Raw genomic sequence first — 288,358 nt, forward strand, 5'->3', positions numbered from 1 at the left:
AAAATTAAAAAATACTTTAATAGAAAACTGACGTTAAACAAATTAGAAAACAAAAATATTATCCAAGCTTGGCTTTATACAGAGTGCAAATCAAACAAACAATTAAATTTACATTACGTTAATGTAAGAATACTAGAAAATGGTGCGGAATACTGTGAGCCAGGCTGAATAAATCTCTTACCATACAGGGATGTGTCAACAGGTCTACTCAGTAGAGCACTCAGGAGTAATCTGACTAGCTGGATGATTGATTGATGAAGATTAAGCCATCCAAAAGTTGGCACGGGCATGAATAGCCCGTAAGTGGTGGCCCTTTTGAGCCATTACCAGTATCAAGAGCTGATACTGGAGATCTGTGGAGGTGTGACTGCACCCTGCGTGACGGGAGATGTCTCCCATTGACTAGCTGGAGCGTCAAGCCTCTATATATAGGGAACAATGGCTGTCCAGGTGGCGCTGGAGTCGTCTATAACTATGCACCGGCTCGTTAACTGCTTGTTTCGGCCGGTGGCGTGATCCTGAGGCGTCACCAGGTGCGAAGAGGGTGACGGGCCGTGGGGGAGGTAGACTGGTGGTACTGTCTAGCCGTTTAGAGAGGTGTTGTTGTTGCTCTTGATTGATTGATTGATAAAGATTAAGCCACCCAAGAGGTGGCACGGGCATGAATAGCCTGTAATTGTTGCTCTTGTGGCTGCAGTTCTTTAATATATAGACGTGGTATGATAGGTTAGGTGATGATGGAGCAGGCCGAATCTCTTCCTAGAGAGATTACCGTGACATCATACTATCATGCAAGAAGACCAACATATCAGTGGATCATCTAATAAAATCAGCAGACTCCTAGATGTTATTATTGCTCGGCTTAAACTCGGCTATAAGTATCACTAACGTCCACAGGACAGGTATGGGACCACTATGCGAGTGGCATTAGGATTAGTCACACAATGGGTTCAGGTACGCTACTCAAGGCTACATCTAGGAAAGTGAGAATCGGGCCCCCATTCGGCACAAAGAACCAGCTGGAAGTCTATTGTTACGGAAATCTCTTGCTTAGGCAAGGAGATCCTGCCTATTCCTTTACCGCCAATCAACAACATATTTTCATACTCAAGTATAAGAAATTAACAACAATAATACATGCTCAGAAGTCTGTGCAGACGCCGCCCCTCCCTCCACCCTCGAGTACCCGGGACACCTGCACACCTGGGGTGTTCAGGTGTCACACACCTCCACTCGCCGCTCAACCAGCCTAACTACTCGTTTGAGACTGCCGGCGATAGTTACCTTCACATCAGCGCCATCTACACTAGACCTGGCCGCTTATATAAGCAGCTCACCACCGGCGGGAGACATCTCCCGTCACGCAGGGTGCAGTCGCACCTCCACAGATCTCCAGTATCAGCTCTTGATATTGGCAATGGCTCCAAAGGGCCACCACTTACGGGCTATTCATGCCCGTGCCACCTCTTGGGTGGCTTAATCTTTATCAATCAATCAGCCAGTCCACGACACAGCACCGCTCCAATGCCAGGTAAGTCCACTACGGGCTCACCATAGCCCGTGCTACTTGGAACTTTTGTTCCTAGTAGCTGAATCTAAAACAACAACAACAACAGCCAGTCCTCAAAATACTCTTCGTGCTCCAGGCTACAAGATCTACTCTCACTGTGCTGGGTGTCGGTAGACTCGAGCAGCTCTTGTATAAAGTATATGTCCCGCACCTCTATTTGCTATTAACGTAACTGTCACCTGTTCATATTGCATTGTATTTTGTGTTCTCGTCAAGTAGAATATGGGAATTGTTTTATTTGTTGTTAAAGTCCTTTTTGTTATATTAAATATTTAAGTTTTTCATTCTTTTGGAATTTATCCTGCAGCTCTCACACCATAAAGAGTTCAGAAGCAGTTTTATTTACTTTGTTTTACTTTTTTTATTTAATGTGATTGGCATTCCGCCAGCCAGAATAGCCACTGGCCTATTCTTTCACTTTTACGACACACACTGTCCGAGGAGGGCCGGACGACTCAAACAGAAAACGGAACAGTACGTCACTTTTGTGAGTCGATTTCATTTCAAATTACGTCCAAATTTGGCCATAGTGCGCATACGAGCTAAAAGTGACGTTATTTTTAAGAGGACGGGTTGCGGTATAAACGTTTGGTGTTCTTGGAGCCTCCGTGGTGTAGTGGTCAAGACACTCGTCTGGTGTTTCGCGAGCGCTTTATCCTGGGTTCGTATCCTGGCTGATGAGGATTTACTGAGCATCAGTAAACTGTAGCCTCTGTTTACCCAACAGTAAAATGGGTACCTGGTTGTTAAAACATTTCGCGGGTTGTGTTCCGGGAAACATAGGGTTATGGACTTGCCCCAAACGCTGCGTGTGCTGGTGGCTCTACAAGAATTAAGAACTCTTGGATACATAAATAAGTAAAAAAAAATAAAAAAATAAACCCTGAGAAGTCCTCACACAACACCTGCCATGCTAGAGGACCTCACACACAACACCTGCCATGCTAGAGGACCTCACATACACAACACCTGCCATGCTAGAGGACCTCACATACACAACACCTGCCATGGTCGAGGACCTCACACACAACACCTGCCATGGTCGAGGACCTCTCACACACAACACCTGCCATGGCCGAGGACCTCACACATACAACACCTGCCATGGGCGAGGACCTCACACACACAACACCTGCCATGGTCGAGGACCTCTCACACCCAGAAGATGCAAGTCGACCGTTGGAGGAATTTCACGGGCTGGCTGCCCTAGCTCGTCACCTCATATCGACCAACTCGAGCTCAAAGATCGGCTAATGAAACTATTCACCTCACAGTTCCCATTTTATGGGATGTTTGGGAAAAATATATAGAAAACTAGCGTGTAATTTTTTAAAGGACTATTTTCAATAAATTCTGAGAAGCGACGCTTTATGTTAGACGCGGCCGACACCGAAGATTTTATATATATTTTTGTTATTTGTGTTTGAGGAATAAATGCTCTGTAATGTGAGGGACATGTGAACGTCCATGACGGTCGGTGCACCAGATGTGTGCACGGCCACCATGACCTTTGTCAGGTAGTCCTGCTGACTCTCGTAGTGGCCTTCGTCAGCTACTCCTGCTCTGTTGACCCTCGTAGTGGCCTTCGTCAGCTACTCCTGCTCTGTTGACTCTCGTAGTGGCCTTAGTCAGCTACTCCTGCTCTGTTGACCCTCGTAGTGGCCTTAGTCAGCTACTCCTGCTCTGTTGACCCTCGTAGTGGCCTTAGTCAGCTACTCCTGCTCTGTTGACTCTCGTAGTGGCCTTAGTCAGCTACTCCTGCTCTGTTGACCCTCGTAGTGGCCTTCGTCAGCTACTCCTGCTCTGTTGACTCTCGTAGTGGCCTTAGTCAGCTACTCCTGCTCTGTTGACCCTCGTAGTGGCCTTAGTCAGCTACTCCTGCTCTGTTGACTCTCGTAGTGGCCTTAGTCAGCTACTCCTGCTCTGTTGACCCTCGTAGTGGCCTTAGTCAGCTACTCCTGCTCTGTTGACTCTCGTAGCGACCTTAGTCAGCTACTCCTGCTCTGCTGACTCTCGTACCGACCTTCGTCAGCTACTCCTGCTCTGTTGACCCTCGTAGCGGCTGAACAGACACGCTCTCCTAGACGAATTAACTGGTATTGTGCTGCATTTCGGAACCCATATTCTTGCTGCATCCATATCACGTGTATATCTATACATATAAAAGATAATGTGTGTTTGCTTTTCTTTGTCTAATTGAGCTCAAGTAATCGTGTTTGCGGGAGTTGAGTTTCACTCGTTATTCCCGCCTCTCGACTATCAATCAACTGGTGTGCAGGTTGCTGAGCCTATTCGGCTCTATGGTATCTACATTTGAAACTGTATAGAGTCAGCCTCCGCCACATCACTTAATTAGTGCATTCCATTTGTTAACTACTCTTACTCTGAAAACAAATCTTGCTAATGTCTCTGTGGCTCATTTGGGTGCTATATTTTGACCTGTGTCCCCTTGTTCGTGCCCCCGCTAATGCAGAGTCACCCAACCTATTCCCTATCATATCTTCTTTTTAAATTGAGAACGAAGTTCGCTTCTACGATCTGCTCCATTAGTTCATTTCATTTTCCAACTACTCTGGTATGCACGTATATTCTGTATGTGTTTTAGGTGATCCCGTTGACCCAATTGTCAAGACAAAAATTCGTCATTGGTGCCCTGCTTCCATACCAGGTTGTTTAGAGGGGAAGGAATTGGTGGGAGACAGTGCCTGCCATTTCCGCTCTCTCTCAACGTACCATTATGCCAGGGGAAGGGGGGGGGGAGGTGATAATTGATCCTGTGATAGATTTCACTTTAACAGACAACTGCTACACGCGTCGTTCACTGATTTTCCACTTAAATTAATGGCAAAGAGACCATTGCTGCCACTTAGTTCCGCCTCGCTAAGTGACCCAAGTAAACGTCACAAGTCTTCGACCCTTACTTGTCTGTTGCTTTGTGTGAGTTGGCCTTCTGGGGGAGTCTTGGCCTTCTGGGGGAGTCTTGGCCTTCTGGGGGAGTCTTGGCCTTCTGGGGGAGTCTTGGCCTTCTGGGGGAGTCTTGGCCTTCTGGGGGAGTCTTGGCCTTCTGGGGGAGTCTTGGCCTTCTGGGGGAGTCTTGGCCTTCTGGGGGAGTCTTGGCCTTCTGAGGGAGTCTTGGCCTTCTGGGGGAGTCTTGGCCTTCTGGGGGAGTCTTGGCCTTCTGAGGGAGTCTTGGCCTTCTGGGGGAGTCTTGGCCTTCTGGGGGAGTCTTGGCCTTCTGGGGGAGTCTTGGCCTTCTGGGGGAGTCTTGGCCTTCTGGGGGAGTCTTGGCCTTCTGGGGGAGTCTTGGCCTTCTGAGGGAGTCTTGGCCTTCTGGTGGAGTCTTGGCCTTCTGAGGGAGTCTTGGCCTTCTGGGGGAGTCTTGGCCTTCTGGGGGAGTCTTGGCCTTCTGGGGGAGTCTTGGCCTTCTGAGGGAGTCTTGGCCTTCTGGGGGAGTCTTGGCCTTCTGAGGGAGTCTTGGCCTTCTGGGGGAGTCTTGGCCTTCTGGGGGAGTCTTGGCCTTCTGGGGGAGTTTTGGCCTTCTGAGAGAGTCTTGGCCTTCTGGTGGAGTCTTGGCCTTCTGGTGGAGTCTTGGCCTTATGAGAGAGTCTTGGCCTTCTGGTGGAGTCTTGGCCTTCTGGTGGAGTCTTGGCCTTATGAGGGAGTCTTGGCCTTCGTGAGAATTATAATGACCCCAGGACTTCCTGGTCCCTTAGGTAGGTATTGTCCCGGTTTGTGAGAGACCTCACCTTATTCTCCTGGTAGTCCAGGTGACTCATTCACCCTCTTGCTCACCATTCAATGAGCAGGGAGACTCATGACATTACCGAGAGTTGGTAATTGATGGTAACTAATAGTGATGAGTGGAGGTAACTGGTGGTTGTGTGTTTGGTAACTGATGGTGGTAACTGGTGAAGGTGAGTGATAACTCAAATATTTTATAAAATGATTTACACTAAACTCATTAACTAGCTTATTACCTCAAGAATAATGTCGTGTAAAAGTAACACATCGCAACTAGGTTGTGTATATGTGGAATGTTAATCAAACTCCACATTTTGTTCAAATTTTGAATCGCGACGAAACCTTCAGAAATATGCTAGGCTAAATTATTAGCTCATATATTCAGTTTATTAAAAATTATATAAAACCAACAAATTATCCGTATTATTATTAATTAACAATCGAAGGAATTTTCATACGGGACTTCATTAATAATATACCAGAACGTAATTAACTTCATAAAGAGATAATTAATTATGTAATAAACACGTCAGGCAGAGGAACGCGGCTCCCAAACTGAAGGGGGCCGGACCCATTATATGTCGTAAAATAAACAAAATGGGTCGCGACAAACAGAATAACACAATAAAATGAGCAAGTGAGAGCAACAATCTCATTCGCATTCATTACTCATCATTGCAATTCAAGAGACTGATGGTTCGCTTCTTGCCAGAAGATTCTGACCTACAGAGCGCCAACTCTGTTGGAACTCATCCTCTTAAAAATAACGTCGCTTTTCATTCATATGCTCGCTATGGCCAAAAATGGACGTCATTTGAAATGAAATCGGCTCACGAAAGTGAAGTACTGCCCCGTTTTAGTGTTTCAGTTCTCTGGTTTACTCGGAAAAGTTTGGAGAGGAAACTTTCAATTAACATTTTTCATGACGTTTTGAAACTTTAGGATAATTTCCTGCCCTCCTAACCTACCAGAGGACCCTAAACTTACTGTTTTGGAAAAACGTGCTACTTGGAACTTTTTGTTCCGAGTAGCTGAATCTAAAACAACAATAACAACTCTGAAGAGGAAGATGAATTGCTGCATCTTAGTACAGTAGTTTATTTACACCGAAGAATGATTTTGAGCAATTAAATTTGTTAGCATTTTGAATTAAGGTTCAAAGAGCTTTGATACTGTTATGACCAGGGTAATCAGGGACAGTGGAATGTGATATATTGCAAACATATACAATGCATGTATTAAGTTTGGGGCAGTTGGATTGGAGTGCAGGGAGAGTGAATGTGTAGTGCAGGAAGAGTGAATGTGTAGTGCAGGGAGAGTGAGTGTGGAGTGCCCGTTATTGCTCAAAGAAGTTTTAATGCTGAAAGAAGCTTTAACATTAAGAGAAGCTTTAATGCTGAAGGAAGCTTTATCCTGCAGGAAGTTTTAATGTTGAAGGAATCTTTAATGCTGAAGAAAGAAGCCTGAATGCTAAACAAAGCTTTAATGTGGAAAAGAATAATAAATATGGAGGAGCCTATGGTCAATGTTAGGGTCTTGAGAGGAAAAATAAATAAACTGAAGTCAAAATGTTTAGGAGACGAACAAAGTTGATTATTTTATTCGATGATTTAATAATAAAATAAACAAAAAATTAGCTTAAAATTACTTTCTCAAAAAAGTGATAGAAATCGATTTTAATTAAATTAAATCCTTACGAGGGAGGAGGATGAGGAGGGTGGGAGGAGGAGGAGGAGGAAGAGGGGGAGGAGGAGGAGAAGGAGGAGGAGGAAGAGGGGGGGCGGGAGGAGGAGGAAGAGATATCAATATTCTCTGGGAACACCAAACTCATTATCGGAGCCTTGGTGGCGAAGACGGACCTCAAGAAGATTATGGAACTTTAAACGAGAATGATTGCCTATTGCTTTGGAAAATGAGATTTTTTTAAGAGTGAAGAGTTCTCTTTAGACACTTTAAGAGGGGAATTTGGATGTGTGATAATGGTATGATAGACAGAATACGTAGGAGCTACAAGAATTTTGCCCCAAGAGTGTAACACTTGGTGTACTTAATATATATTCACCTGCAATGTTAAATGTGATTCTTGTACTGTATTGTGATTTGTGTATTTGTACTCACTGAATTTGTGCGCCCGTTGAGGGACTTGAAGTAGAGGGGGGTAGAAATAGCCTAAGCTACTCTAACTCTTTGAGATGTATTTTTTTCTTGTCTCAATAAACATACTTGAACTTGAACTTAAGAGGTGAAAGGAAAATATGTATTTTACACAAGTTACAGGGTGAAGGGTAGACAAGTATTTTACACGAGTTATAGGTGAGGGGAAATAAATATTTAATACAAGTAACAGGGTGGGACTGTACTGGGGGTATTGGATGTATACCATTAGGGAGGTCAGGTACATAATAGAAATAGACGAGGAGTACGGCGTAAAGGGAGGAATAATAGGGCATAAATGGGAGACGAATGGGGTGACGCAAATGGGGACGAATGACGGGGAAAAAAGGGAGGAAACACATACAAAGATTAATCAGGTGTAGTGGGCGTGGTGTTTGGATCAGTCGTCAACGTTGGCCTCTTTGTGTTCCGATCTTGTTCTTCCTCTCATGGTGGGTAGAGTGAATAGTTCCGTTACTTGGGTATTCATGGTGGGTTGTTCGGCTATTATATGAATAGCTTCAAGGATTTGTAATTTTTTTTTTAAGATTACTAATTCTTGAATCATATGAAACGAGCAGCCTAACCTGTGAAGAATGGATGCAATGTTTTCACAAGCAGGTCGGAAATGTTGACAGTGTCTGCATGCGTGGTTCACAGGCCTGCAAGTCCTTGATAAAAAGTGATAAATAGCCTGCACAGTTGTGTTTGAAAAGTGCCAGCTTTTTTGTTTGTTTAATTAAAAAGACTAACGTTACGAGCAGCAGCAACAGCCGTACACACAAGGAATATTTTCTACTGATATTTTTTAACCGAAATTAACGTTGCAGATTGGTAAATAATTAAGGAAAGTCGAAACACCACAAAAAATTGCATATCTATGCATCGGTTGGTTGGTGGGTTGCATGGGTTCGTACGTTTCTGGTTAGGTTAGCACTTTGTATTTTGTACGTTGTGGTATATGAAGATAAAGGCGTGAATGGTCAGCAGGAGCGGGAGAGTCAAGGACACACTCCCTGGAAACTCACAGTCGCCACAAGACATGTTAAACTTATATATCTTGATGAATGGAGGAAACTGGATCATAATTTAATAGTCCATGCATAAGGAAACGGAATCTTTATTAAATTCAAGTTCACTTAATTAATTCCCAGGGCTCTGTCATCCGGTTTGAGTAAGACTTCACCTTACATCTGCAACGGATGGAAGTCTGTATAACCGAGGTAACCTGTTGCTTCTAACAGGTAGTTAGCCTGTGGTAACGCCCAGTCAGTTGGGTTGTCTGATCATTAGGATCACCCATGCTTATGGTTATTTGTAACCGAAGTGTTCAGTGTCTTCTTAATACTGTGTGAGTCAGGTAATTATTTATTTCACATTAGACAGAATCTGTGTGACCCGTTGGTACTAATATTGGTTTACAGGTGTAAAATATATATAAGTACGTGGTCATTGGACCAGTTGTATAACAGTGATTATATTGTGAATATTGTTGTCATAAGTTACTGTGCATTCTTTTCCAGGAATTGATATATCTCTCTGGTGTACAATTTATATATCTTCCTACACTTTATATATAATTCTGTGTTAAGATATCATTATCAGTGCAGTGCATGCGCTTCTCCTGATAGAAGTGTTGTATATGTACCATTCTATACCAGTCGAATACTCTTGTATGAACGAGTGCCAAAGAGAGTTATCAGAAGTGTTAAGTTTGTTCACTTTGTTGTCTTGCAAGTGGCTAATAAAAACAGTGGTCCTTTAATGATTCTGGCCCCGTGGGATACCATCCTGCTCATAGCTTAGTTTTATAGCAGTGATACTTCCTTTGAATGGTAAGAACCCGTGTTTAATAGTGTTAATTTACTTTAATAAATTAGTGTTAAGTTACACATATCTTCAATCAAACCCTTTTCCCCCATATTACTCTCACATATAAGTTGTTATACGATTTTCTTATTCACTTGATGATTCTTGGCACCATCTCAAGGATAGAGCCCTCCTCAGCCTTGCATCACTAAATATTGATGTAAGAACCCCAGGCGTTCTACGCCCTCTGGTGAATTTCGTTTGGGCAGGACGACGACCTAACCCAAGATTACAATATCATAGTAGAAGAGAATATTTCTTTGTGTTATTATGTATGCCACTGACGTGTCGGTGTCTTGCTGTTGTCTCTTTGACAATAGTGAACTATTGCAAGTGAAAGGAGTAATTGCAGGTTCTCTGTGAGAACCCAGTTTTGAGAACCCAGTCTTTACATGTAGTGAACATAATATGTAAATATTATTAGGGGTGTACTAATTTGAAAGAAATATTTAAAAAATATGCAAAATAGCCTTGACTGTTAGGCAAAAGATGCCTTCTTACAAGACAAAAAAACAGCAGATTTGGTTATTAGGTACTGGACATACTTTATATTCCAGTGCAAAGTCCTGGTCCAGTGTAGCAGTGGCGATAACTCCTGGGGAGTAAGCAGTGGTGCCACGATAGAAGAGAAGTGGATCAGTATGCCAGTGTGAGGACACCAGGGAGGACAGGCGACATTTGCTGCCTCTGAGAGGAACTCAGCGGTAGGTGGCAGCCTACCTGTAGAGGAGACCAACAGAGGCAGCTACTAAGGCAGGAACCAACGGAGAGGAGACCGCGTCACCATCGTGGGGTACTGCAGGGAGCTACAGGTCGCCGCGACGCTCTGCGGAGACTACAGCTGCCAGGAGCGATTATTAAGGTAGATAAATTATCCCTCTCCTTTCCCCTTGTTGTTAAGAAATGAGTGTTAAATATGTGTGTAATGAGGTGAGGAATAATGTGAGGAAAAAGGCCCCGTAGTGAAGCCTCGCCTGTGGTGATATACAGAGACTAGAAGTGTTGCCATATCATTACTGACTTTAGCGGAGTGTTGCCATCTATTAAATAGGTGAGCTATTTTCAGGTGTTACTGTGTAGTTAATCTTAGTAAACGGTGAATAATTTTAATTTATATATATATACAAAAGTTCTTACATTCTTGTAAAGCCACTAGCACGCATAGCGTTTCTGGCAAGTCCTTAAGGATCCTTAAGGGTCCTTAAGGATCAATTTTCCCCGGAATACGACCCGCCAATCGTTTAACAACCAGGTACCCATTCACTTCTGGGTGAACAGAGAATACAGTTAAGGATTGGCACCTGTTCAATCCTCCCTGGCCAGGATACGAACCCAGGCCAAAGATCTAGCGAAGCGCCGGGCGAGCGCTTTACCACTGTACCACAGACACTGTAACGTGGTGTTTACTATCTCTCCTTCATTTCTCTGTATCTGGGGTTTGGGGTTTACTGAACACCAAACAGTATTGAATAAGTGGCAAACTGGAACGAATATACGACTGCGACGAGAAAAATTTATCAGGTCTAAGATGAGTACAGGTCAGATTAGTGACCTGGAAACCGTGTTACCTGTGTGGGGGGCAAGCCGGCCCAGTGAAGTCAAGTTTTTTCGTGTCTACGGGCACCTTGAATAAACACACGATAGCGATCGGCTCACCTTACTTGCCACCTTACTTGCTACTTACTGGTTCCCTGAACCAGTTCCGGGTTCAGGGAACTCTAACCCCGTGGGCGACTAAGGTACTTTTTCCTGGTGGACAGTGGCATCAAGGGAGGGGGAGTAAGACCCGAGAGGAGTACTAGAGTGTGTTACATACTCTATAGCTCCTCCTTGACACGCCACTCACCTTCCCTCTCCTTTGCAACTTTCCCTACCCTTCCCCACCTTCACTATCCATCACCTTATTCCCTATACTTCACAAACTTTTCTACGTTTCACCATTATCAGTACCCGTCACGAATTTCCCTCTCTTTCGCATTTCCTCTTCAAGACCTTCCGTACCCTTCACTACCTTCCTCCCAGCCCATCCACTTGGGCTGGAAAGTTGAGCGACGGTCTTCATGTAGGTCGGCGTTCAATCCCCTACCTTCCAAATGGTTGGGCACCATTCCTTTCCCCCTGTCCCATCCCAAATCCTTATCTTGATCCCTTCCAAGCTCTATATAGTCGTAATGGCTTGGCGCTTTCTCCTGATAGTTCCCTTCCCTCATCCCTATCGTTCATCACTTTCCCCTTCATCCCAGCACTCCTAGTAAGGATACAGCCGTTGATTTAGTAAAATTAAATATTAGTATGATTGGCTATCTCATGCGAAAGAGGGGGGGGGAGGGGGCATGTGGCTGGAACCCGATCAGCCCATGACCATCCCCAGACATAGCCCAGTCACCCTGCAAAGTTTGGTGAGGCTTGCTCCAAGCGTCTGGCCCTCAATCTCGAACAGACAAACAGTCAGACATTGTCTTTTATTGTTATAGGATAGGTGAGTGAAGGTAAATTATAGTTAAGGTTGTCTAATTCTTAAATAGAATTTGATGAGCAGTCTCAGGTGTTTATGTAAAACACTTTGCTGGTCATATCTGAAATTTTTTTTAACAAATAAAAGTTTTAAGTTTGTCTGGCTGTCTGCCTTAAATATACCTTGTTTTTGAAAATAATTTAGTAATCACCCTTGCATTATCTTTTATTTAATTAAAATTATTTCTTGTCAACGTTATTCTGGTAATTAAAATCCAGTTAATTGTATTTTTCATACTTGTATATTTATCTTGGCATGCTCAAAATTTATCGTATGGAATAACTAGGCTTTAGAAACGATCTCCAGCCGGGTGATATTTTGGCGATTCTTGATCCACTTGTACATTTTATGGACGTTTTCTCAGATTCTCATTAAATAATCTGAAGGCTTTATAAATAATGTACATGCAGTGAGTTAAGTCAGCAATAACATCCAACATATTTGATTACAAATAAATAAAATGATAAAATCCGTAAAAAATATGTGTTATGGGAAGTCAGCTATCACCAGGTATTAACCAGGAAAAAGCGCTAAGCCATTACGATTATAAAACTATCACCAGTTTTATAAAATGTATATGTGGAGTATTTTAAGATAAACAGCCTCTCTCAAATTAAATTTGGGAACATAACTAGGCTCATTCACGTGGATGACGATGACATTTTGGATACTTCCTCTCAATTCTTTCATGGTTTAAACTCATTAGTCTCCAATATCAAATTTAAAGCCAAATGAAAATGAAAAATAAAAGTTTTGGATAAGAGAAAACAAGAATTCCCTCGGTTTCACAGTTCATAGAAAATAAATATAAATTTAGTCACCGACAATATTTCAGCATCTGTAATTCCCATCTCTATGCATAGCTAATCCCATAATGCCTGATATAACATTGACCGTGCACCAGCCCGCATAGCAACAGTCTGCCCAATATGCCAACAAAACCCTTGGATAATAACACACCTTTACACTACCACATTATACATCGTTTGTTCTTTAGTGTTAGGATATAATACGTTACACCAATTTAACCATTGTTTCTTATTAACTGTCTGGGCGTAAAAGTAATTATTATTATATTTATTACTTTGCTTGTCGAAAGGAAGGTGTTACCATAACTTGGGCATTGATATACCATGTGTCCCGTAATGCCCGGGAAAATACATTGCATTAATTATGTAATCAATCATTGTGCAGTTAATAAATATTAGAACATTATTTACGATCTGTAAATTGTTGACAGAGTAATACTACTAAAAAACGAAATAATTAAATTAATCAATTAATGCATGTTGCCAAGTCACCGGGGGGAGCGGTGATGGGCAGTTATTCTCACCGGCCACACTAATGACCTCATCACTCCGTAGTCAACAAGTAGCGCACACCATGATGTGGTGAGCCCGTAGTGGACCTGCCTGGCACTGGAGGCGGGGCTGTAACTGGTGCCTCACTGCTCCTCTGTTGAAACATTGTTTTATTATGTTAGAGTGTCTATTTTTACTAGTGAGGCGAGAATGGACTTTGACAACCATATTATTGGAGCGAGCGGAAGGAAAGATCACAAGCCAGGTGAGTTGTATGGTCGACCGTGGGTGAGGCTGTTTGTTGAGTTCAGAGGCCTGGTTACGGTGGGTGAGGCTGTTTGTTGAGTCCAGAGGCCGGGCTAGGCTGGGTGAAACACAACCAGTGTACACAACCATCACGGTAAAATGGGGAGTGCTCCTAAAGTAATGAGTATCCTCTTGAAAGTTGGATATTATGAGCTAAACATAAAATAACTCTACTTTTAAACCAAGTTATGGGGAATGTATATATGTCATTTATAACTTTGCTTGTGTCTGGGGTTCGTTTCGGAGTACTTTATTATACTTGGTAGAAGTTTCTAAGCGGTTGAAACAAAATTAAGTAGAATTAGCTGTTTTGTTCCCAAGTGCGGTAATTCCCACCGCTAATCTGCACATCCTCAGGATGTAACCACACTTCTCTATTTTTTGAAACATTGTAAAAGTTTATGAAAGTTCAGGGGATTGACAATGCACGATTTGGTGCAAAATACACAATTTATAATATGTAAGAAGTCTGTTTTTTTTAAAGATGGAGGCCGCTCTACCTGAAGCTTAGTGTTGATTAAACTTTATATAGTTTCGATTGAACTTACACAGATTCGTTTAATGCCTGAAACTCTAGGAATTGGGAACTCTGATATAAAAAAAAAAGGCCTTAAATACAAATGCCTTAAATAAGCAGAACGAATCGGATCAATTAACACCCTTCCCTCTCCTGTGATTTTTTTTTAATATTTGCGGTCGTAGGCCACAGCAAACCACGGACTTACAAGATACATATAATAAACTGTGGTGCTGAATTCCATCCGACAAGGAATCTGGATAAACGAATTAAACTGTAATGAATAGAAGTATAAGGTACACAATACCATAAACCATATGGATGGCCCCGTCATGCACCTAAGAAACCTACAGAGGGGTATCAACATGGAGAGTAGTGGGACTGGCCAGCTCTAAGGTGATAATTAACTTGATTCGTTGGGCAGTAACAAGGCGAAATGTCGTCCTGAATGTGGATGGAATAAATGTTGTGTTTTTATGTCCATCTGGCAGTAACAAAGACTTATATAAACTATAATAATGCTGTTGTATCCACGCTGCACCTGTGTTATGACTAGAGATTGGAAGAAAAACATAGTCCATTCTTGATTTTGTAGGAATGCAAGTTGACGAATTACTAACCCGCTGGAGATATCCTATCAGTGTTGTCGCTGTCTGAGGTTCTTCTAGGTAAAAGGTAAGTGTCCATCCTTTTGTCTCTTAGAGTATAGATTCTCTGACCTGCATGGCTCTTATAAGGAACTAGATGACATTACTAAAATAATTTAATGTAACAGTATTGGAGGATGTGAATTAAAATCAAATTACACTGGTGGGAGAAGTGACTCCCTGATGCAGATTATAATTATATATTTTACAATATATATCACGTGTTACAAGGTTTGGGCTGTAATCAAATTGATCTACTGCTAAATCAAGATGCCGAAACTTATCAAGAGAAGTCAGATACCATAACTAGATATTAAGAGCAGAATTACAAGGCAGGGTTTAGTACAATATATTCAGGTGACAGGGCGACCTTCCTGAGAAGCACTAGTGGTATACAGGATAGTCATGCTTGCTGAATAATAATAATAATACTTCTTAGCCACAGACAAAGTGCAATTCGCTAATCGTACAAATACACGTAAATGCAAAGCTAAAAAAATCTGATTGGAAACCATTAGACTACTGAAGTGAATCATTAATTGCCAGCTCTACTAATGGTAGGATCCTAATTGCAATAATTGTCATATTTTTTTTGGTTAATTGAAACACCTGCTATGATTGATTTAGTGTCATATTAGCTATTTTGTTACTGAATCCCTACACGGTAAATAGGTTCGCATGATTATTACATTTATGCTCAGTTTATACTTTGGGTCGAAATCTTGAAGTTATAACTCATAATATATATATATATATATATATATATATATATATATATATATATATATATATATATATATATATATATAATGTATATGTATATATATATATATATATATATATATATATATATATATATATATATATATATATATATATAATAACAGCCGTAGCAAGCAAAACACGGTATCTTCAGTAGAAAGAACCATTCTCCATACAATGAATTGACACGGCGTATGTGTCACCTTTTGTCAAAAAATACTATTTTTATCTGAGCTATATTTAGTTTTTATATTCTCTTTTATACACCATTTCTTAATGTTGTACACTATTCAATTGCCTTTTAATCCCCTAATTTCGGTATTTTACTTTTAGTAAACGTAGTTCTGCTAGGTAACTGGCTGATGAAACACCCAACTCTATCTTTCAGAGGTACTCCCTGCTCTCGAAGCCTATTCCTACCATAGATTACCACCCAGTAATGCATTGGCATATTTACATTGGCGAGAGAAGTCATTAACTTTATCTAATAATAAACGCCACGCCATTAAACCTAATGGTTTCCCATTGATCTTTGTGTAATCAGAATAACCAGATTCGAGATGTCAGTATCCTGCTTGCATATTGACTGTGTTGTAGGTACAGTGTGGTGATAGTGAATGTAGGTGGGTGTGGCATAGGAGGGTGTAGTTAGGGAGGTGTACTCAAATAGTTGGGCTTCGGCTCTTTGGTCCCGCCTCTCAACTGTCACTGAAGTGGTGTACAGATTCCTGAGACTACTGGGCTCTTATATCTATATTTGAAACTGTGTATGGAGTCAGCCTCCACCACATTACTGCCTAATGCATTCTATTTGTTATCTACCGTGACAATGAAAAAGTTCATTCTAATATGTCTATGGCTCATTTCGGTAATTAGTTTCTACCTGTGTCCCCTGTATTAAATAAAGTGTTTATCCTATTAATTCATCTGAGAATATTGTATGTGGTGATCATGTCTCCCCTAACATCTTTCTTCCAGCGAGGTGAGGGTCAGCTCCTGTAGTTTCTCTTCGTAGCTCATACCCCTCAGCTCGGGGTAATAGTCTGGTGGGATATCTCTGACCCTTCTCCAATTTAGTCTTGTGCTTGAGGAGATACGGACTCCACGCTGGAGCTGCATATTCCAGGACTGTTCTGACATATGTAGTATATATGATCCTAAATGATTCCTTACACAAGTTTCTAAAGGCAGTTCTTATGTTGGAGAACCTGGTTTATGCCGCTGATGATATCCTCTTGATGTGAGCATCAGGGGACAGGCCTGGCAAGATATCAACTCCCAGGTCATGCTCTCTAAGATTCTTGAAGGATTTCATCTCCAAACTGGTTCCTTGTATCTGACCTTCTGCTCCCTACTCCTATATTCATTACTTTGCATTTACTCGAGTTAAACTCTAATTTAGCAAACCATTCCCTTCACTTTGTCTTCACACACAAGGTGTGTTAGAGAGGATGTGGTGTGGGCGGGTGTGTGTGGTACAGGAGGATGTGTGGGTGTGTGGGGTACAGGAGGGTGTAGTGTGGGTGGGTGTGGTATAAGAGAGGGTAGTGTGGGTGGGTGTGGTATAAGAGAGGGTAGTGTGGGTGGGTGCGGTATAAGAGAGGGTAGTGTGGGTGGGTGTGGTATAAGAGAGGGTAGTGTGGGTGGGTGTGGTATAAGAGAGGGTAGTGTGGGTGGGTGTGGTATAAGAGAGGGTAGTGTGGGTGGGTGTGGTATAAGAGAGGGTAGTGTGGGTGGGTGTGGTTGTGGTGGCGGCGTTGTGTGAGTCATCGGTGGCAGGTCGTAGGTCTTGTGCCGCGCAGACCTGAGGGCTGGTCACCAGGCAGCTCCTGCCGCCTCAACACCGAACTTCACTCATCTCCCGCCAAGTTTTGTAACGAGCCAATGTCAACGAATCACACAGATTGAGCTTGGTCAGTGGCGAGTAGTAATATTATGAGCGGCGATCACGTGTGGTTGTGGGGCGAGCGGCGTGGAGGAGCAGGTGGTGCAGGAGCGAGGGAGGCGCAGAGGGTGGTGTCCCTGGAGGAGGCGTGAGCGGCGAGTGAGGGCGGTGGCTGGTGAGGGTGGTGGCTGCAGGAGGACCCGGACTGGAGTGAGTGTGGTCGGGAAAGGAGTGTGGTGGCGGAGGGAAGAGAGCCATGCCTGGAGAGGTCTATTGATCGCGCACGGCAGCGGTGTTGTCAGTGCGCACTGCGGCCGCGCCAGGCTGCCCGCCCACCCCCTAGTTCCAACATGGCGGTCGAGTGTGCGGGGGAGCGCTCGCGGGCTCTCGCTAGTGTTAGCTAAGCAGTTTGATGTGCTCTCGGATTACTTACCTGACTCCTCCACCATGCAGAAGGAGAACAGTCACCCACCAGACAACCATCAGTATGTCGGGCCCTACAGACTGGAGAAGACCCTGGGCAAGGGACAGACTGGTAAGTGACCCGTCCCACTCCGCCCAACCTTACTTCTCAACACCAACTTTCGGGCGGGAGCGCCAAAGAAAACGAAGTCCACTGTTTTGTTGTTACTCAAATGCAAGACGACAATCTTATTTCAACTATTATCGACATAAATGGTGATCGGCAGTACGTGGAAAATACCTTTTTGTATTGTGCGAAGCGATGTATGTTATTGAGAGCGTGACAGGTGATCGCCTGTCAGTGAACAGAAAGTGTGACGAGATTAAGGTGTGTGTACAGTGTGTGTGTACAGTGTGTGGTGGTCGGGCTTCACTGCTGCAGTGAACACCGCCTCTTCTTACCATATAGATAAATTCCCTGGAACCCGAGCAACACTACAAGCGCCCATCAATTATGCAACACCTGATCATTTGTCTGGTTTTAAAGTGACATTCAAAACACAGTCGTATATCTACAGTGAACCGTAAATCACTCATTAGGGAGCAGCTGCCTGTGTAAATGATGAGCCGGAACCTGTCAAAACACGTCTGACCCGTTTACACTTACTGCCTACCAGGCACGTTGCAGCCACACTGTTTACACTTACTGTCTACCAAGCTCATTATGGCCACACTGTTTACACTTACTGCCTACCATGCTCATTATGGCCACACTGTTTACACTTACTGTCTACCATGCTCATTATGGCCACACTGTTTACACTTACTGCCTACCATGCTCATTACGGCTACACTGTTTACACTTACTGCCTACCATGCTCATTATGGCCACACTGTTTACACTTACTGCCTACCATGCTCATTGTGGCCACACTGTTTACACTTACTGCCTACCATGCTCATTGTGGCCACACTGTTTACACTTACTGTCTACCATGCTCATTATGGCCACACTGTTTACACTTACTGTCTACCAAGCTCATTATGGCCACATTGTTTACACTTACTGCCTACCAAGCGCATTATGGCCACATTGTTTACACTTACTGCCTACCAAGCTCATTATGGCTACACTGTTTACAACTGTTTACAGTTACGACCAGACAAGCAACTTATCACGCTGTTTACACTTACTACCTACTAATTACCTAATGATCACTGCATACAATTACTACCCACCAACTATGCTCTGGTCACACTTGACCAACCACGTGATCATCACTGTTTACAGTTGCTACTCACCAACTACGGTAACTACAGTAAACAGTTACCAACTATGCTATTATCACACTACAGTTACTACCCACCAACCAGGATATCAACTTGTACAAGGCCTTGTAGATCAAGCCCCTCCAATAATACCGCACGTGTATGTCTCGGTAAATACCTTTTGTGGGGTTGGGCAGGCGAGGACAGCAGCTGTGGAGGTACAGAAAAATGACAAGTTTTGAAATGGGAAATACAGTGAGAGTTATGATAACTGGCGGGATGTCCGCCTTGCTGATACGATTTTGTTTTATATATTTTTTATTTTATTTAGCTGAGCTTGCGCTCTCTCGTTAGGGAACTGCGATTGTGTGTAAGGGTTATATGTGTTTAAAACATATATGTCTGTACACGAATAACATTCACATATACACACTTGAGATGCTTGTGTTTATGTTTTGATGTGCTGTTTAAGTTTTTTGTTTTGTTTTAGGGGGGGGGGAGAGAGGGTGGTCTGTATGTCGTCCTGGAATTCTGTATTATGGGGGATTGGTTTCCATGGAGTTTATCCAGACTTTTGGACCATTAGCTATGGGGGTGGGGTGTCTCGGCTAACACTGGGTCTTCTACTATTCCCATGGTAGATTCCCATGATTTCCATGGTAGATTCTACCATTTCCATTGTGTTCCACTCCTTGCTGGCTTACTGCTGTAGTGTGATGTCCAGTGGTTGTATGTTCATGGGGCTCCTGGATCGTCTCGTCATGTGGTGGTGTTCTGCAGCTCTTCTGTCGCCTTATTTTGCACTGCTTGTACTTTCTGAATGTTTAAGGTGTGTAGAGGGGTGTACTGGAGGATGTTAGAGATGCAACCCAACTTGAGCCTTGTATAAATGTAGCTTTATGTTCGTGCTAAGATTGCATAACCTCCTCAGTTTTCCTAAGGCTGTTTTTCTTTATTTACTCTTTTACGTTAATTTTAATTCCTATTTTATTAATCTTCAGTCAAAGTATTCTATCTACATCCGTATTTTGTATAGGGCGGTTGTTAAGTATATTGGGGTATACGGGCTCACCATATCCCGTGCTACTTGGAATTTTTTGTTCCAAGTAGCGAATCTTCAACAACAACATATTGGGTTGTGGGTTTCTTTTTTCAAGTTATAACGTTTGTTTGTTGGTTTTCAAAGTTGTTTATGAATTCAAGTGCAGCCTTGGTTTTTGCCGGCCAGTAACGACTTTATCCTGGCTAATAAATTACGAGTTGTCCTGGTGACTACGAGTTACAGCGTCAGTGTATGTGATGTATTCTCCATGCTGGGGAGGGGCAGGTCAGCTGTATGAGTATCTTGTAAAACATGGGTGATAGGCAGCTTCCTTGTGGCACACACCACTTTTCAATTGGATTTTGTCACTCAAGCAGCCAATACTCAGCTTAGTTACACACAGAAACACATTTGCTCAGCTTAGTTCTGTTGTATATGAAGCTGCAGTGAAACTGGGGAAGCTCTAGTTTTGTCTAGAGCTTCTAATCTGGGGAAGCTCTAATCTTGTATTTTAGGCCTTTGTGGGAGAATTTCTCAAAACCTTTTGATACTTCTCTGATCAATATATTACATTACTCTTTTTTTCGTCATGTCACCGACAATATTTTCACAGATCCGGGCTACAGCTGCATGGGACCCTTGTTGGTTCCCAAACCCGTGTTGTCTGGTATTATACTTTTGTTCCTCTTCGATGTACTTCACAAGTCTTTGGTTAATTATTTTTTCGAATATTTTGCCAGGTACTTCGAAAAGGAAAATTGGTCTGTAATTTCATTTACACACCAATTTTCAGAGTTATAAAGGAGGGGGGGGGGGAGTTCGGTCGGCCGTGCGGACAGCACGCGGGACTTGTGATCCTGTGGTCCTGGGTTCGATCCCAGGCGCCGGCGAGAAACAATGGGCAGAGTTTCTTTCACCCTATGCCCCAGTTATCTGGCAGTAAAATAGGTACCTGGGTGTTAGTCAGCTGTCACGGGCTGCTTCCTGGGGGTGGCGGCCTGGTCGAGGACCGGGCCGCGGGAACACTAAAAAAAGCCCCGAAATCATCTCAAGATAACCTCAAGAAGGTCTCGGCTTAGGATTTATACTGATAGTGGCATTAGTGATATTCTGATATTCTAGATGCAAGAGCTGCATTTAATATTGTTGTTTATTGATGGATTGCAGTAATTGGGAGGTTAGTTAATGCCGTTAAGTATATTTTGCTATGGCCAGGTTCCTTGTTCGTGAAACCTCTAATTGTTTTTTAGACCTCTTCGATGGTTCTGTGGTTCATAAAGGTGGTACTCGGTGCCAATATTGTTTAGGTCTGATGTTTGCACTGGAAGTCATGTTGCAGCTCTGTTATCGACTATATTTGTAATTTCTCTCTTTGTGTCGGGACAAAAGTTTACATTTTCCTCAGGGTTTATTCTAAATATTTTCCCCCAATACTTCATAAATTTCTCGTTCAAGTTCTGTCTTCGTAAAGTTTATTTCCTGAGGCGTTTGTGAGGTGTTTCCTCGGTTGAGGTTCCCGTCAGGGCTTTACTTCTCCCCAGAACTTTCCTAGGTTTCTGTGGTCCGGTTGGATGTGGCTAATTAGATCATCCCATATTTTGTTGCATTCTATTTTGCATCAACCTTGCAACTCGACCTGGAGTTTCTTTTGTATTCCTTTGTGCTCGTCAGTCGCTCCGTTGAGTGTTATAAGTTGTGTTGAGCGAGCCACAGTGGCTGGGGGTGTGGGAGCGTTGTGGGATGAGCTCGGGGAGGCTCGTTCATGCATTTTTCTATGGTGTTTATCCATGGTTTACATTACAGCACAACAATCACCCGTGGTTGAATATTCAATAACTCACTACACTACATGATGCCTAACAGATCTCTAACCCTGTCCATGGAGAGCAGAAGCAAATATATTTATGCTGGGAACCATTGTAAAATTTGTGACCTCGTCTGTGGTAGAAACTTTAAAAATAAGTATGTCAGGGTGTGTTTCTATGCAAGTTACGAATCCCATTTTCTGTGCGGAGTGCAGCCTAGTACAGTGGTATTACTGTTAGTGACTGGATGGCTATGTTGAAACCGCCTCCTTTGTAATGTCAGGTGGTTCGTGACGTGGCCATGGCGACTGTCGCCCGGTGAGATGATGTGGGATGCTGGTGATGAGGGAGTTGGGGATGTGGCTCGGTGAGATGGAGCCCCACTAAGGTGTGGCACAGAGGGCGTGGGAAAACTCACCGAATTGCTAATTTTGTGCACACGACGCCTGTTATATAGCTGGCTGTAGGAAAGTGGAAAGTATGAAAAATTGGTCTTGTTTTCAACACCTTCCTGCGCTAGGAACATCCTTCTTACTCACACAATAGAATCATGCATCCCCATGAAGGATACTTGCACCTTCTTAAAAGAAGCATCCTTCTCACGAATTATCAAAACCTTTCCATTCAAAACCAGCAACGTTTCTGTGTGATTCCTCTGTAATTTCGGGCACAAGGGCGCAGTCTCCGTAAAAGCCAACCCCCATTTCATTGGCACTGTTTTGTTGCCCCGTAGTGTGGAAGGAAGCAGAAGTGGCAGCAGTGACGTGTTAGTGGCAGCAGTGACGTGTTAGTGGCAGCAGTGACGTGTTAGTGGCACCGCAGGGCACGGCAGCAGCGACTCGGTCTTTACAAATGTAAATTGATTATATTTGGAACCTAATTTAGGTATAAGTTTGAGTGCGAGGCGGTGAGTGTCTACTGTCCTGGCCGTGTCTGTCTGCCTGGGCTAACTTGAGGCCCGAGTGACGGTGTGAGTACAACTTTAAGCAGGTGCCACTCTACCTGGGAGTAACTACGTCGCTACAACTTTAAGCGGGTGCTACTCTACCTGGGAGTAACTGGTGAGGTAAACAAGAAGAGAGATGATGTGAGATGAGAGATTGGAAAGAAACGGAATGGAAGAGGAAGGTGATAGGAAGGAAAAGGGAGAGAAGGTGAGGGTACAGACACAAGCTTGGGTCATAATCCAATGTAATCTTTTCCTCAAGTCGAATATATCTATTCAAGAAAATGTCTGTGTACCGGTTTATGTCTCTAATGTTGGAGGCCAGGGGCCAGATTTACGAAAGCACTTACGAACCTGTACATCTTTTCTCAATTTTTGGCGGCTTTGTTTCCAATTATTAAACAGTTAATGAGCTCCGAAGCACCAGGAGGCTGTTTATAACCATAACAACAGTTGAATGGGAAGTTTTCATGCTTGTAAACTGTTTAATAAATGTAACCAAAGCCGTCAAAGATTGAGGAAAGATGTACACGTTCGTAAGTGCTTGCGTAAGTGCTTTCGTGAATCTGGCCCCAGACGCTGTGGGTCCCGACCCATTAGTGCTTCGCAAAATAAATATAATGGATCGCGACAGACAAGAAATCCCTCCAAAATTAGGAAGTGAGAGCGACAATCTTAGTCGTACTCATTATTCATCATTGCAATTTACAAGATGATGGTACGCTTGATGCCAGACGATTGGTGGTGCAGTGTTGCATCTTAGTCGTTCATTTACACTGAAGAATGATTTTGATCAATTATATTTGTCATCATATTAGATTAAGGTTAAAGTGGAATTTCCACTCTCAAGTACAGAATCTGTCTTGGTACTGTTACCTTATATTATTGTTGTGTGAACTGGGATTTTCCACATTAACTCGGTTATAAACGAAAGAAAAACCAGCTCAACATTGGACCAGATGCGTGTAGCATTGTCTTCCAGTCTTCCAAATTGGAATAAACTACTTACGGATAAACAAGCACATCCGTAAATTAAAATTTAATTTATATATATATATATATATATATATATATATATATATATATATATATATATATATATATATATATATATATATATATATATATGTGTGTGTGTGTGTGTATATCACGAAAATAATAAACACGTGATTAAGAATGTGACAATGTCAGACCACGGAGGAAAATGAAACAGGAATTTCCTTAAGTACTTTCGTATATTAAATACATCTTCAGAAGGAATCAATCATCTTCCATCTGAAGATGTATTTAATATACGAAAGTACTTAAGGAAATTCCTGTTTCATTTTCCTCCGTGGTCTGACATTGTCATATATATATATATATATATATATATATATTAGTATATTTTGGTAGCAGTCTTTCCTGTAGACATATATTATTAAATATGACCGAAAAAGTAAGATTAATAATTCTAACACGAATTTTCTCAATCTTTCGTACATTACGCTTCACTGTTGGAGGTAAATCAAAAATCACTTCTCCAAAATTCATTTTTATTTCTAGTCTGACGCGACACGGGCGCGTTTCGTAAAACTTATTACATTTTCAAAGACTTCACAAATACACAACTGATTAGAACTTACGTCTCTCTGATATTATATCTACATTTGAGTGAGGTGGGAAGGATGATGTGGCATTAACAGGGGATATTAATAGGGTATTAAAAGTATCAACACAAGACAGAACAGAAAACAATGGGTATTGAATAGAAGTGTTTGTAGAAAGCCTATTGGTCCATATTTCTTGATGCTTCTATATTGGAGCGGAGTCTTGAGGTGGGTAGAATATAGTTGTGCAATAATTGGCTGTTGATTGCTGGTGTTGACTTCCAGTCAACAGTGTGAGTACAGTTGACTTCCAGTCAACAGTGTGTTGATTGCTGGTGTTGACTTCCAGTCAACACCAGCAATCAACAGCCAATTATTGCACAACTATATTCTACCCACCTCAAGACTCCGCTCCAATATAGAAGCATCAAGAAATATGGACCAATAGGCTTTCTACAAACACTTCTATTCAATACCCATTGTTTTCTGTTCTGTCTTGTGTTGATACTTTTAATACCCTATTAATATCCCCTGTTAATGCCACATCATCCTTCCCACCTCACTCAAATGTAGATATAATATCAGAGAGACGTAAGTTCTAATCAGTTGTGTATTTGTGAAGTCTTTGAAAATGTAATAAGTTTTACGAAACGCGCCCGTGTCGCGTCAGACTAGAAATAAAAATGAATTTTGGAGAAGTGATTTTTGATTTACCTCCAACAGTGAAGCGTAATGTACGAAAGATTGAGAAAATTCGTGTTAGAATTATTAATCTTACTTTTTCGGTCATATTTAATAATATATATATATATATATATATGTATATATATATATATATATATATATATATATATATATATATATATATATATATATATATATATATATATATAATATATATATATATATATATACTCTTTATGCTTATATCGAGACTTCCATGTAAATGTAACCCCACAACATTTGCCCAATTCCTACTTGCTACTAGTTGAACAAAGGCACTAAGTGGAATGAAACTTGTACAACCATTTGTCGTCCAGGAAAGGTATTAGTGATGAGCCGCGCAGTGTACTCAACATTACCTACACAGATGTCTTCAGCATATTTTGAGATCGTTATTTAAGATTCAGTTTATTCAATGCAGCGGGGATGACGATAGACCAACATAGAACCAATCTATCCAATACAGCGGGGATGACGATAGACCAACATAGCGCCAATCTATCCAATACAGCGGGGATGACGATAGACCAACATAGCACCAATCTATCCAATACAGCGGGGATGACGATAGACCAACATAGCACCAATCTATCCAATACAGCGGGGATGACGATAGACCAACATAGCACCAATCTATCCTATACAGCGGGGATGACGATAGACCAACAAAGCACCAATCTATCCAATACAGCGGGGATGACGATAGACCAACATAGAACCAGAGAAACTTGCCAGCCGAGTTCATCAGCCATATGAGAGAGTCTCCCAAGCCCTTGTGAAAAGTTTGTCCTGCCATCAGATAAGTCAACGAGGAATGAAAATACTCACTATCTGATCTTCACAAATAACTTCCTCCTTCCTCCTCCTCCTCCTAGGAACACTTACCTTTCCGTGGTGGGTTGAGATTGCTTGTTACGACAATCTGGAGGAGTAGTAGTGTGGGTTACACAAGACAGTACATTTGATTTATTTAACAATAAAACTTGACCTAAATTTCTACACTTAAGAATATAATTGACGATGATTGCAGTAGTTGTTACTACCCAACTTGAGAAAGGTTAATTGGCATCCAAACTTCCATGGAAATAAACATGACATTCACCTTGGCTCTAGGAGACTCGAACCCTGGACCCCACGTGTGTGAGTCAGAGGCTCTATTGAGTAGCAGCTCGGTCGATAGAGCTTCAGCCTCTCATACGTGGGGTCCAGGGTTCGAGTCTCCTAGACACTTAACATTTATCACGAACCGTATATAACAAAGTCAATAGAGGTATAGAAAAAGATATCACCACCACCACACACATCGCTATAACAAGCAATACAAAAGTACACTTGCACGGGCTCACCATAGCCCGTGCTTCATGGACACTTCGTTCTGAGTAGCTAAATCTGAAACAACAGTACACTAGATAGCGGGATACAAGGAATATGTAACCGAGAGGGAAGTGTTGGTGTCATGTGTGGCGTTGAGGGGTGTGTGGGCGAGCAGCAGGTGTGTAGGGCAGCCCACAGGGGTCACCACCCACCACACTGCATGCGACACCCGCCCCTTGTGGGGCTTCTGGGGTGGAGGAGGGTCGGCAGTGTGGCGTGTTTGTTGCTCCACGATATCGCTATTCTTGAGGGATAACATGCACGCTTGCACACAAATGGCCACGGGTATGTAAACACACGCATGCATGCACTCACGCACAGATAAAGACGCGCGCACACACACACACACACACACACACACACACACACACACACACACACACACACACACACACACACACACACACACACACACACACACACACACACACAGACACACACACACACACACACACACACACACACTCACACACTGAACACCTGGCCAACAAGAGCCCCAGTGAATTCATTGTGTACATGTGTGTGTGTGTGTGTGTGTGTGTGAGATTAGTCATTGTGTGGGGCAGGTCCCACATGCGGGTTACCTCCACACTCGTCACTTTTTGCGCCACAGTTCTCGTGATATTGGGATCCACCAGGTGGGGTTTAGACTCTTTTTGGCTGACGTGAAACCATAAGAAGATTTATTTCATACTTTGGTCTATTGTCAGGTCTGTGAGGTAAAAAAATAATCATAAAAGATATTACGCTTAACGTGTTTCTGTTGTGGCTGGGTTTCTGTTGTAGGTGAGTGCTACTGCAGATCGATGGCCTCTGTTGTAGTAATGTTGTAGCTGGGTCTACTAGGATTTGTACAGCATCAACGTCCCACGGGATCTGTACAGCATCAATGTCCCACGGGATCTGTACAGCATCAACGTCCAACGGGATCTGTACATCATCAACGTCCCACGGGATCTGTACAGCATCAACGTCCCACGGGATCTGTACATCATCAACGTCCCACGGGATCTGTGCAGCATCAACGTCCAACGGGATCTGCACATCATCAACGTCCCACGGGATCTGTACAGCATCAACGTCCACGGGATCTGTACAGCATCAATGTCCCACGGGATCTGTACAGCATCAACGTCCACGGGATCTGTACAGCATCAATGTCCCACGGGATATGTACAGCATCAACGTCCACGGGATCTGTACAGCATCAATGTCCCACGGGATCTGTACAGCATCAACGTCCCACGGGATCTGTACAGCATCAACGTCCTACGGGATTTGTACAGCATCAATGTCCCACGGGATCTGTACAGCATCAATGTCCCACGGGATCTGTACAGCATCAATGCCCCACGGGATCTGTACAGCATCAATGTCCCACGGGATCTGTACAGCATCAACGTCCACGGGATCTGTACAGCATCAATGTCCCACGGGATCTGTACAGCATCAACGTCCACGGGATCTGTACAGCATCAATGTCCCACGGGATCTGTACAGCATCAATGTCCCACGGGATCTGTACAGCATCAATGTCCCACGGGATCTGTACAGCATCAATGTCCCACGGGATCTGTACAGCATCAACGTCCTACGGGATCTGTACAGCATCAATGTCCCACGGGATCTGTACAGCATCAATGTCCCACGGGATCTGTACAGCATCAATGTCCCACGGGATCTGTACAGCATCAACGTCCCACGGGATCTGTACAGCATCAATGTCCCACGGGATCTGTACAGCATCAATGTCCCACGGGATCTGTACAGCATCAATGTCCCACGGGATCTGTACAGCATCAACGTCCCACGGGATCTGTACAGCATCAACTTGCTCGGAACGGGTCTCAATAACTTTAAATGATGCAGAAAAAAAGCGATCATTGTTGTATCGGATTAACCGCTGGCGTCGACTGGTCTACAAATGGAAATTTGTCAAACTGGACATTCATTTTCGGTAAAGATAATTATTCCTGCCACGCTTGAAATTACTATTTGAATAAGCTAAATACTGTACCGTGCAGTTCAGATCATATCACAATGATTTCGACGAAATGTGCGGTGGTACCTGGTGGTGCTCACCTAGAAGTACTTACCCCAATTAGTGACCACAAGTGAGGTCTAGCTGTTTATGCCTCGCCTATTGACCTTCTTGCACTCGATGAGTTGTCACTTAACTTCCTGACGTTCGAACTTATGTGTTGAATCTGGTAGTAAAGATGTATATGTCTTCTAAGACTTCTTTCAGTGCACCTGTTGATCATCCGTACAATGTTCGAGGTATTGTAAGACATGTAAGGTATTTCCTTACATTACTCGTTTGCGTTTCCAGCTTCCGCTTTTAAAGACGCAGTCCTTGTCGGCGATGAGTCACAATAACGTGGCTAAAGTATGATGACCAGACCACACACTAGAATGTGAAGGGACGACGACGTTTCGGTCCGTCCTGGACCATTCTCAAGTCAATTGACTTGAGAATGTCAAGTTTAGCCACGTTATTGTGACTCATCGCCTGCAGAAACAACAAGGTTCCGGGATTGAGCTTTTGGGGGACATGACTTGTCACGTTCCTCCAGCTTAACCCCAGGAGAAAAAAGGAGAGTGGCCGTGGTGGTGATGACGGATATGGTAGTGGATATGGTTGTGGATGTGATGGTGAAAGTGTTCATGAGAGAGAGAGGGAGAGAGGTAAAGTGTAGGTCGGTATTACCGACCAGAAACAAGCCCAGCCCGACACCCTTCCACCCGCTCCGTCACCCAGGAAGCCTCACGACAGCACCTCAGACTTCAACCTTAAATATACAGCCAGTTTTTCTGACCGATTTTCAGCGAAACTTCACATCAGGTTTTTCTTGCTTGTATTTCCGCTTAATTTCAACAACTTGGAAAATGTCTGAACGTGGAGGAAAATTTATATAATTGGCGCCGAAAAACAAAATGAAGGCGAGTTTAAACTTAGTTTAGTAGTTTGTATGTATTATATGGTCGTGCTCTTGTTGCGCGGATGCCTACTACACGCAACCCACACAAATGTAAACTTATATATGTACACCATACACACGGTGTAATGTGTATGGTGTACGGTTGATGACTCCACAGACATGGAGTCATCAACCGAATGACTGATACAGATACAGTCTATCAGGAGTCGACAAGCAGACGAGGACACGTTGCTAGTCACATGAGGTGTACAAAAGCAAGGCACACAGCAGTGTAGACGCGGTTCTCTCCGGACAAGTATGTGTATGACAGAACACAGTGTTTGGAAGATAATTGACATTTAATCGACTGTTATTTGACAGGACCCAGGAGCTGAAGGTCACCCCACGGCAGCAGAGCTAGATTGGTACACACACACACACACCACAACACAGCAAGAACTGCCGCATCATGTATCATTCCTGAAGTTGCAGAGGGCGGTCTGAGACCGGATGAAGGATTGATTAGGTCGAGGTTAGGGACTGTGGCGGGCTGCTGCTGCACCAGCGTCCCCCCGAGGCTGGTGGCGGGCTGCGTCTCCTGCTTACTACACTGTATTTAACTTTCCCTCCTCTCAGAGTAACACTAAACATAATTATCTCGTACATGCTGTGTCCAACCACTTGGGCTGGACGGTAGAGCAACGGTCTCGCTTCATGCAGGTCGGTGTTCAATCCCCGACCGTCCAAGTGGTTGGACACCATTCCTTCCCCCTCCGTCCCATCCCAAATCCTTATCCTGACTCCTTCCAAGTGCTATATAGTCGTAATGGCTTGGCGCTTTTCCCCTGATAATTTCCTCCCTCCTACACGCTGTGTACACATTGTCGGATGTCAGACTTACCATATTCTTGCAGTAGTATAAACTGTGGCCCATTCTCGTAGATTATCTAAACTTTAAAGGCTACGTCTAACTGTTCTCTCCCTGCTCTAGTTCACTAAATTAGCCCATGGTTTCTGGGTCAACCCTGACAGTGGCCGCCTTGCCTCCTGCTTTGGCGGGGGAACTCGTGGCATTGTGATCCAATTTTGACCATTGGGTCTCGGTTTGGCATTCAGCTTCAACCAGGAGTTGATGTAGTTGATGCCACGCCTGCCACAAGTATCACCTACAGTCACAAGATAGTTTAATTTGGTTCCATTATCCGGTTGGGTTTTCGGACGGGTAGTGTGTTGGGCACACTTGTCCCAGAGGTGGGCTCCTGGACGTGGTGGGCTCCAGGTGTGCTCTCCGGACGTGGTGGGCTCCAGGTGTGCTCTCCGGACGTGGTGGGCTCCAGGTGTGCTCTCCGGACGTGGTGGGCTCCAGGTGTGCTCTCCGGACGTGGTGGGCTCCAGGTGTGCTCTCCGGACGTGGTGGGCGTCTGGCTCTTAATCCGCCAGAGTCGCTGGAATACAAAGCCACGTTTTTACCCGATTGAACTATAATTTCCGAGGGGCCATTGGGATTCAGCGTTTAGACTATGAGTGTTCGGCTGGCGGGAGTTTACAGGACGTTTGAGGTCACAGAGTCGATAGCCTTCCAGGTGGTTCTCTGTGGGGTGGGAGGTCCGCCGCTCGCTTCCCCGGGGCCGCCAGGGGCCGCCAACCATCTGAATATCAGTGTTTACCGCAAGCAGAATTATTTTTCCACCTAGAGACAACGTGTATATAGCACAAGGTTTTGCATTATACTGTACACTGGAACGTCGGGGAGCACCCAACACTCCTGTCGTCGAGGCCTCTTGATGAACAACAATTCCAACAGCCAGTTACTTAAAGGTGTTAAACGCCACTGCTCATTATATCCACGTGGCGCGTTTCTGGCACTATGTCCCGTCTGTTAAGTTGCCACTAAGGATCGTCTGGAGCCTCTGTCGCTAAACGTTGGCAAGAGATGTCACCAGCGTCAGTACTCTGCAGGGACTCATCACGATAATCTTGTAAGGCGTCTCTTCCGCGGAAGGCTCTTAAATGTGCGTTTTGACAGATCACACTTACACGTATTTCCCATCGGGCTCCTGTACAAGACCTTAGCAAGAAGTGGAAGAGCTGCTCTGTGAGTTCGGTTGTGTTGAGCGTTATGTTGTAGGTGAGGGAAGTTGATGATGGAAGGTCTGTTATGTATTATAAATATCGTATTTTTTATTTATCTGAAATTGTGAAATGGGAATTTGCACAAATACTTATTACCAGACAATGAGCACAATAACGTGGGTGAAGATATGGTGACCAAACCGCACATCACGAGGTGGTGAAGCGACGACTTGGTAATGGTCCACGACGGACTCAGACGTCGTCGTTTCTCCATGTGCCGGCGATGAGTCACAATAACGTGGCTAAAGTATTTTGACCAGACCACACACTAGAAGGTGAAGGGACGACGACGTTTCGGTCCGTCCTGGACCATTCTCAAGTCGATTCTCCATCTTTTATATATGTGTGGTTTGGTCACCATACTTATTACCACCTGTAAAAGTTTTACCGGAACTGAGTCTTTCACTAATTCATTATTCTACAAACCTTCCTTTTCCGGCCAACTAAAACAAGTAGGTTTGTTGACGTCTCACATTTTGCTTTACGGTCAAAACTTTTCCAATAAGTTTAAATATACATAAAAAATCAAATTTCGGCCATTGTTTTACTTAATTCAAACAGAAGTTTTTCACTTGTTTATTATAAGTAATGGCTGGAAAATACATGCTTACGTAAAGTCTTGAAATACTTTTGTAAATTAATCTACCAATGGAGTAGTAGTAAAAGGTCTGGGGGAAGGAGAAGTTGCGTAACTCGTGTGACGGGAAGATGGCGTCCCAGTGTGAAGAACGGCAGCCATGGGGAGTGCTTTATTCCTGCTCTTGTGGCCGTGTGGAGTAGTAGACAAATGGAGTGCATTAGGAAGTGATGTGGTGGAGGCTGACTCCATACACAGCTTCAAGTGTAGATATGATAGAGCCCAGTAGGCTCAGGAACCTGTACGCCAGTTGATTGACAGTTGAGAAGTGGGACCAAAGAGTCAGAGCTCAACCCTTGCAAGCACAACTAGGCAAGTATAACTAGGTAAGTACACCTCTCGCTGGCTCGTGCCTTACAAGCGGTCCACCACCACACTGAGTGTGGGGCCAACTCGCCCTCAGCGGTGGCGGAGCCACCGCCTTCCGTGAAAATTTCCGGCTGTGCTCGAATGCCGAGCGCTGATTACTCTGCTGACTAGGGTGTGTTTGTGTGTTGTAACGTGAGGCTGTGTTTGTGTGTTGTAACGTGAGGCTGTGTTTGTGTGTTGTAACGTGAGGCTGTGTTTGTGTGTTGTAACGTGAGGCTGTGTTTGTGTGTTGTAACGTGAGGCTGTGTTTGTGTGTTGTAACGTGAGGCTGTGTTTGTGTGTTGTAACGTGAGGCTGTGTTTTTGTTTACATGGTGTTGGTGAGGCAGGTGTGAGATGGAGGCACACAAGCTGCCCACGAGCTTCGCACAGCACCTGACCCTTAAGACGCTGTACCCGAGCCTTTGTCAGCTGAATGTTGTGGTACTGATTGGCTCCAGCAGGGTTGTAGGAAGGTAATCCAGGTGTGGTACACACACGCACGCACACACACCCACACAACTGGGTGTGTGGGAGCGGACAATTGGAAACTGAGTGCCCAAATGAGCCACAGAGATATTAGAAAGAACTTTTTTAGTGTCAGAGTGGTTGACAAATGGAATGCATTAGGCAGTGATGTGGTGGAGGCTGACTCCATACACAGTTTCAAGTGTAGATATGACAGAGCCCGATAGGCTCAGGAATCTGTACACCTGTTGATTGACGGTTGAGAGGCGGGACCAAAGAGCCAGAGCTCAACCCCCGCAAACACAACTAGGTGAGTACAACTAGGTGAGTACACACACACACACACACACACACACACACACACACACACACACACACAGCGTGGAGAGCCAAACTATTGGAGGTGGTGACAAGCAACTTTTTAACGCAGCATGTCGGAGAACCCACAAGGATGAGAGGCAATGACGAACCAGCGAGACTCGACCTAGTCTTCACTCTGAACGACTCCGACATAAGAGAAATCGGTTTTGAGGACCCAGTAGGAATGAGCGACCACAGTGTACTGGTGTTTGAGTACTTGATTGAAGAAGGGTTATTGAACTCGAGGAGGGATACCGAAACCAAAAGGTTAGCATACCGAAAGGGAAACTATGAGGGGATAAGAAAATTCCTAACAGATATAGCATGGGAAACAGAGCTCAGGGGAAAGACGGCCCAAGATATGATGGATTACATCACGCAGAAGTGCAAGGACGCAGCAAACAAGTTTGTCCCAGTCCAAAAGGAAAACAGAGAAATGAAGATGAGAAACCCATGGTTTAATCAAAGATGTAGGCTAGCTAAGCAGCAAAGTAAAAGGGCATGGAGAAACTATAGGAATAACAGGACACTGGAGAGCAGAGAAAGATACCAGAATGCCAGGAATGAATATGTCAGGATGAGAAGAGAGGCAGAAAGACAATACGAAAATGACATCGCAAGCAAGGCAAAGACTCAGCCTAAATTGTTGCATAGCCACATTAGGAGAAAAACAACAGTAAAGGAACAGGTTATGAGATTAAGGATAGGGGCGGAAGGATTCACTACAAATGACAAGGAAGTGTGTGAGGAATTGAATAAGAAATTCCAGGAGGTCTTCACCTTAGAACAAGGAGAAATTCCAGAGGTAAGTGAGGGAATAGCTAACCAGGAACCACTGGAAGAGTTTGAGATTACCAGTGGGGAAGTAAGGAAGTGTTTACTAGAGTTGGACGTGACGAAGGCTATAGGCCCAGATGGAATCTCCCCTTGGGTTCTAAAGGAAGGAGCAAGAGAACTGAGCCTACCACTCTCCATAGTGTATAACAAATCACTGGCAACAGGGGAACTGCCAGATACTTGGAAAGCAGCTAACGTAGTCCCGATATACAAGAAAGGGGATAGACAGGAGGCACTGAACTACAGGCCAGTGTCCCTAACCTGCATACCATGCAAGCTGATGGAGAAGATTGTGCGAAAAAAACTAGTGGAGCATCTGGAGCGAAGGAACTTTGTAACACAGCATCAACATGGGTTCAGGGATGGCAGGTCCTGCCTCACAGGGTTACTTGAATTCTACGACCAGGCAACAAAAATAAGGCAAGAAAGAGAAGGGTGGGCAGACTGCATATTTTTGGATTGTCAGAAAGCCTTTGATACAGTGCCACACAAGAGGCTAGTGCGAAAGTTGGAGATGCAGGCTGGAGTGAGAGGGAAGGTACTCCGGTGGATAGAGGAATACCTACGCAACAGGAGACAACGAGTCTGTGTGAGGGGTGAGGTCTCAGATTGGCGAGACGTCACAAGTGGAGTCCCGCAGGGGTCAGTCCTTGGACCTATACTGTTTCTGGTATATGTAAATGATCTCCCAGAGGGTATAGATTCGTTCCTCTCAATGTTTGCCGACGATGCAAAAATTATGAGGAGGATTGAAACAGAGGATGATAGTAGGAGGCTACAAGATGACCTGGATAGACTGAGTGAATGGTCCAACAAATGGCTGTTGAAGTTCAACCCGAGTAAATGCAAAGTAATGAAACTAGGCAGTGGAAACAGGAGGCCAGGCACAGGATACAGAATAGGAGATGAAGTACTTAATGAAACAGACAGAGAGAAAGATCTAGGAGTTGATATTACACCAAACCTGTCTCCTGAAGCCCACATAAAGAGAATAACGTCTGCGGCATATGCGAGGCTGGCTAACATCAGAACGGCGTTCAGGAACCTGTGTAAGGAATCATTCAGAATCTTGTACACCACATATGTAAGACCAATCCTGGAGTATGCGGCCCCAGCATGGAGCCCGTACCTTGTCAAGCACAAGACGAAGCTGGAAAAAGTCCAAAGGTATGCTACTAGACTAGTCCCAGAACTAAGAGGCATGAGTTATGAGGAAAGGCTGCGGGAAATGCACCTCACGACACTGGAAGACAGAAGAGTAAGGGGGGACATGATCACAACCTACAAAATCCTCAGGGGAATCGACCGGGTAAACAAGGACGAACTTTTCAACACTGGTGGGACGCGAACAAGGGGACACAGGTGGAAGCTGAGTACCCAAATGAGCCACAGAGACGTTAGAAAGAACTTTTTCAGTGTCAGAGTAGTTAGCAAATGGAATGCATTAGGAAGTGATGTGGTGGAGGCTGACTCCATTCACAGTTTCAAATGTAGATATGATAGAGCCCAATAGGCTCAGGAATCTGTACACCAGTTGATTGACGGTTGAGAGGCGGGACCAAAGAGCCAGAGCTCAACCCCCGCAAGCACAATTAGGTAAGTACAATTAGGTAAGTACACACACACACACGGAGTAGCTCAGTAATAAAGCTGGGAGTAGAAAATGAAAGATCGGACTTTGGTACCAAATGGGAGATGACTGGATGAGTTAGAGGGAAGACTAGGGACCTCACCTTACTGGAGGAAGGTGGCAGTGCCATACAAGATTCTGGTGTAATTGACTTAAACAAAGAAGCGGTGTTCTAAGTAAGGAACAACAGAAAGAGAGGACATAGATGAAAAAATATTAAGTGATACACAGATAATAATGAATTCTTATATTTATGATTCTTAGGCTAAATATAGAGTATATGCTGTATTTATCAGGGTTCTCAATACAGTTTTACATAAAGGTGTTAAAGGAAAAGTTGAGAATTGCCATTGCATTACTCTGCTAGTGGTTAAAATGCGGGGCTTAAGGGAGATACTCGACCCTGTTAGCACGTCTAGGCGAGTACAACTGACTTTGCTACACGCGCACCTATGAAAATATGGGACTACATATATTCATATATATGCAACTGTCTGTGTGTTCGTTAAAATTGCATGAATAATATTTTTTGCCAATATAGTTGCAAGTGAACGCCGAGATTGGCACTGCAACAGTCAGTGAGGTGGCACTCTGACGCCGCACCTTTGTCCTGCACTCTGAGGACAAAGGTGCACTCAGCCACTCTGTACATTGTGACCGTCAGGGAGTGCGTGTCTTCCCCATGGGGCTCAACACCATCAAAAGTGGTGTTTTAATGTCATTTAAACGACCGGGGAGCCGGTCGGCCGAGCGGACAGCACACTGGACTTGTGATCCTGTGGTCCTGGGTTCGATCCCAGGCGCCGGCGAGAAACAATGGGCAGAGTTTCTTTCACCCTATGCCCCTGTTACCTAGCAGCAAAATAGGTACCTGGGTGTTAGTCAGCTGTCACGGGCTGCTTCCTGGGGGTGGAGGCCTGGTCGAAGACCGGGCCGCGGGGACACTAAAAAGCCCCGAAATCATCTCAAGATAACCTCAACAAGATAACCTCGGGAAGGTCAGTAGTTCCACCTTGTGGGGGAACCTCGATACTAGCTTTAAGTATATTTATATATACGTAGGCTTTCTGTCCCCGATAACAGAAATTATATTTTGTAGCATATTTAACTTATTTAAAAAAAAAACTGAAGATAAGCTCTTCTCGTTCATAAAATGACGCTCGAGTTTGCGAGTCAATATGACTGGCAAATTAACGCGCCTCAACTAACACTGAAGATGTGAAAATGTTGAGAAGCTATGAATATTGGGGCTGGTGGTGGGGGAGTGTTGCGTCTGACCTCCGCCACGGTAAATAAACTCCCTGGATTTTACAGTGGAGAAGTTTCCCAGAGTTCTGGCTTGGCTCTGGCCGCCTCTGGCACTCCTCTACACCGCTCTCTCTCTCTCTTGCTCTTTTACACACACACACACACACACACACACACACACGGTCTGGTAGCTGAGTGGACAGCGCGCAGGACTCATAATTCTGTGTCCCGGGTTCGATTCCTGGACTAGGCAGAAACAAATGGGTAAAAGTTTTTTTTCACCCTGATGCCTCTGTTATTTAGCAGAAAATAGGTGCCTGGGAGTTAGCCAGCTTTTACGGGCTGCTTCCTGTGTGTGTGTGTGTGTGTGTGTGTGGAAGGTGGGGGGGAAATGAACCATATGACAATATATGGCTTTATATATATATATGTAATATAATATGTAATGTAATATAATATGTAATGGCTTTATATAATATGTAATGCAACTGAAAACTCACACCCCAGAAGTGACTCGAACCCATACATATAATATAGCTGTTGGTACTGTGGGTGATGGGTACAAGACTTGGACTGTTGTACCATTGATTCCATAAAGGGCCCAAGTACGTAGTCATCAACTGAGCCTAACATTTCGTAAACATAAGACTGTATTAAGCCTGGCATTATATATTTAGGCCTAAAACAGGTTAGGTTCACCATTAGGCTGTTGCAGTTTTTGTTATGTCCTTTGGAATAGCAGTTCCATATAACGTTGACTGTTTGGGTCTAGCAATCCTTATTCTGTTACACTGTAGGTACAGTTACTGTCAGTGTGGTGGGGCAGGTTAGTGTTTGTACACTGTGCATCATGTAGAGTACTGCTCCACCACCAGTGTTTGTACACTGTGCATCATGTAGAGTACTGCTCCACCACCTCCCTCTAACTTGGGGCTGTGACAATCCGTTGCCACCATTTGTAAGGCTCTGACGCCTCTCAACTTTCTGAAATTCTGAACTCTCATGTGTGGATTGGGTCATTCATTCCTTCATTGCCTAAGTGTTACATGTATATTTTCAGATAACACTAAAGACAATTATTGAGTTGAATCTGGACTCGGTATCTGGACGGTGATAACCATTAATGGCAGTTAACGAGATAATCCCCACTTGTTGGTTGGCTCGTACCTCGGGCCGGAAAGTTAACATCAGTGGCTCCCGGGAGAGTAGTTACCTGCCCAGGTTTCATTTTCTCAATGTTTCCTAGTTTGAATCGTATTTGTTTTACGGTTTGGTTACGTAAACCAACGATTTAGCAAGAGATCTGGCGGTGAGAAGGATCTATGTATAAGGAGGTTCTGGCCGTGAGATCAGAAAGCATGGCAGGATGTGCACAATACCCCCGTTGAAAAGCAGAAGTACAATAGGTACTCTGAGAGAGAACTCTATCAACATCAAGGGCCCGAGACTGTTCAACACTCTCCCACTACACGTGGGAGAGTGTTGAACATAACTGGCCGACTCCCTCACAGTGTTCGAGAGAACTCGACAAACGCCTCCAAAGAATACCTAATCAACCAGGTTGTGATTCATACGTCAGGCTGCTAGCAGCCGAGTACAACGTCCTGGTTGACCAGACGCCCAATCGGGAGGCCTTTTAGGAGACCGGGCCGCGGGACCGTTGAGCCCCGGAAGCTACACAAGGTAGCCTTAAGGTAGGTGAGAAGGGCCTAGGCATTAGGAGGTCCTAGGCGGCACCAAAATGGAAAGCCTTAAGAAAGGAGTGTGGTCTATGCCTTTACTTGCCCACTTGAGGACTGTCAGCCCCATCAGTGTCAGCATATGTCCAAGACGACAACAGCTATTTGAAGGCAAGTGACAGTGCACAAACAACCAGGCTCCATCAAGAATCACATCATTTCTAGACTCAGTTAGACCAGTACCTGAAGTATCATGACCAGCAATGTCTAAAATTTTCGGCAGATAAAATACCAATAGAAGATTTGACATAGCCGATATGCTAGATGATTGTGCTTCCTGAGGGTGGAGGCCTGGTCGAGGACCGGGCCGCGGGGACACTAAGCCCCGAAATCATCTCAAGATAAACCTCTCAGGAAGAAGATGTCACACACTCATTGAAATATCAACAGCCAACTTACACTTAATTCTACTATTAATACGACCAAGACGGAACTGCCACCTCCAGCCACAGTGCTCCAGTCGACACGGAGCGAGTAACACCGCGTCTTATCCTTCATGGAGTGTGGGCAGCTCCTGGGCCTCACCTGGCAGGGGGCAACCTTCATCAACACCCACCGCAAACACTGGCGAATATGAAGCTCTGAAGGAGGATGTAAAGAGAAAGAAAGCTGCCACGACGCTGGCGACTTCCATGAAGAGCCATCACGGTGAAATATTTTACCAGAGACTTCGTCTCTAGGTTATGAATTTACCTACAAAGTCAGAGGAGATCTCTTGTTTGGAGTTTGGCAAGACTGAGATGTCCTGACAAACATGATCAAAGTCTGCCGTGTGTTTTGTACGTAGTTAGTGTGTGATCATCCGTTTGCTCCCTTCTATCTCCCTCCCTCCCTTCTTTCTCGCCCCCTCTCTTTCCTGCCCTTCTCTTTTCCTGCCCCCCTCTCTCTTTCCCGCCCCCTCTCTCTCTCTTTCCCGCCCCCTCTCTCTCTCTTTCCCGCAGCCCCTCTCTCTCTCTCTTTCCCGCAGCCCCTCTCTATCCCGCCTCTAGCATTTAAGGTTCTACTGTATTGCCACGAACAAATCCTAATATATATATATATATATATATATATATATATATATATATATATATATATATATATATATATATATATATATATATTATATTATATTATATTATATTATATTATATTACATCCACAAATTTTAAGCCATGGCTTGGAAATTTATTATGCGTGATATTACAGATGTATACCTTCAGTTATGAGTTAGGTATTGGGTGAAGCAGCAGCCAGGTGTGGGAGACGCACACACACATGACCAGGTGATCTCATTCTTGGAACAGGTATTTTGACGAGAAAATGTTTCCAATGCGAGTCAAGCGCGGAGTAAACGATCACTGGTGCAGTGATGTCCTCTGTCGCTCTCTGTCTGTCTGTCTGTCTGTCTGTCTGTCTGTCTGTCTGTCTGTCTGTCTGTCTGTCTGTCTGTCTGTCTGTCTGTCTGTTTGTCTCTCTCTCTCTTTCTCTCTCTCTCTCTCTCTCTCTCTCTCTCTCTCTCTCTCTCTCTCTCTCTCTCTCTCTCTCTCTCTCTCTCTCTCTCTCTCTCTCTCTCTCTCTCCACCCTTTCTCCTATCAGCCTCAGCAGGTCACTCCCACCCCTGCAGGCCACGCCTACACCTGCAGGCCACGCCTACACCTGCAGGCCACTCCTACACCTGCAGAACACGCCCAGCTTTTGCGAACACTGTTCACTTTCTTCCACCTCCAACCCGTCTTGTACCTGTCCGGCGTGAGGCAGGGGACTGTCATTTCCTGTCTCTTTCTCCCCTCCTCTTTCTACGTAGCTATCTCTCCATATTTAACTCTGTCTATATTCGTCACTGTCTTTCACCTCTCGCCCATACCCGTGTGTGAAAGACAGAGGGGAGTGACGGAGATACTGTGGGAGATTATATATAATGCCTTTCACTAGGTTAAATAAAGCGCCTCCCCCCCCCCTTCATGAAAGGACTGTGGTAGGAATAAAGAATATAGATATGCATTGGTGGGAGTTCACAAGTTAGTTCTACAACAGTTCTACAACTACAAGTTCCCCAACAATGTGTTTTTTTCTGTCTTTTCTCCGAGATAATGAATTGGTACCGTGGACCAGTGAAGCGTCTCTCTCTCTCTCTCTCTCTCTCTCTCTCTCTCTCTCTCTCTCTCTCTCTCTCTCTCTCTCTCTCTCTCTCTCTCTCTCTGGCAGACTGTCAGTGAGAGCCTTAAGCGACGCTTTCAGTTAGACTCGGTGGCCAGCATGTCCTCCTAAGATGTCCCAACGTGAAGAAAACGGTCAATGTAAAGTGTCCTCTCTTAACCTACCAGAGGACCCAAAACAGAAAACGGGACAGTACGTCACTTTCGCCAGCCGCTTCCATTTTCTAGTACGACAATTTTTGGTCTTATGTAACGCATGCGAGCGAAAAGCGACTGTTCTTAGTATAGGATAGGTTGTGGTGGCGTACCGCATGTACCCGCACGACAACGCAGATAACGTTACCTGATTTCTTATCCGTGTGTAATGCTGCTAGTGAATTAGTGGAAGAGATACTGCCAGAAGCACCTCAAACATCTTATTAGGATTCATGTTTCCTTGTTCACTGTTGGAGCCAGTCAGTGTGACAGTCTTCCGGGGCTCCTCATCCCACCAACTTCCACAAACGATCACAAACAGACCCACTGGGATTGCCTCATACCGGAGAGTATTGCTAATATATACTAACCGCAGAGAGGTTCCACAAATATAAAAGACAGTCTCGCTGTCCAGGCCCTTCATACTGGAAACTCAATTTTAGCTGTCCCAAATTCCTCTCTGTGTTGGCCACATTGGGACCAGTACGACCACCAGAGTGTCATATGTCCCAAGTCGGAGCGAAACTTTACTTACAATAAAAGACGTCAATGATAACATTGACAATTGTTTGGCTACAGGCAAGCGTCCAATGTAAAGGGATCCCCCCAGTCTGTTGTCCTGTCGACCGTCAGACGCGACCACCGGGGACACCCTGCAACCTGGAGGGGGCGGTAGACAGGTGTGCGTTGACACATGTGTGCCAGAGTGTTGCCAACGCTGGCACACGTGTCCTGTGAACATTGACAGTTGTGGTGGCATGTGGTCTGGCTGCAGCACAGCCAACACTGCACATCCACTACCTTTGTCACACCATTCTCACTTTTCATCACTTATTTATAAATAATATATATATATATATATATATATATATATATATATATATATATATATATATATATATATATATATATATATATATATATATATATATATATATTAGTATATTTTGGTAGCAGTCTTTCCTGTAGACATATTTTATTAAATATGACCGAAAAAGTAAGATTAATAATTCTAACACGAATTTTCTCAATCTTTCGTACATTATGCTTCACTGTTGGAGGTAAATCAAAAATCACTTCTCCAAAATTCATTTTTATTTCTAGTCTGACGCGACACGGGCGCGTTTCGTAAAACTTATTACATTTTCAAAGACTTCACAAATACACAACTGATTAGAACTTGCGTTTCCCTGATTTTATATCTACATTTGAGTGAGGTGGGAAGGGTGATGTGGCATTACATTTGAGTAAGGTGGGAAGGATGATGTGGCATTAGAGGATATTAATAGGGTATTAAAAGTATCAACACAAGACAGAACACGAAACAATGGATATTGAATAGAAGTGTTTGTAGAAAGCCTATTGGTCCATATTTCTTGATGCTTCTATATTGGAGCGGAGTCTTGAGGTGGGTAGAATATAGTTGTGCAATAATTGGCTGTTGATTGCTGGTGTTGACTTCTTGATGTGTAGTGCCTCGCAAACGTCGAGCCGCCTGCTATCGCTGTATCTATCGATGATTTCTGTGTTGTTTACTAGGATTTCTCTGGCGATGGTTTGGTTATGGGAAGAGATTATATGTTCCTTAATGGAGCCCTGTTGTTTATGCATCGTTAAACGCCTAGAAAGAGATGTTGTTGTCTTGCCTATATACTGGGTTTTTTGGAGCTTACAGTCCCCAAGTGGGCATTTGAAGGCATAGACGACGTTAGTCTCTTTTAAAGCGTTCTGTTTCGTGTCTGGAGAGTTTCTCATGAGTAGGCTGGCCGTTTTTCTGGTTTTATAGTAAATCGTCAGTTGTATCCTCTGATTTTTGTCTGTAGGGATAACGTTTCTATTAACAATATCTTTCAGGACCCTTTCCTCTGTTTTATGAGCTGTGGAAAAGAAGTTCCTGTAAAATAGTCTAATAGGGGGTATAGGTGTTGTGTTAGTTGTCTCTTCGGAGGTTGCATGGCTTTTCACTTTCCTTCTTATGATGTCTTCGATGAAACCATTGGAGAAGCCGTTATTGACTAGAACCTGCCTTACCCTACAGAGTTCTTCGTCGACTTGCTTCCATTCTGAGCTGTGGCTGAGAGCACGGTCGACGTATGCGTTAACAACACTCCTCTTGTACCTGTCAGGGCAGTCGCTGTTGGCATTTAGGCACATTCCTATGTTTGTTTCCTTTGTGTAGACTGCAGTGTGGAAACCTCCGCCCTTTTCCATGACTGTTACATCTAGAAAAGGCAGCTTCCCATCCTTTTCCGTCTCGTAAGTGAAACGCAGCACGGAACTCTGCTCAAATGCCTCCTTCAGCTCCTGCAGATGTCTGACATCAGGTACCTGTGTAAAAATGTCGTCAACATACCTGCAGTATATGGCCGGTTTCAAGTTCATGTCGACTAAGACTTTTTGCTCGATGGTACCCATGTAGAAGTTTGCAAACAGGACACCTAGGGGAGAACCCATAGCGACCCCATCTACTTGCTTATACATGTGCCCATCCGGGCTCAAGAAGGGTGCCTCTTTAGTACAAGCTTGGAGTAGTTTCCTCAGAATACTTTCTGGCATGTCAAGAGGAGTACAGGCTGGATCACGATACACTCTGTCGGCTATCATTCCGATTGTCTCGTCCACAGGTACGTTGGTAAACAGCGATTCTACGTCCAACGAGGCTCTTATCCCTGTGGCCCGTGCGCCCCGCAGTAAGTCCACAAATTCCTTTGGAGACTTCAGGCTGAAGGCGCAAGGAACATAAGGAGTCAGCAGGCCGTTGAGTCGCTTCGCCAATCTGTACGTGGGTGTGGGTATCTGGCTAATGATTGGCCGAAGTGGGTTTCCAGGCTTGTGCGTCTTGACATTTCCATACGCATATCCAGGTTTATATTCCCCAATGATCTTTGGCAGGTGGAGTCCGGATTTCTTGGCGTTCACAGTTTCGATCAGTTTGTTGACCTTTGCTTTTAATTCGGCTGTAGTGTCCTTCGTTACCCTTTGGAACTTAGTTTGGTCAGAGAGTATGATGTTCATTTTCGCCAGATATTCGTCTTTTTTAAGAATGACATATATTGGCGACTTGTCACCTCTCCTGACAACTATCTCCTTGTTCTCACGAAGGCTTTTAGCTGCCGCTCTAAGCTCGGGGGACAGTATGGTGCTTCTGTAGTTGCCTCGATTCTTTCCTCCTTCTGCAATAAGTTCTGCTTGTAAGGTATCTTTGGTAGTGACCTTCTTTTGTGTCTCGAGGTCGAATATGTCGTCCAACAGAATCTGACCAAACTAAGTTCCAAAGGGTAACGAAGGACACTACAGCCGAATTAAAAGCAAAGGTCAACAAACTGATCGAAACTGTGAACGCCAAGAAATCCGGACTCCACCTGCCAAAGATCATTGGGGAATATAAACCTGGATATGCGTATGGAAATGTCAAGACGCACAAGCCTGGAAACCCACTTCGGCCAATCATTAGCCAGATACCCACACCCACGTACAGATTGGCGAAGCGACTCAACGGCCTGCTGACTCCTTATGTTCCTTGCGCCTTCAGCCTGAAGTCTCCAAAGGAATTTGTGGACTTACTGCGGGGCGCACGGGCCACAGGGATAAGAGCCTCGTTGGACGTAGAATCGCTGTTTACCAACGTACCTGTGGACGAGACAATCGGAATGATAGCCGACAGAGTGTATCGTGATCCAGCCTGTACTCCTCTTGACATGCCAGAAAGTATTCTGAGGAAACTACTCCAAGCTTGTACTAAAGAGGCACCCTTCTTGAGCCCGGATGGGCACATGTATAAGCAAGTAGATGGGGTCGCTATGGGTTCTCCCCTAGGTGTCCTGTTTGCAAACTTCTACATGGGTACCATCGAGCAAAAAGTCTTAGTCGACATGAACTTGAAACCGGCCATATACTGCAGGTATGTTGACGACATTTTTACACAGGTACCTGATGTCAGACATCTGCAGGAGCTGAAGGAGGCATTTGAGCAGAGTTCCGTGCTGCGTTTCACTTACGAGACGGAAAAGGATGGGAAGCTGCCTTTTCTAGATGTAACAGTCATGGAAAAGGGCGGAGGTTTCCACACTGCAGTCTACACAAAGGAAACAAACATAGGAATGTGCCTAAATGCCAACAGCGACTGCCCTGACAGGTACAAGAGGAGTGTTGTTAACGCATACGTCGACCGTGCTCTCAGCCACAGCTCAGAATGGAAGCAAGTCGACGAAGAACTCTGTAGGGTAAGGCAGGTTCTAGTCAATAACGGCTTCTCCAATGGTTTCATCGAAGACATCATAAGAAGGAAAGTGAAAAGCCATGCAACCTCCGAAGAGACAACTAACACAACACCTATACCCCCTATTAGACTATTTTACAGGAACTTCTTTTCCACAGCTCATAAAACAGAGGAAAGGGTCCTGAAAGATATTGTTAATAGAAACGTTATCCCTACAGACAAAAATCAGAGGATACAACTGACGATTTACTATAAAACCAGAAAAACGGCCAGCCTACTCATGAGAAACTCTCCAGACACGAAACAGAACGCTTTAAAAGAGACTAACGTCGTCTATGCCTTCAAATGCCCACTTGGGGACTGTAAGCTCCAAAAAACCCAGTATATAGGCAAGACAACAACATCTCTTTCTAGGCGTTTAACGATGCATAAACAACAGGGCTCCATTAAGGAACATATAATCTCTTCCCATAACCAAACCATCGCCAGAGAAATCCTAGTAAACAACACAGAAATCATCGATAGATACAGCGATAGCAGGCGGCTCGACGTTTGCGAGGCACTACACATCAAGAAGTCAACACCAGCAATCAACAGCCAATTATTGCACAACTATATTCTACCCACCTCAAGACTCCGCTCCAATATAGAAGCATCAAGAAATATGGACCAATAGGCTTTCTACAAACACTTCTATTCAATATCCATTGTTTCGTGTTCTGTCTTGTGTTGATACTTTTAATACCCTATTAATATCCTCTAATGCCACATCATCCTTCCCACCTTACTCAAATGTAATGCCACATCACCCTTCCCACCTCACTCAAATGTAGATATAAAATCAGGGAAACGCAAGTTCTAATCAGTTGTGTATTTGTGAAGTCTTTGAAAATGTAATAAGTTTTACGAAACGCGCCCGTGTCGCGTCAGACTAGAAATAAAAATGAATTTTGGAGAAGTGATTTTTGATTTACCTCCAACAGTGAAGCATAATGTACGAAAGATTGAGAAAATTCGTGTTAGAATTATTAATCTTACTTTTTCGGTCATATTTAATAAAATATATATATATATATATATATATATATATATATATATATATATATATATATATATATATAGTGTTAATCGGGCGTTTGTTAGGGAGTGCAGGTGTAACGCGACATTTAATTACAGGTATAGAGCGGGTAACTGCGGCCAAAGGTAATAGAGAGCAGCGCGCGAGTGGTTGGTCACTGTTGTGTGCGACGCCATGCAGTTGGCAAAGTGGTTTGTAAATGTGTAAAAGGTTAACGGATTGTTGAGTGCGGTGTTGCGTGCGTCAGCATGGTGTGGCCTGTTTAGGGGGGGTTGGATAGGTGTTAAGGGGAGGAGGGGTAGGGGAGGAGGAGCGGGAATAGGGAGGTATGTGGGGCCATTTGTGGTGGGGGTGGAGAGTTTATTTGCTGAGAGAAAATAAGACTTTACTCCGTTTAATCTGATAATAAGCAATTAATGCTGTTAATGACAGCATTAACCTCTTAATGGACAATCTATTGTGGAGGAGCTTATTGGTATTCTTGGTGCGTGTGAGAACGGAAGGCCAAGAAGCTGTGCCTTTTGGTGGTGGCGGCCCCCTGAAGTCTGGGGCTGGTGGTGGTGGCCCCCTGAAGTCTGGGGCTGGTGGTGGCGGCCCCCTGAAGTCTGGGGCTGGTGGTGGCGGCCCCATGAAGTCTGGGGCTGGTGGTGGTGGCCCCCTGAAGTCTGGGGCTGGTGGTGGCGGCCCCCTGAAGTCTGGGGCTGGTGGTGGCGGCCCCCTGAAGTCTGGGGCTGGTGGTGGCGGCCCCCCTGAAGTCTGGGGCTGGTGGTGGCGGCCCCCTGAAGTCTGGGGCTGGTGGTGGCGGCCCCCTGAAGCCTGGGGCTGGTGGTGGCGGCCCCCTGAAGCCTGGGGCTGGTGAATGAAGCTAAAACACAATGTTAGATATTCCTAGGCCTAGTATAGCATACATATGTACTATATTAGGCCTCGGATATCGTGTATTAGGCCTAGGATGGTTAGGTTAGGTTAGTTTAATTTGTCTAAGAAACAAAAATAAGTTTTCCGGTTGTCCAATTCAAAGGTTCAGATTTCTAGGTTCTAATATGGTTGTAGGTGGGTATGTATACTATGGCGGTGATGGTTACTGTAAGTACTGCCACAACAGGAGGATGATGGGCTGCAGGGTTACCTCTGTTGACACGATCTCCGTAAACAACAGGGCAGACTAGACTAATGGTGTCATCAAATATATAGGAAGGGATAGTAACTTGTCTCTCTCTCTAACACCTGGAAGACAATGGTACAAAAGTTACCAGTGATACAACACTGGATGACTAGAGGCAAATAGGAATGAAAAATAGGCATGTTAAAAACGCCAATTTTTTGTCCAGGGCATGGACAAAATAGGCATAGATAGCAGAATTATAAGAGAACCAGTGGAATTACAAGAGAGGAATATGCCTATTCACGAATAACAAGAGGCGGAGAAGTCACGTTCCAAAGAATTAATTGACAGTTAACAAACAAGTAATCACACTAAAGAGTCACAATGACAACACAGTTTGCATTGATTAACCTGATAACTTTCAGGGAGCATTTACGTAATTGTCTTTGTAGAGGAAACAAGGTCATTTATATTCCTGACTGGGGGTGATGCGAAGCTAATGAGTTAGTCTCTTACAATCACAATTGTCATCGCTTCTAAGTGAAGACTTGGATGCCCTCCAGCATTGGTCAGGAAGATGGTTGTCAGAATTCAACTGGATAAATGCAAAGTAATGAGACTAGGAATAGAACACCACTCAAACTGAAAGGGAGACAACTCCCGGAAACAGAGAAGATAGGGAACATTTGAGAGTTAATTTGACTAATATAACTAAGACTCCCTCCGGACTAACGCATCAGCAAAATGGTGGTTGCAAGCAAGTGAGAGGCTCAGAGTCTAGGGCAGGTGTCAGGGACCCAGATAAGAGGCCTTCAGAACATTGTGTATCACCCGTGTAAGATCAACACTTGAAGTTGTCCTCACTGTATTACCTGATCAATGGTTAGTGAGGCGGGGACTACTGTCCCACCACCCTGCTGGCACACCCACGAATGTACACACACACACACACACACACACACACACACACACACACACACACACCACACCACACGCACACGCACACGCACACACACACGCACACGCACACGCACACGCACACACACGCGCACACACACACACACACACACACACACACTCACACACACAAAGCCAACCACTACACTCTCCGCCTCCCCTCATAAGCTCCATCACTCTATTCTTTCCAAGTTTTTCCCCCGTACCTATGTGTAATCCGCGTCTATCCTCTTAACAGATAGAAACCCCTAGGAAAAAACAGGTGAGTTTGTGTGTGTGTGTGTGTGTGTGTGTGTGTGTGTGTGTGTGTGTGTGTGTGTGTGTGTGTGTGTGTACTCACCTATTTGTACTCACCTATTTGTGCTTGCGGGGGTTGAGCGTTGGCTCTTTGGTCCCGCCTCTCAACTGTGAATCAACTGGTGTAGATTGTGTGTGTGTGTGTGTGTGTGTGTGTGTGTGTGTGTGTGTGTGTGTGTGTGTGTGTGAGAAAGTACACTCACGCAGAGTGTTAGAGGCACCGATGAATGTTAGTGGCACCAATGACTGCTAGTAGCAGCGATGAGTTAGTGACTGATGATTGCATGGGAGCGAGAGGATTGACGCACCGCACTTGTAGATGGAGTCGCATGTCAAGGCCTCTATTCTAGGAGGAATAGATAATTAGCCGCCACCACCCTAAGTGTTAGAGGAACCGTCTATCTGATAGTTACTGGTAGTGCGTATTGTTCTTGGCTCTGAGGGCAAGCCAGGGCATCAGATAGAAGTGACCGACCCTCACTCTCTGGATAATTACTATGGGAAAATGGGTTTTACCCTCACCATTTCCTGCTGCATGAGTGACTATATCTTAGATATTCTATAGTTAGAGAACTGCTAATAGCCGAAGGTCAGACTTTGGGTGATATATGCCCGCTTTTATGACTATAAGACAATGCACTAAACTGTATTTTCTAGGTGGTCATAACTGATGCCACGCTATTGGGCATTCCTGCGAGCCACTCCAGAGTTCAGGGCACTCAGGCCTACATTGTCCACCTAGTGGCCAAAAGTGGCCCCGCCTCCAGCTGGTCCTCAGAGATGGCACTCGTGACATTTTGGGGCGTGGTCTAGGTCAGGCTGGACCCAGGGAGGCGAAATGAAGTTGGGAGAGGCAGGCTGCTCACCCCGACCCTGTTGGCCCTTAATATACGGAAACAAAGAGGGGGTGGATAGAGGTCATATGAACAGAGGCCTAAAGTTCCCAGGCCCTCTGGTGTCTGGGTCCTTATCGTTCACACCGAGGTGACACCCGTCAGACGGAGCCACGAACATCTAACACCACAATAAATGGCTTTTACTTAAAAATAATGCCTTCGTCCACACCAGGTGGAGAGGAAAGGTCTATGGGGGTTACCCTGACCCACTGTACATAATTTGTCTCTTGTTTAAAGTATGGGGCCCCTGGGACTGTAACCCAAGATCTGAAGGAACGAGGAGAAGGAAGAAGGAACGAGGGGAAAAGGGGCAGAGAACGAAGGTGTAAGGGTGAAGGGAGAAAGAATAGAAAAATAAGGAACAAGGGAGAATCTCTGGCCGTTAGAGACATCAATGCTTGTTAGAGACATCAATGCTCGTAGAGGCACCAGTGCTTGTTAGAGGCAGTGATCCTTGCTAGACGCACTTGATGCTCTCTCCTGTCAGGTGGACGTTATTTCCTGCAGCATATGGGACTGTAAGTACCAGCAGGGTTCCGTGAGGCTTGGCGAAGCAGGGCCCCGAGGCAGTGGTCCCCGGCATAGGCGTCTCCGGCGACATTTTGCACTTGTTGGTGATCTTTGTCTTGATAACCACCTCGTTAAGCCTAGTGGCCGCGAGCCGTGTTAACCAGGAGACACGTTTGTCTGGCCTCGCTCGAGTCTCGGTAGTACACTTGGGTTCGTTCTTCACTCATAATCAGGAATACAGAGTTCGAATCCCGGGCGGGAGAAATTATTGGGTAAGTTTCCTTTCACCTGATGTCTGTGTTCACGTGGTAGTAAATAGATATACCTGGGGGATGGTCAGCTGTTGTGAAGGGTCTTCCCGGGGAGGGGCAGTAGTTGGACCTTGTGAGGACGTCGATGTCACCCCAGCGTATATAAGAACTTATTTACCCGTTCTCATGGACAGGAACCCTGTACTTAGGCATATCGAGGCCCCTCTAGGCCAACTAATCTTCCATAGGAAGCAACCCACAACAGTTCCCTAATTCCCGGGTACCTATTTATTCCTAGACGAATAGTGACCTCGGGTGACAGGAAACGCGCCCAACCGTTTTTTCCGTACTCGGGGGGATTAAGCCCCCCCCGGTCCCCCCGATTGCGAGTTAAGGACCCAGATCACTGTGGTATAGGACCCCATTAATGATGGAGATTGGAGAGGGCGTGGTCGTATCCAGGTGTATATACTCTGTATATATAGTGTTCCTCCTGCCACCCATCTGGACAGTTGCCTGCCAGTACTCCCTTCCACACACGTCATGTTGGGGACCACCACGGTACGGTGTACGGCGGTGGTCCCGTTAATGTTGTGCCCAACACCACTTGCCTCCTCCTTTATGTGGCGTTACTGTTTGGCTGCACGGTGCACGGTCCCACGGTTATAGAGGCAGTCACTGGGTGGGTTATGGTGCAGGGATATATATATATATATATATATATATATATATATATATATATATATATATATATATATATATATATATATATATATATATATATATATATATATATATAAACATATAACTACTTAGTCTACCAGGCCTGGTGCTTTCTGTTGATACGTATGATAGAATTATGGTTGTGTATGCAGCCTCACTCTAGAGCTCCCCAACCAAAACAATAAAGTAATAGATGCGAAATACGTAACGAGACTGGCGCCAAAACTGCGAGCAGCAGCCTGTGAAGGGAGACAGCGAGGTCCTTACACCCGACGAGTGAGGGAACGGAGACAATATGATAACATCATATAATGTACTCAGGGAGGCGGACAAGGCCACAGAGCCACAGTAGCGGAAGGAAGATCCACTACGATGTGATACGAACAAGCTACTGGTTACGCCTCTTTCAAGCCTGACAAAAAGATATCCAGAGACATTGCAGTAGCCATACACAGACTTAGACTTGGTTACAAGTGCTGCTGGGAGGTAATAAACCCAATAGTTAAAGAGTGTCATATCTGTGAAACAGAAGTAGAGGCGCCACTATTGCATTACTTACTGGAATGTGAAGCTACTGAAGCCCTGAGCATCAAACTCAACATTAATCCAACGACAGCAGCTGCATTAGATGCAAATTCTACAGCGACAACAATGATTAGAGAAAGCCGTTGAAGAATGGGACTCACTAGTGAACACTGTGCATCTATATCCGTCACCAAGATAATGTTATTAAAACAAGACCAAAACAAGTGCACTAAAACAGAAGGGAAAAAGAAACGGGGAAAAAGGAGGAACCCCCACCTCCATTTAAAACTTCGACGCAAATATCACAGTAACAAGGTTATCGCGAATAACCGAACTCGATTACGGGTTCACTATAGCCCGTGCTACATCTTGTTCTGAGTAGCTAAATCTACAACAACAACAACAACAACAACAACAGACAAGGTCAGTACCAAAGACGTGCTGGGTACAAGACAACGGCTGACGTTGGTGTCTGGATGGAGGCTTAAGACTCTGATAAGTCACAGAGATGGTGGCGAGGACGGGTTTTAGCGCAAGGGATGCGAGCAAGTGCGACGAATTATAGAGAGAAGTTAGTTTATGCAGTTTGAAATGAAGATATAAGACAGTGGAGGGTCGGGGATTTACTGCAATAGATACCCGGGCAAGGCGGGGCTTGGGAACTAGCGCTTCACCCACAAAAAGTGTTGCTTGTGCATAAAACAAAACCTGAGACTCATTAATGAGCAGAAAGACATGAGCCAAGAAGGCCCGATCTTGCCTGACGCCAGTCAACGTTAACGGACGGGGGGGTTGGCAGGTCGGGGAGGGGCAGGCCGGGGAGGGGCAGGTCGAGGGCTTCGAGTGGTAATGGGTAGTCTGGCATGAACACCTACTTCAACATTCGTCTTTAACACTTACGTCACGCTTGAACTTGTGAAAAATATGCTTATTGTTGTTTGAGCTTGAGGTAGGTGTGGGGGTGGTGGGGGTGGTTATGGTAGTGCTGCTGGTAATGGGTGTGATACTGGTACTTACATATCAGTACTCTCCTATATGTCTACGGGTAGGGGAGGGGGTGAGGTCAAGCTCCTTATTCCTTGACTACTTTGTCTGTCTGTAATAAACATCTCTGTACTTGTTCCCATTCTAAACAATTGCTGAGATTCTATGTCCTCTGATAACTATAGAACTATTGCCATAAACACAGCATTAAACAGTTTGATTATATACACCCTGACCTAATAGATGATGAACTGCACACCTCTGACTTTCAGTTTGCTTACAGAACTGGTTACTCAACAGCGCTGGTGGCCGGAAACTATTCCTGACATCATCAGATATTTATGTACACTATTTCCTATCAGGTATGGAAATTAGCTGTGAAGTGGTGTAATCTATTTGATAACTTTCCTTAAATGGGGTGAAACAAGATTCTGTTATTAGTGCAATTTTGTTTTCTATTTACTGTATCTCGATTCTTTGTTAAAAGAATTAATAACCAGTAGAGGTTAGCGTCAGATAGGCAGCACTGAGGTCCATGTTTTATATGAGAGTGATGATCTACTTCTACCAGCGTCCACCAAAGAAGCTATGGAAAACTTGATAGAAATATGTGAATGATATAGTGCAGAATACAACCTAACGTTCACTCCTGCCAAATGTGCTGTGATTGCTATTTAACGCAAATCTTTTTACCGAGATCCCAGTGTAAAATTTATAGGTAGAGATATTAAAGTTAAGTATTCTGAAGAGCATCCGAGGGATATTATATCCTCAGTGGGACCACGTAGTGAATTTTTATGTTATTATTTGAGACTTTAATGTCAGAATAAATGCCATCATTAGTGAATGTGGCCATCTTGATACCTGGACGAGAGTAACATTATTTCAGTCAATGTCTAAGCTTGTATGGATGTGAGCTATGAGACAAATGAAATGCTGACCTTGGTAAGCTTAAATGTGAATGGAGGAAATGTTCTAGACGTATCTTGAGTGTCCTCGTAACTAGTGTAATCCCTCGCCTGGCCTCGTGTCCACACCCACACGCGGGGAAATAATCCACAATGATATAATTTTCTCTGAAAGGAATCACCTCTCATATTTTTGTCTTCAGGCACTCGGTTATCACTGTCCACTTCTACTTTTGCAGAAATATAACCTTAGGAAATATAACTCAAGAATGAGTGATATATATAATGGGGGTAGCGGGTCTACACAACTGGTCAGCAGGGAGAGCAGCATTCCAACAACTACGTTCGCCTTTTTCCAGGATTCTGAAAGATTTCCTGAGGGAAGTGTTGCTGGTGGTAGAACTGTTGATGGGTTAAACGTAGGTTAGGGGGGAGGGGATGAGTGCTGGTGATAGTGGCAGTAATTACGAGGGGTGTGGTGGTGGAAGGGGTTTGGTTGCCAGTGGCGATGGAGGGGGAGAGAGTGGTTGTGGCCTTCGACGGGTTTGTGGTTGTAATGGTGGTGGTATTGATTGAGGTGGTAGTGATGGGGGCTAGGGATGCAGGTAGCGAGGAGACGATAAGGGCGGTGGTGACATAGGGGTTAAGAGTGGCGGCGACGACGTAGGGGTGGTGGCGGCGACGACGACGTAGGGGTGGCGACGACGACGTAGGGGTGGCGGCGACGACGACGTAGGGGTGGCGGCGACGACAACGTAGGGGTGGCGGCGACGGTGATAATAACGTGTGTGTACTCCCCTATTTGTGGCTGCAGCATCGAGCGTTGGCTCTTAGATCCCGCCTTTCTAGCCTTCGGTTGTTTAAAGCAATGACTCCTCTCCTTCTCTATCATACCTAGTCTTAAAGGTATGAATAGTGTTTGCTTCCACAACCTGCTTATTCCATTCTCTCCACTACTCTGATGCTAAAATAAAACTTTCTAACATCTCTGATTCATCTGAGTTTCCAGCTTCCACCCATGGCCTCTTGTTCTGTTGGTATTCTGTGTGAATATTTCGTCTATCTCTGTTAATCCCCGTAAGTATTTTGTATGCTGCTATCATATCTCTCCGCTCGCTCCTTTTTTCTATCTGAATTACATCTGAAAACTGTAATGTCTGAGCAGCGAATGATGGGGCGGCTACCAATCCCAGGCGGTCTCGGTGACGTGATGTTCCACGTCACCTCCCATTGGTTATACTCGGTCACGTGACCTGTAAAGCCTCACCTACCTATCGTGACGTCAGAACTGCTTTGCGCTGCCTTCCTCCACCAAAATATTATTCAAGAACAATACATATAACGGTATAACATATGGAAGTTTATACATCCCATCTTAAACTAAATATTCGTTGGCAGTCGTGCATTCGGGTTATGAGGGAGTGTCAGAGGACAGCAGGTGTCACGAGGGACACCAGGTGTTACGAGGGACAGCAGGTGTCACGAGGGACACCAGGTGTTACGAGGGACAGCAGGTGTTACGAGGGACAGCAGGTGTCGCGAGGGACAGCAGGTGTTACGAGGGACAGCAGGTGTTACGAGGGACAGCAGGTGTTACGAGGGACAGCAGGTGTCACGAGGGACACCAGGTGTTACGAGGGACACCAGGTGTTACGAGGGACAGCAGGTGTCGCGAGGGACAGCAGGTGTTACGAGGGACAGCAGGTGTTACGAGGGACAGCAGGTGTTACGAGGGACAGCAGGTGTTACGAGGGACAGCAGGTGTCGCGAGGGACAGCAGGTGTTACGAGGGACAGCAGGTGTCGCGAGGGACAGCAGGTGTTACGAGGGACAGCAGGTGTTACGAGGGACAGCAGGTGTTACGTGTGACCCTACAATCACCAAGCTTATGTTTTAAGATAAGTCACGACGCAACATAAACACAGCCGTTCAACAATTCAGCATTCCGCATAAGCTTATTATTATATCATTCACCCGGACTCTGGGAGACTCGAACCACGAACCCCACGCGTGTGAGGCCAAAGCTCTAAGTCTCTTAGAGCCGAGGTGAATGGAATGTTTATTTCCACGTTAGTGTGGATGACAATTTAATAATAATAATTATTATTATTATTATAAGTAATAATACTTTTAATTTAAAAAGCTGTGCAGAAGAACACGATTCAGTTCAATTATGTATAGGTTTGATGAGGTAAACACGTAACACTAAACGAACAGTGAGTTTACGTATATGAAATGTGCAAGAAATGTTGCAAATAAAATGTAGATTTTGCGATAACGAAAAGGTATAACTACTTTATTATAGAAGGTGTGGGTTTAGCAACTGGACAGATATAGGATTTCATATTCATAAAGCTCATAAAGGTTCATAAAGCAGTGGCTTTACAAGAATTAAAAAATCAACTTCATTTCTATGTTCTCTGCTAACCCCCAATGTACCTTCTTGTAAATAATATATAATAATAATAAATAATAAATAAATAATAAATAAATAAATGTTTATTCAGGTAAGGTACATACATACAAGAGATGATACAAAAATTGATAGATTTATAGAGCTAGTACATACAATGCCTAAAGCCACTATTACGCAAAGCGTTTCGGGCAGTTGTATATAAATAAGTAGAAGCGTTGTATATATGTATAAGCGTTGTATATAAATAAATAAATGTTTACAATATTAATAAAATACAAAACTGAATTGGATGAGGAAATATGAGTGAATTTTTTTACATGATACTAATTTATTACTTTATCTCTCCTTAAAACAGATAGAATTACAGCTTTTAATCACATTTGGTCATTCGACAATTTGATAACCCAAATTTGCATAGCATGTCTATTTTGCTCGAGGCGCACTCTATAAATACCAAGTAGGTATTTGTTTCTCGTGTGGTACCCATGGATTCTGTTGCAGCCCTTTAGGAATTATTGCATTAGTATTGCAGTTCCGTTTTGTATGGGTATAGAGCACACTTGAGTGAGTGTGTGTGTGTGTGTGTGTGTGTAGAGTGACGAGATTTATCATATGCAAGAATTTCAATAAGGGAGTTGAGTGATGTCTGGAATTGGAATTTGTTATTGTTGTAATTGCTGATGTATGTGTAGTAATAAGGGCTGGCAGGTAATTTTGGGTTGTGGACTCCCAGGCACAGGTGCTGTACGTGAGATAAGCACAGCTGAGTGAACAAGCAATGGTATTGTCTTCTCACAGACATAATAACATAGCATAAAAACCCACTCTTTGTATTCGTCAGATTTATGTAAAGAATTGACACCAAATCTTTCGCACTCGCCTGAGTGTTTAGTCTGAGTGACTGTTATGTTATCCCAGCGACCCGGCGGCGTTCATCTAATTGTCTCCAGCTGAGGAGAGTAAAGTCCTCTTGTTCCGGGCCGTCATGGCTCTTCATGTCATCAACAATACCAGCTGTAGGAGGGAGGGAGGGAGGGAATTATCAAGGGGGGAAAGCGCCAAGCCATTACGACTAAATGGCACTTCGGAGGGGTCAGGATAAGGATTTAGGACGGGCCGGGGGGGAAAGGAATGGTGCCTAACCACTTGGACGGTTCGGGGATTGAACATTGACCTGCATGAAGCGAGACCGTCGCTCTACCGTCCAGCCCAAAAGATATAGGTATCTTTTATAACCGGTGTGTTATCCTATCTAGGCGGTCATCTTAACGACGCGGTCATCATCATAACGACATGGTTATCCTAACGACGTTGTTACCCTTACGAGGTGTTTGTCTTTGATTAACGGCAGAGTTATCTATTTCGTTACTATGACGGTAAGAGATCCTAAGCTTCTCCCAAACGAAGGGATAATACGACTAAAGTGGTGGTGGTCGGTGCCTGGCTCATACGGAACTGTGACTTATGCAGCAACTGTGTAATGATGGTCTTTCTCAGCTAATGTTAACGGTGGGCCACCTGAGTGCATTCCTCACCACCTCGTCAGTATAGGCCGCCAAGGTTCATGAAAGCTGGTATTGAGTACCACCACCACCACCACCACCACCAGCACTACTACCAGCAGCACTACAACTACCACCACCACCTGTAAGAAGATCTACTCTTCATGACTCATAGATCTCTCGAATTCAGACTACGGAATTTTAAAATAGTCCAGCTGATATCTGACAACTCTACTGTTACGACCCAAGCTTACAATCCCAGGGTTTTCAGTATTAAACAGCATCTGCCAATCGTTCATCCATTCTCAGAGCCCATCTAGAATGTCTTTAGCTATTTGTGTCTTCTTAATTTATATCACGCCCTATTATCGTATGTCTGGAAATTTGCAAATGGGTTTAATCCTGTGTCTAAGTTGTTTATATATACGACAAACACCCGAGGTCCCAGGTCAGAGCCTCGGGGCACCACACTTTCAATACTCTTCCACTGGGAGTTAACTCCACTTACACTAACTCTACACTTTGAGATAACCGAGTCTCAGTCCTCCAGATGTTACCGATACACTATATATTTTTGGATTAACAATCCAACAATTGTTGATCTTTGATCTTCATGTAATATGCTTTCCCTTCCTACAGTTGCAACCACTTGGGCTGGACGGTAGAGCGATGGTCTCGCTTCATGCAGGTCGGCGTTTAATCCCCGACCGTCCAAGTGGTTAGGCACCATTTCTTCTCCCAGTCCCATCCCAAATCCTTATCCTGACCCCTTTCAAGTGCTATATAGTCGTAATGGCTTGGCACTTTCCCCCCCTGATAATTACCTTCCCTTCCCTGTCGCTAGGAAAACCACATCGTTATTAAAAGATAACCGCGTCCGTAATTAAACATTAAAAGCCACGAACAATAATTTTTTTTTTGAAGAAAGCAAATAAACAGATTTTGGCGTCTTTCGAAATGGTAAAAAAAAGTCACCCCCATGGTATACTTTGCTTTATAAGGTTGAAGTACATTACTCTGGCCTGACCTCCTTCAGTAATTGGGCATCTTGGGGCGGACCGGGGAGCAGCAGGTGTGAGCGGGCTAATTGGTCTTCCTTGTCTCACAGGGAGGGCGGCCGTCAGGTCCCCGGGCGCCGCACTCTGCTCCCTCCCGTGGAAATATATAAGTGTTAGACTAGGTAGAGCACCAGTCGAGCCGGTCGACCCGGCATCATTTCACCAAAGGCCAATCAAATAACATTGTGAGAAATGACGACAGTATATACGAACATGTTCGGCATCCCAACGTTTGTCAACACATCCTGTCTGTCTGTCTCCCTCTCTCTGTCTTTCTCTCATGTCTCTCTCTCTCTCATGTCTCTCTCTCTCATGTCTCTCTCTTATGTCTCTCTCTCATGTCTCTCTCTCATGTCTCTCTCATGTCTCTCTCTCTCATGTCTCTCTCTCATGTCTCTCTCTCATGTCTCTCTCTCATGTCTCTCTCTCTCTCTCTCTCTCTCTCTCTCTCTCTCTCTCTCTCTCTCTCTCTCTCTCTCTCTCTCTCTCTCTCTCTCTCTCTCAAATCAGTGTGTCACTATGTAGGTGTCAGTATACTACACTACCAGAGACAGGTTTGGGACACGTGAACGTGACTGAATTGGAAGGTTAGTGGAGTATGTGTTGGCGTTATGGGTTGTAGTGGATCCGAGGGAGGTAGTGGGTGGGTGTGTAAGGATGGGTGGTTCGGGACCCTGGTATTGATGGCTTCACAAAGACAAATATTTAGGTAGAATTATTTGTACAGTTTTGTGGACATCAGTGCATAATATTTTACTAAAGAGTAAGACTTTTTGTAACTATATTTTTAGAACGTTTTCAAGGTAGTGCTGGTCAGAGAGTCACCAGGAGGGTCACAGATTGATCGGTGTGGACCTCGATCCGGCCATGATTGGCATGTACCCATCACCAATTACTAAGAAAAATTGGGTTAGGCTAGCTCCAATTCCCTGGCATCTAACATTAGAGAGATACACAAACAAACTAAATTCAATGATATACTCGGTAGTATGCCAGATTTTGACACCCCCGGGTTTGTCTATCTGTCTATATTTTTGTTTTCCTGTTTGTCAGTCTTTCCTCTGTCAGTTTATCTGTGTTTTGCTCTGTTTTTCTGTTTCTTTGCGAGTTGGTTACTCTATCACTGTCTGTTTTTCATGTTTGTCTCTGTATTCCTTTCTCTTTTTCGTAATTTTTTTTGTATTTACTATTTGTGCCTTTAGGATCGAGGTGTTAGTTCTTGGAGCCCGCCTTTCTTACCATCGGATGTCTAATGTATCGACTCCCGACCTAATTTCCTCTATCATATAAGCATAAACATTGCAAACTTAAAACAAGCAAGCATAAACAAGCAAACTTAAAAATTGGAACATTTAGGTAAAGATACATAAACAGATACATATTAAATAAGGAGATGGTTGGATTCATAGGCAGACAGGTACGTCGTCTGAAGCCTCTAAGTGTGGCTTTAAGGGACGTACCTCTTGTGTTTCGGTTATAATGTAGGAACACACTTAAGGCTTAAAACTAAATATGATTTTAAGATTAAAGATGAAATAACAATCAAATGCTGACCTTGTTAAGCTTAATTGTGAATGGAGGAAATGTTCTAGACGTGTCTTGAGTGCCCATCATCCTGGCAACCAGTGTATTCCCTCACCTGGCCTCGTGTCCTCACCCACACGCGGGGAAATAATCCACAAATCAATGATATAATTTTGGTTCACAATGGACTTGTTTCGGTCCGCCCTGGACCATTATCGTCGTCGTCTCCTCATCTTCTGGTGTGTGGTTTGGTCTTCATATAAGTTTCTATGAAAGGAATCGCTCAACCACTAAACCCAATCGACCTTTTTGTCTCCTTCCAAAGACTCTCTGGCTATCATTTCCACTCTTTTTCCAGAAACATATATTTAATTGTTAGGAAATATAACTCAAGAATATATATACTGGGGTAGTGAGTCTGCACAACTCGTCAGCAGGGAAACAGCTGCATATTGAAAACTATGAAGTAACCACTGTCACGGGGAGGGATTACTGGCAGGCATTTTGAGTCCAAATAAAGTTAGATCGATGTTATGAGCTGAGTGTTTGGAGTTTGGAGTCGGAGGATAGTCCCTGAATCTGTTGATGTAGATTGATGAGGATGTCCAGATGTCTATATCACCATGGGATGGGTAGTTTATATTGGTTCTAATTGTCTCGTCATCTCAGTTTTGTGATATAAATTGTGACACTATATGCCTTACAGCTCAAATGTTAAAACTCGCTTTGACTTTGATATAAGCTGTTAAGCTAAATGTTTACTCTATGCCGAAAATGTAAGTCTGATTTAGTGATATTTAGTGTTGTAATTGTCATTAGTATTGTAAGCCAGTATTGTAATGGATTGTATCAGCTGTTATGGACTAAGTTTGTGATAATGACGCGTCTGTGTGCTGTTCTCTTATTGTGACTTATATAAGTAATGTACCGTACTTTTTATGTATACTTAACCTGTCCTATGTGTACAACCACTAGTGAAAGAAGACTTTGATTTGATAGTGTGAGATAACTGATGAGTCAGTCGACTGTGGTAGTGTCACGAGGGGGACTGATGAGTCAGTCGATTGTGGTAGTGTCACGAGGGTGAGTGATGAGTCAGTCGACTGTGGTAGTGTCACGAGGGTGAGTGATGAGTCAGTCGACTGTTGTAGTGTCACGAGGGGGACTGATGAGTCAGTCGACTGTGGTAGTGTCACGAGGGGGACTGATGAGTCAGTCGACTGTGGTAGTGTCACGAGGGTGAGTGATGAGGTCACGCCGCTTACCTGTAGGTGTATTAAAGGTGGACTTGACTGACGGGCCGCCCGGCACCACCTGGTGCTGCATTAATTTGCATGCTGCCTTGAAGTGCTTGTATGTGTGGGAGGAGAGTCATCCGCTGTGTATTTACTACTTGTGTCTGAAGAGTCGAGCTTTTAGCTCTTGGACCCCACCTTTCAAACCAATCTATTTTTCCTCTATTATATCTACTACATATAGTTTATAACACACACACACACACACACACACACACACACACACACACACACACACACACACACACACACACACAGGTGGAGGCTGACTCCATACACACACACACACACACACAGGTGGAGGCTGACTCCATACACACACACACACACACACAGGTGGAGGCTGACTCCATACACAGTTTCAAATGTAGATATGATAGAGCCCAGTAGGCTCAGGAATCTGTACACCAGTTGATTGAAAGTTGAGATGCGGGACCAAAGAGCCAGAGCTCAACCCCCGCAAGCACAAATAGCTGAGTACAAATAGGTGAGTACACACACACACACACACACACACACACACACACACACACACACACACACACACACACACAGGAAGCAGGCCGTAGCAGCTATCTAACTCTCGGCTACCTATTTACTGCTAGGTGAACAGTGGCATGAGCTGTGTGCACATTGTAAAAAGAGAAAGGTATATATCAATTATGTCAACTGTATATGTGCTATGAGGCAGAGGAGTCGGGTGTAAGGCGAGAGCAAGTATGAGATAGACCACCAGGTGCTGGATCACACAGTTCCTCTCCTGATCATCATGCTGTTGGATGTAGTCATTACATTAGTGGTCCTATGCTGCACTGTTCAGCATACTCTAAAATTAACCTTATTAAGGGTCATTTGTAAAGCTTATGAATACTAGAAGAGTCAGGTAGGCAGGTGTCTCAGGTGTGTAAACCAGTCCATCCAACCTGCAAGTGTTTAATTACCCAGACTGAAGAGATTACCGGGGTTTGCCCCTCTTTACCACCTCATGCTACAACACCAAACTATTTTGGTGTTGTAGCAACCAACTGAACTTTCCAACCACCGTTGGAAAGTTCAGCAAAATTGGAACATTTGCAGCCCGTCCTCCCATTTAGATGGTACCTTTTGTGACGGTCGTCAATAGTCACGAATTCGTACATATTTAGCTTTTACATAGTAGTATACTGACTAGTAAGGAATTCTTTTAGAATGAAGCTAAAAAAAAAAAAAAACTTAAATATTTCCTAGGCCTAGTATAGCACTCATATGTACTATATTAGGCCTCAGATATCCTGTATTAGGCCTAGGAAGGTTAAGTTAGGTTATTTTAGTAGTCAAAGCTACACAAGTAAAAAATAGTTTTCCAGTTATTCCAACTCAATAGTTCAGATTTCTACTTTCTAATTTCGTTGTAAGTCGGTATATATACTATGGTCCTCATCGTTGCTATAAGTACTACCAAAACAGGAGGATGGGCTGACATTTGTGACTTTTGGGAATTAGCAGAAAATGCCCGCGTCATTATATAGAGGTGGCAAGAAGTTGGCGGGAAACGTCTGCGAGAATTTGGCGGGAAATATCTTGGAAAATTTGGCGGGAAATGCCTGCGAGATTTCCTGGGATGGTGGGAAAAGTTCTGAGGATTGAGAAAATTAGTAGGAGCCCTGAAGAGGATTTGAACTCGCTCACTTGGTGGTCCCGAGGTAGCGCCCCAGCCCACCACGTCATGGCCAGCACCACCACTTGGTACTCCCAAGCTAGCTAGGGAGTACCACGTGAGCGGGTTCGAATCCTTCTCTTGGCTTCTACTGATTTTCTCATTGATACATCACGTTAATGTGACTTCACTGTGATTGATGAAGATTAAGCCACTCAAGAGGTGGCACGGGCATGAATAGCCCGTAACTTCACTGTGGTGTTGTTGTTGTTATAGATTCAACTACTCGGAACAAGTTCCAAGTAGCACGGGCTATGGTGAGCCCGTAACTTACCTGGCACAGGAGCGGGGCAAGTAGCACGGGCTATGGTGAGCCCGTAACTTACCTGGCACAGGAGCGGGGCAAGTAGCACGGGCTATGTGAACTGTGCTACACTGCACTGTGCTTCTGAGTACTGTTATATAGTAGTGTGTGTGGATGGTGTGGAGAAGTGTCCAGAGCGACCTTCCAGCCAGTGGCCAGGAACTGCATGATGTTGTGTCGACAACATCATGCATCATCACAATCGACTTGAAAATGGTCCAGTACGGACCGAAACGTCGTCGTCCCTTCACCTTCTAGTGTGTGGTCTGGTCAACATATATACTTTATCATACCTTTCATTCTGTTAGTATGATTATCTTATTATTTTTCGTTAGAATTTTTAAGTATATCTAACAACTCTCAAGTGTGTGAGATAATTTGTACACTGTCATCAATGAGAATATCCTGAGCGCTACCCTCCGTGAGAATATCTTGAGCGCTACCCTCCGTGAGAATATCTTGAGCGCTACCCTCCGTAAGAATATCCTGAGCGCTACCCTCCGTGAGAATATTCTGAGCGCTACCCTCCGTGAGAATATCCTGAGCGCTACCCTCCGTGAGAATATCCTGAGCGCTACCCTCCGTGAGAATATCCTGAGCGCTATCCTCCGTGAGAATATCCTGAGCGCTACCCTCCGTGAGAATATCTTGAGCGCTACCCTCCGTGAGAATATCTTGAGCGCTACCCTCCGTAAGAATATCCTGAGCGCTACCCTCCGTGAGAATATTCTGAGCGCTATCCTCCGTGAGAATATCCTGAGCGCTACCCTCCGTGAGAATATCCTGAGCGCTACCCTCCGTGAGAATATTCTGAGCGCTATCCTCCGTGAGAATATCCTGAGCGCTACCCTCCGTGAGAATATCCTGAGCGCTACCCTCCGTGAGAATATCCTGAGCGCTATCCTCCGTGAGAATATCCTGAGCGCTACCCTCCGTGAGAATATCCTGAGCGCTATCCTCCGTGAGAATATCCTGAGCGCTACCCTCCGTGAGAATATCCTGAGCGCTACCCTCCGTGAGAATATCCTGAGCGCTACCCTCCGTGAGAATATCCTGAGCGCTATCCTCCGTGAGAATATCCTGAGCGCTACCCTCCGTGAGAATATCCTGAGCGCTACCCTCCGTGAGAATATCCTGAGCGCTACCCTCCGTGAGAATATCCTGAGCGCTATCCTCCGTGAGAATATCTTGAGCGCTACCCTCCGTGAGAATATCCTGAGCGCTACCCTCCGTGAGAATATCCTGAGCGCTACCCTCCGTGAGAATATCCTGAGCGCTACCCTCCGTGAGAATATCCTGAGCGCTACCCTCCGTGAGAATATCCTGAGCGCTACCCTCCGTGAGAATATCCTGAGCGCTACCCTCCGTAAAAATATCCTGAGCGCTATCCTCCGTAAGAATATCCTGAGCGCTACCCTCCGTAAAAATATCCTGAGCGCTACCCTCCGTAAAAATATCCTGAGCGCTACCCTCCGTAAAAATATCCTGAGCGCTACCCTCCGTAAGAATATCCTGAGCGCTACCCTCCGTAAAAATATCCTGAGCGCTACCCTCCGTAAAAATATCCTGAGCGCTACCCTCCGTAAAAATATCCTGAGCGCTACCCTCCGTAAGAATATCCTGAGCGCTACCCTCCGTAAAAATATCCTGAGCGCTACCCTCCGTGAGAATTAAAATACAAAATAAAACCTAGTTGATTTCTTAAAAAGGAAGTATGCGTGCAATATTACAAACGAAACAGGGATTCGTTTACTTTAAAAAATCTAGTTGGATTATTACAGATGGGAATGTTGCCTGAAATATTAGAGCTACAGTGAATATAACTTGTATATTACTGATAGTGGGTTATAGTGGTTAATTCTGTTCTGTGTATGGAATTGTGGTTGTATTGGCTAGTATGTGCAGTTGGTTTGTGCTGCACATACTAGTTGGGGTGAGATACTGTGTGGTTGGGGGTAAGTTACTGTGTGGTTGGGGTTAGATACTGTGTGGTTGGGGTTAGATACTGTGTGGTTGGGGTTAGATACTGTGTGGTTGGGGGTAAGTTACTGTGTGGTTGGGGTTAGATACTGTGTGGTTGGGGTTAGATACTGTGTGGTTGGGGTAAGATACTGTGTGGTTGGGGTTAGATACTGTGTGGTTGGGGTTAGATACTGTGTGGTTGGGGTTAGATACTGTGTGGTTGGGGTTAGATACTGTGTGGTTGGGGTTAGATACTGTGTGGTTGGGGTAAGATACTGTGTGGTTGGGGTTAGATACTGTGTGGTTGGGGTAAGATACTGTGTGGTTGGGGTTAGATACTGTGTGGTTGGGGTTAGATACTGTGTGGTTGGGGTTAGATACTGTGTGGTTGGGGTTAGATACTGTGTGGTTGGGGGTAAGTTACTGTGTGGTTGGGGTTAGATACTGTGTGGTTGGGGTTAGATACTGTGTGGTTGGGGTAAGATACTGTGTGGTTGGGGTTAGATACTGTGTGGTTGGGGTTAGATACTGTGTGGTTGGGGTTAGATACTGTGTGGTTGGGGTTAGATACTGTGTGGTTGGGGTTAGATACTGTGTGGTTGGGGTTAGATACTGTGTGGTTGGGGTAAGATACTGTGTGGTTGGGGTTAGATACTGTGTGGTTGGGGTAAGATACTGTGTGGTTGGGGTTAGATACTGTGTGGTTGGGGTTAGATACTGTGTGGTTGGGGTTAGATACTGTGTGGTTGGGGTTAGATACTGTGTGGTTGGGGTAAGATACTGTGTGGTTGGGGTTAGATACTGTGTGGTTGGGGTTAGATACTGTGTGGTTGGGGTTAGATACTGTGTGGTTGGGGTAAGTTACTGTGTGGTTGGGGTAACGGATGGGGTGTGACGTTAGTGGGCGGCGGAGAGTGGTGTCTTGGTGTAGACCCGGGCTATTGTGTATATCATGTGTGTTCCACCCTCCCAACCCTCCAGTGCTACCACACCCCCTACCCTTTGTCACCCATACAACCCCTACCATCACAACCCCACCTTGCCCCACCTCACCCCACCTCACCCCACCACACCCCACCACACCCAGGACAACCACACAGGTACCTACTCTCCCAGAAGGCCCACGAGCAGCTGTGAATTGATGACTTAACATCAACAGGTGCGTACATCACCCGGGGAAGCTGTAAATACCACCTCTTCTGTCTTCCCTTTTATTGAAGGCTTCATAACATCCTTCTGGCGTGTTATTAATATTTTCTTGGCTTCATATTGACCAATATTCTCTTGTGTTGTTGACATGTATTGACGCTCTTCTCGAGAATTATTGACGTATTCTGCTATCTGGACTGAAATATTATTGACATATAAATGGGAATAAACTAATTTGGGAAGAAATATATGAAAATAAAGAAACTCACTGGTTGTTAAGCAAATCAGATCTTTCATTCTAGGCCAATTAGTTCGGTTCTGGCTATTATATAAGACATTATATACGTATATATAATGAAAATATATAAATTTGTTCAGCTGCAGGTAATGTGTTGAACACCTGCAGCTGAACAAATATATATAGGTGGTGAACAGAACAAGTTTGGTGGTTACCAGAGCAGTTATTTAGTATACAAATTAATGCCAAACAAGTCTCTAGTGCCAGACGAAATATTTTGCCAGGGTTCTTAAAGATTGTAAAGTGTTCTTAAAGAATGACCAGCTGCGACGCAGGAAAATTTTCCAGCGAAGCAGTTGGTCAAGGAAAATTCTCCAATGGTTCCCAACGATACTGGGAACAGAAGGCTTGGGACAGGAGAAGGGACACACCCTCACCTGCTCCCCTCACCCCCCTACAGTTGGACCATTACGCCCGCCAGCATAAAACTCAATTATCTGTTTATCACTTGATTGTGGTCCCTCTGACGATAGACATGATAACTTGGTACTACCATTGGTTATGCCGGAGGGTGAGGGTGGCAGCCTTATTACCTGAGGGGGGGGGGGAGGTCGCAGGTGTTGGGATGTGTTATACCGAGGGGTGAGGTGGGCAAGTGTGGTGGGGTGAGGTGGGCAAGTGTGGTGGGGTGAGGTGGGCAAGTGGGGTGGGGTGAGGTGGGCAAGTGTGGTGGGGTGAGGTGGGCAAGTGGGGTGGGGTGAGGTGGGCAAGTGTGGTGGGGTGAGGTGGGCAAGTGTGGTGGGGTGAGGTGGGCAAGTGTGGTGGGGTGAGGTGGGCAAGTGTGGTGAGGTGAGGTGGGCAAGTGTGGTGGGGTGAGGTGGGCAAGTGTGGTCTTCTCCCAGAGGCCCACAATCAAACGGATATCACCAGCGGCGTATGCTAGATTAGGCATCATAAGAACTGTCTCTAGAAACTTGACTAAGGAATCGTTCAGAATCTTGTATACAACTTATGTCAGACCAGTCTTGGAATATGCAGCTCCAGCCTGGAGTCCATATCTAGTTATATACAAGACAAGGTTGGAGAAGATTCAGAGGAGTTAAGAGGAAAAACTACGGAAATTAAACGCCACGTCCATGGAAGACAGAAGAGTTAGGAGAGACATGATCACTACCTACAAAATTCTGAGAGGAATTGGCAGGGTGGACAAAGACCAACTATTTAGCACTAGTGGAACACGAACAAGGGGACACAGGTGGAGACTGAGTACCCAAATGAGCCACAGGGACGTTAGAAAGAACTTTTTCAGTGTTAGTAGTTAACAGATGGAATGCATTAGGCATTGATGTGGTGGAGGCTGACTCCATACACAGTTTCAAATGTAGATATGATAGAGCCCAGCAGGCTCAGGAATCTGTACACCAGTTGATTGAAAGTTGAGAGGCGGGACCAAAGAGCCAGAGCTCAACCCCCGCAAGCACAACTAGGTGAGTACCATTTGTGATGAAGACCATGAGGGAGGCTGAGGCGCTCACAGCACCTTCCACTGTGTCTTCATTAACTCTTTGGTTTATCCCTCACGCTCCCTCTGTCTTCCCCGCCTGCCCCCGTCTCTCTCACCCACCACCCGCTGTAACACTCACCCACCACCACCCGCTGTAACACTCACCCACCACCACCCGCTGTAACACTCACCCACCACCACCCGCTGTAACACTCACCCACCACCACCCGCTGTAACACTCACCCACCACCACCCGCTGTAACACTCACCCACCACCACCCGCTGTAACACTCACCCACCACCCGCTGTAACACTCACCCACCACCCGCTGTAACACTCACCCACCACCACCCGCTGTAACACTCACCCACCACCCGCTGTAACACTCACCCACCACCCGCTGTAACACTCACCCACCACCCGCTGCAACACCCACCACCACCCGCTGCAAAACTCACCCACCACCCGCTGTAACACTCACCCACCACCCGCTGTAACACTCACCCACCACCCGCTGTAACACTCACCCACCACCCGCTGCAACACCCACCCACCACCCGCTGCAACACCCACCCACCACCCGCTGCAACACCCACCTACCACCCGCTGCAACACTCACCCACCACCCGCTGCAACACCCACCCACCACTCGCCGCAACACTCACCCACCACAACACTCACCCACCACCCACCACAACAGAAGGGTGCACGTAACAATGCGTGTGTGAACTAAGCGGCCTCGCCTGGGCCGCCTTCATCATTGTGGGCTCTGGTGAGGTTCCTTCCTAAACACGGCCGAGGTTATCCTTGTTTAGCATATTGTCCTCCCTGTCACCTTTGTTTTCTTGGCGGCAATTGTCTTCCTCAGCCTCTCCCCTCCCCAGGGGCCAGATTCACGAAACAGTTACGCAAGCACTTACGAACCTGTCCATCTTTTCACAATCTTTGGCGGCTTTGTTTACAATTATTAAACGGTTAATGAGCTCCGAAGCACTGGGAGGCTGTTTATAACAATAACAACAGTTGATTGGGAAGTTTTCATGCTTGTAAACTGTTTAATAAATGTAACCAAAGCCGTCAAAGATTGAGGAAACATATACACGTTCGTAAGTACTTGCATAACTGCTTCGTGAATATGGCCCCTTGTTCCTGTCTTCTCCTCCTCTCACTACTCTTTTCTTCTCCCAAGTCTTCTCCTGTCCTTAGTCTTCTCCTGTGACTAGACATGTGCTAGTGCTTTCTATTTTCATAACAAATACGTTCATATGCAACGCTGCAAACATTGTTTGAACAGTTTGTCAAGTTCACCTTTGACTAAAATGTTATGCAACAAATGGTAAAATAGTTTGTTGTATTGCTGCTGTGCTTAAGGCAAGAGCAGTTTGTGTTGTGTATTGTACACATTATCCTCAACCCCCCCCCCCCCCACGCCACCCTCTGTCTCACACTGGTTATCGGTTTAATAAATGTTGCGTGATTTCTCTGGATTGTGGCAACAGTGTGGCAGTCAGCGTTTCTGGCCAGTGTTCCTGGGTTGTGGCAACAGTGTGGCAGTCAGCGTTTCTGGCCAGTGTTCCTGGGTTGTGGCAACAGTGTGGCAGTCAGCGTTTCTGGCCAGTGTTCCTGGGTTGTGGCAACAGTGTGGCAGTCAGTGTTTCTGGCCAGTGTTCCTGGGTTGTGGCAACAGTGTGGCAGTCAGCGTTTCTGGCCAGTGTTCCTGGGTTGTGGCAACAGTGTGGCAGTCAGCGTTTCTGGCCAGTGTTCCTGGGTTGTGGCAACAGTGTGGCAGTCAGTATTTCTGGCCAGTGTTCCTGGGTTGTGGCAACAGTGTGGCAGTCAGCGTTTCTGGCCTGTGTTCCTGGGTTGTGGCAACAGTGTGGCAGTCAGCGTTTCTGGCCAGTGTTCCTGGGTTGTGGCAACAGTGTAATGTTTACACAATGGTGGCTGGTGTTGGCCAAGACCATGACGCCTCAGAGGTTGGGAGTGATGACCATATGACGTGCGAGCATCCAGTACTTGAGTACAACTTTTAGTACAAGTTTGCCACTGTAACTATAGTAATTCTGTGGCGCGGGTTCGATTCCCGCACGAGGCAGAAACAAATGGGCAAAGTTTCTTTCACCCTATGCCCCTGTTACCTAGCAGTAAATAGGTACCTGGGAGTTAGTCAGCTGTCACGGGCTGCTTCCTGGGGGTGGAGGCCTGGTCGAGGACCGGGCCGCGGGGACACTAAAGCCCCGAAATCATCTCAAGATAACCTCAAGATAGACCCAGATGTATGTGCTCTGTTAGTAATGTTACAAAGAGAACATACATCTGGCCGATTACCTAATGTCAAAATTGGGAGGTAGCAGAAAAGAAACTTATACAATACGATTAATATTTCGTGGATTATAAAGCACTTATAAAATATCGGGAACCTTAAATAGATCCATTTAGTGGTGAGTTTATATATATTCACCAATCACAGGACCTGCAGCTAAGCTACGCCATACGCGCACAGAACGTAGGAGTCGGTGCCAGATAAGATTCAACGGCGAGAAAGCGTATTGTTACCGAAGATGGGGTTTAATCCCATAAATGTCGACCAGAGAGAGAGACACGAGAGGTCCGCAGCCTGCGATGATTACCGGTGTGATGGAATGTTACGAGTCTTCACGCCTCAACACTCTAGAACAGTGACCCACACACGCTGGAGGGGGGTGGCCAGAGTGAACACGTTCCTCATTGGAAGACACCACTGGTGACCATCAATGGTTATCTTGAGATGGGTTATCTTGAGATGATTTCGGGGCTTTAGTGTCGCCGCGGCCCGGTCCTCGACCAGGCCTCCACCCCCAGGAAGCAGCCCATGACAGCTGACTAACACCCAGGTACCTATTTTACTCCTAGGTAACAGGGGCATAGGGTGAAAGAAACTCTGCCCATTGTTTCTCGCCGGCGCCTGGGATCGAACCCAGGACCACAGGATCACAAGTCCAGTGTGCTGTCCGCTCGGGGAGCCATTGATGGTGGCCATCAATGGTCATCACATCTCGTCCAACTATCCGACTTATTTTAGATTGTTATGTGCTGTGTGCGAGTGTTGCGTGACTGTGTGCGAGTGTTGCGTGACTGTGTGCGAGTGTTGCGTGACTGTGTGCGAGTGTTGCGTGACTGTGTGCGAGTGTTGCGTGACTGTGTGCGAGTGTTGCGTGACTGTGTGCGAGTGTTGCGTGACTGTGTGCGAGTGTTGCGTGACTGTGTGCGAGTGTTGCGTGACTGTGTGATCAACGTGCAGCTGAAACTATTCACTTGATAGTAAACTATATCGCGACACATCAAAGGCGCGCCTGGAATTTACACTCGATGAAGCACCCCAAATCCAAGACAGAAGTGTTATATATTGAGGCCTTCCACGTGACGTCACGCGACTATCACTCACACAGGTGTAAAAAAGAGTGGCAGTGGTGGCTCTACCGCCGGACAAGACTAGTGCGTCATGTCACAAAATGAATGAAACTGTCCGCCATCTTGGACACTCAATGCCAGAGCAACCAAAAAAGTTCATTATTCATATACGGCGTCGTTTGCTCCCGTGTTCTAACACTGCAAGATAGCGGGCTAGTGGTTCGTTAACTTTAAAACTCAGTAAATGATCCACAGACGACCCCTGCCCAAGGATATGCGGAATGTGAGCGCGAGAGTCAATAGAAGCATCTTAGCCAAACGTATTTTATTCCTGTAATGTTGTAGTTAGAATTCTGATTTCTAATATAAATATTATAGTTATTTATGCATATTTTGTGATATCCTTGAAAGTTCCTAACTGCTGTTACTCGTGCAGTCAACGTCACATGACGCGTAGTGATAACCAAACTTTTGTCAATGACGCAATGTAAACGCTGTTTCCTTTTGGTCACGACGCACTATAGTTATTGCTAAGGAAGTGCCTAATATGCACGGCTTTAACGGTGTCTTGGTTATTGGTCGGAGTTGTGGTGTATTTTATCGTGGGTGTGTGTGGTTGAGGTGGTGAGGTCGCTATATAGAGTGGTGGTGAGGTCGGTATATAGAGTGGTAGTGAGGCCGCTTTATATAGTGGTGGTGAGGCCGCTCTATACAATGGTGGTGAGGTCTCTATATAGAGTGGTGGTGAGGTCGCTATATAGAGTGGTGGTGAGGTCGCTATATAGAGTGGTGGTGAGGTCGCTATATAGAGTGGTGGTGAGGCCGCTTTATATAGTGGTGGTGAGGCCGCTCTATACAGTGGTGGTGAGGTCGCTATATAGAGTGATGGTGAGGCCGCTATATAGAGTGGTGGTGAGGTCGCTATATAGAGTGGTGGTGAGGCCGCTTTATATAGTGGTGGTGAGGCCGCTCTATACAGTGGTGGTGAGGCCGCTTTATATAGTGGTGGTGAGGCTGCTCTATACAGTGGTGATGAGGTCGCTATATAGAGTGGTGGTGAAGTCGCTATATAGAGTGGTGGTGAGGTCGCTATATAGAGTGGTGGTGAGGTCGCTATATAGAGTGGTGGTGAGGTCGCTATATAGAGTGGTAGTGAGGCCGCTTTATATAGTGGTGGTGAGGTCGCTATATAGAGTGGTAGTGAGGTCGCTATATACAGTGGTGGTGAGGTCGCTATATAGAGTGGTGGTGAGGCCGCTCTATACAATGGTGGTGAGGTCGCTATATAGAGTGGTGGTGAGGCCGCTCTATACAGTGGTGGTGAGGCCGCTATATACAGTGGCCTTAACACTGGGTTCTGGGAATAGTGTGATCTGTGGCTTCTCTTCCCAGAGCTGTAGCTTTACATTCTGGCAGCTGTACATGGGGGTACATGTTTAATTTGTAAAAATACAAAGCAAATTTTTGTTTGCCAAATACCATCGCCTCGTAGGTTTTTTTGTTTTGTATCCCCAACATGAAATATTCGAGATTGATGGTCACGCCGGTCCAGTTCATAGCCTGTTGCGAAAAACAAGCAAATTAGGAATGTTTGTGTTTGCAAGTGTTGACCCTGGAAGCTCTCGCTCGTTAACGGGGCAGCAACGCTCGTCATTATATTGCCTAACGCGCTCCTGTTGTTGTAGTTCATCTGTTGTATTTGTAGTTCGTATTGTTGTTGGGCCTGTTGCTCCGTTGTTGTTGTTATGCCTGTTGTTCTTGTAGTGTCTGTAGTTCGTGTTGTTGTTGTGTCCACTGTTCGTAAATGTAGGCTGCATATTCCTCAGGTATCAGAAAGCATTTTAAACTGTTCTACACAACAAGAGACTCCTACACAAAGTAGGGAAACTCGGTAGTGTATCGGGAACAGTTTTAAAATGGGCGACAGTACCTCGCATGAAGGAAGCAGAGGGCTACTGTGAGAATGGAACCATAGAAGGGAGAGAGAGAGAGAGAGAGAGAGAGAGAGAGAGAGAGAGAGAGAGAGAGAGAGAGGAGGGGGGAGAAAATGTCGAGTACCATAAGGGATGGTGTTATGGGTTGATCCTGTTTCACATATATACAGTATAACAAAGACCTTCGTGCCAATGTCTACAGATGATGCGAGACTAATTAGGGAAGACATGACAGAGAGGGGATGAGCCGCACACGGATCTGGACGCGCCGGAAGTATTTAGAGATGAGGTTACCTGCGTGTATCACGTAGACTACACGTTATTACTGTTTACTACACAAGATGACTCACACTTGCTGTAGAGGTACGGGCCTCGTCACAGCTGATTTATTGCCGACGGTCTTTACCTGCGCTCAAGGAAAAGCGAACTTTAAAACAGCAGACGCTTCTAAGATTAACCTTCTACGCCCAAGGATAACCCTTTTATGCTCGAGGATATTTTGTGTTAAAGGATAAACTTCTATTATCAAGGACAAAATTATTCTGAATGATAACTTTACTTTGAAAGGTAACTAGGCTTAAGTTTTGTGCTCAAGGATAACATATTTTGCTAAAAAAATAGTGAGGCTAAAAACGTCAAAATCGCTCCAACAAATAAATATAAAAAGAGCAAGTGTCTACTCCCTGGGGAATGGTAACTAAAAAGGCATCGTTAAAAAAGGTGCACGGCTCCAAAATGTTAAAGATGCATGTTTAATGTTGGGGAACTGTATACACGACCATGTGTGGACACCTCCTGGCCTCTCCCTGGGTCCTGGGTGTGTCCACACTCCCTGGGTCCTGGGTGTGTCCAAACTCCCTGGGTCCTGGGTGTGTCCACACTCCCTGGGTCCTGGGTGTGTCCACACTCCCTGGGTCCTGGGTGTGTATACACTCCCTGGGTCCTGGGTGTGTCCACACTCCCTGGGTCCTGGGTGTGTCCACACTCCCTGGGTCCTGGGTGTGTCCACACTCCCTGGGTCCTGGGTGTGTCCACACTCCCTGGGTCCTGGGTGTGTCCACACTCCCTGGGTCCTGGGTGTGTCCACACTCCCTGGGTCCTGGGTGTGTATACACTCCCTGGGTCCTGGGTGTGTATACACTCCCTAGGTCCTGGGTGCGTCCACACTCCCTGGGTCCTGGGTGCCTCCACACTCCCTGGGTCCTGGGTGCCTCCACACTCCCTGGGTCCTGGGTGTGTCCACACTCCCTGGGTCCTGGGTGCCTCCACACTCCCTGGGTCCTGGGTGCCTCCACACTCCCTGGGTCCTGGGTGCCTCCACACTCCCTGGGTCCTGGGTGCCTCCACACTCCTTGGGTCCTGGGTGCCTCCACACTCCCTGGGTCCTGGGTGTGTCCGCACTCCCTGGGTCCTGGGTGCCTCCACACCCTCATCCTCCTACACTACCACATCCACCTCACCCATCGGGGAATATGCACACCCACAGATTGATGCTATTAAATCATTTAACCACAGTACCTAAAATGTTTTAGCTAGTACCAATAAATCCAAATGTGGAAGGGCTGTATGTGAAATCTGGTTACCAGTTACCGTAGACTGTATTGCTCGCAATAGTTGAGGGCTTCCCGGGAGAGGTTGTGATGAGTAGGATGGCGGGGCGCCGTCAAGGGGGAAGACAGGAGTAGGTGCTCCAGGAGAGGCCCAGGTCATTTGTTTTGTATTCAAACATTTAGGCAATACAAAAACATTTGGATTTGTGCAGCTACGTTAGGCTGTGTGAGGGGGGAGTAGAGAGTGATGGTCAAGAACTATTGTCCAGGTCATGACTCACGCTGGTGTCCACCTCTCACTACCAACACGATAACCACTACTACCACCATCACTATCATAACCACTATCATCACTACCACCACCACTATCGTAAACACCTACATCACTGACATAACCATCTCCGCCACTATGATAACCACTACCACCACTATTATAACTACTACCACCACTATTATAACTACTACCACCACCATTGCCATCACCACTATTTTGATTACTACCACCTCTATCATGACCACTACTGCTATCATCACAATCCCCACAGTCACCCCCCCCCCCCAGCATTACCCCCAACCTCACAGCCTCCCTCACCCCCACCCTCACCCCCACCCTCACAGACACCCTCACCCCCACCCTCACAGCCACCCTCACCCCCACCCCCACCCTCACAGCCACCCTCACCCCCACCCTCACAGCCACCCTCAGCCACCCTCACCCCCACCCTCACAGCCACCCTCACCCCCACCCTCAGCCACCCTCACCCCCGCAGACACCCTTACTATTACCAAACAGCTAAACATCGCTAATCGCTATCGCTATAATTAAAAAAAGGTTTCTCGCCAGTAGACAATAACGTAAAGGTCAGGGACGATTATGTGGAATTTAATTTTTTGAGGCGAGCATTTAGAGCGTTTTACAAAGACACTTTCGTCATAACGGACGTCAGCTCTTTAATGACATATACAGACTCTAAAATTAACATTTTGCGGAAGGACTGTGGTAGCCGTGAGCACGAGAGTAAGCCAGGCAGATGTAACCTGCTGGAGTTCTGGCGTCGCCGGGCGTATAGTCCGCCTCCACAACAGGGCAGCCTGGCACGGCACGTGGACCTCAAGCCCACACTGTCCCTGTACCGTTCAGCTTAGTCCTTCCCACCCCGTAACCTTCCCAGTATACCCCGTCCCAGCCCTAACACTTCCCCAACGCCTGGGGTCTTCGGGTCTGCCTTCACCCTGAGCACCTCCCTGAGGCCTGAGCGTCAGGGTGTGCCTTCTACCCTTCGCTGTCTTGATGCTCTGCACCATACTGAGTTACGCCTCAGCTCTCGTGCCTTTCGTTCGACTCCTGCCTTAAGCCTCTATGTTGAAAGTGACATCCTGTCTCTACAGGATCGCCGAGATGGCTAAGGTCTTCGCTACCTTGTGCTGTCCCTACAACACCCTCACGCTCGCTTGTGCCGTACTTTGACCTTGATTCCTTCTTGTGGTCCCTGTTCCTTTTCACCACCCACCTCTTTTTGTACGGTTGTCTCCGTGCAAGGTTCTCTTTCAGTTCGTGTTACCAATATTTCTCCTCGTGTCGTTCCATCCTTGTCCTCGTGGAGGGTCCCCCCCCCCCCCTTCCTAAGTTGTGTAAAACCTTGACCCACGTGACAAGAGCTTTTACCCCCTCCTTCACTTTTGAGACGCCTTTTCCTTGTACACTTTTCTTCACACGCCCACTCCATTCCCGTCTTCACCGATGGGTCTAACTCTGCAGATGGTGTAGGCTACTCTCTTGTTTTTCCTGACTACAACAATATGTGTCGTCGGCCTCCAGAGACTACCCTCTTCACGGCACAACTTTATGCTATTTTATATGCTCTTCCTCAACTGCTTTCTCCCTGTCAAACTTTCTTTGTTGTTGTCGTTGATTCTGGCCCTCGTGGCTCGATTCTTGTTGAGTCAGCCTTCACCCTGAGCTCCTCCCCGGGGCCTGAGCGCCTCCCCGAGCTCTGAGTGCCTCCCCGAGCCCTGAGTGCCTCCCCGAGCCCTGAGTGCCTCCCCGAGCCCTGAGCGCCTCCCCGACCCCTGAGCGCCTCCCCGAGCCCTGAGCGCCTCCCCGGGGCCTGAGCCTCAGGGTGTGTGCCTGTGCACCTTGGGATCACCAGCCTGTGGTGATAGGTTGCCCATCGCCACTACTGATAACTTGTATCTTATCACACCACCTCTCCTTCCTCACACTTATCGTCTGGTCTGTCTTATCTTCACTGTTCCTGCCACTTCACTGGCTTCGCCTTTGAGGTTAATCTCTTAAAGTATCCGCGGCGCTCGCTATCTTTTCTGCCCTCCGCCTCCCTCAGACACAGAAATGATATTAAAATGGTATTACACCAGTCGTGATTAACTTAAGTCTTCCTCTTCTTTGTGGCACTTCTCGCGCACGGACTCTCCTTGGTCCTTGCCTCACCTTGGTCCTTGTCTCCCCTTGGTCCTTGCCTCTCCTTGGTCCTTGCCTCACCTTGGTCCTTGCCTCCCCTTGGTCCTTGCCTCACCTTGGTTCTTGCCTTCCTATAAGGGAGCCAAATGTTTTGGTTTCCTTATGAATATTATGTAGTTGACTTTCTCAAGTTATAGTACCTTAAGAGTTCAACAATTCATTAAATATACTTATTTAATGAGCAAATCCACAAGGGCCGTGACGAGGGTTCGAACCTACGTCCGAGGGGATCCCAGATGCTGCCTTAATCGACTGAGCTACGACATGGTAAAAAGATTCCTTGCAAGGCAAGGAAAAGAAAAAGGTAAAATTACGACATGGTAATTCTTTTACCATGTCGTAGCTCAGTCGATTAAGGCAACGTCTTGGATCCTCTCGGACGAAGGTTCGAACCCTAGTCACGGCCCTTGTGGATTTGTTCATTTGACGCATCACGCTATTGTGATTTCTGTGTGTACTTATTTAATGTCCTTATACTGTGTTTGACTCCCACAGGTGAGTGTCCATGGTCGCTTGGGAGGGTAGTTGGCGGGGCAGCAAACACCACAGGAACAACGGTATGTCATTAGACGACCTGTTGAGTTGACAGCATCTCTGGGTCAGAGGAACGTAATGGCATCCCTCGCTGACTGCTCTCGTCCCGGTCTGAGGGATGCCTCTCATGTCTCAGTGTTATTGCGTCAGATTTCGTTTAACATTTAAGAGAATAACTCTGATATCTGAGCGAGTGAAGGTCCAGTCAAGACCAAAATGTCAGAGGCGTGTTCTTGGGACCCGCACTATAACTGTCTACATTGAGTACCGGCCAGGTAACCAAGTCATCTACTGTACGTGGCAAGTGCTGTTCTAACTTGTTGTTCTAATGTGTATGTTCTAACTTGTTGTTCTAACTTGTTGTTCTAACTTGTTGTTCTAACTTGTATGTTTCGTATATACCATTGTTGCCCTCTGTGGTGGGTGTTTTCCTCAGGAAGAGGAAGACATACCTGGTTATCGTCCCTGGGAAAGTCATTTATGGCCTTAGCGACTAAATACACAAGTGTCTGTCTCTACTGAGATGACTAGATATGCGCTGCCAGTAGCAAGAGGTTGTGCGCATGCTTGGGTGGCTTACAGCAAGTTATCATTTGTTCAGGAGGCTGGAGAGTTTAGCTGCTGTGTTGAGATGGGCGGCTCTAGAGCTGTGTGGCGAGGTCCTCCTGCCTCACATCACTTGGATAGCTTCTAAAAGATTACCTTTTATCCTATGGTTCTTTCCCCAAGTGTTGGATACCCGTCGCCCCAACTCCACAGGGGCCGAGGATGGAGGGATGGTTACGGGGATGGTTGGGAACGTGATCGCCGCCAGTGAGACAGTTCCTTGCCACTGCCGACATGAGCCGACATGAGCCTCTCCCGGTTCGGTCGACATGAGCCTCTTCCTGTGCTTTCCCATGACTCCACTTGGGGTTGGCAAGTCTGGCTGTCTACTGTGACCCGAGTCAGTCCTGGCTGCCAGGGAGAGAGGATCTGGTCGAGGCGTGTCCTGGGTGTATTAGGGTCCCTCACAGCACTGTCCTTAAGCAAACTGACGGCCGTGCTTGACGTACCTGCATATGTGCTCACCTAGATGTGCTTGCAGGGTCGAGCTAAACTCCTAAGTCCCACCTTCCGACCGTTCATAGATTAAATGCAGTGACTCGTTTCTCAGGCTTTTAGCATAATTCTAAATTTAAAATTTAGAATTAAATTAGCTTCAGCGGGTCTAAGAGTGCCCACTCTCCGACAATGCCGGGTGGGTTAGTGGGCGGGCGGGTGCCTGATGGGCGGGTTGTGTGGGCTGGTGCGGGGAGGGCGGGTATAAGTCAAGGCTCGGAGGGGCTGGTGAAGCCTCAAGTGCGCGACGAGTTCGCAGCTGTGCAATATCCTGCAACCATTGCAAGATAACAAGGAAAATATGTTAACGAGATGGGACATAACTTAAAAATATTAGTCCGTCCCTTGTGGTGTGAGAGAGGCCTGAGGGTCCCTGTCCCTGGTGGTGTGTGAGAGGCCTGAGGGTCCCTGTCCTTGGTGGTGTGTGAGAGCCCTGAGGGTCCCTGTCCCTGGTGGTGTGAGAGAGGTCTGAGGGTCCCCTGTCCCTGGTGGTGTGTGAGAGGTCTGAGGGTCCCCTGTCCCTGGTGGTGTGTGAGAGGTCTGAGGGTCCCCTGTCCCTGGTGGTGTGTGAGAAGTCTGAGGGTCCCTGTCCCTGGTGGTGTTTGTGAGAGGGTCCCTGTCCCTGGTAGTGTGTGAGAGGGTCCCTCGTCCCTGGTGGTGTTTGTGAGGGGGTCCCTTGTCCCTGGTATCCCCTCCCCTGCTCCTGGTTGCCACATTAACAGTCACCAACCTCTACCTCTGCTCACCACCCAGGTCGCAAATTTCCATTTTTCTGCTAAACTTTTCTGCGTGGCATCTTTCCTGGCGCTGTGGGCTGTAGTGGCGGCGACTTGTAAATTGGTTTGGGGATTGGCCATGGTAGAGGGGGAGGGAGGGAGGGAGGGAGTGGGAGTGGGAAGGGGATCGCCCAAGATCCGGAAAATACGCACCGGAAGATAATTTTCCACCAAGTGGTATTTTTCTTGCATTATATTTTGCCATGTTAGTCTCTGGGGAGATTCTTCAGGAGGGCTCCAGGGAACTTCTCCGCCAGTTACGAAGGTGTATGTCGTGCACTAGACGGTTCGCCAAAGGATTTTGTAACCTAACCCAATGCAACGCGAGCCTAACCAACCCAAACCTAACCCAACCCAACCTAACCTAATGGAGCCTAACCCAACGGAACCTAACCCAACCCAACCCAACCTAACCTAACCTAACCCAACGGATCCTAACCAAACGGAGCCTAACCCAACCTAACTCAACAGAACCTAAACTAACCCAACTTTACAGAGCCTAACTACTAATATAAAACATGCTGTCCTAGCGATATATATATATATATATATATATATATATATATATATATATATATATATATATATATATATATATATACGGGTTTGACAACCTGGAATACCCCCCCCCCCCACACTCGGGGGTATTCCGGAATACCGCCGAGTCACTGAATACTTGCCAAGTTACTCAACACTCTCGGGGGCGAGGCAGTGTACTGTGCCCGTCACTGTAAGTGTACAAGTCAGTGTCAGACGCACACTTGGAGTCTGAGACTGTGGTCAAAGATCATTATGAAGATTCTACAGCTTTAATAATACCCTCGGACCTCTATTGCAAATTCATCGCCAAAAATAAAGTGAATATATTAATTTAAAAGTGTGGGGACAAAAGCATCAAATAATTAAGAGCTACAAGGAACCTTTCCAGCCGATTTATTTTTAGAAAATAATTAACCGAGCAAATAGTTTCATGGCACCAACTTATTTTATTTTGGCATTCCGGCCTGGATTATACAGTGAGGTTATTTCCTTTATAATCTGTGCCTTATGCATTGGTTTTTACGAATACGAAGAGGTCAGTTTGGCAGCCCTCTGGCGGCAGGATTTGTAATTGTTGCTATGACGACAGTTTTACCGTCATTCGCGGGGTGAGTGACGGTGGCACTCTTCCTCTCATGGGTGTGAGTAACGGTGGCACCCTTCCTCTCAGGGGGGTGAGTGACGGTGGCACTCTTCCTCTCCGGGTGTGAGTGATGGTGGCACTCTTCCTCTCAGAGGGGTGAGTGACGGTGGCACTCTTCCTCTTGGGGCGTGAGTGACGGTGGCACTCTTCCTCTCAGAGGGGTGAGTGACAGTGGCACTCTTCCTCTCAGGGGGATGAGTGACGGTGGCACCCTTCCTCTCAGGGGGGTGAGTGACGGTGGCACTCTTCCTCTCCGGGTGTGAGTGATGGTGGCACTCTTCCTCTCAGAGGGGTGAGTGACGGTGGCACTCTTCCTCTCCGGGTGTGAGTGATGGTGGCACTCTTCCTCTCAGAGGGGTGAGTGACGGTGGCACTCTTCCTCTTGGGGCGTGAGTGACGGTGGCACTCTTCCTCTCAGAGGGGTGAGTGACAGTGGCACTCTTCCTCTCAGGGGGATGAGTGACGGTGGCACCCTTCCTCTCAGGGGGGTGAGTGACGGTGGCACTCTTCCTCTCCGGGTGTGAGTGATGGTGGCACTCTTCCTCTCAGAGGGGTGAGTGACGGTGGCACTCTTCCTCTCCGGGTGTGAGTGACGGTGGCACTCTTCCTCTCAGAGGGGTGAGTGACGGTGGCACTCTTCCTCTTGGGGCGTGAGTGACGGAACAGTTCACATCGCCTCATGTTCCTTCACGACACTGCACAGGAACTTGCTCAGTAACTTGCTCAGTCTCCTCATTACTTAAAGTATTAGTTACAAAACAACGGGATCCAGAATAAATTTCATACAAATAATTACAGAATTTAATAAATAATTATCCTTTTCCGGAGCGATTTAGATATTGTGGCCACACCATCGCGTCCTCTCCCTCTAATAGGTCACATTTATGACGGAATCGTCCAATCTGTTAAAAAGGCGACCGGATATAGATATTTAAGGACAGTAATATTGACGGGTTTTGCCCGTAGGCCTCGATAGATTAATGTGGGTTCGTACACGTCTAGTTAGACAAACCGTTGCATTTTTAACGGAGTGGCAAATTGGGAGAACAGGCTCGCCGTTCCTTTCTTCTCATTGGTTCATTCCAGCCGTGATGCTACCGTTCCTCTCTTCTCATTGGTTCATTCCAGCCGTGATGCTACCGTTCCTCTCTTCTCATTGGTTCATTCCAGCCGTGATGCTACCGTTCCTCTCTTCTCATTGGTTCATTCCAGCCGTGATGCTACCGTTCCTTTCTTCTCATTGGTTCATTCCAGCCGTGATGCTACCGTTCCTCTCTTCTCATTGGTTCATTCCAGCCGTGATGCTACCGTTCCTCTCTTCTCATTGGTTCATTCCAGCCGTGATGCTACCGTTCCTTTCTTCTCATTGGTTCATTCCAGCCGTGATACTACCGTTCCTTTCTTCTCATTGGTTCATTCCAGCCGTGATGCTACCGTTCCTTTCTTCTCATTGGTTCAGTGCAGCCGGCGTGAGCCCTGAAGGACGCCGGCGCGGGGCGGGAGGTCAGTATAACGTTGAGTCTCCCCGGGGAGAGACCTCAAGCTCCTGATTGCTCTTGGTCCAAGGACCTGACCTTGTGCAGTGACCTTGACAGTGGCATTATTACTACCAGTGTCATAATTATCTATATGTTATTGTGATTCTCTTAGGTCTGGTGTGTACGTGTTAGCAGATGCTTCTGGTGTATACATCTAGTTGTGCTTGCGAGGGTTGAGCTCTGCTCTTTCGGCCCGCCTCTCAACTGTCAATCAATCAACTGTTACTAACTACTATTTTATTTTCTCCTACATACACACACACACCACACAGGAAGCAGCTCGTAACCGCTGTCTAACTCTCAGGTACCTATTTACTGCTAGGTGACAGGAGCATCAGGGTGAAAGAAACTCTGCCCATTGTTCCTCGTCGGGACCGGGAATCGAACCCGGGCTACAGGATTACGAGTCCCAAGCGTTGTCCAATTGTCTGTGTCGTCTGGGGCAGTAGGCCTCCTACCCGCCCGTGTTGGTATTGGCTCTTCCCTCCTGGTCTCAAAGAGTGTAACTGGGTGTTAGCTGGTCGTTGATGGTAGTAGTGGGGAGGCAGGTGTGGAGGAAGGTGTGGAGACAGTGGGGAGGCAGGTGTGGAGGAAGGTGTGGAGACAGTGGGAGGCAGGTGTGGAGGAAGGTGTGGAGACAGTGGGAGGCAGCTGGAGAAGCGAAGGATTACACCTGCCACGTGAAGCCACCATCACACTATGGTTAAGCCGCTGTTGTGGGACTTCCCTATTGATATTTTGTGGTGGTGGTGGATGGGTAAGAGTGGTGGTGGATGGGTAAGAGTGGTGGTGGTTGTCGTGGTACCGATCACACGATGAGTATGGGATGCACCATACACTACTACTCACTGGATGAGTATGGGATGCACCATACACTACTACTCACTGGATGAGTATGGGATGCACCATACACTACTACTCACTGGATGAGTATGGGATGCACCATACACTACTACTCACTGGATGAGTATGGGATGCACCATACACTACTACTCACTGGATGAGTATGGGATGCACCATACACTACTACTCACTGGATGAGTATGGGATGCACCATACACTACTACTCACTGGATGAGTATGGGATGCACCATACACTACTACTCACTGGATGAGTATGGGATGCACCATACACTACTACTCACTGGATGAGTATGGGATGCACCATACACTACTACTCACTGGATGAGTATGGGATGCACCATACACTACTACTCACTGGATGAGTATGGGATGCACCATACACTACTACTCACTGGATGAGTATGGGATGCACCATACACTACTACTCACTGGATGAGTATGGGATGCACCATACACTACTACTCACTGGATGAGTATGGGATGCACCATACACTACTACTCACTGGATGAGTATGGGATGCACCATACACTACTACTCACTGGATGAGTATGGAGGCCACAATAAGCTACCGTTAATTGTTGTCCAGCTGAGCCGGCAACGTGATTGGCTAAATGATAAGATGACCAATGTTCTCTTCTCTCTCATTGGTGAAACGATTTTTTTTTATTAATACATGAGGTAGTGCAGCTACCCTAGGCTATATGAAGTGGAGTACAGTGTGTCAAAAAAGCTAACTAGGTGATGCTAAAATATCCCCACCACACAGGATGGTTAGTCATACAGAGGCATGTGATAGGCAGTCTGCACTGGCAGACTCCGGATGCATTTTGAGGATATCATCAACACAAGAGTGAATAAGGTAGCAGTGGTAATAAAAGTCCACATCTCACAGGATGGTTAGTCATACAGGGCCATATGTTTAACGAAAGGCACAAGCAACATGTATGGAGACGTAGGGGAGGTTATCTTGAGATGATTTCAGGGCTTTAGTGTCCCCGCGGCCCGGTCCTCAACCAGGCCTCAACCCCCAGGAAGCAGCCCGTGACAGCTGACTAACACCCAGGTACCTATTTTACTGCTAGGTAAACTGGGCATAGGATGAAAGAAACTTTGCCCATTGTTTCTCGCTGGCGCCCGGGATCGAACCCAGGACCACAGGATCACAAGTCCTGCGTGTTGTCCGCTCGGCCGACCGGCTCCCAGAACAAAAGCCCTGAAGCGTAGAGGTCTTCTTGTAGAGTATTAATATGACTCGTGACACAACCATGTAGGAACAATCTTAAGATGCGTTTTGAATTTAGCTCCAGCCCTCAAATAAGCACAACAAACTAATAATTAATGGAACGTAAAATATAGCAGAAGGTGCAGAAGAGAGCCAGTAAAGAGAGAGGAGCCCACATGCACAACCAGAGAACACTGTATGAATATCACAAGTCCACGACTCTCCAACTATCTCTCACCAAGATATAATAACTATTACCTGAACACAAGTGTAGGTTTTCAAGAGACAATTGCACAAGTTCTTGCAGGAAGTGTCAGATTATAATGCATATGTCAGTGTGGTCCTCTCTAAACAACACCGTGTCTGATCAAGTTATCACAGCACAGGGGAGTATGGAAACTATCTAAACCTACTACAGGTAAATTACAGATAAATATGATGGCAGACTCCACACGCGTGAAGGGACCGTCCGCCCACCACTACCAAGGGGACACCTCACCCTAGCTATATATAGCTGGCCTGTGAGGCGCTTCTCCCCAGCACGGCGTTGCTCTCACTACACCCCCACACTTTATACCACACTATGCCTCACTCCCACACTTTATATCACACTATGCCACACCCCCACACTTTATACCACACTCACTACACCCGCACACTTTATACCACACTATGCCTCACTCCCACACTTTATACCACATTCACTACACCCCACTATACCACACCCCCACACTATGCCACACCCTCACACTTTATATCACTCACTACAGACATTTATACGAACATCAAGACCCTACCTCTAAACATACGGGGCATAACTAGCCGATGTCATTCAACGATCAAGAGCGTACACGATAATCACCTCCATGGGGTACCTGATGAAACAGGCTATGATTCCCACATGAGAATGCGTGCAGCGACATCCAAGAGCCTGGTTGACAAGACCACCAACCAGGAGGCTTGGTCACAAACCGCGCCGCGTAGATATTGATCCCGGGAACCATCCCCAAGACTAGGCACGGGGGCACCCTGTGGGCTACCTTATGAAACACCACCACCAGGTAAGTGGACTCCGTGTGTGTGGCCGGAGGTCATGGTGGGGGCACCACGGACCCCGTGGCTTGACGGAGGTGGTGGGCGGCTTGACCCATCCCCCGGGAGGCTGAGCTGCTGCTGGAGGAACAGGTTCTCACACTGTGAAGTGTGAGGACGACCACACACTTCGGGTCACTGTTAGCACGACAGTGACCAGACCTCACCAGTTGGGCTCTTCAGACTTCTGTAGCTGCTTGTCTCCTCCGCACCTTTAATGTTTATATGTGTGAGATATATTATTGTATGTATTTTTATTACTTATGTTTTATTTCTAAATTACTCTCTGCCACACATGTTTTATTCAGTTTTTTAGAGTAGTGTTTGCTTATGGACCTAAACTTCCCATGTCTTGTGGCTGTGGTGGGGCCCTGGAGCTAGAGTAACATCTTCACCCCCCCCACCCCGAGAGTGGCAAGGGAAGTAAGCGGACACAAAAATTAACTTCAAGGTAACCTCAAGGTTGGGCAGCTCGCTGCCAGGCGCACCTCCACCACAACCACCGCTCATCCAACGCTCAAACCCTAGTCATAACTTTTCATTTTCTTTAAAATTTGATATGGTAAAAAAGCATTAGCCTGCATAGCCAGGCTAGGTGGGTGGGGCTTCCTGCTGGGTGGGGGGCGGGCGGCGGTGTGGACATAGCGCCTGGGGGCGGTGGGTGGCACTCCCAGCTGGGGACGGGGCTCACCTGATCAGATTAGTGTTAACGCTTGAGCCTGTGGCGGCGGTTAATGATAGTTTATATGCCTGGACCTGGGCAGCCAGGTACACACACACACACGCGCACACACACTCACACACACACACACACACACTGGGGCCTGGTAGCCTGGTGGATAGCGCGCAGGACTCGTAATTCTGTGGCGCGAGTTCGATTCCCGCACGAGGCAGAAACAAATGGGCAAAGTTTCTTTCACTCTGAATGCCCCTGTTACCTAACAGTAAATAGGTACCTGGGAGTTAGTCAGCTGTCACGGGCTGCTTCCTGGGGTGTGTGTGTGTGGTGTGGAGAGAAAAAGAAAGTAGTTAGTAAACAGTTGATTGACAGTTGAGAGGCGGGCCGAAAGAGCAAAGCTCAACCCCCGCAAACACAACTAGGTGAACACACACACACTCTGGTGGGGCGCTACTTTACAGCACACTGGACACGTAATTCTGTAGACCGGGATTCGATTCCCGGCGCCGGCGAGAAACAAAATAGGCAGAGTTTCTTTCACCCTGATACCCCTGTTACCTAGCAGTAAATAGGTACCTGGGAGTTAGACAGTTGTTACGGGGCTGCTTCCTGGGGTGTGTGTGAGTGGGGAGAATAATAGTAGTAACAGTTGATTGACAGTTGAGAAGCGGGTCGAAAGAGCAGAGATCAATCCTCTGATAGAATATCACCATGGATGTTAAAAGAAGCAGCACAGGCCCCCAACATACCTTTAGCACTAATCTATAATGAGTCACTTACACAAGGCGAATTTCTCAGCTGCTGGAAGAAGGCAAATGTGGTGCCAATCAACAAGAAAGGAGATATAGAAGAGGCATTTAACTACAGCCCAGTGTCGCTCACAAGCATCCCTTGCAAAATACTTGAAAGAAATTATAAGGGTAAGACTAGTTGCACACTTAGAATGAATTGGGTTTGTAAGTAAACAACAGGGCTTTAGAGCAGGGAAATCATGCCTGACGTACCTCCTGGAGTTTTTATGATAAGGTAACGAAAATAAGACAAGACAGAGAAGGATGGGCAGATTGCATATTTCTGGGCTGCCAAAAAGCTTTTAATACAGACAAAGAAGGCTACTTTACAGACTTGAGAAGCAGGCTGGAGTAGACGGAGACTAACTCTTATGGTTAAGGAATTACCTGACAGACAGGTATCAAAGTTTGACAGTGAGGGGCGAGGAGTCATTCTATTCCTCAATTATGTAAATGACTTGACTGCAGGAGTTAAGTCTTTTATGTCAATGTTTGCAGATGATGTAAAACTAATGAGGGTTGAGACAGATGAGGATTGTAAGATTCTTCAGAATGACTTGAACAGGTTGCAGAGATGGTCCAATAAATGGCTGCTAGAGTTCAACACTAGCAAGTGCAAGGTGATGAAAATGGGGATAGGAACCAGGAGACTGAAAAGTCAATATACGATGAAAGGAAACTTACCTCCCAATAAAGTCTAGGGAAAAAGATCTGGGAGTGGACATAACACCAAACCTAACTCCAGAGGATCATATAAATAGAATAACGTCAGCCTCATACTCTTAATCTGGCAAAAGTCAGCACATCCTTCAGAAACGTGAATAAGGAAACTTTTAAATCACTGTATACCTCCTATGTGAGGCAAGTCGTAGAGTATGCCGCCCCATCGTGGAGCCCCATCTTGAAAAACACTCAAGGAAGCTCGAAAAGGTGCAGAAGTTTTGCAACGAGACTCGTCTCAGAGGTGCTTGGGATGAGGTACGAAGACAGACTGAAGGAACTAAACCTGACGACGTTAGAAAGGAGTAGGAAGAGGGGGACATGATACAGACGTATAAAATATGTAGAGGGATTGAAAGGTGGAAACAGGAAATTTTTACAATGAACAATAATAGAACAAGGGGACACGGATGAAAGCTTGAGACTAATGTCATAGAGATGCCAGTAAGTTTTCTTTTAGCGTAAGGGTAGTGAGTAAATGGAATGACCTAAATGAGCAGATTGTAGAGGCTAACTCCATTCATAACTTTAGAAGCAGGTATGATAGAGAGACAGGCCAGGAGTCATTGCATTAGACAAGCAATAGCTTGACTAGTGGGGTTCAAGAGCTAGAGCTTGATCCTGCATTCACAAATAGTGCACACACACACACACACACACACACACACACACACACACACACACACACACACACACACACACACACACACACACACACACACATATATATATATATATATATATATATATATATATATATATATATATATAGCATATTTTGGTAGCAGTCTTTCTTGTAAACATATGTTGTTGAATATGACCGAAAGGGTAAGATTAATGATTCTAACACGAATCTTTTAAATATTTCTTATGTTTTTCTTCACTATCGAGGGTAGTTGAAAAATTAACTCTCCAAAGTTCATTTTCACACTTTATTTATGGTCTGACGCCTAGAAGCGTTACGCAAGACCCTTCTTACATTTTCAAAGACAATTTTACATATGTTGTTGTTGTCGTTTTAGATTTAGCTACTCAGAACGAAATGTCCATGTAGCACGGGCTATGGTGAGCCCGTAAAAATTTTTACATACTCTTTTGATGCTTATATTCGTTTTTGGGGCTAGTTGATACAGGACATGAATCAATGGGTACATTGCATGTTTTATCTTCTTTTGTGTTGGTTCAGGGTCTTGAAGTGGGAAAAGTGTAATTATGTATTAATTGGCTGTTGATTGTTGGATCAAGTAATCCAAGAGGAAATAACCTCGAGGACCAGGTAACCTCTAGGACCAGGTAAGTGTCAGGTAGACAGGAGTGAGAGAGGGAGGGGCAGGCGGTAGGGGTGACTTTGAGGCAATTGTTGTGGAAACTAGTAAAGGGCGGGGCACGGTGCTGGCACGGTGCTGGCACCCTGCCATGGTCTCTGGTCGGGGCGGGTGCCAGGATCAAGGGATCAGAAGTGTGATTGGGCGATTAACGGGTGCATTGTGGGAGTGCCATGCGGATTACTGTTAGTGCGTGCTGGCCCCAGATAAGTGGGTTAGGTCGCTTGTGTTCCACTCTCATCTTCTGGTGTGGTGGCTGTCATTGTGGTGGCTGTGTTGTGGCTGTCTGTGTGGTGGCTGTCTAATTGTGTAGTGGCCGTCGGTGTAGTGGCTGTCGGTGTTAATCTATCAGTATTTACCTATCAGTGTCTACGGGGGCGTGAGGTCTAGCTCTTTATGCCCCTCCGTCCAGCCCTGTTGTACCTGCTGTGTTTCAACTTGATTACTCTTTCAAATTCTTTGTTGAATCGAGCCTTAAAGTTGTGGATGGAGGTTGCTTCCACAACTTCTCGCTTAGAGCATTCCATTTGTTAATTACACCGTAAAGGGTGTGAGTACTTTATTATGTCCCTTCGGCTCATTTGTGCTTCCAGCTTCCATCTGTGTCCTCTTGTCGTGCTTTCTCTCAGTCTGAGGAAACTATCCTTGTCCACCTTATTTATTCCCTTCAGAATCTTGTAAGTTGTGATCCTATTCCTTTGTTCCTTCTATCTTCTAGGGTTGTGAGATGTAGTTCCATTAGGTTATGTTCGTAGCTCCGCCCTCTTCCCTCTGGCACCATTCTTGTTACAGATCTTTGTACATCTTTGTTACAAATCCATCACCTTATTAGCTGCCATCTCTGCCATTTCTCTTTCCCAACAGATTTTTCGCAGAAAGTCCTTCATCCGGTTGTAGGCCCCACGTCTGTAATCTCTCTTCTTCAATGGGTCTATTTGTGTAACCATTTCCTTCGGGACCACTGTGTATTCAAGCATGACAGTGTCATGGTGGCTCTCAGTGTGGTGAATCAGTGATACTGAGAATGCACTAAGCGGAGCGAAGAAGCCCTAGTTATTTGACCTCAATATTTTCTGCCTCTCCCTCGCCTGCCTGCTGCCTCTCATCTTCTATGTGCCTCTGCCCGCATACGTGCCTCTGTCTGCGGATGCCCGCGTCCTCACCTATACAGTGCTGGTGAAGGAGGAACTTCCAAACACTGTCTTCCCAGCGTTGCCACAAATATAATGACGTATGGGTGTGTGGAGGAGGACACAGGAGGAAGGAGTACAAGACAAAGGGGGATGCTGGGTTATCCATCCAGGCCATGACGCTGCTTAGCTAGGTATGTATTTCTCAGCTGCTGCAGGAGGAGGAGGAGGAGGAGGGCCGCATACCTCAGCCATGGGACTCACCACAGATAATGAGCTATTGATCCTTGGATGCCAGAATGTCCGGCCAACTCCATACTTCCTTCATACCTGCTTGACGGGGTTCTTGGCGTTCTTCTACTCCAAGCCCGTGAACCTCTGATGTTTAACAGTGTTCTCTGGTTGTGCTGCTTATGGCACCTGTGCTCTTCACTGGTTCTATTCTGCATTTTCTTTTATATCGTTCACTCCAGTATGTTGTTATTTTACTGTGTTGATTTGGGACCTGGCCCTCCAGTATTTTCCATGTGTATATTATTTGATATCTCTCTCGTCTCCTTTCTAGCTGTGTTAAATCTGCATGTTCCTGTTATCATGTTGACGTCGTGTTTATCTGCGGGTGGTTCTCTGAGGGAGGTGCGGCCCTCCACCACCTGGAGCTCGGTGGTAGAGGAGGCCACCAAGGACACGTCTCACAGACAATAAAGAGAGACGCACAACCACAGAGACAGTGTGGAAGGGAACGATCAAGAGAAACCGCCAAACCATTACGACTAAATAGAACTTGGAAACATCAGGATAATGATTTGGGATGGGACGGAGGGAAGGAATGGTGCTCCGCCATATGGATAGTATGAGATTGAACTCGCCTGCATGAAGTGGGTCCGTCGCTCTTACGTCCTGAGAGAGGGAAGGGAAGGGGGGGGGTGGACAGAAGGATTTATTGGAAAGGGAGAGAGAGAGGAAAGGGAGAGAGGGAGGAAAGGAAGAGAGAGAAGGATAGAGGGAGGGAGAGAGAGAAAGACCTATACACCCCCCTTCCCCTCTAGAGTGTGGGTAATTCTTTTCTTAGTGAAAATCTTCCACTTTGGGATTATGGAACCACGTAAAGGTGAGGACATGAGTGGGAGTATCAGTTCTTGCTGCATTACCCGCGCGATGACGCCCAGTACGAAAGGTTTCTCCACCCGAGAGTCCCCCGGCCATTAGGTCCTAATTCCCAGGTCATTAGCGGCCCGCAAGCGCTCCTTTTGCCTCACCGCCCACACAAAACACTCACTAAATATCCGTTCACCGGATATTCACCCAGACTAATGGATTATCGTAGTGACTGACTGTCGCTCCGGCTGACTGGTACCTGAACTGGCTCGTGTTAAGGCTTGGGTTGCCCGGTACCATGGGTTGTTAAAGCTCGAGGTGGATGGTACCTTGGGTGGTTAAAGTCTGGGTTGGAAGTTACCATGAACGGATGAGGCTTTTGTCTAGGCTGCCTGGTGAACGGATTGAAAGGTGCCTGTTCTTGTTGTCTGGACTTGTAGTGCCAGCGGTCACTGGTGCCAACCCTGGCACTCGACTGGACATCATAAAGTGTAGCCACCCGCCACTGTGGCCACCCGCCACACTGGCTACCCACCACTGTGGCCACCCGCCACACTGGCTACCCACCACTGTAGCCACCCGCCACACTGGCTACCCACCACTGTGGCCACCCGCCACACTGGCTACCCACCACTGTAGCCACCCGCCACCACTGGCCACCCGCCACCACTGGCTACCCGCCACCACTGGCCACCCGCCACACTGGCTACCCACCACTCACCTTATCCCTAGCAGCAGTATCTGGCATGAGACCCTATATGGGAAACCTTATCTTAGGCATCATTCGCGGCTTTAAGTTCTCATTAAACCACTAAGAAGCTTAATTAATAATAACCGGAAACCCACGGAAATATGAAATGTTTGAATATGAACTTCTTAATAAATCTAAAAATTCTCTTCTTCTATAAAAGAATCTTTACCATAAAGCAATCTTTTTCTGGCGAGGAAAGGATGAATGTAAATTAGTTCCTGAGGGATGCAGATGAGGCTCTCAGATATTGTCTTGTAACATCCACTGGAAGAGAGCAGCCGGGTGTTGGGTGCTTCACAGGGATATTCTCGCATCCTTACTCCCTCTCATACACCAGGGGCGTTGGTGGCCCTTGTCTCAGGGGAGAGGGGGGGGAGAGGTTTGGGTCTTGAGGTGCAGTGCTCCTTGTGTCTGGGATGGTGGTCCTTCTCTCAGGGGTGGTAGTGGGGCTTATCTCAGGGGTGTGGTGGGGCTTGTCTCAGGGGTGGTAGTGGGGCTTATCTCAGGGGTGTGGTGGGGCTTGTCTCAGGGGTGGTAGTGGGGCTTATCTCAGGGGTGTGGTGGGGCTTGTCTCAGGGGTGTTGCAGTGCTTCTCTTTGGTGTGGTGGTAATTCCTGTCTCAGGGGTGGTGGTCATTATCTGATGGGTGGTGGAGGTGCTAGTCTCAGGGGTGGTGGAGGTGCTCGTCTCAGGGGTGGTGGTGGTGCTCGTCTACACCTACACTCCAGGTAGGGGAGTGTGTGCTGCCTCTCCCCTGCTAATGAATGTTATACTGTCACCCCACTTGACAATCACACTAGTTTATCTACTTATTTCCCCTTTCCGTAATCTCGAGACGTTCTCGGCTCGTGAGTGGGAAAGCGTGTTAGTGAAACGCGGTGCGTCGTCACCCTAGACTTTTCCAAATATTTTATTTTGCCATTCAAGCTGCACAAATGCAGCTGTATTTAATGTATTAATAATAATAATAATAATAATAATAAAGCCATTCAAGTATCATTCACAATTATCACCAAGAAAAAGCACCGAGAATCTTGGGCTTCTCAAAGCTGTCACACTTGAAATAATTCCGTACTCCGTCAAAAATTTAAGATCTAACGAGCACTGTGTCTACATAGACGGTTCAGTCCAATCGTCTACTAGACAGACAGCAGCATGTAAGTTTTATAGAAATAATAATTGCACACAGACCATCAGTGTCAGGTTAAACCACTGGCTGACCTCTATACAAACGTAACTAACGGCACTTCAACTAGCTTCCGTAACATTAAAAACAGACGAGGTAGTATAATGTTTTGTGATTCAAAGTCTGCTCTACAAGCAATTGAAAACGTCTGCATGATCGACTGCAAGGACCTCACACTAGCAACTATAAATGACCTGATCACTGCGCAGAGTAAAGGGTTTCGGATCTCCTTTGTATGGATACCATCACACATAAATGTAACCCATGATAATGACAGACATTGCAGCCAAATTAGCGTGTAACAAAGATGAAGTTGAATTAGACCATGGTATCCCCATCTCTGTTGTCATGACTTGTTTCAAACACGCAGGTCCGACAGGAGAGAAATTACTGACTCCTCATGTTTATGGGCAGCACAAAAGGTCCACCAGACTGTGCGACACAGTGGTTGTCGGGATCAGTTTGGTTACCGGTACCTGTGGCAGGTGGCTGATCTCCCAATCCTGAGCACTCCAGGTGCAAACGTTGTGAGCGGGAACTGGAGCATGATCTCGCACACTGCATCACCGAATGCCCAGTTATCAGATCATTCAGACCCGTTGGCATGAAGTACCTAAAGCTTTGCAATGACTTTATTAACTCTGGTGTTTGAGGATATCCTCAGAATGCACCCAAAATTTCTCAGTGGAGGCTACTGAACATATATCCCTATAGGACTGTGTGAGGGATATTTTTAGCATCACGTACCAAGTTTTTTTTTCTTACACGCTGTGTTTCTGTTGGATTTTGCAGTCTGAAATCCATTGTCTTTTCAGGGCCTTCATCTCGCAACCTTGGTCTACATGCTGATTCTTTATAAAACAAAAAAAGACTAGAAATCTTTGTTGAGTTCCTCACATATCTCTCTATCATTTCCTGTGAGAGTTCCCTCCTTGTCTCCTCAATCTGTCTACTTGGTCTGACACTTGTTATTTATTATTTAATATTTAAATAATATATTATTTGTATTTACTATTTGTGCCTGCAGGATTGAGCTGTTTGCTCTTGGACCCCGCCTTTCTAACCGTCGGCGTGTGTGTGTGCGTGTGTGTGTGTGTGTGTGTGTGTGTGTGTGTGTGTGTGTGACGGGGTGGGGAATGTCTCATGCCACCCCATCCCCCACCACCTGCCCACCCCATCCCCACCACCTGCCCACCACCTGCCCACCCCATCCCCACCACCTGCCTACCAGTAATGACCAGTGTGATGAGGCAGCAAAAGGTGCCCGGGGAGGTGGCCGCAGCAGGCAGGGCGGCCCCTCACAACACACAGCTTCCCACACCAACATTTTTAACACAAGTGGGACATTTTTTCAGTGTTAATAATTCCACAGCTCGTGAAGGTTTTTGTGGGGAAGCGGAAAGTATAATTTTTCTAGAGATCGCTGCTGTATATTTTAACAACACAAGCTTGCTAAAATTAGCAACTGATTAGTTAGTGTAGGAACATTAATATGATTTCATTACAGGATTTATATGACGTTGGAGGTTAATGATCATTCATGATTTTCTGAGTATTTTTATTGTTTTTCTGAGTATGTCTCATGTATATATGGAGGACCTTCCTCCAGGATGAAACTCCACAACAGTTAACTAGCTCCAGGTACCTATTCACTCTACACACAGAAATCACAATAACGTGATGCATCAAATGAACAAATCCACAAGGGCCGTGACGAGGGTTCGAACCTGCGTCCAGGAGCATCCTCGTCACGGCCCTTGTGGATTTGTTCACCTATTTACTGTATATTCTGTAATCTTTACCGCCGCTTCATTCTCGGCCGGGAATGGAACCCGGATCCTTAGGACTACGACCCCAGAGCGCTATGCTATCCACTCAGCCGCGAGGCCTCTCTCGCGGCTGAGAAGTTGTGGAAGCCACCTCCGTCCAGAACTTTAAGGCCACATTCCGCAAAGAATCTTCGACACCAGAATTTTTAATTTCAAATGTAACAAGTACAATAGCGCTAGTAGACGAGACAGCCAGACCTCACTTCTCCGTAGACGGTGTTAGGTAAGCAGTACTACCACTAACCCTACCCCCACCACTACCCCCTATCTCCACCACTACCCCCCCTACCACTAGCCCCTCTTCCCCCACCACCAACAACACTACCAGTGTACAATACACGCTGGGGTCCTACAGAGGGTTGGGGTGAAATATTCATATATCACTTCTCCCTACTTAAACCAACCTCCGCACATTGGCTGGTGCACACATTAGAGAGGGGAGAGGAGGGGAGTGTCTGCCGCACCTGCTGGGGGAGGGGGAGGGTGCAGGTGGGGGGGGGCGACGGTGTAGCCGCCCTCCTGAATGTTCTTACACTCCAGCGAAGGCATTCAGGAGACGCCACAGGCCACACGCGGCTCACAGCACCGACTGAGGGCTAGGGAGAAGGAACCAGGTATACAAGGAGAGGGAGCATGAAGGTAAAGGAGTAAGGTGGGGAAAGATAAGGCTGGGTAAGGGAGTCTAATCACCAGCCCTGGCTATAAGCCGCCCGACTCTGCAGCCTCGTTAAACACAAGCGATTTGAGAGGTAAGTAGCGTAGGGGCGGGGGTGAGGTGTTTGACCTGGTGACAAGGGGAGCTGGTAGAGGGGAGACAAGGGGTCAGTAACGGCACAACGGTACGACAAGGGGTCAGTAACGGCACAACGGTACGACAAGGGGTCAGTAACGGCACAACGGTACGACAAGGGGTCAGTAACGGCACAACGGTACGACAAGGGGAGGGGCGGCACACGTTGCCACGCACTGAGGGGAAGTTATATGAGTGTCAGTGATTTGAGTAAGAGCAGGTTAATGATGAGGGGGAATATAAGAGCGGAATGAGAGAGGGGAGAGGGCGAGGGTAGCTGATGGTGACGAGGGAGAGGAGGGGATACCAGTGACGTGGGAGAGAGGGGACACCAGTGACGTGGGAGAGAGGGGGACACCAGTGACGTGGGAGAGAGGGGGACACCAGGGGCGTGCAGGGAGGCTAGTGTTGAGGGCGTGGCGTCCAGGGACCCAGGAAGGTGCCCGCCTCATCCCCTCTTGTGTCACTTTATCAAATTACTTCTTTATTGATTGATGTCACTTCTAACACAGGGTTTGTGTCTCGTTACTCCGGCCAGTGTTAGTTACCAGTGTTGTTTGTGGTGCCTTGTGGTGCTGGGGGACCGGTGTGAGGGTGTGGTGGCAGGTGGTGGTGGCAGGTGGTGGTGGTGGCAGGTGGTGGTGGTGGTGGCAGGTGGTGGTGGTGGTGGCAGGTGGTGAGGGTAGAGGGCAGGTGGTGGTGGTGGCAGGTGGTGAGGGTAGAGGGCAGGTGGTGGTGGCAGGTGGTGGTGGCAGGTGGTGAGGGTAGAGGGCAGGTGGTGGTGGTGGCAGGTGGTGAGGGTAGAGGGCAGGTGGTGGTGGCAGGTGGTGGTGGTGGTGGCAGGTGGTGAGGGTAGAGGGCAGGTGGTGGTGGCAGGTGGTGAGGGTAGAGGGCAGGTGGTGGTGGTGGCAGGTGGTGGTGCTGGCAGGTGGTGGTGGTGGCAGGTGGTGAGGGTAGAGGGCAGGTGGTGCTGGCAGGTGGTGGTGGTGGCAGGTGGTGAGGGTAGAGGGCAGGTGGTGCTGGCAGGTGGTGGTGGTGGCAGGTGGTGAGGGTAGAGGGCAGGTGGTGCTGGCAGGTGGTGGTGGTGGCAGGTGGTGAGGGTAGAGGGCAGGTGGTGCTGGCAGGTGGTGGTGGTGGCAGGTGGTGAGGGTAGAGGGCAGGTGGTGGTGGCAGGTGGTGAGGGTAGAGGGCAGGTGGTGGTGGTGGCAGGTGGTGAGGGTAGAGGGCAGGTGGTGGTGGTGGCAGGTGGTGAGAGTAGAGGGCAGGTGGTGGTAGCAAGTGGTGGTGGCAGGTGGTGGTGCTGGCAGGTGGTGGTGGTGGCAGGTGGTGGTGGCAGGTGGTGGTGTCAGGTGGTGGTGGTGGTGGCAGCGTGATCAATACGCCCTCACTGGCCACGGAGGAACCATTACACACTGACAGTAGCGATGCCGGGATTGCAATTTGTCAAGAACATGAGGAGAGTAAATTGATAGTGTTTCCTGCGAGGTGTGTGACGGGGAGTAATGAGGAGCCTTATGAGGGTCACTGTGTGTGTGTGAGGTGAGGTCACGGGTCCTCAGTCACCTCATGAATGTTAGTCTTGGTGTGTGTGTGTGTGTGTGTGTGTGTGTGTGTGTGTGTGTGTGTGTGTGTGTGTGTGTGTGAGGTGAGGTCACGGGTCCTCAGTCACCTCATGAATGTTAGTCTTGGTGTGTGTGTGTGTGTGTGTGTGTGTGTGTGTGTGTGTGTGTGTGTGTGTGTGTGTGTGAGGTGAGGTCACGGGTCCTCAGTCACCTCATGAATGTTAGCCTTGGTGTGTGTGTGTGTGTGTGTGTGTGTGTGTGTGTGTGTGTGTGTGTGTGTGTGTGTGTGTGTGTGTGTGTGTGTGTATGATAACCATTACACCCAAGAGTGTACAGTGTCACTCACAATGTAACTTCCCCCCACCCCCCCCCCTCACCCCAGTATATTCACTATACACCGGCTCATGTATACTCATTTAAACATAATCCATTATTTATAAAAGCTTCTAATTTGTTTGTTTTAACTGTATTATTTATTCCTCCTTCCAAAGTGCAGGAACAGAGGTCTTCCTAGAACACTATGCCTATGGTGCTTTACCACCATGGCCGCCCAGTACAGTGTGGGGTACACGTGGGCGAGCATTGAAGGGATTCGAACTGTGATGTTTCTGGCTTGCGAAATAAATGGGAGAAAACAGTAAGGCCAAATCCCTACACCACAGGTTGCTATTACTAATGTTACTGTTGCGTCACTTTCTGTTTGTCAGGAGGCTGAGAGAGGAGGCTCGTGTGACGTTTTGGAGAATATAGTCAATAGATGGCGCTCTCTGAACGCTCCTCCTCTCATACACATGGAAACTTTAGCATCATCGGAACCTCTCGTGGATTATTAAGTATGGGTGTCACTTAAGCAACCTTTTAAAGTGTGTGTGTGTGTGTATTTACTACTGGTTCTTGCAGAAAGGAGCTATTAGCTCTTGGACAAGGCCTTTCTAACCAATCTCTTTCACTCTGATGCCGCTATATATATATTCTTGTGTGTGTGTGAGCGTGTTCACATATATATGTACATGAGCACACTTTGTTCCTATGGCTCACAAAACGGAAGATAAATTATTGATTGGAATATACCCCCTTCTCCCACTGGACACCAAGCAGAAGATAAAGGTGGCAATCTACGCTATAAGAGAGAACGTCTGTCTGTCGGTCCAAAGGTGGAGGCCAGATTCTTGGAGCTAGACTCACCGAACTTTGTAGGAGGACTGATGTGGGGTATGGGACGGTCAGAGGCTCGGTCGGGGTAGACCCAGGTTACTTAATAACTCTCCCGACAACAAGACAAATGTCGTGAAAGAGACGAATGTCATCTATGCCTTCAGATGCCGTGATGGGACACGACAGACTAGGTCAGGTGTGGATCAGGTCAGGTGTGGAACAGCTCAGGTGTACTAACAATGACTCCCTCCCCGCAGGTTTGGTGAAGCTGGGTGTGCAGTGTGTGTCCGGCAAGAGAGTAGCAATTAAGATTATAAACAGAGAAAAATTAACCGAATCCGTTTTACAAAAGGTAAGTGCAAGTCTCCCGTTGTTTACTGTTAACGGCACATATCAACCGTTGTTTACCCTTAAGGACTCTTAGTGCTATATAGTCGTAATGGCTTATCACTTCCTCCTCATAGTTAGCTTGCCTTAAGGGTTCTGCAGGAGTACCATTGACCCTGGCTCCCTTGGGCTGTAGGTCACGCGGCACTGTGAGGGCCACGTCCACCAGTGCCATCACTCGACGCCCTGGTGCACGGTTGTATAGAGCCTCCCACCATCACCACGGTGGTAGGTCACAGTACCGTGCACCTGGCGGTGGTGGTGAGTCACAGTACTGTGCACCTGGAACATGGCATCATGGACACACATTTAACTTGTCCCAAAAAAATACCGAGTGAAATATATAGCTTCAAGTGAGGCAGATGGATGGAACTCCGCTCAAGCTTGCACCCAGGACAAGCTTTACACACCACACACACACACACACACCACACACACCACACACACACACACACACACACACACACACACACACACACACACACACACACCACACAGCAGGAGAGGCCAACGCTGCCCAAGCTTTACATACGCTACACACACTAACTAATCACTCCCACAATCCTGAAAAAAAATGTAATTACATGAACGAATATTTAACTTCGTGGTAATTATTATTTTTTTGTAATCCAGACTTGGAAATGTGTTTTTGTTGGCTGCCAACCTGGGTGATTGTAGTGGCCACTCTCACTGGTGATTGTTGGCGGTCCGTACTGGTGATTGTTGGCGGTCCATACTGGTGATTGTTGGCGGTCCGTACTGGTGATTGTTGGCGGTCCATACTGGTGATTGTTGACAACCTGTACTGGTGATTGTTGACAACCTGTACTGGTGATTGTTGACAACCTGTACTGGTGATTGTTGACAACCTGTACTGGTGATTGTTGACAACCCGAACTGGTGATTGATGGCCATCAGTACTGGTGATCATTGGCGACCAATACCGGTGACTGCTGTTCACTCCAGTAACTGGGAACTGGTTGTAAACCGGTTGTCCTCTAGTGCTGTATCCTGCAGGGGATACATACTGCCGTATCCTTGTTGCGCTGTATCCTTCAGAACAGGAATTATACCCAATACGTCAAAAAGTTTTTACAAAAAATCGATCACTGTGCCGAAAATACGACGCGTTAGTACAAATTTAAGCACCGTAATTTCAACGTTTTCTTGGGTTCGTAGCTTCTTGGTTAGGCAATACGGCCGCTTGTTGCATCAACGAAGGACGAAGGTCATCAACGTTGATGTATGTACGTTATGAGGGCAGGGGGGGGGAGCAGGGTAGGGGGCAGGAGTAAAGGACGATGCCAACATTGTGTACAAGCCAGCATACAAGGGGTGGAGGGAGAGTAAGCAGGGGTGGAGGGAGAGTAAGCAGGGGGTGGTGGGAGAGTAAGCAGGGGGTGGTGGGAGAGTAAGCAGGGGTGGTGGTGGGAGAGTAAGCAGGGGTGGTGGTGAGAGAGTAAGCAGGGGTGGTGGTGGTGGGAGAGTAAGCAGGGGTTGGTGGTGGTGGGAGAGTAAGCAGGGTGGTGATGAGAGAGTAAGCAGGGGTGGTGGTGGGAGAGTAAGCAGGGGTGGTGGAAGAGAGCAGGCGCACACATGGAGCACAGGTGTGGGGTAATGAACTTACATATATTTACATAATCTACAAGCTCCCAGCGTTGTATACTCACTTACCCCTCTGGTGTATGTATTATCATGGGGGAATATAGAGAGGTTGACGCCCAGGAGAGCTGGTCACGCCTCACACGCCACTGTGTACAGTGACGGGAAGGCTTCAGTAATAACATTGTATTTATGAAAGGGAAACTATCACGAGAAAGGGCCAAACCATTTCGACTATAATGCACTTGGAAGGGGTTAGGATAAGGACTTGGGATGGGACGGGGGGAAGGAATCGGTGCCTAACCATTTGGATGGTCGGGGATTGAACGCCGAGCTGCATGAAGTGAGACCGTCGCTCTACCGTCCAGCTCAAGTGGTTGGACAAAGAAAGCTGGAATAGTCCCCCAAGCCATACATCACTTAAGAACTCTAACCCGACTAGGGTTCGAACCTGCATTATCAGTGCTCGCTCCCCTGGCGTACACAGTATCATAACCACTTCACCAACAATGTCATAATTGTTGGTGCCACCTGGCACCTCTAAGACGCACTGTTGGTTTACTGGTCGCATCCCTAGTTACTGTTATCATGGCGCTACCTCTAGCATTATTAATGTGGATTAATAATGTGTGTCTCCCGCCTCCAGTTTGACGGTCATCTTTGCTTCATCAAACTATTTTAAGGGTATAATATGAATTTATTGTGAGGGTTAAGAACGCAGATTATTTGTTAATGTATCTGTCAATGTGTGTGACACCAAGTATCCCATACAGGGTCTGTTAATTCCAGCTCATCCTCCTTTAATGAAAGTACATATAGTAACGATGTAGTTGATAATACAAATATGTCGTTATGAACCACCAGAAAATACATATTTGTATTGTTGAATTTGGACAGGCAGGAAAAGTTTGTATATTTATTTTACTAATTAAATCTAACTATCTTAGGCTCAATAGAAGCTATCTGAGGTCTGTATAGCACATATATGTGCTATATAGGTCTAGGAATAATCAAGTTTGATTTTAATCTATATTTTTCCGGACTCTGTAAAAAAAGTACAAAAAGTGTCATACTGGGGCTTCATTACTACATATTGGTCCGATCGACCACATGGTTACAAAAAGTACTATTATTTCAGGAGGCTGGGATGGTAATCCGCTGATATTGGTGGAGAGGCCGTTGCGGTGAGTGTGGGGCAGCGAGGTGCTGGCCCAGGGCTACTGAGGTCTGGAACATCCTCATGCTGCTGCTCCCTCACACCCCACACACCCAGCACGGAGGCTCACAGAGAGATGAGCCTCAGATGGGGAGGGAGGGAGAGTTGGTAGTGAGTGAGAGAAGGCGGGAGGGGGGAGAGAGAAGCAGGGAAGGATGGTAGTCCCAAGAAGAGTAAAGGTGGAAGCAACATGATAAGGACACAGAGTATGAAAGGCAACCTGTGGGAGACACTGGAGAACTCTCTCCATTATTCATACCAGATGCGCTAGTTGAGGGGAGTCTTCAGCCCAGGCCCAAGCCTCGCTCCTCTGCTCCCCACATACTCTCTCTCTCCTCAAGTCCCACAGCTGGGCCTCGCTCTGCCTCCTCCACCTCCGTCACTCTCAGACTCGAGCACCGCTCCTCCACCTCTTAACAGGCGCTACTCGCTCAGCGCCTCTTGAGCCTGCGGTCTGCTCTACTCACTCCTTCCCCTCACATCCTCTCCACTTCCCCTCATGTTAACAGCGTCTTGGCGTGGCTGGTAGGCTCGAGCTACGCCCACCACTCTGAGGCCAGTTGAGGTGGCTTATGAACTCCTTGTAGTGGACAGAGGAGAAGCAGCAGTCTTAGATGTTGTCGTGCATGACGCTTCAAGGGCTGCCGTGCGCCCATATGTGCCGTACATATGTGCCAGGACTGCCGTGCTCCTGGAGCACAAGAGCAGGGCGCGGTGTAGTTGGTAAAAAGGGTCAAGGTGGCACCTCAGAGTGAGTATCCCATCAGTCTATGGAATACTGTTCATGTCCTCAGTGTGCTAGCCAGGTATTCTTGTGCCACACCTTGCTGAGCTGTGTGGTGACTACGGCGGCAGGGAAGTGAAAGCTTAGTTACATTCCAGGGCGTTGTTGTGGTGGCCAATCATACCCACGATAAAATCTTTGAGACAAAGCCCTGGGGGACCTGTTGGATAGAAGAGCTTTGTCCACTCCTGTTGGAGGTCATGCGCTGCAGTATTGCCAGGGATATATGATGAGGGAAAGCTAATCTAGGCAATGGACAACTTTGAAGTTAATTGTCCTTTTAAATGAGATGTTCAAAATTTCGATGGTTTAAGCTTAATTGAAATGTCATCAGAAAAGAGCTGTGGCTCGTCTTCAAATGACTGTGAAAGCACTGTGGTCTTAATTATTGTAATTGACATCATTTCATTATAATTATATTTCTTGTAATTATATCAATATACTGAGCAAGGTGTTTCCGTACTGCTCCAGGACAAACGTTGTGACCTAAGATAACACAAACCTTAACAGCTTCATCCTGGCAGAAGTATGAGGCAGCGAGGTGCCGAGTGGTGGGTCCTGGCCACCTGCCACCACTTACTGTGGAGTGTGATTACTTGTGTTGTGCACAGATTATTCTCCGGGTATTGAAAGAGAAGCGTCAGAGGTAGAACATTCCTAGATGACAGCGCCAGAGTGCGAGTGTGTGAAGATCCTGTTCCTGCTTCAGTAGAAGCCTCAGGAAATCATTGTGTGTGCGTTTCAGAACAACTCCAAGTTACAATCCTTTTCCATGTCGTGGTCTAGTCGCTAGAGTGCGCGTGGGAACACCCACAGCATAGGTTCGAATTCTCATCACACCTCCTACGGCTTTTCTCAATGGGATTAGTGCCCCCAGCTCCCCCTCCCACACATGCCAGGCGAACACGGACATAATTAAGCAACTTGTCCTTCCCTTCAATTGTTGACTGGAGCTTGGTTGACTGTTGTCACTACCAGGCTGGACGGTGACAGCACCACCATCACTCACGCCCCTCTTCCCTGCACACTTTTTTTTAGAACCCTACATGTTTTTTTCGTGGAACAGAGTCAGCCAAACACTTTCCACCCAGGTCCCCAATTACTGCCGAGTGAGCAGGGGACGGACAGTTAGTTATTGGTTCCCAGTCGTACTTCACCGTACATGGCTCGAACTCTAACCGATATCGCTCGCGACGGTGGCGCGCTGGTAACATACTCTACCTGCGCTTCGCGAGCGATTTGCCGGAGAGGATTGACTAGGCGTCAATCCTTAACTGCACGCCCCTGTTCACCCAGCAGTGATTAGGGTACCTTGTTGTTAACCGATTGGCGGGTCATATTCCAGGGTATAAGGCTTGACTAGTGGGTATAAGGCTTACCATCAGCTGTTGGAAAGGCAAGCTCTCTGCCTACTAACTGGATTCAGCAGTCATCTCTTCTTGCACCCACCTGTGTAAAAACAGAAGACGTGCAACCGCGGATTTTAATTTCACTGTAAAATATCAGTTAGTGTCTTCTGTTAACTATTTTCCGTCTAAAACGCTGCCCCATAATGCTGTTTCCGCTGAACATTTCTGCATCTGTCTCCAGTAACCTCCTTCCTCTGCGACGATGTAGAAGTGTGTGTGTGTATGTGTGTGTGTGTGTGTGTGTGTGTGTGTGTGTGTGTGTGTGTGTGTGTGTGTGTGTGTGTAGGTGCTTCATGCTGACTCTGCTCCTCTTCCCACCACACTCGCAAGTCGCGAAAGTTTGCAACATATTCTGCTTCAAGACTCATGTCTCAGCTGTAAATATATCCATCGATTGTTGACTTCACACCATACTCTGGCTTCGTGAATTACGACAAAGTATTGAGGCATTAAAATGGGATCGAACCCGCACTACTGGACTCCCAGACATACGCACAACCAACTGAACCATAATGAACCCATCATCGTTCACTCTTATTATAGTACTCAGTACTATAATAGAGTGAGTATTATAGAGTGAGAATACTGCCATGTGTGAGATAATAGTACTCACACATGGTAGTACTATTATCTCAAAGATGCACCACGTTCTTAGTGCTTCGTGAATTATCGTGCTTTGAAAACAAAATTACATACACACACACACACCATATTATATATATATATATATATATATATATATATATATATATATAAAGATTTAGGAATTTAATTTTTGACTTTAAGGACTTTCTTGTGAGGTCAGCTGGACCAGAGGAAGAAGCAGCTTTACCTATCTTGTCTTGTGTTAATGCTATGATACAACAGGGTAGTCGCGTATCACTGTTGCAGTGATGCCTCACCACATGACTTAGAGTCCTCAGTCTCTGAACATTACCGCCGACCTTGACACTTCCGTCCTCTTGACTGCATTAATATTGGCACCTGTTATATTGATTTTGGCCTGTGATGGTGGTTACTGTCTGCCTCGTGAGCCAGCCCCGTGTGCGAGCCACGCACTAACATTACCCTTGCTCTTCTGGAACATCTTTGTCCCATTTTCTTTTTGTCCTCCAAAGCAATCTCCAAGTGGAATAGGGTCATCAGATCCTGGCAGCTGCGTCCTTCTGCAGGTATTCATTATCTTACATCTCTGCAGGGAACCATACTGTCTCTCGCACCAAGAAGTTCAAGTTTCTTAAAAGAAAGTGTGACGAACTGTCAACTTAAGACATTGAGAGCAGCCTCTCTTGTTAGAATTCTCTCATACCTAATGTGAGAGCTCTTCCTTCAGTGTTTCATCCTGATGGGTCTGTGTACCTTTTTTGGGCTCTCCCTGCGGTAGCCCCCTCCAGGTCATATCTATAAGATGTCTAAATTAGATCATATAATTTAACAATAAATTAGATGATGGTGACCTCTAGCGGTGGCTGAGAGCTTACCTTGGTGGTCCAGTACTCAGTCACCGCCCGTCTCACAAACCTGACACTTGCTCGACCATCATACCAACCTTCGCAATAAATCTGGGAAGAGCGCCAAAGTAATCGACTACAAAAGTCAGCCGTGGAACGAAGTAATCAGGCAGCTTTACCTGCAAAAACAATGTGTTTGATGCCGTTGTGAGGCGGGGTTGTACCGGTGACGGGAGAATGCCAGTGGTCCGGGGTATACCGGTTGGTGGGGGGTTTGGCTGGGGGTCGGTGGCGGAGGTAGGGTAGGTGGCTGGGAGACCTGGTGGTGGGAAAGACCCGCATGAACTCTGACGCTCCCGTGACTCTCCTCGTGACTTAATATTCTTGTTGCACTGCGTTGGTTTATCTCAAAGTTGTTTTACTTCCCAGCAGCCTAAAGAGCAACGAGTCCCCAAAGAATGAGAGCCGGGAAACAAGAAAGTGAGGGGATGCAACAATTAAGGAGCCTGGACAACCAGGAAGGCAGACAGTTACAACCAGGAGACAATGCTGACAGTGTAATTAGCCCGCACGCAGCCACCACGTCCTACCCGAGCAAGACCTCCCAACAACCACTATACATCATTTCAGTGAAAGATAAAAAGTGGTTGTGATTTACATCAGAGAACCACAGAAGATTTATAACAATTTAAAAATACAAACAGAGCTTGAATAAAGACCCTGCAAAGAGTGGCTGATGGATCACTGTCTTGGCTGGAACTGATGTGGGCGAATCTTGTTTCCATCACTGACTACAAACCAAATTGGTTATCCTTTCCCTCATTCCTCTCATAACCATCTTCTCTCGAGCTCACCAATTCCCGTCTCATAACATATACCCATTGCCCACACTGACAACAATACTCCCTCTCTCCTCAGTACTTCCTACCCCACTCCCCACCACCACTGTACTCCCCACCACTATTACTACACTCCCCGCCACTATTACTACACTCCCCGCCACTTCCAAGCTCTAGGCCCCATTCACGCTGTCTCAGCCTTCTACACCTGAACGAACCACTACACCACACCCAGGCTGGCAGCTGCTACTACGGAGAACATAATAACAATGATGGGAATAAAATATAGTACACTTATGTTGAATGTAATATCAGAGTGGATAACCTGAATGAAAAGATTGATGGTACAACCCCAGATGTAATAGCAATAGAAGACACAAATGAAAACTAATGCAGTTTTCCACAAACAGTATCAAATAGCAAAAAGGGCAAAAAACAGAGGGAGGAGAGGGCAAGCCAGAAAATAATTATGGAGAGATAAATAGAGGTGGATAGCAATTATGCAGATTGTGTTGCAATTCATCGGAGAACCACTGAAGACTTACAAAATAATTTTACAATACAAACGGAGCTTGAGGGAAAAAACCAGCATCCAAAGAATTGCTGCCAAATCACTTAGATTGAGAATGAAGCTACTGGTAATGGGAGACTTCAGTCATTGATACAGTCACCAGTAATCAATAGAGCCAAGAGACTGATAAAAAGTAATTGATAACGAAGCTGGTAGAAGTAGCAGAAAGAAACTTGGTAATGTAACATGTTAGGGATGAAACAGGGAGTGGAGGGCAACCAGAAAGTCTACAACTGGTATTTAGAACAAGACTGACAGATCTCCGAGCACATAATGGCACCTTGGATCATTGACCACTGTGTGTGTTGGTCTTTAATTATATAGTTATGAAGGGTGTGGCAAGACAGCGGGGGGGAGTGGAAGACTAACTGTCCATAGAGATGAGCACCAGGTCAGGTAAGTATTTAGAGAGCATACAATGGAAAATACAACCGATACAAAACACAAGATACAATGGCCTTCATAACTAACAAATGCAATGAAAACGAGGGAAGATTTTTTACGATCTTCATAAAGGAGCCAAGAAGAAAGTTGCTCCTGGTTGGAACTTCATAACAAGAAAGGGGGGGGGAGGGGAAAAAAAAAAAACTTGAAATTTGTACAATAGCTAATGTGATGCCTATACATAAGGAAAACAATGGCTAATGTGATGCCTATACATAAGGAAAACAATGGCTAATGTGATGCCTATACATAAGGAAAACAATAGCTAATGTGATGCCTATACATAAGGAAAACAATGGCTAATGTGATGCCTATACATAAGGAAAACAAAAGCCACTGAATTACAGTTCGGTATCACTAACAAGTGTCAGAGTGATTAGGAGGAAGCTCTTAAAACAATTGAACATGTGAATTATTGTCTCCACGCATCAACATGCATTCAGCAAAGGAAAATGTTCTTTGTGACCAACTTTATTAGATTTCTATGACAATATGTTAACACTCAAACAAAATAAAGAGGGCTGGACAGACTGCATTTTCCTGGACTACAAGAAAGCTTTTGGCACCGTTCCTCCCAAGCAGCTCTTACACAATCTAGAGAAGCAGGGCGGTGTATCGGAGAGGTCGGAAAATTGCGTAAAGTGTGCCTTTCACAATAAAAAGTGAGGAGCGGAGTGCCTCAAGCGTGGAGGAGGTAAGAGTAGAGGTAAGAATAGAAGGTAAGGGTAGGTAAAGGCGTGTCCTCCAACACAGAGGCTCGCTGGTCACCCCTTCATTGTCAAGACAGCCTCCCCGGCTCATCAGTATGCAGCCTTCCGCAGACAACATCGCCTGAACTTGTAGTCTGCGTTCAGAAACTATATGATACTGAGGTAAAGACCATAAACTGTTGTGTACAGTTAAGAATCTTATGCAGGAAGTCACATGTATTGAGGGCATCAACTCCACTCGTGTATAACTGGGGAATTGGTAGGCACTGGATCATAACATACCCTCACGTCGTTGACTGTGGCCGCAGCAACTCTGGTACCACCTGTTGGGATCGAACCTGAAAGTGAAGCTTTGTCAGGAGTGAACTGCTCCGTGGACTGCGAGCCGAGACTGACTCTGACTTGTTGACCAAGGTAAACATTGCCTCTGGCTAGTGGAGTCGGCTGCTCTGATTGGTGGGTTCACCTCCCGCCAACTGTCGTCAGTAGCACCAGGAGGCCCAGAGCAACACTCGAACTACGGTCCGCCTTGTTACCGTGTCTGCAAAAGTTTAACACGCGATTTTATGTTGTGACGAATTACGACTCGGTATGATGGTGTTACCGTAACACACCACTCGGGTTACGGACTGCTGCCACAGCAACACTGAAGCAACACACCAGGTTCCCGCACTCTAGACACCATCATACCAGCAGTAGACAAAGTTACTCAGTGTGCGACCACCGGCTCCTGGTTCCCGCCGCTCCTGAAACAATCAATACGATGCCATAAGCCATAAAACATCCCAGACCCAGAAATGACTCGTGTGCTCCATACTTTACACACACAAGGAATTTATCAGAAAGTATTTAGGCCTATAGTATATATTGATCTAATATACATAATTATGCAATGCTGTTGCTGTTGTATTAAATTTAACTACTCGGTACTAAAATGTCCATGTAGAACGGTCTATGGTGAGCCCGTCCCCCTCATTATAATTATACACTTTCAGATACTTTAAACAATAATATATAACATTTTAATTACAAACGTAAGAGTATGTTTGCTTTAACAAATATATTCGATCAAAGTTCGTGAGTCTCCCGACTCTTCTTGTGCGGCGTTGGCCATAACATGACTACTGGAGGAGTAGCCTTAGTAGTGTCTAAGACATGGAACAAAAGTCTGAAGCACCTACATTATCGGCAAGGGTTTAAAACCTACGCTATTGGAACCTATCCTAACTTATATTATTCTAATCGAACTTCCCGAAAATAACAGATAACATTTAGTGTTTTTATATATTGTGTGCATAAGGTGTGTGGCGTCACAAAGGCCTCGCTGTTAATGCGCACACAGGTTTGTGGATCCTGGTGATTGGTGAGTGGAGCGTCGAGGTGTCCCAGGCGGGTCTGGTGCTGCTCCTCCCACCTCACCCACTTCACAGGAGTCCTTATGTTCCTCCCTAACAGTCGATAATTCCTCTAAATATCCTCTCACAAGAGCTTGAGAGTATTATCGGCTTCTCCAGAATGACCTGCAGAAATCCTCGACGGTCTTTATCAGCCGTCACCACCTGAGGTGGTTCTCCAGCTGCCACTCCAGCCTTACGTCTCAAAAGGGAGGTCTTTGGCCACTTGTCTCAGCAGGATATTCACAGAGGCCGCACCTCTCAGGGTATAACATGCTCATGTCTCCTCAGTGGTATATACGAATGCCATGCCGTTAATGCACACTTAGAAAGGCATGTCAATTTAAGTGGTGATTACATGGCACTGTTTAAGGTAATATAACTTAAGAGAAGAATGATGGCCAGGGTATAACATGCCTGAGTACAGACGTGGTGTGCACTAGCGCAATGGAAAGCTGAGGCGGACTACATATAGCATATACCCGTTTAAATATAGATATAAGATTAGCTAAATAATTCTTAATTTTATGTGGAGCAATCGTCTGATTGCTGAAAGGTGGTACCCAAGTGCCGAGGCACAACCTCCCTCCCATACTCTCTGTTATATCTCCAATATAACTAATTGCTTGAAGATTTAATTAATAACTTTTGTGATTCGACTTCCCATTTAACAGTTATTGGACTCTCCTGACCGAGTATTTTAATAGACGAGAATGTATTGATCCCAACGGCTGTCAATACCCAGGCTGGGGTCTGGTGGGGGTAGGTGGGTGGCAGGCCGAAGGAGAGGGCATGATAAGAGAGAGTGAGAGAGAGAGAGAGAGAGAGAGAGAGAGTGAGAGAGAGAGAGAGAGAGTGAGAAGGAAGAGGAGGGGGCAACGTGGCTAAGGAAGAGAATTAGATGTCAAGAGAAAGGTATAAATGAGGATTGTTATTCTACTCTCAAGGTAACAACATAATTATGTCATATAAGACAAAGGTCAAGAAGTGTTGTGACCGCCCCCGCCCCAATGGTACTTTGTGTGAGTTGACTTGTGGCGCCACGGTTGACTTGTGGCGCCACGGTTGACTTGTGGCGCCACGGTTGACTTGTGGCGCCACGGTTGACTTGTGGCGCCACGGTTGACTTGTGGCGCCATGGTTGGCACTAGGCGAGGAACAATCAAGAGATCATGGAGACGCCTGGGTGATCATGGCGCCTGTCGCATTGATTATATTGTTGTGTACTTGAGTGTGTGTGGGGGGAGGGGGGTCCTCACCCCCACCTGGTACCCTCCCTCCCCTTACCTGCACCTGCCTGGCCCTCTACCCCCACTACCACGCCTACAGCTGTTCCTTCTACTCTCCCACCTCTCCCATACTTGTTGTTAGTGAGTCCACCTGCTCCACGCCGCTCTCCATCCACTCCCGCGCCCACTTACGTCGCATTTCTTACGAAAACCCCCAAAGCGCTAAAAATGGACGCATTAATAAAACATTTAAGTAATTAAAACCTCCAACTATTGACGTTTTTTATGCATCGTGCTAGAGAGGTTAGGCGGGATGGTTGGGTTTGTAAGTTTCTGGTTAAGAAAACATTTCCATTTCTTACGGAGCTGCAAATGGAGAAAAGCACCGGATGGTGATGAGTTTCTCCCGTGTCTCAGCTCTTGGTCTCCGTCCGAAGCTGTTACGCTCTAAAAATGGTGTTATTACTCTGGCCGCCTTACTACTATTGCTAGGGTGAGATGTGGGAGTGATGCGGCCTCTGCCAACCACGACAGCTCTCTCTCTCTCCACGTGGTGGCATGAAGGTCGGGGTTGGCCACCTGCACCTGTGAGAGTCTGCATGATGCAATGTTACCGTCAGGATTACCAGGTCAAACCCCAGGCAATAGCTTGGTTGCACTCTGCGTCTATATATTATGCAACGTCTGCCTCTTACAGCTCGCCGTCTGCAACACAGACATACTCATATGTTCCTCCTAGATTGGATCCCTGTAACACAATGGTCGTCTCCACCTTGGCTCATGATCAAGGAACCCGGATTCAATCTCTGGCCAGGACAGAAGCAAGTACGTTTCCTCTCACCTGATGCTTCTGTTCATCTGGTTGTAGTGTTAGGCACTTACCCAAAGAAAGTCATTATGACTAGAGTACTTGGAAGTATGTGAGAATAACAGTTTGGGATGGGGGGGTGGGGGGTGAGGAATGGTGCCCAACCACCTGGAGGGTCGAGGACTGCCGTTCACCCCAAGTGGTGGTGGGGGGGGGGGGTGTAAAGTAAGTACCCCGAGCAAGAGTGGGCGGGTCGCGCCCTGGGGAAGGTCAATAACAACGGGAATTACTATTACCTGAGATAATTATAATGCCTCATTGAAACATCATTTGTGACAATGAGGTGACGTGAACCAGCGTTCTGGTGATTCCCAGACACTTGCCTCGTTAACAGTGCCAGGTGGGTGTAGTGTGAGGCCCGCTGCTACTCCCTGCTCCCCTCATCACGGTTTATCACCACCACTCAAGCAACAACTGAGAGAGAGAAAATGTCAATATGAAGGATGATGATGGAGATACTAGTGACAGAGAATGTAGCCGTTATTGCATGTAGGCCTCACTGGTGAGTACTTGACATTCTACCACCAAATAGGCCTATCTTGTTCTTATAGTATTTTTGACCTCCAGTCAGACGAGTGTCTGACTGGTTATGAACTTTTGAGTGGGCAGATATGACCCTGCATTGTCCTATTCTAAAAAAAATAAAAATATAAAATTTGTACACAAAAGGTTCAACTCAGACCAGAGTGGCGGCCATGACGCTGATCAATTGGATTTGGGCGGAGAGTGGCACAGTGCCTAGGTTAATTGGTTGGCCTTGGTGTGTGTGTGTGTGTGTGTGTGTGTGGGCCTTGTGTGTGTGTGTGGTGGGCCTTGTGTGTGTGTGTGTGTGTGTGTGTCTGTGTGTGTGTGTGTGTGTGTGTGTGTGTGTGTGTGTGTGTGTGTGTGTGTGGTGGTGGGCCGTGTGTGTGTGTGTGCGTGTGTGTGTGTGTGTGGTGGGCCGTGCGTGTGTGTGTGTGTGTGTGTGTGTGTGTGTGTGTGTGTGTGTGTGGTGGGCCGTGCGTGTGTGTGTGTGTGTGTGTGTGGGCCGTGTGTGTGTGTGTGTGTGTGTGTGTGTGTGTGGGCCGTGTGTGTGTGTGTGTGTGTGTGTGTGTGTGTGTGTGTGTGTGTGTGTGTGTGTGTGTGTGGTGGCCCGTGTGTGTGTGTGTGTGTGGTTGGTCTTGGTGTGTGGTAATGTATTGTAGGAAGACTGGAGTGGAAGGAACGATTTTAAATATTTATAAATATTTAAAATATTTCAATATTTATATATACACACTGTAACACAGTACTGTGCAGGAACACCTGCACTGCTGCGCCTCCACCACACAAATACGACACAGCAATCAGTCTGCTGTTGACCAATACGCACATTGATCCACACTCCTCTCACCTTGCTACTAAACTTGTTCAGTGAGGAGGGGAGCGCACGAGGGTAGACAGGAGCCCTCCCTCACTCCCACAGCTCCTCACTCCCCCACGGGACCACACACTTCACCCTCACGCCTCATATTGACGTTTAGGAGATGTAATAGTTGGAAGGGGGCCGGGAGTAAGGCATCCTCCTGGTCTAGTGCCTTCAGTGTCATAAGAGATTGGCAGCGGGCCATACCGTTATTGCCTCGCTGCTTGAAGCATTCTTACGCGCGGGGAGGAGAGAGTAGCTGGCCCGCCTCAGGCACGACAGTAATGAGACACACACCCTACTGGGCCGTCGAAAGCTCTCAACATTTACTTAACATAAAATAAATTTATATATGTTGCAAAATATTATCAGATCGCTGTAAAATGTAAACTTTGTGGAACGCTGCCAGCGGTGGACAGGGAGGAGAGTAGGGGAGTGGGAGAGGTCCAGTGGCTTGGGGGAGGGAGTGTCTTCAATGGCTTAGGGGACTGGAAGGGTGACCGGTGGCTTTAGGGAGTAAGAGTGTGAGGTCAGTGGGTTGGGGGGATTGGGAGTGTGGTCGGTGACTTGGGGGGGTAGAGAAGGGAACTATCAGAGGAAAGCGCCAAGCCACTACGACTATATAGCACTTAGAAGGGATCAAGATAAGGATTGGGATGGGACTGGGGGGGGGGGGGAAGAGGGGAAAGGAAAGATGCTCAGGTGGAGACTTCCTCTCCCACTCAGGTGGGTGTTCGTCCGTGATCAAGGAAGTTAGGTCATTATCAGGAGAAAGCTATAAGCCAGTAAGACTATATCAGGTGGGTGGGTGGTGTTGCTGACTCAGGTGGGTGGTGTTGCTGACTCAGGTGGGTGGTGTTGCTGACTCAGGTGGGTGGGTGGTGTTGTTGACTCAGGTGGGTGGTGTTGCTGACTCAGGTGGGTGGTGTTGCTGACTCAGGTGGGTGGTGTTGCTGACTCAGGTGGGTGGTGTTGCTGACTCAGGTGGGTGGGTGGTGTTGTTGACTCAGGTGGGTGGTGTTGCTGACTCAGGTGGGTGGTGTTGCTGACTCAGGTGGGTGGTGTTGTTGACTCAGGTGGGTGGTGTTGCTGACTCAGGTGGGTGGGTGGTGTTGTTGACTCAGGTGGGTGGTGTTGCTGACTCAGGTGGGTGGTGTTGCTGACTCAGGTGGATGGTGTTGTTGACTCAGGTGGGTGGTGTTGCTGACTCAGGTGGGTGGTGTTGTTGACTCAGTTGGGTGGTGTTGTTGACTCAGGTGGGTGGTGTTGTTGACTCAGGTGGGTGGTGTTGTTGACTCAGGTGGGTGGTGTTGCTGACTCAGGTGGGTGGTGTTGTTGACTCAGGTGGGTGGTGTTGCTGACTCAGGTGGGTGGTGTTGCTGACTCAGGTGGGTGGTGTTGTTGACTCAGGTGGGTGGTGTTGTTGACTCAGGTGGGTGGTGTTGTTGACTCAGGTGGGTGGTGTTGCTGACTCAGGTGGATGGTGTTGCTGACTCAGGTGGGTGGTGTTGTTGACTCAGGTGGGTGGTGTTGCTGACTCAGGTGGGTGGTGTTGTTGACTCAGGTGGGTGGTGTTGTTGACTCAGGTGGGTGGTGTTGCTGACTCAGGTGGGTGGTGTTGTTGACTCAGGTGGGTGGTGTTGTTGACTCAGGTGGGTGGTGTTGTTGACTCAGGTGGGTGGTGTTGCTGACTCAGGTGGATGGTGTTGTTGACTCAGGTGGGTGGTGTTGCTGACTCAGGTGGGTGGTGTTGTTGACTCAGGTGGGTGGTGTTGTTGACTCAGGTGGGTGGTGTTGTTGACTCAGGTGGGTGGTGTTGTTGACTCAGGTGGGTGGTGTTGCTGACTCAGGTGGGTGGTGTTGTTGACTCAGGTGGGTGGTGTTGTTGACTCAGGTGGGTGGTGTTGTTGACTCAGGTGGGTGGTGTTGTTGACTCAGGTGGGTGGTGTTGTTGACTCAGGTGGGTGGTGTTGTTGACTCAGGTGGGTGGTGTTGCTGACTCAGGTGGGTGGTGTTGCTGACTCAGGTGGGTGGTGTTGCTGACTCAGGTGGGTGGTGTTGTTGACTCAGGTGGGTGGTGTTGCTGACTCAGGTGGGTGGTGTTGCTGACTCAGGTGGGTGGTGTTCTCTCCAGTGTGCCTTAATGTGGCTCTACCTTCCTTGAGAGTCATTCCCGGTCTTGACCTCCTCCATACAGTCTTGCTTCAGAGTCACGTCACCAAAGAATTCCAATGAAGAGCGAGTCTGGAGGTCACGAGTGACCGAGCCCGCCTCGTAATTGGTTTACCTTCGTCTCTGGCTGCTCGGACGTCTTAGAGGACGCTACTCTACCGCGGGCTGAAATCACTTTGAACTTCCGACCGAACTGAGATTCGTGAGACGGCGGGAGCCCAGAGATCTTTCAGCCTCTCGCCGAGCAGCTCGACAAGTCCAGAATTTTGAGGCGTTGGGTGATTAAATTATTATTCTTGAAGGACTTTGGAAGTTTGAAGAGGTATTTTCACACAGGATTGGTGGGGAGTTGGGTCATAAACTCGAGCCAAGTCAATCATCCGTCACACTGAGGAGAGTAAAATCTGTACCCCGGACCTGATTGATCCTCCAGTGCTCTTGAGGAACCTTCAGTATATAACCCTGTAGAAACACCGTCCTTGTAAGAATAGTGTTACAGTGAGCACATTGTTACACGTGTGTTTGTCTTTGTCGAGGCCCCCAGACGCCTGGCGACTCCAGGAAAGGCAGCAGGTAATCCCTGACCCAAGGACTATCCTGGGTGCTTAAGACGACACTTTTCGCACTGTATACAAGTAAATAAAAACAATAATAATGGAAATGCAAGTGCTTAACGTCAGATCTAGAGAGCTAATAACCTCTTAATGTGTTTGGAGACTAATTTGGTACAGTTGTAAGGTGAGTGTGATATGCAGTGTGACAGATGTAATGTACACATGACAGGTGTGAGGTGCAGTATATCAGGTGTGACGTATTGTGTAACAGGTGTGTGTCAGCCTCCGTCACTGTAACTCTCAACTTTATCTCTGTCAAGTCACACTTAAGTTGGTCCCAGGCGAGTCGCAGTCTGCTGAAGCAGACTATAAACTGCAGGCCACTTTATCTATGAACCACGGGGCACTGTAACTCAGAACCACAGGTCACACTAACTGTGAACCACAGGTCACTGTAACTTACTGTGAATATAAAGAGATGTCCGGATGTTGGAAAATGCTTTAAATCACGCAAGTTTCCACATTAACTTGAGTTGTGAGGAGAAATTACTTCCTCACTCACGTCTGCCACTCCCACAGTCCCGCAGCGTCTGCCACTCCCACAAACACGCAGCGTCTGCCACTCCCACAGTCCCGCAGCGTCTGCCACTCCCACAAACACGCAGCGTCTGCCACTCCCACAAACACGCAGCGTCTGCCACTCCCACAGACACGCACCGTCTGCCATTCCCACAGTCACGCAGCGTCTGCCACTCCCACAAACACGCAGCGTCTGCCACTCCAACAAACACGCAGCGTTTGCCACTCCCACAAACACGCACCGTCTGCCACTCCCACAGTCCCGCAGCGTCTGCCACTCCCACAAACACGCAGCGTCTGCCACTCCCACAAACACGCAGCGTCTGCCACTCCCACAAACACGCACCGTCTGCCACTCCCACAAACACGCAGCGTCTGCCACTACCACAAACACGCAGCGTCTGCCACTCCCACAAACACGCAGCGTCTGCCACTCCCACAAACACGCACCGTCTGCCACTCCCACAAACACGCAGCGTCTGCCACTCCCACAAACACGCACCGTCTGCCACTCCCACAAACACACAGCGTCTGCCACTCCCACAAACACGCACCGTCTGCCACTCCCACAGTCACGCAGCGTCTGCCACTCCCACAGTCACACAGCGTCTGCCACTCCCACAAACACGCACCGTCTGCCACTCCCACAGTCACGCAGCGTCTGTGGGAGTGGAAACTGTACATTAACTGTACATTAGTTTTCCTTGTTTAGATCAAAGTCACTGGCTGTACCAGCGTCACCATGTGCCTGTACCAGAGCCACTTTCAGCTTGATCAACTACAACACCACCAATGGATCACAGTATTTCACCAGTCTCGGTCGACTGTACCACTTACCCTCAGCTTCACCAAAGCTTCTATTGTTCATGAACAATTAATAATGAAGATCACCAGCCCCCGAGGACCCAGTCTTGCCGTGAGGCGAGCCTTCAAGCTCCCATGGTGACCAGCCGAGCGTGAGTATATCACAGCCTAGAGTCACTGATCACACCCTATTCATTATGGCTGTTCCATCCCTGCACCTTCACCGCTGGCCCCGTAGGCCTCTTGAGATCCGTTGCATCTCTTCTTCAAGGAAGAAGAGACCAGTTCTACTGCCATCTGAGCTGCTCCGGTAGTCTCATAGGTTGGACTCGGTAGCTCATCAGAATAGATTGGCTTAATTACCAGCAGATAGCACTTAAAATGTCTCAGCACTTACAAGCTCTTACAAGGTCTTACAAGCTTCTCTAAGGCGTCGTTCCTTCTTGGCTCTTTCCCCGCCCAAGCTCGATGTCTTGGTGGAACTCTCTTGGAATATACCATTTAGCGAAAAGTTATTTGAAAATGATCACTCAAATTTTGTCATTTCTGCTGCTAGCTCATGTCGGAAACTTTATTGTCAGTGATTGCAGACGGTAATACATATTGCTGAAGGCTTAATTAACAGAGGTAGAATGGTAGAGAGAGAGTAAGTAATGATAGGAATCGAGAAATTGGTTTAAAATAGAGACAGAATAAGGGTGAGAGCTTCACAAGGTTGTGTGGGTGTTAACACTGGCCGTCCCCTGCTGCACCGTGGGTGTCTACACTCACATAGGTGGCTCCCAGCTGCGCCCTCACCTGCTTCACTGCCACACAGGATAGTTACGCCTCGAGCGGCTCCCCTTCACACATGTGTTAACTCTACCGCCGACCATCGTCATTGTTCGGCTTCCCAGACTATACTGGCCGTTGTCGTCCGCGCTGCCACCTCCAGAGTCTCCAGTTCTTCAGCACGTGACAGAAAGTGAGGAAACGACGACGTTTTGGTCCGTCCTGGACCGTTATCAAGCCGTGTGACGGGTCGAAACGTCGACGTGCCTTCCCTTTCTGTTGTGAGGTTTGGTTATCATATCTTCAGCCTCGTTATTGTGCCTCATCGTCTGCAGAGCTTCAGCTTTACATGATGTAATAACTGTTCATCTCCACTATTGTGTGTCATATATGGGTGTGTCGTAAGGGAAAGAGCGTCACATAGTGACATGATGTGGCTGCGTGCGTCCCACTCTTGACTCCCACACCTCCTCCTGCCCTTCCCAACACACACTTGCCTGCCCACTGTCGGTATCTCTTATGTCTTTGTCAGTATTATCACTAGTCGCATTGTGCGAGGTCTTCAGTCTGGCCCAAAGCCTCCAGCCAGCCTCCAGCCAGCCTCCAGCCAGCCTCCAGCCAGCCTCCAGCCAGCCTCCAGCCAGCCTCCAGCCAGCCTCCAGCCAGCCTCCAGCCAACCTCCAGCCAGCCTCCAGCCAACCTCCAGCCAACCTCCAGCCAGCCTCCAGCCAGCCTCCAGCCAACTTCCAGCCAGCCTCCAGCCAGCCTCCAGCCAGCCTCCAGCCAGCCTCCAGCCAGCCTCCAGCCAACCTCCAGCCAGCTGGCAGCTACTCTTAAACCTCATCTGTCTGAGCAGCATCCCGATCTTCTTGTATTAACACTTGACTCATCTTCATCTCGCTGCACAATGGTCCTCATCTGTCTACGTCATCTTCATGCACTCTCCTGTAAGAGAATTTAAGTCGGTCTCTATAAATTTTTATAGTTTGGTCCTTTATTTATTGCTTTCCCTCCCAGGCTTTATGGTCGTCATTATTCACAACGGTACGTCAGGTTTACTGCCTGCTGCCGCTCGCGTCTCACAGTGTCATCACACTAATATACGGATTTGTAATTTTCATTCTCGCCAGTTACTGTGAACTTCTTCACTATTATTTTGCATTTTAGAAATATCTTACAATGATCAGCAACTTACCCTGGTCCTTGTCTTACCCTGGTCCTTGTCTCACCCTGGTCCTTCTCTCACCCTGGTCCTTGTCTCACCCTGGTCCTTGTCTTACCCTGGTCCTTCTCTCACCCTGGTCCTTGTCTTACCCTGGTCCTTGTCTTACCCTGGTCCTTGTCTCACCCTGGTCCTTGTCTCACCCTGGTCCTTGTCTTACCCTGGTCCTTGTCTCACCTTGGTCCTTGTCTCACCCTGGTCCTTGTCTCACCCTGGTCCTTGTCTCACCCTGGTCCTTGTCTTATCCTGGTCCTTGTCTTACCCTGGTCCTTGTCTCACCCTGGTCCTTGTCTCACCTTGGTCCTTGTCTTACCTTGGGAACATTGCAGCCTGCTGGCGGCTAGTTGGGTATTTAATTCAGTTTAATTTTTATGGAGAGCTGTTAAGGAATATTTCCACGAGATTACAGCCTAAATGCATCAAATTGTGTCCACTTATGGATACTTTCCCATAAAAATTAATGTTAGGTGCCTTAGCCCACTTTGTAGTAATTGGTAAAACTTGTCGGGATTTTCATCGCTAACTTGTGGTCATGGCTTTTCGCTGAAATATTAATTGTAGACAATGAAGGCAACATGCAGTGAGCTCTCCTGCAACATCAACCCAAAACGTGCAACGAATGTACAGTAACTTGTATTGTCAGAAATGATGTTTAATACTTTGGAATGCTACGGCAGTGTTTGGAATAGTTTAGAACTCTACATCAGCTCTTTCTCTGTTAGTCTCCTCTTCTATAAGCTGCCCTCCTGGAAGTCTTTCCCTCACCAACTGCACTCCTGGAAGTCTTTCCCTCACCAGCTTCTCTCCTGGAAGTCTTCCCCTCACCAGCTTCTCTCCTGGAAGTCTTCCCCTCACCAGCTGCCCTCCTGGAAGTCTTCCCCTCACCAACTGCCCTCCTGGAAGTCTTCCCCTCACCAGCTTCTCTCCTGGAAGTCTTCCCCTCACCAGCTGCCCTCCTGGAAGTCTTCCCCTCACCAACTGCCCTCCTGGAAGTCTTCCCCTCACCAACTGCCCTCCTGGAAGTCTCCCCCCTCACCAACTGCCCTCCTGGAAGTCTTCACCTCAACAACTGCCCTTCTGGAAGTCTTCCCCTCACCAGCTTCTCTCCTGGAAGTCTTCCCCTCACCAGCTGCCCTCCTGGAAGTCTTCCCCTCACCAACTGCCCTCCTGGAAGTCTTCCCCTCACCAGCTTCTCTCCTGGAAGTCTTCCCCTCACCAGCTGCCCTCCTGGAAGTCTTCCCCTCACCAGCTTCTCTCCTGGAAGTCTTCACCTCACCAGCTGCCCTCCTGGAAGTCTTCCCCTCACCAGCTTCTCTCCTGGAAGTCTTCACCTCACCAACTGCCCTCCTGGAAGCCTCCCCTCGCGCGCTAACATCTAAAGGAGCGCGTGATTGCCAGCGTCATCATCCTGCCCTCTACGTCTGCAGGAACGGCTAAGTGATTTTATATCCACCTGTTTAACTGTCCCAACCACCGTTGTTAGGCTCTGAAGGAAAAGTATTAACATTGGGGTCGGAGTTCGGCGCAGAGCTGACTGGGCAAAAACATTTCCCCTTCAAGAAACACAAACTGGGTACTTTAAAATATGGAATAATGCCATTTGAAAGGATAGGATTATGATATTTGAATAAAATTGAGTTTTTGAGAATTGCAATACTTGCTTCGTGCCTTTTTTGTTATTGTGTGGCGTCTCGGGGCCCTGGATGGTGTTGTCCACACGAGTGTTGGAGCGGTGGGACGTTTGTGCACCTTGACTTTACTCCGGCTATCTTCACACATGAGCCAAACCCACTCTACTCACCACACAGTTTTCCTTCAGAATTGTTTCAGTGCCTTAAGTTTTGCTTACAAATTTGTGTTATGGTGTTCTTGAATTTTCCTGTGTCACTTGGACAACGGGGCTGTTAAAACCTCTCACATGACGGTCGTTCCCAACAGGGAGCCACGGACCTGACTGAGGTCCCCCGGGGCTGCAGAGAGCCACAGAGCTCCGAGCCACAGCCAGACCTCTGCACGTTACAATTTATTCATTTCACCAGCTGGCACTCTCTGGCACTCCTCTCCATACAGGGTATTTTAAGCTGTATTTCCCCATCTCCGGACACTCCTTCCCGCTCTCTCTTCACTTAACAGTTTCGTATTATTACTTAGTGTATATTTTATTCTATATTGTTTGATGCGCCGGTTTCTGTATGGAGTCGGGGCCTTGGCTCTCTTTGTTACAGTGCCACAGAAACTATTTGTAAATCAGTTAGTAGAATATATACATTGTCTCTCAAAGTAGACGGGAAGATTTGTCTCTTAAATAGACAGAGCTCGCTGGCTTCAGTAGAAGGGGAACATTGTCTCTTAAATAGACAGAGCTTTTTTCCACAGGTGGGTACAGGAACAGACGACTTTTGACTCCTGTAAACAAAATGAGAGCTTAACCTTCCCTTAACTCATGGTAAGACTAATCCACTCGTGCTCGAGGTAACTCAACCCGGCAATTAGTTAACAACCAGATACCCAATTACTGTTGAATGAGCAGGGGCGAACAGTTAAGGATTGGAGCCTTGACAGTCCTTCCTGGCCAGGACTCGAACTCAAACCAAATGTCTCGTTGACTGGCTACAGTGGACGGGGCCCACTTTCTATACACTCACACAGCTGTGACTGGTCAGTCACAGTGCAAGGTGGCAGTGAAGAAGGCGCCCCTCGTACCGTAGCTTCCGGCCACGCCCCTGTTGACACATGTACACAATGATAACTGTTACCGACTTTGTATTTTGACCATGACAATCGTCTACCCACCGGCCCTTTGTTTTGATGACGGGCGGTGTAGGCAGGTGGACTTCGTACACGCGAAGTGAACGAATCGCTGTTGTGAGTGCTGGGGTGTAGTGTCCCTCATTCATACACAGTTGTTAGTGTTGGGTGTAGTGTCCCCTCATTCATACACAGTTGTGAGTGTTGGGTGTAGTGTCCCCTTATTCATCAGTAGAGGGAGAGGCTGTAAGGGAGAGTAGTGTTTGCTGCAGTCAGCTGGCAGTTGATGCAGTTAAGGGTGAGCAGCTGAGAGCTCTCTCCTTGTGTCAGCTGCACACACATCCCAAACACAGCCACACCCTCATATTGACAGCTCATCTCTGCTTACTCCCGCCCATACACATTTGTCATGTGGTGGAGGCTGACTCCATACACAGTTTCAAGTGTAAATATGATAGAGCCCAGTAGGCTCAGGAACCTGTACACCAGTTGATTGACAGTTGAGAGGCGGGACCAAACACCCGAAAGCTCAACCCCCCGCAAGCACAACTAGGCGAGTACACAATTACATCCTCATTTTGACACCTCTTCTCAACATACACAGCCACATCTTGGAACATACATTCCCATACACATACACAGTCTGCCATACACGACCACATCTTGTTGACAGTTGCAAACAATCCCTCCCCTTCACAGCCACACCCTCTTCCTGCCAGCTCCTGCCTACACATCTCTGCCGCCAGCCACACCCTCTTCCTGCCAGCTCCTGCCTACACATCTCTGCCGCCAGCCACACCCTCCCCCCCCCCCCGCCCTCCCTCCGAACACCAACTTTCCCCTGGTAGAGGAAGGAACATTTTGTTCAATCCACTATTCCTGCTTCAACTCCAACCACTTGGGCTGGACGGTAGAGCGACGGTCTCGCTTCATGCAGGTCGGTGTTCAATCCCCGATCGTCCAAGTGGTTAGGCACCATTCCTTCCCCCCCCCCCTCCCCTCCGTCCCATCCCAAATCCTTATCGTAACCCCTTCTAAGTGCTATATAGTCATAATGGCTTGGCGCTTTTCCCAGATAATTTCCCTCCCTCCCTCCCTCCTGCTCCAGGATATAAGATAGACTAAGAGCGTTTCATCCTGTAGAGATAGGCCCTCTGGGTGTGATGGGCCACGCTGCCCTCTTCATGACACAGTTTGAATCAATTTGAAGTATTGGAGGAATAATGTGTCCTTTTGGCGCCAATGACTTGGTTGTTACAGTACAAGTGGGACTTTGTATTACGTCATTACAGGTACACAAGCTCCAGCTGCCGCCACCCTCTCTCCTCATGCGTCTCTTTCTGCACGCATCCCTCGCGTGGATACATGGTCTGCTGTATCCTGAGGGACGATAGCCTGCTGTATCCTGGGGGACGATAGCCTGCTGTATCTTGGGGGGACGATAGCCTGCTGTATCCTGGGGGACGATAGCCTGTTGTATCCTGGGGGACGATAGCCTGCTGTATCCTGGGGGACGATAGCCTGCTGTATCCTGGGGGACGATAGCCTGCTGTATCCTGGGGGACGATAACCTGCTGTATCCTGGGGGACGATAACCTGCTGTATCCTGGGGGACGATAGCCTGCTGTATCCTGGGGGACGATAACCTGCTGTATCCTGGGGGGACGATAGCCTGCTGTATCCTGGGGGGACGATAACCTGCTGTATCCTGGGGGACGATAACCTGCTGTATCCTGGGGGACGATAACCTGCTGTATCCTGGGGGGACGATAGCCTGCTGTATCCTGGGGGGACGATAGCCACAGGCCCCTGGCGCCGTGTCATCGATACAGCCGGTTGTGACAATTACACAAATTGTAGTCATAATTTCCTCTGTTTTCAGCAATAAATATGTGGGTTATGGCGCAACTTTTGAGGTTATAGATAATGTATGATGCTGCTGCTGTATGAGACCTGCATTCGTGTCGCAGCTGTTGTATCCGTGTTGTAGCTGTTGTATCTGTGTTGTAGCTGTTGTATCCGTGTTGTAGCTGTTGTATCCGTGTTGTAGCTGTTGTATCCTTGTTGTAGCTGTTGTAGCTGTTGTGTCCGTGTTGTAGCTGTTGTATCTGTTGTAGCTGTTGTATCCGTGTTGTAGCTGTTGTATCCGTGTTGTGGCTGTTGTATCCGTGTTGTAGCTGTTGTATCCGTGTTGTAGCTGTTGTATCCGTGTTGTGGCTGTTGTATCCGTGTTGTAGCTGTTGTATCCGTGTTGTGGCTGTTGTATCCGTGTTGTGGCTGTTGTATACGTGTTGTAGCTGTTGTATCCGTGTTGTAGCTGTTGTATCCGTGTTGTAGCTGTTGTATCCGTGTTGTAGCTGTTGTATCTGTGTTGTAGCTGTTGTATCCGTGTTGTAGCTGTTGTATCCGTGTTGTAGCTGTTGTATCCGTGTTGTAGCTGTTGTATCCGTGTTGTAGCTGTTGTATCCGTGTTGTAGCTGTTGTATCCGTGTTGTAGCTGTTGTATCCGTGTTGTAGCTGTTGTATCCGTGTTGTAGCTGTTGTATCCGTGTTGTAGCTGTTGTATCCGTGTTGTAGCTGTTGTATCCGTGTTGTAGCTGTTGTATCCGTGTTGTAGCTGTTGTATCCGTGTTGTAGCTGTTATACCCGTGTCGCAACTGTTTGGCAACATGGCAGCGAAATTTAAATTGTATTGGTCATTTTATCGTTCAGAGTAGTAAAGAGCTTTTATACTGATTGTGTACGATTAGCTTGTCTGTATAAGGCAAATCTAAACTCTGGTTTTATTTGAACAAATTATAAAACTGCTCTCATGTAAATAATTATAAAATCATTGACTTTCTTGACAAGTAACAACAAAACATAGTGACACCTGGCAAGAAGTAGATGACACCTGGCAAGAAGTAGATGACACCTGGCAAGAAGTAGATGATACCTGGCAAGAAGTAGATGACACCTGGCAAGAAGTAGATGATACCTGGCAAGAAGTAAATGACACCTGGCAAGAAGTAGATGACACCTGGCAAGAAGTAAATGACACCTGGCAAGAAGTAGATGACACCTGGCAAGAAGTAGATGACACCTGGCAAGAAGTAGATGACACCTGGCAAGAAGTAGATGACACCTGGCAAGAAGTAGATGACACCTGGCAAGAAGTAGATGACACCTGGCAAGAAGTAGATGACACCTGGCAAGAAGTAGATGACACCTGGCAAGAAGTAGATGACACCTGGCAAGAAGTAGATGACACCTGACAAGAAGTAGATGACACCTGGCAAGAAGTAGATGACACCTGGCAAGAAGTAGATGACACCTGGCAAGAAGTAGATGACACCTGGCAAGAAGTAGATGACACCTGGCAAGAAGTAGATGACGCCTGGCAAGAAGTAGATGACGCCTGGCAAGAAGTAGATGACACCTGGCAAGAAGTAGATGACACCTGGCAAGAAGTAGATGACGCCTGGCAAGAAGTAGATGACGCCTGGCAAGAAGTAGATGATACCTGGCAAGAAGTAGATGACACCTGGCAAGAAGTAGATGATACCTGGCAAGAAGTAGATGATGCCTGGCAAGAAGTAGATGACGCCTGGCAAGAAGTAGATGATGCCTGGCAAGAAGTAGATGATACCTGGCAAGAAGTAGATGATACCTGGCAAGAAGTAGATGATACCTGGCAAGAAGTAGATGACACTTGGCAAGAAGTAGATGATACCTGGCAAGAAGTAGATGATACCTGGCAAGAAGTAGATGACACCTGGCAAGAAGTAGATGATGCCTGGCAAGAAGTAGATGACACCTGGCAAGAAGTAGATGATACCTGGCAAGAAGTAGATGATACCTGGCAAGAAGTAGATGACACCTGGCAAGAAGTAGATGATACCTGGCAAGAAGTATATGACACTTGGCAAGAAGTAGATGATACCTGGCAAGAAGTAGATGATACCTGGCAAGAAGTAGATGATACCTGGCAAGAAGTAGATGACATCTGGCAAGAAGTAGATGACACCTGGCAAGAAGTAGATGACACCTGGCAAAAAGTAGATGACACCTGGCAAGAAGTAGATGATACCTGGCAAGAAGTAGATGATGCCCTGGCAGCCTGGAAGTGTTCAGTCTACCCAGTCTACCCTTCCTGTGTCCTCACTCTCGGTGTATTATTAAACGTTGAATAAAGTAACCAATGCCAAAACAGATGATCTATTTACTGCAAGGTGAAAAGTTGTATTAGGTGAAAGGAAAGGTGTCTAAACATTTCTGTTCCATCCAGGATGCCCGATTGTGAGTTGAGAAGGAACCCATCGGTACTACAGTGGTACTACAGCGGTACTACAGCATAACGTGGAAGCATAACTGTGCTAATTAACTGAAGCACATTCCAAGATGCTACTTTAGACTAGTCACGGTCCAACGCGACTGTGAATGGTGGAGATGTTGTGGGGCACGGTCACAGGTTGACGGGTCTAGGGACAGCTTGGAACGGTGAGAATAGTCACCCGCTGTGTAACATATACGGAACTAGTGAAGGAAACATGTCGTTGGGAGATGAAGTATTAGAATACCTGCTTGACCCGTCGCCGTACTCGCTATCAGACTGGTCGCTTACACCCCGGGCTCAGTCCCACCCCTACACGCTCAACCATTCTTCCATCACTTCCCACCGTCTCCCTTTTATACCTTATAGTCCCTTTTCCTGCCCTTCCTCCTTCTCTTCCTGTTCTTCCTCCCCCGCTTCCTTGGCCCCTTCTCCTCCCTTTCTTGCTAGTGGAGGTGGTGTCTGTCAGATCAAAAACTGGCCGTGACCGTGTGTGGGTGAGAGAGGCGCTGTGTCAACACGGGATGTATTTTGGTGTTACATGACCGCGGACCAGGCAGGCGTCACTCTGGCGTCACTCTGGCGTCACTCTGCGCCAGCTGGCAGGCGTCACGCTGGGTCAGCATACGTGGGGTGCTGATGCTGAGCCTCTTCCACTCTTTTCTGAAGCTATCTTGTGAAGGAGAGTGGCCCACCTGGAGGGGCGGCCCCAGGGGCGGCCCCAGGGGCGGCCCCAGGGGCGGGTTCAGCATCACCCTGAATACTAACTCACACCTCAGCACGGTGCTTGGGGTCCCTGTGGTGTGGAGCAGCCCGGGTCCCCACCCGCCCTTACTGACACCCTTTATATATATTGGGTTTGCTCGGGAAGGATATTAGTGGGGTCGGGGCTGTGGTTGCTGCAAATATTGTTGGTCTCGGGTGTAGGTGTGTCAGCCCTGACTTACGGCTTCCATCCATATAGCTGTCTCCAGCCGCTCCCCACTACCACTCCTCCACTACCACTCCTCCTCCACTACCACCACTCCTCCACTACCACCACTCCTCCACTACCACCACTCCTCCACTACCACTCCTCCTCGACCCTCCACTATACCCACTCATTTACCACTATCCCTCTCTCTTCCCTCCTTTCACACCCAGCACAACTTTCCCCCACCAATCCGCTCTACAATAACTTCCCCTCCCTCAAATTGTTTTGTCCTCTAAGGTTATTGCAACCTCCAATGTTACAACCGCTATCACAACCTAGCCCCCCTCCCCGCTACTCTCTTATATTCCCCTACAACTATGACAGCGCCACCTCTGTCACAACCCACAATATCGCAACACCCCCCCCCCCCCCACTATCATAATCCACACTATCGCAGCCCACAACCATCACAACCCCTCCTCTGTCACTACCCACCACCACTGTCACAACAATTCATGACTGAAAAACACCCCTCCCCCCTGACGCCTCATCACAAAGTCTGCCATACACACACACACACACACACACACACACACACACACACACACACACACACACACACACACACACACACACACACACACACACACTCACAATTAGGTGAGTACAATTAGGTGAGTACACACACGTAAGACAGTGTGTAAGAGAGATACAAATTCTACATAAAATGTTTTTTCATTAGTACCTCATGAAGGAGGAAGTGAAGAATACCAATATTGCATCAAGAAGAACTATTAAGAGACGCTGCCAAAAGGATGAAAGATGTGGAGGAGAGTCAGCGAAGAGAGAGAAGGAGAGAGAGCACAGCTGCACGCGGAGGAAGCTGCTCGGAAGGCAGTTGTAGGAAGTAAAGGAAATGAAACAATATAAGACAGGAGCTGGAGGCCATAAACGTCTTGAGAGCGAACCTCTTCTTGAGTGACTAACTCTCATTAGCCATCTTGAGGGAAGCAGAAGAACTGTGGGAGAAAAACCTTTTCGAAAGTCTGATATGGTCACTATGTCTTCAGACACCTTATTGTGACTCAGCGCCTGCAAGAGCCCACGGCTAAAGACTCGGAGGGAAAACAGATAATTAAATCAAGGAGTGATAGAGGCTGTGAGACGCAGGCTGTTAAATGCTCGAGGCACGAGTTGGAAAGCCAGAAAGCGGGGGAAGGGGGGGGGGAGTGTTTGGGGAGGGTGGGTATATTGCCCACAGTCCAGGGGCCAGATTCACGAAAGCAGTTACGCAAACACTTACGAACCTGTACATCTTGTCTCAATCTTTGGCGGCTTTGTTTCCAATTATTAAACAGTTAATGAGCTCCGAAGCACCAGGAGGCTGTTTATAACAATAACAACAGTTGATTGGGAAGTTTTCATGCTTGTAAACTGCTTAATAAATTTAACCAAAGCCGTCAAAGATTGACGAAAGATGTACACGTTCGTAAGTGCTTTCGTGAATCTGGCCCCTGGCTGGTCCACGTGTGACCAGCCAGACACTAGTGAGAAGTAGTTGGTTGAGAGACCAGTCGTTTCCCAGTGTTTCACATTCTGACATTATGGTATATATTGTACAATGAAGTAATGACTATTATCTTGTATGTTAATGTGGTGGTGGTGGCCGCAGGTGAGTTGGGGGCGGGGGTCACGCCCTTCACGCATGTCCACATCTCCGCCGTGTCTCCAGGTGTGTCACGCTTGATTTTTCCTGCTTACCTCACCAGTCAATCGTGTCACACCGCTAGCTCCCACCCACCACCACCACCACCAACACTACCACCAACTCTCAGCTCTCACCACAACCCTTACAGGCTCCCAACTCCCAACCACTACTAGTAACTCTAAACTGCCATCACCACTTTACCAATCATTCATCACCCCCCCCACCCCCCACCCCCCCATCAGCAGTTTAACATCTGCAACAATCCACCATTATCTCCACCGCCCAGTTACCACCCCCTCCCCCCACCCCCTCGTCTGTCCACCAATAAACTACAACCTCCGTATTAACAACATGTCAATGTTTGCTGACGTCACAGAGCTAATGAGAAATGTAAAACCCGAGGAGGACTCCAGAAAGTTACAGCAACATTTTGATAAACTTCAGGAGTGAGAAGACTAATGACTGCTAAAGTTCAATCCCAACAAGTGCAAGTCATTGAAGATTAGACTTAAAGGAATAGGCCTCAAAAGGGGAAAAAAGTGCCTACGAGAATCTGAAAGAAAAAAGGATTTGGTCGTGAATGGCACCAAGAGAAGAGGGACATGTAAACAGGTAAACATCAGCAGAATGTTAACCCTCCACGGTCCTGGTACTCTTCTGGACTCTAATGATATATTTATCTATAAAAGAGGATATCTGTCTGTATCTGTACAAGGTGGGAAGCCAGATGCGCACAGTTAGCCTCTTGCAAGTTTTTGTGAGGATAGAAATTGCCTACGCTACTCTATTCTTTTGAGATGTATTTTATAGTCTCAATAAACGTTCTTGAAGTTGCAAGTTTCCACGGTGATTTGTCATTGTCTGGGAGTGTCATAGGAGGGTCGCAGTCGACCCTCTTAAAACAGGATTGACTCTAATTGTGACAATAATAGACTCGCATGAAATAAAATGGCAGTTTGAACTTTATATGTTCGGTGAGAGAATGAGGGGGAAGGAGAGAGAAGGGGATGGAGGGAGACGGAGAATGGAAGGGAGGGAACCGTAACAAGAGAAACAGAGGGAACTAAGAGAGAGAGAACGGTAGAGAGTGTTATGGGGGAAAGAGAGAGAGAGAAGCCTGCTGCTCCCGGACAATGCCCCAAATTCTAGTTGTCACGGGGGAAAGAGGAGAGAGCGCATCTTCTCTTCCCACACGCTCCTCTAATCCCTGTATCGAACTCCACACTTAACTCCTCCGAGCACCAGAGTAACACGGGGACCTTAGCAACTCCCCCGAGGACTTGCAGGGCGTTCACACTGTCCAGGGAGGGAGGTAAGGAAGACCGTGAGGTGTGGAGGTCAGTGCCCGTGCCAGTCACCTCCACAAGGTCACACTCTTAGTCCACAAAACTAACCGGTGTGAGCACCTCTACGTCCAGTGCCACAGGAACTGACTGAAGATATCCAACACTCCTAGTGTTGGATATCAAGCAATTTCTGAGGCTATGATTCCCCGATATCTTCAGCCTTGAATCTTCTTTACTCAGTGTTATTATTACTAACATTATTATTATCATTGTTATTGACAGTATTATACACAGAGACATATAATAAGTAACACCTAACCTAACCAGTGCCTAAATATGCACAATATGCTAATATATAATATTAATTTATATTTGAGAAAATACCTGTTTTTGAATGAACAGCGTGTTAAAATTTATGAATGCGTCTTTGGGGTCGACCGCTGGATGGAACGGATGGAATTCCATCGATAGTCGACCGCTGGATGGAATGCTCAGCCACTGAGGACGGGTTGCTCCAGCCGCTGATCTGTGACGTCAGACGTATCCCTGGGCTCCTCTTCTCCCTCACAATAACCTTAATGTTGTTGTAGATCATTCACTTGCGGCTCCTCTCAATGTAGTCATTCGATCACCCTTGCTCCTTCGAGAGTAATATGGGTCGCGTGCTCGGGGTGCTTCACCTACCTTAACAGTGTTATGTTCCCATAAGAATACTTCGTTCAGCGGGACTTCCACCTTCCTCGGAATATGAATAGTGTCGCCTGTACTGTTCCTCCACTTTGGCTTAGGATTGCACGACCACTGTCTTCACTGGTTTTTGGAGTGGCAGATAAAATAATCACTGGCCTTGCTCACGAGAGAAAAGGTTAGTAGTCAATACACTCACCAGTCGTCCTGTTGAATGCTACAAACCTCCTCTCCTCACAGTGGCTTTCATCCGTACAGCAACTTCTTGGACTCTACCTACTGACGTCGGGACTGTCTGGGACACTTGACAGGTGGTCCTCACTCTACATATAATACGCCGACGTCATGGTGTCACACACGCTTCCCTATACTGACGGAGGGCGTCCTGTTGGGCTTCACTACCTCCGCATTTCTACATAAGTTTGCTAGCCGCTCCTCTTGTGGTCAAAATATTGTTGCCCTCTCCGGTAGACTCAACTTGTCACACAAATCGCGAAACTGCGGACATTTCCCTGGAGGGCTGGAGTTGACGTCTGCCCTTATGGGTCAGTAACCCACGCGTCAATCGGCTGTCCCGTCTCGGTGCCCCACTGCAAGACTATCGCTGATTGGCCGCGAGCTTGCCACTTCACCCACTCATATTTCCGTTGTATGGCGATTCGTCATTGTCATCATCTCAGGCGAAATCTCGCCTTCCTTCCTTGCTCCTGGGCGCCATTTTGTCTGGGCTCTTTCCCAATGCCAACCCTTTAAGAGTAAATTTACACCAAAGTTGTGCTTCTAGGGCGAGGCTAGAACCTTAGACGGTGATCACAGTAAAGGGGTAACAAGAGACGGTGATCACAGTAAAGGGGTAACACAAAAAGACAGAGGGAAGAGAGAGCTTGACAGAGACCCGGGCACCGCCGGGTACACCATCTAGTATAACATGTGAAGAACAAGGACTCGCTAAGACCATCCTCACACTCCTCAAGGACCCTTGCCAAATACTTCGTCTGGTCGTGGGGACTTGTTGGGTTGTAATTGTTATATTTGTTTAATAACGTCTTTGCTGGTAACGCTACAACTATATATATTTGTTCTGGTCTAGTTAAAATATAAAGTTTTTCTTAAATAAAGAAAGTATTTGTTTACACTACCACCCAGTTGTTTGTTATTGTCTTGCCTCACCTCTCTGGGTGTTCAGCGGCCCAGTTGTGTCATTCTTTGTTTGACAGGTGCAAACAACCCTTCAGGGCTTGTCTCTGCCAGCCCCATTGTATGGAGTTCATGATTTCTTTTAGTTTTTCTTAATTATTGTTTAACTGTTCTTGCTAATTACGTAAACTGTTGTTTATCTAATTAGTTTCCTCATTCTTACTTCTTTTAGATAAAGTTTTTGTTCCATACGGTTGTTAAGTCCAAGAGTTAGGCGTTTTGGATCATTATTATTGAACCTAATTAAGTTATTTTGTTTACTATGTTAAATCTAAGTTTTTTTTATCCATGTACTTCCTATTCAGATGTTATTAATTTGTCTTGTTGGTCGTCATTTCGTCTAATATATTTTTTTCCCGTCGTGAATATGTTGCTTAAGAAAGAAATTATAAACAAAATTCTGCCTCAGCGTTTGTTGTTTTATTAGTCCAGTTTGTTTAACTAAACTTCAACTTCTCCATAACATTGTTAGACCGAGATGTTCCAGCTGTTCCTTCCTTTGTTACTGTCGAGGTCTTTGGCCTGTAAGTAGCTCCTGTTATTATAATTGCTTTATGTTAATTCAATTTGTGTGGCTCAAGTTTTGTTCCTTTTGACAGTACATTTGATCTTTCTGACGTATATTGCTGCTGCTGCTGCTGCTGCTGCTGCTGCTGTTGCTGCTGCTGCTGCTGCTGCTGTTGCTGCTGCTGCTGCTGCTGTTGCTGCTGTTGCTGCTGTTGCTGCTGCTGTTGCTACTGTTGCTGCTGCTGCTGCTGTTGCTGCTGCTGCTGCTGCTGCTGTTGCTGCTGCTGCTGCTGCTGCTGCTGCTGCTGCTGCTGTTGCTGCTGTTGCTGCTGTTGCTGCTGTTGCTGCTGCTGTTGCTACTGTTGCTGCTGCTGTTGCTACTGTTGCTGCTGCTGCTGCTGCTGTTGCTGCTGCTGCTGTTGCTGCTGCTGCTGCTGCTGCTGTTGCTGCTGCTGCTGCTGCTGCTGCTGCTGCTGCTGCTGCTGTTGCTGCTGCTGCTGCTGTTGCTGTTGCTGCTGCTGCTGCTGCTGCTGTTGCTGCTGCTGCTGCTGCTGCTGTTGCTGTTGCTGCTGCTGCTGTTGCTGCTGCTGCTGCTGCTGCCTCTACTTCTGGTGCTGCTGCTGTTGCTGCTGCTGCTGCTGCTGTTGCTGTTGCTGTTGCTGTTGCTGCTGCTGCTGCTGCTGCTGCTGTTGCTGTTGCTGCTGCTGCTGCTGCTGTTGCTGCTGCTGCTGTTGCTGCTGCTGCTGCTGTTGCTGCTGCTGCTGTTGCTGCTGCTGCTGCTGCTGCTGCCTCTACTTCTGGTGCTGCTGGTAGTGGAATACCCAAGCCTTTAGTAAGGCCACAGAACCCTGTGTTTACAGTGAGAGTGGCGGCACTCTCCAACTTTAAGGAAACTTGTTTGCACTATTCACTTGCCCCTTGAGTCTGTTTTTAATGCTTTTTCACGACCACGGAAATCTGCGTCAAGTGAACGGGGTGACGGGGAGGGCTCAGGACCCCCCGGACAGTGTGTGTGTCAAGGCTGTGGTGGAGGGGGTGTTGCGTGTGTGGTGGGGGAGGGGGGAGGTGTTGCGTGTGTGGTGGGGAGGAGGGGGGTGTTGCGTGTGTGCTGGGGAGGGGGGAGGTGTTGCGTGTGTGGTGGGGAGGAGGGAGGTGTTGCGTGTAGGGGTGGAGGGGGAGGTGTTGCGTGTGTGGTGGGGAGGAGGGGGGTGTTGCGTGTGTGGGGATGGAGGGTAAGGGTGGTAAGAGGGGGTGGCGGCGGACTCACTGCAACAGGGGTGCCACCACTAGTTATTGAGGCCATGGGCTGGTGCCATGGCGTGTGTGGCGGCAGTAGTCACACCCGGGGGTGGGGAGGGGCGGTGGGGGGCATGGAAGGGGGGTAGGGGGACATGGAAGGGGGGGGGGGAGTAACAAGTCTCACTCAAAATGTGGGTCAGCGTCTGGAGTGTCACTAGAGTGGCGCCAACACAATTCAACCCCTGTCTTCTTCACCTGGCACTCCTCGCCACACCTGTCTTATATATATATATATATATATATATATATATATATATATATATATATATATATATATATATATATAATATATAATCTTGTGGGTGTTGTGTGTAATCAGCCAAGTGTAGTCTCACATGGAAGGATGAGAGCAACACTTGTGGTGTCCCGTCTTCCCGGTGCTCTTGTCACGCAACACATCAAACTACCAGTCCATCCTCCTATTGTGGTACTAGTACTTGTAATAGCGATGTGGACCATCGCACACATATTGACGTAAAAGGAAATTAGAAAGTAGAAATTGGTACTATTGAATTTGTCCAAACCGGAAACGTGTTTGTACTGATGATGCAAAGAAAAATTATCCAAATCTATTCTTCCTATGTGTAATATAGTACATAAATGTGCTACACTAGGCCTAGGAATATTTAAGTTTGGTTTTTCAGCTTTATTTTTACGGACTCTTATTAAGTGAATAGTACCAGATCCTACTATCCACGTGTCCATTACGTCTATGTATGTAGGATGCTCCACTTATACGAAGACACTGTCTGGACAGGAGGATGGGCTCAAACGTTTCAGAGTTTTTGGCATTCAATCTCATTTACCGTGTTGCAACCGTCTAGCACTGTTGCAACCGTCTAGCACTGTTGCAGCCGTCTAGCACTGTTGCAGCCGTCTAGCACTGTTGCAACCGTCTAGCACTGTTGCAACCGTCTAGCACTGTTGCAACCGTCTAGCACTGTTGCAGCCGTCTAGCACTGTTGCAACCGTCTAGCACTGTTGCAACCGTCTAGCACTGTTGCAACCGTCTAGCACTGTTGCAGCCGTCTAGCACTGTTGCAACCGTCTAGCACTGTTGCAGCCGTCTAGCACTGTTGCAACCGTCTAGCACTGTTGCAGCCGTCTAGCACTGTTGCAACCGTCTAGCACTGTTGCAACCGTCTAGCACTGTTGCAACCGTCTAGCACTGTTGCAACCGTCTAGCACTGTTGCAACCGTCTAGCACTGTTGCAACCGTCTAGCACTGTTGCAACCGTCTAGCACTGTTGCAACCGTCTAGCACTGTTGCAACCGTCTAGCACTGTTGCAGCCGTCTAGCACTGTTGCAACCGTATAGCACTGTTGCAACCGTCTAGCACTGTTGCAACCGTCTAGCACTGTTGCAGCCGTCTAGCACTGTTGCAACCGTATAGCACTGTTGCAACCGTCTAGCACTGTTGCAACCGTCTAGCACTGTTGCAACCGTCTAGCACTGTTGCAACCGGCTAGCACTGTTGCAACCGTCTAGCACTGTTGCAACCGTCTAGCACTGTTGCAACCGTCTAGCACTGTTGCAGCCGTCTAGCACTGTTGCAACCGTCTAGCACTGTTGCAACCGGCTAGCACTGTTGCAGCCGTCTAGCACTGTTGCAGCCGTCTAGCACTGTTGCAGCCGTCTAGCACTGTTGCAACCGTCTAGCACTGTTGCAACCGCCTAGCACGGTGCTGAAAACTAATTTTCTGATACTTTTTTCGGCATCTCTGCTTCCTTATCTTACATCTATGACCTTGCTTCCTTATCTTACATCTATGACCTTGCTTCCTTATCTTACATCTATGACCTTGCTTCCTTATCTTTACATCTATGACCTTGCTTCCTTATCTTACATCTATGACCTTGCTTCCTTATCTTACATCTATGACCTTGCTTCCTTATCTTACATCTATGACCTTGCTTCCTTATCTTACATCTATGACCTTGCTTCCTTATCTTACATCTATGACCTTGCTTCCTTATCTTTACATCTATGACCTTGTTGTCCCTGAAGTGTAGGTTTCAGGCAGTCCTCCTTGTCACTGTGTTGACAAAGTGAGGCGTGACAAGGTGGAGGGTCGCCTGCCAGCACACGTGACCCGGGAGGTCCCCACACGTGACCCGGGAGGTCTCCACACGTGACCCGGGAGGTCCCCACACGTGACCCGGGAGGTCCCCACACGTGACCCGGGAGGTCTCCACACACAGCTCACAACCTGCGATTTTTCTCAACAATTTGCATAATTGAACTTGTCTTCAGGACTTTCCAATTGAGATTTATACATAATTTATTCAACCCTTTTGCATATGTTCTGTTGGTACTGTCACACCTGACTGTTCAGGTGTTGGTACTGTCACACCTGACTGTTCAGGTGTTAGCAGGTCCTGATACTGGGGGGCGGGTTCCCTCTGAACACAGGGGGGCGGGGGCAGGTGCTGACACTGGGGGGCGGGCTCCCTCCCTCTGAACACAGGGGGGGGCGGGGGCAGGTGCTGACACGCTGATAAGTCAGGTCTCGCGAGCCTGGTATTAAGGACCAGCTGATGAAGTATTCATCCTGATAATTCACTTCCGGGATGCTATATTCCCTCCCAACAAACTCCTTACCTTAATTACCCGGGAAATTGCGTCATCAACAAGGTTGCTCCTTATACACAGCCTTCCTCTGTGGAGCAATACCGTGCTGTGCCCTCAAGGGGGCAATGTAGTGCGGCTTGGGAAGCCTCTTATAGGCCCCAAAGGATAATAGACAGACTAATGAGTGTGTTAGTCTAGAGGTAAAGGGGGTAAGGGCTGTGGGCTTGGACTACCACACAGCGCTCTCATGTGGGAGACGAGATAAAAGTGTGAAGCTCACGTCGGCCTCGTTACTACACGGGAGAAATAATTGATGAAGTCAACAAACGTCTCATGGAGGAGGACGTTGTTGGGTACAGCAGGACTCCTGGGCTCTGTGGCACTCTGCAGGCCGGCCACCCATGTGGCACTCTGCAGGGCGGCCACCCATGTGGCACTCTGCAGGGCGGCCACCCATGTGGCACTCTGCAGGGCGGCCACCCATGTGGCACTCTGCAGGGCGGCCACCCATGTGGCACTCTGCAGGGCGGCCACCCATGTGGCACTCTGCAGGCCGGCCACCCACGCCTCCTGCCCTCCACCACGCCTCCTGCCCTCCACCACGCCTCCTGCCCTCCACCACGCCTCCTGCCCTCCACCACGCCTCCTGCCCTCCACCACGCCTCCTGCCCTCCCCCACGCCTCCTGCCCTCCCCCACGCCTCCTGCCCTCCACCACGCCTCCTGCCCTCCACCACGCCTCCTGCCCTCCCCCACGCCTCCTGCCCTCCCCCACGCCTCCTGCCCTCCCCCACGCCTCCTGCCCTCCACCACGCCTCCTGCCCTCCCCCACGCCTCCTGCCCTCCCCCACGCCTCCTGCCCTCCACCACGCCTCCTGCCCTCCCCCACGCCTCCTGCCCTCACAAATATTGGACGATGTATGGCGGTGGTGGTGCACAAAGGTTGGGAGGGCAGTTTCTTTGGCGTCGTTGTCACCATTGTGAGAGGGAGAGCGGCCGTGTCTTGCAGCCTCTGCTTCCTTCTCTCCTCTCAAGGCTCCTCTAGTCTTAGCCTCGCTTTCTTCCTTCTTCTTCTCCTCTTGCTCAGTCTTAGCCTCCATCTATTTCTGGTTTGTATGATAACTTATACTTCTGTTGATTTCTTATTTTCCTTATAAGAAAATTACATTTCTTTATGTGGATATTACATCAAAATCAATTCTTCTTCTATCTTGTTCCTCACCAGACCACAGACAGGTCTGTGACAGGTCTAGGGTAGATTGGCGCAGCTATTCAACCTGTCAGCGTGGCTGGGGCAGCTTGGGGCAGCTGCGGAACATGCCAGCGGAACTGGGCAGCTGTGCAGCCTACCAGTATGGCCAGACCGCTGCATGTTTAACCTTACCAGCAGGTATAAGTTTGGGTGGAGGCGACGTGGCCGCCCTCCCGCGTGGCCTCATTCACCGGCCCGTTCATAATGCCCGCCCTATCGACCTCCTCCTCCTATTTACCCGCCTTCAGTAGTCCTTCAGTGGCAAGACCAGTTTTATTTATGATAAGCCTCCGTGTAACAGAGGGAGAGAGCACGTACACGACCTGTGTGCCGGCGAGGTAGACCTGACAACGTTGTTGAGGATAATGAAAGCGTCTCCTGCTTGCTATTTTGGTCGTGTCCTTGAGCTGTGACGTCACACCCGCAGTCGTGTGACGTCACTCACGTAAACAAAGTGTGGCGCCAATACTGAAGACATCGGGCCGGTGACGTCACTTTAAATTGTTGGTATAACAACCTATCAAGTGATTGGTTTCCTAGTGTGTCCGCTGCCCATCCGGTAATTAAGGCATTTCCCGCCAAAAAATTATTTGACTTTCTTTTTCGACAATTTGTTTTCAGTTTATTTAATAATATTGTATTTTATTACTTAATACACTTAGTTTACAAATGTTAGTTTGTTTTAACACATGTATGTTCTTGCACGTGTTTTAATTTAACGCATGTTTGCTCTTGCCTAAGTGTATTGGCCAATATGTGCTTACAAGGTAGAGCAATAGCTCCCAAAGCCCCGCCTCTCCATCTCATGGACGGTTAATATAATGACGCCATTCCTTCTGTTCCTCGTCCCAATCTATGTTTAAATTTGCTTATTAAGTCACCATCATCAACGATACGTTTTTGTGCACCCTGACAGTTCTCACAAGTATCTTGCATGTTGTTGTCATGTCTCCGCAGGTTCAAATTTCCTCCGGGAATTTCGCTTTGTTGGACTTATAATCATTTGTACACAGGATGGTAGCGTGCACCGTGGGGACGTGCTGCGTCTACGTGTGCACGTCCCCCCCTCCCCCTTCCCCCCCCCACCACTCGTCCACACGCCCAGGCTGTCGAAATAAAACACGCGGATCAATACTACTGAATTTCTTGCTATACGCCTCGCAGACCACAGGTGTTGACCCAGGCCTCCTGGTAGCTGGCGGCCCCTCCACACCCCTCCTGGTAGCTGGCGGCCCCTCCACACCCCTCCTGGTAGCTGGCGGCCCCTCCCCCACCCCCTCCTGGTAGCTGGCAGCCCCTCCCCACCCCCTCCTGGTAGCTGGCAGCCCCTCCCCACCCCTCCTGGTAGCTGGCGGCCCCTCCCCACCCCTCCTGGTAGCTGGCGGCCCCTCCCCACCCCCTCCTGGTAGCTGGCAGCCCCTCCCACCCCCTCCTGGTAGTTGGCAGCCCCTCCCCACCCCTCCTGGTAGCTGGCGGCCCCTCCACACCCCTCCTGGTAGCTGGCGGCCCCTCCCCCACCCCCTCCTGGTAGCTGGCAGCCCCTCCCCACCCCCTCCTGGTAGTTGGCAGCCCCTCCCCACCCCCTCCTGGTAGCTGGCGGCCCCTCCCCACCCCTCCTGGTAGCTGGCGGCCCCTCCCCACCCCTCCTGGTAGCTGGCGGCCCCTCCCCACCCCCTCCTGGTAGCTGGCGGCCTCTCCCCACCCCTCCTGGTAGCTGGCGGCCCCTCCCCACCCCTCCTGGTAGCTGGCGGCCCCTCCCCACCCGTCCTGGTAGCTGGCGGCCCCTCCCCACCCCTCTTGGTAGCTGGCGGCCCCTCCCCACCCCTCCTGGTAGCTGGCGGCCCCTCCCCACCCCCTCCTGGTAGCTGGCGGCCCCTCCCCACCCCTCCTGGTAGCTGGCGGCCCCTCCCCACCCCCTCCTGGTAGCTGGTGGTACAGCTCTTCACCCATCATACTGGTTATAACAACATTACAACTCCCAAGAGGAACATCCATCCTCATGGTACCTCCGCCACCATATATATATATATATATATATATATATATATATATATATATATATATATATATATATATATATATATATATATATATATATATATATATATATATAAGCCCCTGGGAGGGAGAGAAGCTGTACAAGTTTAGTGTGTGAACACTTGAGTGTTTGATGAGTCATGGTCCGTCCGGGACATGAAAGGAGTTACAGTAAAAAGTGTACAAAGTACAAGCAAATTCCCAGAGCCATGATTCTCAGCCATGACGCCGTTTTTGTCACAATAACGGAGATATGTGGACACTTTCTTACACTTCCGACAACACTCATTTTTAATGCCCTGTATGGGGGGGAGGGGGGAGGAGGTGTGTGGGGAGGGGGAAGGTTGGGTTGTGTGGGGAGGGGGGAGGTTGGGGTTTGTGTGGGGAGGGGGGATAGTAAAGTTGGAGTTTGTTTGTGGGTAGAGGAAGGTTAGGTTAGGTTTGTGTTGGGTTACGAGTTTGTGGTTTGTATAGTGGAGGATTGTTGGGGGTTTGTATGCGTGTGGAGAATGGGTGGTAAGTGTGTCGACCTCACAGGTACCCTATTTACTACTAGGTAAACAGGGACATTAGATGAAAAAACTCTGCCCACTTGTTTCTGCCTCTGCCGGGAATCGAACCCGGGCACTTAGGACTACGACCCTCTGAGTGCCTATCCACTCAGCCGCGAGGCGCCTAAATTTCTATGTGCGCGTGTGTGTAATAAGCTATTTATACTCACCTATTTGTGCCTTAAGGATCGAGCTCAAGCTCTTTGACCCCGCTTTTCTAGTCATTGGTTGTCTAATGTATGTATGTGTGTGTGTGTGTGACACACATAAAAATATAGATAGAGAGATATATATCGAAAGATATATAAACCAACACGCGCATGTTTGATATGTACCCAACAGCAATTACAGTACAAAAATTGAGTTAATGTTTTCCCGTGCGTCTGACCTCCATCCTTGGACTGACTGACAGACAGACACAGACAGACCACTGGTAGTACCCACTGGTAGCGGCCCTGGTAACACCCCCTGGTAACACCCCCCTGGTAACACCCCCCTGGTAACACCCCCCTGGTAACACCCCCCTGGTAACACCCCCCTGGTAGCGCCCCCTGGTAACACCCCCTGGTAACACCCCCTGGTAACACCCCCTGGTAGCCCCCCCTGGTAGCGCCCCCTGGTAGCGCCCCCTGGTAGCGCCCCCTGGTAGCGCCCCCTGGTAACACCCCCTGGTAACACCCCCTGGTAACACCCCCTGGTAGCGCCCCCTGGTAGCGCCCCCTGGTAACACCCCCTGGTAGCGCCCACTGGTAACACCCCCTGGTAATACCCCCTGGTAACACCCCCTGGTAGCGGCCCTGGTAACACCCCCTGGTAACACCCCCTGGTAACACCCCCTGGTAACACCCCCTGGTAGCGCCCCCTGGTAGCGCCCCCTGGTAGCGCCCCTGGCTAGTACATGAGGCGACGGGAGAAGGAGCGGGGCGCGGGGCTCCCGGCAACAACTCCACCCTCGACACAGGTAACCTCATCCTGGTAATTACTGAGTGCCTCAGGTACAGCGGTGACGGAGGGGGGGTGGAGTGGGACGGGGGGAACACCTTGGGCAGTGTTGGAGAGGAAGCCGTATATATAAGGCTGGAGGCTGGTGGACGGGGAATTGGAGACTTACACTCTACAAGAAAATGTTCAACATTTTCATTTAGACATTTGGACAGGGGTTTAGGGTGTACACGAGGAGAAAACACGATCACCAAAAACGTACTCACCTAGTTGTGCTTACGGGGGTTGAGCTTCGGCTCCTTGGTTCCGCCTCTCAACCGTCAATCAACTGGTGCACAGATTCATGAGCCTATTGGGCACTATCATATCTACATTTGAAACTGTGTATGGAGTCAGCCTCCACCACATCACTGCCTAATGCATTCCAGCCACACACCAAAAAGGTGCGTGCGTGTGCTTGTACTCACCTATTTGTGCCTGCAGGATCGAGCTCTAGCTCTTGGACCCCATTTTTCTAGCCACTGGTTGTCTAATGCAATGACTTGGCATATTTCCCTGTGATACCTGGTTTTAAAGTTATGTCTGGAGTTTGTCTCTACAACCTGCTCCTTTAAGTCATTCCACTTACTACCCTTACGCTAAAGGAAACCTTTCTAACATCTTTATGAGACATCAGAATCTCAAACTTCCATAAGTGCCCCCTTTGTTCTATAGATATTCATTGTAAACATGTCCTATGTTTCCACCCTGTCAATCCTTCTAAGTATTTTATACGTCTGTATCATGTCCCACCTTCTCCCTCCTTCTTTCTAACGTCATCAGGTTTAGTTCCTTCAGTCTGTCTTCGTACCTCATCCCTCGCAGCTCTGGGACGAGGCTCGTTACAATGGGGCGGCGTCTGATTGACCTCACATAGGCAGTATACAGTGATATAAAAATCTAATTATTCACGTTTCTGAAGGATGTGCTGACTTTTGCCAGAGTAGAGTATGAGGCTGACGTTATTCTATTTATACGATCCTTTGGAGTTAGGTTTGGTGTTATGTCCACTTCCAGATCTTTTTCTCTAGACGTTATTGGGAGGTAGTTTCCCTTCATCGTGTATTGGCCTTTTGGTCTCCTGGTGTGTGTGTATGTATGTGTGTATTTACTATTTGTGCCTGCAGAATCGAGCTATTAGCTCTAGTACCCCAGCCTTTTTAACAAATCTATTTTCCCTCTTATATCTACTAAATTTATTTTCGAACACACACACACACACACACACACACACACACACACACACACACACACACACACACACACACACACACACACACACACACACACACACACACACACACATACACACACCTATAATTACGTGTGGGTGTCAAATTGGTTTAACCCACATATCAGGACCACCAAACATCAGCACAACCACACATCTACACATGAAGAGCGTGGTGGTGTAGCCAAGGTGAGAGGGAGTGGGTGAGAGCGTGGTGGTGTAGCCAAGGTGAGAGGGAGTGGGAGAGAGCGTGGTGGTGTAGCCAAGGTGAGAGGGAGTGGGAGAGAGCGTGGTGGTGTAGCCAAGGTGAGAGGGAGTGGGTGAGAGCGTGGTGGTGTAGCCAAGGTGAGAGGAAGTGGGTAAGAGCGTGGTGGTGTAGCCAAGGTGAGAGGGAGTGGGAGAGAGCGTGGTGGTGTAGCCAAGGTGAGAGGGAGTGGGAGAGAGCGTGGTGGTGAGTGTGGACGCTATGTAAACAGTGGCAGGGCCGGCGGGCGGGGTAGGCTGAGGGGCTCCATTGAGAGGAAGGGAGAGTGTGTGTGAGAGCTGAAGGGTCAACACGGCATGGTTGCCCAGCGGCTCGTGCTGGGCCCGAGGCTCCACAACCTCTCTCACAACCACGTAATTACCACACTGGCGGTGCCAGCACGCATCCACTGCCAGGTCTACATCACTGAACACCAGTGTGATCAGCTGGTATAGTCCAGTAGGGTGTGTAGGCTTGCTGGGTGCAGCACCACAGGAGCCAACATTGAGTCCATCGCTGGAGTTGGTCCAGCTAGCGACCTCTGCAGTATTCTCTCCCACTACTTAGTGGCGGTAAAGGAGTTGATCAGACCGAGACATACATTGAGTGAGGCGAGAGACAACACACGCAGCGACCACAGGAGGGTGAGGGACTCTGCATCAAGTCCAGTGGGACACAGCTGGAAGCAGGACAACAAATGAGATGATGGAATTCATAGCCAAGACACGACGTGCAGATGTCTCGGAGTGGTACATTCCTGTCCTCCTAATTGGACGAGTACAGTAGACGCCTGGTTCAGTAAGCCACGCACACAAGCTAAGGAAAGGGAAACAAAAACAGGAAAAATATTGGCATGTGTTTAAATTCTAATATATAGAGATACTGAAGAGTGGCGTAAATATATACACCGGTGTGAGAGGAAGCCGAGACAACTGACAACCATGTTGGGGTAAGAGCTTAAGCTCAGCCACAGGTATTGTGGAACCACATAAGGTAACCGCAGTAATGACCATGGGATGAGGCTCACCAGACACAAAGTTACACAACAAACGACAAGATGTAGACGGGAACTGTACAAAAGACTCCAAGAGGTGGTTGAGAAGGAGCGTGGAGACTGTGGCAGCAAGGTGTGGCCACATGCCCACCACAAACATTGGGTGATAGCGTGGAGACTGTGGCAGCAAGGTGTGGCCACATGCCCACCACAAACATTGGGTGATAGCGTGGAGACTGTGGCAGCAAGGTGTGGCCACATGCCCACCACAAACATTGGGTGATATACCACAATACGTAAAGGACTAGATGGGACACAATCAATATGACTGGACCTGACGGTGGCTGGTGAAGGAGGCTCTTCACCTACTCTCACCTCTTCAATAACATCTACGATAAAAACCTTTAGAAAGAAAATCTCTGAGAATTCTAGAAGGTAAACATAGTCCCAATATTAAAAAAACAGACAGAAAGGAGGAACTCTATTACATAACAGTGACTAATAATCTATGTAAAATGTTGAAAAGAAAAGTAATGTTGAGAATAATTAAGAACCTGGAGAGAATTACCTTTTGCAACTAAGGCAACTAAGGGGCAGCATGGATTTAGGATGGAAAAGTCATGCCCAACAAACTTGTTCAACTTCTATGACAGGTTACTAAAATACGACAGGAAAAAAATGAGGCTGGGTAGACTGTTTCCCTAAACTGTCACCAGAAATTTGATCCCTTATGAAAGGTTGTAATACAAGGTGGAGGATAAAGCTGGAACATCTGGGAAGACATAAGTGTGCAGGGAGCACCTGAAGGACACAAGGGCACAAGTCACAGATGGAGAGGAGGTCCCATGTGACAAGTCTGGTTCCTGAGGACCGATCATAGCATCACTTCTGCTCCTAATTGATATAAATGATCTGGCCGAGACAGTGAGCTCCACCTTATCATATGTATAGACGACGCGAAGCTAATTAGGAATGTTCAGTAACAGCGGAGGAAGACTGTTGAGTAAGCAAATGGTTGCTGGAATTCAATACTTAAAAGTGTAAGATAATGAAGATGGGAAAGAAATAAGGCTACCTACTTCATGAGAAGGCAACTTAGGATTCTGAACGAGATAAAGATTTTGGAGAGGATATTACTGCCAGACTCACACCGGAGGCACACAAACTGGGTAACATCAGTGGCATGTTACACGCTCACAAACCATTACAATGTCATTGATAAACCTAAATAGGGATTATTTCAATGATATCTAGAGTGTGTATGATATAACAATACTGGAATATTCAACGACGGTCTGGAGTCCGCACTTGCACACACACACACACACACACACACACACACACACACACACACACACACACACACACACACACGCACACACACGCACACACATTGCGAGTTAGACAGCTGTTAAGGGCTGCTTCCTGTGTGTGTGTGGGGGGGGGAACTAGTTAATAGTTAGTAACAGTTGATTGACAGTTGAGAGTCAGACTGAAAGAGCAAAGCTCAACCCCCGCAAGCACAACTAGGTGAACACACACACACACCCATATCAACAAAGACTCAATCAGTGGTCAAATATTTGGCCACGTCTATAATAAGAGGCAACATGGTGGTGGTGGTGGTGGTGGCTGAGGGTGTCTGCTGTAACACATATTGGTAATACTACACCTGAAGCGTCTCTTCTATATTTGTGCAGACATTACCCTGATTGTTCCCTGCTCCTGCTGACACTGCTTGTCCTCCCGGCTCACCAGCTATATTGCTTCTTCCCTGTTTGGCTGTGTGGTGGTGTTTGCTTGTATGGTGTTTGGTATGTGTTTGGTTGCGTGGTGTGACGTTGGTTGGGTAGTGAGGTGCTTGGAATGTGTATAGTTGTGTGTTGTGTGGCATGTGTTGCCCTGTGTGGTGCTTGGAATGTGTATAGTTGTGTGTGGCATGTGTTGCCCTGTGTGGTTGAGGGACCTGTGTGGTGAGGGCCCTGTGTGGTGAGGTGGTTGGCATATATTTCGGCTAGTGAAAGTTGTACTTCAGGATTTTTTAAAACATTCTCTCGTACAATTATCACACAACCTGAAATATACATTAAGAGGTAATTAAACACTGTTTTCAATAAAACAAATAACGGATAAGCCATAAATGTGTATTATTACAGTGTAAAAGCGTGTTCTGAACAATCTTAGTCCTCTGCAACTTTCAGCTTGAAGCAGCAGTTTCCAAGATATTACCAATCTCTCGACACTGGGCAAATATAGCCACCAGCCATCTTGGCGGACAGATTGGAAAAAACCGCCCAATGGCAGAATCTCGAACCCAATCTAGAAGTTATCCTAAGACATCATAAAACATCTTGTGAAGAGAACAGCTCTATTTCAACGCAATGGTCTAAATGGGTCACCCGTAATCCTAGGCTCCGGGTTCGATCCCCGGTGACGGCAGAAACTTATGGCAGAGTTTCTTTCACCCTGATGTCCCTGTTACCTAGCAGTAAATAGGTACCTGGGAGTTAGCTGTTACGGGCTGCTTCCTGTGTGTGTGTAGAGGGGGGGGGGGGAAGTTGATTGATTGCCAGTTGAGAGGCGGGCCGAAAGAGCAGAGCTCAACCCCCGCAAGCACAACTAGGTGAATACAGCTAGGTGAATACACACACACACACCGAACAAGTCTACAATACACTGGAATCCATGTTTCTGAATGAGGTGAAGGGAGGTGAGGTATGTGTAAAGGAGGGTTGAGTGGTAGATTGGAGGATGAGAGAAGTAGGAGGAGTGAGGGGGTAGGAAGGAGGGATGTGAGGAGGAAGCAGAGGTGAGAGGAGGGGGTGAGGGGAGGGATGAGGGGTGAGAGATGTTTGCACACAGACAGGGTGAGGGTCAAGGGCGTGACGTCAGAGGCGGGTGCCTGGCTCACAGCACACTAAATTATGTTTCCTGTCAGATAGTGCCAGGACGACCCCCAGGGACGGTGGGTGGCACCGTGCACTCTCTCACTCTCACTCACTCCTCACACTTATACATTCACACACACACTGTCACTCATTAACTCTCATTCACTAACTCACTCTCACACTGTCACACACACTCCTCAGCAGATTTACGCTCACACACACACACTCACCAAGTGAGGACCCAAATAAGCCACAGAGACATTAGAAAGAACTTTATTTCAGTGTCAGAGTAGTTAGTAAATGGAATGCATTAGGCAGTGATGTGGTGGAGGCTGACTCCATACACAGTCTCATATGTAGATATGATAGAGCCCAGTAGGCTCAGGAATCTGTACACCAGTTGATTGACGGTTGAGAAGGCGGGACCAAAGAGCCGAAGCTCAACCCCTCGCAAGCACAACTAGGTGAGTACAAATATGTGAGGAACACGGCTCATAAGCCGGGGTGACTCGTCATCAATCCCAGGCCGGGGCAGAAACAGTTGGGCAACGTTTCTTTCAGATACCGTTTCTTGTCATCTATCAGTACATAAGTACTTGTGAGTTAGACAACTGTTGTGGGCAGCATTCTGTAGTTGTGTGTACTTACCTGTCACTGTGTATCCGGGAGTGAGGTCTACCTCATTATGCCCCGCCTTCTTGTTACCTGTTGCCTTATCATTTAGCTGTTCCGATGTTGAGTCTTTGTACAATTTGTCTCCAAGTTGTGGATAGAGATGGCTTCCAGAAGTACTACTTTGAGAGTGTTTCAGCTTGCCGACTCTCCCGTGCTGGCACCAAGTATCTCCTGACCTTCTCTACGGCTCATCTACGTCTACGGGCTCACCATAGCCCGTGCTACCTTGGAACATTTTGTTCCAGGTAGAAAATCTTAAACAACAACAATCATCTGCGTCTCCAGCTTCCCCTTGTGTTCTCTTGTCCCACCTTCTCTCACATTAACACAGGTGTTCCTTGTACACCTGGTCTGTTCACCTCAGTATCTTCTATGTTGTGACAATTTATCCGCTGTTTCTTATATCCTTTAGTGGTTGTGAGATTTACTTCCATTACCCTGTTGTGGGAGTCTGACCCACTTAGCTCTGGACACTAACCCTCTTGCACACCTCGGTACTTTATCAGTTTGGGTTTTATTCTTCACAAGGTGCGGGTTCCATGCCGGGGCTGCGTATTCTAGTATTGGTCAAATACTGGAATATGCAGCACACTGCTCACAGCACCAACACTGCTCACAGCACCAACACTGCTCACAGCACCAACACTGCTCACAGCACCAACACTGCTCACAGCACCAACACTGCTCACAGCACCAACACTGCTCACAGCACCAACACTACCATACTCACACACAACACCAGCATCAACCACGTTGTCGCCTCAGCTAAACAGGCATAAGAATGGCGATTTATCGTCCACGTTAAGTAATTATCTTAATAAGCCCCGTACCGATCTGAAGAGGGTAGTTTAGCAGGGCAATTAGAAGCCAATCAGGTGGTTAGACTAAAGACATGGTAACTACAACACTCGTTATAATCACCAGGTGAAGACCGGTTCATTATTTGGGTGCCTCCCCCCCCCCTCCCACATCCCCCCTCCCCCCTCCCCCCTCCCACTCCCCCCTTCCCACTACCCCTCCCCCCCCTCCCACATCCCCCCTCCTCCTCCCCCCTCCCCCACCCCCTCCCACTCCCCCCTTCCCACTACCCCCTCCCCCCCCCCAACCATCAAGTGCCGCGCCTGAGTATTGTCCTTGTCTTGGCCTGCTTGTCGCCGGGGGGCGGTCTCTTGACTGCCAGTCTGCTGGACGTCTTGTGCTGCCCATAAACACAGGCTTGGGATCTAAACTAATCATAGTTTTTTATACTGGTTCTTTCAGGACTTTGGGAGTCGGTAAAGATCAGTAACTGGTAGATGGCAACTACCATTTTTTTTTTTATTAAGTTATGAGGTACATCTGCATTAGTGCAGCTACCCTAGACTATATGAAGTGGAGTACCGTGTGTCAAAAAAGCTAACTAGGTGATGCTATAAAATCCCCATCACACAGGATGGTTAGTCATACAGAGGCATGTGATAAGCGGTCTGCACTGGCAGACTTCGGATGCATTTTGAGGATATCAACAACACAAGATTGAATAAGGTAGCAGTGGTAATACAAGTCCCCATCTCGCAGGATGGTTAGTCATACAGAGCGTTGGCAACTACCAACTACCCATTAATTAAGGCAACTCTACGGACGTCTCAATCCCGAATTCATCTATCTCCTCGTCAAGTGACGGAGAGCTACGTACTTACCTAGATGTGCTTGTAGGGTCGAGCTAGGCTGCAAGCGTCGCCTTGTAAACATTAGTTAGATTAATACAATGACGCAAGGGAGGAAATAATGAAGAACCCAGCTCGGGGCCCAGAGGAAGGGCTCCATATCCCCCGCAGAACTCGCCTCAGAGTTCTCATGCTGGGTCTGGTCTTAGTTCCGGCGGGTGTGTTAGGTCAAAGTAAGTTTAATATAATTCCATTACATGTATAATCCCCTTACTCCGTATCGAGAGTAAGTTTGTAGTGAGTTTTGGGCCGGGCGTCTCCACAGCGTGGGCCTCCTACCACTGAGAGAGGACACCTTGTAATAAGGACAGAAAGAATACGATGTTGATGTGTTTCCTTGGAGCTGAGATGAGTGATGTTGCCGACCTGATAGTCAACATCTTAAGAGGTAATGGGAAGAAACCTATTGCGTAACTCAGTTCAAGGAGGAATGACAGTGAGGAATTTCTCTCCAACTATCTCATGCACGTAGGTACAGTTAGGTCCGAGCGAGGGATCCCAGTCATAGGTGACATTCCTGCCTAGAAAAAAGTTGACAATGATTAGTTGTTCAGTGATACTGTAATTAAGAATCGTCAAGAATAATTAAATTAAATTAAAATACTGTTAGTTGTTATATAAGAGTTACAAACAGGCCAAAAACTTTGACAGAACTAACGGAAGGAATATCTAGACAGAAATATCTGAGGTCTTGTTCTAACAATATTTGTGTTGTGGGAAACTTGAATTATACTTGAATAAAGTTTACTAATAAAACAGGGAACGCCGAGGCAGATGATTTTTTTAATCGAAGACTTCATTCTTAAACAACATATTATAGGATCAACACAGGAAAATAACATTTCTGGCTTTGTGATTAACAGGAAGGCACAAAAAATAACATGGCAATTGGGAGTGAGTTAGGGAACAGTGACTACAAGAAAACCAGATTTAAGCAGAGCATCAGAGATGCGCTGTGTGAGATCAGCATGCTGCTCCCTACTATCCTGTCACAACTACCATAACATTTGCATACAGGATATTCTGTCAGCATAATAAATAAGAGTCCGCTATGGTACTGCAGCGTTTGAGAGCCACACCCATCTCTCAATGGTGCCATTAAAGCAATGGCACCATACTAAAAGATGGGTCTGGCTCTCAGATGGGCCGGTGCCATATTCTCCAGCATACTCTCCTGCGCCTCACCAACATCATCCACCTCATACTGATCAACATATACTCATCCTCACGTCTTCAACCTTTGCACAATGATCTATGCAATGTTTTCTTCGTAAATTATCTTTGTTTTTCCAACATGTGAGTTGAAACAACTTAGATGTAGGTGTTGTGAGACACCTCTCTTTCTCTCTCTCTCTTCTCTCTCTCTCTCTCTCTCTCTCTCTCTCTCTCTCTCTCTCTCTCTTCTCTCTCTCTCTTTCTCTCTCTCTCTCTCTCTCTCTCTCTCTCTCTCTCTCTCTCTCTCTCTCTCTCTCTCTCTCTCTCTCTCTCTCTCTCTCTCTCTCTCTCTCGTGTCCTGCCCTCGACACCCTTCTCCAGCGTGTAATGGGTGTGTTGCAGCCTCAGCCTCGCTGGGGTGCTGATGTGCCTCCCTGGGTGTTGGCTCTCTCCCCCATGTTATACTGGTGTGATTATACCTCCCCTCCCATCAGTTACATCACCGCTCCTGTGCCAGGCAAGTCCACTACGGGCTCACCATAGCCCGTGCTACTTGCAACATTGTGTTCCAGGTAGCTAATCTTCAACAACAACAACAACAACAACAACAACAACAACATCTGACAAGGGAACCACTCCTCCAGACGGTTACACTCTGGTCTAGGCCAGACAGGCTCTTTGTTCAGGGCTTGAGACTTCGCAGTGCTCACCCGCGCGTGTCTTTGCCAGTATTAATATTGTTCGCACGCAACCACTCGAATTGAGAGTGCAGGGAGCGCTCATGTGATCCGACTTAGTGAAAAACGGCGCTCATATACCCTAGAGTTCTTAGAAAGGAAGCGTCACTACTGTACCTATTTTGACACACTGTACTCCACTTCATATAGTCTAGGGTAGCTGCACTAATGCAGATGTACCTAATATGTTAATAAAACAAAATACTGTACCTAATATGTTAATAAAAAAAAATACCCATTACACACAGAAATCACAATTGCATCACGCAATTGTGATTTCTGTGTGTAATGAAGTAAGGGCGAAGAGGGAAAACGGCCTGTTGACATATCTCGAGTGCAGGGGGGAGTTGTGTAAAACCCTGGTTTGTGCCTCGGAGAGGCTGCAGGATCCGGTAAGTTCAGTAGAACTTCGGTTTCAACTCCTTTTGACCATGTCGTAGCTACAGTCGATTAAGGCAGCGTCTGGGATGCTCTCAGACGCAGGTTCGAATCCTCGTCACGGCCCTTGTGGATTTGTCACTACCCATTTTTCTTAGACTAAAGACATATACTTTTAGTATCACTGCTGCCTTATTCACTCTTGTGTTGATGATGATATCCTCATAATGCACCAGAGTCTGTCAGTGCAGACTACTTATCACATGCCTCTGTATGATGGTGATTTTTAGCATCACGTAGCTAGCTTTTTGACACACTGTACTCCCCTTCATATAGTCTAGGGCAGCTGCACAAATGCAGATGCTCCTAAATGTGTTAATAAAAATAGATGCTTGGGCCTGCTTGCATGCATGCCTAATGAATCTCTCAGTACACTTCGCTATCTACAGATAACTCAAAACAGATAACGAATAATACCAGGACCACATCCTCACCCACCCCTCCCTCACCCACCCCTCCCTCACTCACCCCTCCCTCACCCACCCCTCCCTCACTCACCCCTCCCTCACCCACCCCTCCCTCACCCACTCTCCACCCAGCCTCCACCCATCTCCTGTTCCACACCCAGAACCAACCCCCCTCTCCCACCCCACAACCCCCCACCTTCCCCACCCTGCTCCCGCACTCCCTTGCTCTCGTTTTACTCAGTGGAATTCCCCTTCTCCCCCTTGTGTTGCCCTCTCTTGGTGGTGTTTTAAGGGAGAGGAATGAAGAAGATGGAGAGATACAGGCGGACGAAATGGTTTAGAAATGGGAAAATACAGAGTTACAATTGCAGGCGGGCTGTCCGCCTTGCTCTCACGATGTCATGATAGCAGGCGGGCTGTCCGCCCTGCTCACACGATGTTATGATAGCAGGCGGGCTGTCCGCCTTGCTCACACGATGTCATGATAGCAGGCGGGCTGTCCGCCTTGCTCTCACGATGTCATGATAGCAGGCGGGCTGTCCGCCCTGCTCACACGATGTTATGATAGCAGGCGGGCTGTCCGCCTTGCTCACACGATGTCATGATAGCAGGCGGGCTGTCCGCCTTGCTCACACGATGTCATGATATAGGCGGGCTGTCCGCCCTGCTCACACGATGTCATGATAGCAGGCGGGCTGTCCGCCCTGCTCACACGATGTTATGATAGCAGGCGGGCTGTCCGCCTTGCTGACACCATGGGTGAGTGTTTGGCAGCAAGGCTAAACTGGCTCTGTTGTCAGGGAGCTGCGACTGTTTGTAAGGTTCCATACATATTTGTATTTCAACATACATAAACGTCTATAGATAACTAATGTGTAGCATTCATACATATACAGTCAGATGCATATGTACATATTTTTTAAGTTCTGTTAAGGGTCTTTTTTTTGGGGGGGGATGGGAGTTTTCTGATGTATACTTTTCTGATCTTGGAATTATTTATTGTGAGGTCACTGATTAGGGAGCAAATCAAGAAGAAAATCCTCTAACTATTAAACGTCGCCACAGAGCCACAGTAGCGGAAGGAAGATCCCCTGCGATGTGGTACGAACAAGCCACTGGCTACTACTTCTTCAAACCTGACAAAAAGATATCCAGAGACATTGCAGTAGCCATACACAGACTCAGACTTGGTTACAAGTGCTGCTGGGAGGTAATAAACCCAATAGTTAAAGAGTGTCATGTCTGTGGAACAGAAGCAGAGGCGCCACTATTGCATTACTTACTGGAATGTGAAGCTACTGAAGCCCTGAGCATCAAACTCAACATTAATCCAACGACAGCAGCTGCATTAGATGCAAATTCTACAGCGACAACAATGAATAGAGAAGCCGTTGAAGAATGGGACTCACTAGTGAACACTGTGCATCTATATCCGCCACCAAGATAATATTATTAAAACAAGACTAAAACAAGTGCACTAAAACAGAAACGAAAAAGAAACGGGAGAAGAGGAAGCCCCACCTCCATTTAAAACTTTGACCAAATATCACAGTTATCGCGAATAACCGAACTCAATTACGGGTTCACTATAGCCCGTGCTACATCTTGTTCTGAGTAGCTAAATCTACAACAACAACAACGTATTGTGAGGCATTGAGTAGATCGAGGATCTTGAGTCACCAGCTGTGGGAGTGGGGCGTCTCATCTTGGGCCACCAGCTGTGGGAGTGGGGCGTCTCATCTTGGGCCACCAGCTGTGGGAGTGGGGCGTTTCATCTTGGGCCACCAGCTGTGGGAGTGGGGCGTCTCATCTTGGGCCACCAGCTGTGGGAGTGGGGCGTTTCATCTTGGGCCACCAGCTGTGGGAGTGGGGCGTCTCATCTTTGGCCACCAGCTGTGGGAGTGGGGCGTCTCATCTTGGGCTACTAGCTGTGGGAGCGGGGCGTCTCATCTTGGGCCACTAGCTGTGGGAGCGGGGCGTCTCATCTTGGGCCACTAGCTGTGGGAGCGGGGCGTCTCATCTTGGGCCAGCAGCTGTGGGAGTGAGGCGTCTCATCTTGGAGTAATCTTTCTAGTATTAGGCATTATAATGTGTCGATAGTGTTCCACACCCTGTTGGCTTGCTGTTGTAGTCTCGTGTTTAGTGAATGTATGTTCAGGAGTTCACGAAGCTCCTGGACTGTGATCATATGGTGGACGGTGTTTTGCTGCTCTTCTTAGTACCTCGTTTGGCACTTCTTGTAGTTTTTGTATGTTAGTTTTCTTCAAGATAAATAGTGGTACCGGAGGATATTAGAGATGTGACCAGACTAGAACCTTGGATAAGAATAGTTGTTTGTTCGTGCTAAGGTTACTGAATCTTCTCAAGTTTCATAAGGCTGTTTCTGCTTTGTTTATTCTGTCCTTTACGTGAAGTTTGATTCTTGATCTGTTACTCTTGAGTCGCAGTGTTCTGCCCACATGCGTATGGTGACCTGGCACAATAATGTCGAGAATAATGGGCTCAGGGTCTCTTCTCTGTAATGTGTAGTATTTGCAACTTTTGTTATTGGTGTTTATTTTCCGCATCGCACTGCACTTTTCAAAGTTATTTATGAATTCAATTGCTGACGTGGTTTTGTTGTGGGGGGGGGGGAGGGGGACAACTTTGATTTTCTGGTTGGCAGAATATTTGAGTTACAGCATCAGTGTAACTCAAATAATCATACAAATCAAAAATAAATAAACTCATTGATATATTCTCCATACTGGTGATCGGCAGGATAGCTGTATTAGTATGTTGAAAAACATGGGTGATAGGCAGCTTCCTTGTGGCACACCACTTTTCAATTAAATTATGTCACTCAAACAGCCGATACTCAGATTAGTTGTTCTGTTGTGTCTATGAAGCTCCGTAATGCAGAAGTTCATCTCTGGAGAAGCCTTAGGTCTAAAAGCTTGTATTATAAGTCTGTGTACCAGACATGTTACATGTCATAGCACTAAATATCTGTAATAGCCCCTTTGTTGTTTCTAAAGCCATGATGTCTGGCGTTATACTTTAGTTCCTGTTGCTTAATCCACGTTTATGGTTACTTATTTTTGTAATATTTTGCCTGGTTTCTTAGTAAGGAACATTAGTCTGTAAATTTGTGTTTGAGTTACGGTGGTTTTCATGGTTTAGCACTAAAACTGGCAGTGATATTTTATAAGTACGTGAGGGAATATTCCAGATGCTGACCTACAGTGAATATTGGTATATATATATATTGATGTATTGCAGTCACTGGCAGGTTAGTTAATATCAAGTTCGTTGTTCTTAAACCCTTTGTGCTTGGACCTGTGCGGTGGTTATTATATATGTTCAGGAAGTGATAATCATTGCCAGTATTGATCACGTCTCCTGCTTGCACCCGAAGTTATGTTGCACCTCTGTTGGCCTATAGATTCTCTTCTCCGTTTGGAATTATCTTATTAGATCATCCTATTTAATATTTCTGTATTCGCATGAATTTTATAAGTCATTCCCAAGTTCCCTTTGCCTTCTTTTGCAGTGTCGTCATTCGTCGAGATAAGGAATGTTTTGGTAGATAGGGGTAGGAGGAGGAAGGAAGAGAGAGAGAGAGAGAGAGAGAGAGAGAGAGAGAGAGAGAGAGAGAGAGAGAGAGAGAGAGAGAGAGAGAGAGAGAGAGAGAGAGACAGAGAGAGAGGGGGGGGACGTCCAATATCAATCAGGGACAAGTTGTGGTGCTGGTATCTGTTGACGGAGGGAGCAACAAGCATTAATCACTGAAAACTTGCAGCCGGGCTTTGATCTCCTCCGCCGCCACCCATCACTGCTCCCAGCACAGTGAGGCACTGGTTATTATTGCCGCCTCCTGCTGCTGCTGCTGCTGCTGCTGCACCGCTCCCAGGGAGGACAGCTGGGAGGACGGCAGCTCCACCACCTCCCACACCACACAACCACCTACCTCACCACACAACCACCTCCCTCACCACACAACCACCTCCCTCACTGTATTGAACAAGTGTTCAGCACGATGTCATCTACCGTTCATCACCTGGACACATTACCATCAGCAGAGCCTGAGGAAGTGTCTCTCATGCCGGTTCTTAGTTGTAAGTATGTTACGAGCATAACCAAAAGTATACCTGTATACTCCTGGATATACTCCTAGAGTATACACCCTGTGTCCAAGAGTATAGGTGTACTAAAAAAGTTAAAACTCAGGCTCCATCATTTCTACAGATGTGTGAGAGACAGCTGTTGTGGCGGACGAGGCGCAGCTGTGCTCCATGTGTCAGTCTTCCCTTTACCGTGTGTCACTCATTACTCTGTCGTGTGTCAGCCATCATTCTGCCACGTGTCAGAGTTTGACAGTCGTGTTGGGTTGTGGTGGCCAGCCCCACCTCACGGCCACACACAACACACCACCACCATGGGTTCAGGGATGGTAAATCGTGTATGACAGGCTTGATAGAATTCTATGAAAAAGCAAAGTAAATTAGGCAAGAAAGAGAAGGGTGGACAGACTACATTTTCTTGGAGTATCAGAACGCCTTTGACACAGTACCCCATAATAGGCTGTTACAAAAGTTGGAGCAACAGGCAGGAGTAAAAGGGAAGGTGCTGCAGTGGATAAGGGAGTATCTAAGCAACAGGAAACAGAGAGTAAATGTGAGGGGGGAGACATCAGAGTGGCGAGATGTCACCAGCGGAGTCCCACAGGGCTCTGTACCTGGACCCATCCTGTTTCTGATATATGTAAACGATCTTCCAGAGGATATAGACACATTCCTCTCAATGTTTGCTGATGATGCAAAACTTATGAGAAGAATCAATACAGATGAAGATACAAATACCTCAGGACGACCTGAACAAACTGGAGGAATGGTCTAGAAAATGGCTACTAAAGTTCAATTCAGGAAAGTGTAAAGTAATGAAATTAAGTGAAGGGTGCATAAGGCTGAACACAAGGTACCATCTGGGAAGTGAAATCCTGCAAGAGTCAAATAGAGAGAAAGATATGAGGGGTCGATATCACACCGAACCTGTCCCCAGAGGCCCACATCAAAAGGATATCATCAGCGGCATATGCTAGATTGGCCAACATAAGAACTGCCTTTAGAAACTTGTGTAAGGAATCGTTCAGGACCCTGTATACCATTTATGTCAGACAAATCCTGGAGTTTGCAGCTCCTGCCTGGAGACCATACCTAGTCTAACACAAGACAAAGTTAGAGAAGATTCAGAGATATGGCACCAGGCTAGTCCCAGAACTGAGAGGTATGAGCTACGAGGAAAGACTACGGGAGCTAAGCTTCACGTCCCTGGAAGACAGAAGAGTAAGGGTAGACACGATTGCCACCTACAAAAATCTCAGGAATTGACAGGATGGATAAAGACAAACTCTTTAGCATGGGAAAAACACGAAGAAGGGGACACAGGTGGAAACTTAGTACCCAGATGAGCCACAGAGACGTTAGTAAGAATTTGTTCAGTGTCAGAGTAGTTAGTAAATGTAATGCATTAGGCAGTGATGTGGTGGAGGCTGACTCCATACACAGTTTTAAGTGTAGATATGATGGAGCCCAGTAGGCTCAGGAACCTGTACACCAGTTGATTGACAGTTGAGAGGCGGGACCAAAGAGCCAAAGCTCAACCCCCGTTAGCACAACTAGGTGAGTACATAAGGAATGACGTGTTGGGTGACAAAGTGACGTCACTAACGAGAGTGTTGTATCATCAACTATGTCACCTGTTGACCATAACATTACAATGAACCTTGAGTATACTTGAACAACCAAAATTGCAGCTAACCCTAGAGCGTCATGGGGAATTTCCGCGTGATGTGAGACAAGCACGAGCCTGGTATAGTGTGGTGGGCGGGGGGCGCCGTGCCTCAACCCTCAGAGAGCGGGGGCGCGTGTTGCCCCGGCGGCGCCTGGCACCAGACAGGGAGGGTCGAGGCGCCGCGGGCTGGACGGTAAGCCGGGCCCAGAATTCCTGACCAATGAGCAGAGTGGTGCTCTATGACGTCACTGTGTTAGGCTGTGAGTGGCTGAGGAGGGAGTGAGAGGGGGGGGCGTCTAGGGAGGTGCTTGATGGATGGGTGTCAAATCATGGCCACCACACCGGGGTTAATTTTGGCGGGAAATTGTCCATTGGTGACATTGTCGGCGTGTTCCTCAGGCCGGGGGCGCCACCCCCACTCCGGCAGTGTGGGGGGGGCGCCTGCACAACCCAGCTATTAGCTCTTGGACCCCGCCTTTCTAACCGCTCTATTTTTTATATTATGTTTACTACGTATATTTCTCTAAAACACACACACACTGCGCCGGGTGGCTGTGTCGATAGCACGCTGGACACGTAATCCTGTGGCCCGGGTTCGATTCCCGACGCCGGCGAGAAACAATGGGCAGAGTTTCTTTCATCCTAATGCCCCTGTTACCTAGCAGTAAATAGGTGCCTGGGAGTTAGACAGCTGTTACGGGCTGCTTCCTGTGTGTGTGTGTGTGTGTGTGTGTGTGTGTGTGTGTGTGTGTGTGTGTGTGTGTGTGTGTGTGTGTGTGTGTGTGTGTGTGTGAAAAAAAGGCGGACCGAAAGAGCAGAGCTCAACCCCCGCAAGCACAACTAGGTGAATACACACACACATACATCCCGTAGCAGCTGTCTAACTCTGAGGTACATATATACTGCTAGGTAAACAGAGACATCAGGTGAAAGAAACTATGCTCATTTGTTTGTGAAAGAAACTATGTCTTCCTCATTCTGGGTGAAGATCAAGTCCAGTAGTCTTGCTGTATCTCCTCCCCTTTCTCTTGTGTCCTCCGTTACAGGGACACCAGCCAGGGGACACCAGCCAGGGGACACCAGCCAGGGGACACCAGCCAGGGGGACACCAGCCAGGGGACACCAGCCAGGGGACACCAGGCAGGGGGACACCAACCAGGGGACACCAGCCAGGGGGACACCAGCCAGGGGGACACCAGCCAGGGGACACCAGGCAGGGGGACACCAGGCAGGGGACACCAGCCAGGGGACACCAGGCAGGGGACACCAGGCAGGGGACACCAGGCAGGGGGACACCAGCCAGGGGACACCAGGCAGGGGGACACCAGCCAGGGGACACCAGCCAGGGGACACCAGCCAGGGGACACCAGCCAGGGGGACACCAACCAGGGGACACCAGCCAGGGGGACACCAGCCAGGGGGACACCAGCCAGGGGACACCAGGCAGGGGGACACCAGGCAGGGGACACCAGCCAGGGGGACACCAGCCAGGGGACACCAGCCAGGGGACACCAGGCAGGGGGACACCAGGCAGGGGACACCAGCCAGACCGGGGACACCAGCCAGGGGACACCAGCCAGGGGACACAACCAGGGGACACCAACCAGGGGGACACCAGCCAGGGGACACCAACCAGGGGACACCACCAGGGGACACCAGCCAGGGGGACACCAGCCAGGGGACACCAGCCAGGGGACACCAGCCAGGGGGACACCAGCCAGGGGGACACCAGCCAGGGGGACACCAGCCAGGGGGACACCAACCAGGGGACACCAGCCAGGGGACACCAGCCAGGGGACACCAGCCAGGGGACACCAGCCAGGGGACACCAGCCAGGGGACACCAGCCAGGGGGACACCAGCCAGGGGACACCAGCCAGGGGACACCAGCCAGGGGGACACCAGCCAGGGGACACCAGCCAGGGGACACCAGCCAGGGGGACACCAGCCAGGGGGACACCAGCCAGGGGACACCAGCCAGGGAGACACCAGCCAGGGGGACACCAGCCAGGGGGACACCAGCCAGGGGACACCAGCCAGGGGACACCAGCCAGGGGGACACCAGCCATGGGGACACCAGCCAGGGGACACCAGCCAGGGGGACACCAGCCAGGGGGACACCAGCCAGGGGACACCAGCCAGGGGACACCAGCCAGGGGACACCAGCCAGGGGGGACACCAACCACCTAATGTGACAACGGGAGAGGTGACCCGGGATGTCACGCTTCACAGAGACCGTCATGATGAAGGGCAGCCTGTCACTCACTGTCTACAGGTCACGAGAGCAGGATGCTCACCCCAAAGCTCTGTCCACTTACAGCCGTGGAGCAGGTGCGGCCCCTGGTGTGGGCCCGCTGCACCAGTTGTGGGCACAGCGGTCTAGTCCGACGCTGTTCCATAACCCAGTGTCTGGTCGGGCGTGAGGAGGCAGCAGTGAGTCGCCCTCAAGCATCCATAATGGCGTCAATTAGCGACGGACTGTGAGTCACAGCCTGACTCCAGCCATATGCTGGTGATCCCGCTCACGCAACCCGTCCTCTTAAAAAGAACGTCACTTTTCGCTCGTATGCGCACTATGGCCAAATTTGGACGTAATTTGAAATGAAATCGACTCACAAAAGTGACGTACTGTTCCGTTTTCTATTTGAGTCGTCCGGCGTACGCGCAGAGGTTATGAGAGGACACTTTACTTTCACGTTTTTCATAACGTTTTGAAACTTTATGAGAATTTCCTGCCCACCTATCCTATCAGAGGACCCTTAACTTACTGTTGTTGAAAACAAAATCCTCACGACCAGACAACACACTATCTATCCAGCAACCAGTCCATCCCTCGACCGGACGGGTAACATCTCCGTCCTTATGTCATAGGACTGTAGAGTGAAGTCAGGTCACGGACCCCCCCCCCCTCCATCCCCCACCCTAGCAGTGACCATTGTGAACGAGGTAAGGTAATTATCATGTATAATTACGACTATATTGCCCTTGCAATGTTGAGGATCAGGATTTGGGATGTAACGGAGGGGAAGGACTGGTGCCCAACCACTTGGACGGTCGGGGATTGAACGCCGACCCTTCATGAATCGATTCCGTCGCTCTACCGTCCAGCCCAAGTGGTTGGGTACGCTCATAGTGAGAACAAACAGCTGCAGAGTGCAGGAGTAACTTAGATATTGCTAATTATCGAGGATTATATGACAGACAACTGTTGACAGACGCGAGAGTTGTGTGGGTCTTTGTCTGATATTCCTTATTACCCTCTATGTAAACACGACACTCCTGTGGGGTGATGGTTATGTATATGTTTATATATATATTTATAATGATATATATATATATATATTCCACTGGCGGCCGACAAAGTGAGGATTGTATTTGTTGAGGACATAGGAAACCATTCATACTTATGCATCACTTCCCACTAGTACTTATTCAACTTCTGGCACGCATGGACGCGTGTACGTTGTCGTCTTAATCTCCACACACACACACACACACACACACACACACACACACACACACACACACACACACACACACACACACACATAGGTGCGACCCAAGAGTCAATGCTCGATCCTGCAAGCACAAATAGGTGAGTACACACACACACATCTCCATCTCTCTCTCTCTCTCTCTCTCTCTCTCTCTCTCTCTCTCTCTCTCTCTCTCTCTCTCTCTCTCTCTCTCTCTCTCTCTCTCTCTCTCTCTCCCCCCCTTCCCTCCCTCTCTTTCTTTCTCTCTTTCTCTCTCTCTCTCTCTCTCTCTCTCTCTCTCTCTCTTCTCTCTCTCTCTCTCTCTCTCTCTCTCTCTCTCTCCCCCCCCTTCCCTCCCTCCCTCCCTCTCTCTCTCTCTCTCTCTCTCTCTCTCTCTCTCTCTCTCTCTCTCTCTCTCTCTCTCTCTCTCTCTCTCTCTCTCTCTCCCCCTTCCCTCCCTCCCTCTCTCTCTCTCTCTCTCTCTCTCCTCTCTCTCTCTCTCTCCTCTCTCTCTCTCTCTCTCTCTCTCTCTCTCTCTCTCTCTCTCTCTCTCTCTCTCTCTCTCTCTCTCTCTCTCTCTCTCTCCCCTCCACCGCGACAAAGAGTGAGGGGTGCAGTGAGGACATCCCCTGGGGACAGGCGGCAGCTCCCTCTGACCTGCGGCCGAGCCATCAAAGGCAACTCTCATCCCAAACATTTCACCAGTTAACTGTCATCTAATCTCCTCTCCTCTCTCTCTCTCATTCCAGGTGGAACGGGAAATAGCTATTATGAAATTAATCGAACACCCTCACGTCCTGGGCCTCTACGACGTCTACGAGAACAAAAAATATCTGTAAGTAAACCTCTATTTTTGTAATGTGGGGTGGGGAGGGGGCAGGTATTTAGCAGGGGTTGATGAGGGCCTCCACCAGGATATGTAGGGATTGATGAATACCTCCCACCAGGATATATATCAGGGTTGATGGCGGCCTTCCACCAGACTGTGTCAGGGTTTATCAGGGTCCTCCACCAGGAAATACCTGGGTTAAGAACCGCCCACTGATAAACCAGGGATGAACTCAGCTGAACGACGCCAATCTCATTAGGATTCCCGATTGGGACAAAATGCGCTGGCTTTTATTAGCCCGGAGACAGAGAGAGAGAGGACGAGGGACCCCGGCTGGTCGGCATGGCACCAGACACGACCTCTCGTGGAGGGAGGCTGGGCGACACTCACACACGGATCAAAGGAGACTGTTCACCTCTGACGAGCTGAGGCCACTGACCGGCACGGGTCACCAGTCACTGAGCAGGCAGATAAGGGACCAAGTTTGTGATTTGCAGTTAATTAATATGGAAAGCGCGGGGGAGGGGGCAGCAACAGCCTGATCGATTGACCTGGGAAGTGACAGAGGCCACCACTGTCCTGGGTGGTGATAACTCCACCACTGTCCTGGGAGGTGATAACTCCACCACTGTCCTGAGTGGTGATAACTCCACCACTGTCCTGGGTGGTGATAACTCCACCACTGTCCTGGGTGGTGATAACTCCACCACTGTCCTGGGTGGTGATAACCACCACTGTCCTGGGTGGTGATAACTCCACCACTGTCCTGGGTGGTGATAACTCCACCACTGTCCTGGGTGGTGATAACTCCACCACTGTCCTGGGTGGTGATAACTCCACCACTGTCCTGGGTGGTGATAACTCCACCACTGTCCTGGGTGGTGATAACTCCACCACTGTCATGGGTGGTGATAACTCCACCACTGTCCTGGGTGGTGATAACTCCACCACTGTCCTGGGTGGTGATAACTCCACCACTGTCCTGGGAGGTGATAACTCCACCACTGTCCTGGGAGGTGATAACTCCACCACTGTCCTGGGTGGTGATAACTCCACCACTGTCCAGGGTGTGATAACTCCACCACTGTCCTGGGTGATGATAACTCCACCGGGAGGTGATAACTCCACCACTGTCCAGGGAGGTGATAACTCCACCACTGTCCAGGGAGGTGATAACTCCACCACTGTCCTGGGAAGTGATAACTCCACCACTGTCCAGGGTGGTGATAACTCCACCACTGTCCTGGGAGGTGATAACTCCACCACTGTCCTGGGAGGTGATAACTCCACCACTGTCCTGGGAGGTGATAACTCCACCACTGTCCTGGGTGGTCATAACTCCACCACTGTCCTGGGTGATGATAACTCCACCACTGTCCTGGGAGGTGATAACTCCACCACTGTCCTGGGAGGTAATAACTCCACGGCCACGATGGGAAAACGGTGTTATTTTGTACTATCTGACTCCCTAGATTAAAGCTCTAACTACTAAGATAACAGCAACTTAGCTGTCTACAGTGACAGTAGTCATATCCAGTGGCCACTAAGGAACTGTTGCTGTCTTCGTGGCGTAGTGGACTGTGTCTCCTCTCTGTGTTCCCCAGGTGGCTGTGTCTCACGGTGCTCCAACAAGAATGGTGCCGCGTTCATTAACCTGTCGGATGAAAGTCACCACTCTACCACTTTGTAAACAAATTAGAATATAATCCAGCTATCACGGATTTCAGTTACAAATTATTTTAGCCTATCCTTTTGATCTGGTATCTTGCCACAGATGTATTATATTATAAACAATGACAACGTTATGGAATTTTTTTATTGCTATGAATTTATCTATTGCAAATGTATATTTTAATTTGTCTTTAAGTCATTGGCATATATCAAATATTTGTTAAATATTGATTAACCTAGTTAGTATAATTTTATTTTAGTGGCAATTAATGTAGTTACCGAGGTGAGCTCGTAAGCCCATGGTATAACCTCACCCCCAATAAATGGGGTTAGTGGCACAAAGACATTAGATCCAATCTCTATTATTAAACCAGCAACCTCCCTTATTTTGGTAACTTGCAGGTACGAAGCTCGGTCTTATATTGCTAAGACTTAACCTTGTGTTGGGTCAGAGCGTGTAGTGGAGTTCACGACCGTTTTGAAGTGGTGTTGTAATGTGTCAGCTGAACTCCATCAGCTCTTGGTTTCAGCTGTCGCTCATACTCTACTCTGATTTAAAAACTGATTTAATTGTGTGTGAACAATTAAATCAGTTTTATTTGTAGCTTACACCACTAACCAAGGTCCAGGGTTGTACACCGGGTACAACTAAGCGTGTAGGAGCTGGGGGTGTCCCCACAAGGTGGTGGAGCAATGTTTACTGTGTGTGAGGGAGTGTGGCGTGGGTGTGAACACACACTCATCTCACTCTTCCTGGCAACACATACACTTAAAACACTTGAAATAGAGTGTATTGCTTTTTATACACATTTGTGTGTAGTTTACACCACCAGTCACATCCACGGATGTTAAAACGGCGGGAAACACTTTCGCTGGCTGCCTGCACCCCCCCCCCCTGCCTGCGCCTCCCCCCCCCCCCCCCCACCTGGCACCACCCCAACCCCTGACCTCACCTACCACCTACACAACCCCCCCTCTCCCCCTTCCCCATGATCGAGAAGACAAGGATCAAAGTGTGCTCGCACGCTGTGCCTGTGAGCTTCAGCGCCTGGGTCCCGACTCTCAACTTACCAATTCTTTTTCTTGTCATAAGTAATTATGCCCCGTATTGGTGTACACTCATGCTGGGTAACCTCTCCTTGTCTGCACTCTCAAATACTCTAAATATTTTATATATGGTGGTCATGTGTGGTTAATTATACTGTATTAGTCTTAATTCGGTCATATTTCTCAGTTCTTGGAGTCTTCTAGACGCATACTTTAACAGATTTTCAAGCTTTGTTTTTTGATTAACATAATGAGGATTTTATGCGGGTGCTGCATATTCCAGAACTGGTCTGACATACGTGGTATACAAGGACACGAATGACTCCTTATTCATATTTCTAAATTCAATTCGTTTTGTTATCAACCGTTGCATTTGCAACACTGGCTATGTTGATATACGATTGATGTGAAGCGCCTTGTTAGTTCTTGGGACTAAAGCTGTCCAAGCCACGTCACGTCTCCGTGATTCCTTTCAACTTCCCTGACGACCATAACAGTAAAGGACTTTATAATGCGAGGAACTTGCCGTCATGCGTCATATAGTGAGCGGTGCTCCGTGTCTCAAGCCACCACCAAAGCCAAGCCTCTTCACCTGAAGACAGAGCAGGTCCCTCTGGTGGGGATCAAAGCAGAGCTGTACGCGGCGCTCAGCTCAGCGCTCAGCACTCAGCTCAGTTCAGCTCAGCGCTCAGCTCAGCCCTCAGCTCAGTTCAGCTCAACGCTCAGCTCACTTCAGCTCAGCGCTAATCTCATCTCAGCCCTCAGCACAGTTCAGGTCAGCGCTCAGCTCAGCGCTCCGCGGCCTCTATACAAGTTAAGGGTTCAAGCAGGAGCTGCCGTTGGCCTGTGTACGAGTCATGGGTTAAAGCATAGGGTCACAGGGACCTCTATGGGTCAGGAGTCTACTGTGTGCGTTTCTGTATGTGTGTTTCTATGTGTGTGCGCGCGCTGTGCATTTGTGTACAATTACACAACAGTACAGTATGGAGGACATATTCTCTATAATATTAATTACCCATCAAATTTAAGGTAGCAGCGAAAGTGTTACACAAATTGTTTTCTCTGAAAAAAATAAAAATAAAAATTTGGACTCAGTAAAGCACGCAAAGCAAGAATGCAATATTTTGCAACCAATAAATAACCTTCATAAAGATGGCAGCGGTGAGAGCACACAATGGTGCTTATTCACCATTCACCCACGTCACAACACAACACAACCCCCCCCCCCCAAAAAAAAAAATAATTACAATTCAATGTTAATTAGAAATACCCGGCAAAAAACACGTAGGGAAAACATTGCGTCATAAACAATGGTGTTCTACAAGCGGACAATGAAACCACTAACCTCGCTACGTCATTTTTACTGCCAATTATCGAGTGTAGTTGACGGGAGGCTGAAAGGGAGAGCCCGCACCACTAAAAACCTGTAACTCACTCATTATTTCCCCCGTATTGATCTGTGGAGTTTTTCTCTCGACAATTACTGTGGTGGGAGGCGGCCGCAGTCTTCACTAACGTCACCCACTCAACCACAGAAGACCACAGGAGTGGAGCTGTGTCATATGTGGCGTTGGTGTCAGGCGTGACGTGGTGGCACTCCTCGCTGTCAAGAGTGCCATGGAAGCCAGGGGTGTCAGGAGTGTCATGAGTGCCAGGGGTGCCAGGGGTGACGTGAGGGACATTCAGAACGACTGTTTCACTTCAAATGTGACATAACTTCTTAAACTTAGTTTCACTATAAGATTAAAAGTTTAAAACTACCATCAAAATAGAGAAGTTGGAATTATTATTTTCCCTGGTAATGGGGGGGAGGGAGGGGGGGGGGCCTAGAAAGTAAAAGAAGACTCCAAGAGAGTTGAGGCCACACGTCCCTGGGAGCTGTGTGGTGGTGGCCAGACACCTCCCACCTCCTGCTGGGGGGTGTGGCCTACCTGGGCGTCTCCCAGGTACACCTCCCACCAGCTGAGGTACACCCGCCACACACCCATGTAGTCACTACCATATCAAAACTAATAATCTCCTTTATTTGGCTAACACCAGCCCATAACTCTGCTGTGTGTGTGTGTGTGTGTGTGTGTGTGTGTGTGTGTGTGTGTGTGTGTGTGTGTGTGTGTGTGTGTGTGTGTGTGTGTGTACACATCGTTCTCACAATTTGCCACTCCGTAAAAAACTGTTTAACTGTCTTCCTAACTAGAAACATAAGAACCTAAGCAACCCACCTAACCTATCAAGGCCGAGGCATGGAAAATGTCAATATTATGGTGCTTTAATTATTGCTAATACATCACATTTGTATGAAATTGGTCAGTTTGGTTAAAACATGAAGACGCAGTGTGAAGTTGAGGGGCCGAGGCCCACACCGCCCTCTGCTACATCACTCATGATGTGTTAGAGATATGTGGCCCTCTCTGAGGCAGGCCGCCTGGCTGTACCAGGCACGGGTCACCAGGCAGGACGAAGGACAGGCACGGGTCACCAGGCAGGACGAGGACAGGCACGGGTCACCAGGCAGGACGAGGACAGGCTACGGGTCACCAGGCACGACGAGGACAGGCACGGGTCACCAGGCACGTACGAGGACAGGCACGGGTCACCTCGCCACTTGAATACTGAATTCTGCAAAATAATATTGTATCCGGAGCAAAGATGCTGAACCGTGCAATGGTGCAGAACCCAAGGGGAGCTGCTGGGTGTGGTGGAGAGACGGCACTCTGCGGCCCTGACAGTGCCAGTCATCAGGGCTCCGTTACGCTACTCTGTCATCATCAGCCAGTACACTTTGGTCCACTTTTGCTTCCGTAACACTTGTCAACGCGCTCAGCATAGTTCCAGCAGCCTGCAGGTCCGCCTAAATACCCGGCCCTTCCTCCCCAGTAAACTCTGATCTTGGTGCCACACGACCTGCGTTAGCGACGAAGAAAAAAAAAGCTTCACAGAGAAGCTGCAGTTTCCTGCCTAATGGTTGTGTAGCAGACGGAGCCATGTGCCTCTTCACCAACGTGGAGAACCTAAACTGGTGTTATCATTCATGTGGTAACAGCCGGGTAACATTCCCCGTCAGCCCGCGGGGAGGGCCGGCTGCGTCAGGAGTCCCACCTGTAGGTGTTCACCCCGCGGGGAGGGCCAGCTGCGTCAGGAGTCCCACCTGTAGGTGTTCACCCCGCGGGGAGGGCCGGCTGCGTCAGGAGTCCCACCTGTAGGTGTTCAGCCCGCGGGGAGGGCCGGCTGCGTCAGGAGAGCTTAGCCAGCACCATTACGGGTTACTCCCAGTAAAAGCCCGCAGAGAAATTTCGCGTGTAGAAGTTCAGTTTAAACAACTTGGGGGATGCGGTTGTTGTATGTCAGGCGGTGGTGGGGTGGGGGTGTTGGACCTCCTCTGGGTACCTACCACTTGGACGCAGATGTTATTTTCGTAGCTGGGAGAGGCTACCCTAAGGGCAGGCTAGGCTGGGGCAGGCTAGGCTGGGACAGGCTAGGCTGGGGCAGGCTAGGCTGGGACAGGCTAGGCTGGGACAGGCTAGGCTGGGACAGGCTTGACTGGGACAGGCTAGGCTGGGGCAGGCTAGGCTGGGACAGGCTAGGCTGGGACAGGCTAGGCTGGGGCAGGCTAGGCTGGGACAGGCTAGGCTGGGGCAGGCTAGGCTGGGACAGGCTAGGCAGCATGAAATATACCTCACTCAACAATTCTAAATGGCTCATATTTCACGAAACATGAATTTAACGCAGTTGAGATCTTTGAAAAGTGCAACGAATCACAGAAATTTGGCAATGGCAAGGTGAGGCAGCGGGTGAGAATGACCACATTGATCGGCCAGTGTTCCCGGCATAATTATCATCAGTGAATGCTACTCCAAATCCAAACATTAGAACCCGAGCCGCTCACAGTGTTGACGAGCCGGGAGGAGGTGGCGAGGGAGCCGGTCGGCCGAGCGGACAGCACACTGGACTTGTGGTCCTGGGTTCGATCCCAGGCGCCGGCGAGAAACAATGGGCAGAGTTTCTTTCACCCTATGCCCCTGTTACCAAGCAGTAAAATAGGTACCTGGGTGTTAGTCAGCTGTCACGGGCTGCTTCCTGGGGGTGGAGGCCTGGTCGAGGACCGGGCCGCGGGGACACTAAAAAAAAAAAAAAACGAAATCATCTCAAGATAACCTCAAGAAGGCATTGGCTTCGCACGAAATATTTTGCGTTGGTGTCTTTACAGGAGCGCACCACTTAATCACTTCACTATGTACATTCACAGCCCATTTTACCTGCTTGTACATAAACAAATAAAACTGTATAAATTTAAATGTGTCCGAGGCTTCAGGCCAGACGCTTAGGGCTGGCTTTGTTGAACTTTTAACAGTAACTGCTGTTGGTTACGTGCCCAACGTGGTCGGTTCGGGTGGTTAGCATGAATACAATGACTACGTCCTGACACATTGCTAAGGTTACTACGACTATTTTTTCAATATTATTATAATTTGACACGTAATTATTATTATTATTATTATTTTGTGTATGTGTACGGGTATTGTAAAACATTTTGCCCTGATGTCTGAAGTTTTACATTTTTTTTTTAAATTGTACTTGATCTGTGATTAGCTGCAATCATGGACTGACTGGTGGGAGGTGACGGTTGAACGGGGGACTTCAGCAAACCCACTCTGCCCACCGCGGTTGGGGTGGGCAGCACCCAGCAGAGTTCCCTCGCGGACATACCAAGGGGCCACACAGAGAAAAGGGGAGGGAGGGTTGGAGAGAGAGAGAAGCGAGAAGAGAGAGAGAGAGAGAGAGAGAGAGAGAGAGAGAGAGAGAGAGAGAGAGAGAGTGGCACCGCTGAATACCCATTCTAGTATATAAATAAATAATAACGCGGGAAATGGTGGTGGTGGACACACTGGTGCAGCAGGAGTGGCAGCCTCGGCCCCAGACCATACAGTCTCCTCTACCATCCCTCCCAACACACCCAACCACCGTACACAGCCACGCGCCTCCCACACTGCTTCATAACAATTTAGTCAATAAACAATACAAAAAACTTGAGTTAGAGGTCAAATTGTTGAAGTTCGGATAAAAAGATAATAATTACTGAGCGAAGCATCAGTCACGCCACACCAAGTGCAACTGATTGCAGGAAAAAAAAAAAGATTAACTCCCCCCTGCCCCCCCCCCTGCCCCAGGGGTGGGGTCTGCGACCTTACTCCAAACACAAGGCTTAAAGCTGCACGTGTGTTCATGCCGGCCGCCGTACGCTGCCTCACGTGCGCGGCACCACACGACACCTGCCTCATTATACATTAAATATCATGATAATATTATTTGTTTATAATAATAGTTCACGTTGTCGGGGACAGGAAGCCTGCTTGTGGAATTCTCCGAGGATGCAACCCACAATTTGCTGCTAGGTGAACAGGGGTATCAGATGAATGAAAATGTGTACAACTGTTTCTGTCTCCCCTGCAGGGATAAGAGGGGAGACGGAGACAAGACGGGTAGCAAGGACAGGGTGGGGGGAGGACAAGAGTGGTGGGAGGGACAGGAGACGACAGGTACAAGAGCGACGACAGGTACAAGAGGGACGACAGGGACAAGAGGGACGACAGGGGACGACAGGGACGGCAGGGGTTGTGGCAGGGGGTGGCAGGGTGGAGGGCAGCGTGGCCAACACACACATTAAGCAGTGTTCACCACCCTGGTGGCAGCTCCAGACGGCGCCTCGCTCCACTTTATTTCTCAACTCGACACACTCTTTTTCTAATGATTTTCTGTAATATATTGTGAACGTTGCAGCTAAAGAGAGAGAGGCATTATAGCTCTGTTTTCCTTACCATTGTGGCCTCGTTTATTCATGTTTCTCCACACCGAGAAAAATCATGAAGACAGAAAATGTTTTAGTTTTTAACAGTGAAGAATTGTTTATACTAGCGAGGCTATGAAGCCTCCTGGAGTGTGTGTGCTGTAGAGAGTTGTTCAAGTTTATGGATCGCTTTTGTTACACTAATGTTATCACATAACTGTACCACATAACTGTATCACAACTATACCACATAACTGTACCACATAACTGTACTACATAACTGTACCACATAACTGTATCACAACTATACCACATAACTATACTACTTAACTGTACCACATAACTATCACAACTATACCACATAACTGTACCACGTAACTGTACCCAACACTCTGGGGGACTAACGTGATGCTGTTGCCGGATAAATGGCACTACACAAAGAATACAGAAGAAGAAGAATGATAAAGTTATTCCCTCCTAACAGGAATTACTCTTATGTAAACTGATAACTAAAGCTGACGGTCCTCAACCTGTCCTCTTACAAATTATGTGTGAACTTGGCTGTTTGTTGCCCGTATGGCCGCAAGTGGCCGTAGTGGGCTGCACACCCGTACTTACCGCCCCCTAGTGACGTGTTGAAGCTTACCGCCCCCTAGTGACGTGTTGAAGCTTACCGCCCCCTAGTGACGTGTTGAAGCTTACCGCCCCCTAGTGACGTGTTGAAGCTTACCGCCCCCTAGTGACGTGTTGAAGCTTACCGCCCCCTAGTGACGTGTTGAAGCTTACCGCCCCCTAGTGACGTGTTGAAGCTTACCGCCCCCTAGTGACGTGTTGAAGCTTACCGCCCCCTAGTGACGTGTTGAAGCTTACCGCCCCCTAGTGACGTGTTGAAGCTTACCGCCCCCTAGTGACGTGTTGAAGCTTACCGCCCCCTAGTGACGTGTTGAAGCTTACCGCCCCCTAGTGACGTGTTGAAGCTTACCGCCCCTAGTGACGTGTTGAAGCTTACCGCCCCCTAGTGACGTGTTGAAGCTTACCGCCCCCTAGTGACGTGTTGAAGCTTACCGCCCCCTAGTGACGTGTTGAAGCTTACCGCCCCCTAGTGACGTGTTGAAGCTTACCGCCCCCTAGTGACGTGTTGAAGCTTACCGCCCCCTAGTGACGTGTTGAAGCTTACCGCCCCCTAGTGACGTGTCGAAGCCTCACACCCAGGAAACTAAAGTTTCAATAAGGTTAGGTGAAACTAACCTTATTCATAGGTTAAATATAAACAAACATAAGAAAAACAAAGTCTGGAGTCATTGCAGTAGGTGACCGACAACAGAAAACGTGGGGCCCGAGAGCTAAGACTTTACCCTAGAAGGCACATCTACCCTCCCTCACCCCCCCCACCCCCCACACACACACACACACTAACATGTTAGCCCGATATGTTACGATAGCTGGTGGGTGAGGGTGTGTCGTTACCGGACCTGCTATCCTGCCACACACCTCTACTCTCCACAAATGGGTTACATATTTCTCATTTCACTCTTGTATTTCACCCCCTTTGGATATTATTTGAAGGGTGTGGGTGCTGTATTCAAAGTGATGACCTGAACCTGTGCTGGAAGAGTTACACTGTTGTTCCTGACATCTTCATATTAGTATGATTCAGAAAGTGACGAATCATCGTGGGTCAGGTATGGAATCTATCAGTCACATGCAACTCGGTAAACTCCCTCAGGTCGCGCTCATAAGTTTCCCATCACCAAGTGACAACTCACAAAGTCACATAAACCAAACACGTCTCGAGCAAGCACTGGGATATCACTCTTGTTAAATGTGTTGTTATTCTCGTTAGTTCCGATGAAGGCGCGTTTACCGGCTCAAGCCTCTGGGGAAAACGCCGCCCAAGTACGTAGGAGAAGGGAAGGGAATTGTCGGGAAAGCACCAAGCCATGACGACTATATAGCACTGGGAAGGAATCAGGATAAGGATTTGGGATGGGATGGGGAGGGAAGGAATAGTGTCCAACCACTTGGACGGTCGGGGATTGAACCCGACGTGCATGAAGCGAGACCGTCGCTCTACCGTCCAACCCAAGTGGTTGGACGTACGTAGGAGAAGCGCGCGCTGGTGTGAGTATTGTAGGACCCCTCACAGCTCGCCATAGAGGGCGGGAGATGGGCGCCTGAGCTCATAGTGTTGTCACACCCCCTCTGGGGCTATAACATTTTGGAAGAGGCAGCACCACGTGGATCCTTACACTCTTGAGCTTAACTATTTCTCCCCTTTGGAGGAGAGGAAGACTAATTACTCTTCAAGAAGTATACACAAGTGTCCGTCGACTGTCAGCAAGATGAAACGGGACTTTTGAGGCCCAGATGAATCTTAAGCAATTCGAAGGCCAGTCTGGAGAAGTGGCACACAAGACACGTTAAATAACATAGTAAGTGTCCCTTGCATATATATCCCTTCTAAGGTGCTGACGAGAATCACCAAACAATGGAAAGTGCGCATCTTGAGAGAAACAAATTCGTGACTTAGAAACAGTTTAGATTCAGAGACGAAAATCGACTTTTAACATATTAATTACTTTTAACATATTAATTACAATTTTCTGATAAAGTAATCCAACTCAGAAGAGAGACGGGCGGTTGTAGCACATCCTGCCGGTGTGCCCGAGGTTGTAGCAGGAGGTAAACAGGCAACAAGAGTGACGACACAAATGACCCCTGGAATTAAACCCCAAAACAGGGTCCAGTTTATGAAGACCCAGAGGGAAGGAAGCAGGCAAGAGCAGCACACACTGAGAGGCGCAGCACCTACAGACCTGACAATAAAAAGATCACCTCACACGCCCATGAGGCTGTGTGAGGTGTGAGGAGCCATCCATACCCACCAAAAGACGACACATGTAGCAGTCATCTCCGCCGGTAACAAGGAAATTACGATAAAACTTATTTTTTGAGGCGACTTCATATAGTTTAAACAGTCAATGTCAACGCTGGAACTAGGTAATTAAACGCACCAGGTTGTGAAGAGAAGAGAACAGAAGAGAAGAAAGGAGAAGAGAAGAGAGGGGGAGGAGGATAACTGTGAGATGGAAGGAGCGAGAACGAATTGTATCCATTAAATACAGCTCCAACATTTTCTTTTAGGAGAGATATTGGTAAGTCTCCCGGGTAAACTAAGTTAGGATAAGTTCACTACAAAGAACTTTTCTTTAAAATAGAGTGACGCTCACAGCCGTACAGCGTGTAGAGCCTCTACCAGAGTCTACACACATCTGGTGCAGGTCGAGAGCCTCTACCAGAGTAACATGGTCAACTGGTACAAGGTAAGAGCCTCTCACAGTAACATGAACAGGTAGAAACACAAATTAAAAATAAATATCCTCAGTAAAGGAGCCAATTTACTGAGCACCTCTCCCCTGGAGCAGGGAGAGTATGTAAACAGCCCTGGACCTGGCAGGAGGGAGGCCACGGTCCTACACCAGCCCTGGACCTGGCAGGAGGGAGGCCACGGTCCTACACCAGCCCTGGACCTGGCAGGAGGGAGGCCACGGTACTACACCAGCCCTGGACCTGGCAGGAGGGAGGCCACGGTCCTACACCAGCCCTGGACCTGGCAGGAGGGAGGCCACGGTCCTACACCAGCCCTGGACCTGGCAGGAGGGAGGCCACGGTCCTACACCAGCCCTGGACCTGGCAGGAGGGAGGCCACGGTCCTACACCAGCCCTGGACCTGGCAGGAGGGAGGCCACGGTCCTACACCAGCCCTGGACCTGGCAGGAGGGAGGTCACGGTCCTACACCAGCCCTGGACCTGGCAGGAGGGAGGCCACGGTCCTACACCAGCCCTGGACCTGGCAGGAGGGAGGCCACGGTCCTACACCAGCCCTGGACCTGGCAGGAGGGAGGCCACGGTCCTACACCAGCCCTGGACGTGACAGGAGGCAGGCCACGGTCCTACACCAGCCCTGGACGTGACAGGAGGGAGGCCACGGTCCTACACCAGCCCTGGACGTGACAGGAGGGAGGCCACGGTCCTACACCAGCCCTGGACGTGACAGGAGGCAGGCCACGGTCCTACACCAGCCCTGGACGTGACAGGAGGCAGGCCACGGTCCTACACCAGCCCTGGACGTGACAGGAGGCAGGCCACGGTCCTATACCAGCCCTGGATTTATTAGTTAAGATTATTAATTTTGTCTTTCGTCCTTTTATTTTTATATTTGATGTGTGCTCTGCTAGTTTGTGTACATCACTGTGTGTAGTGTCTAGGTCAGTGTCCCGCCTCCACGAGTCCCTGCCCGAGGTGACGTGAGAATTAGCAAAAAGCGATTTAAAAGTTAAACTTGTTTGTAATTGTGTACAGCATTAGTAAAGGTTTAACACGACCTTTTAATAATACAGTGAAGCATTCTGAACTTGGCGCTTGGTTAGATGCCCGCATGATGGATGTTACTGAAGCGGCGGGAGTTTGTCCTGGGAGGAGAGAGCTTCCTGAGGAGCTGCTCCGAGAGCAGGTGTGGTCTGCCTCCGAGGCGGGAGGCAGACCACACCTCTGAGTGAGGGAGGTGTGGTCACACCTCACCCCTGTTGGTCATGTGTGTGTCAGAGCACGTCAGGCGTGCAGGGAAACATTACAGTGCACCAGTATAATATTAAAGTGTTGCTTTAGTGTTTATTGTTAGGCAGATGCTTATTAATGCCAGACTAATTCATTTCTGACAATTCTGAGAGTATGGAGGAAGCCAACAATTTTGTTAGCAAGTTTTCGTTAACATCTTTGTACAAAACAATTATACTAACAATGTACACCCAATATTTGTAACCATTATGTCAGATTTATCGTATTTGTAATTTTTTGTTTGTAACTAGTAAATAGAAGTAGGCAATAAATACTCTTGTAATATTTTATTCAATGGTGTTAATTAACTATTGAATAAAATATTACAAAAATTTATTATCAATTAATCCAACTGTTGTACACATCTGTTTTGTAATTTACCCCTTGTCGGACCTGATGTGTCGGCCAGGTAGGGGCCCCTGTCGGACCTGATGTGTCGGCCAGGTAGGGGCCCCTGTCGGACCTGATGTGTCGACCAGGTAGGGGCCCCTGTCGGACCTGATGTGTCGACCAGGTAGGGGCCCCTGTCGGACCTGATGTGTCGGCCAGGTAGGGGCCCCTGTCGAACCTGATGTGTCGGCCAGGTAGGGGCCCCTGTTGGACTTGTGTCGGCCAGGTAGGGGCCCCTGTTGGACCTGATGTGTCGGCCAGGTAGGGGCCCCTGTTGGACTTGTGTCGGCCAGGTAGGGGCCCCTGTTGGACCTGATGTGTCGGCCAGGTATGGGCCCCTGTCGGACTTGTGTCGGCCAGGTAGGGACTCCTCGAGAGTTTGGGAACTATTTCAAAGGTTTTTGCAGACAGTAAGTGTTGGGGTCGCTGGTCTAGACCTAAGGTATCCATACAAACTTTGTGGTTTACGTCCGACAGTGTTAACTACTGACGGTGTTGATGAGGGGTCTTGGGTGTTCTTTGAGCCTCTGCAAACTAAATGTTTTATCATTATGTACAACTGTGTCCAAAGAATTGCTTTTTCCTTGAAACTTGTCTAGCAAGAGAGAGAGAGAGAGAGAGAGTGAGAGTGAGAGTGAGAGAGTGAGAGAGTGAGTGAGTGAGTGAGTGAGTGAATGAGAGTGAGAGAGTGAGAGAGTGAGAGAGAGAGAGAGAGAGAGAGAGAGAGAGAGAGAGAGAGAGAGAGAGAGAGAGAGAGTGAGAGAGTGAGAGAGTGAGAGAGTGAGAGAGTGAGAGAGAGAGAGAGAGAGAGAGAGAGAGAGAGAGAGAGAGAGTGAGAGAGTGAGTGAGTGAATGAGAGTGAGAGAGTGAGTGAGAGTGAGAGAGTGAGTGAGAGTGAGAGAGTGAGTGAGAGTGAGAGAGTGAGGAGAGTGAGAGAGTGAGAGAGTGAGAGAGTGAGAGAGAGAGAGAGAGAGAGAGAGAGAGAGAGAGAGAGAGAGAGAGAGAGAGAGAGAGAGAGAGAGAGAGAGAGAGACCAATAATTACAAATACCTTGCTCGCTGCACATAATAAAGGGTTTACAATCTCTTCCGTATGGATACCATCTCGCGCACAAGTAACTCATCGGGATGACACAGACACAACAGCCTAATTAGCACGTAACAAGGATGAAGATGAACTAGATCTAGATATCTCTATCTCTGTTATTAAGTCTATATTGTTCCAAATATTCAGGTCTCACAGGAGAGAGATATCCACTGACTCACAAAAGCTTGAAAGCACTAGTATAAAAAGCTATAAATTGTTTAGGTTTTATACCCATGTATATGGGCGACACAGAACGTCTACCAGACTGTGCGACACAGAACGTCTACCAGACTGTGCGACACAGAACGTCTACCAGACTGTGCGACACAGAACGTCTACCAGACTGTACGACACAGAACGTCTACCAGACTGTACGACACAGAACGTCTACCAGACTGTGCGACACAGAACGTCTACCAGACTGTGCGACACAGAACGTCTACCAGACTGTGCGACACAGAACGTCTACCAGACTATGCGACACAGAACGTCTACCAGACTGTGCGACACAGAACGTCTACCAGACTGTGCTACACAGAACGTCTACCAGACTGTGCGACACAGAACGTCTACCAGACTGTGCGACACAGAACGTCTACCAGACTGTACGACACAGAACGTCTACCATTATTCACATTAGTAACATTAATCACCTTCTTCTGTATGACTTACCATCCTGAGATCTAAGATGGGGGATCTTAGCATCACTCAGTTACCTCTTAATACAAACTATGCAACTCCTTTATATAGTGTAAGAAAGCGGCATAAATGGCCATGGACCTAAGAATGTCATTACAAACGGTTGGTCTGGCGCGCTAGGTCTGCCAGTCGTGTAGTCCACCCCGCTGCTGCTGGAAGCGACGGACGAGTCCATAACTGTAAATCTTTGATGAAGAGAGTTGAAGTATTGTATACATGTTAGGGCTGTAGGCGCTGGCGAGCAGCCAGCCTCTCTTCTGGTTCTTTTTAACCCTTTCTCCAGCGTTTGTTTTACCTGAGAAAGAGTAACTTGAGTGTTGAGGCGTGTTTGTCCTCAGGCCGTGCCCAAACACGCCTGCAGACATGAATGGCTGAGTCTGTATGAGTGTGAGGGGGAGGGGCAGTACTCCAAGAAGGGGCGGCGAGGTACTCCATAAGGGGAAATGCAGTCATCCAGCAGGTCATGAGTGGCTGTGCAGGGGGATGAGGGGAACGTCTGGGGTCAGTGTACCAGGTATTCAGGATCAGGTATTCTTTGGAGGTGTTTGTCGAGTTCTCTCTCTTGAACACAGAGGCCGGGCAATTATGGTCCTTACGTGTAGCGGGAGAGTGTTGAACAGTCTTGGTCCCCTGATGTTGATAGTTCTCCCTCAGCGTACCTACTGCACCTCTGCTTTTCAACGAGGGTATTTTGCACATCCTGCCATGCCTTCTGGTCTCATGTGATGTTATTTCTGTGTTCAGATTTGGAACCGAGTCCCTCTCATATCTTCCACATGTAGACTATTATGTATCTCTGCCGCCTGCGCTCCAGAGAACACAGATTGTGCACTTTTTCACTGTGCTGTTGCTTCTTTAACACTCCTACATTGCAAGAAAACTACTGAAGCACGCACTCTCACACCTCACACTCCCACGGATACCCTGTGAGAGTACTACTGTAAATAATAATAGTTAATATTATTTAAAGTACTTGGAGGGGCGGGGCTAGATGATGCTGGAAGGGGCGGGGCTAGATGATGCTAGAAGGGGCGGGGCTAGATGATGCTGGAAGGGGCGGGGCTAGATGATGCTAGAAGGGGCGGGGCTAGATGATGCTGGAAGGGGCGGGGCTAGATGATGCTAGAAGGGGCGGGGCTAGATGATGCTAGAAGGGGCGGGGCTAGATGATGCTGGAAGGGGCGGGGCTAGATGATGCTGGGAGGGGCGGGGCTAGATGATGCTGGGAGGGGCGGGGCTAGATGATGCTGGGAGGGGCGGGGCTAGATGATGCTGGGAGGGGCGGGGCTAGATGATGCTGGGAGGGGCGGGGCTAGATGATGCTGGGAGGGGCGGGGCTAGATGATGCTGGGAGGGGCGGGGCTAGATGATGCTGGGAGGGGCGGGGCTAGATGATGTGGGGAGGGGGTGAGATCGTAGACAAAAAAGTCTTCTATTGGTTTGTATTCCATAATTGAGTTTATGTGTGGCGGGCGGCCGGGCTGGTGGGCGTGGCCCAGATGGGCCTCCTTAACTTTATGGCTCTTGGGTTATTGATTATATCCTTCTGCCCTCGCTGTTCCTTTGTCTGCCTGCACGTGTCTTGGCCTGCACGTGTTGGGGCCTGCACGTGTTGGGGCCTGCACGTGTTGGGGCCTGCACGTGTTGGGGCCTGCACGTCTTGAGGCCTGCACGTGTCTTGGCCTGCACGTGTTGGGGCCTGCACGTGTTGGGGCCTGCACGTGTTGGGGCCTGCACGTCTTGAGGCCTGCACGTGTTGGGGCCTGCACGTGTTGGGGCCTGCACGTGTTGGGGCCTGCACGTCTTGAGGCCTGCACGTGTCTTGGCCTGCACGTGTTGGGGCCTGCACGTGTTGGGGCCTGCACGTGTTGGGGCCTGCACGTGTTGAGGCCTGCACGTGTTGAGGCCTGCACGTGTTGGGGCCTGCACGTGTTGGGGCCTGCACGTCTTGAGGCCTGCACGTGTTGGGGCCTGCACGTGTTGGGGCCTGCACGTGTTGGGGCCTGCACGTCTTGAGGCCTGCACGTGTCTTGGCCTGCACGTGTTGGGGCCTGCACGTGTTGAGGCCTGCACGTGTTGTGTTATCATTACACAGCGTGTCTCATCGAACACATCACAGCAGCTGTTTTAGTAGCTTCTGAAGTTACTGTTAAGGAAACTGTGATATGTATGCCAGTGGTTCAGTATACCAATGGTTCAGTATACCAATGGTTCAGTATACCAATGGTTCAGTATACCAATGGTTCAGTATACCAATGGTTCAGTATACCAATGGTTCAGTATACCAATGGTTCAGTATACCAATGGTTCAGTATACCAGTGGTTCAGTATACCAATGAGTTTATTAACCGATAATGTTGAACTAAAGACAACAGCAGGCGGCTCCCAGTTGCCACACACAGCCGCGATATTCTCCCGGGTCGATATTTCCTTGACAGGATATTCCGCAGCTGGTGATATTTCACCATTTGAATATCTCTCCGGCTGCATACTTCCCCGGCTTGATATTCCCTCGGTTGAACATTGCTGGAGCCGGACACTGGAGAGTAAGATTCCCGGGGTCATTATCAGGAAGGCTTAAGCATGTACTGGCCACTCAGAGCCAACACCGGTGACCTGATAGTGAGGGGGGGGGCGGGTCGCAGAGACACAGCACTCTCCAACTATTAACACATTGCATTTTTTTACGAAATTAGTGAAAATTAAAGCACCGTAAGATGCCATTTCTGAAATTTTCTCAATCCATCGTCCAGCCCAACAATAAGTCAAATTACTGACTTAGTTTCTAAGTGGCGGTTTTGACTTATTCAGCAGACAACCAACAGACAGGATGAATATTCCATAGAGTATAATAAACGTTGCTCCTGTTAAGTGCAAATTAATATTATTGCATATTGCGGGTTTATGTATGGTTACCGTTGAGTTAGGTTAGGTTAGGTTAGGTTAGGTTAGGTTAGGTTAGGTTAGGGAGTGTTTACACTACAGCCTCAAGGTGAAGGAAGCACGTGTAGTGCCAGCCTCCAATAGTTCGGGAGACAAATTAGGTTTCAGGAAGTTATAACTAGGAGTTAGAGGAAGGTGACGCAAGTTATTCTCTAATTGCTGCAATTCAATCAGCCAGGTAACCCGGCTTTGTAGCGTGGCGGGGGCCGGCAGTCTCCTGTGTCCGTACTGAGCGGCTGGACACAGCCCCGGAGATTGTCTCACTCGTATCCCGGCTGTGTCCTGATGACCGCTGGCTCTGGGTGTCCGGGGACACGACTCCCTGGTGTCCAGGACAGCGGCCACACCCAGTACAGGCTCACCACACACTCACTTGTTGCCGGGTATTCCCGGTGAAACTAATTTGTCGAGTGCCAGCTTCAGTGGACAGTGTTAATTACTCGCTTACCTGCAACCTTCCCCTCCCCCCCCCCTCATGACTGGTACGTGTACACACACACACACACACACACACACACACACACACACACACACACACACACACACACACACACACACACACACACACACACACACACACACACACACACACACACACACACACACACGCGCGCACGCACGCACGCACGCACGGTAGTACAAGCCAGCAAATACACTCAGTCTTTCTCAATGACTCCGAAGGATATTTATTGCTTGGCGTGATGGAGTCACCAAGTGAGGAACGCCTGAGAGAGCCTGAGAGAGCCTGAGAGAGCCTGAGAGAGCCTGAGAGAGGTGTGTGAGCGCCTCCACGTGGACGTGTTCGACTCCGCCGCCCGCTACCACTCCGTCTTCGACAAGGACTGTTTACAGATGCTGGGACCCGGGGCGTACGGAAGCTGTGTCCTGGCATCAGCTGGGTCCTCCTGGCTGGCTGGCTAAGACCTCTGTCGACATGGAACATATTATTGATGCGTTAGTAGTAGAAATAAAAAAGGCTCTCAATGACTCCTTTACTCAACCATTCCTTCACTCATTCACTAGCTCACCTAGGGTCCACCTGGGCCACCGTGGCCCTGGACCCCACCTCCCTCACTCACCTGGGGTCCACCTGGGCCACCGTGGCCCTGGACCCCACCTCCCTCACTCACCTGGGGGCCACCTGGGCCACCGTGGCCCTGGACCCCACCTCCCTCGCTCACCTGGGGGCCACCTGGGCCACCGTGGCCCTGGACCCCACCTCCCTCACTCACCTGGGGGCCACCTGGGCCACCGTGGCCCTGGACCCCACCTCCCTCACTCACCTGGGGGCCACATGGGCCACCGTGGCCCTGGACCCACACCTCCCTCACTCACCTGGGGGCCACCTGGGCCACCGTGGCCCTGGACCACACCTCCCTCACTCACCTGGGGGCCACCTGGGCCACCGTGGCCCTGGACCCACACCTCCCTCACTCACCTGGGGGCCACCTGGGCCACCGTGGCCCTGGACCACACCTCCCTCACTCACCTGGGGGCCACCTGGGCCACCGTGGCCCTGGACCCACACCTCCCTCACTCACCTGGGGGCCACCTGGGCCACCGTGGCCCTGGACCACACCTCCCTCACTCACCTGGGGGCCACCTGGGCCACCGTGGCCCTGGACCCACACCTCCCTCGCTCACCTGGGGGCCACCTGGGCCACCGTGGCCCTGGACCCCACCTCCCTCGCTCACCTGGGGGCCACCTGGGCCACCGTGGCCCTGGACCAATCAATACCGTTCTCACCATCCAGCCAGACCGTGATAGAGGGCCCATGGTAAGTTTTCCTTATAGGACTGTAAATCTTTTGTTCTGTCGTCTTAAAGGTCCTTCTACTTTTATCGAAGGTTAAAGCTATTCTTAGAAGATGGGAGGTTCATCCTTCGGCTGCCTTCTCTACTTACCCTATGACGCCAGGAGGCGGGTCCCCCCACTGCTGCCTTCCTCAGTGTCACCAGGAGGTGGGTGCCCCACTGCTGCCTTCCTCAGTGACGCCAGGAGGTGGGTGCCCCACTGCTGCCTTCCTCAGTGTCACCAGGAGGTGGGTGCTCCACTGCTGCCTTCCTCAGTGACGCCAGGAGGTGGGTGCCCCACTGCTGCCTTCCTCAGTGTCACCAGGAGGCGGGTCCCCCCACTGCTGCCTTCCTCAGTGTCGCCAGGAGGTGGGTGCCCCACTGCTGCCTTCCTCAGTGTCGCCAGGAGGCGGGTCCCCCACTGCTGCCTTCCTCAGTGTCAGCCAGGAGGCGGGTCCCCCCACTGCTGCCTTCCTCAGTGTCACCAGGAGGCGGGTCCCCCCACTGCTGCCTTCCTCAGTGTCGCCAGGAGGTGGGTGCCCCACTGCTGCCTTCCTCAGTGTCGCCAGGAGGCGGGTCCCCCACTGCTGCCTTCCTCAGTGTCGCCAGGAGGCGGGTCCCCCACTGCTGCCTTCCTCAGTGACGCCAGGAGGCGGGTCCCCCACTGCTGCCTTCCTCAGTGACGCCAGGAGGCGGGTCCCCCACTGCTGCCTTCCTCAGTGACGCCAGGAGGCGGGTCCCCCACTGCTGCCTTCCTCAGTGTCGCCAGGAGGTGGGTCCCCCCACTGCTGCCTTCCTCAGTGACGCCAGGAGGCGGGTCCCCCACTGCTGCCTTCCTCAGTGACGCCAGGAGGCGGGTCCCCCACTGCTGCCTTCCTCAGTGACGCCAGGAGGCGGGTCCCCCACTGCTGCCTTCCTCAGTGACGCCAGGAGGCGGGTCCCCCACTGCTGCCTTCCTCAGTGACGCCAGGAGGCGGGTCCCCCACTGCTGCCTTCCTCAGTGACGCCAGGAGGCGGGTCCCCCACTGCTGCCTTCCTCAGTGTCGCCAGGAGGTGGGTCCCCCCACTGCTGCCTTCCTCAGTGACGCCAGGAGGCGGGTCCCCCACTGCTGCCTTCCTCAGTGACGCCAGGAGGCGGGTCCCCCACTGCTGCCTTCCTCAGTGACGCCAGGAGGAGACATTACCTGTTGCAGTAAATGTCTTAGCAGAGTTCCGAGAGAGAGGATTAACACACAGAGCAAACTACCAGAATGTGTTTACGTCTGCCTGCGTCCCTGGACTGCAGGAATCTTAGAGACGTCTTCGTGTGTTGCGGCTGCTGCCGTGGTGTTGTAACCGAGGGTGTAGCAGCCGAGGGTGTAGCAGCCAAGGGTGTTGCAGCCGAGGGTGTAGCAGCCGAGGGTGTAGCAGCCGAGGGTGTAGCAGCCGAGGGTGTAGCAGCCAAGGGTGTTAGCAGCCGAGGGTGTAGCAGCCGAGGGTGTAGCAGCCGAGGGTGTAGCAGCCAAGGGTGTAGCAGCCGAGGGTGTAGCAGCCGAGGGTGAAGCAGCCAAGGGTGTAGCAGCCAAGGGTGTAGCAGCCGAGGGTGAAGCAGCCGAGGGTGTAGCAGCCAAGGGTGTAGCAGCCGAGGGTGTAGCAGCCGAGGGTGAAGCAGCCAAGGGTGTTGCAGCCGAGGGTGTTGCAGCCGAGGGTGTAGCAGCCGAGGGTGTAGCAGCCAAGGGTGTAGCAGCCGAGGGTGTAGCAGCCGAGGGTGAAGCAGCCAAGGGTGTTGCAGCCGAGGGTGTTGCAGCCGAGGGTGTAGCAGCCGAGGGTGTAGCAGCCGAGGGTGTAGCAGCCGAGGGTGTAGCAGCCAAGGGTGTAGCAGCCGAGGGTGTAGCAGCCGAGGGTGAAGCAGCCGAGGGTGTTGCAGCCGAGGGTGTAGCAGCCAAGGGTGTTGCAGCCGAGGGTGTTGCAGCCGAGGGTGTAGCAGCCGAGGGTGTAGCAGCCGAGGGTGTAGCAGCCGAGGGTGTAGCAGCCAAGGGTGTAGCAGCCGAGGGTGTAGCAGCCGAGGGTGAAGCAGCCGAGGGTGTTGCAGCCGAGGGTGTAGCAGCCAAGGGTGTTGCAGCCGAGGGTGTAGCAGCCGAGGGTGTAGCAGCCAAGGGTGTTGCAGCCGAGGGTGTAGCAGCCGAGGGTGTAGCAGCCAAGGGTGTTGCAGCCGAGGGTGTTGCAGCCAAGGGTGTTGCAGCCGAGGGTGTAGCAGCCAAGGGTGTAGCAGCCAAGGGTGTTGCAGCCGAGGGTGTAGCAGCCTGGCATCCTTCCGTGAAGCGCACCAAAGCCTTATGAAGTGGAGATACTTCATCAACAAAACAAAAATTGTTGTGAAGCAAATTATAAAAATGTATAAAGCTGCGTCCTGGTCCACACTGCGTCGTGGTCCACACTGCGTCGTGGTCCACACTGCGTCCTGGTCCATACTGCGTCCTGGCCCACACTGCGTCCTGGCCCACACTGCGTCCTGGTCCACACTGCGTCCTGGTCCACACTGCATCCTGGTCCACACTGCGTCCTGGTCCATACTGCGTCCTGGTCCACACTGCGTCCTGGCCCACACTGCGTCCTGGTCCACACTGCGTCCTGGCCCACACTGCGTCCTGGTCCACACTGCGTCCTGGTCCACACTGCGTCCTGGTCCATACTGCGTCCTGGCCCACACTGCGTCCTGGCCCACACTGCGTCCTGGTCCACACTGCGTCCTGGCCCACACTGCGTCCTGGTCCACACTGCGTCCTGGCCCACACTGCGTCCTGGTCCACACTGCGTCCTGGTCCACACTGCGTCCTGGTCCATACTGCGTCCTGGCCCACACTGCGTCCTGGCCCACACTGCGTTCTGGTCCACACTGCGTCCTGGTCCACACTGCATCCTGGTCCACACTGCGTCCTGGTCCACACTGCGTCCTGGCCCACACTGCGTCCTGGTCCACACTGCGTCCTGGCCCACACTGCGTCCTGGTCTACACTGCGTCCTGGTCCACACTGCGTCCTGGCCCACACTGCGTCCTGGTCCACACTGCGTCCTGGTCCACACTGCGGTGTGGGGGCGGCAGTGGCCGTCAGCGTGGCGGGAGAGGGCCTCTGGGACATACATGTTGTGTACGTGATGTTGTCGTAAGTTTTGGTCTCGGGCCATGCAACCTATTAGGTCATTGGGCGTCATGGTTTATTCCCAGCACACGATCCGCCAGTCGTTTTACAACCAGGTCCGTAATTACTGCTGGGGAACAAGGGGCGAAGGAAGAGACACAGTACCAGGAGGTAGCCTCGTTCTTGCTGGTACCTGGGGGCTGGAACACAGTACCAGGAGGTAGCCTCGTTCTTGCTGGTACCTGGGGGCTGGAACACAGTACCAGGAGGTAGCCTCGTTCTTGCTGGTACCTGGGGCTGGAACACAGTACCAGGAGGTAGCCCCGTTCTTGCTGGTACCTGGGGCTGGAACACAGTACCAGGAGGTAGCCTCGTTCTTGCTGGTACCTGGGGCTGGAACACAGTACCAGGAGGTAGCCTCGTTCTTGCTGGTACCTGGGGCTGGAACACAGTACCGGGAGGTAGCCTCGTTCTTGCTGGTACCTGGGGCTGGAACACAGTACCAGGAGGTAGCCCCGTTCTTGCTGGTACCTGGGGGCTGGAACACAGTACCAGGAGCTGACACTATAATCTTCATCACTTGTGGCAGAACTAACAAGAGTACTCTTGCAGGTACCTGGTGCTGGAACACGTGTCTGGTGGGGAGCTCTTCGACTACCTCGTCAAGAAGGGCAGGTTAACACCTAAGGAAGCTCGGAGATTCTTCAGACAAATTATATCAGCCTTAGATTTTTGTCATAGTCACTCTATATGGTGAGTATATGGTGAGAGATTTTGTGTGTGTTGACAAATGTTGTGTTGTGTTGCGGGGACTGCAACTACTATAAACACCTCTCCGGTGATACAAAGTGATGCTTTGTTACAGAAACACTGTACTTATCTAGAATGGTTATCTGTGTAATATGATTAATATTACTGTTAGTTTACACAATTTTCAATCTTAAAACCCTATTTTATTTTGCATTGTATCGTGACAAACGTTACCAACTTCCGACTGTCTTGTAGGGTGTGAGATGGTGGTAGGGTGGCCATTACCCATGTTACAAAGGGTATTATTCCCCTCAAACTCCAACAATTTTATTCTCCACGTTCGCTATCATGGTTTATAAATTCCCCTGATATACCTTTCCTACACTGAGGTTTTTTATATAAGGGTTTTGAATGACTGCATTCTACATTCACCCATACACGGGTGAATGACTGCACTATATTCACCCATACACGGGTGAATGACTGCACTATATTCACCCATACACGGGTGAATGACTGCACTATATTCACCCATACACGGGTGAATGACTGCACTATATTCACCCATACACGGGTGAATGGCTGCACTATATTCAGCCATACACGGGTGAATAACTGCACTATATTCACCCATACACGGGTGAATAACTGCACTATATTCACCCATACACGGGTGAATGGCTGCACTATATTCAGCCATACACGGGTGAATAACTGCACTATATTCACCCATACACGGGTGAATGGCTGCACTATATTCACCCATACACGGGTGAATGACTGCACTATATTCACCCATAAACGGGTGAATGACTTAAGCTGTGGCTGACCGGAAAAGTTGAGACGGTCATGTCTGAAGTGATCCACCTGGTGCTTGTGAAATGCGGCGCCACAAAGACCTTCAAACTTCCTTATCAGTGCGCGGGAAGTTGGTGCTCCTAAGGTCTGCAAGTCTCCCGAGGACCACAAGTGAACGTAACCAAGAAACTCCCGCCCTGGAGAATGACAAACTGATGGTGATAAACTAAAAATCCTTCTTACAGTTAAGACTCCCGACTGTGGTGTGTAAACTGGCCCTAAGAAGGTCACGGACGTATATATGTTCCCTCATAAAGCACACGTCAACTGTCTTGTAATAAATCGACATTCAGTATCCGGTCTGGTAGTTCAGTTGGCTTCGTTCTCGACACACACTCGGGGGATCCTTGGTTCGATTCTCGGGCGGGACAGAAATGTCTGGATTAGGTTTGGTTAGAACATGAGAAACTTGTTAGTTTTATGTTAAGGTTTGTTCATTTATTATGCACTCCATACCCATCCAGTGGGCGGTAGTGGACCCCATACCCATCCCGTGGGTATGGGGTCCATACCCATCCTGTGGGTATGGGGTCCATACCCATCCTGTGTGTATGGGGTCCATACCCATCCCGTGGGCAGTAGTGGACCCCATACCCATCCCGTATGGGGTAGTGGAGGCGATACACACAGGTCTCGGGGGACATGTATGGACACGCGCAGGAAGGAACACTGGTAATGGTCTCTGCCAGACCCACACCGCTCTTGAGGCAGTGGTTCCCGCGCCTCACTGGTCGCTGTAACCAACACCAGTCGTCCCTACACAACTTTCCTCTGTATCTACTTTCTTGGACTGGACGGTACGGTTACAGCCTTGCTTCTTGCAGGGTCAGGCGTTCGATCCCCGATGGTGGAAATGGCTGGGCACCGTCCCTTCACTCCGTTCTTCTTATTGTTCTCATATCCATTTCAAGTATCATACTGGCTTAGCGCTTTCGCCTTATAATTGCTTAACCTCTGCATCGCCTTCATCGCCTACATATACCACCACCTTCCTCTCAATATTAACATTATTAATTGTTTATTTTTATTCGTGGTTGACTGTGCCCCTGACGAAGCTTGTCTGTCGCCAGCCACCGGGACCTGAAGCCGGAGAACCTCCTGCTGGACGAGAAGAACAGCATTAGGATCGCTGACTTTGGCATGGCGTCCCTGCAGCCCGAAGGGTCTATGTTGGAGACGTCGTGTGGGTCACCTCACTACGCCTGCCCGGAGGTCATCAGGGTGAGTGTGTGTGTGTGTGTGTGTGTGTGTGTGTGTGTGTGTGTGTGTGTGTGTGTGTGTGTGTGTGTGTGTGTGTGTGTGTGTGTGTGTGTGTGTAATTATCTAAGTGTAGTTACAGGATGAGAGCTACGCTCGTGGTGTCCCGTCTTCCCAGCACTCTTTGTCAATTGAAACTACTGACGGTTTTGGCCTCCACCACCTTCTCATCTAACTTGTTCCAACCGTCTACCACTCTGCGAAAAGGAATTTTCTTATATTTCATCGGCAGCTGTGTTAAGTTAGTTTAAATCTATGGCCACTTGTTCTTGAAGTTCCAGGTCACAGGAATCCTTCCCTATTAATTTTATCAATTCCCGTTACTATTTTGCACGTAGTGATCATATCGCCTCTTTTTTTTCTATCTTCTAGTTTTGTCATATTTAACGCCTCTAACCTCTTCTCGTAGCTCTTGCCCTTCAGTTCTGGGAGCCACTTAATAGCATGTCTATGCACCTTTTGCAGTTAGTTAATCTGCCTCTTAAGATATGGGCACCATACAACTGCTGCATATTCCAGCTTTGGTCTAAGAAAAGTCGTGAACAATTTCTTTAGTATTTCGCCATCCATGTATTTAAACGCAATTATAAAGTTAGAAAGTGTAGCATTGGCTTCTCGCACAATATTCTTTATGTGGTTCTCAGGTGACAGTTTTCTATCTAGAACCACCCCCTTAGTGGCTATAGGAACTATCTTTCCTATTACCTTACCATCGTCAGCAAACATGTTCATATAATTCTGTATTCCATCTGGTAGATCATTTATGTAGACAATGAACATTACTGGTGCAAGAACTGAACCCTGTGGTACTCCACTCGTGGTTCATGGCACTCCACTAAACAAGTATGGTTCATGGCGCCTCACTAAATACAGTAACAATGGTGTAGTAATTAACCTGCCCATTAACGCTTACCTTCCAGCCACACAAACACAGCTGGAATATTGGAGTTTCGAAGCAAAAAACTACAGAACTGACCCAAAAAATATAATCCAATTAAGCTTCCCCGCTCTCCTGATTTCCTTTCATGTGTGTATACACACACTCTCATATATATATATATATATATATATATATATATATATATATATATATATATATATATATATATATATATATATATATATATATATATATATAGGAACATATATATATATATATATGTATATATATATATATATATATACATATATATATATATATATATATGTATATATATATATATATATATATATATATATATATATATATATATATATATATATATATATATATATATATATACATATACTATGGTTGTACCTAGAGGTGCCCGGGGTAGTCTGCCTCTCCTCATAACCCCATTCCATCCCTCATTTCCTATCTTCCCTTTGACCCCCTTCTCCCCATTCCCTTCGCCCCCTGCCCCTTTGACATTGCCATTCCCCCTATCCTCCCCTCCCCCTCCTCCCCCACTTCCCCTTCTATCCGAAAATATTAAGAAATTGCTCCAGTAAATTTCACAGTCTACGGATATCTCATTCCCGATTTCATCCCAGATTTATTTCAGACATATAACAATTGCTCTGGGATGTTGGGTTACTCGCTGTATATCTTAAAGCATTTAACTTAGGCCTACCCTGACGAGCCTACACCCGTCCCGTAAACCACACTATTTCTCCTCCACATTTGTGTGAGTGTAGGCCCAGGTGTCTGGCCTACAACGCTGGCCACACATTCTTATTGTATATATATACATGCTTGTATACATACACATATATACATGATTACATATACACACATGTATTTACAAACTTGCAAGTATATGCATGCATGAATACATACATAGATACACACACACATGCATTCACAAACATACATGCATATGTATGCATGTGTACATACATAGAGGCACACACGCACTTGTACCCGCAGGCAAATATCCAGAGGGAAAGAGGCCCCAAAAATTGGAGCGTGTAGATGTATTAATACATTTTCGCCTGGTGATGGTGTGTTTGTTTCTTGTCTTGTAGTTGTTTATCTCATTTGTAATTGTAAGATTTTTGTTTTGTCATTGTTTTTTTTTTTGGGGGGGGGGTAGATGAGAGCGCCGGGAGCGGACCGCTTCAGAAGAAACTAATTCTTTAATTCTTTTTCTTTTTTACTATTAGCAATGTTGAGCTCTTGATGTATATATATATATTTGTAACTAATTGGAGCAGGACCAATGTTAATGGCTTTATATCCCTTGATGCCTGTGACTTACTCGACCTTCAGTTGATCTCATGTGCCTTAATCTGGTACTATAATGCGTATATCTTCCTTGCGTAACTAGCCTCGTCCGGAGAGGCTACAGACATCACGTGGCCTGTTGGCCCCCATGATGCACTTTGATCAGTATCTCTTAATTACCTTACTAATATCTTAATTACCTTACTATATGACTTCAAATGTCCACTTGTGATATAGTGAAACTATAATATTTATTTAGAATTTTAAATATAATAACCCCTAGTTAGATATATTTACAGGTAAATCAATAAAGTGGGCATTTTTGAGGCTGGGTGTGAGTTTCTGATTACAAAATCAGATGTAAATTTTGTTTAACGATGTGGGAAGTGAGTGTGTTATCCTGATGGTGTTGTTGGTGGTCCTCAGGGAGAGAAGTACGACGGTCGCAGAGCGGACGTGTGGTCGTGCGGGGTGATCCTGTACGCCCTCCTGGTGGGGGCGCTCCCCTTCGATGACGACAACCTCCGCCAGCTGCTGGAGAAGGTGAAGAGGGGCGTCTTCCACATCCCACACTTCGTCCCCCCGGACTGTCAAGACCTGCTCAGGGGCATGATCGAGGTCAACCCGGAGAAGCGCTTCACGGTGAGAGGCGCACGCATGCATACGCACGCACACACACACACACACACACACACACACACACACACACACACACACACACACACACACACACACACACACACACACACACATGTTGTCGTCACACACGTTAAAATGTCTTGTAGGTGTGACACCACAAGACATTTAAATTTCTTCAGAATAATTGGGGAATTTGCACAGATATTATATATATATTTTTTGGAAAAACACATGCTAAAAGGGAGCAGTAATTTCAAATTATTGTAAAGTATTTTTAAGCGTTTATCTGTTAATTGTAAATATAAATAATGAACCTAACTTTCTTTTAATCATTTTGGCATTTCATAATATCTAAATATACAGCAAGTCCACAAAAATGAGGTTGCCTGGACCTCTCAACCTTTGGGTCGAGGTGAATATGTAGGTATATATGTATGTGTGTACGTATGTATATACAATATGTATAATGTCTATGCGTATGCAATGTATGTGTGTATATGCGGAATCCAAGAGAATTAGTTCTTGGATTGCCGCCTTTCTATCGACGGTTGTCTAATGCAATGTCTCTTTGACCTATTTCCCTGACATTTACTTTTAAAATTATGAATGGAGTTTGCTTCCACAACCTGTTCCTTTAGTTCATTCCATTAAGTATATGTGCCTGTGTACACGTGTGTGTGAGTGCTTGTGTGCGTGCGTACGCGTGTGAGTGCTTGTGTGCGTGCATACGCGTGTGTGTGCTTGTGTGCGTGTGTACGCGTGTGAGTGCTTGTGTGCGTGCGTACGCGTGTGTGTGCTTGTGTGCGTGCGTAACGCGTGTGTAGTGCTTGTGTGCGTGCGTACGCGTGTGTGTGCTTGTGTGCGTGCGTAAACGTGTGAGTGCTTGTGTGCGTGCGTACGCGTGTGAGTGCCATGACAATGACGTGTTGAGCTGACCGCGTAGTGTCGTCCTCCTCCAGCTGGAGGAGATCAACAAGCACCCATGGGTGATCGCTGGCGGGAAGGGAGAGCTGGAGCTGGAGAAGCCCATGATGGAGGTGGTCCAGACCCACATCATCCCCACCAAGGACAGTATCGACCCAGATGTCATCAGAAACATGGGCTCCCTCGGCTGCTTCAAGGACAAGGACAAAGTTATGTTGGACCTTCTCGATCCTTGGTGGGTAATTCACTGCTCTCTTTAACCAGTTCGGGTTTTTCATGTAGTCTTTTGACAAAAAACAATCCAGATCGTTAGGTAATGAAAGGTTCAATGTCTTGATAGGCGGAGGTTTATAAACTTTATTAGGCCAAAACATATTTTGTCCTTTTACGAGTCAATTTTTTAATTTTTTTTCATAATTTGTTAAATAGATTTTCAGCTGCCTTATGTGTAAACGGCAATTTTTGGTGACTTGTGCATAGCGGGCTCCGATGCCTCGTCTGATGAGGGTGAGAGGCAGTGACCGTCACCTCATTACTGCCTCGTCTGGCGTCGGTGAGAGGCTGGGGACCTCCACCTCAGCCTCGCCTGGCGTCGGTCAAGAGGCAGACTGCCAAGTCTCACGTCAAACCTCCGCCTCGCTCTTGACCCACTTAAACCTTCTTTCCGATGCGCCTGCTACTCTCAAGGCTCAGAGCTGCACAACAGTCTCTCAATTCTTTTTTTATTCTTGGTTTGGATAAATATTGAAAACATTAAAATTATATCATACAATGTTTTTCTTTCGTGGAGTTTTTTTCTGCCACAGACGTGGCCACATATTTACAATGCTAACCATCATATATTAATTTTCTTCTGTCCTCCATGGACAAGGTTAGAGATTTGTTAAACATACAGTTCAGGGATTTATTGAACAATCAACCATGGAAGGTGATTGTAGTACTTTAAAATGCTAAGCTAAGCTACATACGTAAATACATAAATACACAGATTTACGTATGCCCTACAGTGGAGTGGTGAGTGGTTAATTAACTGTCCCGTTATGGTAGGAAACCTGTCGGTATGTTGCTGGAATGTCAGTCTGAACCGTTGTCGTTATGGACAAAAGTGAATGGATTTGGGTACCTGCTTGATACCTGCTGGATGGGGTTCTGGGAGTAGTTCTACTCCCCAAGCCCGGCCCGAGGCCAGACTTGACTTGTGATAGCTTGGTCCACCAGGCTGTTGCTTGGAGCGGCCCGCAGCAATTATAAGGAGGCATCCGGTTCCGGTGCCCATGGAGCTGATAAACAAAGGGTAAGATAAGGATACAGGAAATCTTCAAGAAGGTTTGAGAGATAAGGTGGAAATCAGGAAGTAGACGGTAGTGGCCCAACCACTTTGGTTGTGTGAGGTGATTCTGACCCTGTGACATGATACGTGTAATGATGTACGAGATTGTTGGCCAGACACTGGTGGTGGGACGGTGATATCTCATCACCTTATATTTATCACTTACGTTACTTAACATATAAAGCGTCGTTGTATTAATACGTCAAAACTAAGTCAAGCACCATCGTATTTGACTACAAATACTTTATAAAACACAAATATCACCTAACTCCACATTTATTATATATATTTATGTATCCTAACCTAAATATTCTTTAACAATCCCTTATAATGGTAATGAGCGAGTGGGGCTGTAGAAGAAGCAGGGTTAACGTGGACACATCATGACTAAGAGTCAATAGACTCATTATACCAAGTTCATATTATACCAAGTTCATATTATACCAAGTATGAACTTGAGCACATATAAGGCTCTGCAATATTGCCAATATGCAGAAAATAACATACTTGAGTCTGGATGACATACCAGATATTAACACCCAAACTAAACCTAATTAAGTACATATTTGTATTATATTAAATCTAGGTTATGTTTGATTTTAGTTGTCATAAATTGTTAAAGCCTCGTGATCCCAATTATCACCATTTAACCAGTTGGCTAAACCGTTGATTGTGTGACGTGCAAAAGTGCACATTTTGTACATGTACCCGACGATTGTTACATGTGCTGCCTCACTGGAGAATAGTTTGAGGTGTTCATGCTGATCCAATGTTGCCGACTTCGCTGTACTTGATCCCAGCAGGCAAGCGGTGTCGAGTTAGTTGGAGGTGTCAGCATCCACATGTTTCTCTGCTGTCCTCTCTTCCACCGGCGAGGTCCGGCTATCTGTAGGAGGAAGCTCGTCATTTGTTCTTTCAGTCCTTACATGGTTTCAGGCCAAGTCTGTTTCTCCCTCCTTGCCCGGGAAGAGGGTGCTGTGCTATTTCTGTAGGATTCTTTAAAGAGTGGTCGAGGTTCTGGTGTGTGTGTTCCCTGAGCGAGTGGCGTTTCCTTGTTTCGGACACTTCTGGTGGAGGTCAAAGGAATCTGCTCGCTTTTGTTGAAGAAGACTCTGCTAGTTATTCTCGGCCCCTTTGTTCACCCTGGCAAAGGGGCCAGTGACACTAGGGCCAGTGAGGGCACGTCGACAGGTTTTTATGAAGTTGGACTTAGTAGGTTGTGTGTCGGGGTTTCTCCTGGTGAGAGATTTGTTAAACATACAGTTCAGGGATTTATTTAACAATCAACCACGGAAGGTGATTGTAGTACTTTTAAAATGCTAAGCTAAGCTACATACGAAAATACATAGATACACAGATTTACGTATGCCCTACAGTGGAGTGGTGAGTGGTTAATTAACTGTCCCGTTATGGTAGGAAACCTGTCGGTATGTTGCTGGAATGTCAGTCTGAACCGTTGTCGTTATGGACAAAAGTGAATGGATTTGGGTACCTGCTTGATACCTGCTGGATGCTGCTTGATACCTGCTGATACACGATTTCTCCTTGACTTGATTCCTTCACTTCCTCAGGGTATATTTTGGTACTGATCAGCTGTAAACAGTTGGCACTCACATTTGGGAGGTGTTGGTTATGGGCATTCAGGATGCTTCAATTACTGGTGGTTCAATTCCTCCAGCACATTCTCCTGAAATGAAAGTACTTATAGTAACTATTTGGTCCTAAGTACTAATATGTTGCGATGGACCACCAGAAAGTTGACTTGTAATATTGATCTTGGACAAACAAGGAAACTTTTTTAACCTCAACTTAAATCTAAGATCTAACTAACCTCTCCCAGAACTTCTAGGCTTAATATAGTACATATATACAAGGCGTAGAAATATTTAGGTTTGACTTTTAGCTTTATTTTTTCTGGACTTTATAAAATTAATAGTACAGAAAGTGCTTTACTGATGATCCATCACTACATGTCGATACTTTGGACCAAATAGTTATTCTCAGCACTGTCATTGAGGGAGAATGGGTTGAATGTAGTCTGACTCTCCCACCAAGACAAAGGTCGAGCCTCAACCTGTTGTGGGTTAACGCTCATATCGTCTCAAACTTAGCTTACGTCCATCAGTAATTCTGTGTTGGCGATGATGTCGAGCAAATTCAACTTTCTGGTGAACGAAATGAAATCTCAGCTGCTGCTGGCGCAACGCTTGACATAGTTGGGATTCACTTGGGACACCACGACCACTTTCATTTTCCTTTCAAAAATAACATTCAGGTAATGGCAACAGTAAAGATTGCCATTAAAGACGTCTCAATCCCGAGGAGCTCTACTCTCTCCGTCTGCACCTCGACAGTGTTCCACTAGCATTCGATTTGGGCAGCCTCGCGGTTTCTTCCACTGTTATACTGGATTTCAGTCGTAGTGAGGAAATCCACTGGGGCTGTGAGACGACCGGATTTCTACTGAAATCGCAGGAAATAGTAGTCATACAGTAGAAATCCGGTTGTATGACTTTTACCAAGTCAGTGGTGGTGGTAGAAGTGGATTGTCTCCTTCATATATATTACGTTAGTGTGATTTTCTTTGTTTTTCAGTCGTAGTGTCTTCTGGCTTCTTAGGTTTTAGTTCTCACAGCAGTTGTTGGTACGTCGAATGTGTTAGCATAATTGTCTCTCTTGTTTTAGAATGATTGGGATAGAATGGAAAGTGGAGAAGGTCATCTCAGTAGTGGTTATGCATCACTTTTTGACCTTCCTCCAGATGGAACTGTGTGTATGTGGCGCCGTTCCACGACACCAATATATTTACACACGATCTCAACTGAAACTAAAGTAGAATGTTTTGGTGTTATCCAGTCAGGATGCTATTGCTCATCAATCGAAGCTTCAGAGTTTTATAAGCTGCATAATACAGTACTGCTTATAGTTCCAGCCTTGTGCTGTATCTGGCTTCCTGCCTCTCTTCAGTGGCAGTCTTCTTCCTAAATGCCCATACGATGGTGCCTTGTACCATCTCAATTGTGCTATCTCGCCTGGCTCTCAATTGCTGCAGATAATGGTCAAGTTAATGGTCTCAGGCTTACCAACATGCTCGTGCTGTGTGTGGAAGTTCCCCAGCCTAAAGGCATTCTTCACCTTTGTATTATTTGGTGACTTCACAGCTCCGAGGTTTTGGAATTTGAACTGTGCATTTGCATCCAGGCACATCCCAGCACCCATAACATCCTGGGTGTTGCAGTTGGGCATCTTTCTTCCGGTTGACATTTTCATCAAACGAAATTGTATGTACCTAAATGTTTTGGCGTTCTGGAATTTGGATCACGTCCTTACCTTTTAGTTCTATTTGTATCAGTATTCAATACTGGTCAGCTCAGTTCTTCTGTCGGGGCTCTCTGGCCCAGGAAGCAACTGATTGATGAGAATTAGAAATAAGGCTTTGAAAATAAATGAAAAGCCAATTTTCGAACGACACTCAGTTAGTTGTGTCCTCAACCTTCTGTCCCAGTTTCTCTTGTGCTGTGCTTTATATGTGATTCTTGCCAGGCAGGACGGGAGATTGACAAAAGTTAGGCCCTTCGTTAAAGCTAGAATTCTACCCAAGAGTTGAGTAAGGAGTCATAAATGCAGCCTGGAGGAGCAGTACTCTCAGTGAGGGTCACAGAGGAGTAAGAAGGTTGCAGCTGGACAACAGAGGTCGGTCGGCAAACCGGAACTTGTTTTTTGTTTACAGACGATAAACATCGCACAACCCGTCCTCTTAAAAATAACGTCACTTTTGGCTCGTATGCGCGGCACTATGGCCAAATTTGGACTTAATTTGAAATGAAATTGACTCCCAAAAGTGACGCACTGTCCCGTTTTCTGTTTGAGTCGTCCGGCTTACTCGGCCAGCTTAGAAAAGGAAACTTTCCATTAACGTTTTTCATAACGTTTTGAAATTTTATGAGAATTTCCTGCCCACCTAACCAACCAGAGGACCCTTAACTTACTGTTGTTGAAAAAAAAATCCCAAATTTATTTTCATTTTTTTTTCATTTTCAAATTACGTCCATATTCGGCCATACGGGCAAACGGCCAAAAGCGACGTTCTTTTTAAGAGGACAGGTTGTCCCGCAGTTTTTGAGAGACCAAGTGTTACTAACGTTATTGGTGGGAGGAATCATGTTGTCACTCGCACTTCATGATGGGAAGTATTAAATACAAACATTTAACTACAAATATTTGTAGTGTTAGATTGGTAACTAAGACTCCATGCTATACACAGAGTTTGTGTTTTTCAGCCACAACACCGAGAAGGTGATCTACTTCCTCCTGCTCGACCGGAAGAGACGGAAACCTGCGTGCGAGGATGAGAACGAGGTCATCCACCGATACCGCTCAGAGTCCGCCGACCCGCCAAGAAAGAGAGTGGACACCTGCTCTGTTAACGGCACAATGTCCCACTTCGAGCGTCTAGCTGAGGGCTCGCCCATCAGCCCACGTCGAAATCTTACTCACCAGTAGGTGTCCTCAACACCCGGCCTCTCCACCGTCCCTGCTTCTCCTCTCCACCCTTCTTCTAAGTTTACTGCCTCTCATTCCCCTTCTCTCTACATGCGTGTCCTCTCTACACTGCCTCTCCTCCCTTCCCCAGTCTTTGTTTTGTAACGTGTTTCAGATTTTTTATATTGACATGTCTCTTCACTACAGGCAATGGCTGTTAGAGTTATGGTTATGTGTGAGTAGGGAATACCATTTCATTCACTTGGATCATCAGAGATTGAACTCGGAAATGTAAAATACGAAGCAGTCCTGTAGGGCAGTGGCGTGCCATAGGCTAACAACCGAGGGTTCCGGGTTCAATTACCGTGGTAGGACAGAGATAGTATTGAACGTTTCCTTTCATTCGATGCCTTCATTCACCTAACAGTATTTAGGTACCCAGGAGTAGAGCAACTGTTGTGGGTTGCATCCTGCGGAGGATCAATAGTTGGCTTAAGGGGACCTGGATAAGCCTAAGTAAAGGCTTGCTCTCCCGAACAACGGAAACTCTTACCAGCCAGATATTTGGCCACTTTTGGAGTGCTTTATTGTGAGCATCTTGGTGTGATGGGTATAACCACGCCTATTGTACATCTGCCAATGGTGCACGTGCATGTCATGTTATTACCAGCTGTGATTGTCGGCCTACAAGTTGTGATTAACGGTGAGCATTGTGTCCAGGTCGTCGCACACGCTACCGTGCAGTCGGCGTCGCTCTGGCAACAACAACAACAGCGGGTCACACTCTCCCCTTCACTCCAACAACGTGACGCCCACAGCCTCCCCGCTCTCCTCGCCCCGCACCTCTCGCCACCACCACCACTCCCAGCAACACTACCACCACCACCACAGCGGCACCAGCACCAGCACCAGCACCAGCGGGGTCAGCACCGTCGTCAGCAGCACCAGCAGCCACCAACAGTCCGGCACAATAACTTCAGGGGACGACAGCAACCCGCCCTCAGCTCCCGGCTCCCCTTACTCCGCGCCATACTGGAAATCACGCCTAAATACAATTAAAAATTCTTTCTTAGGTTCCCCGCGCTTCCATAGGAGGAAATTACAAGGTACTCTACGTTCTGATTTCAGTCTTTGGCTTATATGCTGCTTTGTTAATTTGTCTTTGGTATAGAGTGAGTGTGGTTTGTGCTAGACTCGTTTAGGCACAAGCTGAATCATCTCACGCTCACCACAGTTCCGGCAGATGAGGTGCACTTGACGCCGGAGTCGTCCCCGGAGCTAACGAAGAAGTCGTGGTTTGGGTCGCTGATGAGCACTGAGCGAGACGAGACCTACACGATCCTAGTGAAGGACAAGGCCTTGGCTACCGTGAAGGCTGACCTCATCCATGCCTTCCTCTCGGTGAGTCTCGAGAGTCGTCCTCTTGCACTAAGCCACTCTTCCTCTCAACCTATCCTGCCTCTGCCACTTTCCAGTTTTTTCAAGAACGGGAAAGTTCAAAAACGGGTGAAAAGGGAAAGTTTTTTCTGCGTTTGTGAACATATTGAAGTTGAATATTTTGTTGACAAATTAATATAAAGATCAGTATTGAATGATAAGTATATTTATTTGATAAGAATATTTTAGTTTGTTTTTAGCTTCTTTTTTTCAGACTATAAAGTGAATAGTACCAAGTTCTACTATATAATTCCTTAGTACGTCAATCTTTGTACTATGGTGCACATAGTTATAAAAAGTACTATCTAAACAGGAGGATGGGCTGGTGAGTGTGAGCGCGCGCGCGCGTATGTGTGAGCTGCCAGAACCATAGATATTTGGAGATCAAATCAAATAAAAGAATACCAGAAATAGTTGCAATTATTACAAGTTTTAACGTCACAATTCTTTGCTCACCGAGCAAAATGTATGGCAAGATTGACTGATCATTTAACACGAATGTAATATGAATGGTAGGATGATGAATAATGGTAGGATGATGAATAATGGTAGGATGATGAATAATGGTAGGATGATGAATAATGGTAGGTTTATGAACAATGCTAAAACAATCACCGCTCATGGTCGCGTAGCAGAACCTACCTTTGTTTTCTCCAGTTTAGCTCTGTGTTTATTTTTATAACTAGGGATTCCCCCGCCAGTGAGTATAACATTGTAGTGGTTGTGCCTCTGTACCGGACAATACGGCGGGAGTGACGGCGGGTCACAACCCATCATGACAAGGAATTGAAACTCCTCCTTGCTCCAGGCAAACAGTCTTGTGTTATGAGAGTCGAGGAAGCTCAGGTGAGGGTAGGAAGTGAGGTAACTTGTCTTGGAAGATATGGCGAGTCTCACCTTCATATTAGTGTCAATTGCTGATAAATGTATATATATATATATTAGTACATCTAGCGAGTAAGTTTTATGCAAAGAAGGTACCAAGCCTTCAACACTATTTAGCAGCGCTTGTAGCAAGTGCGGTGAGAGTGCGGCTGTAGAGGAGAGATAGGTTAGTGTTAGGAGGTGGTGCAGGCTGCCTGGTGGAGCAGAACGCTGGTTGTGAAGCAGCCCACGGAGATAGAAGGCACTTTACTTCACTGCTAACGACCAACAGGGACCTGAGATGTGTTATTGTTGTGGGGTCCATCACACACGGTTGAGACAAGTTGTGCGCGTATCCGGACACGGCTTGTCAAGTGGCTGGTTATTAGCGGAGTCATGGGAGCCATTACACCGGCCCTGTGATCCCCCGCTATTATAGAGGTCCTGAGTCACTCATCGTGATGAGGGCCCCAGGGACCCCCGTCGTGATGAGGGCCCCTGGGACCCCCGTCGTGATGAGGGCCCCTGGAGCCCTAACCACTACAGGTACTAAGCATGACACACACACCTGCAGGTAGCGGAGCTGAGCCATAGCGTGACGTCACCAATGAGTTTCCGGGTGGAGTACAAGCGCGGGAGTACGGGTCCAGCCATGTTCCAGAGGCACGTCAGGTTCCAGGTGGACATCACGCCGGTCTGTTGCCCCAATGACCCCAACCCGCTCTACGCCATTAACTTCATTCTGCTCTCTGGTATGATGGGTAATGAACCAACACCAGTTAAACAAATTTCCGTAGTATCCCGCTTCACAGCTTAAAGCTTATCAAGCGTAAGGTGAGCTTGTACTCGCGCTCACACTCAAGTACTCTGAGGGGATGCCAGTCTTGTGGCTAGTTCAGTCGTGTAGAGCTGGGGTCTTGAGTGTAGGCGGTGTGTATTGTACTTGTTTAATACTGTTCTCCACGTGGTGTAGGACTGTGGTTCACGGGGGCTGGACAGGACCTGTACTTGTGTAGGTCCCGTGTGTGTGTGTGTGTGTGCACCACGCAGCCCCACCACACAACACTTCCCTTCACACTTCACCTGTCCACCTGTCTAGCTGGGGAGGAGGGGTTTACTCTCATCACACACCTGTCCAAGGGGGGGGGGGTTATCCTCACTACACACCTGTCAGAGCTGGAGGGTTACCCTCACCACACACCTGTCCAAGCTGGGAGGTTTACTCTCACCACACACCTGCCAGAGCTGGGGGGGGTTATCCTCACCACACACCTGTCCAAGCTGGGGGGTTTACCCTCACCACACACCTGTATATACATACACCACCGCTGTGTATGCATGCACCGTCCTGTGTATACATACGCCACAAGTATAGTATGGAGGCCTGCTTCCTCTCCTGTGTGAACTACAGTACTATACTTGATTTATGTTTATGTTCTGTCTCTTAGATTTTTGGTGGCCACTGTTAAGATTTTGTTCTATATAACTGTTGGCAGAATTTGTGTAGTGTTGCACCCGTGTGCGGGTCCGTGTGGCCCGCCCTTCTCTCCCACCCCGATTTTGACACGTGAGAATGCATCACAAAATCACTTTTTGCAGATTTTTTTAATACTTTGAAATTGACAGTTTGTGGTGAATTTTTGGAATATTGAATCCCAAACAACTGTAATATGGCAAACATTTTTTGACTAAGAATAATTTGCACTGCTTAAGAAAACAGGAATAAAGTAGTATTTAACTTGCATGCCTAAATGATCATTCTTGGTCACCATGTTTTGATTAAGCAAATTTTAATTTTTTTTTTTAGATTTTTTTGTGCGCTGCAATGTTGAGTTGCATTGCGTGCATGCCGGACGCCGCCACGAGCTCCATCTCACGCTCAATATTTTCAGGAAACATCCGGCGGTTCCGACGGATATGTGAGCACATCCAGGCGCAGGTGTGCAGCCGGCGGCCGCCAGCCTCCCCCAGGGTGGGACGCAAGTTCACCACCGAGCTCTCAGAGTCCTCCTCGTGTGGCTCCGACACCTCAGAGAGGCTCTCGCCCTTCCCTCCAGGGAAGCAGGTGTGTGTATTTCTCTCTGGCTCCATCGCCCTCTACCGCACTTGCTGTACAGGATGGGTCACCCCGTCCTCTCAGGTGTTTCTGGGCTCCTAGCTATCTCAGTAGCCTCAGTTAACTCACTAGCCTTAGTTATCTTTGGTGGCTTAATTGTCCCAATAACCTTACTCTCAGTAGCTCAGGTATCTCAGTAGCCTCAGTTATCCAGTAGCCTTAGTTAGTTTAGTAGCGGTAGTTATATCAGTTGGCTCAGTTATCTCAGTAGTCTTTGTTATCTCAAGAGTCTGAGTTATCTCAGCAGCTTCAGTTATCTCCTCAGCCTCAGTTCTCTCTCTTAAGTTAAAATATCTCAGAAATTTGAGTTATTCTATTAGAATCATTTGTCTCAGTAACTTTGATTATCTGCGGTATATAATTATGATGCAAACAGAAAAGTTGGACTATTCCATCCCGTCTTATAACTCCTGACCTGATAGTGCACATTGTAATTATTTTGTGGAAAGTGCCAATATGTAGTGATGGACCTCCAGAAAGTTGACTTTTGTATTATTGATTTTGACCAAATGGAAAGTTGTTTCTTTGATATATGCGACATAAATATGAGACCTTACCTACCTTTTCTTGGCAACCCTAGGCCTAATACACGGTATGTTAGGCCTATGTAGTACATATATGTGATAAATTAGGCCTAGGAATGTTTAAGTTTGCTTTTTGATTTATTTTTCGTACTCAATAAAATTAAAAGTACAAAAAAGTTAACTTTTCGGTAGTCCATCACTACATATTGGTACTTTCGACAGGATAGATTATATGAGTACTATTATTTGAGGAGAATGGATCGGAATATTGGTGGTTCATTATGCCATGATTGTTGGTGTGCCTTGGACGGTTGTGGGACTCAGCTTGGGTGTTGATTAGGGACGCTTTCAGTTAAATACCGCGGCCTCTTATGTTATTCCTCGTCTGGGACTTTTGGGGTTGTGTGTGCTGGAGTCTGCTTCACTTCCCTTACATCTGGCACTACCAGTCGTGTATTAATTGACCGGACAGTCAGTTCTTATTGGGGTCCAGGTAGCCTGGTAGCCTCTGTGCCTCAGGCACAGTGACCGGACATAACAAGGTCCACCTCACACACCACATTCATAACCTTTACATGTGTACAGATCTGCTATCTTTTCACAAGGTCACATCTTAGTGTTTCACGTAGTCTCTTATTTTGGCCGAGTTTTCAGGATTAAATAATAATAATTCAAAATTGTTGCATATTTGTTGTTCCAGCAGACAGCCATTACTGCACATCTTCCTGTCACGCCTCACTAACCTCTAACTGACCGTTCTTAGGTAAACAGTTCTAAACATGCAACCATAAACGTGTTGATAAGACTGGACGGTGGCACAAGGAAACCTGGTAGAAGTTAGTTAGTTTAGTTCATTTATTATGCACCCCATACCCATCTTGTGGGCGGTAGTGGAAAGGGTTACAGAGGCCCATAATGGGCTCAGGGACTGAACCCCACAATTCATTTAGCTAAGCAAGTTACAATCTTGATGAGCTAGTTACAAAATTTAATATAAGTCGTCACATCAACAATGGGTTCCAGATAAATAAGTCGCTTATATGTTATCGGTCTCGGTACTGTTGAAGTACTATGCTCATAGTATTGGAGAATGTCTTGCTACAGTAGCAGATGTCTAGAACTCTCCTCCAGTGTGTTCTTACTCCATGTTGGTGTGACTTTTCCATTTTTAAATATTCTGAAGAACAGTTGTTTTATGTTTATTGTGATACGAACGTCCGTGACCAGTCTGTATTATGTTTATAATTAAAAGAATTCTTACATAAGCAGATAGGAAATGGACTTGAGCTTTCAACTATACCCTTTACTCCTTACACTTTATTTCATGGTTCTATATATGCTTGTATTGTACACGAGCTCAATATATCAACACATTACCTTGCACCTCTTTATAATGTGTAAGTAAAAAAACTCCTTTCCTATTCTTGTGTCGTCTTTATAACTGTTATGTTCGGCGCTGAGCGACATTTGATGTTTACAGACTGAGAGTGACGTAGAGAGTGACATGACCCAGTCAGAAGGCAAGAACCTGTCTAGCGGTCGGGGTGGCAGGGACTCGCCACAAGCCAACGTGTCCAACGGGCGGAGTACCTCGGACCCTGAGACGCAACAGTTGGGTTCGTCGGAGCTGGCCACGTAGTCCAGGGCGGGCCGGGCCTCCACTGGTAGCGCCGCCAGCTCCAGCGCCCTACTGCCACCACCCTTCCTGCCAGGCGGCCCTTGTGACCAGGTCCCGCGTTCCGTCGAGAAGAACATTTGCTCATCAGGACAGAATAACGTTAGGGATGCATAATGCTACGGCAAACGGTTAGAATATAATTGATTGCCAGCGTGATTAGATAAAACTTGTCCATATACTTATGTATGGTAAGCAGATAAACTTTGAAGTTACTTGTTTTTACCCCTAAGGACGAATGAACTAGCTAGTGCTTGCTGGTATGATCTGTGTCGTGTTGTGTCCAGAGATGGTTTCTTCTGAAAATGCGAAAAGATACTTTTAGCTTCAAGTTTTCTTGTCGATAGGCTTCCTAACATCATCTGATTTTGGTGGAGTAAGGTACTGGGACTTATTGCTTGCAACTATGTTATTCTACTCATTTTATACTATATTTAGAGAGTGTTTTATAGAGTATAGCCAAAGCGATGAAACCTACATTCTGTTATTTCCCACGCAAGTTGGTAGCATGCCAAAAAAGGATTGATTGGCTTTGCAACAAGTGACAGTGGAAAGCTTCACCAAACTGAAATCGTCCGTAGACAGTGCTGATCTAGGAATGACAAAAAAAGGCTGCACGCTTACAAGAGCAAAAACTTAACTCAATTTTTTTCCCCTCGGGCAATGAATGAGGTGTTTACCGCAGTTTGTGTACTTGGGACTGTAGGTGAGAGTGGGAGTGAGGCGTCACCACCGTACTGGCTGTGTCTGTCAGCCTTATCAACGTTATGTTCTTGTCACTACCTACGTAATCTTGTATTTACTCAGATGGAATTAAGTCATTAAATAGTTTTGTTAAATATATGTGAAGTGAGGTAGAAACTGATGTTTGTGAAAGGTGGTCCAAACTCCAGGGATACACAGCAGCACCACTGGCCCATAGCCCCCATTGGCTGGCGCCATGCCCCCACTGGGTGGCCGGGAGCCCCCATTGGGCGGTCAAGACTCAACAAGTGGGTGCCCACGACCCCACATGTTGATTAGGACCCCCTCTGGGTGGCCAGGACCCCCACTTGTTGGCCAAGCCCCCCCCCCCTCCAGTGGGTGACTGGGAGCCCCACCCAAACCGTTATATATCAACCAGTCTTCTTTAGATATATTCCAGAAGTGTTTCTTCCAGCCGAATATGTATGTAATCAGTGAAGCTTAGTCTTGGTATGCCCTTATGGAAGGCATTTAATATTCCCTTTGTTCCTGTTCATGAAGAATTTCTACACAAATATATAATTATAATATAAGTTTTGAGTCAGCTTTAACTATCAAGAACAATGGTGCTCCCAAAGTGAAGTCAGGCAACGAAGACCGTACGAACTGTGTCGTGTAAGTCTTGACAGAAACATCTGTGTCTGGCAGCTGCTTGAACTATTTACATTTCCAATAAGAGCCATTATAAGCATTACCCTAGGCGCATGTAGCATGCTAGTACAACCATACAGTTAGAGCACTCAGCTGCCACCGTTCATGGTTATTAGCGTGTAAAACTCGGTGCTTGGCCTTGCATCCCAAACACATGTAAAGCGGCTGGCGTCAGATTCTTGTTATCATTGGTAACTCTTCGCTAACCTCTTAGAAGATGTTTAGTTACTCCTGCGTGGCTTCTGAGTCACTCTATGGCAGTACACCAGGTATTCCATTCTCAGCACAAGCTTGCTTCTTTATACACGAAAATATAATTCAGTAAGAATAAGGTCGTCTCAATATTAAGGTTCAGGATAAATCCCAGTCTACAAAACAGCAATAGGAATCAGTTCTGTCTAAAGTAAATCATCGTTTACTTTATCATTTTTATCTTCACTGTCAGGGCACCACAGATATAACACAATTCTGGCAATACTACGGCTCTCAAATTTTAGTCAAGATAGAATAAATAATACACTTTCATATTCTTATAGCATGTAACCCCTAAGACGGGCGAGGTGAGACTAGAGTCCCATCTCTGAATGTTGAGGTGACTTGCCGCCGGTTACATCACGTGATATCCATCCCTTCCAGGAGAACGGCTGTCATGCTGTCACACTAGTAATAGTTTTGGTAAAACATTGACAGATCACGACAGTGTCAAGTATTGGGTTCGTTGATTGATAATACACCTTCGTTATTGTGCATTTTGCATGAAGGATTTCTCCTGTCAGTGACTGCACGAGTGGTGTTGTAGGGTGACGTTGACAGTCAGGCAAAGTGTGATTTCCTAACCCTTCTAGAGCACAGGTATTCCAGTCACTTGCATTTCCTTTGCAAAACTATACAATTAATTTAAATATTTTTTTCAAATAGTAATTAAAATCATGGGGAATATGGAAATATTAAAAACTAATATATTTTCTTAAATATATCGAATTTTATGATAAGTAAATCCTAAATTTTTCATATTTGGTCCTGAAGATTAGATAGAGGGGTTCCCAATATACTTATTAAAGTTTCTTTACAAGATTCAAGGAAAATTATAAATATTTTATAGAAGACTTTAAACAAAATCGTAAATGTTCTTTAACATATTTCTTTTTTTAATATGTTTCTGCACACTTTTTCCACATGGTGCAAATTTTGTATAATTATTGGCTTACATAATTTCATAGTTTATCTCTCTATTAGGTAATAATAGCCAGATAAAGTTCAAATCTTGCTATTTATAGGAATTTCAAAGCAGAACCCAATTTTCCAAAGTTTTCCAAATTGAACACTCAAATAACAATAATAATTATGATAATAATCATTTTTATTTATATAAAGAACATTTGAAATATGACAGAGTGGAGTATCCATAGGTACACAGTGTAATTTCTATAAAGCCACTATTGCGCAAAGTATTTCCGACATTAGTGTCCATTACCAAAGGGTTTAAGGTGGAGTTTTGTAATATGTCCATAAATATAATGGATATATATATATATATATATATATATATATATATATATATATATATATATATATATATATATATATATATATATATATATTATATATATATATATATATATATATATATATATATATATATATATATATATATGTATAATCCTATATATATATAGGATTAAGACAGGAAATTCTTTAAGTACTTTCGTATTTAATAATACATTTTCAGTAGGATGGATTTACAATTCAGTGTGTGTGGATATATAGGCAGGAATGAGATGAGATGAGAAACAATGTCTTTGTTTACAAACATCAGGGAATAATGAGAAGGTGATGTTAATAAGGTATTATCGATATAAATGTTTATCAATTAACTTACTCTAATTGTTTTTTAACTGATCAATCAAAAATCGATCTAAATTATACAAATCACTACTAATGTTTAAATTGTATGATTTTGTAATCCGTATTGCAGATTCAATAATGTTTGTCGAAAATGCTTTTACAATTCGTTATTTAAGGTGCCCTTTCACAATCAAATTTGTGACCAATTTCTCACCAAACTGATTGGGAGAAGGCTTCGTCAATAACGAATTCTATACATGTGTATCATAAATGTGTAGTATTGATACACATTTATCTCAATAATACCCTATTAGTCTTCTTATTTCATAATTCCCTTATGTCTGTGAACAAAGGCATTGTTTCTCACCTCACCTCATTCCTCACATTGAACATCACGTATTAATTTCTTCGTGATTTACACACACACACTTTATTTTATATATATATATATATATATATATATATATATATATATATATATATATATATATATATATATATATATATATATGATAAAGAAACCAGGTAACAGAAAAATACATAAATATATATATATATATATATATATATATATATATATATATATATATATATATATATATATTTATTTATGTATATATATATATATATATATATATATATATATATATATATATATATATATATATATATATATATATATATATATATATATTATATATATATATATATATATATATATATATATATATATGCACTTAAAAATTATACAGCTAACTATGCAAGATTAATTAAATTATATTAAGTAGGGAATATTTATCTTCTTTTTAAAAATAACCCTTGTATCAAGATTATTAATGTCATTTACCTTACTAGCGAAGTATTCTCTCTCTCTCTCTCTCTCTCTCTCTCTCTCTCTCTCTCTCTCTCTCTCTCTCTCTCTCTCTCTCTCTCTCTCTCTCTTTCTTTCTTTCACACATACACACACACACACACCAAGACATAGAGAAGATTCAGAGGTATGCCACCAGACTAGTCCCAGAGCTCAGAGGTATGAGTTACGACGAAAGGTTACAGGAACTAAACCTCATGTCCCTGGAAGACAGAAGAGTAAGGGGAGACATGATCACCACCTACAAAATTCTCAGTGGAACTGACAGGGAGGGAATTATCAGAAGAAAGCGCCAAGCCGTTACGACTATATAGCACTCGGAAGAGTGTGGATAAGGATTTGGGATGGGACAGAGAGAAGGAACTTTCCTTCCCTCTGTCCCATCCCATTTGGTGCCCAACCACTTGGACGGTTGGGGATTAAACGCCGGCCTGCATGAAGCAAGACTGTCGCTCTACTGTCCAGCTCAAGTGGTCGGAGAAACTGACAGGGTGAACAAAGACCAACTATTTAACACGGGTGGAACACGAACAAGGGGACACAGGTGGAAACTTTGTACCCACATGAGCCACAGAGACATTAGAAGGATTTTTTCAGTATCTGAGTAGTTAACAAATGGAATGCATTAGGCAGTGATGTGGTGGAAGCTGACTCCATACACGGTTTCAAATGTAAATATGATAAGAGTAGGCTCAGTAATCTGTACATCAGTTGATTGAAAGTTGAGAGGTGGGACCAAAGAGCCGAAGCTCAACCCCCCCGCAAGCACAGCTAGGTGTTAGGTGCAACACATAAAGACACACTGTCGCCTGGGCGTAGTGGAGGGTTGTGGTCTGGGAAGCTCTAGTGTTTACTATCACATTGGGAGGGATAAGCAAACTACATCTCAGTGAAAAAGTGTATATGAGTGAATGAATATCTAGCAGACTGATAGGAACCATAAAGAAGTGAAGAAAGAAAGTTGAAATAGTGTATTTGACAATAAGTATTGTACACATTGTAACGGAACAGTGGGAACTGATTTCTCGCTGACCATGACCTCACCTGCCTCAAACCGTGACCGACTGTGACCTCACTCGGTTCAAGACATGACAGACCTTGACCTCACCCGTCTCAAGCCGTGACCGACCGTAACATCACCCGCCTCAAGCAGTGACCGACCGTAACATCACCCGCCTCAAGCAGTGACCGACCGTAACCTTACCTGCCAGTCACCACTATGGAGAGACACCTGGATACTCACTCACCTGTTATGTAGCAGAACGTGTAAGGTAATTGGAACGCCTCTTGGCTAAGGTTCTTTATTGCAATGGCAAAATCAGGAAGGGCGACCAGGTCAAGCAGTAGCAGGGAAGAGGAAGATAAGCTTGTAGAAATGCTGATAGTGAAATTTGTTGAGCGGAGGAGCGTTTGGATGGAGGATTTGTTCCTGGGAATAAAAAAAGAGAGATTTTTCAATAAACACAGGATGAGGTTGAGAGACAAAAACAAGAGCTTGTGAACTATATTCAGGGAGAAGTCAAGAAGAGTAGGGAAGAATAGGAAAGTGAATGTACTCGGCTTGCAAATGAATTAGGCACGACTAACAACATGGCTAGGGAGAGTGGATTAGTGGGGGGATAGAGTGGCGAGTATGGGAGGGGCAGGGGGGGGGCATCCAGGGGAGGGGCTATCAGCATGAAAGTGGATTGCTGAGGAGGCGGTCAATTAGCTTCCAGGGATTACTCGAATCTAAGGGAACATCGAGGCTTGAAAGGGCACTAATTGAAAAGTTTGAATTAAATGAGATTTTGAGATGTATTAATACCAAGATGGCAGGAAACGAGGTTGTGCTCAGCCACCGGATTGGACCTTACAATTGTACCAAGAACCGACCTGTACTGTGCAGTTTTCTACTGAAGAGGCAGCGAACTATATAATTAAGCACAAACATTTACTCAGAGGCAGTGAATGCTATTACAATGTGTTTATTGACAGGTATATGATGAAGGATGAACAATTATCCCACAAGGCAAGCTGAACTGCACGCCACTGGAACCTTGCCCCACCACTTCCTTACCAGTTCACACTCCCCAACTCAGCCCTTCCCCTACTTCTACCCCAACAATTCCCGTACCCCTTCCTCCCCCCTTGCACCCAATTCCACCTGCTACATCACACCCTTCAATGCCCCTATCGGGCCAATCCATACCCTTCCCCAAATCAACATTTCCCACCCTAACAACTCCCCTATTCAAACTTGAGAGACAGGCGGAAGTAAGCGGAAAAGCCCTAGCATGGGTAAGGAACAACCTAACAGGAAGGAGCCAAAGAGTAACGGTCAGGGGCGAGAAGTCGGACTGGCGAACAGTAACGAGTAAGGTACCTCAAAGATCGGGGCTGGAACCAATTCTATTTCTAATATATGTAAATTACATGTCTACAAGAGTAGAGTCCTATATGTCGATGTTCGCGGATGACGCAAAATTAATGAGAAGAGTTGTGACAGATGAGGATTGTAGGATCCTTCAAGAGGACTTGAACAGGTTGCAGAGATGGTCAGAGGCTACAGAGGATGATGGCTACTGGAGTTCAACACGAGCAAATATAAAGTTATGGAAATAGGATTAGGTGACAGGAGATCAAAGGGACAGTATACACAATGAAGGGAAGCTACCTACCTGTGACGATTCGAGAAAGAGACCTGGGAGTGGACGTTACACCTAATCTAATCATACCTGAGGCATATATAAATAGGATATAGACAGCAGCGTACTCTACACTGGTAATAGTTAGAACATCATTCAGAAACCAAAGTAAGGAAGCATTCAGAGCGCTTTACAGTGTCCTACGTGAGACCAGTCTTAGAGTATGCCGCCCCATCATTGGAGTACCCGCCTAAAGAAACATTAAGAAACTGAAAATGGTTCAGAAGTTTGTGACGAGGCTCGTCCCAGAGTTACGAGGGATGGGGTATGAAGAGCGCCTGAAGGAACTGAACCTGACGACACTAGAAAAAAGGAGGGAGGGGGCGATATGATGAAAACATAAAATACTCAGGAGGATTGACAGTGGAAATAGAGGAATGTTCACACTCAATACTAACAGGACAATGTGACATGGGTGGAAGCTGGAAACTCAGATGAGTCTCAGGGATGTTAGGCAGTTTTCTTTTAGCGTGAGAGTAGTGGAAAAATAGAATCAACTTAAAGAGCAGGTTGTGGAAGCAAACTATTCATTATTTCAAAACTATATATAGTATGGAAATAAGACAGGAGTCATTGCTATAAACAACCGGTGGCTAGAAAGGCGGGATCCTGCAGGCACAAATATTTATTTTATTTATTTATTTATTTATTTATTTTATATATACAAGAATTTTTACGTTCTTGTACAGCCACTAGTACGCTTAACGTTTCGGGCAAGTCCTTAATCCTATGTTCTCTGGAATACGACTGCGAAAAATCGTTGTTACAACCAAGTACCCATTTTACTGTTGGGTTAAACAGAGGCTACAGTTAAGGATTTGCTCCTAGTAAATCCTCCCCGGCCAGGATATGAACCCAGGACAAAGCGCTCGTGAAACGTCAGGCGAGCGTCTTAACCACTACAACACGGGGACTATAAATAAGTGAGAAAACACACACACACTGTCAGTCTGTCAATCAATTAGTTGGTTGAGAGGGGGGACCAAAGAGCCAGAGCTCAACCCCCGCAAGTACAATTAGTTAAGTACACACACACACACACCCTTCATTTCCCCGACTAAACAAATAATACATATGGACAGTTATTTAATCGACCTGTTTAGAAATTATTTGTGGAATCTGAAAAAGTTAATATCATTAGATATTTAGAAATTATTTAAAAAACGAAAAGCACGAGACAATATTAATAACAAATCATCCCTACAACAAGGATTTCAGCATTTATTTGGCACATTTATTCCATATTCAACATTAATGTTCAATGTTCGCTGAACATTTTTTGCTTTACGTTTACTGAAGCCATCAATGTTTATATATATTACTATTTTTTTCTATTCACAGCGGAAAGAGGCACTTTCGGGGTAAACTAATTTATTGTTCACAATTTTTCATAAACTCGTTCTCTATGCTGATGCCACATGGACTCAAATTAGATATAATTAACGATATTTCACGTACAGTAGCAATGTATTTCTGTCATTATGGAAAAAAATTGGTATATGTCTTTATATATACAATGGTATACATTGTCAGCTTTTTCAAGTACTGTATTAAAAATTTAAAATTACTGCTCTTTAATCTACTAGTGAACGCTTAGTGTAGCAGCAGCTTCACCATGAGCCTCATTGATGCTATACGCTTACAGTTGTGACTTGCAGTGGAATGGTGAAGACTGCCACCATCACTGGTTAGTTAACTTCAGTACGAAAGTCAGCAGAGAGAACATAAAAGGAGAAAAGAACATATAAATTTGATAAGTGGTGAAGTTGTAGTGCGATGGCAGTGGTTGGCTTGTGTGGTGGTGGTGGTCACGTGGTGGTTGGCTTGTGTGGTGGTTGGCTTGTGTGGTGGTGGTGGTCACGTGGTGGTTGGCTTGTGTGGTGGTGGTGGTCACGTGGTGGTTGGCTTGTGTGATGGTGGTGGTCACGTGGTGGTTGGCTTGTGTGATGGTGGTGGTCACGTGATGGTTGGCTTGTGTGATGGTGGTGGTGGTGGTGATCATGTACTTGCCTATCATTGTCTACGGGATAATGAGGTCTTTATGCCCCGCATACAAGTCTTGTACCTCTTGCGTTTCAATGTAACTATTGTGACGTTCAAATTCTTTGTCGACTCTGGCCTAAAGTCGTGGATGGAGGTGGCTTCCACAACTTCTTTTTGGATATTCCACTTGTTAACTACCCTGTACAGGCTACGAGTACTTCCCTTACGTTCCTAGGGCTCATTTGCATTTCCAATTTCCGCCTGTGTCTTCTTGTCCTGCTTTCTATCAATCTGAAGAAGCTATCCTTGTCCACCTTATCTGTTCCCTTCGATATCTTGTAAGGGGTCATATCCTGAGATTATGGTAGTGATGATGTGCTAAGGTAGTGTTAGAGCCATGTGGGGGGGGGGCCAATTAGTACCGGCACACTTCCTGATATATACCCATACATACCTCACTACACACTTCATAATTTTATAACATTTGTCTAACTTCACAAATCAGATTGGATGTAACTTTAATCACCTGCAGCTTGCTGCTGGGTCTCCCCGATTGTGGTCAAACACAAGTATTCCCTGAGTTATAATCCCAATGATATTATGGGACATTTTATAGGCAATGAATTGTCAAGACAAGGTTATCATAGCTTTAAGCATTATTAGAGGCAGCATATATACAGTGATTTATTCTCAATAGTGCAGTCCCATTTTATACAGCCTGTTTTGTACAAGTCTTTCCTCTAGCCATGAAGTCATCTTAACAGCTGTCTTCTTACTACAGCAGCCACTTAGAATACATGCCGGGTGGATACGAAAATGGATTAGTGGTCAGTTGGATTATACATGACGCTCTCTGACTGTCCGGAACATCCTGCACTCACTGAGCACTAGCGACAACCCAAATGACTTCTCTCTTTTCCTTTTTCTCGTCGTGCCCAACGTCTACAAAGTTTGGCGATTCTCACAAGCCAACGAGGAGGCCTTCTGTAACCCTTACCTTTCCCTGCAGCCCAAGTGTAGTCAGGGCCAGCCAGGTAGGCCCTTTAAGCAAACGTGAGAGCTTCACTCGCCGTGTACCAGGGCTCCCCAGCTGTCTACACCACCCGGGCCAGCTCCACCTCCCCACCCAGTCCTGTGGCGAGGTCAGCGGTATCCGACAGATGCTTCACTCCTCACAAGTTGCATTTTTCTATACACATCACCCTAAAAATTAGCCTTACTGGAGGATTGTGGCAGGTCCGTCATGACTGAGCTCGCCACACGGTGTAGAGAAGCGAGGTGCGGAGGCTGGGTGTGCGTAGGGGCGGCCCCCGCACGCTGTCAGTCGTCAAGTTATAGCGTCCAGTTAGGTCTATGCTCTCAAGATTTTGTCCCGACACGGTGTGTGTAAGTTTTGTAAATATTACTTTGTAAGAAATATGCTTGTTAAGTCTGTACTATACTCATATAAAGACCAGTATCTAGGACATGTCTCTCATCTTTCCACCTTCATATTATGCAGTGTTTGATTACTAATGTTTTCATTATCAGATCTGAACTGAAAAATACTTGAACAAATCATCGGTGCTATTCTAAATACAAACTAACACAGTTTAATGATTTCTGGGCATCAAAACATTCTTACATTGTAATACTTTTCATCTTCCTAATTTGCCGGTGTCCTGAGGCTGTAGAACATGTGCCGGATACAAGCAGAACAAACGAGCTTCTACTATCGTCAGCATGCTAAGGAGTAAGGTCTCTACTTAGGTCTTCGAGTTTATAGATATTTTAACTTCCACAAACTTGGTATTACGTGAAGAGGACGTGTCAAGACCGTGGAGCAGCGTACATAACGTGACAGGAACCTGCGGGGTGATGGAAGTGCCTCACTGAATGACATCCAGGCCATAGTCAGCCAGCCTTTCAGGCTGTGTCTCTCATTTACTGTAGTTCTTCACCCTACCTCGTCACTATCAGTCTCTTCCCTCAGCCTACCTCGTCATTATCAGTCTCTTCCCTCAGCCTACCTCGTCATTATCAGTCTCTTCCCTCAGCCTACCTCGCCACTCTCAGCTGTAATGAGGTAGAAATTAAATGCGTTCTGTTTTGGTTATTTTCATATAGTCAATTATTGAGCCCTACTAACACGCGCTACTCTGACACCGGGACAATAACACCGGGTCTACACTGACACCGGGACAATAACACCGGGTCTACACTGACACCGGGACAATAACACCAGGTCTACACTGACACCGGGACAATAACACCGGGTCTACACTGACACCGGGACAATAACACCGGGTCTACACTGACACCGGGACAATAACACCGGGTCTACACTGACACCGGGACAATAACACCGGGTCTATACTGACACCGGTGTTATTGTCATCAGAAAGAACAGTTAAAACAAATTTGACTTTACTGATGTTTCCAAAATAACTTTTTCCATCCTCGGCACAATTTAAAAAAAAATGATATATGATGCACACTTTCCCGGATCAGCAGCAGTTAATTTTCTTGAAAGGCTTTTACATTTGGCAAATGAACCTCTAGTTTGTCACTTATAATTGTGTAAATGTTAGTTTTGACGGTCGGTATATATTAATATTCCTCAAGCTAAGACCACACGTACTTGTATTAATACTCGATTTCAAATACTGTTGTTGTGTGTTTTACTAAATCACAACTCAAGTCGTTTTTTAAGCTGACTGTTATTGATTGTTGAGTTGTGGTTAAGAAGGAATGTGAACAAGACAGTGGTGTTATTGTCACGTACTCGTCATGTATTGTGTCTATGGGAATATGGTTCTTTATTATGCCAAGGGGACTTCAAGGTGTAGGGAAACAACTTAGCAGATAAATGACACGGATGTATATTTATAAGACACGCGCAACATAACACAATTCATTCCTTATAAATCAGTGCATTGAGAAGGAAAACAACATTGTCTTATCACCCAAACGGGCTCTGGTCCCCACACAGCTCTCAGACCAACACTGGAACTGTCCACTCTAGCACAACCTCTGTCAGCCGATGTCACACCTATATAAATCCCTAGGAAATCTGGACTTTCTCTCAGAAACAGCTCAGTAGGCTATCCGTGCACTACTCTTCCTTGCAACGCATTGACTTTTCTTATGATACAGCCGGAGAAATCCCTCAGAAAACAAGGACTGTTCAGACGACTGGTGCTCCGCGTCAGGTCAACAATGGCATCCATCGCTGTCCTGTTACTTAAAATAAAATAAAATAAAATAAAATGTTTATTTAGGTAAGGTACATACATACAATAAATTTTTACAAAGAATGGTTGACTTATAGGTAGAGCTAGTACATACAATGCCTAAAGCCACTATTACGCAAAGCGTTTCGGGCATAAACTTACCCCTTAATACACTATCCTTCAACATTCCCAATCAAACGCCTCACTGACTCCTTTTATATTATTCCTCGCAGTTTTTTTATTCATTTCATTTTTCCTTCACATAATTTTGCTATACCAATCCACCTTATTCTTAAGCGATCTCCAGCTCCAAAGGAACTACTTTGCTGGGTGGGTAATACCGCGGCCTCCCCGTTTCCAGTTGCAGAATTCTTAGTATTAATAAACAATTTATAATAAAGATTAACCTCCACAGGAGGTAAGGTTCGTAACAGTTATCATGAACCATTTATTAAGACATATCTAGCTACTGCATTCTTGTTTTCATTTAAAAACTTGTCTTAATTACTGAGGAAAGATTGTGTCATTTAAAGCCTTCATTGTATTTCTGTAATGCTCATGACAATTTGTTTTGTCTTTAAATCAGCGGAACAAATAACTAATACTGAAATATTTCAACACCATGAATACATAGTTATTTTCATTTTCGTCTGAAGGATAATTTTGAGACCATAGGAAACCTATCTTTAAAATAATTTGCACATAATTCTCTATTTCATCTTACCAACTACCCTCCCTTTATTTCCTGCCTTGTCGAAGCGGTGGGAGAGTTGCTTGCTTGGCCAAGCCGGAGGGACTCTGAGTGTGGCTTAAATATTAAAAAGTCTGTCACCGGGCAAGAGCCATATACAGTGTACCCAACCATAACATGAACTAGATTTGGACGCCGAAAAGAATACATTTAGTTGGGAGGCTTTGGTAACTGCTCGGCGGAGCTACCGTCCACCAACAGACTCAGTTCGTCTCCATTTAACTATTACTCTTTTTATAAGTAGTAGATAACGAGTCCTTTCAACCTGATCTCTGCCATATGCTTCTGAAAACCGACCTTTGATCTAATAATATCCTCGTAAAACACCTGTCTATCAGCAGGCGATGAGTCACAGTAAGGTGGCTAAAGTATATTGACCACAATCGACTTGAGAATGGTCCAGGACGGACCGAAACGTCGTCGTCCCTTCATCTTCTAGTGTGTGGTCTGGTCAACACCTGTCTATCACTTACAGTTCTGTGGCGGTGACATGCTACTTGCCAGTAAGTGTGACGCCAAGTACACAGTTACTTGGTAGCCAATCAAGACGACCTAAAATAAAGAGATATACACCCTAAAAACCAATCAGTCCGTGGCATAAACTACGGAGATAATAACCAAGCTTATTCCAAATATGTTAATATTAATTGAGTATTGAAATAGGAAATATTAATAGGGTATTAAAAGTATCAACACAAAATAAAACTAGAAACAATGGGTATAAATTGGTTAAATTTAGATTTAGGAAAGACTTGGGTAAATACTGCTTCAGTAACAGGGTTGTTGATTTGTGGAACCAATTACCGCGTAACATATTTGAAGTAGGACCCTTGATTGTTTCAAGCGTAGGTTAGACATATATATGAATGAGATTCGGTGGATATAAATAAGAGCTGCCTCGGATGGGTCAATAGGCCTTCTGCAGTTACCTTTCATTCTTATGTTATGTTCTTAAATCCTGTAACCACAATAAATTAGAGCAACCAGTTCTTAAATTAAAACTTAAATATTTCATTCCTAGAAGCAAAACAAGTACTTAAACAACATGGCCTTTTTCTATTCATAACATATGTACGATGTGTAGCAAATTTGGCTGATACCTACACTTGCTTGGGACGCTTTCACCCACAGGGAATTAGTATAAATGTGTACACCATTGCCTTGGAGACTGTTGGCATCTGGGGTAAAACCAAAAATAACATTCTCAAGGATCTTGGTTGTAGGTTTATCGAAACAGCAGGAGACCCACGAGCTGCCAGCGACCTTCACCAACACCTCAGTGTGGAAATACAGAGGGCAAATGCACATTGCTTTCTTGATTCCATCTCGGCGTGCGAGAAGATTCACATTCTCTAATGATTTACTGTTTATCTTTAATATAACCAATCTTGTAATCTGCCTTGTATGATAAAACCACAAAATAAATATGAGTGGTAGAAGACAATTTACAAGGACGCCTCAGAAGGTTCGTAACACCCATGTGTATACTACAGTCCTGATCTTCCTCTCTAGTCATCCTGGTGTAGTGCTCTCTCATCATAATCATCTCTTCTTTCTCTTCGCCTTTCTAAGGAATTCAAAATCACGCTTTCTTAATCTCTCTTCGTAATTCCCAGTTTACTTTGTCATCCTTCTTTCTACATTTTCTAAACACAAAAAATCCATTCTACAATAAACAAATCCACAAGGGCCGTGATGAGGGTTCGAACCTATGTCTGAGAAATCCCAGACGCGCCTTAATCGACTGTGCCACGACATTCTACAATATTGTTCATTCTACAATATTTTGTGCCAATGCTGAATGAATGTCAATCTGTGCCAATGTCCATTCTACAATATTTTGCCCAAAACTGCATAATCTAAATAAGGCTTTGTAAGGGTAAGATTAAACAGATGAATAACATTAGATGTCTTATCATTAACCCTTCTCGTAATGAATATATGTATCCTGTTGACTGTTTCGAACATTTATACCTTAGTTTTCTGGTTTAATATTTCTAATAATCATAACACCCAGATCTCTATTGCATTGAAAACTAACAATTTGAACGTTGTTTATATGGTATCTGGTAATTATTATTATTCCCTAGGCTTGGAAACCATGTATTTGTCAGTGCTAAACTCCATCTGTCAATCTTTCGGCCAATTTAAGGTAATGGTCCACTATGGTAATTATTCGAGCGTAGTAACTCTAGAATTGTTTAATAACATAACAATCCTCGGAACTTATTATCACTTTGAATTATCCGCCCACAACATATTAATTATTTAGTTACTACTTCAACCCTGCAAGGGGAAGGGAACTATCAGGGAAAGCGCCAAGCCATTACGACTATATAGCACTTGGAAGGGATCAGGATAAGGATTTGGGATTGGATGGGGGGGGAGGAATGGTGCCCAACCACTTGGACAGTCGGGGATTGAACGCCGATCTGCATGAAGCGAGACCAACGCTCTACCGTCCACCCCAAGTGCTTGGTTAAATATTTAAATTGCAAATAAATTTTATGACTTATAAACTCTCGGGAATTAAAGTGACTTATTTTCGAACAATTTGGTAATAACAATGCTTATTCAATAAACATACTTGAACTTGAACAATAGTTAGCCTTATAGAACACTACAATAGTTTTGCGATAAAATTAGTTTGTTGTTGATCTTAAATCCTATCAACTTCCGGAGGGTTATTAAGACTACCTCAAGTGCTTGCTAACTGACGATAAAGTGCACTGTTATGAATCAGATAATTTACTAAGATTTATATATGCAATAATTACATATTTTCACCCCTCGGTTTCCTTGTAGGATGAAATTTGCGTACTTCTAGGTTTACTATATAAGTATTTTGTTATGTATTTGTATCAAGGTGTCGTGTACATATGTCAGTTGCTTGATTTAGAAACTGTATTTGTGGTCGATCTCAAACCCATTGATGATGTGAAGACATATTGAACTTTGTAACTAGCTCATCAAGATTGTATCTTGCTTAGCTAAATGAATTGTGGGGTTCAGTCCCTGAGTCCATTATGTGAGTCTGTAACTCTTTCCACTACCACCCACAGATGGATATGGGATATGGGGTGCATAATAAATGAACTAAACTAAGCTGTCGTGTGTCAGTAATGATAGTATTCTCTTATATATCTTGTGGTATGATTATGTCATGTATGGTGCCTCCTGGTGGACACGACCATAGTAAGGGAGTTTATCAGCAGCAGTCGTGCGCGCGTCGTCACCAATTATGCATCATGACATACCCTGTAATTATTTCTTTATATTGTATTCATATTACTTAAATATTTTCTGTACTATGTAAAGTGTACTTAATTATGGTTATACTGTACTTGTGTTTGGAGTGATTATTCTCAGTATGTCAGAGTGACTGAAAGAATTCGTATTTGAAATATATTGGTAATTGTGTGGACGCCACGCGTCGAGGCGTCGACAGCGTCAGTAGTATCGGGAGGATGGAGCGGGTTGGACGTGTGGCTTAGGTAAGTCTGCTTTTTTTCTGTTCATGTTCATTGTGTTTGATAATGAGTCTGGATACACCGTTATTCATGTTATTCATCTTGTATTGTGTAGTCGGTGATCAGTGCTTAGAGGTGTTACTTCACCCATTGTGTTATAAGAATATTTCTGGATGATTTTATATATATTTTGTGTGGCGTTGTTACCCATCGTACAGTAAACTGATATGGTCTTTTTAGACTGTTGTTTATTTCTTTCCCTACACATTTTTGATAATAATTGGTGAGGCCATTTTACATGATTTACAGCTGTACAGTCATATGAGCCTTACCCTGATGCATGGGCTTACAACCCACTTTGATATGTTAAGTATATATGTCAAGATATACTTGACAGATATCTATATGTGATCTGTCAAGTATATCTTTTAGTTAGTGAATACCCTTGCAATATAGTTATTATTTACAAAATATTAATTATTCATTGTACACCACAATCATGTGTTACGACAACAACTAGACACACCTGTAACTCCAAAGCTTAACAAACGTCAGTATGGTAAGTACGCAGTTGTTCAATAAAATACATAATGTAAGTATTATAGACGTTTTCAAAGCAAAGAAGAAAATTATGTACCTACAACTTGATGCAGGATTTTCATATAATAAAATTTTAGTTTTTATCACGTTGTCACTCAGACACGGAACTTATTAACCAGCCCAAACACTTCCTTGTCTTAATGACCAATTCAACCACACATCAGAAGATGGAGAAACAATGACGTTTCGGACCTTCCTGGAGCATTATCGAGTACACGGAATTATTATAATGAGTATAGGAATTCCAAGTTCGAATCCCAAGCGGGACAGAAATGGTTAGCATGTTTTTTATCACCTAATGTCCCTGTTCACCTAGCAGTAAATAGGTACTCAGGAGCTAGCCCCCCTTTTGTTGTGCAGCTTTCAATGACTGGTGGATCCTAACTCATAGATCTTTTTGGACTTACACTAATGCTACCAACTTTGGTTTTCGGGCGGGTGAATTATGCATATAATGTTTGGAGAGGTTTTTTGGGAAAAGAATTAGAAAGCTAGGATAGTTGTCCGTGAGATATGTAATAATTGTCTGGGTCACTTGGATATTTCTTGCAAGGCTAACGTCAATTGATGAAAATAAGCTGTTAAATTCGGTTAATGTTTATAAATCCATGACCTGTGTCTTGCCAGCTTTGGTGAGTTGAATCAGTTCATGTGAGTGTTGTTTGCATACTAGGATATTTCACATTTCCTTTCATCTAAATTTGAGCTGGTTATTCATGTAAATTATTTGTTTTTCATGTTTAATTTTGCTTCTTTTATGTATGTTTTCACAATAGGATAGTTCAGCTCTTATTATATAGGTTAGTGTTAGAGTATCATTTTACTGATTATTTTGTAACTAGGTCAATCCTACGCTTTTTCAGATTCATGTTTCTCTTAATTTCCTTTAGCTGCCATTTGTGAAATATAGTCTTTTGGCAGTTATTTGTTTAGTGGAAAGAGGACTTAATTGTTGAAGAGGCTTAATACTTTTATAACGAAGATATCAGTTAATGGGTAGAATACTCAAATAGTACAATGGTGTATACAGAAAGTTATCAGTTAAAAAACTAATCCTCTGAAAAAAAATAATGCAGGAAGATTACGCGAAGTTTATAGTTACCGCTTAGAAGTTAGTAACATTTTCTTTTAAAACTTTGATGGCAAACTAACGAATACGTTAAGTAGCAGTTGCAGACATCATAATTCATTTTTAATATTAATAATTTACATTAATAATAGTAAAAGCTAGACTTTATATATGCCAGTCAATATGGTTACTGTTGCTGCTGCTAAATCGTAGCACGTGCTGAATAGTTGTTGTTGCTGATGCTGCTAAACTGTTGTTGTTATTAGACGTTTCATATCCTCCGGCATGAGGTACTTGGAGCTTTGCAGTCATTTTATTAACTCGTGTTCATGATCCTAATGCACCCAGAGTTTGCCAGTACAGACTGCTGGTCACATGCCTCTCTATGACTAACCATCCTGTATGGTGGGGATTTTTAGTATCACGTAACTAGTGTTTTGACACAGTCTGTACTCTCTCCTTCTTATATTCTGGAGCAGCGGCTTATGTGTTAATACGAAATTGCTAACTGCAGAGGGTGCTAAACTGCATTCTGTTGCTAAACTGCTGCTTCTACTGATGTTGTACTGCTGCTTCTACTGGTGTTGTACTGCTGCTGAACTTCTGTTGCTACTGCTGCTGAACTGCTGTTGCTACTGGTTGCTACCCAAGATTCAAGAAGATTACAAATTCTTGAGGCAATTCACATAAGAATAGAGCGACCTACCATGAACACCCAAATCACGGAACTATTTACTCTACCCACCATGAGAGTAAGGACAAGACAAGAACATATCGATGCCAACACAGAAGAAAATGTCCAACATAACAGGCCAATTACACTGGATTAATCTTTGTGTTTAGATAGGAGATGCCTCGTATGGGCCAATAAGCCTTCTGCAGCCCCTATGTTTATCCCTTATGTATCCCCCCATGTTTTCACCTTCATTGTATTATCACCTGACCTAATGCGGGTATAAAATCAACTAGTATTGTAAGATCTGTTCACTTGAGAATGAACCATGGAAGTTCGAAACGTCGTGCAAATTATACAAATAAGTGTAATACACTCTATAGTAAATCACTTCTTTTCTTCACCTTAAAAGTACGAAAATGAGTTTTGGAAAACTCCTATTTCAATTAAGCCCTGATGCTAAGAAAATAGTTAGAGGGATAGAAGCCCTAAACCAGAAAATAATAAATACAGAATATGCGGTCATATTCAATGAAACATATATATATATATATATATTCATGCATTTTAGTACATCCTAATATTAATCATTATAAGCATCAATCCTAATTGTTTCCCTACAGGACATGCTTCTGGTCAATGTTCTTACTGACGTCATCACATGTCGGGAGGGTCAATGATCTTACTGACGTCATCACGTCTCGGGACTGCACTGTCAACTTGAAGTTTTCACTGCTCTTCTTAGCACCTGTAGTTTGTGTTTGTGAACGCGGTAGACTGTGGGGTATACTCCTCCATGGGTATCCCTCTCCTCAGTTGAGAGAGATTCCTATGGAGGTATTCCTCGCGACGTCTGACGTGACCGTGTCAGCTCTTTTTTTTTCTTTATTAAATAATAAACAATATAAAGATCATATTTACATCACTTTACAAGGAAATTATGAATACAATAATTATACTACTTTCTGATTACATTTTTTTGTGTGGATAGGCAGACAGGAGGGTTACTCAGTAGACAAAATACTTGAAAGTTTTTGCGAGGCAGGATCAAGTATAAGATATGGGTTTTAAGGCTCGTGCTGTGATAGGAAAAATTGGTTTACTGAGAATTATATAAACTATATAAAATGTCGTATTTTCCCTTGTAAATTGGTGTCAGCTCATTAACCACTGAGCGGCTCCGAAGGGTTTCCCACCCGTGACGTCTTGTCTCGTCACCTGCTGATTGGTTATAGCTCTACACCTGCACCAATCACGTCTCCCGTTCTGGCCGATGTAGACACGTGTCCCTTCCCTTGGCGGGAGTCTGCTTCCGGCTGTCTGACACAGGCGCCATATTTTGGAGAGACTCCTTTTAGGCTATCCCTTGGAATTTACTAAAACACAAACTACCGTAAAATGGTGCAACTTGCATTTCGTCCACATTAACTAAAATGTTCTCTTGGCCATTTAGCACATGTGTAGGGTGGAGCCAAATAACTTTTGAAGCGGAAAGAGCTGAATCTTTGACAGCAATCATAACAAGTGTTATTAACTGCATGTCCTGGGGTGTCCCTAACTTCGTGTCCTGAGGAAGCCAGGAATGACTATTAGCTCATTTGTGTCCTGGGAGGTGTGTGCTGGCTGGGGTTCCTGTTTTTAGTGGGGTGTGACCAGACGGCTTCAGTGTAGTCCTATATACATGTTACATATGTAACACCGAGTCCTTGGGTGGCACTGTAGTCCCTGGGGAAGTCCCAGACTGCAGTATCGTGCATGATGCAGTCATGACGTCAAGTGGATCAATATACAGCTGGCTGGGGTGTGGATGGCGAGGTCTGGTGGCCCCGCTGTCAAGGTTACGGCCACGTGCTGCTCTTCCACCCACCCTTATTTCCCCATTAATCCCCTCCTTCCCTCTCCCTCACCTCCTTCATCCTTCCCTCTCGCCCTGCTCATCACCCTCACTCATTATGCTCCAGTGCTATTTTTTTAGCGTAATGGAAGGAGATTTCACATATTTGAAGTTTTTAAATTTAGTTATTTTATGAGGAAATTTGAACATAAGGGAAAACAGTAAAACGCATTTTACTCAAATTGCACTGCAGTTTGAAAAATACAATGTATATTCAATATATTATACTCGAGTGCATTTTTTACCGTAATTCATTTCGATTGTACATATTTCTAGTTTGAAAAAGTCACTTATAAGAAAATTTGTTCATTAGGAAAATCGTATATTTTTCAGGAGGAATATCCCTGCCAAAAAAATATATATATTTCGCATTTCACCCACGCTGACCTCCAGGTTTGAAAAATAAGGTGTATATTTAAAATATTATGATTATTTTTAAATATTATGAATGCTATTTGTGAACATAATTGAAGACTAAATCTGCAAACACTCTATGCAAATAAATAGACCCAGTCTATGGAACTCGCTCCCTAATTAATAACAAAAATTGTCCAATCTATGTTTTATTCAAAAGTAAAGCCAAGAAGTACCTAATTTGATTCTCATAGTTTCCTACCTTGTGCTCCAAACTCGAGCGGTATCTTGTGCTACTTACTTCCACAATTTCATTACTTAAAGCATGCAATTTCACCAGTATAACCACTGATACCTGCCATCAAGACCCACACCAAGGGTGACGCAAACCTGCCATCAAACCCCACACCAAGGTGACGCAAACCTGCCACCAAGACCCACACAAAGGTGACGCAAACTTGCCATCAAGACCCACACCAAGGTGACGCAAACCTGCCATCATGACCCACACCAAGGTGACGCAAACCTGCCATCAAGACCCACACCAAGTTGACGCAAACCTGCCATCATGACCCACACCAAGGTGACGCAAACCTGCCATCATGACCCACACCAAGGTGACGCAAACCTGCCATCAAGACCCACACCCAGGTGACGCAAACCTGCCATCAAAACCTTCACCAAGGTGACGCAAACCTGCTGCACCTATCTACCCTATCACCACACTAAGAGTTCCGCAGTATAAGATGTACTATAGTGTCAACGAGGCTCGCCCGGTCACCAGCCACACCAGCCCATCACTTGTAATAACCGCTTCTTGATAACCATTTTCTCCTGTTAATATCCTTCCTTTGAAGCAGGGAGTAACGCCGATAAACGCCCTCGCCCATCCCAGCCTCGCTGTCTGCCTTGTTGGGTAGATAATTTCCTCCGTGATTGATAGTGTTCACGTAAATACCGGGCGTAAATATAGCTGTGGGTATGTATATATCATTGTCATTTTGACAGGTAAACAAACAGGTGGACGGTGATGGGGGTTAGAAGAGGTCACGACCTGGGGCACCTCGTCACCTTCCTGACCCGACACGTGCTGCCCTCTACACCCCTTCTGCAGCTTTGGTATTGTTTTTGCTTATTATATCGCCCTCGCTACCATGACGGCCATATCTAGCTACTATGGCGGCCATATCTGGCTACCATGGCGGCCATATCTGGCTACCATGGCGGCCATATCTGGCTACCATGGCGGCCATATCTGGCTACCACGGCGACCATATCTGGCTACCATGGCGACCATATCTGGCTACCACGGCGACCATATCTGGCTACCATGGCGACCATATCTGGCTACCACGGCGACCATATCTGGCTACCACGGCGACCATATCTGGCTACCACGGCGACTCTATCTGGCTACCACGGCGACCCTATCTGGCTACCACGGCGACCCTATCTGGCTACCACGGCGACCATATCTGGCTACCACGGCGACCCTATCTGGCTTCCATGGCAACCATACCTACTAATTGTGAGAGCTGGAGTGCTTGCTGTGACAGGTGGCCCTAGTAGATAGTTACCCAGTATACCCAGTATACCCAGTATACACACCCCAACGATACTCACCCCACCAACCCCAGAACACCCCCCCCCCCCACCCCTCCCACACACACAAACACACCATATACTCGTTGTTTAATGTACATGCTTGCACATGTACAGTACATGTTTATACCGGAGATATATATATATATATATATATATATATATATTGTGACGATAATCTCTTTCAAGAGAGATTGAGCCTGCTCTTCCCTACATACGTACGTCAATATACAAGAGACTATATACAAAATACGTTCACCAAGTATCGCCAAACGTTTTGCCCAGAGTGCAAATCGTATCCAGCACACCGTGACACCTGCTACCACCGCCGTAACCAGCTAACTGCTTATCCTCTGCCTGCCTGTCGCTGATTGGCTGGTGACTCGTCGCCCCTGCCCTCCGCCTCCACCACAAGTCGACGTCTGGGCTGCAGTGCGACAGTCTCGTTAGAATATCTCAGTGCTCCAAGCAGTTGACATCTCTCGCTGGTAGACTAAGCCTTGGCTGTCGTGTACTAAGGGAGGTGGCAGCTCGAAGCCAGTATTCCAGCACCACTTATATTTTATTTTGCTGTCACTGTAACTTACTTGTCTTAACGTAACTTTTCATTTGCCAGTGATTATTCACGTTATTTTGTTTGTTGACTTATCTTGCATATTTTTATGTGATCACTTTTATTCATGTCTTGTTTTTCTAGAGTAATTAAAATTTCATTGTTTATATACTTGTGTTTTGTGTGTCTTCCCATTACCTTACCACAGACGAAAGGACCAACTTTTCTCTTTTTTTTTTATGTGACGAGGCCCTGCCCCTAGCTTTTGAAACAGCCGAACACCAACGCTTTACCGTCACTAATATATATATATATATATATATCATATCTACAGTACAGAGACCGGATATAGCGCTGCCTATTTGGTTATGATGGAACCAGGAGTTCTTCTAACAATAGAAGAACTATTGTTAGAAGTGACTGTCATCCTAACTAGGTCTGGTCGCCATGGTAACTAGGTCTGGTCGCCATGGTAACTAGGTGGGGTCGCCATGGTAGCTGCCCAATCAATACTCAGAGGTACAGCTGGTCATGCAATACAAGGACTTGTGTGTGATTGGTCTATGATTGTGCTTGTCACATACACGTGTTAGTGTGTGTGACAACGGCACCCTTGTCTTGCATTATGTCTCCTTCATGCATGCAACTGGCACTATAGCATGCTGGGTCTGTCCTGTACATATGTACCGTCGTGTTTACATATGTACCTCCGTAGCCTTCGAGGGGGAGGCGGCGGAGATCTGACTGGGACATTTTTAGTTGCGAGTTTTCCGACCACTTCTGGAATGTCCAACTCCTTATGCAAGGTGTCACAATCTCTGTGCTGACCCATCTTCTCAGTTTTGAATCATCTCAACTCATCGAAATGGTTAAAGCCTCAAATGGTGCATCAGTACTTAAAGCCTCAAATGCTGCATCAACGGTCAAAATTTAGAACCTGTACTTGAGGTCAATCTCGAACCCATTGTTGATGTGACGACTTATATTGAATTTTGTAACTAGCTCATCAAGATTGTAACTTGCTTAGCTAAATGAATTGTGTGGTTCAGTCCCTGAGCCCATTATGTGCCTCTGTAACCCTTTCCACTACCGCCCACAAGATGAGTATGGGGTGCATAATAAATGAACTAAACTAACTAACTAACGGTCAAAACCCCCAAATGCCACGGCAATTATTAAGCCTCAAATGCCGCATCATTGTTTCAAGATTAGAATACCACATCAGCGACTAAAGCCTCAAATACAACATTCATTCGTTGACAATTATCAGTTGACGCGGTCCCGCCCACCATCGTCTACTGTCAGTCACATTTATAATTGTATTGATAAAGCATGAGGCTACTGGTCGCCTCGGCCATGATTGGTAACCTATTTATAAGCTGTTAGGAAAAGTCAGTTGTAAAATAACAATAATTGTCAATAATAAACTCGATGATTTTATTTACTAAATTGTATAAATTGGACAGCAAAATTGGTCATGGCTCTTAAAGACTTGTTTTTACCCATGTCCTGGCGATAAGCTTGAAATCATCTTCGTTTTTGCTAAATGTTCGTTATACAAAGTCTAATGCAAATTTCTCCTTAATGAATCGTTTGAAACATAACACAGAGTGCCTCCTGACCGGACCGTGGTTGACCCCACGAGCGTGGCTTTTGTCCACATATACCAGTTAAGTTTGAGCGTGACCACACGACCAATAAGATAAACTATAACCACCGCTAATACGTGGTCTCACCGCCCAGTCGCATATTGACCTATAAATCCCCTAAGGCCAAAAAGTAATCTCAAAATCATAGCGGATAGCAACATTGACGTGATGTTCCGTTTTCTGTTCGTGGTTCCTCGGGTAGGTTAGGTTCGTGCAATTTAGTAGCGCAGGCATGCAGCCCGTCACTGATTTATGCTATGGGTCCCCTTGGTGTAGTTCCCGTGGTGACGGGCTGCACGCCTATGCTATGGGCGGTGGCGGAAGGGTGCAAGGGTTACTTGAGGGGCTCACGAACCAAGAACTGGACTATTATGCTCTTTAAGCTAAGCGCTCTCGCGCTCGCTCTCTCTCTCTCTCTCTCTCTCACTATTTATTTTACATATATATATATTATATATATATATATGCGAACAAGTCTGAACGGTTTCCAGGCATATATGCAACTGAAAACTCACACCCCAGAAGTCAGTGTGTAGGACACCATCAGTGTGTAGGTTTCTTCAACCTGTTATATAAATAATGGACTGCTACGCTCCAATAAAAGTCCACGCTTGTATTACTACTTGTGTATAGGGCCCGAGATAGAGGGCAACAACCACGTCGAGGCTTTCCTTGACATATAAGTAAAAAGTTAGGCCCAACATTGCCTATTTAGGCCTACGATAGGTTAGCGTTGAAAGGAGGAGCTCTCTGCGAGATGATTAGTCTGGTTTACGGCTTTGTGGTTGGCCTAAAGATGACGCCCGGGTGGACCTTTGACTTTCTTCTTGGGTGGGGGAGATAATATAGTTTGAAAGGAGGTAATCTTACACAGGAATGTTGCTGTTCTCTCTTGGTGACGAGTGTGAATCTGATACTTGCAATTTTTAATATTTTGAATAATGTTCGAACATCATTAAAGAAGGACTGTTGGCCTATTATCCTAGACACTAATTTTATTCTATTTAATAGCTATAAGCCTCTATTTCTGTACGTGTCGAGGACAGGAAGTATAGGATTATCGGCGTCCCCATTGCCAAGGGCGAGGCAGTACACGTGGTCACTCATCCAGTCACTGGCCAGACTGAAGAACATGCTTAACTTGCTGATCGATTGAGGAGTAGGTGAGTGCGCCAGGCAGCCGTCCAGGTCAGGCTTCACGTCACCAAACTTCACCACCACCAGCTGTTTAATTTGCATGTCCTGTATAATAATATTATTATTACCTGAATTTACCTGAGGGCCACAATCTAGTGGCCTCGACAGGGGCATGAAACCGGCGGCTTGTCAAAAGTGCCCCAATTTTTCTTGTGATTTTTTTCCAACTGAATTTTGAATTGCAGCAATGTCTTGGCATTTACGACTTCTGTGGGTAAGCAGTTTTGTGCCTTATGTATAAGACACAAAACTGTTACATTAAAATTATTACACAAATGTTCACACTAGAAGGTGAAAGGACGACGACGTTTCGGTCCGTCCTGGACCATTCTCAAGTCGATTTGAGAATGGTCAATCGACTTGAGAATGGTCCAGGACGGACCGAAACGTCACCGTCCCTTCACCTTCTAGTGTGTGGACTGGTCAACATACTTCAGCCACGTCATTGTGACTCATCGCCTGCGTTACATTTGACTTTTTACAGAAGTGGTTTGCATTAATATCCTCAAACTTGATCAGTGTTTTAAAAGTTTGAATGAGATCAGCCTTGTCATGTCTGGTTTGCAGTGTTAGCCCTGTGGCCCTCAACCTTTCCTAGTATGAGAGCCGACTTAGTTTGGGGATGATTTTTTGTCGCCTGGTCATGTACTTTCCCCAGAGTAGATATGTCCTTCTGAAGATGAGGTCTCCATGCTTGGATACAGCAGTCCAAATGGTGGGTAGACCAGAGATTTGTACAGTTCAATAACCAGTTTATTTTCCTTTTGATTATTCCTAGGGTTTAGTTAAGTTTTTTTTTTTTATTGCAGCTCCCACTTAATAATTTAAATAAAACAAATAAAAATAACCAATGCAGACACCTGGTGAAAATCTAAATTAGGCACATGTAACAAATCAAAGCTGACAGCTTTGTAAATTAAAAAAATAAATACTTAACCCAAAAAATTAATTCCATTAAATACTTGGTAGATAAAAGCCTCACTGATCTGTATAATTACTTTCTTAGTTTTGCTTTTGCATATTTTTCAAATTATTCTGATTAATCTATCGCTATAATATATATTCAGTAAAATATATTGGTCGTGTGAAAAAGCACTGAATATATTATAGTAATTGACATTTCGCAGGACCAGAAGGCAGGCTTCCAATTGGCTGAGGTTTGTTGGGGGGTAGGAATATCACGAGGAGTAGGTTTGTCACTTCTGATATATGCTGTAAATGGGCTTCTGCGTTTTCTTGATAAGCATTAAGCAAGTTCGCAATTCTCAATAAAATCTAGTAAGTATTTCTGTTACATTTTTATCTTTAGGGACATGTTTTGTGGCATAAAACCCCAGAAGAATAGTGGTGCATTGAGCGGATCAATGAATGACAACACCGAACACTGACCGTTGTACTCCCTGACAGACGTACGATTTAAGATTGTATTCTAAGTTGCTTTCACTGAAGAACGACATTCACTTTATACATTATTTTACCATACTCTTGTAAAAATAAATAAAGAACCTAGTGTAGTTCCTTTCATTAGTATTATGCAAGTATGTATATAGTAAATCCAGTAAGATACGTTGGGGTCATTCAAACAGCTGCTCTGGGTTTGAATCGTCAGTCGCCTCTTCATGTCGGGTTTGTTTTCCCACATCTGTGAAAGTGTACCATTATCCCTGTGGACAACTGATTGCTTCCTGCCCAATCATTATATTATATTCACCTTTACCGAGGAGGCCAGTCGCTGAAGACTGCAGACATTGCACAGGTAGGTTTGTATACCTGGTAAACTGGTATAGGCCAGCTCTTGGGAAGGTAACACAAGGAATGAGAGCGTAACTTACTGCCATTGGCAGCACTTTGGGGATAGAAAGCTATGTAGACACAGGGGTCAAGGTCAGCATGTTGCTAGAAGGAGTGTTTCCTGTCCCACATAGGCTGTGACAGCACAGGTCAGAGGCCTAGTGGAAGCTCTGCTACCATAATAACCCAAGACTACGCCATCGCTGCTCTCTACAAAACCCAGCCAGAGTAAAGAGTAATTTTGGCCAGTGGAAGAAGAGGGTTCATATGATCGCTGATGTATTACCCCCTGTGTACACCCCCTGTGTGTGTGTGTGCCTGTGTACACCCCCTGTGTGTGTACCTGTGTACACCCCCTGTGTGTGTGTATGTGCCTGTGTACACCCCCTGTGTGTGTGTGTGCGCCTGTGTACACCCCCTGTGTGTGTGTGTGTGCACACCCCCTGTGTGTGTGTGTGCACACCCCCTGTGTGTGTGTGTGCACACCCCCTGTGTGTGTGTGCCTGTGTACACCCCCTGTGTGTGTGTGTGTGTGCCTGTGTACACCCCCTGTGTGTGTGTGTGTGCCTGTGTACACCCCCTGTGTGTGTGTGTGTGCCTGTGTACACCCCCTGTGTGTGTGTGTGTGTGCCTGTGTACACCCCCTGTGTGTGTGTGTGTGCCTGTGTACACCCCCTGTGTGTGTGTGTGTGCCTGTGTACACCCCCTGTGTGTGTGTGTGTGTGTGTGTGCCTGTGTACACCCCCTGTGTGTGTCTGTGTGCCTGTGTACACCCCCTGTGTGTGCCTGTGTACACCCCCTGTGTGTGTGTGCCTGTGTACACCCCCTGTGTGTGTGTGCCTGTGTACACCCCCTGTGTGTGTGTGCCTGTGTACACCCCCTGTGTGTGTGTGCCTGTGTACACCCCCTGTGTGTGTGTGCCTGTGTACACCCCCTGTGTGTGTGTGCCTGTGTACACCCCCTGTGTGTGTGTCCCTGTGTACACCCCTGTGTGTGTGTGCCTGTGTACACCCCCTGTGTGTGTGTGCCTGTGTACACCCCCTGTGTGTGTGTGCCTGTGTACACCCCCTGTGTGTGTGTGTGCCTGTGTACACCCCCTGTGTGTGTGCCTGTGTACACCCCCTGTGTGTGTGTGTGCCTGTGTACACCCCCTGTGTGTGTGTGCCTGTGTACACCCCCTGTGTGTGTGTGTGCCTGTGTACACCCCCTGTGTGTGTGTGTGCCTGTGTACACCCCCTGTGTGTGTGTGTGCCTGTGTACACCCCCTGTGTGTGTGTGTGCCTGTGTACACCCCCTGTGTGTGTGCCTGTGTACACCCCCTGTGTGTGTGTGCCTGTGTACACCCCCTGTGTGTGTGTGCCTGTGTACACCCCCTGTGTGTGTGTGCCTGTGTACACCCCCTGTGTGTGTGCCTGTGTACACCCCCTGTGTGTGTGTGTGCCTGTGTACACCCCCTGTGTGTGTGTGCCTGTGTACACCCTCTGTGTGTGTGTGCCTGTGTACACCCCCTGTGTGTGTGTGCCTGTGTACACCCCCTGTGTGTGTGTGCCTGTGTACACCCCCTGTGTGTGTGTGCCTGTGTACACCCCCTGTGTGTGCCTGTGTACACCCGTTTGCGTATCGCGTATTTAGCAGTTTGCCGCGGGCTATAGTGTGTATTTTATATATATATATATATATATATATATATATATATATATATATATATATATATATATATATATATATATATATATGTTAATTGATAAGATATATACAAAAATGGGAAACACTTTCTGAATAATACACGGGTTAGTTTAAAGTCGTCCAATGAATAGTTTGAGGGCATGGCCCTCCAGCCACACATAATAAATAGCTCTAGTATTAACTTCATTCACTGCGCTATCATATAGCCGTTTACCGCCCGCTATCGTGTAGCCGTTTACCGCTGGCTATCGTGTAGCCGTTTACCGCCGGCTATCGTGTAGCCGTTTACCGCCGGCTATCGTGTAGCCGTTTACCGCCGGCTATCGTGTAGCCGTTTACCGCCGGCTATCGTGTAGCCGTTTACCGCCGGCTATCGTGTAGCCGTTTCCGGTATTCCTCGACTGGAACACAGCTTGGTACACCTTCCTATAATTCGATCAAGATAATACTGGTTAACCCCGTGACAGACGGAGATAACGCACAAGTGACATTTACTATGAACTGCAATTTTTGAGTATTTTTATTCATAGGCTGTATCATAATCTAATGATTGATGCCAGATTGGATTTCGTTGCATTTTTGGATTAATAATAAAAACAGTATTAGTTTATATAATAAACAAAATATCATGTTACCGTTTAACTTGAATGTCAGTGTAGCTAGACATAAATATTTGTGAATGTTTGAAGGTCATGTATGTAATGCTGTAAGCATTAGAAAGAAAATATAATAATAATAGTTAAAGGCATGTGACTTCCCCGGCTGGCAGCGGAGATGGGACTGAGTGCATTACCATATCAGTAGATTTAGTAGCGACTATATATATACACAGAGTGGTGAGCGAACTTTAGGTAGTACGGATCATATCGATATCGTTGACTAGCTGCTCGCTCTGAATGTATCGATATCGTTGGGTAGCTGCTCGCTCTGAATGTTTTCGATATCGTTGGGTAGCTGCTCGCTCTGAATGTATCGATATCGTTGGGTAGCTGCTCGCTCTGAATGTATCGATATCGTTGGGTAGCTGCTCGCTCTGAATGTATCGATATCGTTGGGTAGCTGCTCGCTCTGAATGTATCGATATCGTTGGGTAGCTGCTCGCTCTGAATGTATCGATATCGTTGGGTAGCTGCTCGCTCTGAATGTATCGATATCGTTGGGTAGCTGCTCGCTCTGAATGTATCGATATCGTTGGGTAGCTGCTCGCTCTGAATGTATCGATATCGTTGGGTAGCTGCTCGCTCTGAATGTATCGATATCGTTGGGTAGCTGCTCGCTCTGAATGTATCGATATCGTTGGGTAGCTGCTCGCTCTGAATGTATCGATATCGTTGGGTAGCTGCTCGCTCGGAATGTATCGATATCGTTGGGTAGCTGCTCGCTCTGAATGTATCGATATCGTTGGGTAGCTGCTCGCTCTGAATGTATCGATATCGTTGGGTAGCTGCTCGCTCTGAATGTATCGATATCGTTGGGTAGCTGCTCGCTCTGAATGTATCGATATCGTTGGGTAGCTGCTCGCTCTGAATGTATCGATATCGTTGGGTTGCTGCTCGCTCTAAATGTATTGGTATCGTTGGGTAGCTGCTCGCTCTGAATGTATGGATATCGTTGGGTAGCTGCTCGCTCTGAATGTATCGATATCGTTGGGTAGCTGCTCGCTCTGAATGTGTTTCAACTCCACAACCAGTCGGTAACTTGGCTGGTTGCAGCCTAATGCGTCTTCAAATGTGACGTGACTTTAACTAATGTGAGGTTTCTGCTGTATATAATTTTCTGCCGTGTAATTGTTTGTTGAGTAACGCTCTATGCTCACCTTGTAGTACAGTAGGCTTCGTTCTCCACGCACAATCGAGGATAACTGTTTCGATTCCCGGGTGGGACACAGATGGTTGTGCATGTTTCCTTTCACTTAATGCTTCTGTTCACCTAGCAGTAAATAGGTGCCCCAGGAGTTAGGCAACTGTTGTGGGGTGGCATCCTGGGTAAGGTCAATAGGCTGACTTTGGAGGACTTCGATACAACCACTGTGTACTTCGATACAACCACTGAACCTGCTTCCAACACTAGTAGCACTGTACTATGCCTTCCCTTCATATCTGAACTCAGAACTTTTACCAATACCTTTCGTCCTCTTGACATTAAACTCGCCTTTCGACAAACTAACACACTTCGTAGCAATCTAGTTCACACTGCTCCTCCTGCTTCTAATGCTGCTGGTGTCTACTCTATTTCCTGTTCATCTTGTCCTCTCCAATACTTTGGCGAAACTGCCTCCGCTGTTGTCACGCTGCCTCCTCCTGACTGTCATGTCACGCTGCCTCCTCCTGACTGTCATGTCACGCTGCCTCCTCCTGACTGTCATGTCACGCTGCCTCCTCCTGACTGTCATGTCACGCTGCCTCCTCCTGACTGTCATGTCACGCTGCCTCCTCCTGACTGTCTACGTCACGCTGCCTTCTCCTGACTGTCTACGTCACGCTGCCTCCTCCTGACTGTCTACGTCACGCTGCCTCCTCCTGACTGTCTACGTCACGCTGCCTCCTCCTGACTGTCTACGTCACGCTGCCTCCTCCTGACTGTCTACGTCACGCTGTGTCCAATGTCCACCTTGACTATTCCTCCTCAATATCTTGTATGTTGGGGTTATATTCCCTCTCGTCTTGGCTTGTGAGAGATGTTGGGTCCCGTCACAGCCATTTTCTTCTAGGGTTGTGAGGGTGTTGCCGTGTTGGGCGTCCAGGGCTGTTTTTACTGACTTCCAAGCATAACAAGTTTAATGACTGGTCTCGCTTAGGGATGTTTCCCTTGAAGTGCGGCGCGCCAGGCGGCTCCAACACCACACCCGTGGGCAGGGGGCCATACAAACATGCGGAGGAGGGCCACACACACATGGAGGAGGACACAGAGACGTGGAGGGAGGGGGGGGGGCACTCACAGACGTTAATCACATAAAATATGCAAGACAAGTCAACAAACAAAATAATATGAATAATCACTGGCAAATGAAAAGTTACGTTAAGACAAGTGAGTTACAGTGATAGCAAAATAAAATATAAGTGGTGCTGGAATACTGGCTTCGAGCTGCCACCTCCCTTAGTACACGAAAGCCAAGGCTTAGTCTACCAGCGAGAGATGTCAACTGCTTGGAGCACTGAGATATTCTGACGATACTGGCCCACTGCAGCCCAGACGTCGACTTGTGGTGGAGGCGGAGGGCAGGGGCGACGAGTCACCAGCCAATCAGCGACAGGCAGGCAGAGGATGAGCAGTTAGCTGGTTACGGCTGGGGTAGCAGGTGTTACTGTGTGCTGGGTACGACTTGCTCTCTGGGCAAAACATTTGGCGATACTTGGTGGACGTATCTTCTATATTAGCTTGTATATTGACGTACTTATGAAGGGAAGAGCAGGCTCGATCTCTCTTGAAAGAGATTATCGTCACAATATATATATATATAATTCTAGAAGGGGGTATGCAGCGGTGCCCAGGATAGTCTCTCCTCCTTCCCCCGTCTTCTCTGTCTTTCCCAACCCCTACCCTCTACCTTCCCTCTCTCCCTCCCATTTTCCCTCCACCTTTCCTCTCTCCCTTCCCATCTCCCTCTCTCTTACACACAGAAATCACAATAGCGTGATGCATCAAATGAACAAATCCACAAGGGCCGTGACGAGGGTTCGAACCTACGTCCAAGAGGATCGATTAAGGCAGCGTCTGGGATCCTCTCAGCCTCGTCACGGCTCTTGTGGGTTTGTTCATTTCCTCTCAACCTTTCTTCACCCTCTCATCTCCCGAATTTTCACCGTTCTCCCCGTCTTTCAACCTTTCCCGTTTGGCCTCCAACTTCAGACGAATATTTCTATTACTGAATTCACGTTTGTCACGTTCGGATGACAAACAAAGGTGACTCGGCCTGCCACCTTTCACTTGTGTGTTGGGGGGGGGGTCAATATTGGGGTTTACCCCCACCCCCATTAATAAGACAACAGAACTGACCCCGATCTGCCAATGTGCGTCCCATACCCCAGACTGGTTACCCTGCAAAGTTGGGTGAGACTTATCACCAAGCAACCCGTTCTCGCAAATTTAATAAGTCAATATTGACTTATTAAATATGTGCATAGGTGACATACTTAACATAATAGATACCCTTAGAAAGATTCATAGAAAACACCGACCTTACCTAACCTTGTTAGTATCTTAAGATAAGCATCTTATTGCTTCGTAATTACAATTATTACCTAACCTATAATAGGTATAGGTTAAGTAATAATTGTAATTACGAAGCAATAAGATGCTTATCTTAAGATACTAACAAGGTTAGGTAAGGTCGGTGTTTTCTATGAATCTTTTTAGGGGTATCTATTATGTTTAGTATATCACCTATGCACGTAGTTAATAAGTCAATATTGACTTTACGAATTTGCGAGAACGGGTTGCACCAAGCGTCTGGCCTCCAAGCATGAACAAAAAAACATTCTCTGTTTTGGATATAGACTGGAGTTAGGGTATGAATAAACAAGGAGACGTTGCTCTATAAACTGGCATGGAGTTGTTCCTGCAATACCCTTGGAGACATGAGCAATAAACTGATGGTGTCTAAAGTTTTACGCACGTACAGTGTTTGGACATCCAGGCGCCTGTCTCCGGACAAAGTTATTTTACCCATTTCTTACATATTTATAGTCGTATTAACATATGTAACATGTTTATAGTAAAACAAATATAATGGGTGTCTAAAGTATCTTGGTACAGTATCGTTGGTAATCATTTTGAATAGTATGATGTGGCGTATGGTGACCTTTACTGTGAGTGGTGAGGTCTCCTGGGCATCGTTATCATTGTCACATGCTGGAATATTCTCAAGATGAGCGCTTCCTTACACGTCGTGTAATGCTGGTAATCCTTAACACTTGCATCCACACTGAGGTTAGGAAGGAGAGGTGGTGGCCGGTCACGGTAATGGCGTGATACTGTCTGATCCCACCCAGAGACGCTTCCCGGTGTGCCATGCTGCCCTTGTTCTCTGTGACTGCTGGTCTGGTGCTCTGACTGTACCGCAAACATGCTCCCAGTGTAATGTGTCGGTCCCTCTGTGTTGTGTGTCGGGCCCACTCGGTCCCTGTGTGTGTGTGTGTGTGTGTGTGTGTGTGTGTGTGTGTGTGTGTGTGTGTGTGTGTGTGTGTGTGTGTGTGTCGGGCCCACTCGGTCCCTGTGTGTGTGTGTGTGTGTGTGTGTGTGTGTGTGTGTGTGTGTGTGTGTGTGTGTGTGTGTGTGTGTGTGTGTCGGGCCCACTCGATCCCTCTGTGCTCCAGCAGCCCAATTCCCATGCGTGAAGTGCTCCGCCAAGATTCTGGTCAATGTACTGGGTGCAGAGTTATTTGTTCTGTGTCTTGAGAGACGGTTGCCCTGTCTCTTGCCTATAATGCCTGTCCTTATTCTCTGTCTCAGTGACATGAGCAGTCCACCGCCGTCGGTCACAGCCTGGTGTAAGAGGTCCACTTAAGTGGGCCCTGGCATACCTTTATTGTGAATCTTAGCAAACTACCAGAAATGAAATATAATCGTCGTTTGACATTATCAAGTGACATGTTCTTTTTATTCTTTAATTATGCAGAGGTTGTAATCTGTCTGTTATAGTTGAGCCTCGGGTCTATATGAAGGGTGGTGTTGACGTCAGCATGTTGGGAGTGAGTAGTTACAACAGGTGTCATACTACCTGTGTGTGTACAGTGAACTAGGGTGTTGAGGGTGCAGGGTGGTGGTGTGAGGCGCGCACACAGCGTGTTAGGGTGGATAAGGTCGAGGAAGACAAGGGTCGCTGGGTCCCTAGTCCGCTGGCAGCAGCCACTCCTCTAATTTTTTTTTTACCGAAATCGATCAAGCGTTAGAAACGTGACGTGTTAGTACAAATTGATGCACCTTAATATTGATGTTTTCTCAGCATCGGTCGATGGGTTAGGTAGGTTGCTTGGGTTCCGATTTTTCGGAACCCAAGTTTTTGGGTTCCGAGTGGCCTGAGCGGAGAATGTCATCTTGGACCATCTCGGGTACTGACACCAGGACTGCATGACGGAGCGGGGAAGCTCTGTTTGGCACAACGATGTGTTAATAAGTGAGAGAGGGTAGTGTGTGTGTGTGTGTGGTGGTGTGGAGAGCACAATAAACTAGCCGCCTCCGGGGGGCAACAGTCAAAATCAAGAACCTTTCAAACATTAGATGCCGTAGCAATAATGATGGCTATCAGGACACAAGCGGTATCTATGGTGTAATATTGTTGCACAATAACATCCCTATGTAAAGCTGGAGAAATTGCTGACCTGAATAACATCTAAATTATTGGGACCACTTAAAATCTGTAAATCTGTATTCTTTAGATTGCAGGCGAGATTATATATTATATATATATATATATATATATATATATATATATATATATATATATAATATATAATATATAATATAATAATTTACATTTCGAAAATATTAGAGGGACTGGTCCGAAAGTTGCACACAAAAATAACATTACATGAGACCAGAAGGCATGGTAGGGTGTACAAAATAGCCCCGCTAAACCAGAGCTGCAATAGGTGTGCTGAAAAGTTTTGCTATCAACATTAAAGGCCCAAGATTTTTCAACACCTAAACATAAGGGGACATAACTGGCCGGCCTCTCACGGTGTTTAAAAGAGAACTTTATAAATATTTCCAAATTCATATCAAGCTGCGAGCAGCCGCGTCTACCAGTGCTTAACCTGATCACCAACCAGCCCCAGGTGTAGTCGGAGACCGGGCCGCGGGGACGTTGATCCCTGGCTGTAGCAGTCGCCGTCAACGAGGCTACGTTGGCCATGCAGTTGAGTTTAGTCATGATTGTGGTGCACATACAATAACACAATCAGCATAACTGTCAGGAGCACGGTAGTGAGGGAGGCCTGGTGACCAGTGTATGACGGATTCTTGTTGACCAGACCACACTAGAAGGTGAAGGGACGACGACGTTTCGGTCCATCCTGGACCATTCTCAAATCGATTGTCTTGAGAATGGACCATACTTTAGCCACGTTATTGTGACTCATCGCCTGCATATGACGGATCCCATCACTCGCGGCGCCGCCTTCAGTGGCAGCAGCGTCGCCCCTGGCTAAATTATTCCTTGATGAAGAACAAGAGTTGACACGTGAGAGTTGATGGTGGCAGATTCTGCGACTTCCTCTGTCGACGAAACTAGATTTGATGGGGGTCTCGGGCCAGGGGTAATGGTGTTAACTAACCAGGTCACATCCAGACTCTTCCGCTCGGGTTTAATGGTCCGCGGTTGGCGAGTTCGGCAGCGTCGCTCCTTCTGCAGTGGTGGTGGGCGGCTGCGGCGGTCACGGTCACTGCCTCACTTGTGCCGCCGGGCGATGATCACGGCGGTGAGGTGGTAGAGGGCGCCCAGGGCAGACCCCAGCGTGAAATAGTGCTCAGTGGAGTGTTGAGTCATTGTGTGATTATTGCCAGGAAATTGATGGCGCCCGATTGAATATTGCTTTGGACGTGCAGCTACGGGTTGTTGAGTTATGGCGCGTGTAATGGTGGGTTGGTGGCGGCGCTCCCCCAGACGCCCGTACCTCTGCTGGCTGACCCGCGCGTGCGGCATATTGTCTGTCAAGATGAGACGAGGCATCTTAGCTTTACATCTTGATGATATTTTTATTTCCGTAAACCATCGAGTCGATTAGGCATTAATGAGCCGTTTAGATATTACATAGTAGGTAGTAGACCAGGGAGTGTGGTGTGACGGAGTGGTGGAGAGCTGTGACCCGGGGGAGGGGGTGGTGGAGAGCTGTGACCCGGGGAGAGGGGGTGGTGGAGAGCTGTGACCCGGGGGGAGGGGTGGTGGAGAGCTGTGACCCGGGGGAGGGGGTGGTGGAGAGCTGTGACCCGGGGGAGGGGTGGTGTGGGTCAGTGAGGGAGGTACTCAAGGAGGATGGGGTCGATGAAGGGGGTGGCAACGTGACTGATGTCGGCCACAGGACGTGTTCTCCTGCCAAACCGTTCTCGCCAGCGTTCCCAACGTCAAGACACTCGTACTAAAGTGCCTTATCCTGACCTGCCAGAGGACCCACGACCAGAAAACGGGACATTATTTCAGTTTCGTGAGCCGCTACCATTTTCTTGACAGTTTTTGGCCTTAGAGTATACAACAGAATGTGAGGTGGTGTTGGGAGTAAGAGTTGCTTTGTTATACCTCCACCTTCATTTACTTAAACTATTCCTTACCTGGTCTGGGATTCTTCAAGTATTTACTTGTTAACATTTAGTAAATAGTTTAGGAAACTAAATAATCCAAGGTTGTTATTGTTATAAAGAGCCTGGCGGGGCTTAGGGAGGCTTTATCACAAGGTAACACTGTGTTACTGATGAGTGGTAAGAGTTACTCTCCCGTGATCCTGTGGTTACACTGGCCGTGACGGCGGCTTCCCAAGTCCTCTACATCCTGGTGGAAGTTGCTCGACTTGCTCCTCCCAGCACGCCCTGTCTTCTCCTTGACGGTATCAAGATGAGCATCAAGGATATGCACTCTGGACATCCTACACCCATTACCACACCACCACCCAGGAGGCCTGGTCAGAGACCGGGCCGCGGGGACCTTGATCCCCGGAATCAACCCTAGGTAATCAAGGTTACCTGTCCTCGTTGAGGGTGTTGCCTTAGACCTTTCCAACCTTAGGTCTTTACCAGTCTCTCGACCAACTCCACGTAGCTGTCAACCTTGTGAGCGCCGAACTACTGTGACAAAGCTGTTCCATTCTGCTTTCTCCGTCTTGGCGAAATTGGTTAATTCTTTGCTCTCCAAGACCTTCTTTATCTGTAGTCCGACAGAGACGCCGCCTTTGCTTCTTATCTTGAGAAGATTTCGGGGCTTAGCGTCCCCGCGGTCCGATCCTCGACCAGGCCTCCTTTTTGTTAAACACACCCAAGCAGCAGCCCGTAGCAGCTTAACTCCCAGGTACCTATTTTCTACTAGGTGAACAAGGGCATCAGGGTGAAAGAAACTGCCCATTTGTTTCCGCCTCCTACCTGGGATCGAACCCCGGAACCTTAGGATTACGAATCCCGAGCGCTGCCCACTTAGCTGCCAGGCTCCCCCACTATGCTCTTCTTGGTGTCAGGCTTCAGGCAGTTTAGGGAAGAAGTCTTAAAGGTGTTTGGTGACTGCCGAGGCCTTATCAAGAGTTGTGACATTGTGTCATAAGGCACAGTGTGATGTGGTGCGCTGGCATCAATACCTTCCATGGGGTCGGCCAGTGGCTCTCATATTAGTCCTCTCGCACAGTGACCCGCGTCCCCTGGGGCCAGTCCCGCCCGTGGTGGTGCCTCTGTGTCCAACATGGTCTTGACGCTCTTGTAATTCTTTGAGGTTCACTAGTGACCCGGGGGATATATCCCCGACAGGTATGTCAAAATATGTCATATATAGGCCTTACCCATCTTAGATGCCTCCACGACGCCCCCTCATAATTACCCCGCCACCCTCCCTTCCCGTTACTGTGTCATCCCCTTCAACAGTACCCTGCCACCCCCTGTCACCGTTACCGTGTCACTACATACTGGTGGTGTGTGAGGGGCGTGGCCATTAGCGTCACCAGTGTTACAAGGTTCTCATTGGTCGGTGTGTGGAGACACACCGACTAACACATGGACTTCATATAATATTTCCTCTGGTTGTGGCGCGTAGTTTAGGAAGCCAGTCTTCATATAATATGCAAAAAAAAAATTAAAAAATTCAGTGTCTTGTGAAGTTGACAGGAAATACTGGATAATCGTGAAACACCTGGTAGCAGCCACCGGGTCTCTGTGTCCCTCGCCTCCATCTGGGTAGCCATCATGATGGCGGATACATTGATCACATTCTCTGCATACAATAAAATAATGAAATCGTGAAAAACTAAAAGCCAGGGTCCTCGGTTCGTCGTGTGGTGCCAGACGAATGGAACACTTCCTGTCGTGTGGTGCAAGACGTATAATGCTTTCGTCATCTGTGTATCTATGTATTTACGTATGTAGGTTAGCTTAGCATTTTAAAAGCACCGAATCACCTTCTGTGGTTGAGTGTTCAATAAACCCTTGAACTATATGTTTAACACTTCTCTAACCCTGTCCATGGAGGACAGAAGAAAATGTATATATGCTGGTTAGCATTGTAAATGTGTGGCCACGTCTGTGGTAGAAAAATAATAATAAAAAAATGCTTTCGTCGTATCACTCAGTTTAGATCACAATATAAACACAGGGCTAAAATTAGTACGCCTGAGATTGTATTTAAGAGCACAAATGGTGTGTGTAGTGAAGCGTAAGTGTGGCGTAAGGAGCGCTTTCTCCCCTCTGACCAGACACAGTTCCAGTGATCGTATTGGAAGGTTTGATTGCTGGTGAGGCACCAGTGACTCCCCCTGCGGGTGTAGTGTTTGTGTTACCAGATCATCGGCCCCAGATCTCTTACGTGAACAAGCAATACATTGGACTCTTGGCCTATCCTTGTACTGTATTTGTGGTCTTTTAAGGACAGTCCAAGAGTCAAATGCATTGTTTGTTCACTTAAAAAAAGATTGTAATCATTCAATTGTCTGGACTAATTCATGTAAAATTGTCGACGGTAATTCTCTTAGTGAAAGAAACTCTTCATGGAGCCTGGGCGGTGTTGGGGGCCCCAACACTGGTGGTGTGAAGGCCTGGCCGGTGTTGGGGGCCCCTAACACTGGTGGTGTGAAGGCCTGGGCGGTGTTGGGGGCCCCAACACTGGTGGTGTGAAGGCCTGGCCGGTGTTGGGGGCCCCTAACACTGGTGGTGTGAAGGCCTGGGCGGTGTTGGGGGCCCCAACACTGGTGGTGTGAAGGCCTGGGCGGTGTTGGGGCCCCCCAACACTGGTGGTGTGAAGGCCTGGGCGGTGTTGGGGGCCCCAACACTGGTGGTGTGAAGGCCTGGGCGGTGTTGGGGGCCCCTAACACTGGTGGTGTGAAGGCCTGGGCGGTGTTGGGGGCCCCGACACACCCCTGCCTTTCAGCTCACACCAGATGCTCTCTTCGCACTTAGCAACTAAATTGATTCCCGTCCATCACGTAATGCAATAACAATTGTTAATTGATTTCATTATCGGAGAATTCTCAGGTTTCAGACGAGTCGATTCGTCTAGTGTGACGACCAGCTCCATAGGGCCAAACACAAGTGACAGGAGGCAGCATCACTGTCCATCAGACAGTTGATTAGCGTTGAAAGGGAACTGAAATTCTCAAGTGATGATGGTAACAGACTTGTTGGCCTCCCGGGCGGGGAAGCTGAAGACTTACCTGTACGAGGATAATGGCTCCAATAGTGAGCTTTGTTGATCTTCTCTAATTAACACCTGTTAGCGGTGTTAGGTGGTCTGAGAAGTTGCCTCTGTGCTCCAGGGTCGGGAGGAGATGTGCAACAATTCCACTCTTAAATAGTTTCATGTTGTTTTCTGGTAACTTGATCCCCTGTAGATGATTATAATAATTCTTAACTGCCTGTGGTGACGTACGTGTACTCATCTATTTGTATTCGTCCATTGTGCCTGCAGGATCGAGCGTTGGCTCTTGGATCCCGCCTTTCTAGCCGCTGGTTGTGTACAGCGATGACTCCCATCATCATACCCAGTTTTAAAGCTGTTAATAGTGTTTGCTTCCACAATGTGCTCCTTAGTCCATTCAATTTCCCCACTACTCTCACGCTAAAAGAAAACTTTCTAACATCTCTATGACGGTGGAGAGGAGGGCGGGTGAAGGCTGAGGTGTTAGTCTCCAGGACCGCCCAGTGCGAGGCACACTTGTCAGTGGCCTTTAACCAGGACTAAAAACCAGTGTGTTGAGTGTGTTCCAGGCGGGGGCGGATGTGATGTGGGCCTCCAGGCGCCGCCCGCACGCCCACACAACCTTTCTCTACCATTGTTGCCGCTCTAAACCATTTCCTGTGGCGGGGTAATGTTGTGTTGCTGGATATAATAGAACACAATGGTTTATAAGGCGAAGGTGAGGTTCCTAGACCAGTGGGTCCTCGTGGCACTGTCCTGGTCCCTGGAGAGAGGGGGGGAGGGCCTTAATCTAGGTCCGTGCAACCAAAGATGGACAAATAACATTCATCCACATTATCTCTTGCTCTTCGTCTCTTTTTTTTCTTTCTGTCTGTGTCTGTCTGTGTAACCCTTCACAAGGTAGCTGGTGTTAGAGGCGAGTGTGTCAGTTCAACATCAGGTGACTGCTCACATTAACTCCCCCTCGCCTCACACCGACACAATGGTCTTCATCTCCACGACGTTGTCACATCTCTTACGTAACAGCTAAAGCTTGTTGTGGACACCGTTGTAACCACTCTAATGGAGGAGTCTACATTTTTTTTCGACTAAGATGATTTGTAGATATGGCGACGTTCATTACAATCTACAGGTTAATGCCAGGAGTAGATTTTTGTGATGAGTTACAGGACCATGCTGATCAAGGTGTTTATTATGATGGGGTTAAGGTCGGCACAGATGTACAGACGAAGTTAAAGGTACAGCATTGTGAACAAAAATATTATGGGAACTACTGAAGGCTTAGTGGCCCATACGAGGTAGTTTGTGTGTATATATAATATATATATATATATATATATATATATATATATATATATATATGTCGTACCTAGTAGCCAGAACTCACTTCTCAGCCTACTATGCAAGGCCTGATTTGCCTAATAAGCCTAGTTTTCATGAATTAATGTTTTTTCGACAACCTAACCTACCTAACCTAACCTAACCTAACGTTTTCGGCTACCTAACCTAACCTAACCTATAGAGATAGGTTAGGTTAGGTTAGGTAGGGTTGGTTAGGTTCGGTCATATATCTACGTTAATTTTAACTCCAATAAAAAAAAATTGACCTCATACATGATGAAATGGGTAGCTTTATCATTTCATAAGAAAAAAATTAGAGAAAATATATTAATTCAGTAAAACTTGGCTTATTAGGCAAATCGGGCCTCGCATAGTAGGCTGAGAAGTGAGTTCTGGCTACTAGGTACGACATATATATATATATATATATATATAATATATATATATAATATATATATATAATATATATAATATATATATAATATATATATAATATATATAATATATATATAATATATATAATATATATATAATATATCATATATATATAAACACCCACACTCGTTTATATAAATGTCTTGCCTACTTTTGAAACAATCCAGTGGTCTCACGCCAATTATCATACCGGTAATCTGAAACATAAATCGACATCTCGGTTTCCAAACCGGTATTTATCCAGGTCTTTCCTAAATCTAAACATATCCAATTTACAGCCATAATTTCCTGTTCTATTTGGTGTTGATATATTTAGCACTGCTAATATTCCATTTATGGCTTATAATATCTTCGTATAATTTGCCTGGGGTCTCGAGCAGTGAAAATGGTCTGTAATTTGCCGTTTGGGTTGGGAATTTTTGAGGCTTTGAACTTAATGTGAAAGTGAAATTTGTGAAGTAGGGTGGGAATGGTTAGGATGCCCGAGGTGCACTTGTGAAGTACCTTACCTTGCGGTTACCTTGCGGATACCTTGCGGATACCTTGCGGATACCTTGCGGATACCTTGCGGGTACCTTGCGGGTACCTTGCTGTGGTTCCCGGGGTCAAGGTGCCTGTGGCCCAGGCTGTGACCTGGCCTCCTGGTTGGTGGTCTGGTCACACAAGCTCCTCGCAGCTTGGCGTATGAATCACAGCCTGGTTGATCAGGTATTCGTTGGAGGTGTTTATCAAGGTCTCTCTGGAGCACCAAGGGGTCGGCCAGTTATGCTCCTTATGTGTAGTGGAAGCGTGTTGAACAGTCTCGGGCCTCTGTTGATAGTTTACTCAGGGTACCTGTTGCACCTCTGCTTTTCAACGGGGGTATTCTGCACATCCTGCCATGCCTTCTGGTCTGATATATTATTTGTGTGTGCAGGTTTGAGACCAGCCCCTCTAATATTCTCTACGTGTAAATTATTATGTATTTCTCCTTCCAGCGCTCTAGAGAATACAGATTTAAGGACTTTAACTGGTCACAATAATTTAAATGTTTCAGTGAGTGGATTCTAGCAGTAAATTCCCTGCAGGATTCTCTGCACGCTCTCCAGGTCAGCAATTTCTCCAGCTTTGAAAGGGGGCTGTCATTGTTCAACAGTATTCCACTCTAGAGAGCACTAGCGTCTTGAAAAGTATCATTGATATAGCGTCTCTTGTTTGAAAGGTTCTTGTTATCCAACCTGTAATTTTTCTTGCAGTTGTGACGGCTACTTTATTGTGTTCCTTAAAGGTAAGGTCTTCCGACATTATTATTCCTAGATCCTATACATTGTTTTTACGTTCTATAGTATGACTTGACTGCGTTTTGTACGTGGTTTCCGTTTATATATTTTAATATTTTTCCATTCCACAGTAGTTGGAACTTATACTCAATAAATATCATAATTTTCTGGGCCCATTGAAAGACCTGGTTTACACAATTTTCGAGGTTTGTTGTGTCCTCTATGTTGTCTACTCATAAAAATCCTAGTGCCATCTCTAAAAAATGTGGAACTGTAGTTTGTCCTTGTCTATATCCGATATAGAAAGAGTTCTGGAGTACCCTGGGGTACTAAGCTCTTCACGGTTGATGGTCCGAATTTTACCTTGTTGACTATTACACACTGGGATCTGTCAGGAAATTGTAGATCCGTCTTCCTCTTTGCACATTTTGTGGGCAATCACACCATGGTCACATTTGGCGAAAGTTTTGGTGAAATATGTGTATAATACATCAGCGTTTTGCTTATCTTCCTTGGCATCCGAGTAGGGTGGGAATAGTTCGGATGGCCGAGCTGCATTTGTGAAGTAGGTAGGAAATAATCCGGATTTTGAGTAATATTTCTCATGACTAATTACTGTTCTGTTGTTGGCCTGGTCAGCACTGTTGACCTCGTAAGTTTTCGTGATGAATATCTTTAATTGTTATGTCGTTAGGTCGGGGATCGAAGGTCGATATAAGGTGCAGAATTGAGTTGGCGTCCAGCTGTGTTACAGTGTGTGGATGGCGGCGCCGGACACCGTCATCACGTCTGTCTGGCCCACCGCGTGCAGTGTAGAGCGAGTGGACCAACTCCCTGCTCATGATACACTGGGAGGTGAGGTGTGGTGGCTTGTGCCGAGATCTGTCATTACCTCACTGTAAACACCAACCATTGTCATTGTCAGATGATTGTGTGGGAAGTGTATTCTTTTAGATTTTATTCCCTGGCGAGTAGTGTTTCCTTGTGTCTGGCCTCAGTGGGGGAGAGCTCGGGGGGACCGTCCAAGGTGGCCGAGGTGTGTCTGTGTCTTGTGATCCGTTTTCGAGGCCGCCTGCGTGCAGTTTCTATATCGTATTTCTCTCTTTGTTTTTGATTCTGTGGTTCTCGTGCATTTGGGATCCATTACTGTATTGATTGCTTAATGTGTGTTGTAGGTGCTTGTGGGTTTGTGCAGTGGTGGAGGTGGTGTTGGTGTCAGCTCCACACACCCCGCTCTCTCCAAGCACTAGGGGAAGGGGGGGGGGGGACTGTATTGCCATGATATATATATAATCTCGCCCCCTTCCTCTCACCTCTCCTCCCTTCCTCTCCTCTCCCCTCCACTCCCTTCCTCTTCCGTCCCTTTCTCTCCCTTCCTCTCCCCACACCCCCTCCCCCCCTCCTCTCCCTTTCCCCTCCTCCCCCTTTCCCCTCCTCCCCCTCTCTCCTCCTCCCCCTCCTCTCCCTTTCCCCTCCTCACCCTCTCCCCCCCCCCCTCCTCTCCCTCGCAACATGGTATTCTTGACTCAGCTGTAGGTACTTAGTTTTAAAATGTTTTCATTTATATATTCTAGTAACGAGAGCAGAGAAGTAGTTTTCCCTTACCAGCAAGGTAAGGGAAACCTTAAACCCGCCCTACTTTCCTCGGCGAGCGTCAGTATTCTAATGTCTCTAAGTTCCCTAAAGCACCGGGATGTTGACGGTGTCGTCAAAACTGTGATGTATTAAGTGTGAGGAGCGGATGAGAGGTGTTGTGCCAGGTGCTTCACACACAACAATATAAGAGTGCAGGAAACTGCACACTGCGTATTGGCCCACACGAGGCAATTCCACTATTTGTATCCGCCCAAACCCATTCATGTGTGTGTCTGACCCAGTAATTTGTTGTATAAATTAACAATACTATTTCCAAACTAGTATTTACCCAGGACTTTTCTCAATTTGAATTTATCTAATTTATATCCGTTTTTTGTTTTTTGCTTTGTGTTAATATATTTAAAATCCAATTTTTATCTCCTTTGTTGTCCCCAATATGGACTGGTCTCTGGCTCCACCTTACATCTCTCTTCAACTTCGTCTTTCTACAAGTTGTGTTAAGAAAAACATTCAGCTGGTGTATTGTAATTATGTAATTACAATCTATTTTTCCTCTGTGCCTACTACATATATTTCTAACACACACTAACATACACACATCCCCAGGAAGCAGCCCGTAGCAGCTGTCTAACTCCCAGGTACCTATTTACTGCTAGGTGAACAGCGGCATCAGGGTCAAAGGAACTCTGTCAATTTGTTTCCGCCTTCGCTGGGGATCGAACCCGGGCCCTTAGGACTACGACCCCAGAGCGCTGTCCACTCAGCAGCGAGGCCCGTACACAAGCCCCTCGCCCCTAAAGAGGGGCCCCTGTGTGTGTGTGTACTCATCTAGTTGTGCTTGCCGAGGTTGAGCTCTGGCTCTTTGGTCCTGCCTCTCAACTGTCAATCAACTGCTCTGCAGGTCCCTGAGCCTATTGGGCTCTTATCATATCTACATTTGAAACTGTGTATGGAGTCAGCCTCCACCACATCACTGTCTAATGTATTCCATTTGTCAATCACTCTGACACTAAAAAAGTTCTTTCTAATATCTCTGTGACTCATTTGGGCACTTTGTGTGTGTGTGTGTGTGTGTGTGTGTGTTAACAAGTGCAGGTTTCTATTTGCAAGTTGGGTTTTAGTGAGCAATCAGTGAGGGCGACACGACCCGAGTAGAAGCGTGCTGGAGGAAGTTGTCAGCTGTAAACAGCGTGAGAGAGAGAGCAGCGTTTAACTCTTGCAGCTACCTGGGCAGGTAAGCCCAGGCTGCCATTAACACCACATTGTCTCCAGGTGTACTCGCCTAGTTCTCACCTAGTTGTGTTTGCGGGGGTTGAGCTCTGGCTCTTTGGTCCCGCCACTCAACCGTCAATCAACAGGTGTACAGGTTCCTGAGCCTATTGGGTGCTATCATATCTACACTAATATACACTACAGGTGTGTGTGTGTGTGTGTACCTTGTGGTGGGTGTTGCCTACATCCATCAGTGTATCGCCAAGTACAGCTTCAGGCGAGGGAACGAAGTGGGCTCAAGGATCAGAATATTAGTCAATCTGATGCTAACGAAGTTTCAGTTGTTGTAATTCCTATCTTCTGGTTCTGTGTATCTCTGTTGTGTGTATATATCTACATTGTTGCCTGTGTATATTTGCGTCTTTCTCTGTATTTATCTCTCTCATATTGCTACATCTGTTCTGTTATCGTGGATTTGTATTCTTCAATCTTGTCGCCTCCTTTTTCAAAAATGTAAATTTAGCTTTCTTACTCTTTCTAATGCAGGCTTTAAATTCCTGGGAATTAACTTTATCATCTTTGTACACGATCAAGTGAATCCGCAAATTGGACAGCAGCTCAGTGACCGAGCTGAGTTGTTGACTTGAGTTGTATGATGTAGATGGAGCCTAACAAGCGTAAGATAGAGCTGAGGAATAACATTAGCAGTGTTATTGCTAACACTTCTGGATATGAGCTCTAGGATCTGCTTGTCCTATTTCCAACATCTCAACAATAATTTACTGAAAACGGGAAGTTATCAGAAGACCAGGCAAATGTAGTGTCAATATACAGAAAGACAAGCATGGAGCATTGAGTCACAGGCCTGTGTCCCTCACTTGCAAAGGGACACAAGTTTGTCTCTTACTTGCAAGGAGACACAGGTCTGTGTCCCTCACTTGCAAAGGGATACAGGTTTCTCTCTTACTTGCAAGGGGACACAGGCCTGTCTCTTACTTGCAAGGGGACACAGGCCTGTCTCTTACTTGCAAGGGGACACAGGCCTGTCTCTTACTTGCAAGGGGACACAGGCCTGTCTCTTACTTGCAAGGGGACACAGGCCTGTCTCTTACTTGCAAGGGGACACAGGCCTGTCTCTTACTTGCAAGGAGACACAGGTCTGTGTCCCTCACTTGCAAGGGATATAGGTGCAAGGGGATGAAAAAGATTGTAAGAGGTTAGTAGAACGTCTGGAGAGAGGCCTTAACAACACAACACAACTGTGATGGTGACCCCTGGTGGTTGTAAACTATGATGGTGACCCCTGGTGATGGTGGTGGTGAACTGTGCTGGAGGAGGAGGGGACGATGAGGCAGAAGCATCAGGAGGCCAAGTAAGACTTGAGTCTTGCCTTCAGACGTCGGGTGTCGTCATCTGTAAATCTTGATGACGGCTGACATGGAGCTGACAGGCCAGCCAGGCCTTCCTGTCGCAAGTTGCCGTCTCAATTTACCGTTCAAGATTTCCCGGTGTTGCAATTATTGCTTCCTTCCCGAGTTGACGTCCTCTGAGGCGTCCTCGAAGATTTAGTGCCGTCTTGCAGAGTTTGTTGCTCTGGGGGTCCCCGAAGGGGTCAACTTGCGTAGTTAAGTAGGAAACTCTCGCAGATTTGCGTATTGAAATAGAAAATTGGCTTCATTTGTGTATTTAAGCGTTGAAGGTAGTCGGAGTCATGACCAATTACAGAGGTTCTTCGAGCGTCGTGTTAAGGTTCTTGTGCCTATTGCGTGCGGCAGCGCTCATGCCCGCGTGTGTGCGCACGCAAAACCACCACCATATTAGTTATAATTAGTGCTGTTTTTAGTGTGATAATGGAGACAGGCATTTAAGAAGTCTCTTTGAATGAGTGAGAGGACGCGTTACACGTGACAGCCAGAGGGCGCTGCTGCGTCTTGTGGGCACGACCGACGCGCTTGGGCACACAATGTGTCAGGCGTCCCCCCAGTGCCCACAGGTGTACTGGGGACACCTGGCCTGCTGGTGGAGCCTCACGGGTGTACTGGAGACACCTAGCCAGCTGGTGGAGCCTCACGGGTGTACTGGAGACACCTGGCCAGCTGGTGGAGCCTCACGGGTGTACTGGAGACACCTGGCCAGCTGGTGGAGCCTCACGGGTGTACTGGGGACACCTGGCCAGCTGGTGGAGCCTCACGGGTGTACTGGAAACATCTGGCCAGCTGGTGGAGGGTCACGGGTGTACTGGGAACACCTGGCCAGCTGGTGGAGCCCCACGGGTGTACTGGAGACACCTAGCCAGCTGGTAGAGCCCCAAGGGTGTACTGGAGACACCTAGCCAGCTGGTGGAGCCTCACGGGTGTACTGGAGACACCTAGCCAGCTGGTGGAGCCTCACGGGTGTACTGGAGACACCTAGCCAGCTGGTGGAGCCTCACGGGTGTACTGGAGACACCTAGCCAGCTGGTGGAGCCCCACGGGTGTACTGGAGACACCTAGCCAGCTGGTGGAGCCTCACGGGTGTACTGGGAGCACCTGGCCAGCTGGTGGAGCCCCACGGGTGTACTGGAGACACCTAGCCAGCTGGTGGAGCCTCACTGGTGTACTAGACACCTGGCCAGCTGGTGGAGCCTCACGGGTGTACTGGAGACACCTAGCCAGCTGGTGGAGCCTCACGGGTGTACTGGAGACACCTAGCCAGCTGGTGGAGCTTCACGGGTGTACTGGAGACACCTAGCCAGCTGGTGGAGCCTCACGGGTGTACTGGAGACACCTAGCCAGCTGGTGGAGCCTCACGGGTGTACTGGAGACACCTAGCCAGCTGGTGGAGCTTCACGGGTGTACTGGAGACACCTAGCCAGCTGGTGGAGCCTCACGGGTGTACTGGAGACACCTAGCCAGCTGGTGGAGCTTCACGGGTGCACTGGAGACACCTAGCCAGCTGGTGGAGCCTCACGGGTGTACTAGAGACACCTAGCCAGCTGGTGGAGCTTCACGGGTGTACTGGAGACACCTAGCCAGCTGGTGGAGCCTCACGGGTGTACTGGAGACAACTAGCTATAACGTTGCTCGACGTTTTAACAACACCAATAACAGCACAATTGTAATTCAGCCAACTAACTATAATTTTTGCTGCTAATGGTGTCGAGGAAAAATGTTAGAAAAGATTCATTTAAAGTGAAATGGTAACCACTAGTGTAGTGGGGGGGGGGGAGTACACGCTGGTGGAGGAGAGTGTTGCTCAGGCAACACTGGACGTGGAACACAGGTGGTAATTGACCCCCCTCCCCCCCCCTTCCCCAGGGAGCCACCCACCAGAGGTTACAACACTTGACTAGTTATTACACGCCGTCGTTTAGGAAAATTGTATACATAAATCTTGGTTTCATTCCTTAATTTCTGTTCATGGGTAGAGATGACGAGGGGCCTTAAATGTTAAGCTTTTTGGGTAACGCTTTATGCATTCTAAATTGGATTTCCATGTTGGGTTTTATGTTATGACGTTGTTATAGGGTTTTAGATGCTTGGGTTTGTTCATCATGTTCTCACTCTCTGTGCACATCTTCATTGTTCTTCTTGACATTGATGTGAAGAATTAAACGCTTAGATTTGCTCCTAAAACGAGGCACAATATTCATATTGGGTTAAAGTGATCGTCAAGAGAATCTCTTTAGTTAATTTTCTACAACAGACGTGACCATACAGTTATAAAATGTCAACCAACAAATATACACAAATCACAATAGCTTACTGCATCAAATGAACAAAACCATTTGACCATGTCGTAGCTCAGTTATTAAGGCAGCGTCTGGGATGCTCCCGGGCTTGAGTTCGAACCCTCATCACGGCCCTTGTGGATTTATTCAACAAATATACTGTTTGTCTCACTATTAGTTGCACGTATAAACGTGACCAGACTGTGGTCATCATAATGTGTAATGTTACACCTGTCAGGTCTTGATGACTTTGTTGACCAGACCACACACTAGAAGTTGAAGGGACGACGACGTTTCGGTCCGTCCTGGACCATTCTCAAGTCGATTGTTGATGACTTTGTTAGGCCAGTAAGATTGTCATCAAACATTATTGTGTTTATCACTGCTAATGATATACCTATATTAATGTATATTCTTGGTCTGGTGAAGGTTGCCTGGATGTGTGTGAAGAGTATCATGCTTTAAGATGCCAACATGTGATGGTGTCACGGGGGAATTTGATCTCAACTCTATTTACTTTCCCAACAAAGGTAAATAAACACTATTCCGAGACATTTTTAAATATCACAGACTATTTTCTGGATGTCACTACTATGTCCGCTCACTGCCAGATGTAAACTCTGCCAGTCACACTCAATAATTTCACTGCCTTTGTCTGTTACAAATTAGGTTTGGTGTGAGTCGTACTGGTCCAGTCACTGACAGGCCTCGGTGCTGTGTGAACCAGAAAGTCCTTTCAGTCTTTTCCTGCACATCCGGTACATTTTCCTTCTACGTCAACAGTATCGTTACACTAACAGAGATGTATGTAGTTACCCGTAACCTGGGCACACTCACTGTTGCTGTAGTTACCCGTAACCTCGGCACACTCACTGTTGCTGTAGTTACCCGTAACCTCGACACACTCACTGTTGCTGTAGTTACCCGTAACCTCGACACACTCACTGTTGCTGTAGTTACCCGTAACCTCGACACACTCACTGTTGCTGTAGTTACCCGTAACCTCGGCACACTCACTGTTGCTGTAGTTACCCGTAACCTCGACACACTCACTGTTGCTGTAGTTACCCGTAACCTCGGCACACTCACTGTTGCTGTAGTTACCCGTAGCCTCGGCACACTCACTGTTGCTGTAGTTACCCAACAATAAAGTAGCTGTCATAACTGCAACAAAAATTATACGTTGGATAAACTTTCAAATAAGGAATGCCATACTAATGAGTATACTCTTGAAGACACCAGTGCTCTCTAGGGTGGAGTATTGTTGCACAATAACACCTCTAACTCAAAGCTGTAGAAATTGCTGACCTGAAGAACGTACATAGATCTATTATTGGCAAAATCGACTTAGTAACACATCTAAATTATTGGGAATGCTTAATTTTTTGTCTTAGACTTGAGCCGAAAGAGGTACATAATAATTTACACTTGGACAATATTAAGGAGCCTCGTTGCTAATGTAAATGTGGAGATGACACCACACGAGATGGCAGGAGGGGGAGGGAATTATCAGGGACAAGCGCCAAGGCATTACGGCTGTATAGCACTGGGAAAGGGGTCAGGATAAGGATTTGGTATAGGACGGGGGGGAAGGGATTGTGCCCAGTCACTTGAACGGTTGGGGATTGAACACCGACCTGCAAAATAACCCCATAAAAAGTAGATGTGCAATAGGTACTAGAGAGTACTTATTTATTTGATTTATGTACTTTAAATTGTTGATTTATTAGTTTACTTTTAATTTAGGATTATTAATAAGGAATGCACTATATTAATGAGAGAGCGAGACAGAGAGAGAGAGGGAGGGAGGGAGGGAGGAACTGGAGAAAGCGAGAGCGTAGCAGCCTTAGAGGAAATGAATGCTAGAGGTGTTGTGTTGAGGTGCATTGTGGTGGTTTAGGTAGCAGAGGTGCAGTAGATGCCATGGGTGGTGAGGGGGGGGGGGGTGCCACAACAATAGCTGCCATTACACATATTGTCTTAAGCCGGAGACATGTGGTGAGAGAGGAGGAGGAGTGGGTGTACACAGTCGTTATCTTCAACATGTATTATACATGGCAGACCGTAGTTGTGTAGGTGTGTACTCACCTATTTGTACTCACAAATAGTGTGTGGGGCGGCGAGGGTGTGTTGTGACAGACACGGGGACTAACCAGTCCGCCTTGCCCTGTTCAGAAGGGAACTTGATGAACACCTCCAAATTATACCTAATCAACCCGACTGTGATTCATACGTCGTCAGCGGCGTCCAACCGCCTGGTTGACCAGACCACCAAATTTTCTTATGACAGACCGAGCTGTGTGGACATTGATCCCTGAAGTCACCTCAGGGTATACCTTCAAGGTAAGATATTGCTAAAAGTTAGACTAGAGTAATGTATGCGTGTAGACCAGGGCTGGGCAGGGGCGCCACGGCTGGCAGTAGTTGTTGGGGGAAGGTGTAAACTTGTAATATGGCTTCTTGCTCCCACTGTTGGTAGGGAGCCGCTCCCATCAGTATTACTGTCCCTCCCTCCCACTGCCTGCCTCCACCACCCACTGCCTGCCTCCACCACCCACTGTCTGCCTCCACCACCCACTGCCTGCCTCCACCACCCACTGTCTGCCTCCACCACCCACTGCCTGCCTCCACCACCCACTGCCTGCCTCCACCACCCACCCACTGCCTGCCTCCACCACCCACCCACTGCCTGCCTCCACCACCCACCCACTGCCTGCCTCCACCACCCACTGCCTGCCTCCACCACCCACTGCCTGCCTCCACCACCCACCCACTGTCTGCCTCCACCACCCACCCACTGTCTGCCTCCACCACCCACCCACTGTCTGCCTCCACCACCCACCCACTGTCTGCCTCCACCACCCACCCACTGCCTGCCTCCACCACCCACCCACTGTCTGCCTCCACCACCCACCCACTGTCTGCCTCCACCACCCACTGCCTGCCTCCACCACCCACTGCCTGCCTCCACCACCCACCCACTGCCTGCCTCCACCACCCACTGCCTGCCTCCACCACAGTAGGGGCACAGTAGGGATAACCAGGGTCTCTTCCTCTTGTGGGGGTAAGGGTGATGTTATGGCAATATGTTCACCACTCAAAACATAATTAATATTACCAGATAAATTCGTCTTCGGAACAGCGTTTAAGTTATGCGAGACAGGTGGGAACAAGCTTTAACGGGCGAGTTAAGGGTTAAGGGGAGTGGCGAGGAAGGAAGGAATCATATGGGTAATGGGGAGAGATGGGGTGGTGTGGGCGCGGTGCCCCCCCCCTGCCTCGCCCCCTGCCACGCCCTCCTAACTCCACGCAAGTTGTACCTTAACATTTGGGTGGCTTCTGAGGCGATGTGGCGAGGGGTTGACTGTGCATGTTAAGGTTCCTGGGCCCCTCCTGGCCACGCCTCGTGTGGGGAGACTCATTTTGCCACTTTATGAAGCGACGCAAGTCCCCCCAGGCACTCCAGGATAGGGCGGACTTGTGTGTTATTGGACGTGATCCATAAGGTGTGACCTGACACACCAGGTGCTCGGGCTGCCGACCTCAAGACAGCACCTCCCTCGCACTCACCGTCTTAAAGGCTGCGTTGGTGTAGTCATTATGCGCCCCATACCCATCTTATAACATAAAACATTTTCCATTATAGTTCTATGAAGGTTATAGAATCCCGAGAGTGAAGCAGATGTCTGTAATTCCATCTTGTTGGGAGGAACTGACACCGTAGGCTTATTAATATATGCAACAACGACCACAAAACCTGATCCAAGTATGCGGAAAAACCACATGTGAAAAATAGATGTGGCGGCATACTATATATATATATATATATATATATATATATATATATATATATATATATATATATATATATATATATATATATATATATAATCCCCTCTCTATAGCCAAAGATCGTGGCTATAGAGAGGGGCAAAGATCGTGGTTTGTCCCTAAAAATAAAAGTTGAGCCAACACGAAGAATGAAGAGCGTGGGCGCCATAGAGGCAGTAAACACTATTAGAGAGAGACGTCAACATTTGAGGCCCACAACTCGTCAGTCGTCTGATCGCCAATTAAAGACGCAATGGTGAGAGATGACTGGGTCATCCGGAGCCTGGTTGGTCAGGCGAACACCAGGGAAGCTGCGACCTTTCTGGCAGGGGTAGCAAAACTCCCGATCTGGCTACAGGTAAGTATCGGGTAAATCTTCTGCAGAGGGAGTGCAATAAGAAGTAAAGGAGTGACTGCACTGTCGGGAGTAAGAAGGTTGTTAACCTTTGCCCTCATAATTGTTTTCGACTTGCTTTTTCAGTTCGTCATTCAAGCCACTTGAGTGATAGTGGGCAAACCCCCCCCCCCACTCTGGTTATGGGTGTATCTCAGAGCGTGTCCAGCCTGCAGATGATATGTCATCCTAACCTTGCCCACTGATTCTGTAGTGTTACAGTTGATAATACTAACATAATCGAGTTTGGTATCATGCTTCGGTGGACTAATTTTGTGTTGTGTGTTGCAGGTGGGTGAGAGGCGACCCCGCGGGCCACCAGCAGCCTTCACACTGACGGTAGGGGCACCTTGACACTGACGGTAGGGGCACCTTGACACTGACGGTAGGGGCACCTTGACACTGACGGTAGGGGCACCATGACACTGACGGTAGGGGACACCTTGACACTGACGGTAGGGACGCCTTGACACTGACGGTAGGGACGCCTTGACACTGACGGTAGGGGACACCTTGACACTGACGGTAGGGGACACCTTGACACTGACGGTAGGGACGCCTTGACACTGACGGTAGGGGACACCTTGACACTGACGGTAGGGGACACCTTGACACTGACGGTAGGGACGCCTTGACACTGACGGTAGGGACGCCTTGACACTGACGGTAGGGGACACCTTGACACTGACGGTAGGGACGCCTTGACACTGACGGTAGGGACGCCTTGACACTGACGGTAGGGGACACCTTGACACTGACGGTAGGGACGCCTTGACACTGACGGTAGGGAACACCTTGACACTGACGGTAGGGACACCTTGCCACTGACGGTAGGGGACACCTTGACACTGACGGTAGGGGACACCTTGACACTGACGGTAGGGGACACCTTGACACTGACGGTAGGGGACACCTTGACACTGACGGTAGGGGACACCTTGACACTGACGGTAGGGGACACCTTGACACTGACGGTAGGGGACACCTTGACACTGACGGTAGGGGACACCTTGACACTGACGGTAGGGGACACCTTGACACTGACGGTAGGGGACACCTTGACACTGACGGTAGGGGACACCTTGACACTGACGGTAGGGGACACCTTGACACTGACGGTAGGGGACACCTTGACACTGACGGTAGGGGACACCTTGACACTGACGGTAGGGGACACCTTCACACTGACGGTAGGGACACCTTGACACTGACGGTAGGGGACACCTTGACACTGACGGTAGGGGACACCTTGACACTGACGGTAGGGGACACCTTGACACTGACGGTAGGGGACACCTTGACACTGACGGTAGGGACGCCTTGACACTGACGGTAGGGGACACCTTGACACTGACGGTAGGGGACACCTTGACACTGACGGTAGGGGACACCTTGACACTGACGGTAGGGGACACCTTGACACTGACGGTAGGGGACACCTTGACACTGACGGTAGGGACGCCTTGACACTGACGGTAGGGGACACCTTGACACTGACGGTAGGGGACACCTTGACACTGACGGTAGGGGACACCTTGACACTGACGGTAGGGACGCCTTGACACAATCTTCTCTGTTGTTCTGCGACGCGGTGTGTATCCCTCCACGTAATCCATCACTGTCTGGTAACGGCTTTGGAACTGTGACATACTGATCGCTCGACAATTCTCTTTTGACATGTTAGGAATTGCAACAAATATGCATGTGCACGCATGCACGAAAGCACACTCGTACGTGCACAGCAAACAGAAGATCCAGACAGGAATACGGTGACAACAAGGCATACATAGATGAATTGCAAAAGACAGCAACAACAGCACACAAAATGAGTCAAACTGCTAGTCACGGGGGAACTAAATCATGGGGAAATTGATTGGGAATCGGAAAATCCTCACGGTGGGGCAAGAAATGTGAGGAGCTAAATTAGGGGAAGTTGCAGAAAGGAAAATCTTAACACAGCATGTGAAGGAGGACGCGAGGGAGAGACTGGAGGAGATACACTAAGCCTACTGGAGCTGGTCGTCACCCAGACTGTCGAAGACATCCTGAACTTGTGGCGCCAAATACCACTGGAGTCGGTGATCATTGCGTCCTTGTATTTGACTTTACGATCGAACTTAAAACAGTGGTAATCTTGAGATGATTTCGGGGCTTTTTAGTGTCCCCGCGGCCCGGTCCTCAACCAGGCCTCCACCCCGAGGAAGCAGCCCGTGACAGCTGACTAACACCCAGGTACCTATTTACTGCTAGGTAACAGCGTATGACCATAAGCGATGGAGTCAAGGAAGCAAATTCTTGGTGATGGAAATGGGAAAACAGACGTCAGGAGACCAAAAGGATGAGACCAGACACGGTACAGGTGAACTACCTCCCTATAACGACTAGAGAAAAAGACCTGCGAGTGGACATAACAACAAACCTAACTCCAGAGGATCATATAAATAGGATAACGTCAGCAGCATACTCTACACGAGCAAAAGTTAAAATACCATTCAGGAACGTAAATAACGAAGCATTTAGATCGCTGTACACCGCCTGTGTGAGACGAGCCTTAAAATATGCTGCCACATGAACCATGTAAAGAAACTTAAGGAAACAAGAAAAGGTTAACGAATTTGTAACAAGTCTCGTTTCAAAATTACGAGAGTTGGGTATGAAGAGAGACTGAAAGAACTGAACCTGACGACGCTAGAAAAGAGAAGTGTTAGGCCATCATGAAGGTTTAACCATCAGTCGAAATACGAAACATCGGACTTGGGAAAAGTCCGACGTTTCCCATTTTCTTACAAGAATAGTTTTATTTTATTTTTTCCTAACTGCAAAGGTTCATAATAAGAGTAAAGAAATGAGGATGAACCACCTCTGTGTTCCGCGAGTGATTTGTGGCAGTGTTAAGGATAGAGGCGAGGCTGACGACGGCCAAACATGCTCCAGTAACTTTATATCAACGCCGTGTGCCCAGATGTGGCCGGGGGGTAGTGAAGGTCGGGGTCACACACCGCCTGCCTCACAGCCCGCCACCTCCTCACAGCACGCCACCCCCTCACAGCACGCCACCCCTCACACCACCCCTCACCCCTCACAGCACGCCACCCCTCACCCCTCACAGCACGCCACCCCTCACACCACCCCTTACCCCTCACACCACCCCTTACCCCTCACACCACCCCTTACCCCTCACAGCACGCCACCCCTCACCCCTCACAGCACGCCACCCCTCACCACCCCTCACAGCTGAGCGGCTGCTGCTGCTGCCCGCCTCTCTACGATAGGAAGGACACACACGACTGCGTCCTCGCCCACCAGCATTATGAGGAGCAGTATGGTAGCAGCTCATACATGTTGCATGGATCAGTACGCTTGGCGGCGGCTTCCTCAAAGTAAGTCGCGTAGCGTCACGTGTGGGCTACCCGCTCTCGGTACTGTTGATGGCGCGAGTGGTGGCAGTGAGTTGTCGAGATGGGCGCCAGGGGTCACCCTCGGCACCCACCACACTCTTGTCTCTTGGTGCACTACCACCTTAGCTGCCCGGGCCGCGTGCCCTCTCCCTATCCTCTTGGCCCTCTCCCTCGCCCCATCGTTTAAACGACGCCCCGTGAACTGGTGGTGGTGTGAGGGGAAGGCTTGCCCTTCTTCATCTACTGCCCTGGCTGTCTTACATAACACTGGCAGAACCAGCATGGCTTAGTTCATGAATTGTGCGCCCATACCCACCCTGTGAAGGGGGTTAATGGACCCCATACCCACCCTGTGAGTGGTGGTGGACCCCATACCCACCCTGTGAGTGGTGGTGGACCCCATACCCATCCTGTGAGTGGTAATATAAAAGGTTACAACCAGGAAGGCACTTAGTGATATTCCGGTTTGTTCGGTTTTTCTATGAAAGCCATAAAATATTATTTCCCCCCTCTCCCCTTCCCCCTCCATGTTGGTGTAGCTGGCAGCCACGAGGCCACCATAGTGGTGTAGCTGGCAGCCACGAGGCCACCATAGTGGTGTAGCTGGCACAGCGAGTGTCAACTGGGCCAGCAGACACGGGGGGAGACGAGCGAGGCCCTCATAACACTCTGGTGATCTCCAATTTAATTTCATCGTGGTAAACTCTTGGAGATCTAGAAAGCTTTGTATCTGTCCCGGGACCCAAGCTCGTGCTTGGGTCCCGGGACAAGCTGCTGTCAGCTCCCTCAAGACTCAGCCCAATCACTTGGGCTGGACGGTAGAGCGACGGTCTCGCTTCATGCAGGTCGGCGTTCAATCCCCGACTGTCCAAGTGGTTGGGTCGCCATTCCTTTCCCTCCCCCGTCCCATCCCAAATCCTTATCCTGACCCCTTCTAAGTGCTATATAGTCGTAATGGCTTGGCGCTTTTCCCTGGTAATTCCCTCCCTCAAGACTCGTTTGAGTGGCTAACCATCGAACTACTACTGCTTGCCAGCATGGTCCATGCAACTTGTACTGACTCGAGGCACCTCATTCAAGTGCATATTTAAAGTCTCTCGTCGTGTTACACTTTACCCAGTGTTCTTAAGATGGACTTGAGTGGGTTGGTATCTCTGTTATTACCAAACACTCGCCAGCACTGCTCCAGGACTCAGGATTAGTAAATACTGCATTTACAGTTTCTTATCTGAGTATTTGTGTGCAGGCGTCGCCCATATTGTTGCTCCGGTGCACATCCGTGTAGCTTAAAGTGCTCTTTAAAAGTGGGCCAAATACTACAGCTTTCCAGCCATTTGGAATTAGTTAGTTTAGTTCATTTATTATGCACCCCATACCCATCTTGTGGGCGGTTGTGGAAAGGGTTACAGAGGCACATAATGGGCTCAGGGACTGAACCCCACAGTTCATTTAGCTAAGCAAGTTACAATCTTGATGAGCTAGTTACAAAATTCAATACAAGTCGTCACATCAACAATGGGTTCGAGATCGACCTCAAGTACAGGTTCTAAATTAAGCAACTGACATATGTGGAGAGCTAGTGTCACAATTTATAGATTTGGAATAAGCATAATAAGTAATTTGACATTTGCACACCAACAACATTCTTGTACTGGAACACAAATGTATAAACAATGATAATGTGGCAGAATTTGGGTATTGAGCCTTAATGAACTAGGCGAGCAGCCGCGTCTAACAGCCTGGTTGATCAGTCCAGCAACCAGGAGGCCTGGTCGACGACCGGGCCGCGGGGACACTAAGCCCCGGAAGCACCTCAAGGTAGCCTCAAGGTAGGATAACATTACCATGGTGTTCACACACACGCGGGTTATAAGCAGTGTGTACTATCACCATGGTAACACATTACTACACATCAATAATTTTCACTCTTAATCCGGCCGAAATTTTAACCTTTGACGTTACTCCTCACTGCGTCAAAAACACTTGGCAGTCATTTATATACGTGACTGGTGCGTCGTCACACATCTGACTCGCAGTGTTCTACACTCAGTGTTTATGTATTTTTCTCGGAACACACAAGATAAACACCGAGATGGAGAACATGTTAAAAAGAACACCACTCGGTATAGAATTGTCGCTCTCTGAGCCATTAACCAAGATCAGATCACCAACTATCAGTAAGCACTGTAGTTGTCTCGTGATAAGACACACGTCAAACAAATTATTACCAAATATTCTGTAGGCATTTGGAAGGTAACTCTGAATGTCGTGGTCATTGAAGTCTGTGGTGCGTGACCCCTGACCTCCCTGCAGGACTCCACTCATCATCATTCCCATGGTGGGCGAGTGAGTGCACTCTTGCTCCGTACTCTTGACTCCTCACTTCAAGCATCGAAGGTAAAAGGTACATCAGAGAACACAGTGGCTTGAGAGACTATAATATCACTGATCCTCTAATTGTGGAGGAGGAAATGTATATGTTTATCTCTCAGAATGTTTGGTAATATGTTTATTGTTTGTGACACACACTTATTTCAATTTCTAATTGTCAATTGAAGGTAATGTTGGGTCTATGTACTGGCTCCTAGTAGTGAGTGTTCCATGATGCTGGGACAACTGGCTCAGCCCATTGTGACTGTCCAATGGCTTAGCTCAAAATTGGTGTTTTCTGATTGGTTGTTACACATTAAACACTGAGTTTTGAGCTTCGATTTCAAATATGTCTGGGATATCTGCTGATCAATTTTAGTTAACCATTATATTAATACATTATCATTTGACTTAGAGAGTTCTGGTACATAGGTTACACAGAAACCATCATGTGGATAGTATTTATATGGTGAAGTGCGTGACCCGTTGACAAGACAATGCGCGATGAGGCGGGTGAACACCACCTGGGAAGAGCAAGATACCTAGCGAGGTGCCGCCCCTCCCCGGAAAGGTTCAAGCACTCCAGTGACGGCTCCCTCCCTTAGGTAAAAACATGTGGGTTCTTGTGTATCACCGTCCCTGGGCGAGTAGGTAGAGGCCCCTAGCGGTGTACCGTCCCTGAGTGGAGCGGTCCGGGTCTTCCAGCTGTCCGGGTACTCCAGCCTCCGGGTACTCCAGCGTCCGGGTATGTGATCGTCTGCTGGGGTTGCAGCCCGTTCACTCCGGCGTTCCCAACGTCACTAAACTGATGTTCTAAATCGCCCGAACGTAACCTAACCGAAGACCCTCGATTAGAAAACGGGACATCGTCAATTTTGCGAGCCGCAATGTCCTCCAAGGAGTGCCGGACCAACCGGGCTGTGGTGGGTATGTGGGCCTGCGGGCCGCTCCAAGCAACAGCCTGGTGGACGAAACTCTCACAAGTCAAGCCTGGCCTCGGGCCGGGCTTGGGGAGTAGAAGAACTCCCAGAACCCCATCAACCAGGTATCAACCAGGTGTTTAGTGCGTCAGTTTCTGGCCTCAGGTAACTTATGCGTCAAAGTACAATGTACTGCTGGGGAGGCCGGGGTAAATATTAGCGTGTGGTGAACTTGGCAACTCTTGCTCCAAGTTGATATTATAACGTTGGCCGGTGGCACACCTGCCCACACCCTGGGCAAGTGTGCCACCGGCCACACCCTGGGGCAGGTGTGCCTCACACAGCCAAGGCCTGCCGTCCGCTGGGGGCAGGCAGCACGCACAAGGGCCACAGGTCACAACATTACACGTCGCACCACTCGACAAAAACTAACACTCAAGGAAACTTGAAGATATATTGAAAATATTACACAGAGTGGTAAATGTGGGTGACTCGACCATTAACATAATCCCCCAGTGGAGCCTTGACCAAGATAGCAACTGGCGCTTTAACCATGGGGGGGGGGAGGGGGGCTGCTTGTGTTTAAAACATCCCCCGCCACAATACTCACAACTCACAACCTTTAAATTATTATTATTATCTTTATTGACAAAATTAATTACAATTTTGCCTAATCTGAGGATTTTGATAGTCTTATTAAAGTGAGGATAATGCTGGTATTCACTGTCACGCAGGACAGAGGGTCATACATAAGACAATAGGTCTAAACCTAACCTAACCTAACCTCTAAATGAGTCGTGCAGACTCTCACCAGACACTGCAGAGATACATGCGGTATAATTTAGGGTGTCTTCAGTTTTGTAATGAGCTTGATGTTAAGCTCTGTTTGTGTTATTGTTCCTGTTTGTTGACAGTCAAGATGGCGCTGTATAGGGCTCTGACGTCACTTCTGTCGTCACCATTGGCGGCGGGACGTGTGACGTCACGCGGCAGCGCTCCCGCCAGAACTCATGAAACTGCAGACGGCCTACTGGGCCTGAGGCGGCGGTGGGTGGTTATATCCCGCCAGACACAACCTAACAACAGCCATAGTGAACATTGTACAAGAACACCACAGTAAACAGCACAGGAGTGAACATTATGCTAGAGTGCTCTTGTAAGAACACGATGGTGCACAATACCGCCTCCAACAGGAAACAGTACAAGCGTCAACATCTTACAGATGCCGGCGCCTACTGGCAGCTGCGCACTACCTGATCAACTTCACACCGGAAATCCTATTCTTAGGCCTGGCTGAGTTTTTTCCGTCAAATGTTACCGGATTCAGGGGGAGCTGCCCGTCCAATAATAACTCTCGGTTAAGCCGTCTTATCTAGGTGGTCGGTATGTGTATACGTTTGATGTTATCAGGTGCGAGGGTGTGGCAGTAACGGGGCTGGTGGGCCGTTGAGGGGGGGGGGTGCGATTGGTCTCGTGCACATTAACCTGAGGTGTGTTGGTCATGTTACGAGGCCAAGCAACAGCCTAGTGGACCAAACTCTCACAAGTCAAGCCAGGGGCTAAATTCACAAAGCAGTTGCGCAAGTACTTACGAACGTGTACATCTTTCCTCAATCTTTTACGGCTTTGGTTACATTTATTAAACAGTTTACAACCTTGAAAACTTCCCAATCAACTGTTATTGTTATAAACAGCCTCCTGGTGCTTCAGAGCTCATTAACTGTTTAATTATTATAAACAAAGCCACCAAAGATTGAGAAAACATGTACAGGTTCGTAAGTGCTTGTGTAACTGCTTCGTGAATCTGGCTCCTGGCCTCGGGCCAGGCTTCGGGAGTAGAACTCCCAGATGCCCATCAAGCAGGTATCAAGCAGGCCTCTTGTCACCTGCACCTTGGGCACCACCTTATCCACCTCGGGGAGTTGAGGCTCACGGTTGGTCCACTCCCTCCACTCCTCTAGTCTGAATACTTGCTGGCCTCATGCCTTCAAGACAAGGTCACATGTGTGCGTGCTTCCTCCTCCTCTTGTTCCTGCTGCTGGTGCTTGGTGGCCTTGTCTGGTCTTCCTTCTTAGGGTTCCCAGGCAACATACCGGGGGGTCTTCTGGAGTTCTCCGCCGTCTTCGGTAGCATCACCCAGTAAAGTCAACACTAGTTTCCGGCGCCCACAACACTGGTGGCTAGCTTTAACACACACCAAAGCACAACCGCAATGCAACGTACCGTCGCGAGGTGCAAATTAGTGGTTTATCGAAGCGGTTACTGCGCTGATGTTGATGGCCGTCTTCCTGCACCTTCCGCCTGTTTACCGCGGCGCTCCGGGTACCACCACCCCATGTGTTGTGGTGGATGACGCTCATCCTACTAGCATGTTGATGGGGGGGGGTCGGGTGGTTGGGGGGAGTATAGTGGTTGGGAGGATCAGGTTGGGGGGGGGGGAGGAGGGTGTAAGGAACTAACACACCTCAGCTGTTACAGTGCCTCAGAGGGTATTCACACCCCCAGCTGCTGGTCCCATTCTCCCAGACTTAAGTTCTTCTCTACTTCCGGTGTTATAATTGCTTTCCTCGTGTGTTCTCGCTCCTTCCGAGGAACACCTTCAAGAATATTAATAGACCACATGGCGGAAGTCCAGGCGCTTCTAGATAGCATCACGTCAGCACTCGGTGCAAGGAACAAGAATGTAACACGTGTATGGAACAGGAACAAGGAACAGTGTTCCTATCATATGTAAAGTTCTCCCAAGGAGAACTTTAAACTTTGAGAAGTTTAAAGTTCTTTGAGAACTTTGCTGGGCGTGAGTGGGTGTCTACCAATATTGGTATAAATTGCCTATTTGAACGGTATCGTTTTGGAAGCGGAGTAATAGTTATCAACAACTGGGCTCGTTCAGTGGTCAGAAATGTGTGTACACGAGGGACGCACAAACGTCAAGGAACGAGGTGCTTCACCCTAGCTGTGTACCCCGGAGGTCTACCTGCAGCTCTGGAATGTATATCCTGGAACTCCCAAAACTCTCTTGGGTAAACTCCAAGTAATACACATTGATGAAATAAAGCATGTTCAGTATACTCAATGATGAAATCACTGCAAAGATCACCAGCTGTTACAACTACACCACACTGACCACTTACTAACTGGGTCATTATCCCAGAGCTTGGTCATGGGTCTCTAGGTATCATTTCTCGCTCCTTCCCCCTCTCCTACCTCCTCTCGCCTTCCCTTCCCTGCGTGTCTTCCCTACCCTAGGAGCCAGCACGATGACAATGGCGTGTCCTCAGCGGCTCCGTGTCTTGATCGGGAGACTTGTTTAACGCTTCTGCTCTAATCTTTTATTCCCGGGATGTCTTCCTACGGACGTCATACCCATCCTGGGAGTGGAATTGGAACCAATACCCATGGGGTAGATAGGGATGGTGTAGTGGAATAGGTAACACACACAATGAACTCAGGAGATGAACCCCAAAGTTGGTTTATGTAAACAGATTGCATCCTTGAGAAGCGAGCCACGTGGCTTGCAAACATGTACGTCAACGGTGTGTTTATATTCTTTACCAAACTAACATGACCGCAATCCCTTGAGGCCCCGCCACAAGGAAAGTGTGTGTGTGAATTTAGTATTGTTATTATGGGTTCTATTCCCATCTTGCGGGTGAGCCTCAGTGTCACACAGTGGGCCCAAGAGCTGGACCACAACCATCTCTTAGCTAAACAATTGACATTTGTGGTGAGCTACATACATACCTCTGCTTTTCAGTGGGGATATTTTGCACATCCTGCCATGCCTCCTGGTCTCATGTGTGTTATTTCTGTGTGCAGGTTTGGGTTTAGACCTTTACAGGCTAGGTTAGTTACCTCGAGGTTAAAATTAAGTCCTCCTGCTGCCCTAAAAAACTTCTTGTAGACACATCTAATAGTTTAGCTCTCCGTGTTACAGTGCCCCCACATGGTTCTGTGTTCCAGTTTTCTGTATCTTCCAGGGTTAAAGTCCCCCATGAAAAGTGGATCGATTTCTACTGGCAACAGAGGCAGGTCTTTGAGTCTTACAGTGTGTGTGCGTGCGTGCTTGCTTGCGCGGGTTTACCGTGCAGGAAAGGTGATACAGTTGGGAGAGGCAGGAGGCAGGGTGACCCAGGTGGCAGCAGCGGGCTCCTGCCAGGTGGTAATTATACAGCTGTGGACGACACTGGAGCACCCGCGCGCCCTCTCACCACCTGCTCTTGTAATTACCTATTTAAGTGTTCTTGTCGCCGTCCTGAGACGTTGAGCCGACCAATTAGCGAGGGGGTATTAGATCCTCGTCATTATAACTTCCAGACATTAACTGAGATTTAATCTTAGATTTTAGCGTGTCTCCACTGTGTAAGGAAATTAGCGGAATTACTGAATGTTAGAAGTTGGTAGAGAGGTCAGCAAGGTTTAGCGAAGATGACGGAGGTGTGTGGCGCCCTCTGTGACGATGTGCAGTTGTTGTTGTTGTTGTTGTTAAAGATTTAGCTATTCAGGACGGAGTGTCCATGTAGCACGGGCTATGGTGAGCCCATAATATGCGATGTGCAGGCTCCTGGCGTCTTTATCACTACCAGAAGGGCACTCCGTCCTCTCCAACGTTCACCTCTCTAAACTACCCGAACCTAAACCAACCCAACCCAGGACCCACGAGTAGAAAACGGGACATCATGTGATTTTTAGTAAAGCAGTTTTTGGCCATACGGGATCTATACGTCAAAATGCGATGTACTATTGTAGAGGCCGGGTTCAGCGAGCATCAGCAGTCTGCTTTCTTGAGACTCAATCAGGAACTATGGCTAGAGAACGGGCCGTGGGAGCAGTGCCTCCCGGTAGGTAAGAAGTAAGGTTGGTACGTCTTTAAACACCTGGGGGAGAGGGGGGGAGGCACTCTGAGGCCCTGGCCTAGCTCGGGGCCACATGGTCACACACCCGACACACCATCTCGGTGGGAATAAGTACACGCTTCTCTGGGAAGATAGACTTGTGGTCACCCTGGCGTCTTGTCCAGGGTGACTGGCTGTCCTCGCCTCACACTAAGCTCGCTCCACACTCTTATCACTCTGCTCCCTGCTGCGGTGTGTATACTTACTACTAATTTACATTTGCTCCTCATCCGAGTCTTCAAAATTGCAGTAAACTCCATTGGAGTTGTATCCCGCCGCACCCAGCGATGTCTTAGGTAACAAGCGCTGATTAAAGCTTTTGTTTTTCCAAGGTAATTACACTCGAGAGGAGACCATTTTTATGTGACGTAATTAAATGACATATCAGACTTTGGAGGTAGTTGGTGTTTAACGTGATTTGTGAAGAAGAGTTTAAAGAGGTTAGAGGTAATAATGGGCTTGAGAACGCGCGCATGTTTACAGGCCGGGTATAAACTGGTGTAATTATTGTTCTCACGAATGGAGATGATAAACAGAATCGTGTAATTTTTGAGGTAGTTATCTTTTCCTCTTCATAACGCTAATCTTAAATTGTGGAAATTACATTGGAAAAAGTGTATATAGCATGTCATGATAAGGGAGAGTGGATAATAATCGAAAGATTGCGTAATGGCAGGATATTACGCATCGTTTACTGTGTAGGGTTACACGTCACGCAGACGACCAGACCTCGTTCATGGTTGGCCACCATCCTCAGTAGCTGAGGATGGTCGCTCATCCTAGTCTTGTACCCACTATAGCACCCTGTACATGCCCGGAGAGGATTCTGGCAGGTCTTCTACTCCCCCAAACCCGGCCTGAGGCCAGGCTTGACTTGTGATAACTTGGTCCAACAGGCTGTTGCTTGGAGTGGCCCGCAGGCCCACATACCCACCACAGCCTGGTTGGTCCGGCACTTCTTGCAAGAACTTATCTAAGTGCTTCTTGAATACATTCACATTTTTTCCAGCAATATGTATAATGCTTGCTGTGGAGGGTGTTGAACAGCTGTGGACCTCTGATGTTCAGTGTTCTCTAATTATGTCAATGGCATCCCTGCTCTTCAATGGTTCTATTCTGCATATTTCCTTCCGTATCTTTCGCTCCAAAATGTTGTTACTCTACTGTATAAATTTGGGACCTGGCCTTAAAGTATTTTCCATGTATATATTATTTGGTCCTTTCTCGTCTCCTTTAGTACATTTTGAGAGCTTTGAGACGGTCCCAATAATTTAGATATTTTATCGTTTCTATGCGTGCCGTATATGTTCTCTGTATTCCCTCTAATTCAGAGATCTCTCGTCCTCTGAAAAGAGGGAAGTGAGTACCAAGCAATACTCAAGACGGGATAGCACCAGTGAGTTAAATAGTATTAGCATTGCTATGGGGTCTCTGGATTTGAACGTTCTCATAATCCATCCTATCATTTTCCTGGCCGCCGCTATATTTGCTCGATTATGTTCACTAAACGTCAGGTCGTTAGACATCATTATTCCCAGATCTTTTACATGTTGCTTTCCTTCTGTGAGTAGGTCTGACTGTGTCTTGTACCCTGTATTTAGTTTGTTCTTCGATTCCATCATACCTCAGTACCTGGAACTCAGACAACATCAACACACACGCCATTTTTCACGTTAACAGTGGTTTGCAAATATTTACATTGGCGAAAATAGTTGATATACTTTATACGACCCCCCCCCCTGCAGCTGGTCCTCCAGGGAGTGCCACTCAAGCCTCCCCAGCCTGACAACCTTACCAGTGTGGAGTGTTTATTGAACAATCAACCACAGAAGGTGATTCGGTACTTTTAAAATGCTAAGCTAACCTACATATGTAAATACATAGATACACAGATTTACGTATGCCCTACATAAAGTGTTCAAAGTGTCATTAATATGCATTTACAAAGGTGAAATGCAATTCTGATCAGCTTCCATATGTACTTTATACACATACATATACATACACACACATACGTACATATACATGTATACATGCATATATACACACACATGCATTCACATACATTTGTCTCTTTTACTCTGACAGGGTGAGATAGCTGACAGAGAAACTAGTGTGCAATTAAACACTTAATCACTAAAGGTGATAAAGGTGCTTTTACAAGCTCAGGTTATATAGTTACATCACATACATACATTGGATGATTGATATATTACATGGTCAATCTTGGATACAAGTCCAATATATCATCAAGTGTTCCGGTACTCATATAGTAATTACACAGTTCAGCATACCTCAGCCCAGGAGGGCGAAAGTCAGACAATATGGGACATTGTACAATATAATGTCCAGAGAAGTGTGTGGAGCTACGCCAGCACAACACAGTCATGATAACCCTGCTAAGTAATTATAATGAAGAAGGTTGTGTTGAAAAGTGTTTCCAAGTGTGTGTAGAGTTGCTGGAGAGTGGCCAGAGCGTGTGAAGGTAACCTGGGCACTAAGGTCGAGCTCCCTGCACATGGCAGGTGGGCAGGCCGCCTCTAATGATGCATGTAGCCTGTGTCCTCCCGGCCGTCACCGCTCATCACACACACATTATAATGCAGATCAACAGGATATCCTCAGACGCGAGTTAATGGTAGAGAATCAGGTCGTATCTTGCCATTAGGCGTTCATAAAATGGTGGAGGTACCTCATCAAGAAGTCATTACATTACACGTAACGCCCCCCACACATTCTGGTGCTCCACATGGGCGCTGGTGGCATGGCAGGCCTCTTGTTTGTTGTGGTGACGGGTGGTGTTGGGGTGACCCCAGGGGTGGTGTAGGTGGATAAGACACCCCTGGCTGCTGGGGTGACCCCAGGGGTGGTGTAGGTGGGTAAGGCTGCTCATGTGGTCAAACTACTAGTCCCATATACCGGACTAGCAGCTCCTGCTCTGCTCTGGGAGGCAGAGCAGCTCCTGCCGCTCCCGCCGGCCTCCCTGGCCTGTCTTCACCACCAGCAGCAGCAGCAGGGCAGAGCCTCATCCCTGCTGCTGGTGGTGGTGACGACACCGCAGGAGGAGGCCCTGGCCAGGAAACAGCTAATGACTGGTGGCGTGTGAGTGGGGTCCCTTCCTAACCTGGGGTCGGGGTGAGGCGAGGGTGGGAGCCAGACCATGGGGGTCACGGCACTCTGACGCTACCACCAACAACCATGGCGGCCAAGTCTGTACTCACCTGCTGGTACGTGTGGGGGTTGAGCTTCGGCTCTTCGGTCCCGCATCTCATCAATTAATCAACTGATGTTTCGCGCTCTCTTTCGCTCGCTGGCTCGCTGCGCGCGCAAGTCTTTGGCTGTCTTTGTGTATGTGTCGTCACATAGTATTGAAAATGAGGCCATTATAGTTTCCCAGAATAGTACACAAGACACTCTAGTAATTCTATAGTCTAGATTAAAACATTTAATTATTTATTAAAAGAAGCGCAGGAGTTTAGTTCCAGGAGCTAGAACTGATCTTCGTTAAAGACCATATTATTTTCTGTAGCCCATAGAAAGACCTGATTTACATCTAATGGGAGATTTGCCGTGTCCTCTATGTTGTCTACTCTCATAAAAATCCTAGTCATCTGCCAAGGATGATACAGTGCTAATGGTTGTGTCCCTGTCTATGTCCGATATGGGGATGAGAAAAAGTACTGGAGCAAGCACAGTACCCTGGGGGACTGAGCTCTTCACGGCTGATGGTCTGCATTTTATTTTGTTGACTATTACACATTGAGTTCTGTTAGTCAGGAAATTGTAGATCTATCTGCCTATTTTTCCGGTAATTCCTTTTGAACACATCCCCTTAGAACCCCTTCACTGCCAAGCATATATGAGTAGCTAATTAAGTAAACGTGATAAGTTGAAGATTAATGATGAGGTTAAATCCATTGTGATGTTTTTTTACCCCTTTGAGAGCCCGCGGTTTTAACTTAAACATGTTAACTTCTTATATTAACAAGTTGGGCCGTTGTGCTGTGGCTGTCTGTGCAACGGAACTTTGAACTGACTTGGAGGTTGTGGTCATCAGGTCAAAGGTCAAGAGTAATTAGGTAATTAGGCAATTAGCAGGTTAGTTTATGCTCTCAAGTGTGTGCTCTTTAGTCGTGTCATCTCACCTTATATATGACGCATTTTGTCTTACAGAATCTAACTAATCCGTTAAAATTGCGACGTATTAGTACACATTAAAGCTCGGTAATATTGACTTTTCTGTGCATCTGCCTCGTTAGGTTAGGCTGAGGTGGGGGGGGGGGGGGTTGCGGTTAGGCACAAACAGTTGCATTGTTTACGGAGTATGATATAGGAGGAGCCGAGTGATGACTACAGCTGCGGGTGTTTTGTACAGATAAACAAGACATGAACTTCATTCAGGGATGGCGGTTTACAGTGTGTGTGTGTGTGTGTATGGTGGGTGTACTGTGTGTGTGTGTGTGGTGGGTGTACTGTGTGTCTCAAGGTGTACTGGGCGTAAAGGTGTAAGTTATGATTAAGTTATGAGTCTTGATATACACCAGGGAGTAAATTATGATGAGTCGCTCCAGGCAGTACAGTTTGGGGTATTTTAAAGTCCTAATAATTTAGATGTCTTATTGAATGGATTTTAGCAGGGAAAGATGTTTACAGGTTCAGCAGCAGCAGGTGAGCAGCTTCACCAGCTGAGTGGGGCTGTTAAGTGTCAACAACAGAACTAGTGTCTTGTAAACCATCATTAATTTTGACATTTCTTGTCATTTTTTCTTGCAAATGTGACAGTTATTTGATGGTGTTCTCTAAATGGAAGTTTTTGTTACATTTAATTAAAACGTTTTCCTCAGTAAATAAAGGTTTCAATAAAGTGTGCCGTAGTGTGTGTGTGTAAAGTGTGCTGTTCCTAGCACACTAGTCCAGGAACTAGTAAGGAAAGATTGATAAAGATCAAGCCACCCAAGAGGTGGCACGGGCATGAATAGCCCGTAATAATAAGGAAAGCTAAACATGTATATATATATACAGTTACTTTATACACTTCTTCAAACGTCATTCGGAGGCGGAAGACGGACTGAGAAATAATTGCAGGGGGAGGAGGAGGAGGAGAGGTGAGAGAGGAGAGATAGTAGGGAAAGGAGAAGGGGGAGGGGGGGGTGGTTAGGAGTAAAAGCGGTAGTAGTTGGCAGGTAGTTGTGGTTAAGGAGCCACAACAGTTGTGGGTTGTGGAGGCTGGGGCTGGTGAGCGGAAGTCGTGACGATATTACCCCCCCCCCACCATCCCCTCCCCCAACATTGAGTGAGTGAGACAGATAGATATACAGGAAAACAGATAGACAGGCAGGCAGGTATAGCCAGACAAATACTGTCTTATCAGGCTCCCCCCCTCCCCCCCGGTTGCCTACGCAGAGTTCAGAACATCCTGAGTGAATATTTGGATATATTATACGTATGACATAGTTATAATACTATGCCAGTTATTACAATGGTGGTATTGCATATACCAAGTGTTACACTGTAAGGAATCAGTCGGATCCTTGTATACCACACATGTCAGACTAATCTTGGAGTATGCAGCTCCAGCGTGTAGTCCGTATCTAGTCAAGCAAGACTAAATTGGAGAAGGCTCAAAAAGGTTTGCCACCAGACTAGTACCCGAGCTGAGAGGTATGAGCTACGAGGAGAGACTACGGGAACTAAACACGTCACTTGAAGACGCAAGTTTAGAAAGACATGATCACCACATACAAGATTATCAGAGGAATTGATAAGGTAGATAAAGACAAGAGGCACACACACGAGGGAACACAGGTGGAAACTTGAGTACCCAAATGAGCCACAGGGACGTTAGAAAGAATTTTTTCAGTGTCAGAGTAGTTAACAGATGGAATGCATTAGGCAGTGATGTGGTGGAGGCTGACTGCATACACAGTTTCAAATGTATATATGATAGAGCCCAATCGGCTCAGCAACCTGTTCACCGGTTGATTGACGGTTGAGAGGCGGTACCAAAGAGCCAGAGCTCATCCTCCTGCAAGCACAACTAGGCGAGTACAAAATGGTGCGGTGTGGGGATCCACGGTGTCGTAACTTCACGAAATTCGCGTCAGTTGTTAGAAATAAATAAATACTCGTTCGATACAACAAGCATGAACACTGTTGTTAGTTTTGTTTGTTTCCAAATGATCTCCTTCCTCTCCCTCCCTCCCTCCCACAGTGGCTGCCTCCCTCCCTCCCTGCCTCCCACTCTGGCTGGCTGCCTCCCTCCCTGCCTCCCACTCTGGCTGGCTGCCTCCCTCCCTGCCTCCCACTCTGGCTGGCTGCCTCCCTCCCTGCCTCCCACTCTGGCTGGCTGCCTCCCTCCCTGCCTCCCACTCTGGCTGGCTGCCTCCCTCCCTGCCTCCCTCCCTCCCACAGTGGCTGCCTCTCTCCCTCCCTGCCTCCCACAGTGGCTGCCTCCCTCCCTCCCTGCCTCCCACTCTGGCTGGCTGCCTCCCTCCCTGCCTCCCACTCTGGCTGGCTGCCTCCCTCCCTGCCTCCCTCCCTCCCACAGTGGCTGCCTCTCTCCCTCCCTGCCTCCCACAGTGGCTGCCTCCCTCCCTCCCTCCCTCCCTCCCTGCCTCCCACTCTGGCTGGCTGCCTCCCTCCCTGCCTCCCACTCTGGCTGGCTGCCTCCCTCCCTGCCTCCCACTCTGGCTGGCTGCCTCCCTCCCTCCCTGCCTCCCTCCCTCCCACAGTGGCTGCCTCTCTCCCTCCCTGCCTCCCACAGTGGCTGCCTCCCTCCCTCCCTCCCTCCCTCCCTCCCTCCCTCCCTGCCTCCCACTCTGGCTGGCTGCCTCCCTCCCTGCCTCCCTCCCTCCCACAGTGGCTGCCTCTCTCCCTCCCTGCCTCCCACAGTGGCTGCCTCTCTCCCTCCCTGCCTCCCACAGTGGCTGCCTCCCACAGTGGCTGCCTCGTACGGTGTGGAGTGCCTCTCACCGGGAAGAGCCTCGCGGTGGAGGACATTGTCATGTTTTACAATGTGTGGTCAGATAAAAGTTTTTATTGCCATTGTCTTTTCCTGGTGACCTTTGCCACGTGTCTTCCTCTGATACATTACACGGCTCTACAGCTTCCCTAATACCACACGTTTCCCGGTCTAGTCAAGTTGCTTACACAATGGTAAAGTTTAGACCTAACATACTCCGACCTAACGTTGAGGGAGCATAACCAAGCAAATATTGCGGCAGCTAGAAAAATGATAGGATGGATTACGAGAACTTTCAAATCCAGGGATCCTATCACAATGGTTGTACACTTCAAATCACTTGTGTTGTTCCGTCTTGAGTACTGGTCAGTACTCACTGCCCCCTTCAGAGCAGGCGAGATTGCTGAAATAGAGGGAATACAGAAAACATATATGGCATACATAGACACGATAAAGCACCTAAATTATTGAGATTGTCTGAAAGCTCTCCAAATGTACTCACTAGAAAGGAGGCGAGAGAGATACCAAATAATATACACATGGAAAATACTGGAGGGCCAAGTATCAAATCTACACATTAAAATAACAACATACTGGAGTGGACGATATGACAAGAATAGAGGTGCCATAGGCACAATCAGAGAACCGTGTTTGAACATCAGAGGTTGTATGCTATCTTGTATGCTATCTGACCCATTATAAGTGTTACCCACCTCAGTACGTGAAGTGTGTGTTGAGTAGAGTGCACTTGTTAACGCTGCCCGCTCCTCTACCCTGATGCACAAGTGCCAGAACACTCATCACTTAAGAGGGCGATGATAACTGCTTTACTCAAGCATCACTTGACATTATTGACTAATAATTTAAGCTCACATAGTGCTCACGTTTACACGGAGCGCGCTCCACTAGCCACATTGGAGGAGGTCAGCCTGTGAAGTGTGACCAACAAACACCACAGAACTACACAAACTGCAAGTGTGTAATTACCTAAGTGTAATTACCTAAGTGTAGTTACAGGATGAGAGCTACGCTCGTGGTGTCCCGTCTTCCCAGCACTCTGTCATATAACGCTTTGAAACTACTGACGGTCTTGGCCTCCACCACCTTCTCCCCTAACTTGTTCCAACCGTCTACCACTCTATTTAATGTGTGTAGTGTGGCATGTGTGTTTATGTACACACGTGTGTGCGTCCGAGCAAGATACACACGTCATTACATTTCAAATAACTTGCAGAGTAAGAGTGTGGCCGCTATTGAAATCAAGAAATGTTTTCCCGTAATACGTTTTCGTGCGGTATCAAGAGAATCACATGGTAACCTTCTCCAAGTGTGCTCCAGGTATTGATTTGAAACTTTCACGTGGTCATAAAAAAATTAAAAAAATATATTGTGTGGTTTTGAAGGGGATTGAACTGTCGCTGTCACCACATGGGTTATGACTCGGCTTCCTCTTAATTGTCCCTCTTGTAAGACATTTTTAATCCTTTATCAAGTATAACACTGTATTGTAGCAAAGACATACGCCAGTAATGGGGAAAGCAGAATAGTCCAAATGCTTGTATTTCTGAGTGTATCTTGGTTATCTTGAGATGATTTCGGGGCTTTTTTTATTTTTAGTGTCCCCGCGGCCCGGTCCTCGACCAGGCCTCCACCCCCAGGAAGCAGCCCGTGACAGCTGACTAACACCCAGGTACCTATTTTACTCCTAGGTAACAGAGGCATAGGGTGAAAGAAACTCTGCCCATTGTTTCTCGCCGGCGCCTGGGATCGAACCCAGGACCACAGGATCACAAGTCCAGCGTGCTGTCCGCTCGGCCGACCGGCTCCCTGGGAAAGGGAGTAGGGAAAGGTGGTGTGCCTGTTCTGTACCTGAGCCACGCCTCTGTTACACTGCTGTAGAGCGTTGCCGGGAAGCCTGTCACTACCAAACATACCAGTCTGGCGTGATGTATCTAGAACATAAGAACAAAGGTAACTGCAGAAGGCCTATTGGCCCATACGAGGCAGCTCCTATTTATAACCACCCAATCCCACTCATATACATGTCCATGAGTGGACATGCAGCTGCTGCTCGTACGGTCGCCCAGCTCCGCCTCCTGATACAGAACTTGGTGAGCAAGAGGTAGTCATACTACACATTATAAATATATATCTAGTAACACAGGGCTAATAATAATAGATGAATAAAACACTAGTACAAAATTTATTCCAGTAAATAATGAGCATTGTTTTAGTCACTGAGGCAATAATCACTTTGCTAGTGTCACTAAACTAGTGTATGGCCTACAAGCTGTATTACTGGTGTGTGTTAATGTATATTTAATATACACTATTGTCAATAATAATGTAAACACATTGTCAGTTATCGTTAGTGATACACGAGTCGACAAAATTAATATTATGAGCACTGATAATACATACGAATGAAAGAATAATCAGTCAATCTCTCTCTCGTGTTCAACAAATTACTTGTAATTTGAGTGGCAGTTACAATACACATGAATGGTGTGTAGCAGAGGTTCTCACGGTCCCTAGTGCCATTCCTTCCCTAACAGTCCCAGCACTCTTGACCCTCCCATACGGTTATTTACAAATAGTAAATTATGAGACTTACATGCAAGAAAAGGGGAAATTCAGGGCCGATGTCTGTAACATCTTACTGTAGTGATTATTGAATTTCATTAAATCTACTAAACAGAATAAATTAAAGAAAATAGCAAGTTTTTTTCACCAAAACATTTACGAAAAAGTAAGCAAATTTATTTGAGAATAACGGGCGCCCGTGTTAGCGCGCGCGCGCGCCGTCCTCCACCTGTTACGTGGTGGTGTTAATACGGAGTGGACCAATCCTTTAAAAATACGATCTGTGTCTGAGAGACATTGTCCGCGGTCGGAGGCTGGACGCCTGGGTCTACCCTGACGCAGCTTTCACAGATGAAGCACGTGGGGTCGGGGAGTGTCATAGGCCAGTTGAAGTCGTCTCCAGTGCCACACATTAAGAAATATCGACTTCTAAGTTGCGATTTTCACGTAGTCAAATGTGATACATTGGTTCTGTTGTCCATAAACCTGGCGTTTGGATATATATATATATACTTTTTGAGAGAGGGAGAGGAGGGGGTGTGGAGGGGGAGACCCGGGCACCGATTGATTCATTGATGAAGATTAAGCCACCCAAGAATGGCACGGGCATGAATAGCCCGTAACCAGGGACCGATATAATGACCCTTTGTATACACCGGCCTCGATAGCTCAGGTGTATAAACTGACTCTACTGTAATATAAAAAGATATGATATAATGTATCACGATTTGAAATACAATAATTGTTTTATGACATCTGACCTCTTGATCTCCCCTGAGATTATTACGTGACGGGTGAGTGTGTCTGTCTGTCTGGTTTTTACCTGTGTTGAGTGGTATTACCCCAGGGTGTTGTGGCCGCCCCTTGGGGCTGGACACCCCCCCCCCCTCTGTCTCCCGCCCCCCCTTCTGTCTCCCGCCCCCCCCCTTTTCTCCCGCCCCCCCCTTTTCTCCCGCCCCCCCCCCCTTTTCTCCCGCCCCCCTCGTCTCCCTTACATTTCCCGCCCATACCAACCACTCGCCCAATAAGACTGGAAATTACCAAAATTGCCGCCTGTAAAGGTTTTGTGACAACCTCCACCCACGCCCCCTCCACCCCTCCCCCCCCCCTCCACCCCTCCCCCCCCCTCCACCCCTCCCCCCCCCCTCAACCCCCTCCACCCCTCCCCCCCTCCACCCCTCCCCCCTCACATACCGCCGGGGGGGGGGGAGGGGACATTGCCAGGCTCCAATTGCTCTCTCTTCTTCCCCAAGACATAAATCAACATTAGACGTCAACGGAAGTCCGTATTTCAAGTTTAATGGTGTCACCCACCTTAAGAATTATATGATTGATGAATTGCTGGGTAATAATGCTGTGATGCGACGGAGTAGATGAATGATGCCGGAGTAGGAAGCCGGAGGAGACGTAATAAGAGTGGTGGAAGACTCAGGACTACGAATCCGAAGCGCTGTCCACTCAGCTGTCAGGCCCCATTGACGTGGGTTGGAAGATACAGACACGTCTCTCTCTCTCTCTTATTTTTCCTTCCCTTCTCTGCCGTACATTTACGTATACAGTAGAGTGCAGGGGAAGGGAGAGGGGGGGGGCACTGGGAAGAGTCGAGCAAAACCCAGTAAGACGCCGCCAGAGTGTGTGTGTGTGTATGTGTATGTATGTATGTATATATATATTTAATATAATATGCGAACAAGCTTGAATGGTCCCCAAGCATATATGCTACTGAAAATGTATATATGTGTATATGTATATAATATATATAATAAGTCTATAAAGACCCTTATAAACCATCAAAGACCCATCAAACATCAAAACATGTGTGAAAGCATCGGTGTGTGTGTGTGTGTGTACATGTTCACATCCACAGTATTCATCTAAAGACACCCATATATGGTGAAACACAAGTGAAGAACCTCACACACACTCACAGCTCCCTGACAAGGTGAAGCAAGCTAAGCTTAGCTGGTAACTCCCACACACTGTGTCAGCAAGGCGGACAGCCCGCTTTTTTTTTTTTTTTTTTTTTTTTTTCTAGTAAAGAGGAAGGAGAGGCATAGGTGAAAGGAAGTTTAGAAGTGGGAAGTACAGTGAGAGGTATGAAAGCAGGCGGGCTGTCCGCCTTGCTGACACCATGTGTGGGTGTTGGCAGCTAAGCTAAGCTGACTCCCTCTTGTCAGGGAGCTGCGAGTGTGTGAGAGGTTCTTCACATGTGTGTCATCATATGTGGATGTCTATAGATGAATACTGTGTAGCATTCATATATACACACTCCGATGCTTCCACACATGTTCCTCTGTTTAAGACACTTTATTTTATTATTATTATTTATTGAGTTATTCATACATTATTATATTATTATTATTTAATAATATTCATTATTATTATTTAATAATATCCATTATTTATTGAGTTATTCATACATACACATATATACACCTATATACATATACACAACTATATATACACAACTATACACATACACATTCATACACACATACATACTCCGTTTTTCCAATTATTGGGGGAAGGATTTCTGGTCAGTATTTCGTCTGGGAATTATGTACTGTGGGGCTGGGTTTTCATCTAGTAAATCGAGGCTCTTGGGCCACCAGCTGTGGGAGCGGGGCGTCTCATCTTGGGCCACCAGCTGTGGGAGCGGGGCGTCTCATCTTGGGCCACCAGCTGTGGGAGCGGGGCGTCTCATCTTGGGCCACCAGCTGTGGGAGCGGGGCGTCTCATCTTGGAACAATCTTTCTAACATTGGGTCCTCCAACATTTCGATGGTGTTCCACACCCTGATGGCTTGGTGCTGCAGTCTGATGTTTAGTGGCTGTATGTTCAGGAGCTCATGGAGCTCCAGGATTGTCTGACAGTCCGCCTCCTGTCATAACTCACTGTATTTCCCATTTCCAAACTTTGCCCTTGGCCTGTACCTCTCCATCCTCTTTACTCATCCTTTTCCCCCCCTCCCCCTACACCACAATACCACACGCACTCGCTCTACCACTCTGATACCTCACCACCACCCGCTCTTCCCACCACGGGCCCCCACCACCACGGGTCTCCACCACCAGGGGCCCCCCACCACCACCACCACTGTTGTGGGTGGACAAGCTGGAGTGTGAGTGACCTTGACGGCCAGGCATATTCCTGTTGGTGAGTCATGACTCATAATTGTGTGTTGTGTTTCAGGTGAGATCAGGTGCGGGTGCACCGGTGTGACGGCTCTTCACATCCCCTCCCTCTGGCCACACCTGGTGACGCCAGTGTCCTGGCCACACCACACCTGGTGACGCCAGTGTCCTGGCCACACACCTGGTGACGCCAGTGTCCTGGCCACACACCTGGTGACGCGAGTGTCCTGGCCACACACCTGGTGACGCCAATGTCCTGGCCACACACCTGGTGACGCGAGTGTCCTGGCCACACACCTGGTGACGCGAGTGTCTTGGCCACACCTGTCCAACCACTTTGGCTGGACGGTAGAGCGAGCCTCGCTGTATGCATGTCGGCGTTCAATCCCCGACCGTCCAAGTGGGTGGGCACCATTCCTTCCCCTCGTCCCATCCCAAATCCTTATCCTGACCCCTTCCAAGTGCTATATAGTCGTAATAGCTTGGTGCTTTCCCCTGATAATCGCCTCCCTCCCATACACAACGGGACATACAAGGAAATACTTGCAATTTATATATATCAACATTGCCATACATGAAAGCAAAATATAAAGCAAATTGACAGAAATGGTTGGGCACGTTTCCTCTTGCCTAATGCCTGTGTTCGCACGGCAGTTTATAGTTACCCGTGACACAGGCGACTGTTGTGGGTTGCATCCTGCCGGAGGTCAGTAGTTCCTATTAGGTAAGGATTTCGATTCAAGGCTAAAGTATATATAAATGCAGGCTTCCTGCCCCCTGACAGCGGGGAATAAATCAATACTAATATGAAAATACCGAAAGACATGCAAATGAAAGGTAGAGCTTGCAGTGTTGCCATGGTGCAGGCGCTAGTGTGCTCACAGCGCCGCCCCTCACCAGTGCCAAGCTTCCATTAGCTAGAGTGCCAGCCACATGTACATAGGCCTATGAAGCCGACCGACCATAGCCCGGCTAGAGTGTGGGAGTGTTGTGACGAGTGCAGGATTACGTTGGTGAGAACTGTGGCACTCTGGGAGTGAGGCAGCCACGGCCTCGGCAGGTGTCAGGAGGCAGTGTGGTGGCGTAGAGCAAGAGGAAAGTGTCCAGGTGCGGGTGAAGGACAATACTCACATTGTCAGGCGTCAAGTTAACCTTTAGCCTGTTTACGGAATAGTCACTGTGGCGTCCTATACGAACTGTCCTGCAAGAAAAAAGAACACGCACTCTTTATTTTTTTTTTTTGAGATATATACAAGTTGTTACATTCTTGTACAGCCACTAGTACGCGTAGCGTTTCGGGCAGGTCCCTGGAATACGATCCCCGCCGCGAAGAATCGTTGTTACAACCAAGTACCCATTTTACTGTTGAGTTAAACAGAGGCTACAGTCAAGGATTTGCGCCCAGTAAATCCTCCCCGGCCAGGATACGAACCCATGACAAAGCGCTCGCGGAACGCCAGGCAAGTGTCTTACCACTACACCACGAAGACTGGTAATGAGTCCAGCAGGAAACTCTCACGTAATTGCCACAGAGACAATTAATCTGTGGAACTGGTCGAGCGAGAAATTGAAAGGGAGGTGGAGAAAATTACGGAGAAACTGTGAAAGCTATTTGTTTCATGACGCTTTTGTTAACGGCAATAATTCATTATTGGTCAGTTACTCTTTTATCAGAACGTCAAGAGTAGGTTGTAGTTCTGTCAAAGATTATATTGTTTGGAGCAGGAGAGTGTTACAGTGGACAGTATCTCTAGATAATAGGTATCTCCAGGATAATAGGTATCTCCAGCAAACGCACTTAGGGTCGAAAGTCCCATTGTCCTAGCATGTGTACCCAGCTGCAGCGCCCAGCCACGGCCAGGTACCGGAAGTGTAGTCTTAGCTACAAGAGTGTGGATGCTGGACGCTTTGCTGTCCGTCTGCCTGGCCCTGAGAGTTGGGGTATGAGGATGGTCCTCGTGGTTCTATTAGACTGGTGACGGAAAAGAACAAAATTCAGTCTTTCTCCAGTTTTTTTCCTACCACAGACGTGGCCACACATTTACAATGCTAACCAGCATATATACATTTTCTTCTGTCCTCCATGGACAGGGTTAGAGATCTGTTAAACATATAGTTCAGGGATTTATTGAACAATCTTTTTCCAGTGACTTCCTCCTAGGAGGCATCCCGCACCCCGGAAGCTGGTACACCTGGTTATCTTCTTGAGGTTATCTTGAGATGATTTCGGGGCTTTAGTGTCCCCGCGGCCCGGTCCTCGACCAGGCCTCCACCCCCAGGAAGCAGCCCGTGACAGCTGACTAACACCCAGGTACCTATTTTACTGCTAGGTAACAGGGGCATAGGGTGAAAGAAACTTTGCCCATTGTTTCTCGCCGGCGCCTGGGATCGAACCCGAGACCACAGGATCACAAGATCAGCGTGCTGTCCGCTCGGCCAACCAGCTGGTGTGTGGTACGAGGGGTTTACGAAAGCACGTGGTCAAGGTTATGGGTTTGAGATACCAAAACAGTATGTAAACCATAGCCTTCGTCTTGTGGCCACGCTTCTCCTAAGTCGGTCTTGAACTCATTTTTTTATTTACATTATACTTGCTGGTAGTTGAGGTGGTGAGGTGCCTAGCACTGACGGCTGGGCACGGCTCCAGCACCGCCCTGACGCAGCCAGCTGCCCCTAGACAGCGTGGCCCCACCACACACAGCTTGCACAGAACAACTCTCGAGGCTAACAACAGGTAAACACACAGCACCGTTAACTCCCGAGCTTTTCATCTCACACGATATAGATGTACATTCCTCTGGAGTTAAGAACTATACAATTTTAAATACATATTTTTATATCATTTATACGCCACCAAAAATAGTTTAAACCATTTATTAGTTTGGTTTCAAAACATTAAGTATATTTAGGCGAGGCTCTAATCTAGTCTGAGCTTCAAACCTAAAAGTATTATGGTTTAAAGAGAGGTGTGTGGATTCATTAAGCAGGAATAAAACGTAACTTTCTTATGGTAAACTGTTTCCCTAGACACAATGTGGTGGAGAGAGAGAGATGGCGGAGTGGCGCACTGGTAGCCCGGGTTACCAGTGAGATGTGTACCCCCCGTCACATTCCCACCCCCGGCTGACCACGTGCTGCTCCAGCTGACGCGCCTCCCAAGCTCAGTTGTCCATCAGACATTGTGTGGTGATGGCTTCTCTGCCGCTCGCTCAGGAATACTTTAAGATTGTTATTTTTTAGTGTTACTGTTGAAACTGGAGATATTAAACTTTCTAAAAGACAGTGATGTATACGCAAGGTAAACGTTAGGAGTGATTCGAGAGTATATTGCGGATATCCTGAGTCAGCTGTAGGTAAGTGACATTTGTGTGCGTGTGTTCTCACAATTAGAGGTTGATGCAGGTGTGGATAGTTCTCTATCCCGGCAATGTGCAATTTTGGGAGACGTTGGCTAGTCTTGGAAGATGTCATAATCAACCATGAAGAGATGGTGTGTGCTGAGAGTGCTCTTGGAGATGCTGATTCGATAGTGTGAATTTAATTATTTCCTAGTTAGCCAGGTGTAGCAAGCGGGGTACCTTGAGGGACAAGGTTAGTGTGCTACCGGGGAGCTCCAGGTACTACATACCAGTTGCTTATTGTACCGGGAGCTCCAGGTACTATACACCAGTCGCTTGGTGTACCCGGAGCTCCAGGTACTTACTATACACCAGTCGCTTGGTGTACCGGAGGCTCCAGGTACTACATACCAGTCGCTTCGTGTACCGGGGGCTCCAGGTACTACACACCAGTCACCTGCTGTACCGGGTGAGTCAGGAGGTTGGTACGCTGGCCAGGACGGAACACAGGTTCCTGGAACACGCCAGTAAAGTAACAGCGAAGTTGTAGACTTGCCTCTCCTGGTGACCGAGACGGCTGTAGGCGTTGAATACTGGTATTACTTGGTTATTGAATTCGTGCTGGAAGGTGTCCATTAGGATTTACGTCTGTACCAAGAGGGCAGGAAGTGGCGGTTTTCCGCGGTAGATGATACAAGATTGCTCCAGGGCCAAAAAAAAAAAAAAGGTTAAATGAAAAGAGGGAGAGATTGAAGTGGGTAATAGAGGAAGGAAGGAAGGATACATCAGTAACGAGAAAGATGGAAAAGAAGTAAAGGGAGCAGTAATGTTTTCCCACTTTTTTTCCATGTTTTTGTCGAACCAATTTTTACCAATAGTCTAGACTTTTTTTATTTTTAAAGACAACTAATTTAATTTAAACTTATCACTAGTTATATTTTCATTTGATACGGGGTGTGGTTAGGAATGATGAGCGAGTGTGGTGCTCTGGGTACTTGTGAGAGGGAGTGTGTGGATGGCAGATGACAGCGGCAACCTTTCTGGTGCAGCAGCAGCAGCTTGGTGTGGTCCCCCCCCCCTCCCCCGGGCCCACCGTGTGGTGTGGGACATGGTGTGTGTGGGTCGGCCGCCTCGACAAGCCGTGTTTTACCATTCAGGAAGCCTGCCAGGTTGTAGGTTAATTGTTTCAGCTCCACAAGCACATCGTGATATCCTGTTAAATTGACCTCTAGATCTGGGCCCCGGAAGCGGACCCGTTTTGCCCACCTGGTGACTTGCCTCTTAACCATAATATTTACATCCCTTTGTTCGGTAGATGACTTGTGAGGCTCGTAGGTGGTGGGTCGGCGAGGTGCTGACGTCATCCAAGCTTTTGTAATGTTGAACACTGGTGTAAGTAGCATTAAAGCTGCGCCGAAGAATGAGGGCAGTGCAGTCATTTACTTTCACAGTGGTAATATATTAAACTGTGGCCGGTCGGCATTTAGTAATAACCGCATTGCAGAGTACGAGAGATGGTAAGAGGTGTTAGTCGTGTAGCCTAAGGAGATAGTGGATGTAGTGCAAATTGCTGCGTTCGTGAAACATAACAGCGGTGCGGCGGCGGCTGGGAATTGTTAGCCTGACCTGACTATCTCACTGGTTCCTCGTCTCCGTATTCTTCTCACCACCCTTGTGGCAGTCTTTCGTGAGCTCCTTCCACACTCCCCCTGAGAAGGGTGGAGGGATAAGCCAATCCCTTTTGTGAGCTCCTACCACACTCACGGCTATTATCTGCGACAAATCAATTCCTTGTGTGGACAGATTCAACTTGTGGTCTTCGTTCTTTTAAGGCTGAGTCCCTCTTAGGCAGACCTCCTGGTTACGTTCACTGTGGTAACAGGTGTTTCATGTGTGTATTTATCACCATCCCTTCCACTTCTCCTTCCTTTCCCTTCTGTTCTCTTGCCTCCCCTCACATCATTCCCTCCCAGGTCCTCACACTGTTCCCTCCCCACCCCGATCTCACGGCATTTCCCCCCATCTTTCCTCACTCCCCTCGCACACTATTCCGTTCCTCCTCCCTTCTCTCTCTCTCCTCTCATATCCACCCCTATAACTTTTGTTATCATAACCTTTTCCAGGTTTGTGTGACCACTGTCTAGTGGGTTGATCTCTGCGGCTGCAGCTTGTGCGGAATGTAATTAAGTGAATGTGTCGCCTTCAATAGTGATGGGGCGGCAGAGTGCGTGAACTTTCTGATTAATTATTGTGTAATGTTAAAGGCGAGCGTGTCTGAGTTAGTCGTGCTGGCGGGACCGGCGAGGGGGAGTGGTCGTGTGCGAGGG

The 288,358-nt window shown here is 47.0% G+C and overlaps 1 protein-coding gene across 4 annotated transcripts; it reads left to right on the forward strand.

The window, feature by feature from the left end:
• Window positions 1-13,295: 13,295 nt before the first annotated feature.
• Window positions 13,296-205,340, forward strand: sff (sugar-free frosting). 4 transcript variants are annotated; one of them, XM_069310831.1, is made up of 14 exons: window positions 13,296-13,415; window positions 14,569-14,648; window positions 99,110-99,204; window positions 161,764-161,849; window positions 185,604-185,744; window positions 187,670-187,820; window positions 190,492-190,707; window positions 191,664-191,863; window positions 197,239-197,457; window positions 198,161-198,546; window positions 198,675-198,841; window positions 200,316-200,502; window positions 201,634-201,806; window positions 203,862-204,267. In XM_069310831.1, the coding sequence occupies exons 4-14, from the start codon at window positions 161,785-161,787 to the stop codon at window positions 204,018-204,020; spliced, it is 2,064 nt and encodes a 687-aa protein (XP_069166932.1). In that variant the 5' UTR covers window positions 13,296-13,415; window positions 14,569-14,648; window positions 99,110-99,204; window positions 161,764-161,784; the 3' UTR covers window positions 204,021-204,267. The 4 variants fall into 4 exon arrangements, with proteins under 4 accessions (XP_069166932.1, XP_069166931.1, XP_045625286.1 ...); XM_069310830.1 differs by lacking the exons at window positions 13,296-13,415; window positions 14,569-14,648 and adding an exon at window positions 17,574-17,802 and having other exon boundaries at window positions 198,684-198,841; window positions 203,862-205,340; XM_045769330.2 differs by lacking the exons at window positions 13,296-13,415; window positions 14,569-14,648 and adding an exon at window positions 17,576-17,802 and having other exon boundaries at window positions 200,316-200,493; window positions 203,862-205,340.
• Window positions 205,341-288,358: the final 83,018 nt, after the last annotated feature.

This window comes from Procambarus clarkii, chromosome 68 (assembly GCF_040958095.1).
Source record: "Procambarus clarkii isolate CNS0578487 chromosome 68, FALCON_Pclarkii_2.0, whole genome shotgun sequence".
NCBI lineage: Eukaryota > Metazoa > Arthropoda > Malacostraca > Decapoda > Cambaridae > Procambarus > Procambarus clarkii.

Bases quoted from the DNA above. Each gene is read 5' to 3' on its own strand.
- sff (XM_045769329.2), top strand. From the start codon at position 17,715: ATGCAGAAGGAGAACAGTCACCCACCAGACAACCATCAGTATGTCGGG. The intron at 190,708-191,663 runs GTGAGAGGCGCA...GTCCTCCTCCAG, and splicing joins ACCCGGAGAAGCGCTTCACG to CTGGAGGAGATCAACAAGCA. The intron at 191,864-197,238 runs GTGGGTAATTCA...TGTGTTTTTCAG, and splicing joins TTGGACCTTCTCGATCCTTG to CCACAACACCGAGAAGGTGA.